This window comes from Diplotaxodon limnothrissa, linkage group LG12 (assembly GCF_057381915.1).
Source record: "Diplotaxodon limnothrissa isolate DT_005_m linkage group LG12, D_limnothrissa_male_GT1.1, whole genome shotgun sequence".
Taxonomy (NCBI): Eukaryota; Metazoa; Chordata; class Actinopteri; order Cichliformes; family Cichlidae; genus Diplotaxodon; species Diplotaxodon limnothrissa.
This window is the reverse complement of record NC_140607.1, coordinates 31,864,881-32,153,238: the sequence shown is the minus strand read 5'-3', so window position 1 is coordinate 32,153,238 and position 288,358 is coordinate 31,864,881. Positions and strand designations below refer to the sequence as shown.

Below are 288,358 nucleotides of genomic sequence, written 5' to 3'. Positions count from 1 at the left end.
GACAAATATATAATAAAATAATACTTATTATAAGAGCAAGTGGGGTATTCACTGTCGACAACAGGACAACACACTGCTTATGTGAAATCATCATCAGTGAATGTGGGTAAAACAAAAACTACAGCTTTATAATTTTTGGTGAATTTAATTTTGTTACAGTGAATGGAAGCCAAACTGATCCATATCAGTTTATAGCATTATTCAAACTGAATACAGGCTGCTGTGGGACGAAGACAGGTAACATCTATTTGACTTGCTGTCACCTGCATCTGGAGCTGTGCTGTAAACAAACACTAAAGCCCAGTTCGATCAGAATAGGAATAGAAATTTTTAACAAACTAAAATAATAATGCACATCAGCTCCTTGTATGCTGCCCTCACGACACGTGACCATGTGAAGCTAGACAGCTAGCGAACAAAATAGAGGAGATCTTCCACACAAGGCTTGCCTTTCTTGCTTTTAATGAAGATCCTTTAAAGCCTTATCTCTCTCAAGGCTTCTCCTTGCTATTTCTTATTTGTAACTGAAACATACAGAAAATGAAAATAAATTGCTAGCTAATACACATCTTAATGACAAACTTACTGATTAGCCTAGCTTAACACGTGCGTTACATTAGCATCGCAGTTCACTCCAGGTAAAGACATATAAAAGTCATCTCTGAACATATTAATACTCACAAAGACGAACGTTTCCCAAGGTACAAGCGTGTAGGGCACTCTTAGCGTGTACATGAACTCGTTCACTCTTTTAATACTGCCGAAACACTTTTCACGGCATTAACGGAGAAAATACTTCAAAGATAGGTTAATGATCAGAGCGCTCCCTCGCTCCCATTTCCGCACATACAATACAAAGATCGCTTGTGATAACGATGTCTCACTCCGAGCAAATTACGAACCCATACATTTTAACTGGTTTTAGCATGAATCACTTATAATATTTCTTAACTTTGAACTTATTTATCACTTTGCTTATGTAACTTAATCAGACTATGCACTAACTACTGACTTTTGACCAAAAGGCATAACACTCCCCGCTTGATATACACACATTATATCACAATAAACATCAATACAACATATTCAAACATCATTTAGCATTGAAGAATATTCATTCAGTCTCTGCAAGCAAAACAACAATCTCTGAAACTGGTCTGAGAAACATTTTAACAGTCCCATCTTTTACAGTCCGCACTTCCACTTTTCGGACCTTCTTGTCGCTGCTGGGGAATGTTTTTACTATTAGTCCCATGGGCCATTCGTTCCTGCTGGCTTGGGAGTCCTTTAGCAGGACCACATCTCCTTGTTTGACATTAGGTCTAGTCTCTGTCCATTTTGCACGACTTTGTAAGGTGGACAAATATTCTACTTTCCACCTTTTCCAAAAGGTATCAGCAAGGTGTTGAACATGTTTCCATTGTTTCCCAAACAACTGCCCTGATGAAAAGTTCCCAAGTGGAGCAGACACAGCACTCATCTTCTGCGTTAGTAGCACTGCTGGAGTGAGTACTGCAGGACTGTCAGGGTCAGTGGATATGGGGACAAGAGGCCTTGCATTAATAATTGCCATCACCTCGGCCATGAAGGTGCACAACACTTCATGAGTAAGACGTGTTTGTTCAGTTCGTAACAACATTGCATCCAGAATGCGCCTGGCAACGCCTATAAGGCGCTCCCATGAGCCTCCCATGTGAGACGCATGAGGGGGATTGAAAGTCCAAACACCCTCTCTCTTGCAGGTACTTTCCTACCGCTTTGTTCCTGAGTTTAGGTTTAATTCCTTACAAGCGCCCACAAAATTAGTGCCTCTGAGCGCAGAAACTTGGCTGGGCCCCGAATAGAGAAGAGCCTTCTTAATCCATTGATAAAACTATCAGCAGACATAGTCTCTATCAGTTCGATATGCACAGCCCTAGTTGACATGCATGTGAATAACACAGCCCAACGTTTGTTCTGGGAACAACCACCTCTTGTACGACGCGTCACAATAGTCCATGGCCCAAATACATCTAGGCCTACAGTGGTAAAGGGTGGTTCAGGGGTGACTCGGTCTGTGAGCGAAAGGGTAAAGGTGCAACCCAGCTGTTCTCTTGGTTTTGATAAACTTCATTGTCCATTATTGTCAGGAATGCTCTGTCGTCGATAGACATGGCTTGTTTGTTATCACCCTCAGATCTAACAAACACAGAGTGTCCCAAATAGTCTGTGATGCAGGTTGCATTCATAGTGACCCCATAATTCTCTTTAACGTGAATTGTGTTTGGGCAAGGCTCAAAATAGGATGCACGTCCATTATCTAAGGTGTGTGTTTTATAGACATTGACCTCTGACTGACTGTGCGCTTTTCCTAAACACACCTCCCCCACAATAATCCAACCCAGGTCTAGCCTTTGGGCGTATGGTGCATCATTGGGTCCGTTGATTTGCTCACGTACCTTATGGACCCTGATGACGTCACGTCCAAGGAGTAAAAGGATTGGGGCGTGGTGGTCGACAGGTGGGATGTTATCTGTCACTGGAAGAAGATGTGGGTGATGCTGGGCAATCTCTGGAGAGGGTATTTCAGATCTATTGTCTGGAACAGAGTCGCATTCAATTAAAGGGGGTAGCTGGATGTTGACCTCTCCATCCAAAGACTCGAGGAAGAAGTTTACAGCTCTCCTACCTGAGGTTTGTTCTCTGCCAGAGCAAGTCTTTAAGGTGTATGGAGTGGGTTTGGCATTGATTTTGAAAAGGCTGAAAAACTCTGACTTAACCAGTGACCTGTTGGACTGGTCATCTATTACTGCATACATTTTTATAGCTCTCTCTTTTTGGCCTGCAGGATACACTTTGACCAAACTGATCTTAGAACATGAACGTGGGCTGTCACCTTGGCCACATACCTCTGTGCACTTCGACTCGACTGAAGGTGAACTCTCAATTTGCTCTTCATTGTCGTTGTTTCCTGGTGTAGTACTCTTAGGGGCAGGAGTAGGACCAGGATGCATTGCAGATAAGTGTTTAAGGCTGTCACACTCAATACACTTAACCACTGCTTTACAGTTTTTTGCAATGTGTTGGACAGACCCACAGCATCTGTAGCATATGTGGTGCTCTTTGAGATAGGCTTGTCTTTCTTCAATAGTTTTGTCTCTAAAGAGCTTACACTTTTTGAGTGGATGTGGTTTTTTGTGGATTGGGCACTGGCGATCCGGTTCCTCCATTTTCTTTGGACTGAGATTATTCTGGTCCGGCTCTGCCGTAATGTCCATTTTGTGTGCTGAAACAGTAGGTTTGCGACTATATGATCTCAGTTTTTCTGTGGGAGAAGGGACATGGGTGTTGGCCTTGGACATAGCAAAGCTTGGGTCATTCCTCATTTTCGCTTGCCGCTGGACAAATTGTGTGAAAACTGAGAAAGGAGGAAATGACACACTATGAGTCTCCTTGTACTGTGTTCCTACAGTTGTCCACTTTTCCTGTAGGTTGAAGGGAAGTTTTTCCACTATTTGCCTGACTCCTCTAGCTGTGTCCAGGTAAGCAAGTCCTGGGAGTGCACCATCTTGTTTAGCACACTGTAGCTCCAATAAGATGTCACTAAGTTCCTGCAGCTTAACATTGTCTTTGTTTGTGAGTTTGGGAAAGTCCTCTACCTTTTTTAAGAGTGCGTCCTCAATAGCCTCAGGTGAGCCGTAGCACTCTTCAAGGCGTTGCCAGACCATCTTCGCACCTGCAGCAGGATTGAGGGTGTGTACAGCACGAATGCGCTTAGCCTGTTCGGATGATGTTGGACCCAACCATTTTGTTAGCAAGTCTAATTCCTCTCTTGGAGATAAATTTAGGTCTTTGGTTGCGCTGGTGAATTAGGTTTTCCATGCCCAATAGTTTTCAGGTTTGTCATCAAATTGCAAAAGACCTGTACTGACTAGTTCTTTGCGAATTAGGTATTTTGCAAACTGTTGCATTTCACTTGATTCAGGTACGCAGTTGTTAAGGTTGGGGGTGTGCTTTGTGGAGTTGGACCAGTACGTGTCGACTACACATGTGTTCACTGTTTGCTCCTGTTTCCTTTCTCTATTTACAGGTGGTGTTTTCGTCTGAGTGTTGGTTATAAAAGGGTTAGTTATTTGTGTACTGTCTTGTACATCTACTTCATTGCAATTTCCTTTAGGAGGCTGTGCTGGGTCGTGCTGAGTGTCTGGGTAGAGTAACTCACATTGTTGTCGAACATATTCGTTAGTGCGGTGCACTGTACTGATGGGCTCAGCTTCCTCACAAAGTTCTCCGTAGAGCTCCCCGCTCTGAATCTCTGCTTCTTCATAGGCTGAGGCCTCTGCTTCAGCTGCGGCTATTGCTTTTTGGCACTGGAGGACATGTAGATGAGCATCCAGTTCAGCTCTCTGTTTCATTGCATTAGCTTCCTTTTCAGCGAGATGAGCATCCAGTTCAGCTCTCTGTTTCATTGCATTAGCTTCCTTTTCAGCGAAGGCCAGTTGAGCTCGTGCTGCTTGAGCTTTGGCGTAGGCCCTTACAGCTGCAGAAGCTGTTGATGAGGATGTCCGTTGAGAACGCCTTGTCGATGTTCTGGATTGCTGCGACTTGGTGTCGAATGGCTGAGACCGTTGCTACATTGTAGCTGGTTGAGTGGCGACGTCTGCTTGCTGTTCACCACCAGCTGCTTCGTCTACCTCTTCAGCAGCGTAGTCTTTTAGGTAATTTCTTCCTGAGCGTAGACTCATGTTGCTTAAAGTAGCTCTGTATGCTTGAACCCGCTGAGTAGGCGTCTTTTTACTATGCTGCCCTCACGACACGTGACCATGTGAAGCTAGACAGCTAGCGAACAAAATAGAGGAGATCTTCCACACAAGGCTTGCCTTTCTTGCTTTTAATGAAGATCCTTTAAAGCCTTATCTCTCTCAAGGCTTCTCCTTGCTATTTCTTATTTGTAACTGAAACATACAGAAAATGAAAATAAATTGCTAGCTAATACACATCTTAATGACAAACTTACTGATTAGCCTAGCTTAACACGTGCGTTACATTAGCATCGCAGTTCACTCCAGGTAAAGACATATAAAAGTCATCTCTGAACATATTAATACTCACAAAGACGAACGTTTCCCAAGGTACAAGCGTGTAGGGCACTCTTAGCGTGTACATGAACTCGTTCACTCTTTTAATACTGCCGAAACACTTTTCACGGCATTAACGGAGAAAATACTTCAAAGATAGGTTAATGATCAGAGCGCTCCCTCGCTCCCATTTCCGCACATACAATACAAAGATCGCTTGTGATAACGATGTCTCACTCCGAGCAAATTACGAACCCATACATTTTAACTGGTTTTAGCATGAATCACTTATAATATTTCTTAACTTTGAACTTATTTATCACTTTGCTTATGTAACTTAATCAGACTATGCACTAACTACTGACTTTTGACCAAAAGGCATAACACCTTGGCTTGCCCTTCACGATATACCAGCAAACTAGTGCGTCAGAACGTTAAAGTTAGCTAGCAATCTCTAGTGATTTAAGCTACATTAGGTAATGTTTTTGATGCTATTTAGAGAACAAATAAAAATAAGCAGAAACTTTATATGATCATTAAATGTCCCTGCATTATCAGAAAAGTTTGCACTTTTCCTTCTATGCTGGTGAGGACTTTATAGAAGTAGGGCTTTTCTGCTCCTGCTTAGCATAAATACTTTTTGGCAGATTAGCATCAACAAGATGCAGAGATGTGGCGATCACTTGAAAGTCTCTCTGTACTAGTTTTCAACTTTGCTTTGTGTTGTTGGCTTTGTGTTGGGCCCTAAATACTAAGACTCCGACACTGATCACAGAAAAGTGGTGGTGGTGACTGTTAAAGAGAACCCAATGACCGTTAATAAGAGATTAATTTAAAAAAATCAAATCGATAAGTGATATTGGTAATGGAATTGGAACTGCTAAATTCATATCAATTCCCATCCCTAAATGCTGGAGTGATATGAACACTCCAGCAAGAGATCAAAGTTCCAAGAATGCACTGCAGACATTTGACTCAAAGCCAGATAAGTCTATCTGGAAGCCAGGCATCCTCTTGGCTCACAATTGCTGTCTCTTCCTATAAATTCCACAAACAATAAGATCCTCTAAACCATTAAACTTTTTTTCCACATGCCAGGCAGTGTTTATGGCCCCTTTAGTGCGCCCCATTACATACACATTAGGTGACGGCATCCTGTGTCAGACTTTGCCTTTAAGAGCCTTTTAAAGTGGTTCCTGTAGTAAAGTCCAAATTAAAGTAGGATTGGTGGCTTCTCCTCAGTAATCTACATTCATATCATTTTTTTTTTTTTTGCTTCTTATGCTAATGTCATACAGTATATTTAACATTTGTGTATTACAGTACTACAATATATGCTTAAGTGCATGATTATGGACATTGTCTTTCATGTTTATTGTCTGTGTGAAGCCAAAAGCAACAGCATCGATCAGGACTTGTGCACCACACATAACACTAATGTTGCATTTAAAAAGCAGCTCTTGTATAGTTAGAGTAATGAGGCTCTGCATAGAGGATGATTGTTGAGTGACAGATATGATTTACAGCAGTAAGATGGACAGTCATCACCAGAATCCCTGTTGTGAGTCTGAAAGCAAACTGTCTAATACTCAGTTGGTGGTTAAGTCTTAAACCAGGGTTTAACATAAACCTGGATGTTTTCTGCATTATCAGTGGAGTCAAATCCACTAGCTAGTTGTACTGATATGTCAGACCTTTCAACTTGAAATCAATATTGTTGATCAATATGAAGTCTTTCCCCAATAAATCTGAGACCACAGCGACCAAATAAACACAAACATGCTGTCATCAAATTATGTTTGCCATTTTTTAAAAGTCCTAGGTCCCCACGCGGCCCTTGACCTACTAAAACATTATAGCTGAATTGCCAGTGAACAGGATATATGACAATGTAAATAAACACTAACAATAAGTAACCCAATAACATAAAATGATGGTGGGGGTTCTCAGCATCTATTAGACTACATGTTTCTGTGTCCAACCATTCTGTGACTCCAACATTTTCTCTTTTCTTTCTTCTTGTTTTTCAAACAAGTCCCAAATAAAACAAGCTCTGAAACATTATCAATAGCAGTGGTTGTTAATTTACATGTCCAGTAGAAAGCAGGCATTTTATTTAATTTGTTTGTTCCTGGCCATTTGACAGAGTAATGAGATTTTTACTGAAAACAGTTTAATCTTGCAACAATATCGACGAGGGCATAAAAAGCAAAACAATTACCTCAAAGTTGCCAAAATGCTCAGTAATTTGTGTTTTTGGCATTTCCTGGTCAAATTTAACCCGTATGTATTCAAATAGATTTCAGTGAGTGTGGGAGAGAGTGCTCAAATCCTACATACAGAAAAGTTTACAACCCCTGTTCTGAATCCACAGACTAAAAAATACAAATGTAATTGCTCTAAGAACTCAAGTATGTTTTATTGCAAAACATGTTTGAATGAAGAGTAACAAACAAAATGTTATCATCTAAAATCTAAATGTTATAATCATACATCTTTCTCTTTACTGTGACAATAATCCATCACATTAGTTTTTTGATTTGTTTGTTTTTAATGTCCAAGAGCTGTTTTGTTTTTTTTAAAAACTCAAGAAACATGAATGAGCAGAAACCTGAAGAGTACAGGGGAAAGTGAACAACAAATCCACAAGAAACATCTACAGTGTGAAGTTGAAAACATTACAGAAAAAGAATGTTTTAAAGTACATACGCTTTTCAAAAGCCATTTTTTCCTTTCCCTGAATTTTATCTCCTCCCCCTGCTTGTGTCTCCTTTAACTTTTCCATCTTTGCTTCTCTGCCAGCACATTTTGCATTTTCAACTTTGTATTGAAAATGTATTTTTGTTATATGTAACACTAAATAATGGTTAGGGTTAGTCTTAGGTGTCCATGTTCAACACAACATGGCATCAAATGACACTCAAAAGGGGAAACATCCACTGTGTTGGCAGTATATGCTTTAATAAAAGGATACTTTCCATGTAATCCATATGCAATTTCATGATATGAAGCTCTAACGCTATATTTTTACCACACCTCTGCCTTTGTCTGTTCATCCTTTTCTCCGGGACAGATGAGGTGAACGAGATTACTCTTCTTTCAGCCCAAGATGGTTCTCTATCCACCAAGGGCATAGTTGTGTGTGAATAATGTCTGAAGTGAGGAGTAAATATCTTTCCATGACAAGTTGTTTGGATTGGTGCTCATGTGCAATCTGATGCTTTATGTATCACAGCGTAGACTGCCTGGCTGCTAGCCTTGCTGGAGAAGGGTTGCCCTGTCAGTCCCTCTGAAACACTAAGAAGGAAAAGGGGCTTTTCAGAGCAGGCAAAAAAAATGCAATGCAGCCCAAAATGTCACTTTGACTGTGAGTTGTTCTGATGAAGTGCCTCACCGAGGTAATACATCTGATATGGTGCAGATTTAAAGGGGGGAAAAAAAACATGTCCATTTAGGCAAGTGGATCAATTTTGGGTTTACATTACTGGGAGATTAAAGGCAAGAGATTGGTATCATGTTAATCCAACACAATTACATGCTCCAAATAACCCATCAACTGAGGTCAAATTTTACACAAAAGCCTCGTGTCATTAACTTCAATTAATGTCACACGATGACCTTGCAACATTTTTTAGGTTCATCATGATGATAAAAATCAGCCTACTGGCGTAGCATTCAGTTCTAATGGTCATGAGCCATGAATTATTTGCCCCGAGATGGTGCAGGATCCATTTGCAGTCTTCTATATTTATTTAGCAAAAACCAGTGAAACCATTCAGCAGAGGTGAACAGTGAAATCACATAACTCATCTCACCAGAATAGAGATAAGCATTCATCCATTAAAACTATTTGTCAAAGAGGTTTCCAGTTAAGGGCATCTGAGAGGACAGCACTGACAAGCTCCTTATACGCTTCCTCTCATAAACATTCAAACATAGGGCTCCAGTTTGTAGGAGTTCTTTTTAATGGGAGTCATCCGGTGTGAAGCCCATTTTGCCTTTATAAAACAGAGTTTTAAGGTGTTAGTGGCAGCCACCAGCTTTGGCACTTAATTCTGGGAGCAGTCTATTGCTGGTTTAACAGCAGTGGGTAGCATCGGAAAACACCCACATACACAAAAACTTTTTCAAGTGCACACTATGGTTACCTAACAGACATTTGTGGGTCCATAAAAGCAGGGATTTAACTTGGATTTAGAAATTGTGATTCCTGGAGAGTTGGTGGGTGGGGGCTGGGTGTACAACAATCATCCACTGTGCTCCTGTTTCATAAAGTAAGCCATTTATATAACTTAAAGACAAATACAAAAACAGATGTGGACAAATTTGTTGCTACCCTTCCACAGTAAACAATATATATATAAAAATAAAACAAAAACAAGGCTATCTCTGGTACTTAACTTAAAACTATTAAGTTTAATTGCATCCCTTTTTGTTTATTCAATTTTTAACACAAAGCTGACTATTGATTCAGTTGAATATTTTATTGAATAGAAAAATAAATAAATGTTACTCTACTATAAGAGTATGTATTTGTCAGCAGGTAATGTGGCCCACTTTTTCCTCAGCAAACTACCCAAGATGATTTGAAGGGGGCATTTTTTCAGATCTTCCCATAGATGTTCAATTTTCAAGGATTAACATTTAGGTTCATGGACGACCATTTAACAATAGTCCAGTGTTTTTTTGAGGGCACTATGTTTTGCTCCAGGATGCCTTTGTAGTCTTCAGACTTCACTGTGCCCTGCAGATTCAAGATTTCCCGTGCAAGATGCAGCAAAGCAGCTTCAAAACAAAATCAAGCCCCCTTCATTTTTCACATATTTATAGCTAAATGGGAGCGCTACTTGGAGATTGCAGATGCTCTTATATCTTTTAACAGCCAGATTTTCTGATCCATATTCAGTGAGGTGATCACATTAACATCAAACTGCAGTTATATAACAGAGAACTGATTTAACTAAATCATTTTTCAGGAGCAATAAAGCATTGTTTCAATGGGCTGTAGGAGTACAATCAAATCCCTGCACATCTGACATGAGAAACAAAACATTGAATTGAGGAATCAATTTTAATTTCCCAAAACAATTTACTGAAAGGGCAAATAAATCACAAGATCAAACAACTTCTTCACTTTTCATACATCAACTTTTCACTTTTATGTCTGAATTCAAAGCTTTGCAAGAACTCCCACTCATGTCTGATTCTTGAATGTCACTGTCCGCCCTCATAAACAGATGCTCACCTCCTGCATTCTGAACAGTAAATCTAACACATTAATCTGTGAGATCTTAAATATTGCCTCCACTTAATCACTAATCAAGTCCTGGTTTATGGCCATTTCACCAACATTTAGTTCTGGTAATCTGATTGGTTCAAGGTTTTTTGCATCATTGGGGGGGAGCAGTTTCTGTCATGATGTGCTGTGCAGCAGGCAGGATGAAGGACCCACATGTAGGACTTGGAAACGGAAGGTGGCAGCGTTTAATGCTGGGAGACTTTCCATAAAAGTAAACTTCACAAAAACAAACCAAAACCTCTAACTAGAAAACTAGAAACTAAGAAAAATGGACTAGGACTGGGAACTTGAATTTCCCCAGGAACACAGAGGGAAAACACACAGCATGGTGAGGGTACAAATACACACTGGACCAGGGGCTGTAAACACACTGGAGTAATCAGGGAATGGGAGACAGGAGGGAAACACAGCTGGGAGAAATCAGGGCTAACGAGACAAGAGGAAGCAAAACCAGACACACTGCACACAGGATATCAAAATAAAACAGGAAGTACACGACAGACAGAGACACAGACTTGACACTGAGCAAAAGGGACGCAGGAACAAAACCTAAGAACTGGAAATCATAGAACAAAGAACGGGAGTGTTGGAAATACTGAGAAAGAGACTTAATATCACTAATAGTGATAACAATGATGAAATCAAAGATCAAAAATGGAAAAAAACTCAAAACAATATACGATATCCAATATATTTTACCCTCTGGATTATTATAAAAATTTTTCCCCTTACTAATATCAGCTTTAAAGCTCTACATTAGTTTACATCCTTTATTTCACTTTGATGTCAACTTTCAGAATAGACAGAATAAATCAATTTGTTGTAGCTCACTGAAATGAACTAAATTGTTGATACCAGGCTAATTTATTTTGGAACAACAAAGTATGTAATGTCAAAATAATGATTGATAGCATATTGAAGTCTCATAGAAGGCTGCTTTACTGCTCTCAGAAACAAAATCACAGAAGTGAAACCTTTTAAAGATTTCAGCTTAGTGATGGATAACAGAGGACTTTTAAAAATTGCAAACCTTCCCGTCAGTGTTGCATACTGCCAAGAAAAATTGTACCTCTGTTCAAAGTCCAGCTAAAGAGCAGTGGAGGGTTACAGATGGTAATCACCTTAGTACTGTAGCCTGTCTCTGAGTCTCCATCTTTTTTTTTTTTTTTTTTGGCCTGTCCCGTTTGGCTCTTTTGCCATCAGAATTGTTGTCTAAAGGCAAAGAAAGATGCCCAACGGATTTACTTTACCAAACTGACCATCCCAGCCTTGCCGTAATGGTCCATTTGATTCACCTTTTATTGTTTATTTTATTTTCACTTACTGAATACGGGACAGACTTGACTGGGGGAAAGAAGGGGAGAAAGAAAGAGGGAAAGAGAAACAGCTGAGAAGAGGGACGGGGGAGAAGGGCAAAAGACAAAAACCAACAGAACGGGCAGAGAAAAAAAAATGCATATATCAATCACTCTGAGTCTCCATCTAATATGCAACACTGATGACTGATAATATATTATTGATGCTCCATCCTGGCTGATCTTGAAAGGCCAGGTTCGACCAGGCCTATCCATCTCATGGATATTTTAGTACTATTTCTCCCAGAATATGAGTACGGCACTTACAGAGCTCCGAATGATGAACAAATGAAGTGCATCTACTGCTATACTACCAGTGGGATTCACCCAGTGGTTCACTGTACAGATTGAAGCATTTATGCTATACTTAGCCCAAATAGTTATTTATTTATTTATATATATATATATATATATATATATATATATATATATATATATATATATATTCTTGGATGTTGGAACGAACATCCAAGAATACATTGGGAAGATGGCCCCAACTGACCGAGTGCTCAGTGAATACCTCAGGCAGCAGAAACCCAAGAAAGAGGAGGGAGACGAGGAACCATCATGGAAGGACAGGCCCCTGCACGGTATGTACCACCGGCAGATAGAGGAGGTGGCTGATATCCAGAAATCCTACCAGTGGCTGGACAAAGCTGGACTGAAAGACAGCACAGAGGCACTAATCATGGCAGCACAAGAACAAGCTCTGAGCACAAGATCCATAGAGGCTGGGGTCTATCACACCAGGCAAGACCCCAGGTGCAGGCTGTGTAAAGATGCCCCAGAGACAATCCAGCACATAACAGCAGGGTGCAAGATGCTAGCAGGCAAGGCATACATGGAACGCCATAACCAAGTGGCCGGCATAGTGTACAGGAACATCTGTGCCGAGTATAACCTGGAAGTCCCGAGGTCAAAATGGGAGATGCCCCCAAGGGTGGTGGAGAATGACCGAGCTAAGATCCTGTGGGACTTCCAGATACAGACAGACAAAATGGTGGTGGCTAACCAACTGGACATAGTGGTGGTAGACAAACAGAAGAAGACGGCCGTAGTGATCGATGTAGCGGTTCCAAATGACAGCAATATCAGGAAGAAGGAACACGAGAAGCTGGAGAAATACCAAGGGCTCAGAGAAGAGCTCGAGAGGATGTGGAGGGTGAAAGTAACGGTGGTCCCCGTGGTAATCGGAGCACTAGGTGCGGTGACTCCCAAGCTAGGCGAGTGGCTCCAGCAGATCCCGGGAATAACATCGGAGATCTCTGTCCAGAAGAGCGCAGTCCTGGGAACAGCTAAGATACTGCGCAGGACCCTCAAGCTCCCAGGCCTCTGGTAGAGGACCCGAGCTTGAAGGATAAACCGCCCGCAGGGGCGTGCTGGGTGTTTATATATATATATATATATATATATATATATATATATATATATATATATATATATATATATATATATCTCAAATCAAATCACTTTTATTGTCACATCACATGTGCAGGCACACTGGCACAGCACATGCGAGTGAAATTCTTGTGTGCGAGCCCCACAAGCAACAGAGATGTGCAAACACAACAACACAAACGAGCAAAATACAAGAATGGCCAACCTGAAACTAATAAATATATGTACAATATATAATAGTGTATGCATTTCTGGATGTGTATACTAAATATTTTCCTACGTGTGTGTGTGTGTGTGTGTGTGTGTGTGTGTGTATACACATTTTTACAAATTAAATAGTAAAAAAATAAAATAAAATAATAATAATAATAATAAAATATATAAAATATACAGAGTTGAATATGTGCAAAACAAGTGGCATTTATATACAGTGTGGAGTGCATAATGTTGAAGTTCCAGTAGTGAAGCTGAGGTGTCTATGACGTGTTCAGCAGTCTGATGGCCTGATGGAAAAAGCTGTCTCTCAGTCTGCTGGTACGGGACCGGATGCTGCAGAACCTCCTTCCTGATGGAAGCAGTCTGAACAGTTTATGGCTGGGGTGACTGGAGTCCTTGATGATCCTCCCCGCTTTCCTCAGGCAGCGCTTCCTGTAGATGTCTTGGAGGGAGGGAAGCTCACCTCCAATTATCCGTTCAGAGCACCGCACTACTCGCTGGAGAGCTTTGCAGTTGTAGGCGGTGCTGTTGCCATACCAGGTGGTGATGCATCCAGTGAGGATGCTCTCAATGGCACAGTGATAGAAGGTCCTGAGGATGCGGGGGCTCATGCCGAATCTTTTCAGTCTCCTGAGAAAGAAGAGGCGCTGCTGCGCCTTCTTCACTGTTTTGTTTGTGTGTACTGACCACGTAAGATCCTCAGCCAGGTGTACGCCAAGGAACCGGAAGCTGCTCACTCTCTCCACAGCAGCGCCGTTGATGGTGGCGGGGGTGTGTACTTCTCTGCACCTCCGGAAGTCCACTATCAACTCCTTTGTCTTTGCGACGTTGAGGGTGAGATGGTTGTCTTGACACCAGTGGGTCAGGGCGCTGACCTCCTCCCTGTAAGCCGTCTCATCACCGTTGGTGATAAGACCCACCACTGTAGTGTCGTCCGCAAACTTCACAATGATGTTGGAGCTGTTAGTGGCTGTGCAGTCGTAGGTGTAGAGTGAGTACAGGAGAGGGCTCAGTACACACCCCTGTGGAGCACCAGTGTTCAGTGTGATGGGGGATGAGGTGATGCTGCCCAGTCTGACCACCTGGCGTCTGTCAGACAGGAAGCTAAGGATCCAGCTGCAGAGGGAGCTGCTCAGTCCTAGATCCTGCAGTTTCCTGTCCAGCTTCGAGGGAACGATGGTATTGAATGCTGAGCTGTAATCTACAAACAGCATCCTCACATACATGTCTCTCTTCTCCAGGTGTGACAGGGCAGTGTGTAGTGTCAGGGCTATGGCATCATCAGTGGACCTGTTGTGGCGGTATGCAAACTGTAGAGGGTCCAGTGAGTCGGGTAGTGCAGAGCAGATGAAGTCCCTGACCAGCTTCTCGAAGCATTTGCTTACGATGGGGGTCAGGGCTACAGGTCGCCAGTCGTTCAATGAGGAGATGGTGGAGGATTTGGGTACAGGGACGATGGTGGCCATTTTGAAGCAGGCTGGGACTACAGACAGAGAGAGGGAAAGGTTGAAGATGTGCGTGAACACTCCAGCCAGCTGAGCCGCGCATGACCTGAGGACGCGGCCGGGAATCCCGTCCGGACCAGTAGCTTTGCGTGCGTTCACCTTCCCGAAGCACCTCCGCACATCCTCCTCAGACACAGTGTGCGCACTGACGTCATCCGCGGTGCGCACACTGTCCGGTCTCATGGTGTTCGCTGTGTCGAATCTAGCGTAGAATACGTTTAGATCCTCACACAGAGAGGCCGTGGTCTGCGGTGTGCTGGTTTTCCCTCTAAAGTCTGTGATCGTGTTTAGTCCCTGCCACATACTCCGAGGGTTGTCAAACTGTTGTTCCACCCTGTCCCTGTACTCACGTTTGGCTGCTTTGATCATCTTCCGGAGTTGGTAATGTGCGTGTTTGTAGTCCGATGTGTTCGCGGAGGCAAAGGCGGTGTTCCGTGCCGCGCGAACATCTCCGTTAATCCAGGGTTTTTGATTTGGGAAGGATTTGACTGTTCTGGATGGGACGACATCTTCCACGCATTTCCTGATAAATCCACAGACTGAGTCTGTGTATTCATCAATGTCTCTGGCGGCCACGTGAAACATTTCCCAGTCCGCGTGATCAAAACAGTCCCGCAGCGCAGACTCCGATTGGTCCGTCCAACAGTGCACCGCCCTCCGGGTTGGAGCTTCCTGTTTCAGCTTCTGCCTGTAGGCGGGCAGGAGCAGGATGGAGCAGTGATCTGAATGGCCGAATGGGGCGCGGGGGAGGGCTTTGTACGCATCCCGGAAAGAGGTGTAACAGTGGTCAAGTTGCCGGTTTCCACGTGTGTTGAAAAGGATGTGTTGATGGAGTTTTGGTGAGACTTTCTTCAGGTTTCCCTTATTAAAGTCTCCGGCTGTGATAAACGCTGCCTCTGGGTGTGCGGTTTCCTCGCTGCTGATCGCGCTGTACAGTTCCCTGAGTGCACGGTCAGTGTCGGCTTGTGGGGGAATGTAAACAGCCGTAATAATCACTGCTGTAAATTCCCTCGGTAGCCAGAATGGCCGGCACTTAATCATCAGGTACTCCAGGTCCGGTGAGCAGAAGGATTTGACCGGGTGCACGTTCGCATAATCACACCAGCTGTTGTTGATCATGAAACACACACCACCGCCTCTGCTTTTCCCAGTAAGATCCTGTGACCTGTCCGCGCGGTGCACAGAGAACCCCGGCAGTTGTATTGCGGAGTCCGGTACTTTGTCCGATAGCCAGGTTTCTGTGAGGCAGATCACGCAGCAGTCCCGCATCTCTCGCTGGAATGAGATCCGTGCCCGAAGCTCGCACAGCTTGTTCTCCAGAGACTGCATATTAGCCAGTAATAAACTGGGTAACGGTGGTCTGTAAGTGCGCCGTCTCAGTCGAACCAGAACGCCAGATCTTCTCCCTCTGCGTCGGCGTTTGCGGCCTCCAGGGCCAGAGAACAAAGGCGTCTCAGGTGAGATGAATGGGGGGTCTGCAAACGGAGCGTCCGTGTTGCAAAACTTGAACTCCGGAAAGTTATAAGAAAGACCGTCTTTTATGTCCAGTAAGGTTTGTCGGTCGTACACAAGGAGACAAGTGCTGCTCGTGAAAAAATAAAGGAAAAGTAAAATTAAACACAGAAGAAAGCCGTTGCTTGGGGGAGCTCGCGACGAGGCTGCCATACTCGGCCCCATCTTGATTCTTGATTCTTCTATATAACACATAATATATTGTAGTATAACTACCATGCACGATCTGATATCGTCGTGTTGTTCCCAGATCATCATACTAAATGTTGTTCCAGGATCAACATTGCAAGTGACCAATCAGAATGTCGTGACGTCATACTTTTGCGACTTCGGGGAAAATCGCCGTAAAACAAAAAACTGTACTTAAGCTGCGAGAAACCGCCTCTGTCCGCCAATCAACGGACTCTGACCGTAACCCTGACCCTTTAATAAACGCTGAGCAGAATTGATATTGTCCTTGCAACATTGGAATTTCATAAATGCACGAATGGCTTGGCGCGCCAAAGAATAACGTCACAAGAATGTGATTGGTCACTTGCAATGTTGAACCTGGAACAACATTTTCATGATGATGTGGGAATAACACCAACACGACGATATCAGATCATCCCAACTACCATATGATTATACAGTATATACATTAAAACACATCCAAATCACCATCTGCACAAAATGCTGTCTGTGTGTGTATAAATATGTCTTTATGTAATGCAAAAGGTTGCATTTGACATGCAAAACGCCTGTCTTGCTTCTGGCAAAAGAGAATTGTGAACACCTGTTTTAACACAGGCTCGTGTGTTTCAGTGTGCGACACTACAGTATTTTATGGCTGCAAATCACTTGTAATCCCACTGCAGCACATTACAGTTCTGGTGAATCTGAAATAAATTTCAGACTCTAGACATGCTGGTGGGAATACTCTCACTGTTACTCTCTGCATATAAATTTTCAGCAATGGTGGAGGTTACAGCACTGAGAACTACCTAGGTGCAGTGTATTCAAGATAATCGGGTCATTGCATATAGTCCCCAATCCTTAAGCTTTCATTATACCAACAGTTTTTATAAGCACCATTCTTTCCATTCTTTCTGTAGCTTTGATCCATTTTTTTGTCGTGTTGAATTGCTGACAAGCTTTTTGTTTCACCACCAGACGTGTGTCCTTGTGTGCCGTTGATTCACTGCATAGAAAGTAGATGATTTTACAGCATGTGCAATGAAAATAGGCTGAAAAGAAGTCTGATGTCTGGAGACAGTATTCAAGTTTATGTCTGCCAAAAGCAGAATCTAAGACTACATCTAAAGCTGTGTGAAGGTCATGGCAAGTAGTGTAATTAATTGACCAGAAACGGAGATGGATGAAGAAGTGTTATCTTTATATTAACCTACATGGTTATAAACATAGAATACACAGCACTAAGAATACATTCAGACATCAGGTATAAATATATCTTTTTAACAGTTTAACTACCAAAGGATCAGTAAGGTTCATGGACTTATTTGAAAAATATATCTGTTGACATGCAGAAATAGTGTTTCATGCAGCTGCGTATCAAAATTGGTCTATAAATCTGCTTATTTGTACGTCGAGGGCAGATCCCACACAGTCAGAAACCATGAAGGGTAAGCCACAACCACTAACACCTCTGTCCCTCTGGTGTTGTCTTTTGTTTGTTCTATAACCCTCCATTTGTCATTTAGCTACAGCCAGAGCCACTCTGAGCTAATGTATGAGACTTAAACTCTCATTTGTTGCACAAGTTTGTTTTTGTTCTTTAGGCAAAATCCAATAAAAGAGGATTCACTCATGAAAGAGAGGGAGTTTATTTCACCCAGTTGAGTGCTAAAACGCCTCTTCACTTATACAATTGAGATTTTTCACTTTCGTGTAAGGTATAAGATAAGATAAGATAAGATAACCTTTATTAGTCCCACACGTGGGAAATTTGTTTTGTCACAGCAGGAAGTGGACAGTGCAAAAGTTATGACGCAAAAATTAGAATACAATAAGAATAAATACAGTACACAGCTGTACAGAATAGAATAAAATAATATACTATATACAGTAGAATAAAATAGAATAAAAATATACAATAAGATAAAAATAGAATACGAATGCTATATACAACTGAGTAAAAATACAACGATGCCAGAAAAGATTATTGCACTTAGTGTTATTGCACATGTGTGGATGTGTGTGTTTGTTCAGTTAAAGTCTTTGTTGTGGAGTCTGACAGCAGTGGGGAGGAAAGACCTGCGAAATCTCTCCGTCCCACACCGTGGGTGCCGCAGTCTCCCACTGAAGGAGCTGCTCAGTGCTGTCACAGTCTGCTGCATGGGGTGGGAGACGTTGTCCAACAGGGATGACAGCTTAGCCGCCATTCTCCTGTCACTCACCACCTCCACTGGGTCCAGTGGGTATGCCACTAAGCCTAACTTGTAATGAGTTTTGGGAAAGAGGAAGGAGAAATATTTGATTTGCTCCTATTAAACAGAGTTTATTGATAATTTAACAGTTTATGCCACTAATCTAGGACATCCTGGATCCTCACTCAAAAGCTTCCATCAACACTAGTCAATCCTTTTCTCCCATTTACCGCAACTGTCTCCTTAACATCCTTCCTTTATCAACTCTCTTGTCTATATACCGGCCCACTCATTTCCTCTTCTTATCTTTAGCATCCTAATTGTTTGCTATATTTATTATAAATCATACAGGCAAAGTAATCCATCAAGTAAGCATCCCGTCCTGTTCCCAACAGTGCCCCTTGATCAAGCTGTTTATCTCTCCCATGTTAAACAAGGTCAGTGTAAGTCATGAGACAAAATATTGTCTTTATCTGTGCCCAAATGAGTAATTAAATAGCTTGTATTGTGTGTGTGCGTGTGCGTGTGTGTGTGACATATTGTGTCTCCCGGAATAGGACCTACCACAAAAGTTATGTACTTATGTCTGTCTGTCTGCCTGTGGATATATTTCATAAACACAGTATCAGAATCAGGCATTACACAAAACATAGTCACACAACTTTACAAGTGTGTAGTGCAGATAAAAAAAGGCCAACATCAAAGATGGGTGGAGCTTGAGCAATGAGTACCGAGGATTGATGTACTAATAATTACAAGATTCTGACAGTTGAATACTCAGGTGTCAATAACAACATTCATTGCTGCTGGTATGAGCTCATTGCAAGATTGTCTTTAATTGACCCTGTACCTAATCATGCCATATATATTTTTGGCAACATCATTTGGCGGGTTTTTAATAATGGCCCTCAACTGTTTCACTGTGTATAATAGATTTGAAAAGGTTTCTAGAGACACCCCTTTAGCTCAGACAATCACAATGCTCTTCAAGATAATTTATGAGAGCTTGTGAACAATTCCTTAAACTGCGGTCAACCTTTGAGAACCACAGATATGCTTCAGAGCTGCTCTTTGACTGCAGACACACTCATAAAGCAGTGTCACTACATCTTTCTTTCTGATTAATCTCTGTGTATAAAAGACCTATTATGTCTGTGCCGTATCCTGACCTAAGCTCTCCATTGACCTTGTAGTTGATTATGTGTCGCATGCTCCAAAAGCCCGCAAAGGTAGGGTGAGTAATTGCATTATGTTAGTGTTATTAATCCTGCGTAACATTACGGCTTTATTAATCAGATATTTACATTGTGTACCCCAAATATAGCACTGCATCCACACAAATTTCAGGTTTAAATGATGCTGCTGCTGTATTACAAATCTATTATTGCTAATGGATAATGTTTTCATTGTCTTCCAGTTTTCCTATAATCCCAACTTCTGTTATTTCCATGCTTGCCCACTGCATAATTAACAACTAAAGATTTATTTTCAGAGATTAACTTTCTGTAAATAGAAGAAGATAACACTTGCTAATCTTTCAGTTAAATAACAAGCGAAAGCAGCTGATTATCCTGGCTTAGCAAAACTACCGTTAAAAGTTGACTATTGGCTTTAATATTAAATATATGGAAAAAGTGGTATGACAAAAGCAATTAAAGACAACAGAAAGCTGGTTCTAGTCTTGAAAGGGAAGAGGCTGTTATCAGTGACAACACCCTACATGCATCCCACTTTGCTAGGTCTGCATGACATAAGTCTCCAACTGACAGTCGTTGTTGTTTTCAGGGTTCCTGCTTGGAGACTAAGTATTGATTTCCTTCCTGTGCTCCTTGCAGAAGTAATATACAGTTATAATCTAATTGGTGTGCAGGAACTTTGGGGAACTATATCTACTGAGACATGTGTTATGTATTATTGCCACCTTCACACTAAGCTTCACAGTGACCTGGTGTCAGTTATCTACACTGCTGACATAGCACCTTTGATTAAACACATTCTGAGAAAAGGTAAAAAAAAATATATATATATATATATATATAAAAAAACTGTCAAAAAGGTTTTTAGGTCACTAATAGAAACACAAAGTTATGAAAAATAAAGTTAGAAAGACTATTGGAGAGTGAGGTCCAAAAGTGATAAGCCATTATTGACAATTTTTCAATAAAAATATAAAAGTTTCACATGAACAAGAGGTGCCAATAGAGATTCTATATACATGTTATTGCAAAAACAAAATGTGCTTGGCACCACAGTGCATTTAACTCACAATTTTGAAGTCAAAAGCTGCCAGACAGGACAGAAATTCATGAATAATAAAATAAATACATACATTTTATATGTATTGTAAATATTACCATGCAAGTTTAAAAATGCATTTTGGAAAATGACTTTGAGTGCACTATATGTATCTTTTTTTATTTGTTGAAGAAAATCCTTCTCTGTAAAAGCCAGAGGGTATGGCATAGTCTCTGAACAATGGTATGCTAATGCTATTTGGTCAGGTTGGAGCTGAAGTGGTGCAGATGTCCATCTTCAGAGCAGCAAAACGCCCCCAGACTTCAATAACCGCTCTACCATGTTTCACTATGGGTATGAACAACTATGGTAATATTCTCTCTCCTGTTCTTTTTCTTTATATTATATACAAATTTCAGTTACTGCAATAAACTTCATATTTCAATAAAAAGGACTTCTTTCCTGTATACTCACATGCATATTGTCGTAGTCCATACCAAGCAGCTTTAGAAGAGGTTTACAGACCACTGTTCATCCTGTGAGACACCTACCAGACAGCCTTTATTTGGCAGGAGTTCAAGTCTTACATTCTTTATTTAGTAAATTCTGTTTATATGTGGTGGATTTGCTCTCCTATTTCTAAGTGTAGAAAGCTTTATGTATTGATCTTATGATGGTGTGGTCACTTCTGGTCTCCCTGTTTATACTTTGGATACTGCTGATCCAGTGTGTTAGAGTGTTATATTTTGTCCTTTAAAAAACATCATTGATTGTGTGATGCTAATCCTGCTTAGCAGAGAATGCTATCAAAACTTGCTAAAAGTTCATTGCTGACTTGTTGCAGATTCAAATTCTTTATAAATCCTGACTTCTTGTTTTTTTATTTTTTGAAATTCTCCTACTTTGTGTGTTAAGTTTAACAGATAGAGGATCCAAATACAGTTTTGAGCTTATTTCAAAAACACCCAGAAGTCCATATGTCAAGGCAGGGAGTGCACAGGCAGGACAAACAGACACTCAGGTGTATTGGTAAACATAGTTTTTTCTACATGTTTTGGTATTCACATGTAAACAGCATTTAGAAAACTGCAAATGTAGCAGAAAGGGAAGGGCATGGCCCTGTACTATGAAATGATTTCAACATTGCAAGAGTATCTTTCCTTTATCTGGCTCCACTTACTTTAACATTAGTGATCAGGATCAGTGATCACATGAAGCTGGTTATCAGCTCGCTAAGTTGACCCAAGGTTTTCTCTGTGTGCTATCATGAAAGGGGTAGCATTGGTAGGATGTGACCAATCACATTTAAGGAAAAGTGTACTGGCCGCAAAACAACTGATTTTACAAAGGAAGATAAAACTACAGTGTGAAGATGTTAAACAGGTAATGCAAACTGAAAGCAACACAGCTTCTGCAGACAAAGCAGCAGAGTGAATGTGTGTGACAATAAAATCAGTGCATAATGAGTTACGCTACGTTGACACTTCAGGTCTTAATGCTCAATTACGATTTTTTGATCAAATCCAATTTTTTTGTCTGCTTGTTCACACTACAAATAAAATGTGACAGCAAATGCGCTCTAGTGTGAACCCTCAAAGTGGCCCGCATGCGCAAAAGAAGACGTCACACACAACCTGGATGTGTGGCTATTCTGAGGTTGAAAAGTTTTTCAGTAGCATTTAATAACTTCGCATTTGTCTTTGTGCTAAATCCTGTGTCATAGAGATGGAGTACGACAACCAAAGTTCACCAAAGCCAGACCTCCTTTGCTTTAGTTGGATTAGAAGAACCTAAAACCTCAATTAGAGGGTATTACGACAGTGGTTATCAACTTTCCCTATTAACCTGGACCTCCTGCTTCTCAGTCTCTGTGTGGTGTTATTTCACAGGTCATATGACTCTTTAACCTGCTTTTGTGGATGGCACTGTGTTCACACACAATAATTTCTGGAAGTGGTAGACTGATCCCTGGTTTTTATTATTTTAAGTGATGCTTAAAGATCTGAAAAGGAGCCTATATTGGTTTTCATCCTTGGTCTTTAGACCCAGATTTCTCAATTTTTTTGGGAATCCTTTGATGATATTATATAATGTAAATGGTGAGTAATTCAAAGGCTTTGCAATTTTACTTTTAGTAATGTTATTCTGAAATTGTTCCACAATTTATAGACACAGTTTTTGTTTTGTGTTGGGGTTTTTTGCAGATTGTTGAATCTGTGCTGATCTGTACCCCTGAGAAACCCTTCCTCTAAGATGCTCTTTATATAACCAACGAGTCATTTTAGTTATCTGTTGCCATTTAACCTAGTTGTAAAATGTTCCTCCAGCTGTTTAACTAATACTTACATTTACAGCTTTTTATTGTTTTTATCCCAATTTTTCAGACATGTTGCTGCCATCATATTCAAATTAGCCAGTAATGTTTAGTGTAGACCCTGCAGGTAAAGTCCTGGGCTTTGAAGATAAAAACATCTCCGGGGCCTGATGCGGAATATCCCTGACAGCACTATACATTAGTTAATATGGAGCTTGTTAATCTACAGACTATATTTCAAAGAAAAGAGAAAAAACAGAAAAAAAATCATTTGATTGAAATTTATTTAATTAAAGTAATTGAGATTCATAGTATTTTGAGTAGCCTCGGAACCAAAACTAAATCATACTACTTAAATTCACTGTGTAGTGCAGACAAAATCAACACATCTACAGAATTGCACACACATAAACATTTGACACTCAGATGAAGAGCTGGACCAAGAAATAGGCTACCTTTATTGTGTATTCATCCTGGGGACCAAACAAATTGTATCAAATGCCAGGTTCACCCAAGGGCCGCTGTCTTCCAGATGTATATTCTTCATCCAAGGGCAGTGTGAAAGAAACTATGTGCTGCTGGCTGTTTATATCTTCTTAGCTGTGAGTTTTCAGAACTATATAAATATATGTGTGTATGTGAGTGTGTATAACTATTTTCATTGTCATACCCTTGCACTTGTTGATGTATCGAGGAATGTTAAGTCATTATGTCATTTTGTGTGGCTTAATGCACTTCACAATACAGCTAAGCCAGTAATAATCTTCTACCAAACAGCAAATTTTTTTTAAACATCCTGTTGAAGCTTGCTTCAATCGACTTAAAATGTTCAGGTCAATCAGGCTATGATCCGCTGTTTTTCTACAAACGCTGTGATTCTTCTTTTACCCTCCATTCAGCCATGTGTTGTAGCAGCAGCCCATCTCGCTGTGAAATGTTATCACTAGACCCTGGTCTTCATCAGACTGAATGAGCCCAGTAGAATCAATGCACTTAAACTAGATCACTTTACCCTGCCTTGCACATAATGGCCTGATAGGTGGTTTCATAGAGCACTCAGTCTCTGGAAGTGTGTTTTATAAGAAAGACAGAGTGTATGTTTGTGTTTAGGGTAAAATATGCTGCGTGAGTACATGACTGTTTTCATGCATGCGACAAATCAGCTACTTAAAATGAATGCCATGAAGACTTAAAGTTAATGGTCCTTAAGGACTGCTTGGATCCTGTAATATAGCACCAACATCACTGCATTTAACCCTTGATTAAGGTTTGTGTGCCTACATAAATTAAAAGAATGAAAGCCATCATTTATCCTTGTGTTTTTCAACACATCCAGATCTCACAAAGTCATCTTAGCAGCACATCTCCTCTTGTCAATTAAAATGCAAGCTAATCCTTTAAACCAAACAGATTCACATCATGGATCCAGAGACACACAAAGGGAATAGGACCCCTCTCGGAGAGGACGGTATTTACTGTGGTGCCTTTGCCACATCCCTTTTTAATTAACACCGGGAAGTGGTGCAGAGAGGTTGCAGGGGTGCTGGTAGGTAGTTGGGTGTTTTCAGCAGCCAGCTGATAACCCTCTGCCCAGGGGTCTGCACAGTCAACAACAGGACATGCCAAAGGTCTTCTAGACAGCTCAGTGAACCCAGCCTGTGTTCCAGCCCCAGGCCACCACTCTTCTGGGCAGAGCAGGAGGAACAGAATCATGAGCCTGGCAGCAGAGACAGAGCTAGCAGCCACAGCATTCAGCCTTTTCTCTGCCACCCAACATGAGCCAGGAACACGTGAGAGGTAAAGCTGTGTAACACTGGAAAGGAGGGAGGGTAGAAACTAGAAAGGAGATGGAAAGAGAGATAGGTAGATAAGTGCTGTAGATTTTTTTTAAAAAGTGTTTGCAATGGAAAGCTCTTAGAGGAGCTGTGCACCTTTAAGCGGATGTACAGAGGCATCTTTGCAGCACCAGCTGCTTTTCTTTCTGCTCACCACTCTGCAAACTTGGCAGCAAATTTAAGAGCCATGTTTTGATCACCTCTGGCTTACTGTCTGTCTTCTCAGAAATAACATTTTCATTTTTTTAAAGGTGTGAATAACTGAATATGTTGTCACAGGAGGATGCCCACCGCTGCCATTGTTTCCACTATCTCAGCTCCGCCAACCTGTGCTTGTTAGTGTGATCACTGCCCCTTAGGTGTTTCTGTACATAATATATCTTTTCACTGCAATTAACTGCCGCAGGCCCACCGTAGGAACTTAGAGGGATGTCCCCTCCGCAGAGCTTTTACCCTGGGGAGTTGATGTAGGAGTGAGATGAAAATAAAAATGCAAAAGAAGAGAGCAGTAAGTACATAGAGAGGGAGGAGAGAGAAAGTGGGAAAGCAGCGTGCCAAAGCTTCCCACCCACCGCTCGTGTCTATAATCTCTCGGGAAAGAGCTAACTATCAGGGAAAGAGTTGTGTTGTGAGGAGTGCTGACAGCTTCATCTCTTCTGCCCCCTACTGCAAAGGAAGTGTTGATAGAAGAAGATTTCAAAGAGAAGGGGAAAAAAGTGTGGATGTCTAAATGTCTAGGTTGCTCCTCTGGTAGCAGAAATTGTGTCTATACATCACATTTGCTAGATTAAACCATATGAATCTTTAGAGAGCAATAACAATTTAGTGCTCCATGGATTTATCAAAATATACCATCACTAGAGGTTGCTGACTGATAACAGTGAGTCAGTAATTGAGCTACCATTGGAATACCACCAGTCTTCGATTTTCAGGTGGTTATCAGTAAAGCAAATCAAAAATAAAATATGTTGTTTTGCCGCTCACTTGCAAAGGTTGTTTTTCACCCAAAATGTCCATCATAATCTATTTTATTACATATATCTATTATATTATATTAAAAAATCTTGGGCAGTTGCCAGTGTGCTGTGTTGTTTGTCTTCTTACAGTATATTTGTCCTCTACAAACATAACCTCTGTTTCATTCTTTTGTTTCTCTCTGCAAGGTAAAGCATGGATCTGCTATATCTTTAATGTCCCTGAACACTTTTTTAGCCTTTTATTATTCACAGTGTGAACTTACATAAACTTTCCTTTACAATAAACAGTTTGGTTAATTTCAGTTGTCGTTGTTTTTGTTGGATGGTTCCTCACCCTGGTTTGAAGTTAACTGGAGCTGATTTAGAAAAAGCCACATGGACTCTTTCTGTCAAGTCACTTCGACGTCATAGTTCATATCATGGATTTTCTTTAAGTCTTGGATTCATATTGTATTCCACCATATTGAGCTATATAGCATCATAACATAGCATATTTTATGTATTTCTTGTGTTTAATTTTTAAACAATTTTAAATTGTTGTAAGGAATTTCCCAGGACACTGGCGATCTCCTAGCAATGGTTGGTCGCAAAGAGGGTGCTGCTTCACCAAAAACATCCTTGAGACCGTTGTTGTCATTAGCGATCACCAATTAGTAATCGTGGTAATCTGCATGACTGGGGCTTAGCAATCGATTTCATAGTGACTGCCATTAACCTCTAGCAAGCAGTTGCAACAGGTTGGCAAACGTTCATTTTTCCCTAGCAAGGTGGTTGCCAACTGGTTTCTATGCATGTGTGATGGACAGAGATGGGCAGTAACGCATAATCCGATTACTTTTTTCAAGTAACGAGTAAAGTAAGGGATTACTATTGTAAAAACGTTAATTAGATTACCGTTACTTTACCGTAGGAACACTGTGTTACTGCGTTACAGCATTACTAAAACCGTGATTTTTTTTGTGAGAATGTCTCATGACAGTGACGTAAGCAAGTGCGACGTTCGTGGCAACAGCTGTGTGCAGATCAACAATGGATAATATATCGAGTGCGGGAGAAAGTATGAGCATGCAGCGTTTAAAGCGTGGAAGTACTGACCTTACTTTGAGTTTGATTCCATAAAAAGTGACAAAAACATTAGCGTCCGTTGTGCGTGGGAAGAAAACTTACAAGCAAGGGCCGAGTGTGCTACGACGTAATGAGAAATTCACAGAGAAACTCGCGGATTCTTCCACTGACCACTGCGGCACACCTGCACCAGGGTAAACCTTCGCCTACCCCACTCCTGCTTTACAGGTGAAAATAGAGCAAAAGGACTGCTAGTCTTTGACTTTATTTTCTGCTGTGTTTTACTTGCATCTATTTGAAAGAGTGAGTGTAAACACAAAAAAAATAAATAAATTTTATGTGCTGGAATGTGCAGAAAATAGGTTTAAATATTAAACAAATTTCTTCCAGTCAGAGGATGTTGCATATAATTAAATTTTTGCTTGATGCATAAAGTTAAAAGATTAAAACTAATAAAACAAGTTTTAAAGAGGGACTTTTCCATTTGATTACATTTTGTATGATGGATTATGTAAAAAAAAAAGTAGAACTGGGCTGAAAGATCTATTGCTTTATCACCTATTCAGGTTGTAAATTGTGGTTTTAAAAAGTAACTAAGTAATTAATTACTTTTGAAAATAGGTAATCAGTAAAGTAATGGGATTACTTTTTGGGGAAGTAATCAGTAATTAGTTACTGATTACTTTTTTCAAGTAACTTGACCAACACTGGTGATGGAGGCCTTATTTTATCTTATTATCAGTGATGGGAATAACGGCGTTACAAGTAACAGCGTTATTTTTTTTCAGTAACGAGTAATCTAATTACTATTTCTATCATTACAACGCCGTTGCCGTTACTAACAAGAAAATGCGGGGCGATCGCGTCACTATTTTTCATCAAACAGACGGTTGAAGCTGTCTTCAGCTTACCGCATCTTATATCAGTTGCATGGAAGTAGCTGTAAGTAATCTGGGCGCTACAGCTTTAAGCAGCTGCGTGCGATCCCGCGGACGGCAATCACTTTCTGCCCGACGATCACTTTTTGGCACAACACCTGGAGCAAAGGGGGCAAAACAATCTCATGAGTGCTGCTGTTTGGCTGAGGAGGAATAAAGTAGTCGCAGTAAGCCAATCACATGATCACTTCAAGATGACAAAGCAACAAGGTGATATATACCAGTTTTTAAATTATGTTGATAGCCCACGTAAAACCAGATAATAAACAATATATACTCTGTGTTTTTTCCTGAATAGTTTAGTCACGTTTGCTGTCTAAGGACAGTGCTAGCAAGCACTCTCTGCTTATGACCAAAAAATACAAAAACAAAACAAAAAACACGTGTTGGTGGAAAAATGCACCATGTCGACCAATCAAAAATGATATGGCAACATGACATTTGGTTATTAAGGAAGAGGGGGAAGTTTTAGGAGTGACGGCGAGAGAGGGAGAGAGAGAAAGAAAGACAGCAGAAGAAGAGAGAGCGCGAGTTTTGAGATGTGACAGATTTGTGACGTTTAGCGTGTTTGAAGTGTGTAGTTCATGTGTTGTCTTGTGTAGTTAGTGTGTAGTGTTGTGGATAGTGTTGTGTGTCAGAGCAATGAGGTGACTGCTGTCTGCAGGTATCAGGATGTGTTGTTCTCCTTTATAGTGGACAGAAATTATTTTTTTGGAGTGGCACAAATAATTTGTGTGGCATCTTATTTAATGCAGAACAGCTGATTGTTATGTAAATAGTTTGAAATGGTTATTTAAAAAAAGGGGGTAAAAGGTAAATGGCTGCAAATGACTTTGTTGTTTGCAAAAATTTATATTTGCATTTTTTATTATTATTATTTTTATTAATCCTTTATTTATCCAGGTAAAAAATCTCATTGAGATTAAAAATCTCATTTCCAAGAGAGACCTGGTATCATAGCAACAAAAGTCAGATACCACATAGGTATATAACATTTAAAGTTATGAAATATGATTCATTAAACATGTTTGTGGTTGTTACAGTAAAAATATCACTTTTTCTACTCGAATTTGTTTTTTGTGTGATTTTAGGTACATTGTGTTAATACAGTATGTCAAAATGAAAACATAACTGTAAATTCAGACACGTGAGGATGTGCTGAAAGGGATGATACCAAACAAGGCAAAGTAAATAGTTTTTAAAGGTGAAATGTAGAGGTAAAATCAAAAGTAGCGAAAAATGACTAATTATACCCTGGACCCCAGAGGATTAAACATTTTTTTAAAAGTAACACAATAGTTACTTTTCAAGTAATTAAGTACTTTTAAATGGTAAATGGCCTGTATTTGTATAGCGTGTTTTACTAGTCCCCCCTAGGGACCCCAAAGCGCTTTACACACTCAGTTACACACACATTCACACACTGGTGGAGGCAAGCTACAGTTGTAGCCACAGCTGCCCTGGGGCAGACTGACAGAAGCGAGGCTGCCATATTGCGCCATCGGCCCTTCTGGCCAACACCAGTAGGCAGTAGGTGAAGTGTCTTGCCGAAGGACACAACGACCGAGACTGTCCGAGCCGGGGCTTGAACCGGCAACCTTCCGATTACAAGGCGAACTTCCAAATCTTGAGCCACGATCTCCAGCCGAGATTTTAGAATCTTGTAACTCAGTTGCTAACTCAGTTACTTTTTTGAAGAAGTAACTAGTAACTATAATTAATTACTTTTTCAAAGTAACTTGCCCAACACTGCTTATTATACAGTATTGGTAATTGAACAAGTTTTATCTAACACGTCTCCACTGTACTAGAGCACTTAAAGCACTTTATACACCATGCCTCATTCATCCATCACACAAATTGATAGAAACACTTTTTCACACACAAGTGCTTTCTATTTAACATTCACTCTTGAAGAACAACTTGGGGTATCTTCCCCCAATGGTACTTTGGCGTGCAGACTGGAGGAGCCAGGAACTGTACAACCAACCTTCCAGTCAGTGGATGAACTGCTTTACGTCCTGAGCTACAGCCGCCCCAATTAAATAATATTATGTAAAAATGGGCTGAACATTTAAATTACCCTGCAAATAACTGACAATTAAATTAATTTCTATCTTACAGATAGAAAAAGTTAAAGCCGTTTAACTGTAATATCTGAATCACCAGTTAATCTAACCCCACTAAGTGGGCATAGGTGTCTGAATGGTTGCCTGTCTCTCTGTGTTAACCCTGCAATAAATTGGTGAGAAGTGGAGGATGTACCATGCCTCTCGCAACTGGGATAAGCTCCATCCCCGCCACCACACATCTCCACATCCACAACCCTGAATTTGACAAGCAGAATTTAATAAATGTATGGCTGCATCTTTGTAGTAAACAAAACCCTAATTTTAAGTTTTGTTCAAAATGTGGGACTTGAGTCATCCACAATCCACAGCACAGAAACTGTGGGTGCCGAACTTTGTAATATAAAAATATTTAGACAGGTAATAGGATATATGGTGCCTGTTTTAGAACATAATGGAGATTATATAATACAACTGGGTTTCATTTTAAGACCTAACACCTGATGTATTTTCAGGAGTTTTTTTTTCCTTTTTTTCTTTCTCCGTTGCTGTATATTTGTAATAAGTGGATTTTCCAAACCAATAACACACACTGTGAGTCACTTCTTGAATATACCAGTTGACACAATTGATGTATTTTTCTCCTTATTGTTGCTAAGTGCTTGTTCAAAGGAAATCATTGGGTTTCTCTCTAACATATTGTAAGGTCTTGACCTTTTGTGTGAAGGGCCTTGAGATGATTTTTTATTTTATTTTTTATTTTTTTTGTGAATTAGCACAAATCTAATAAGTGAATGGAATTAAATAAACTATTTTAGGAGATATTTTTCATTCAGAACTTGTGCTAAAAGAATCACTCTGGTCCCCACAGTTCAGGAAACTACTATGGCATATGAAATATAGAGTATGTGCTAACTAAAACAAGAACTGGAGTATTTTCTAAGAAAAACGTGTAATTAGACTTTAATATACACGTCATCCTCAAATTCATATGTCAAAAGTTTGTTTGCTTGGGAGTTTTCTTTTTATGACATATGCTTCTCACCAGCTGTTGTCTCCATCTCATGGGCCACATGTCCTGAAAATCAAACTCCCATTTATCTGCTAATTGCTGTGACAAGTTGTTCTATTTTATTATCTTCATTTACCCTCCACATTTCTTTGTGCTGTATATTGTCTGTTATTTTAGCGATATAGTTAATGTATGCAGAACCATTCACAATAAGTCACAGTGGAATACGTTTGCAAATTAAAACAATTTAGCAGCAGTGTGCTAGTCCACATGGGGTGATTTAACAATAATTCAGCTTGACTTTGAGAAGGTTAAAATACAACCCCACCCACTTCGCAACTGCCCACCACCACCCATGCTTAAGCAGTCGATGGGGAGCATCCATGAGGAGTGACGGTGGGGGCTGGCTGTTACCAATCCCACCCTACAGTCCTGCAGAATATTGGCTGTCAAGCAACAGACATGCTATCAATCATTTGCAAAGTCACACCCAATGTGAAGGATACCAGTCCTCCTTAAGCCTCATGGCTGTGACAAGGCAGCAGTTGCATACAGTTTGACATTGCAGTGCTGTAAGTTGAGATTAATGGACACTGAGTGTATGTACTTTAAAGGGCACCAGATAACAAAAATATATAAATAAAGGTTCTGACCTAAGGGGGATGAAACAGTCTTTAGTGAGTGGGTGTGCAGAAAAAGTGGGCTTTGATCCTTCTGTACCTCTGTGGAGAAGATTAACAGCGAAGATACAATGGCAAAAAATTAAGCGCTAAGACACGATGCAAGCTGGGATCCACTTAATAGGCTCTGCTTCTTGGCATGTTTTCATGATCATGCATTATACTTTATGCCTTTTTCTCTGTTCCCTCTTGAGAATTTGGCATTGTCCAAAATATAACATGAAAAATACTGTCTGCTACTTGCAGATTCAGTTCTGTATTTTTCTACTTTGCACTGAAGTCCACGTACAAAGTCTTATGTGGATTCCTTTGGAATCTTTTTTTTTCTCTTGAAACTTTGACAAACCAATTCTATTATTTGAAATTCTCTTAAAGTCAGAGAAAAGGATCTGAAGCCTTGATGTTTTAGTCTTTGCAACAACTCTCAGTTCTCCAACTGTCACTTGATGCTGTTTTTGCTTTGGGATATTTTAGCTACAAAATAATGGCTCAGAAACAGCAGTTCAGGAACTCACTGTAGCAAGAAATACCCAACTGTGACACCATCTAAAAACTTAGCCGTTTTTGTCAGTAAGCCTGCCATTTAATCTCCCACTCATGTCCATTACAGAGTCCCAGCCAAAATACAGTATATTTAAATGCATCACTCCCTCTGCTAAAAACAAATCCAAGCTATGTGCAGTATACATTTTCTCATGTGTTTTACTGTATCAAGGGATTCCAGGACGCCGCTGTATTATTATTTTTGATCCTTGGGACTAGCAATAGATTGTTCTGGATTTAGATGTGATCGGATACTTATAGGATTTATCAAGCTTTCACAAGCTGCTCTCTACTAACACAGCCATGGTTCAAATCACAGCTCTGTGTTTGCAGCTCTAACAAAGGACATCATGTAATGCACATCTTTGCCAAATCCATGGACACTGTCAGTTGGCACATCTTGTGCAATGAACTCTAATCCCCGCAAAAGCCACTCTGTTTTTTGAGGCAATGCGGGGAAGTTGTCCACCAAAACATCCTGATTATGGTTTAAGACCAAGAAATGCTTAAAAGTGAAGATTGAGTGTATTATAAGAGGATTTTGATTACCTAAGAAAAACTACATGTGCAGAGAAATATATTTTATTGTATTTATTCACATTTGTATATTTTACAGTGTCAGAGCTGACAGGCAGGGAGGGACAGATTAGAGTGTGTGTGTGTGTGTGTGTGTGTGTGTGTGTGTGTGTGTGTGTGTGTGTGTGTGTGTGTGTGTGTGTGTGTGTGTGTGTGTGTGAGAATTTTTAAAAAATGTTTTTACTTCTTTAATTCATCTTCTTCAAAAGGAGATATTACTACTCTTTTCATTCTCTGGTATTTTCAATCTTCAAAAATTATTCAATTAAACCGTTTTTTAAATCACATTTGATCAAACTAAATAAACCAAAAAGTTGGAAAGAGAACCAATGATCACAATATCTCCTGTGGGAAACTATTTGACAACAGTGGGAAGAACGCCCTTTTGGTAGAAAGACATCTCACCAGGCTCAGAGAGGGGAGTCATCTACTATGACCAAATGAGTGGTGTGAAGTTGGAAAAAATGAGAGACCACAATTAATAAATGGGATAAAACTTAAACCCCTTCTCATAGCAGACAAAAGTTACTAACATGTATTAGTGGTATGCAATTGCATGGGGAGTCTAAAGAAGGGAGCAGAGGTGAAATGTTCAGTGCTAACTAATGGGAACTGTAGGTTCAGCTGATCACCTTATAGCCAAATACAAAAGACTTAAGCCTAATCTTGAAAGTAGAAGATGGTGTTTGTCTCCTAAACCTAAGCTGGAAGCTGATTAAATAGGAGAGGGTCCTGATAGCTAACGTCTCTGCCCTCCACTCTACTTTTGGAGCCTTTAGGACCACAATGTGAGAGAAAAGTGATGTGCTGTGATAATTTGGTACAATGAGGTTTTAAAAATATATTGTTTTATTTTACCAAACAGTTTCTAAATCTAGAAACCCAATACTTGTATTTATTCCACTGTTAACTGTTTCTAATTCTTATTCCATGAGATGACAAGTGGGCAGCAGAATTGGCATTCTTCTGCATCTGTTAATTAATAATGCAAACTTGCAGCTAATAAACAGAGCTCCTCTTAATTGAACTGCCACTTGCATTGTTCCAAGTTGTTTGTTGGGAAAAGATGCAATGTTGGCCCTTTGCAATGTAATTACGAGTGCCTTCCCCACTGGGAGAAGGGATCAATCTTGGGTGACACCAGTGTTAGATACATCCTCTTGTATCCTTGGGTACTGGTTCTCTGTGGCAGAGCAAGTTTATCATCATGGATAGAGAGCCTCTTACATGACTACAGGCCGTACTGCAGCTTGCCATGTCCATTTGTAACACAACAACTGCTTCTGCGGATCACAGCCGTTATTTCTGCCACTCACGATGCAAAGGAAACAGAGTGAATTTCAAATTTATGAACACTGCCTTCTAAACACTGTCATTTAATGGACTTCTAAATGTGAGGGATTTCAGTTAGGAAAGGAATAGAATTTTGAGACTGTGGCACTGTGCCTGCCAGTTACTCAAGGGACGTGATTGATGTCTGTGAGTGGCATTTAGCACAGCTGACCCTCATTCAGATTACCATCTCATTAGCGTCAATAGACCGAGACACACAAAGGAGAGCGCCGTTGCCTGAAAGCTGTTGCAAGGGACCAGCCTGAGGGAATTTCTAGTTACAAAATACTTTAATTCCATAGTTTTAGAGTGACATTAGGGGAGAGGGAGCGCAGCTGCATACAATTCCAATCCAAAATCCTACAACGTCAAGAACTATGCCTTAAGCATTAGATTTTAAAGCTTTTGATTTATTATTATTTTTTTCAAATAGTGAGACAACAGCGATTGTATTTGTTGTTCTAATTATGACATCAAGTCTCAAAAGGCAAGTCGGGGTTGTCTTTGTGGAAAATAAGACATTTAAATGAAATTATTAATCTACATAATGTATGAAAGCAAGTTTTTTTTGTGCATCGGTAATTTTGGAATATGCATGAAGTGGTGTTTACACGTTCTCATTGGAGCATGACAGCACCTAATAAAACCCAGAGTCTCTATAGTGTGCTATTTGAGCTGCCTGGAAAGGAAACCTTGTAATTCGCATACTCTCTAGATCCCATTTCATCAATACCGGTCTTTGTTAATCATGACAAAAATTCCCAAACGAACAGACAAAATTTGGAAGGCCAGTTTCTGTGCGTTATATATATATATATATATATATATATATATATATATATATATATAGCTTTGTTATGTTTCTGTTGTTTTTCAGACAGCATGTTATAAGAAAACAGGGTATCTTTCTTGTTTCATTTGACTAGCTGCTGCAGGCCCAAATATGGCCTACTTTTACCTTTTCCACTTCCCCCTGGTGGCGCAGATGTTATAAGAAGAGGTTTAAATATAGTCTGTACAGATGTTTGTGTGTGCAAGGTAGGTTTGGATTTTGAATCATCTGCATTCGATCAAGGTGATGAAATAAATATGGGGATTGAAAGTTGGAAGAGAAAAAATGAGGGTGCAGAAAAAAGAAGATGAATGAAGGGCAAGAGACAGAAAGAAAGATGAGAAAAGCAAGAGAGGCAGTAAAGACAGTAAGAGACAAATGGAGAGTGTGAGCATGTGAATATGAATGCAAGTTCTACAGAAAATGTGACAGAAAATGTGTGGGAAAGAAAATACTATAGGAAAATAAGGATCTGGAGTAGGTGAGGAAAAACTAAAACAGTGAGTTGGATGAAGGAATAAGAAAGAAGGAAGGAATACAGGGTCTGTCTTTATTGTATTCAGTACCGTCTCCTGTCTGTCCCTGATCAATAGCTGCTGTCGCTCAGTGAAGGCTCAAGCCTGTCCTGCAAATGTAACCCCAGTCAGCCTTGCCAGGAGCTTTATTATCCATGTGGACCAAATACAAGACCAGAAAATGGGATGAGCGCACTAAAAGCTGGACTTGCACACATGACTGATTTGACTACAAACTGAGGGAAACCGCAGCTGGGACAAATACCATACTGTGTCTGCATTGTCAAAAAAAAAACCACTCTTCCCTGTGTCAAAGCGCTTTGGCGGGATAGAAAAAGAATCATATTTTAATGCTACTAAAAGTGGTATTCTTCAGTCCCCCTGACAGTATGGTGTTACTTGAGTCTTCCCAAAATACACAAAAGGAGTGGGGAACCTACAGTGAGTTGAATATGAATGCAGTGTAGCATGAGTCACTCTCAAATGTAGTGTATGCTTTAAAATCTGCATGTGATTCTGACTTCGGGGTGCATAAAAGGCCACAGTATTGCTCTGCATGAAAATGTACAGTATGTAAAGTCACAAACTTTATGAGTTGTGATCTATCTATGGTTCCCTAAGTCAATTTTTAACCATTTCTTATAGTAGTTCATAGTGAAATTGAACTACAACTACCAATTACACTTCCTAATTAAAAGATTTTCACCAGAGGCGTGTTAATCTCATTATACGCTGCTATGATACCACAGAGAAGGATACAATTGCACTTGCTGTCCTCCATTTTTATCAAACACATCAAAGATTATTTTTCTCCTGAATACTTGAGTACTTTCATCCTTAGTACTTATTATACTGCTAATTAATCAGACACATGACAACGTGTAATATTGGCAGACAAGGTTATTTGCAAAAGAAGAAAAGAGTCAAACTAATAGTGATTATCTAAAAAAACAAATACTCTTTCTGCACCTGTTTGTTCTTGCTTTTTCACAGATGGTAAAGGTTACCTGGTGAACCATGAACTGCAGTGGTTTTTCTCCCTGCTTGTGAAATTCTAATGCATTTTAAACCTCCTTCAACCTTTACAGAGGCAAGAATGCATACACAGAAATATACAGGAAGGTCACTGGCATTAGTTTAGACTGCCACATCCTTGCATACTTCTTATTCCCCTTAATTTCTTGTGTAATTGCCCTCTTGTGTGCACTTCTTATTAAAAGTGTATGGCGCATTGGTCAGCAAAGCCGCAGGCCAGCTTGTGCATGTATAATCAAAAATTGCCATGCCATGTTGTTTGTTGCATGAGAGTTCTGTTTCTGGTTTCATATTTAGTTTGTGTTTTTAAATGGCTGCTTGGGATCATCATCATCATCATCATCAATTGTCATCATGAAAATGACTCTTTTATTGCTCTGCGATGCTGCCAAAAGTAACTGAACAGGCAATTCACAAACTGTCAGTTTCATCTCTAACTGTGACAATAAAAATGAATAGTCATCTGCACACCCACAAGGGGATATCCATGTCTAAGATCTGAGATTTCTGGTACAGGCTTACTTCAAGGACTGATTTATCAACTTCCCAGGAGAAAACAGGAAATGGCAAAAGAGTCTAGAAGTCTGAAGGCGACAGGAAGGAAACAGTTGTCCAGGGAATCTGAACCCCAGTCAGAGTAGTATAATAGGATGAGTTTTCCCTCTCAACTCTCATTTATTGTAAGTGTGATGTAACCCAGCCCAAGTGAAGTGGCTTGCTCCAGTGCAGTAATAATTAAGATATTTTCCCTCATCAGTAAGAGAAAGGCATCGTCCGTGATTAAATATTGACTCGTGATTTTCTATGTTCTAAGCTATCTAATCAATATTTCATGGTAGGTAAAAGATATTGACTTTTCTCAGATGTGATATCTTTCACCCAACTTATGTTTGTTTTCAAAACTGAACGGAGCTGCAGCTCCCCACAAATGATCCCCCCTTGGAGATTATCAGGAGCGACACTCTGCAGAAGTGGCTAGTTGTATATTTCTTAATCTCAGTTTAAGCCTCTATATTATAATTCATTTCTATCAAATTACCTTATTTTTATCAGACTGTGGACTTAAATGAATTTTGTTTTCAATAGCTTATGCAATCCTAATTTATCATGTCACAGTAGTAAATCACTATACTGTTTGTATTATTCAAGCATGCGTTTGCCTCTCCAGTTCTGATTCTTATTGTGTTGTCACTGTAAAACAAGCATTACCATTAACAGTGTGAACAGGTTGATTATGAGTACAGTCACTGAAGTCTGTTTCGTAATATGATCCCTATAGATTAAGTACATCATCTACAGCATGCCATTGTGCACTGTGCACGAATGGCAAAAATCCACTGTCAATGATCCACTCATGGATGTTGGGATGTGAAGCATGCTTGTATGATGATCATTATATACTCACCCATATATATAGATAGATAGATAGATAGATAGATAGATATGTATCATGAAAAGGACTCTTCTATTGCTCTACAATGCTGCCAGTTTGTGTGTTTGGTGTTTGAGATTACATACTCCATTAATGGCCACTTCTATTCAGCATGAACGCATCACATGGAGTTTTTCCATGTCTTGACTGGAAGCAAACCCAGGCTGTAGCACACCAAAAATTAACAATTTCAAGAGCAGTATGCATTTGTCTGCCCATGATTCACCAGGGTTCACCAGCTGACAGCTTTTCTCTGAAATCAGGTTGTCTGGCTGTCATCCAGAAGTCACATTTTGGATTTTACAACTAAGGAAGATGCCTTCCACATTGGTATTTGGACTTTGCTAAACTGTTTTAAACATTTTTTTTAATGCTTAATTAATAAATTAAACATTTTGGCATGCTCTACAGAGTTTGTCGGTATATTGTGGTATCACGACTAGGTCTAGTTACAAGAAGATCAAAGAACATTTCTGCCCACATCTAACCTCACTTCGGTGAGAAAGTGAATTACACATAAAATATTAAACCAGAGAAAGCAATGAAACACTGGTTTTCATCTTATAATATGTAGTTACCCTTCCAGTGGTATTTTGTAGCAGTAACTTGACTTACTACATAAGCACAAGTACTTCTACATGAGAAGCATATCTTTTCAGCCCTGAAAGAGGCTCATTGTCTTTTATTCACACACCTGCCTATTATTTTAATAATCCTTTGCTTTCCTTAAATTGCTTTGCTGATTGAATTGTCTTGTGAACAGCAGAGAATAATGAAAGCTGTTTGATATAGGGCTTTAGTTTTTCTTTGAAAGAGTCAAACAACAGCTCTCACTTATCATACCAAGCAAGATGTCCTCAGTCCTTGGACATCATTAAGCCCCGCTATTCATGCTTGAAGTTGATTCTCTTTCCATTTTACTAAATTTGCCAAGCTACAGTGATTTACTTTTCAAAACCATGCGCCTTGGACTCTCATCTCATCAATCTCTAGTCACTGGTCAAAAATCCACATCCAAACAATTTTTCATGCCACTGTGATCTTACTTTATATTGCACTCAAAGATAAAGGGGACTGCAGGAACCACTCAAAAAGTTTAATAAAATCACAAATGAATGTTAATGAAATATTCTAGGATCCATGTTATTATAACTTCTTTGGTAGAGCGGAAACAAATTGCCTGTATTGCAGCAATCTATCCTGATAGTCTTAGTGTCAGCCTGCAGGAGGGAACCAGGAAATGGATATTCAGTTTCCCAGGAGCATCACAGCTGTGGACTAATTAGGGAGCATGGCTCAGAATGGCATAAACTGGACTGGCAGAGTTACCTGCTGGGGCCCGGGCTTCCATGCTGATCTCCTCTGAGGATAACATAACCTTTACCTGAAGAAAGCATAAAGACTTAACTCTAAAAGGCAAACATCCAGCAACCTGTCACTCGTGTTTAGCATTTTTGACAACTACAAAATAACTGGAAGCCAAGCCAAAATCTTGAAGTACAAAAGCGTTGTTTATTATCATATAAGGTTTTTGTGTCTGTTGCTATTTTTTATGTTCTTTACTATTTTAGTTAGAAAATAAATATATAATTGTATAATCAATATATATATTTATATAAACAAATCACATTCCGTGTGTGATTAGTTGTCTTGTTTTGCTGTCTTTGTTTGTTTTCTGGCATTGAGATTGTCTTATCCATCTTGATGTATTTCACCTGTGGCTTGTCGGCCTTCCTCTTTCACTCTATTTAGTTGGTGCGTTCTCCTCCTTTGTTGGTTAATTTGTGTTTTCTGGCTGTGTATTCTGAATCTCTCCCCATTGTATTGAGTTTCTTTTTTTTGTATTTTTCCTTTCATTATTCTTTGAACTGCCTTTGTTTAATTTTCGTTTGGATTTGTACCTGCTTTTCTTAAATTCTCCGGCATTCTTGTTTATTTCTAATCCAGCCACTGTTATTACGACTAAAGTTGCATTTTGTTTATTTATTATGCCTGTCACCTTGGTGCTTTTCATTCTTCCAACGTATGCTTTCTCGTCACGCCTCTTGTCCATCATGGAGTATATTCCAGTCCCTTAAATTCACCTTGGGCAGTATGAAGATAACAGAGGCTTCCGGAGGAGCCTAAAGCAAGAAAATACAGGTGTATTATATGTCAGTTTCTTTTATCAAGCAGTATGACTAAATGACACATCTCCACTTGTCATACTAAATTGACATTGCCTAAACCCAGGATTTCTCAGGTGGTAGATTCACCACCTCAGTAATGAAAATGAAAGGCATTGTTTTGTCTTGCATTTGGGTTCGTATCCTAATTCCTGCATAAAGTAAATATAGTCCCTGATAGCCATATGTCTACATGTGAAACAAATCAATTAACAAATCCAATGAAACTGGGATTTGGTTAAAGCAGATGGTGGTTGTCAGGACACCTGATTAAAAACTGAACAATACTGGCAGTTGTTTTCAATGATTTCTTAATATGCAGTATTACCCTTCTCATTGGGTAGGAAATAATGTTCACCTATAAAGCACTGCTGGGTTAAAATATCTATATGGTCTAATACACTTGGTATATTTTGGCATTCAGAAGAACTGCCCTCTGTGTGAGTCCATTCAGTGAAAATGTCAGGGCACACAAAACGTTTCATAAATATCCTAAACTGCTCTCTAGGTTTCTTTTGAGGTAGCAGCAATGCAAATGAATGAAGAGCTAAATAACAAAGTCCATCGAAAATCTGTACATGTATTATCAAACCCTAAAAATCCATTGTCTTTACAGATTACTATTAGAAATTTGTGGTTTCATAATTCATTAATGACAGTGACAAGAGGAACTTAATAGGACTGAACACAATTCAGCTCTCCAGCATGCATCTGTTTACCAAATATTTTGTTTCAGAAGGATGGTTATGCTATGTATGCTAGAGTATTGTACTCTGATAGCGACTGGGAACCGAATCCCAATATATAGCTTCAAGATTAACTTTGTGATTAATTATTTGATGATCGTCTGATTACCTTGGTAACATAGGAGCCTCGGCCTGGACATTTGTGGACTATGCTTAAAAGCTTGATTGACATTGGCAAACCCTGTCAATTCTCTGTGTGTGGAGTATACATGTGCATATAAAAGATACTAGATAGAAATCAAGCCACAAAGGAGAAAGTTCAAGGACAATTATCAATATTTCTTATGGTAAAGGTAAAATTGAAAGAGCAGTTTAAAAAGAAATAAAGGACTTAGAAAATGTATCAATATTTACTTAACAGGCAAGTGGTGAATGAAGCACCTTTATATAGTGCTTTACTAGATTTAGTAGACACTTGAAATTCTCATCTTATCAATGGACTAAACACTACTTATTCCTCCCTTTGTAAAATGCGAGAACAGCTCAACAGTAATTGGTAGGGGTGCAACGATATTCGTATCGATATTGAACCGTTCGATACAGTGCTTTCGGTTCGGTACGCATATGTATCGAACAATACAACATTTGTAATTTATTTTATCAACTTTCCTTCCGACGATGCTGTCTGTGTTGAGCGCTCAGTGAATCTGCGTTCGACTACTCCGCCTAGGCTGCACTGTCGAGCGCAGATCCACTGAGCGCTCAACACAGACAGCATAGTCAGAAGGAAGAGCGCAGGGCAAGCTAGCAAGACACATGGACCTCCCCCACCCTCATTCAGATCTGGCGTTTGGAATTATTTTGGTTTTCATGTGACGTATGACCCTGAAGGTAAGCGAGTCATGGACTAAAGTAAAACAGTATGTTGGATGTGCCATGCAATGCTCAATTACATGGGTGGGAGCTAGTGTGTTAGCGCAGTTAGCTCGTTAACGTGTTGGCTGTCTAGCCCCACACACGGGGCGATCGGCGGTAGCTCGTTAACGGAGATTTGCCGTGTTGTGGCGTTAAGGTCATTTCAACGAGATTAACCTGAAAGCACTAGTGGGAACACAACGAATATGACTGCACATTTACACCGACATCATCCTAGTGCAAAGACCAAAACAACAAGCATGCTACTAACTTTAGCCGAGTCATTTAGACAGCTGTTAGCACATGATTCTCCTTATGCTGCTGAGAATATAGCCCAGAAGAAGCGGATAGTATAGCTTTTATTTTGGAAAGAGACATTTCTCTGTAATAAACTCTCTTTTCCAAAGATGAGTGATTCCTCAATCAGATACAGGGCTTGCAATATCGCTAGCCCGACGTCCTGGAGCTAGCGATTTTTTTCAGTCGGGCTACCAAAATCTATCTCTGCCCTGCCCGTCGGGCTATTGTAGGAAGGAAAAATATATGTCAATGCTTTTGCATTCTTTCAGAAATGTAGCTGGGTAATTATGTCATTGGCATCTGTGAGCCACTGTCAATATGTGACATATTGAAATCGCGTTTGAATTTGCGCTTGTTTTTTTGCTTTCACTTTGCAATCGTGCGAACTGTGTATAGAGAGCGACAGCACTGATCTGTGAGTGATGATAATTTGCGCACCAATTCCTCTGACATCGTCTTATTAATCGTTAGCTTACTATGCAAACATGACAAGTGAAATCTCCCACAGCAAGCTTAAACATGTGAGAGGTTGATTGCGCAGAGAATCGCTGAGCTTATGTGAGTGCGTGTGTAAAAGCAGCAGGATATATATATTTTAGTTCTGCTGAGCCAAATAAGACAGGTCAGGGTGAAGAAGTGACAGCCAAAGAAAAGCTTACCACAAAACGGAGAAGTTATGACAAATCAGACTATAAGGCAAAAAGAAAGTGCAGCTTTATGGTTTCATGGACAAAATAATTTCTGTGGCTGCAATATGACGAGCTAAATAACCAGGGCTGCACATAAGTGGTCCGCAGGTGCGCATTCGCTGTCAAAATAAAAAACACGCACAAGGGTTAGGGTTAAATTTAAAAACTGTACTTTTGAGTTAAAATATAAATTTATAATTTTAATAAATGAAAAATTAAAAAGGCATGAACATTTGTTTTGTATCGAAAAAATATCGAACCGTGACACCAAAGTATCGAACCGAACCGAACCGTGAATTTTGTGTATCGTTGCACCCCTAATAATTGGGTGGTCATCTTAAGAGGACCATCATCTATTTACATCATGTTTCTTCCCCTGAATAAACATAAACAATCTCCCATATGAGTTTGAGTATACAGTATAATACTGTAACAACCTAACACAACCTAACAACCTTTCATTACTTGACAAAAAAAGATTGTTTTTGATATTGTTAGTTTCTTGAACTTTTCTTTTTGCAAAGAAAAATTCAGCACACAGAAAAACTCTTCAAACAACCCAATGTTAAACTGTGTGTGTCTTAGACAGTTGAGATCATTCAATTGATACAATCATTTAGACCTTGACTTTAAGAGATCCGTGGGACTCTATGATAGATAAAAGATGAAGTTGAAGTATATAAACATATCCCATATTTGGGAAATTCTTCCATTACAGCAGTTGAGATGATTATGACATAAAACTAATTATGAAATAATCATCTAAATAATATTGCACAACCAAAGTATTTCTGTAATTGGCATGTCCCAGAGTTGTACTGAATTTTGAAGTGTACAAGGTCAACAAGAATGGCAACCACACAGTCACAAGCGGAGCTTTAGTTAGACAGAACAGTGCCCAAGCTCACATTTTACAATCTGTCTGCTAGATAGTCCAGTATTTATGGTAGATGTGCTCACTGATATGTCCTGTAGCTTCTTCCTCAGAAGCAGCAGCATAGCAGCGTTGAATGCACTAGAGAAATCAAAGAGGGTGATCTTCACTTTGCAGCTGCTACTGTCTCGATGGCAGTAAGTTCTCTGCAGCATATAAATAACTGCAATTTCTACTCCCAGGTCTACAAACTACAGAGGGTCAAGCAATATTTTCACCTGCACTCTCAGGTGGTCCAAGACTACTTTGTCCAAAGCCTTCATCACATGTTTGTGAAGGCAACTGGTCAAGTTTAGCTCAACTTTCTTCAGTACAAGAACCAGGCTGAGTATTTTCCATAACACTCGTATCTTATCTTGCTTAAGACTCGGGTGATAAACTTGAGTCACGATCAGAGATGGGTCCTCAGAACTTTAGGATTCTGATTAATAAACATAGTTCATATAAATGCTCATGCCCAAACTAGAAGAAACATGTGCATGCAAAAATATTGATTTCTGTAATAACCCTGTGACAAAACAAGTAGGCTTTCTTTTCTACTCCTCAGTTATTTCTGCCTCTATGTTACAAGAGCAGCAGGCTTTACATAATGTGTTGGAATAATAAGCATAATGTTATTTGAAATAAACATATTGTGCAACACAGTAGTGGAGGAAACTTAATCACCAGCTTGACTGCATTCAAATCATAACAACATAGCCATTCCACAAACACCATATGACTCCTGAACTTAATCTAAAAACAAATCAGGGAGCATCTGATTATGCTGGAGGTCTGGCTTTGCATTTCAATTATAGGAACACAAGTGGTTAGGTTGTTCTGCAGTGAGTACAGTAGTACAGATTGCTGCCAAAAGCTGACTTGTGAAGAGAGGGTATGGGAGTGGACAAGCAACAGAGTATATGAATAGAAATAAAATAATGTGTTGTTGTTGTTGTTGTTTTTTAACTGACTATGGTACTATTTTATCAGATTGATTTAGAATTCTATTTATCAGGGGCCACATGGGGTGTGTGTAAATGGGTCAGCCGGTGACAAAGATTTTCACCAAGAGTATGAGCATAAAAATATTTTCTTTTTTATGTTTTTTTTTTTCTGGTTTCATGTTATATTGCTGCCAGTTTAGGGATGTTGTGCACTAAAAAATAATATATAATAAAAAATACAAGAGAAGTGAGCAGCTGTGGTTCGTGACATGAAAATCCATTTTAAAAAATCAAAGACATAAATAAAACTAAACACTTCTGGAAGACAATATGACATGTGAGCAACAATGCAGAAAACATTGCATATATATAATCTCGGTTTGGCAGCATATGTATGCATATATGTGTATACATATGTATTTTAATACATTTTAGACCTTGTCTTATCAAGGCAAAAGTCATTCTTAATTTCAGATGTTTTCTATTACACGGCATGCTTTGCAAGTAAAACTTGTGATTTATGATGACATATAAACTGTATGTGAAAAATCTTAGGCAAACAGCTTTGAATTCCAAACTTCTATCATTCGAAGCTGTATTACATGTGAAGACTTTGAAATGCAAAGGAAAAGGTAAAAGGCAAGGCAGGCAGGAATAAAGTACAAAAGAGTAATTACAAAAATTATTTTCAGCAATTTTAACAATCAGATGTTAAAGAACAATGCACAGCAGATCTGAAATTACAAATATAAAGAGTGGCTCATTTCCATCATGTATCTCAGTGAGCCATGACAGAGAATCGGTATCACTTATACACTTTCTTTTCCTTTTAGATGTAAAATATACATTAAAATAAAATAAAGTGATGACAGAAAGAGCTCATGTAGCAATGACATCCTGAACAAAAACAACCTATGCAAAAAAATTAATAAAACTTGTTTGTCGACTCTTCTCCCTGAATCTTTTTAACTATGTAATGTAATGCTGAAGGCATCTCAACAGCTGGAGGCAGTTGAGATGTCTGCCTTATATAAAATGCCAATCGAAACTGTTTCTATAGACAACAAAGCTCCTTACCATACATACCAAATCCAGCAACCAAACACTGTATGCTGAGCAGAAGGAAGAAGGCCGAGGAATAGTGAGTGTCAGAACCACTATTCAGGATGAAATAATAAAGATCCAGTAGTGCATTAGAAAGATGTCCACCACTGATCACATGAATACCTCGGGCAGCAGAAACCCGAGAAGGAAGAGGAGCAAGAAGAGGAACCATCATGGTTGGCAGTGGCTGGTAGGGTTGAGAAATTCTACCGTTGGCTGCACAAAGCTGGACTGAAGGACAGCACAGAGCATATGAACAAGCTCTAAGCCCAAGATCCATAGAGGCTGGGGTTTACCACAACTGGTAAGACCTTAGGGGCAGATTGTGCAAACATGCCCCAAACCTGCTCGGCCCACTGTCAAGCAATGGCTCACAACCTTGGCCAGCCGCTTGAAGAGGTATACCAACGAGATAGAAGGCAGGAAAATAAGCCAGCTGTTCTCCACAGCACTACCCAAGGTGTACTCTCAGTAGCAGGAGACCAATATGAGAACAGCACCACCAAGGCTGGAGACTGAGCAATACTGGAAGAGCATCTGGTAGAAGGACGCAACCCATAACGGCAATGCTCAGTGTCTAGTGGATCTAAGAGCAAACCACAGCAACTTCCCTGAACAAGGTCCGGTAACCATTGCAGTGGCATGAGCGCCTGGCAGTACAAATGTACCAGCTGCTAGTTGACATCCACAATGGCTAACTGTAGTCAGTCAGTCATGATCCCCAAGGACCCCCAGAAGGTACTGGTCCCATCCAGCTACCGACCAATAACCTGCCTCAGTACCACATGGAAGCTCATAGCGGCTAAGAGGAATGGGCACATGGGTTAATACATGAGTGGGGCACAGGTTGTTTGTGTTCAGGATGTCATTGCTACATGAGCTCTTTCTGTCATCACTTCATTATTTTCACTGTATACAGAAACCTCTATGTCGAGTACAGCCTGGGAGTCCCGAGTCAAAATGGGAGACGCCCCCTAGGGTGGTTGAGAATGACCAAGCTAAGATCCTGTGGGACTTCCAGATACAGATGGACAAAATGGTGATGGCTAACCAACCGGACATAGTAGAGGTGGACAAGCAGAGGAAGATGCACATGGTGATAGACGTAGCAATACCGAATGACAGGAACATCAGGAAGAAAGAACAAAAGAAGCTGGAAAATTACCAAGGGCTCAGAGAAGAGCTCAAGAAGATGTGGAGGGTGAAGGTAACAGTCGTCCCAGTGGAGCTCGGTGCAGTGACCCCCAAGTTACGCAAGTGGCGCCATCAGATCCCGGGAACAACATCCGAGATCTCTGTTCAAAAGAGCCCAGTCCTAGGACCCTCAAACTCCCAGGCCTCTGGTAGAGGACCCAAGCTTTTTTCTTTTTAGCTGCAGTAACAGGAAATATATAGCAAACACCCTGTGCACAATGGTCTTCTGATGCATTGTTAAAACCATACAATAATATCAGTTACACTAAACCACAATTCTCATACAAACACACACACAACCTGTAAGCCAGGAAAAAAAATCCTCTCTATATGAAAAGATGACCTGACCACTGGCTTGTTAATGGCTCTAAAGAGTAACTATGTCATGAGCTCAGTTTCATTGACATAAATCAGACAAATTTCGTATCAGCTTAAATCTGTAAATATGGATTTTTACTGCATATTACTCAGTACCTTTGAGGTTGTATTACAAGAGCTATCATAATCTGCAGTAATACCGCACATCAGTCAGCTTATAATTTATCCACAAGCTTTTAATAGTCCAAACTTTGCTCTGCTGTCATTCTTTTGCACTAAATGTCCCAGGAAATACAGGATGATAATGATGAATATGACCCTCTTTTAAATCAATGCATTCATCTCTCTGTGAGAATCCTACTGAGACCTGTCACCTAAGAATGCATTATGAATTAGGATTCATAAATAATTGGTGAGAAAACAGTGTGGGGTAACCGCATGAGGATTGAGAATGCTAAGTTCAAGAAAACCAAGGAAAAAAATCTCACCCTGACACCGCATACTGTGTGAAAATAGCCTTTCGAGAATGCAGCTAATTCAGAGCATTGATACCTGCCGTTCCGTCCCATTTGGAGTAATTGTTAATTGATAACAACAGATTCTTACATGTGAAACTGGAAATAAGACACTGCACATAAATTAGCAGTTTATCTTGGCAGAATCCAGATTGTAAATGTCTCTGCAGTGTAACACCACCAACATCACCAACTGCCTTCTAGTAAACAAAGCCATGATGCATACCCTGCCATATGCTGCCAGAGTTGATGGCTGAACCAGTGAGGCAAGGGTAATGAATGTGCCAGACAGAAGTGGAGCAGAGATCCAGGTCAGGGTGTCTGTTTAGAGGCACATCAGGACCAGCTCCGCATAGCATCTCTCCTCATAAATGCGGTAGAATATATTAACTTAATGAAAAAGCAAGGCATGCACTGACTGTAAATTTGCCAGCAGTTCCCACCAGCAAAAAGACACTGCATGGTGATAAAGTGTTGTCTCCCAGGGTGTATGAGGGTCCCATAAAAGGGGCTGAGTTTGTGTAATTGATATCATATATCCAATCTCATACTTCTAGGATGCTGGCGTTAAATTACTCCGCTTTTCTTTTCCTTTTTTCAGCTGATAGGCTGATAGGCACTTGCCTGAAGACAGGCACCAACACAGCTAATTCTTTTATTGTAAAACATTTTGTTCTGAAAAAGCCTTAGGTAAATTGTTATAAAATATTGAGTCAGTTGCCTAAAATGTCTGTACTTTGAGTTTGGAAGAAATCCAGAGGAAAAAGAACCCATTTGCACTTATCATTATATTCGATGTTTGGTTAAAAAAAAAGATTTTACGATCTAGATAGAATGAAAGAAAATACCTTTAAAATAGAACTAATATTTTTGTGGTGTGATACTCAATACACCTTTAATAAACTCTATTTTTTTAGTGCCTAGAGAAACGATTAAGTGTCATTGGTGTCTGAAAACGTCTGTTTCTTCCACAGTAATCCTTTCAAAGAAAAGTGTGTGACATTTATATATTTCAAACTCACGGCTTTGAGGGAACGCGACAGTATAATGCATTGCTTGCCCAATACAGCTTGACATTGCAATCCCCTTGCTGTTGAGTCCTAAATTCACCCAGCAAAGTTTTCCCAAACCAAAAAATCGGCCGCTTTTTTTTTTCTTTTTTCATTAGACAGCACGTCTGCACTTTGATCCTCATGACTTACAGAGTTCAAAAGCTGCATAAAATGGTGTTGTACTCCCTTTGAAGTGGCATCTATTTTAGGTAACATTTGACTCTCAAACATTTGAAAAACATATCCAGTCATATTTCAGTGATAAATTCATTATTATTTTTGAAATGCTACATATGCTTGTACTTTCAGTACATACTAGTTGAAAAATAAAAATAATATTATTGTAACTTGTACTCTTTTGCATTGTAACAAGAAGCATTGTTGGTGCTGTCAGAGGACGGCCTCTCAAGATGATGGATGAACTCAAACAGCGAGTTGGTCAAGATAAAAACAAAGACTGTTTTTACAGATTCTGATTAATTTGCACTTAGGGTTTACACACACGTGTTGGTTTTACGCACTACAGCAGTGATGATCAGTGATGATTTGTCTTCGGCAGCTAATTGTCACTTTTGCTCATCAGCCACTGAAGTGATAAATTAAGATGGCTGCCAGAATTGGTGACAAGACAGCTGTTCGTATTTGGATCTTGTGTTATTCCTTTCGTTATTCCTTCAGTTTGAACAGGCATTTCTCTTATTCAGTAGGGAGTCCTTCCCACCAAGCTGCAACTTTCTAATGATCTCTCTGTGGAGCCAGAAGTTCACTCTTCTCATTGTGAAATTGTACAGCTTGCTAGCTAGTATTGCACTTCCACACTTAAGGTATATGCTTGTGACTACCGTTTATTGTAGCTGTATTTGCAAACCGGAATATTACATGAGTAAATCATATTAAATGAATGTATTGTACATCTCTACAGCTTATTTATATTGGAGGTGAAGATGTGGGACAGTTGTGACAAGGAATTAAGGCTGCATAATTCAATGTGTGACCCTAAAAAAAGGTTTAAAAGAGTAAAAATTACATTCTACAGAAATTAAATAAGTAAAGTAACAGCTTTACTCAAAACAAACAGACAAACCTAAAGGGAATACCTAATTAGTCACCCTCTGTAAATGTTTGGTAAGGACTCCATGATTACAGTAGTATTTCAGAATAATACTACATTCACACACTGAATGTGTGTGAATGTGTTTGTGAATGGGTGGATGACTGGATATGTAAAGCGCTTTGGGGTCCTTGGGGACTAGTAAAGCGCTATATAAATACAGGCCATTTACCATTTATTAGTATAACAATATACTAATAATAAAAAAATATTCAGATTATCAGCCACAAGATTTAAACATGGTAGGTATATATGGTATGGTGTGTACACTAATACACCATTTAATAGTATTATATTAAGCAGTATTTGGCTCCAATAGTATGAGATTACAAAGTGACTTTTTTTTTTAATCACACAATTAATTAATTATGTAGAATTATGTAGGTTCTCACACAGTTTAAGTTTTATCATCATTTGTTTTTAAAGAAAGGCAAAGCCTGGTGGTTTTGCATTTGCAGGTTTACAAAATCAGTAAACATTGAATTTTGTCAAGTCGCAGCTTTTTAATACTAATTGAGGAGGTAATTACTTTTCTTTATTAGATGTTCTCGGTGTTTTATCAGGTACTTCATTAGCCAGTGAATAGGCATCCCAATACTATGTTTAGGCCACTTACTCTTAAACAGTCTATTTGTTTAGCAGGAATTTTTTACATTTCTTATCACATTAATAAAATCCACCGAGTTTCCACTTTAACCACATATTGCGAAAGCCTGAATCTCAATTTAAAGCTTGATAAAGTTCAAGCTGTGTATAGGATATTATTTCAGAAAAGTCTTTGTGATGGATACTTGTTTACAGCAAAATGCTGCCTCTCAATTTTTCTATATATTAACTGAGGCCAGTTGCCTTGACATGCATTTGAAACACTAAAAGTAGTGATGGCCCGCTTGAAGCTGACGCTCCGGAGCGTGTGTCGAAAAAAACAACACACTGGTTCAGAAGCACTGTGTCGAGGCTTGCTTCGTTTGGCAAAAGTCACGTGACCAGTGACGTCCGAAGCTTCATTACGCACGTAACTGCTTCGGTACCTGATTCAAACGGATATAAGGAAGTGAATCATCCACGGGATTCGTGGAGTGTGTTGATGGTGACAGATAGCGACGAGGTGATCATTCCACTGACAGATATGGAGCCAGCGAGGAAGAGAGGACGTTCTGGCGTGTGGGAATATTTTGAGTTGATTTTGCTCAATTCATTTTATCTGCCAAAGTGAAAAACTTGAAATGTCCAAAATCATGTTTTCATAATGTAAATATCATTACAGCATATGACTTTAGGAACACTTCCATGTGAATTAAAGCTAATGAAGACTACAAAAATGTATTTGACACTATACGTACATTACATTGCTACACAGTTTAGAAAATCATTTTGTTTATTGTTTTTAGGTGATAGTCTGCAGGACCCAGGGATACCTGCATATCTACCAACTTACAGTGTAGTTCCTGCACTCCACAGCCTCTTCTGTTCCATGCAAGTGGATTTTCTCCAGGGCAGGAGAAACTATTTCTAAGAAAAGAAACAGACTCAGCCAGCGCACAGTAACACTAATCCTCTTTTTAAATGTAAATAACAAAAGGGCTACCTTACATAGATCATGTTTTTACTTTGCAAGTTCTTGATTAGGGGTGGGTTTTGATTATCGCCTTTCTGATTACAATCCATGCTAAATTGAATAAAGTGATATTGATTCATTAAAATCCCGTGTCGATTTGTAAATTAACGTTATTATGCCTGAAACGCCAGCATCTCAGGTTAAACCTCACAACATGTCGTCAAACACCATACAGCTAAAACAGTAACTGGGAGCAGGTTTACGGATTCTGCATACAAACGTAAACACAGAGCGCGGACCCGACGCGTCAGAATCAGATTTTGGTGTGTCGTCGGGTCCGCGCTGTGTTTGCCTCTTTTTTTTTTCGCTGGCTTCTGCAGCTGCAGGTTTCATAACTCTCTGTTTACATCTCTAATTAAGTCTCACATGTGTCAGCTTTCTTTTAATAGATACGAAATTATGGATATATACTGATACATGACCAGAATTGTAATATTTCTGACTGAGGCAAAACTTTCCAGATTCCAATCAAATTGATTCGATCCTGTATCGAATCAAAATGATTCTACAAATCAGTGACGATGCAGCCGTACTCAGCTTCCTAAGCATTTTCCCTTTCCAGTTCACAATCAATCCCACCCCTAGGTCAAAAATATGTATAGGACAATTGGCCTAATCTAATATTTTGTATGAACCTGTCCAGCTGTCCAGTGATTAAACGACAAGTAGATGGAGGCAGGACTTCACAGCAGGGGCATACTCCATAATGTGCTGTGCATTATCATATGTATATTATATATATTGCTCACTTATTGTATTTACCAACATCAAGGAGTTATGAGCAAAGAAAGGCCACACCATAGTGCATGTTTAAATAGGGAAAGTTTATTGATCAAAATGTATTACGCAAATACGCATTACATTTTTTTCAGCCCCCCAATCGAGAAAACAAAACCAATTACATGTTCAAAGCAACGGAACGGTGGCCCAATATCAGAGAGAACTCCACTCTTGAGTGAGCGCTGATAATTGAGCAGTCCGTTTTATTTTGCAGATTCAAGCTGCTCTTCAAAATTTTCACCACCAGATGTCACCGGAGAGGACTGTGTTGAAAAGCTTCGAGTAATGAACCGTTTTTCAATACAAGCTTCAGTGCTTCGGAAAGCTTCATTTGGCCATCACTAACTAAAAGAGAGTGGAGCTGCAGATCTGCTGTCCACAGCATCTCTGAGCAAAACAACTTAATGGTCTATTCACAAGCTGATGCACGACCTTGTCTTCTGTGTACTCAGAAATTCAAAATACAGCTGGAATCGCCCTTAAAAGCCAAAGGGATTGCTTTTCCATTAAAAGCGGAGTGACACTGGTTTTATGTTTTTCTCCGTCCTTTGTTATACTCTCTGCAAGGGCACAGAGCTCTTCACCAATGTTACAAGTGGATTAAAAAATCTTTTTGTGAGCACTTCCCACATATCAGTATGAGTCACTACGTTGTTTCATACTGGAACTGGTTTTTGATTTCAATCGTGCAATTGGGTAGAATTTTCACAGATTGGATTTTGAAACCTTTCCTGTCTCCAGTTAGTTTGATTTGTGATATAAATTTCTGTTATGACATTTTGTGATCACGCAGTCTTTCAAATCTCCTAGCAGACTGCTGGCATAGAGACTGTCACCGTGATATCTGTGAGTGTTATTTGCTAGTGTTGCTGGCTGTTTGTGTACACATTTAAGGCAGCTGACACTTTAAGTCATTTCTGCCCACACACTAACCCTAAGGTAACATGTGGCATTACAATTAAAGAACATCCAAGCCTATCAACTAAACACATCCTCACACCTAAACGATAGAATAGGTTAATTGCTCGCTACTGCTGCCAAGCGCTCGCACATAGGGAAATGCAGTATTTTTCTCTGAAGAAAAAATACTGCAAGTAAGAAAGTCATTTTGTTGACTGAACCCAATCAAAAGCAGCTGAAAACTCGAAGTGACTTCACAATAGCTTTATTCACTTGACATAAAGAGCATAAGCAGTTATTTAAAACCTAACTTTATGTTTGCTTGTTTATTTATTATGACCTCAGGCTGATCTTCCTATCCATCCATCCATCTTCTTCTACTTATCCAGGGCCGGGTCGCGGGGGCAGCAGCCTAAGCAGAGAAGCCCAGATCCCTCTCCCTGGCCACCTCCTCAAGCTTGTCCCTGGGTACACCAAGGCGTTCCAGGGCCAGCCGAGAGATATAATCTCTCCAGCGTGTCCTGGGTTTGCCCCGGGGCCTCCTCCTGGTGGGACATGCCCAGAACACATTACCCAGGAGGCATCCTTATCAGATGCCTGAACCACCTCAGCTGGCTCTTTTCGATGTGGAGGAGCAGCGGCTCTACTCTGAGCCCCTTCTGGATGGCCAAACCTCTCATCCTATCTCTAAGGCAGAGGCCAGCCACCCTTCGGAGGAAGCTGATCATCCCATTCAGTGTAATTATATGAGTATTATACTTTACTGTGCAAAAGTCTTGACCCACCTCTCTTTTCTTTACATTGTGCTTTGAAGGATCCAGACTTTCTTGTAATTTTTTTAAGTATTCTTGAGCAGTAGTTAGTAGTAGAAAGCAGTTGGCTGCTTTTCCAATCATTTCAGTCCAGTCCTTGTACCATTTACTTAGCATAGGATCATAATTACCACCACAATTACCAAAAACACATAATTTCTTTGCAACACTACGATTCATGGATTGGCCTCTCTACTCTAGCACCCAAGCCTCAAAATTATTGAATCATAATGTGATCATGTTAAAGGGGAGGAACAAAAGGCAGCCAACATCCATACAAAGGCATCTCAAATATGTGTTTAATGTAACAGACAATGCAAAACAAACAAACAAACAAACAAACAAAAAAACCCTGCAACTTTCACCAGTTATTACAACAAAATCAGATTATTTCGGGAGACTTAAAAATTAGGGCAAAACATTGCATATCCATTAAAAATGGGCAACCATCCCTTGTATTATAACAATTAAAGCTCCATGTAGGCATTTCAGGATCCAGCATTTTTTTCTAAAAAAATACACTGCCAGCTTTGGTCTGCCAAGTCTCTGTAGTGTAAAATAAAATAAATGAGCCAATAAATAAATGTAAACAGCTGACATACATTGATGATATTTTAGAGAATTTGTACTCATATAATATGCTTGAATAACTTGCCAGCTTGGCCCTAAAAATTTATACCACACCATTAGATTTTGAACTTGGCAGGTCATTCAAGGATACCGCCCCTTGAGATGTGGGATCAAATTTTTTAGGATTTCTTTTTTTTTTTTACTTGTAAGATGAAGAAATTGTGTGTCTAAGTGTGTGTGTGGTGGTGGGTGGTGGGTGTGGGGGTAACAGCCTTTGTCTTGAGTTAACCTTTAAAAAGCAGTTACTGAACATTAGCTACCAGTGACACACTATTACAGATTAATCCACAGGCACTCGTACACACAGCTAATGTGCGTTTTGATGGTTTTGAAATGGCTGATGGTGGATCAAACCGCTGTGGGTGCAATTTTTTCAAACTAAAAAAGCAATGTGTTGTTTCCACTATAAAACCTGACTGAAGCAAAACAGCCATTCTTAGCCTTGATGACAACCTTGCCCACTATTTGCAGTTCCTTAAGGGTAGTGACTTGAAATGTTTTAAGTTCAAGTCTGATTATACGATATGTCTGAATCAGCTGTTTTAAGGAAGCATCGCTTGTTTATGATCCACAAAAACAACAGATGACATTATCATTGAAACAACAGCAATGGTATAAACTTTGAATATATCATTCCATTTACAGCTGTGAAGAATCATAGCTTTAAATGTAATCAAAGCTACTCATACTTGTAATATTGAATTGGAAGGTGGTACAAATTTCCATTTAGACAAAGAAGACATATCTCAGTCCTGTGTCCTCCTTAATGTCAGCTGGGATAGACTTCAGTTCCTCTGCGGCTCTTGTTAGATAAGTGGTTAAGAAAGTGGATGATAGAAAGACAGATCTGATATTATTATTTTATTGGTGCTATTATGAGTTCCGACTCATCCTTTAGTCTTCACGATGATCCAATGTGATCAGAATGAAGTTAATGGATCAGTGTGTATGACAAGAGGTTTAGAAGGTTGGGAAAGTACAGAATCAAATCTAAGTGTCATAAATTAAAACAATGCTTTAAAAATTGTTTAAAACATAAATATCTGTTCTTTTTATGCTTTGGCTGATAATTACCAGTAAGTAACAAGCAGGGGGCAAGTAAAATAGGATGTGCAAGAGAAAAGCTATTTTATTCTTTTTCAGTTAGAAAGCTAGTTGTTATATATAGTGAAAAAAACAAAAGTCACTGGTGAAAGTGCAACTGGGTTGTAATACAGTGTTAACCACTGCTATCTGGGAAAATAAGTTAAATTACCCACTTAACTTGAGTGTGAGCCCAGTCAGGAGGGAACACACCCCAACCATTAGCCTCCATTTAACAAATTGCAGCTTTGGCACTTTGTACCAATATATTAATTTGAGCCTCAGAGAAGAGGAAGGCTTTTGTTTTAAAACATAAGTGTCGGTGAAGACAGGAAGACATATGTAACTAACATGAAGTCATTAATAATGCAGAATTCCAGTAAGAGGTGAACTGAAAATCTCCAGAACTGTTCACTAGCTTTTGCATTTCATATCTCACGTTGCCACCTCACAGCAGGGTTTTGTTGCCACGTTCAGTTCTACCTCCAAGTGCAATAAACCAATTAAGGCGGTCCAATTAAAACCCAATTCCAGCTGAGACCAGCATGCCGTGTGCCTAATGGATATGTTGTAATTAGCTCCAGAGAGAGAGACCTCGGGGATGCACCTCTCTGAATTGTTACTTGCACATATACACAAAAAATACTGTATTTCATCATTTATCCGAGGCATATGCTACTACACCTCAAAAAGTATTGATCTGGATAAAAAGTTTGGAGCAAACACTTGCCTCTTTCCAACGTCATGCAGGAAAAGCTGTCACAGTGTCTAAGCTGTAACACTGTAATTGGCTCTCTCATATGCACCCACATCCTATTAAAACATAAGAATGTCTGTATACACTGCTTGCGCACACACACACACACACACACATCCGTGCATGCGCACACATCTTCAGTCACTATTCCAAGAGGAGACAGCACAGAGAGCTCAAAAGGAAGGGAACAAAGCCTCTTATTTACACCATTCTCCAAGGGTTGTGACTCTTTATGAGGACAGATGATTTTAATGGATGCACTATATGTGTTCTTGGCACACTCAAGGCTGTTTAACAGGAGCAGCCAAATGGAGGCGAAAATTACATTTTCACCTTTCACATATGTGTTGCACTAAATGATGAGTATTGATTTGACGGTTTATGTAGCACTACCTGGACAATATCCGTGATAATAAATCCCCTCGGGGCTATAACCACAATTTTACTCTCATATTCATCTCGGGCCTAATGCAGGGGTCAGGTTTGAATGAGCAGGGGGAATAATTGAGATGATTACAGCCAAATGCGGGCAAAAACAAACAACACATGCATCATGCTGATTGGATGCAGAATGATTGCGAGAATTCATTGTGCTGTAGTGTGCACCACACGATCAGTTATGATTTATTGATCATCTTTCTTGTAATGCATAATGCAATTGCCTTTTATTGCTTTACATAGACCAGAGCTAATAAAACATTTTGACAGTCTACGTGAAAGGTCTGGTAAAGTGCTGTAAGATAAAGAAGTATGTGACAGCTCAGAGAGAAGAAACTTTTGTTACACTGGAATTATAAATGTATTACTTTATTCTGTTCATGCACATGTGTATTTGCACATGTCACATGTCAAAATGTATTTTTCGTACGGCACTGCTAAAACTTATTCAGAAGAAAGGAACAATTAGATTTTTAACCAGTTACAGCAGTGCTTTAATTATGCAGAACACATAAAATTTGCTTTCTAATCTAATGTTAGCATTTCTTGTATCTGTCTACCTTCCAAAAGCATTAAAAGCAAGTCATTTCTGTGATGTGACAAATTTCAGGTTAAGGATCAGTTTTTAATTCACACCTTGTGGTATGGGTTAAAATGACTTCCCTTTCTCAGCATAGTTCATTAATAAACATTTTGTTATGATTAGAAAATCACTAATCATGATTACAGGTTTTAAGGTTCAGTGCTGTTATTCTGTCCAGCAATAGAAAACAAAAGACTACATGAATTTATTTGCTTAAATTCACAGGAAACTTACACAATCAAGTTGTTCACATTTCTTTTTTATTTTTATTTTAACTGCTAATATTCAGAATTGGATTTTGATAATTAACCTTTTCATTGATGATGAGTCTGCACCTCAAACATAACTATTTAAACCCAGCATGGGTAGTATAACCTGAGAGGAAGAAAGTAAGAGTGATATGTTGTGAGACAGAGTCATTTCTGGCATCATTTATGTTCAAGGTGCATAGGCGTGAAAGTGAATTGCCATATAGATATGATGGTTTCATATAACATAATGAACTTGAGTGTAGTATAGTGTAATCTAATATACAGGCATTTATATAGCACTTTTCTAGTCATACCCATCACTCAAAGCACTCAAAGTAACATGTGCTCTTTTATTAACCACACCCCCAATCTTTACATAATGTCAGCGAATATTTAATTATTATTTCTTGTCTGGTCTGGAGTAACGCTACATTGCGCATAGCACCAGAAATAAAGAATTAAAAAATGCTGCAACAACAGAGAGCTCGATCTACCCCATGCAAGCCAAAAATCTTCCGGCACCACCACAGGCAACCCATATTTGAATGTCTTTTTTGTTTTACCTGTACAACTTAACATGTATTGAAACAAAACATATTTACACTCAAGAGACACTTTATTGGGTACATCAGTTCAGAAAAGGCAGCAGCTTAGTACATTTAGGAATGTTCAAGACAACCTGTTGAAGTTCAAACTGAGATTCAGAATGAGAAATCTAGTAAGATAACTTTCAGCTGTTCAAAAGAGAAACTAAAGGAGGAAATGGAGGAACAAAAAACTTTAAACACACCTTTAGGATCTTTAACAAAGAGAAAAAGGAGTTTGCCGATTTTTGTTTTTTGACAATCCCTGCCATTTCTTTCCATTCCATGTGTCTGCAATGTATGGAAGCTCAAGAGAGGGATGAGGAGGCAGATGAGAAGCAAGAGACTGAGTGATGCATTGGTATATAGGGTCCTTTCATTTCTCAGGGAGATGACGCTGGAGAGACACAGCAGTCAGGCCTGGGATGTTGAGCTTGGGAAAGGCTTGACAGCAGAGCCCTGGGCAACTAAGAGGAGTGTATCCTCTTCTATAGTGCCATGAGAGCAACAGAAGATTGTAAGTACAGATAGAGGAGTGAAATGAGATGAAAAACAGAGAGAGGGAGAGATGGGAAAGAGTTAGTAGGGTGGCTTAAAAAGAACTGTGGTGTGAGGAAACGAAAGAAGGAGGGAGGAATGAAGGGAGAGAGGGGACTGTGTTCTGCAGCCATCTGGCCCGTTCAGTGATCCAGAACGTTGACACTGGCAGCTGAAGAAGGAGAGAGGAAGGGGAGTAGGGGAGCAGAGGAGTCCTCGGTTCTGTGTCTGAAGAGAGAAGTCTGTTTGTATTACTTTAATCTTATTCGCAGTGGTATATACGCACGCTCACATATACACAAAGGCATTAATAGTGCTCTGCAAAAAATAATAGGTGGCTTTTCTTAATCTCATCCAAAACTGTAGAAGTGCATCCAGGGATAGACTTTGCCAGACAGACAAGTGACACATTCCTCATCATATATACCACAAGCTCCAAAATCCTAGAAAACCTGTTTAATAAACGATTAGACAAATTCTTAGATAAATATAAATTACTCTCTGACAGTCAATATGGATTCAGATCAAAAAGATCAACATCTCTGGCATTAATCGAATCAATTGAGGAGATTACGAATGCTATAGATCAGAAACAGTATGCAGCTGGAGTATTTCTGGATCTCAAGAAAGCATTCGACACAATCAATCATGACATATTAATTAATAAACTGGAACGGTATGGGATTAGGGGGGTTGTACTGCAATGGGTGAAAAATTATTTAAGTGACCGGAAACAATTTGTGAAGCTGGGTGTCCATTCCTCATCATGCTTGGACATTGCTTGTGGTGTTCCACAAGGCTCTGTACTGGGTCCAAAATTATTTATTATTTATATAAATGATATTTGTAAGGCATCTGATATATTAAAATTAGTATTATTTGCAGATGACACAAATATTTTTTGTTCTGGGGGGAATCTAAAGGAGCTGCTGGATACAATTACTTCAGAAATGTGCAAAATTAAAAAATGGTTTAACAGGAACAAACTATCGCTAAATCTAAGTAAAACTAAAATTATCTTATTTGGGAATTCCCTTAGAAATGCACAAGTGCAGATTCATGTAGATGGTGTGGAAATTGAAAGAGTACTTGAACATAAGTTTCTTGGTGTGATTATAGATGATAAATTAAACTGGAAGTCTCATATAAATCATATACATAACAAAATTTCAAGAAGTGTCTCAATCTTGAGTAAAGTAAAACACATTCTGGACCACAAATCACTCCACATTCTCTATTGTTCCCTGATTGCACCGTATTTGAATTACTGTGCAGAGGTTTGGGGCAATACTTACAAATGTTCGCTATCATCAATCTTTATATTACAAAAAAGGGCCATAAGGATAATCCATAAAACTGGTTACAGAGATCATACAAATCCACTATTCTTAAAATCAAAAATTCTAAAATTCACAGATCTGGTTCATTTTCTCACAGCACAAATTATATATAAAGCAATAAATAACCTGCTTCCTGACAATATTCTAAAAATGTTTTCTAAAAGGGAACAGGGATACAATTTGAGGGGGGAATTAAATTTAAAACATCCTCGTATCCGTACAACATTAAAAGGTTTTTGCATCTCTGTGTGTGGAGTGAAGCTGTGGAACAGACTAAGTAAAGATATGAAGCAATGTCCAAGCATGACGCAGTTTAAAAAGCGGTTTAAGGATATGGTTTTTACAGGGTACAGGGAAAAGGTAGAGATTTGATAGGGTGTTCTTGTCTAATATTTTCATGTGTGTGCGCATGCACGGGTTTGTTGGTATGGATATATATATATAATTGTAGGCTGTGTATCCTTGAGGTGTTAATGGGGTTATTGAAAATGTGTATATGTGCGTATGTGTGTATATACGTATGTATGGATAGATAGAAACATATATGTGTATATATTTAAAAAAAATAAATTAATAAATTTTTAAAAAAAAATTACACATAACATATAATGTAATTGCAAGGAGGTATTTCTGTAGTCTATTGATACTAGATAGTGGAAAAGGGGTGGGATTAAATAAGCTTATGCTTCTTCCTGCTCCTTTTTGAACATGGACGTTATTTGGAGTTGTGGTTGCTCGTTTTCCTTTTGTTTGCTTTGTTCATTTGTCTCTTTTAATTCTATTTTTTTTTAATACTTTTTCAACATGTTCAAAATAAAGATTCAATCAATCAATCAATCAAAAGCTGATCTGATCTCTCAGCTTGCAGGGACTTAACCATACAGGTGCAGACAATGCCTCAAGCTGAAACATAAAAGTATATTTTACAAAGAGCTTAAAATAATTCAATGAATGGGCAGCAGTGTGACAAAGCTAAATTGTAATGGGCATATATAAAAAAATTGTACTGTATATTGCATAAGAGAGTAGATAACAGCAACAGCAACAGTGGGATTAAACAAAACTTGTGAACAATAAGTCTTAAAAGATAATCTCATTCATGTATCCATCAGTGCTAATTTATGCATTATTTAATCTACTATACTCAGAAGTTGAACTAGCCCAGAATGATGTGGAATGCCGGTTTTGACCTGGATCTCAATAAGTTGAAGTTATGGTACATCAGTATCTAGCTAGTGCTATACAAGAGATGAGAGCATTAAAGGACTAACGCTTACGCTTTTTAAAGTTATAGGTAATTTTAAATGCAATGTTAATAATAGCTCAACAAATACCAGCAAACACACAAATTATTCCAGTGGCATCTGCAACTGTGGAGTTTGGACTGTTATTATTATATACTTATTGTTAGCTAAGTATAAAACTGGTTTAGTCCCCTCTGGAAGGAAATAATGTCAGGTAATTTAACTCTGAGAAAAATGTAAGAAAGAGGCCAAAAGAGTAGGAAAGAAGATTATGTAGAAAGGTAAGGACTTATTGACATTTAAAAGGCCTACATGTGATGTCCTGAGTCAATTTACAGTTTTTAATATATATCAGATCTATACATGCTGCTACAAAAAAACTGTATACTAGTTTTGTGTTATAGAGGATATAATAAGATATAAGACATTTTAGTGCACTTTAGTTGCAGTGCTGTGTAAGGTTTCCAGTAATGCTCAAACCTGGACTGATGGTTGGTGTTAGACAGTAATAGACATAAATTAAAATCTAAACCGATGATTAGGAATGGGAATCGAGATCCGGTTTCTAATACTTCAGTTTCTTGAAATTATTAGTCTCCTTGCCTATCCATTCTACTTGCAGGATCCAATTGCACATGCGCTACAATCAGCTGATTTCAGTTCAGGTGCTGGAGGATAAAAATAGTGGTGCAGTCTACAGTGTGGATAATGACATTACTTTTATTTTTATTGCACAAAAGGACGAGAGTGCAATGGTAAAATGCAAGCTGCATCCAAGACAAAAAAAAAGCAATAAACACAGCTGCATTATGATACCAACAAAACTGCTCTTTTCAAGCATCTGCACGGGCAGCATGCTAATGGTAAGCTAGCCAAGAACTCAGAGTGAATTTAAAGTTGAGCGAATGCTGACCACAGCCCAGCAGCCAGACCCTGAGCTTCAACAAGTAACAATTGAATGAGCAGTCAGGCTGCATCTTCCATTTCTACCTGTTCATGTTTCTAAAGTAGAACCACAGTAACGATCGCTTCAAAGTCTCTTTGTGCTGCTGTTTATCTTTGCTTTGTGCTGTCTGTTTTGTGTTCAAGAGAAAGATCATACGTGTGTCATCATTGTGTTGGTATGTGGGACTGTAACCTCAGGTTTATATAATTAACTGGTAATTATGAAACAATGTGTTTCAAGTCCTTTTTACAGAGAAACGAGAAAGTAATGTAAGGACTAGCCTTAGTAGCTGTTATTTCTTTGATAAGATGCCTAGCAATGGTGGTGACTGTTCAAGCTAAGCCTGTGAGAATCAATAAGCGACTTGATGAGGAATTGAATCAATAGGTAATATCAATAATAGATTTAAAATTAAATTCTTAATAACTTCAACGGTATAGGTGTTAGAAATCTTGTTTAATTTAGCTGGGCTAATTCACAAACAGGAGTGAATCTCAGAATAATAGCTGCACAGTTCAGCTAACCACAGCCTGTACACCGAGAAAAGCTGCTGGATTACATAAGAGAAATGAATGTGACATATCTCTAATTCTCTCCACACGGCACTGCTCCACCTGATATTACGCTTCCCCCACCAACTAAATCCCACTTTTATGCCCGACGATAGTTTTCTATTTAGGTCTCCATGCATAATCACCCATCTACAATGCAGGCTGGAATTTTAAAACTACGCTGACATTAAACAAAGAAATTTAAGGCAGTGATTAAAGGGAATGCATGGGTTTGGATGTCATCTCAGTACCAACAAAATCAACAAGTAGACTTTTAGTTTTTTTGTCTACCTCTGGAGTCACAGGCTACTTTAGTAAGAACCACCTCTTTGAGGGCCAAAGATGAGCAGCAATGACAGGCACTTTTCCTGTAATGCAGCAGTCTGCAGGCCTTGATTTGTAGAAGTCTGTGTGGCAATTTTGCTAGAGTGGATGGCAGGTTCAGGCAGGGCACATCCAGGTGATATGGACTGTCAGGCAAGCAGAGATTGGCAGGAAGCAGGTCTTGGTCCTTGAAATGTTGATGTTTATTTAGAGTCTCAATTCTTACTTTGTTTAACTATGCTAGGTTTTAAAATCAGATGTGAAAATTTAACATGTTCACAAATAATAAACTAAATAAAAATAAGCTAAATGTTTTCAGATACCAAAAACAACTTAGACTAAAAGGAAAGTATTCTAATTTAAAAAACTAAAACAACAACAACAACAGTCAACGAAAACTCAAATTAACCCAGTTACGAATTTTAGCTGATTGAATCTGAAACTCGGGTTGCTACATCACAATAGGCTTTATTTATAAAAATGAATAGCCACTGTGATTGTCATGCCAGCCACTGGTTTGTGAAGTCCTCATTTCAAGACTTTGAATTACACATTATCTCCTTTTTTCTTCTTTTTAAACCAAATATCATAGCAAGAGTCCTGCTCAAATGTCTGTGATTAGCTAATAACAGCTCATACCATAAAGCATACATTATTTATTTTACTTTCAAATGGGAAATTTGTGGCGTACTTAACCTTCAACATGAATTGCCATGAGATACAACAATTAACAATAGACTGTAAAAACAACTTTATAAGAGGGAAGGGACTGGACAAGAACTAAGAAAGCAAAGACATTGGATTGTTGGGGTCAGTGCTTTTCATCACATTGGTCTGCCTAAACCACAGCTCAGTGCTCGAGGTGTGGTTTAAGGCTTTCATGTAATTTTGGACTCCACATCTTATGTTCTTTATTTAAGAAATGAACTCTTTTCTACATAGAGTATAATTCAGTTCTTTTCATCATTACGGAAGAAATAGAAAGGAAAAATGAACTACAACATGAAATTAACTGCGCGTTCTTGTGATTAAAACACAAAACATTCAAATATTTACATTTCACAAGAAAACTAAATGGTTCATTCAATATCACGTTTGATTAACCAGAGAGTCAGCATTGAATTAGCTATTTAACTTGAGGAATATTCTTAGTCAGTTTGTTTTTCAAAAGAATCACAGCTATATAAAAACCATTGTCCAAAGGTAACTAAGTAATTTTACCATGTGTCAAATTATATATAATGAATAATATTTCAGAAACTCTGAGATTCACATACTAAATTAACAAATGTGTAACATATTGTTTATTGAAATAAGTGCAGTGTAATCTTGTTGTATTTATGGTGACATCTTGATGCATTCTCAATCATCCAGGCAAGTAAATTTCCAAAGGTTCATTCTGTTCATTTGGACGTAGCGTATTCAGTGGGAGAAACATTTCACAATCATCATGAAGGAACTGCCCTCCCAGCCCATTGTTCCTTCAGTGGGCTGGTTTCAGTCACTATGCAAATGTACTGTTTATAAGATTGGGGAAACCTGCAGTCAGCTGAGACTGAAGAAGTCACTTGGATGAGTGACGAAATGTTTCTCCCACGGAAAATGCTACGTCCAGATGAACAGAATCAATCTTTGGATATTTATGATGACAGATAGCTCCTGTGATGGAGGTTTGCAGTCCCACAGATGAATGAAAAAGGTGATCAAGTCATGAAGTAGAAGAATTTGAAATTAAAGCACAGTCTAATTTTTCTGCTCTCATTGCTGATCATCTGAAGTGTCCCAAATTCTGTTGCAATTCAAACTAAGGATGTATGGCTTTATGAGCAGAGGGTAAACTTGGAAGATGAACGTGTTTCATATTAACATATGTTGTTATATGTTTGCTACACTTATTAAGAAAACCATCTGGCAAAAGCTAAAGGTGGACAGGCTGGGTACAAGGGTGGCTGGCCGTGTGATTACTTTTCTCAGCAAGTTGTGTAAAAGTTTAGAATTTCAAATTGATCAGATGACCATTACTAACTCTAGGAACATATCATGTCTTTGTTTTTGTCAACTTCTTTGTACTTTTTTGGGTTGATATCAGCTTTACTCCTTTATTCATTTGTTTGGTAAATGCTGGAAGTTGAAGGGAAGAATGTTAGCTTTCACCAAATGAGGAAAAAAAGACCTTGTATGCTTTATAACATTACACAACTTGCATGTAATCGAGATACAGCTACAGTTTTAGTTAGAGCTGAAGGGTGTGAAATGTCTGAGCTTGGGATATGTGGAAACCTGTGTCATTAAAGCTGCTGCTGGATGGTCATTAAATCCTTCTCTTTCTTGTAGAGCTGCCCGTTTGTTAAAATGGATTATATTGTCTTCTGCTCTTCTATTTTTCTTTACTTAAAACTACCTGACCTAACTGAAGTGATTAGTCAAAACAAAGTACTTTAATTGATTATCTATGAATGATTAGTAAAGTAACATAATTACCTTTTTACATATTAACACATTTAGAATTATTATTTGCATTATCAGTTAAACTGTCTAACAGTGCTAAACACAGTGCTTGTCACCTATTGACACCTCTACTCACAACCTTGCACTGTGGTTTTCTCAGTGGTGAAAAGCTCGCATTGTGAAATTGCCTCTTCCTCGGGGAGCTATTCAATCACTCCAGGCTCCAGCCCACAACAAAACGGGCCATCCACTGAGGGAGAAAACTAATGTGAAATTCTGCCCATTTGCCATGGAGGCCAAGGAAAGAAAAATCTCCCTTTCAGAGACAATAAATGGGCTGCTTCTTGGGTTATGGGTGCTCCAATGAGTTGATTAACTTCACAAGGACAAAAGGAAACTTTCTGCTGACCAATTTCTGTGATTGGTGGCAAGCCAAATGACATGTTAGAGGAGCGATGGGTTTTAAGGCACCACTCATCTCTTCAAACGAGACTTGTGAATTAAATCAAATTGAGTACATGCATAGGAATAACTGACTACCACTTTGGGAGGCCATGTACACAGACAACTCGACTTAGTGTCTTCATTAGATGGGCTGTCTGAAAAACATAGCTGATTGGCTCTGTGTGCTCTTGCATAGTGGCCCTGTTATTAATTATGAATACACTTGCTGGTGAGACCACACTATGTCCGACCGGCCAGAGCTGAGATAATGACAAGTGAGGTCAAAATATAAAACTCTACCTGTCCACATTTGTATTCTGGTCACTGACTTTAGGCCAGGCTTGCAAGCATAAGGTCAGGATAATAAATGTACAGAGCTGTGAAATATTTCTTCCACAACCGGTGCTTGTAGACTTCTTTTTTTTCCATGTCTTTGTTTTAATAAGGATTAATATCTATATCAACTGAGGACATCTTTTTAACTCGTATTTCTTGGATTGGCAAAAAGAGTTAGAGTTAATTGGCAGTAATAAAAATGACATCAAAATCTAACTGAAAAGAATCTTATCAGGTGAAAATGTATGAATGAGAGCATGCAGAAGACCTCAGTCCAACCTAATCTTCCAGCAATTTCAGAAGACATGCAAACCTTTGCAATCCAGTGCTGCCTTTCATATGGCCTTTGACTGAAGGTTTTATAAGCCTGACAAACAAAACAACTGTTTTGCTTAAGATTCATACCTGTTAGCCCCCCCACCAAAAAAACCCCCAAATGAATAAATCCATGGGTCAAATGATAGTCAACAGGTAATTGATAAGCATTACTGAGATTAAAAACATAATCAATTTCAAGTCCTACTTGCATATTGGATGCTTTTTAATTTGGATTGACCAAGAAGCAGTGGAGGTAAGTTGCAGCTGTGATCTTAAATACAAAGTTAAGAATGACTCAGAGTCTGGCTTTTTCTCGCTGTGCCAGTTAATGGAAAAAGCCCAATTAGCCTGACCTTATATGCATGCAAATGGCAGTGAAGCATTTTGTTCATTGAAGGAAACAGAGTTGTTTTTAACTGGTTTTAAGAACTGACACCAAGACAGGCCTCTGCTAAGATTATTAATTTTATTGCAAAGACAATTAAATGGTTTTAGTGCTTTTATCTTCTCCGTCCTTTGAACAAAGTTCTATTTCACATGCCCTTGAGCACTTGTCTTCAGTTCATTTATAGTATATACATAATGATCCAATTAATCTAACCTCTTTTATATGAATTCAACAATACCTTTGACCTAACTATGTCCATACTGAATCTACTGTTTGGTGCCATATAAGTTTGTTGACATGAAAGACTGTTGGTGGTCATTAGAAGGCTTTTTCATCTACTCAGCTTCCTCACTTCCACCATTTTTGTCAGTGAGCCATGACCCAAGGGTAGTAATGACTGTTCAGTTTGCTGCTGGCTGTCTGCTCATGTCTTAACAGATGGCAGGGGAGTGATGTTTCCACCGCTTCTTTGGGACCAGTGACTAAGTTCCTCCAAAGGCTGAGATTTTGTCCTTCTCATGTGGGAGAATGTCAACATTGGGAGTCTGTTACGAAAAATGCCAGTGTCATTGTCCTCCTACCCTCTCACCGTGTGTCCTATGACTGCGGCGGACTCAAAAAGAGCTGTATTTTTGAAAACGGTTTCTATTCTGCTTGATGTCCAAGCTGCACTAGCATGAAAATGGTGAAGTAAAGGGGTGTACAACTCCTCTTACTTTCAAGACCAGTGTGTTAAAGTTGGAAACCTTTAGTAATTTGCTTCCTCTTTGTAGCATCCCAGCTCAAAAAATGTGTGCTTTTTATTGATCCTCAGCTCTAAGAGGGCGTGATAATACTGATAATTTGGACTCTGCTGAATCTCATTATTTGTACTTTGCACCACAAAGGGAAGGGTCAAGTGACAGATTGATTAAGAACAGCAACGTCTAACTTCAATTACTTGACATTTTCTCAACTTCAGCAGGGAGCGGAAGATTTCTCTTTGGTCTTTCTCTGGGTAAATAATCGGATCAGATAATAATCGGATTGGTAAGATTACTTTTTGATTAGCCAGCTGTTCAACACCAACATCTGATTCCAGAATGAAGCCTCTACAAACTGTGCCCATCAGTAAATCAGGCTTACACATACAGTCAGCTATTGCTGGCCGGTAAATGAAAGGATGAACCCTTGCAAGTTGTAACTCTAAAGTCTTAGACCTATGGAGAGGTGAAAACTCAGAAGCAGTCAATAATTTTTAGAGTTCCTTTTGTCCGTTTATTCAAGGCTTAGTGGGTACAGTGAAATACAACAAAATACCAGGCTACATTCAAGCAACAGCGATGCAACACAGTGTAGATGTTACTGCACAAATCAACCGAAAAACTCTGAATGACCCTTTTATATAGCCTGTTCGCTTTGAAAGCATTAGTGTTGCAATAAAATTATCAAGTAATGACAGCTTGGAGTTGAACTAAAAAAATAAAATATTCTACAATCTTTACAATAGATTTTGTATGAAAAAAATGGGGCGTCACTCTGAATGTAATGCCAAGCATTCATTTGTGAAGTTCCTGTTTTGAAACCTCAACTTACATATTCATCATCTTCTTCTTTTCTTTTTATTTTCAAAACAGACATCATGCTCAAATGCCAGTGATTGGCTAATAATAGCGCATCCAATAAAGTATACCTTAACCATTTTTTCTTTATATAGGACCCAAACTATGTGGAGCGTTTTCTCTATAACATGAAACATATTAAAAAGTATTTACTAAATAATTATTGAAACTGAAACCATGATCTTCTATGGCTTGTGAAACTTTCAAGAGTTTATGTAAGTCATAAATCAAGTGAACTCTGGGCTATTTTCTTATAGATGGTCTACAATCAAACCTTTTTTCCAATAAGAGGAATCACCCTCTGCTAGTCATTATAGTAGAAACAATGCATGTCTAAGCTTCCATACTAGGTACAAGATGCTATATTCAGGTTTTTCCATTTGGACTACATGAAAACATATCAAGAGAAGAGATAGCTATGCATTTATTTTTTGATGAGATGACAAGAGCAAGCCGCATCCAGAACAGAAGCGACTACTACTAACTGGCTCTTTGCAAGCATCTGAAGGGACAGCATGCCAATACAAAATTACAGAGGGATGTTAAAGTGTGGCTCCAAACCCCAGCCTAGCTGCAATGGGCCTAATATTTAACAGATAACAAAGGCATTGATGAGCAGTCAGGCTTATAGCTTCCATTTCTACCTGTACGTATTCCTACAGCAGAATCACAGCACTGTTCAATTTGGAGCCTATTTGGGTTGGTTTCTAACTTTTCCTTATGTTGTTGTCTTTGAGTTCAAACATATTGACTCTATGTATTAAGACAGAGATTTTATTAAAATAAGCTAGCATGAAAACCTTGAGCCTAGCTACAATTAACATTGTATATAAATTCTAAAACTGAATGTATTGCACAGAAGTTTTGGGAATGGCGGGAGCGAGAGAGAGTGAGCTAGCAAGAGCAATATCCATAGTGAGTATTGAGATGTGAGAGATTTGTGACATTCAGCATGTTTGGAGTGTACAGTTAGTGTGTTGTGTTGTCTTGCGTAGTTTGTGTGTTTGTTTTGGTTTGTGTGTCAAAACAATGAGGGCAGTAGTAAATGTCACATTTGCTAGCCAAAAACCCACCAAAGGCAGTTTGCAATGTAAATGCTGTCTCCAGGTGGAAACAAGGAGTGAAACACCTCCTGTTGTTAGACTTGTGATGTGCTCCTCTGTCTTGTACAGTGTTGATGAGTAACAGAATACATGTACTGGCATTACATATTTAAAATACAACATATGAGTAACTGTATTTCGTCACAGTTACAATTTAAATAGGTAATAATTAGAATACAGTTATTTTGTCGAAATAAATAGACAAATAATTACACAGTGGTCATTTCTTATTTCATATGTTAGGCTATCCCCTCTCTATCCCCCTCTCTAATGATGGTAATTCCACGCACTGCTGGAAACCCACAACAAAATAAGAGGCTCTAATGTAAGCGTCCTGTTAATGTTGATGTCAGTTACACAATGGACCTGGAGCCAGCACAACAGAGCCAGCAGTGCACAGGTAGGAATGCATTTCTTACTTGGAAATTCCAACACCACTTCACATTTACAGAAGAAAGGGATGCACGAAATCTGACCGTGCAATGCAAACTCTAATTGCCTACAACAAAGCCGCTCTCAGCATCAAAAGACTCCACCTCCAACCTAAACAAACATCTGGAAGTAAGTTCTTTTTAAAAAATTAACGTTGCCTACTCCAACTACCTTAGTTGTGGTAGCTGTGGTAGTTTAAATTAACAATTTACATTTGCATTTCAAGGTGTGAAAATGATTCACTAAACATCTTTTTGGTTTACAATTAAAAAAAACCCAACTTTTTCCTACTCAGGGTTTATGTTTCTTGTGTTATTTTAGATCAATTGTGTTATAACAGTGTATCAAGATGAAAAACACAAAAACTGAAAACTCAGACATGAGGTTGTCCTGAAAAAAGGATCCTAAACAATGTAAATAGTTCTTAAATGTTAAAGATAAAGAAAAAAACAAAAGTAGTCAACAACAGCTAATTATACCCTGGACCCCAGAGGCTTAACCCAATAAATCAGGAAAATTTGGTTCAAATTTTTGGTAAATACATTTGTTAATTACAGTGCAGATTTCTAAAATTGACTAGCCAGTGTTTTTAGTTTAAGCTTAGTTGTGTTTTTAATTAAGTTAGACTTGTATTTCTCTGATCCACCTCATGGTGTGCAGCTTTCATATTCAGATAGTATTTATTGCTATTATTATTGTTATTATTACTACTACTAAGATAAGATAAGATAAGATAAGATAGAACTTTATTAATCCCTCGGGTGGGTTCCTCTGGGAAATTCGATTTCCAAAAAAGCACAGCACCGACAGAAGTTACAGAGTTATACACACACACATATATATAAATACAGAGACAATATAAATAAAATATACGAAGGGGATAAATAGAATAAATAGGAATAAAAATAAAAATACAAGTGAATTGCACATTTCAAGTATTGAGTCTATTGCACCGTTGACTATTTACAAAAGTATTGCACAAAAGGTATTGCACAGTGAGGTGAAGAGGCACTACAGCTTAGTTGTTCCCTCCTTTGTCCTCCTGTTTCCCCTCCCTCTCCCCTCCAGTACTACTACTACTACTACTACTACTACTACTACTACTACTACTACTACTATTATTATTATTATTGTTATTGTTATATCTGAAAAATTTAGGAATATTTAAAATTCAGAACTGGGCCTCAGTCACCTCAAAGAATACGTAAAGTTTTCACAACCCTATAAGCTTGTTGTTGTTTCACAGTCCTAGTCCAACCAAAATGTTTAAATATGGAGGTGGTGGGGGTAGAGGGAGAGAGACAGCGAGAGAGAGGACCGACTAATCCGCTTCAGCGACTTTGGGACAGGCTTTCTTCTCCTTCAGGGGTGGTGAACATGGCTGAGAGCTGCCAGCCTGCATGCACAAAGACAGACTGATCCCACATGAGCAGAAGAGGCAAAATAAAAGGAAAAGCCTAGCAGTGCTAGTGACAGCGTAGTACAGCACCATGTCGGATCTGAAAGGTCATACAAGCATTGTGGGTCTATTTGTGTTGTCCTTACAGAAAATAACTAGCTTCAAATAAGGCAATTCAAAACAAATTATCACAGGTAAAGGCCAATTATCACTCTTTCTCCACATAGTACACCAAAAACTGAAATAATAATAATAATAATAATAATAATAATAATAATAATAATAATAATAATAATAATAATAATAATAATCTGCCTTAAAGCCTTAAATAGTTTTGATTTGTTCATGGCCATCAAAACAAGCTGTGAAAAAACCCCTCCAAAAAACAAGAAAGTGAAAGTAACATATGTCCTCACAGTTCAGTACAGGATCCTGTCCTATTAAGGATCTTATATTATCTGTTTGGACAGAGTTTCTAATTTTGCAATCCTTTTGTAACTGCAGTGGCTGTTTTATCTGGAAGTTAGCTTGATTAAGAGCCTTTATGCATAATATGTTTGTGAGTGCACATTGTGGATAATCCCCAGAATAATTCCCAGACTCCTGGGCCTTTTGACCTCAGGAAATCACACGATAGCGTGGGGCTAGGTTTTACAATGAGCTCACCCGAAACCTTGGCTGATTGTGACCTACACCTTGGCTTGTGTGATTAGGTAGAGGATCATTAGGGGTTCCATTGTCCCTCTTGAGGGGACACTCCCATAGGGCTTAAATCTGGGACTTTCCACCATTTGACCGAAGCTTTTCGGATGAGAGGTGAAATGTCTTCAAGCAACTTAAAGAAGTCCAGATGCCTTTCTTTCCAAGCTCCTTAGACTATGATGACCTGGAAGACTGCGAACCTTCACAGACATGGTGGATGATCTTGGGATCCTTGATGCAGGGACTAGGAACAAATAAGTGCTTGTTGAGCTGGTTTTGATTTGATTTTTGGTAAATGGTAAATGGCCTGTATTTATATAGCGCTTTTTCTAGTCCCTAAGGACCCCAAAGCGCTTTACATATCCAGTCATCCACCCATTCACGCACACATTCACACACTGGTGATGGTAAGCTACATTGTAGCCACAGCCACCCTGGGGCGCACTGACAGAGGCGAGGCTGCCGGACACTGGCGCCACCAGGCCCTCTGACCACCACCAGTAGGCAACGGGTGAAGTGTCTTGCCCAAGGACACAACGACCGAGGCTGTCCAAGCTGGGGCTCGAACCGGCAACCTTCCGATTACAAGGCGAACTCCCAACTCTTGAGCCACGATCGCCCTATAATAATATTGTATGCATAATTCTAAACATGCATAGATAAATGTGGGAACTGTATTTGCATTTTGGAAAATGATTTTGTTCTAATCTCCCTACGCAGTAAGTGCTGGAACTAGCAAATCAAAAAAGCAAATTGCAGTTCAATTTGTCTCAATAAATAAGTTCTCTTCTGCTAATTGCAAAGATGCAAACTAGGGGTGAGTGTGAGCATGTTTTAGCAACAGAGAAGATTTAGCTCATTGAGACTGAACCATTAAACAGCCAATTTCAACATATGCAAGCATCACCAGGCATTTGGATATTAGCACATATGAGAAATCCGCTTTGTTGATAGTATGCTGAGTGGAACCAATTGTTTTGCTAATTCCACCACTATGATGTTTCATATTCTTTCAATTTATCACCACTTGGAGTCAATGAGGTCACATTCAATTATTATATTAGCAGAGTTTTTCTCAGTGCTAAATCTCAGATGAATTTCCACTGGAGGTGTAATGTGCATTTATTTGAGTTCTGTTTTTAAGTACTATACAAATTTCATGTATTTGTTCTTGAGTCAGGAGAAAAGTTTTGTTCAGTTCAATTCTTCCTCTTTACTATACATTTGTCTAACGACGCTTTCATACCCATTCAGTGAAACCATTTATTGCTGAGACTGAGTGTGTTGCGTATTTGTGATAACTTGAAAGATTTTGGTAGAAAATTCTTCAAAACCACTAAGAATTAAGTGGTTCTCACATCAAGCTAATATTGGAGAAATATATATATATATATATATATATATATATATATATATATAATTTCTCCAGCTTATTTGTGCCTGTCTGTGCAACACATGAGGGGCACAGTTTCTTGTGTGTACTTCATTTGTATTTCTTAAATTTGATCTATGTAATTTGTGACTTGTCAGTGTCTTGCCTTCACATTTCTAATACGAATGCAAGATGTGTGCTTCTTTTTGTTGCTACTGGACCTAGGATGGAATTTAAATCCGGAGCATTTCCTGATCTTCATGATATTTTGGATGGCATCCAGGGTAAAAATTCTGGCACATGACCAATCACAGTCCATGCAGGCCCCTGGATGCGCTGCAGTGATAGTGAACATTGCAAACATGTGCCTCAGACCGTAATGCACGTTGTTAATAGTGAGGTTAATTCTACCTATTGTCACTTTATGGTAAATATTCTGAAAATCATTTAAAAATATATTTGTTTGCATTATATCATGTGAATTTACTTAACACATACTTAAAATAAAAATCATGAATTTGTCTCTTTGAGTCTGGTCCATTTATCTTAATAATGTAGCAAACAGCTGAATTGATCATCAACATGCTTGGTGAGTGGGGAGGTTGGGTAGTTCACTTGGTCTTCTGTAAACGTCATTGCACTCCACTCATTAATGGTAAACCTAGCTTTTTACGCATCTGAACTACTTACATTATCTACAAAGGGGTAAACATTGTTAGCAGAGCTCTGAAAAACATCCCACCCAAACTAAAATACTTCACAGTTTGAGCACAGGGACAAAATTTTTAGAAACCTTCAGTCACAGTTGTTGCTTTGACTTTAACTTAGTAGCGCTTATTAGCTGCAGTTCTAACATTTCTGGTAGATTCTCTTTCGGCTGAACCCCAAGAGTTTTCAGAAGAAAAGACATTTCCCTCAGTGTTCCATAAATTGTTTCTAAGCCACAGGCTTTTAATAAAAAATACTGACATTACTAAAATACTGCACTGGCTCTCTCTGTTACAGTAGACACTGTGGATGACTCTGTCATGCAGGGACCTTTGGAGCATCCCAAATGCAACTCAGAGAACATGAGTTATTAACACAAAGTCAAAGGTTATGAGCATCTCATTCATTCCATTTTCTTTTAGAATTTGAACAGCAGTGCAACTACTTGGTGAATGGAAATAGTTGCTAATTGATTTTCAGTCCTTGAGATTTTATACCAAGACCTTTGGTAATAGTTTGATTGGCAAAACTTATTTAATTTTCCACGTACCTTCAGTCACAATGCAGTCCTTTTCTTGCACCTTCTAATTACTCCTGTGACATTTTTTTGAGGAAATTTATAAAATGTGAGATCATTGTAATTTAGGTGGAACTCTCTCCTCAATGTACAGGATACATTTAAATAGACGAAAAACCATGAGATGGCATATTTTGAATTTGGACTCATCCGTGAAATAGGATTTAAAATTCAGGCACCATTCAATTTAGCAACCACCCACATGACTGGACATTATTCTGCAACATCAACAAATAATTCAACAATTAGCCCTGACAAGAATTTCCATTTAGATATCAACCGTATTCTTATCATGATTGTCAGTATTTTTTAATGGCTACTTTCTGTGCGTTCATCATAGTGTAATCATAATACATCCTGTTGGGGTATATGAGGTGTTATCACGCATAATTCAGTGTAAGCATTGTAGGAGGTTACACTCATTCCAGGTGTTTTGCTTAACACCGATTTTCTTTTTCTTCCATCTTTCCGTTCACACTTGGCCGCAAATAGTCTTTGAACAACATTATCTCCTCATATAGTCTGCTCTTGTGTGTATGCGTGTGAATAGTTGGAACGTGTCTGCTTATGTGTGTTCATTCATGCAGGCATACACATGCCATCTGTTTGGGCCAGATATGCCACCTTTTTCCTGGTCCTGTGTGTCAGTGCTGAATCTGGCCTCAGCTAAGCACTAAGCCGCGTGGACAACAGGGGCTATCTTACCAAACAAAATCCTAATTACTAGTCTTATCTCATTTCAAAAATTTAACCAGGATAAATCCTTATTTACCACTGTGGAATAATACATTTTGAATGACAAAACAAATTAGTTGCGAAATCGTTTGGCAACTTTTTCTGTTGCACGAAACCTTTCTTAAATCATTTTGATGTCTGGAAGGCGCAGAACGGCTTGAAATAATTTGTCTCAAATTCAATACTAACAAGGCTGTTTTGGAAATCCAAGAAGTAAAAAAGAGAAATACTAGCAGAAAGAGAAATAATCAAGTGAAGTTCAGATCCTGAAAATTCTACATAAGCCCTGTGATGAAGTATTTTTACTTTGTCACTTCCCACTTCCAATCATGGATGTGCATTGTGGAAGTTCACCACTGCAAGATATGAATATATCTTCATACTTGCAAGAGCTTTTGTCCTCATGTTATGACAGACCTTTAATTTAGTCAAACTGAACTCCCCATGGCATACAATGCCAACACCATTTGGCTCTATTGTGAAAAAAATTCATTTTGACCTTTCTGTTTGGTAACCTCTGACGTTTGTTCTCTTTTCCACCTCTCCCTGTAGCTCAGTGACAGTTGTACAGATGCGGGCAGACAGCTCTTTTTGCATTGCAGTTTTCATTCCCTGAAGGTGCAGAAGAAAACTCAGCTCCCAACAATGCTCATGAGTACGATTTGGTGTTACTTTAAATGGTCTTGGTGACACAGTAAAGTGCGCTGTGCCGAGGTGTAGAGGAAGTCACATTGCTAAATGGAAACCATTGTAAGCTCTGGGACTGTATGTTATTCATAGACAAGGAAACCAAAATGACTTTCACAGCATAAAAACTTTGTGAGAAGAACACACATTTCTGGGCAGTTTTGCCTCTGTCAGGATTTTTACAGATAAGTTAAAAAAGGCATGATGTCGTTTACTAGCTTAATGAGCCTCTTTTGGTGAAACACAACGCAGCTTAAATAACTGATCACCCCCTGAGTTATAGTTTCCTATAATGACACAAACATTAAAGTCACATTTTCTCAACTGCTATGGCTAGGCAACTGCAACAAATACTGTAAGTAAGGTAATTAGAATGAATCCCAACAAAAATGCCTAATGAAGGGATAATATAATGTTCCTTAAAAATATCCCATAAAACAGTATTTTTTTCTGGGTTTCAGATTTAAACCTCATGTGACACACTCTCATTAAGTTCTTAGAAAATGCTGCCAGTCCCTTTTGAAGAGACTGGAGTTAATGAAAGTATTTGGGATAGGAAACTGGCAACATTTACTCATGGTCACTAATCATTAAGCCTATCAAAACCCCTGCAGATATAATATTGCCATTGTGTCATTGTCATTGCCACAGGCAGCAAAATCACAACAAAAAGTATATATATTTGGATGTCAAAAAAGGACTTTTAATTCCATTATAGTCTAGAAGAGATAAGCAAGAGGTCAACACAGGGCACTTTTTTGCCCTAGATGTATCTCAGTGGTGTGCAAATGTCACACTACATGCTTAGGGGATTGTTTACAAGGCTCATAGTTCAAAATGAAACTGAAAGCTGTTACTGTTCCCCTCACCTCTTTTTACCTCTGTCCCCCTGCTGAGAGCAGCAGTCGTTTCAGAGAATGGTTCAATGGCAAGTAAAAGCTCACAACTTCATGCTGCTGCCGTGTTTTAACACTAAGCCAGCCTCTGTGGAACCTGACAGGCTGAGACAGAAAATTCAAAGCTTCACCTGAGCAGTTCTGAAAACAGACAATTATGCAGTTGATCCCAACTTTTTTTAGATCTGTGTAGAGATGTGCATTGGAAGAGAATCAAACTCGAAAAATATAATTTTGGCTGGGATGAATATTTATCAAGCCTGCACAATAACTGTTTGCTTTCCTGACAAAGAACACAAGATAGACAAAGACAAAAGAAATGTTTGAACTGTCTTTAATGACAAAGAAAGAGTTGATACGTGAGTAATGTGAAAATGAATTTTTCTCCTAGCAGTGGAAGAAGATATTTGCCATAGTTTTTTATTTTAATTTTACCTTATTAAACTAGAATTACAGAGATCAGAGTATTTTCCTGTTTAAATGAAAAGTCTGCAAAGCTCCTTCGATGTTGCTGACAATTTTGGAGTAATGAAGAGATTGCTTTTCACAGCAAAGCACAGCAAATCAAGTAATCAGGGGTCAGTTTCTATACTCAATCAGCAGTCACTTCTGAGTGCCTGAAATGGACAGCAGCTTCCACCAGCTGAATTCAAATGATTTGCAGCCAAATTAATCCTTATTTCTTAGGACAATAAAAAGCTAAAGAAATGGTCACAAGCATATAAGTGAAAATTTAGACTATTCAACATAAAGTGGTTCATGAAATCATATTTAAGCAAACTGCAACCCTGACCCTGAAACTGCAAAAATGTTCATTTTCTGAGCATTTGACAGTCAGTAGAACAATTACATAAATACACATTTATGTAAACCCTAACTTGAAATCTACTTTAAATCTGTCATTTGGTCCTCAATAAACTGCCTGCAGTGGTTTGGCAGAGCATTTTCCTTTATAATAGCATCTCTCTACTAATAAATTGGGAAAATGGAGATTGTCCAATCATACACCATTTGTTTGACTGCTTGTCTATTGGTTCGTCCCTGTGAGCACTCACTATTTATGACTTCAGCTTTACTTTACCTGGGTTAAAAGCAGACTACATATAAAAGATAGAAATAACTACTGTGACGTCACCCACCAGCATTGAACTCAACTTTTTGCTATTGCTATCTTAATGTTGCTATCTTCTTTGTCATGTCTGAGAAAATTAGGGACACTGCATATAGCGGCAATTTGTTATATCCGGCATTAAACTATACACTTCCTCAGCCTCCCTTTTCACTCTGTGATTATAATTTAATTTTATGTTTATCCTTTATTTAACCTTTAACAACCAGTCTAGGGTTGCAGGTGCAAAATGAAGGTAATAGGAGACTAGAGGGTGGTGTAAAGAATGTAACTAGCCAGCATCAGATGGTAGCCCTCAGGATAACTTTTGAAATAAAGACAAGTAAACAACTATCTTCCACAGTATGTTTTTTTGCCCCGTCTTCCTCCCCTCAGGAAGTACAGAGGATTGATCATGTGGAAGTTCAGTTCAGCTCAGTTGTATTTACTGTATATAAAATCAATTCACAACAATTGCCTCAAGGCTCTTAATATTGTAAGATGAAGACCCTTCAGTAATAAAAAGAAAACAGAGAAATCTGGGGAACTATGAAGAGCTGAAGGGTGGAAATATGGTTGGTCCTGATGGCATTCCTGTGGAGATATGGAGAAGTCTATTAGATAGGGCAGTGGATTTAAAGATGCCTGAGGAATGGAAAAGAAAGGTGCTGGCACCAGCTGTCAAGAACAGTTGTGCAAAACTGTAAGAACTACAAGGTGATAAAATGGAAGAGCCATGATATGAAAAAGAGTTACTGACGCTAGGTTAAGAAGAGACGTTATAATCAGCAAGCAGGAATATAGCTTTGTGCCAAGAAAAAACAATATGGAGGATATTGAGAGTGTGGATGAAGAAATATAAAGGTCAGAAAGAGTTGCTCTCTTTGTGTGGATCAAGAGAAAGCATACGACAGGGTGCTAAGAGAGGAATGGTGGTGCTGCATGTTGAAGTCAGGAGTGGCAGCGGTATTTGAGGGTGATGCAGGACATGTATTAGGGCAGCAAGACTAATGGATGGTTTTAAGGTGGGGGTTGGATTACGACAGGTTGACACATGACTTTAAGCAGGTGTTTCTGTGAACTTTGATGTTTGTAGATGGCACTGTGATGTGTAATGAGAGCAGGGAGCAGTTCAAAGAAAGCTTGGAGAAGTGGAGGTATGCTCTGGAGAGAAGAAAAATAAAAAGTCATTAGAAGGTAGACACAATACATGAGTGTGAAATGTGAGATGCAGACGCAACAGCGAGGATGCAGGGAGTAGAGGAGGTGAAGGTGTACAAGTTGGGCTCAACCATCCAAAGAAGTGGACGGTGAACAAGAGAAGTGAGCAAGAGAATACAGACAGGGTGGAATGGGCGGAGACGAGGACCAGAGTTAGTGGTGACAGAAGAGAAGCAGCAAGAATGAAAAGGAATGTTCATACAATGGCAGTTTAACAGCCCTGGCCATATTTTGGATCACGGTGTCTGGATTTTGTTCTGTGTGTGTCCTGAGAGCTGGCAGCTGCTGTTGGTTCCATCACCGAGTGGCTGTTTTAAAATCTTTAGCCCTGCTGCGATGAATGGTTTAGAGTCGTTGGGACTGACAAAAAGACAGGAGTACGGCGTACATTTTACGACATCTTCACGTCTCAAAAAAAACATAGTCAGACATGAGATCAAACAACCTCAGACGTCAGACCACAGACAAAAAAGCATCACATTTCATTGAAAAATCCATCAGACTTCTCATTAAATGGCCTCAGACTAAAAGGTCTCAGAAAAAAACAGCATTAGACGATGTGGTCTCAGAAAAAAGGATATCAGACTAAGTCTCAGAGGAAACGGCATCGGGTCAAATGCAGCCTTAGTAGCATGCAGGTCCTGCATTTGGACATAGCCATGTTCTGCCACTGTTTCACATTAATGACGTATTTGGAAAACAATTCAGCTGGCAGGAAGCTTCTCTCAGAGACTGTGTTGTCTGATGCCAATTTTCCTGAGACCGTGATACATTTTTGTCTGTGGTTTGACATCTGAGCAAATTTGACCTGATGTCTGGCGGTTCCCTGAAACCCGAGGATGTCCTAAAATGCACACCATACAGGAGGCTGTACTGGAAGTGGCAGAGTTGAAGATGTTAAGATTTTCACTGGGTCTGTTTGAAGACAGATATAGAGCGGCAAGGCTGAGATGGTTTGCACATTTGCAGAGCAGGGAAGTGAATATATCGAATGAGAGATGACTGGAGCGACATGTAAAGGGTTGGTGACAGAGGAGTATACAAGTGATAGGGTGAGATGTAAGATGAATGAGGAGAAGAAGAAAAAGAACAGAAACTTCACAAATCTGTCAAAGCACCATTTGTGTTAAGCAAACTATAAATTGGGCATTTAGTCCGGACTGACTAATAGCTCGTAACATTTTTCAACAAATCAGATGTAGTGAAATAAAGTCTATTCTAAATTTCTGACCAATCAGTAACCCATTTTTACAGTGAAAATAGCAAATTTTGGTAACTTAACTCATATCAAGTGGGGATATGATGACAGCAGTCTCTGAGAGCCTCTTTTTGGCACAGAGCGTTTAGTTTTATAAATGTATAATAGCGGATTATTCTCAGTGAGAGAGTAAGCAACAAAAAAAGGCGCAGGAGAATGCTTGCCATTTACTCGAGGTTAGCTAACAGAACAACATTCTGGTTAGTCAGCAGACTAGAAAAAGCCAAGCACCCCCCATACAGCTGAGTCTCTTTATCGCAAAACACCAGCAGCTTGTGAAAGAAATGTAGGACAGCATTAACATACTACAGAGAATGAGTTACTACATAGTATAAGGAATAAAAGAGGGGAATTAAGAGGTGCGAACTCTGTCGTTTACATTATGACATGCAAAAAAAATAATAATTTAAATAAATAAATAAAAGATGTCTCCTTTAAATCAGTGGAGTATCACTTTAACTGAAATAACTTATTTCTAGATTTTGTTATGCCAATAATATCAATGTTAAATAATAATAATTAAAGTTTTACTTTGTACAGGGCACAATACAGTGCAGTTAAACACACCATTTATTCAAACTTGATTCGTAGTTTCAGTTAGCTCCTATTCCCCAAGATTGTTTTTTGTTTGTTATTTTTGCTGATTTTGTCAAAACAAAGACAGCCTATTCAAAATTAACTGTATTGTGGTCAATTATATAACTTCATTTACATGTAAATTAAAACATATTGGTCCCAGATGAGGGCGGAGCACAATGAATTTAAAAGTGAAAATGTTTACTGAAGACGGAGACAATCAGATTGGAGTTTTGCTACCATACCACAAAACCATCACAGGTTTTCCCCAGTGGAAAGACAAAAAAGAATTACCCGCCAACACAGAATTGCAATCCAATTATAGTTCTAAGAAACAAATGAAAATTTGTGACAAAGTTTTAGCCTGTGTTTTGTTGAAGTCTTTTAGTTTTGCCAGCTGCAACCTTACTGTTTTGGTTTACTCTCATTGCTCACAGCAGTGTCACTTTAGGCCTCAGCAGGCAGCTGTTTTCAGCAAAAAGCCTATGATACGCCCACTGTTCACTACCTGCCCAACAACAAATGGCATGACAGACAAAGTCAACAATTAGCTGGTGAGCATACTGCGGCATTTAACAGCTTTAGAAAAACATATTATTCTCTTGAATGAGTAAGAACTAAAAGAGAGCTGAGGGAATGAGAGACAGTTTGACTTACACTGAGCAAGTGGACAAAAACACAGCTTCAAATCACTGATTATGTGTTTCCTGGATGTGTAAATAAGCAGCTTTTTGTTAACATGTTTACCCTATCAATTCAAGGTGACAAGATGCCATGAGGTGCTCACAGCTTGTTTGTGTCAAACTCCTAATAATTTCATTCCTCTCCTGAAAACATTTGCAAATATTTGTCACCTTGAAGGCTGACACGGAGGTGAGAGGATGCTACCTCGTCTTCTGTAGGAAATCAAATTAGTTGAGTTCTAAGGCGCTTTGTACTGTAAAGGCTTCAGTGTCCTGAACTTCTCACTGAATGCTGAATATGTGGCGATACATGGTGGGAAAAGGAAAACTGAAACATTTTCATGAATAAATCCAATAAGTCCTTTTTGCCAAAATGTTTTTTTTTGTACTTCAGTGAGTTGTTATATCTTGCCCGAGAGTCACTGAGAGAAACCCCTTTTAAATTCATTGCATTCTGTGAATTACTTGGCTCTGATTCAGCTTTGTAAATGGTGCTTGCTCATAGGGAATCGTTGGGTTCAAATTGATAGATCTTACAATAAAAGTGGCCAGAGATGACTGTTGCTTTGAGCTGGTTCTTTATAAATAATCTTGAATAGAACTGAATTTGGGTCAAGCTTAACTGAACATTTTTTCTGAAGTATTTCCTCTTTACCACTTCTTTTGAAATTGATTAAACTCACCTGCCAGGAAAGAATTTTTCAATCACTCCCTTTTTACTATGAACATTTGTTATTAATGTCAGCAACTCAAATACTTCTTTCTTTTGGTACTAAATCCTGCACATGCTCAAACGAAAACTGGGTGTCTGTGGACGCAGAGTTTACATGAAGGGATCAGTTTAAGAGAGAAAAATCTCAGAGCCCCAATTTCGCCTTTATTTCCTATGCACAAAAGACTTCTTCGCTGGTTAATAAATTATAAGGTTCAGCTTTTAAGTAGACAAACACTGTGTGTGGCTTGCTGCTCTGCATGGCCTCTTATTTAAACCAGTCGTCTTATATGTGTATATTAAAAAAGTCTACATGTTTCCCGGGTTTTAAACATTTACTTGTATTTATTACTCTCCAAAAAACTTAGTCGGTGATAAAAAATAAAATAAAAACAGTCATTAATAATGCAGTATCAAATGGTAACACAACTAATACTGTATTTTGTCCTGTGTCTCTCTCTGCTTTCTTCTCTTTCCCTTCACACCCATTCAGTCGCAGCAGACGGTGGAGTTGGTTCTGCCAGAGGTTTCGTTCTGTTGAAAGGGAATTTTTCCTTGCCACTGTCGCCAAGTTGCTCACAGGGGGTAGTGTGATCGCTGGGGTTTCTTCTAATATCATTCTAATATTCTAGGGTCCTTATCTTAGAATATAAAGCACATTGAGGCAATTGTTGTTGTGAATTGGTACAATATTATTAAAACTGAACAGTGCTCGCCGGTCCTTCGCCAGTCAGCCTGCCTTTTCATTTCTGTTTTCATCTCATTGTTCGCTCCCTGTCCCTTTTTCCCTCTATGTACATTTGTGTGTGTGTGTGTGTGTGTGTGTGTGTCAGTGTTCCGGTTTATGTGCAACTTGGAGCATTTTCCCGCCCTGAAAGCAGCCACACCTGACAACAATCAAACTCACCTGCTGTTGATGAACCTTGTTAGGAACTCACTATTTAACAGAGAAGCTGAGCTTCAGTCAATGTCAGATTGTTGAGTGACACAGTCAGTAAAACTCTGGCTCACTAAGGTAAACCTGTCTTTGGTTTTCGTCTGTGAGAAGTTAACTAATCATCACGTCTTTTTTAGCCAGGAAACTTGTGAGGAGAGTGTAGAGAGAGCTGAGCACTATTTGTAAATACAGCATCAGGAATTGTTTATCACACCACGGATCAAGACAAGAATTCACTGCGCGGAGTGTCACGAAGGCAAATGCTTTATTGGGAACTGTTTTTGCACGTCATTGTTCACTGTCAATAAATTCAGTGTGGACTGTAGTGGGGTTGGGTGGACTGTGGTGGGGTTGGGTGGGCTGGGCCGGGCGGCGCTGCTGAACTGGGTTGCCCTGGTTGGTTGCAGAGTATGAGGATGCCTATTGGGGTCAGTGGCGTAGCTGGCCCCAGGGAGGGGCCACTCCCCCTGCCAGTGGCAGACGCACTCAGGTACAATGGTGGTTCTTTGTGTCCGGGGATGGGCGTCCAGGTACGCACCAGCTCACTCCTGGTGGCTGCTTGTCGGGGCCTCTCGGCCTGGGGCTTGGTCACTCTGGCACAGCTGCTGAGTGACCCCTCATGTGGGGCTCTTCTCAGCTCTTTCTGGGATAGTGGCGCAGCTGCCCCTCTGGTCTTCCTTGGTCTCTTGTGCTATGAGGGCCTCTCGATGTCTGGAGTTTTGATCTCCTCCATACCTGCTTCATGCCCTGGAGGACGGGGCTGTGGCTCCCCACACCCTCTAGCAGATCATTACATGAAGGAACCTTTTAAATACAAGCGCGCTCACGCTCACAGGTGTACACACGGGTGCTCACACACACAAACTACACCCTTTTTGGCTCCTACCTCAAAGCACACTGTGTGCTGTCGATCCTACGTGCTGCACAATAATATTCAATATTTACTTTTATATTCACAGAGGTCATCGATGATGTTGTTTATTATATTGCTCTCTTTTTCTTCTGCTTGTTTTCTCTTTTTTCATTCTCAACAGGTGATCCAGGTGATCGATATATGTATTTTTTGTCTTTTGGTTTTTGCCCTTTATCACCGTTCCTCTTCCCCGCCGTTTTTCTTTCCCTCTTTCTTTCTCCCTTTTCTTTACCCCAGTAATGTCTTACCCGTGTGTAGCAAGTGAAAATAAAATAAAATAAACAATAAAAGCAAAGGTGAATTAAATAGACCAATATGGCAAGGCCGGGATTGTCCATTTGGTAAAGTAAATCCGTTGGGCATCTTTCTTTGCCTTTAGACAACAATTCTGATGGAAAAAGAACCAAACGGGACAGATGGAAAAATAATAATAATTAATTCAGTGTTGCCTATCAGGAAGTCCTGCATTTGGGTCCCGGTTTGGTTGATTCCTGTCATGGCTAAAGTATTTCTGGACCTTAATTGCAGATTTTGACAGTGTGTCCCAAAGTTAAGTGCTTTATGTGCTACAACACAAGAAAGGCAAAATGGGGAGGCAGAATCAGAGACAAGATCTGCTCACCAATCTGTCTGGAGAGAAAAAATAGAGAAAACAGCCCAGACAGTCCAGACTCTGATAATTTCCTTGATTCCATACTTAACATGTTACATTAGTTTTAGAATATAATTTGTAGTAATTCCATTCTAAAAATCATAAAAGGAACAAACAACCTGACCTTATCCTTTTAAGCCCCAATGCCCCCACGCAAAAGGCAGGAGATCGGTTGGGCATTGGGGCTTAAGAGGTTATAGAAAAGACTGGGTGGTTAGAGTGAGCAAATAAGCACAGGGCTCTACAAAGGAGAGGTTTAAGGATTGCACATCAACATGATGTAACCTGTATCAAAAACCTGCAGCTGTAATTTTGTTTATCGATCCACACGTTTGTGTTGTCACTTTGTGGACCATCATGAGTCAGTCCACTTGTCCTAGGCTTTCTCTGTTTTACAGGATAATTTTCAAAACAAGGTAGCAATATCACTGTTTTTAGGCCTCAGTAACAGAGGTCCAGAGACTGGTTGGTGTCCCCCTGGCAGCCACAGCTCACTATAAAAACAGTGCATTCCCTATGCACATTTCCTAGTAGTAGTGAAACCGTAAAAAGCACGACACAAACTAGAACCATGGACAATTGCATTAAAAGAAAAATTGGAGTCTTTTGAATCATGTTGGTTGTTTTGGGTTATTTTAAACGTTTAAAAAATGCTCTCTGATCAAAAACAAAAACAGTAACAAGTGGCTTTTTATAAAGTATTGGCAGTAATTGTCTACAAAGTGATGTATGGAAAACCAAATTTGTTTCGTCTTGATTCATGGTAATTTTGATTGGTCCCAAAATGCTCCTGCATCATTATTTGTGTGTGGGCGATGGTCTTACGTCTACCTGTCTCTGCGAGAACGAACCCTCCAAAGAAACCATTTTTCTCATTTACTTTCAATGCCAATGAATTTGCTGCTGTTCTAAACTCAGCCATCTGTAAATGGAAACATTAAGTGACCCCCCCCCCCAACAACAGTGTCTTATAATGGAGAAAAGTGATCTGAAGACAGAAGATGAACTAGAAAGGAAAGACCACAGTTAATGAGCGGACAGAGAAAGGGAGTTAACAATGCCTGAAGACTTAGAAGACAATTACACTTGATCAATAGCATGGTATAAACCCAAACAGTCCTGCCACTTTAGATTGGACATAGCCATCAAATCTGCGCTTGCAATGAAAGGAGCTGCAGACTTGTTTGCACCTGATGATTGAATGACCCCTGTCTGTGTCTCCCTGTGTATCTGAAGGAAACCACTGAATACCAGTTAGTGAGCCAGTGGAAGAGGAGATATGTAGATGTGTGAAAGGTGGAAATAGGTAATACATTCCTGATAATAAAGAATATGACTCATGATACTTCCATTCATTTATGAGCTTGACGTTTGTTGGGTTTTGATTTGATGCGACTCATCTTGCAGATGGAGCTCCAGACAGCAGGGTGGGAATGAAAAGTCAATGTGACACACTATTAAGCCCAGAAAAAGGATTCAGAGGGAGATTAGCTGTGATTGTGTTGAAATAATATGAAATTATTATGAAATAATAATTTGTGTAACTGTTCTCCAGACTATAGACCCTTATGTAATATCAGATATAGCAATTGTACTTTCAGTCATTTTTTTTCTGAGACTTAAATGGAAGAGTAACTCTTATTTCTAAATCTATGTAAGTCCATCAGTGAATATTAGAAAGAGAAAAAAAAACAAGCAGAAGAACATAAAATCATGAAGAGACTGATGTGAGGGAATAAAAAAAATGTTTGAACATTGGCTTGCTTATTTCTATTCTTCTAGAAATAAAACTTAACAAAAAAGCCACTGATGCATACTAATATGCCAAAAATATGCCCAAAACCACCCAAAATGCTTGCAGTGAATTACAGTTATAATAACAAACAATAGTGGGTGTAATTATAGCCATAATTAGCTTGGCAACACATTTTGCAGCACATATGAATATTTACTTTATCACTTTAGTATTTCATGTCCTGTCAGTAATTAGATTTTCTGTCTTACATGATAGTCAGTTACTTGCTTGCATAACTCAGTGACATTTGATCTAATTAAAATATTTATACTATGCAATCCAAAGAGAAAGTATTTGTGCATATTTTTTTACTGTTGTTTGTTATGTATTTCATCTAAGTTTGAATAAAAATAAATGTTCATCCTTCATTGTGCAGACTGATGTGTTTGTGTGTTCATCACAAAAATAATTTATCTGATAAAAGTCTAATGATGTTCTGTGTATACCAAAAATCTGAGTTTAATGTCTAAACTTTTGAATCTGAATTTTCACATCACACCTTTTTGTCAGCTCTTTTCCAATAAACAAGTGCAATGTCTAAACCTATCAGCATTGCACAAACACTGAAAATGAGATGGTTACACATTTTATACCCAGTAGTTAAAAATTTCAGTGGAAAAAGCATTCATTTCATTGCAAGAATTTTCAACCAGGTAATTATTGTTTTTAAAGAAAAAAAAATGATGCAAATGATACAGTTTAAGGCAAATTATTGTTCAATAAATCTGCCTGAAAGGGTTCTTGAGCCATTTATGAGACTCCCTTCCTTGCTCCTGTAAAATACATTTTACTTACTTACTTACATCATCACAAAAAAGATGTAATATCTGAAGTTGAATCACAGTATTTAATTTTTACTTTTATAGTGTGGGCCCAAAGAGATATCAATGCAACTCGGAGGCCATCATCTTTTTTTGCGGTTAAAAGCTGGATTTTCCTGTTTGAGTCATTTATCGATTTTGTCACTAGTTAGCTAAGATAAACTAATGTAAGTCTATTAGCCGCAACCAACCAGCCAACCAACCACATGATGTCACGTTTCGTACTGAAAGAAGATGGCGCTAAACATGTTTTTAAAACTTTAACTATAAGCACTTATTTCTTAAATCCAGCTTCACAGACAGTGTTACATCTATGCCAGTTTTTGAGAGCAGGACTCAGTGGTTAGCCTTTATATGTGTAGAATTTCATGCCCCCTTTAAAAAAGAATGAATGCCATGGCCAGCTCTGCTAAACCAAAAAATGTGTTTTGGCAATATAGAGTATGTGTTAACAACACACACTGTGAAAATACAAACAGACAGGTTCCAGCTGGCTGGTGGATCTGGCCCCCTAGACCACTATACCACCCACTTGTATTGTCATGAATGGAAAAATATAGTTTACAACATAATGCAATCCATTGGTTGTTGGGAGTTTGTCAGAAAACACCTGCACAGTTACAAAAAAACCCAAAATTTGACAGATAAAACCAAAATTACCTTGTACCAGACTGATGGAAAGAAGAAATGCCATACCACTCTGAACACATCTTGTCTTGTTAGATCTCTGAAGCTAAGCACGGTTGGGCCTGGTTAGTACTTTGATGGGAAACCACCTGGGAATACCAGGTGCTGTATGCTTTGTGGTGGCTGTAGCTCAGGATGTAGAGCAGGTCATCTACTAATCGGAAGGCTGGTGTTGGAGTCAGTCCAGTCTGCATGCCTAAGTATCTTTAGGCAAGATACTGAACCCCAAGTTGATCTCAGATGCATGTGTCTGAATATTAATGTGTGTGAACGTTAGATAGAAAGCACTTTAGTGTAGTACAAAGTGCTTGTATAAATGGGTTAGTGAGGCATGTATGAAAATGCTTTGAGTGCTCATATAGAGTAGAAAAGCACTATATAAGAATCAGACCATTTACCAAATGTATGGAGAAGACAAGGAACAGGTCATGATTCACATGATCAAGGATGTGGTATTTGCAATCATGGCTGCCAGTGCAACCAGTCTGCTAATGGTAATTGATGATTGGACAGCTGATGGAATTATCTGCTCAGGTTTAGCCAAACGCTGCAAAAGTGATCGCATGGTGCTTCACAGTGTAAATACATAGAGACCCAAAACATTCTGCAACCCAAGAGTTTCACAAGGGAAATAAATGGGATTTTCAACAATAGCCATGTCACCACCTGATCTCAACCCAATAGATCATGCTTTTCAGTTATTAACTTTAAAACTAATCCAGAGGGCCCTAAAACAAGCAACAACTGAAAGTGGCTGCAGTAAAGGCCTGGCAAGGGGGAAGCATTTGACAGAGAGCATTTGGTAAGGTCAATGAGTTCTAAACTTCAGGCAGTCATTGGCTGCAAATGATTTTCATTCAGAAATGTGACAGTTCTTGTTAAATAATTAATTAACTGGAGTCTTTGAAAATTGGGAACTATCTATATATGTCAATGCTTGTAATTCCTAAACAATTCATACAAAGTCTTTGTAAAATTCCTTGAAATGAAATTGAAAGTTTCCAATTCAATAATATATTTGATTATTGTTTGCCTTTTATAAGTTAAGCTCTATAATACAGTTTTGTCAACTGCCCTAGAGCTTCCTATAGTGGCTGCTCTGTATTATTGTTTTGATTACTTTGGAAAAAGAGAAAAAATAGAGGAAGCGGAAAATCCAAGATGGCTGAATGTAATTCCGAAGTATTATTGTTTCATGCTGATATGGACCTTAAAATGTTGTTGCTATGGACGAGAGTATGAGTGATGACAAAATAATAATTGTCTCTTTGTTTTGCTTAAATATTGGTATGATAATTTGCATGTTTAAGTGAGTATGAACGTTTTATCTTGTTAGCTTGCAGTAAGCGTGCCACAAGCTAATTTGCAACGTTAGTTAGCTAATACAATATTTTGTATATTTGAAGTTTTACAATGGTCAAAGACAAGGCAATGGTCAGAGGCCATTCTTCAATAAATCAGCACAAAAAGGAAAATAAGTCTGGTTATTGAAGCATCCTTATCTCACTATACCTGGTGAAAACTCGGAAACTCAGGGCGAGGACAGCATAATTATTTAATTTGGTGTACTAAAACTACAATAATGTGTGTTTATGTCCAAAAAATGATTGACCTAACTGTACGTCATGTTCCCTCCAGTTTTCTCCACGCCTGTTCCCACTCGGTTAAGAAGTCTTCTGCTATATTTATTCATGTTTCTCTATGATTTCCTAGATTTGTATTTCCACATGCAAGTTTTCAAGTTAGCCTTTTTCGGATCTTTTATAGACCTTGCTTTTCCCTGCCATTTGCTTGCCTTCACAATATTGTTGAATATACTGGCAAGTCAGTATCCAACAACTAATAACAATATTTTTTGAGTATCCTTCATGACTACTTCTTGAATGCACTAATATTAATGCAGTTTCTCACCAATAATTTCACTCAAGTTTGAATTACTCCAGTTAAAGCTTCGATTATTGCCAGTGAATAGCTTTCTGAGGAGATTTCTAAGTACAGAGTATTCAGAAGAAATTGAAATTAAGTATCTTTTGTGCCAATCTGTCTTCTTTAAACTCTGAATAAAACAGAACTTTGAATGATGATTACTTAAACTAAAGCAGGGTTTTCATTGGCAACAGATCTGTGCTTTATTGAAACTGTTCAGTGAAGATAAGGTGAAGCTGTCAACTGGTGGGAGGCACACACAGTGTAAGAGACTGTGTTATATAAAATTTTGGCTTTATGCTAAATGATTGCATCTTCTGTTAGTAAAAATCCTAGACAAACTGGTACACAAACAATTTTGTATTCAGTCCATTCAAAAAGCCAATCTTAATCTTTTGAACTGGCACCCAACTTTGCTTCACTCAGCGGGTTTGCCTCATTTGATTAAGGCAAGCTGGTGTTTTTGTGTCAGTTAGGGTCCATTACTGAGACAGTGCTCCCTGTGACGACCTAAAACTCTTTCAAGCAACAGATTTTCAACAGCTATTTGCAAAAACAATTTGTGTAGGATACAGTGACTACAGCATGTCCAACTAAGGTTCTCCGTCACAAAAGCTCTGTGGCAAATAATGCATTTGATGTTAATTAATAAGCTACGGCATTTTTAAGGGAAAGATGACAGACTGTTACTTCACAGACTGTTACAAAAACTGACATTTTGCCTAGAGAATGGCATAAATTTTTTGTGGCATTGATTCAAGATGCTGTTGGAAAAATTCCTCATATCCTTATTGATATGCTGAACACGTCATAGACACCTCAGCTTCACTACTGGAACTTCAACATTATGCACTCCACACTGTATATAAATGCCACTTGTTTTGCACATATTCAACTCTGTATATTTTATATATTTTATTATTATTATTATTATTATTTTATTTTATTTTTTTACTATTTAATTTGTAAAAATGTGTATACACACACACACACACACACACACACACACACACACACACACACACACACACACACGTAGGAAAATATTTAGTATACACATCCAGAAATGCATACACTATTATATATTGTACATATATTTATTAGTTTCAGGTTGGCCATTCTTGTATTTTGCTCGTTTGTGTTGTTGTGTTTGCACATCTCTGTTGCTTGTGGGGCTCGCACACAAGAATTTCACTCGCATGTGCTGTGCCAGTGTGCCTGCACATGTGATGTGACAATAAAAAGTGATTTGATTTGATTTTGATTTGATTTGATAGCATCATTCAGTTGCTACAGATTTGTAGTCACGATGGGTTGAGATCTAGTGACTACAAAGGCCATTTTAATTCAGTTTAATTGTATTTATACAGTGACAAATCACAACAACAGTTGCCTCAAGGTGCTTTATATTGTAAGGTAGACCCTACAATGATACATACAGAGAAAAACCCAACAATCATATGACCCCCTATGAGCAAGCGCTTTGACATCAGTGGGAAGGAAAAACTCCCTTTTAACAGGAAGAAACCTCCAGCAGAACCAGGCTTTGTGATGTGCTGTGTTGCCCTGATGGAAGAGGCCATCAGAAGAAGGGTACACTTTAGTGATAAAAAGGGATCGACATGGTCAGCCACATTGGTCAAGGTCAAGGTAGGCTGACCTTGACCTATGTGGCCTAAAATGATGACCCTCAGTTGGTACTAAGGGGATCAAAGTATGCCAAGAAAATATCTTCCACACCATTAGACCACCATCAGCACCTAGCGTAGTAACAATTCATAATATGAAATGCCTTAATAAGAAAATGGCGTCCTGTCTTCAATATAATATGTTTCACTAGCTGGGCCCACGTCTTCATTTTAAGTTTGACAGTGTTTTAGTAGGTAAAGGTGAATGCTTGGACATGAACTGAGCTGCGGTTTGGGGAAGGCCTTGGCGACGGCTCCCGGGCCTGGCAGATCCGCATGTACTAAATAGGAGTGAAGAAGTTAAAGAATTGAGAACAAGGAGGGAGGGAGGGTGGGGCACGTAACGGAGAATGAACAGCTTGCAGAACTGGGGGAACCTATATAGATGACAACCAGAAGGAACGTGTTTGGAGGCGTGGCCCTGCTCCTGAAATTCCTATACATAATCTCCAATATAATGTGAGGCAATTGTAATGTAAAGACAATTATCACTCTACTATCATACAGTTTCTTGAGAGAAATATTGCAGGGAGGCCTAGAGAACCATTAAGAAGACTCTAAGATAGCATAGATCAATTGATTAATTTGAAAATTTTCCTCCAGAGGCACACTATTTGTCTGCATGCATATGCTCAAGTGTCATTACTGCCGTTATTAACATACTCCAGTAGAGTGACTGCCACACTTGCAATGCCCATAGAAAAGTAAGTCTCTCAGCAGATGTGTGACATTTGACTCTTGACCAACAGAGATGTGCAATCCCCCTAAAAAAAAAATGAAGATGATTTTTCTAAAGATTTTTTTTTATTTCTGTTCAGTGTCCATTAGCAGTTTGAGTACAGCCATGTATGACAGACTGTTCAGCATTTCTCTGAAGAAATATAATGGCCAAATTGTGATAATTAGCTTATGTGAAGCAAGCTTATTCATTAGTTTTGTTAGATGCAGTTGTGCTTACAGTGGTGACACCCTTGTGCAAAGGCTGTGTGTATTCCTTGAGGATTTAATATTGGTATTTTTAAAGCTTCATTTTAAATATTTTAATGACTCCTTTGCACTATAGTCTACCTAACTCTAGGGAGTACTGTTGTTAATGGGACATCATTACCACTGTGCTTTAAAAAAAATGTGATGCAGGTCATCGACTCATCAGTGTTCCACTGCTCGATGAAACAAGAGCCTAATTAGTGCCTGAAATCCAATTCACCATAGATTGATTCATGACCTGCTGAACTAGGGACCAATTTAAGACAGGTTTGTGTGTTTTTGTTTACCTTAGCAGAAGATCTTGAAAGTAGATGTGTTCAATAGTAGAGAGACTGAGTTACATTTAATTTTTGGCACTTTCACATGAGCACGACCTTCTCTAAATGAAAGACTTGATAGTGCAGTTAGCCTCAATAACTGGCTCTGTATAAAGCTTTGATAAGGTTTCTCTTTGGCTGTAAACCAGGGTAAACAAAATAATTTGGGTTAACCAACCCTTAAATAGGTTTGTAGATGTACAAGAGGAGTAGTTTTGCAAGATGAGTGCACAGGTATTAAACTCAAGGCAATTTAAGATAAGGCCACTGACTTCTTTGTTCAGGTCGATAAGCAGAAGCTTGACAGGAAGAAGTAGTCTGCAAAGCCCAGGAGGGTTTCATGGTGTCAGGGTTGTGTGTTTGGGTTGCTGTACCTCGGGGCATGGAAGAGCTAACAACTGTGCTGTATAGTACATCTGTGGTGGCTGCCAGCTTCTCCGAGGTGACACGGAAAACAACGATCAATAGTCCAGCTTTCGTGTGTCACTGGCACAATTCATGCATTTAGCTGTGTGAATGCACACATTTAACCACCATATATCATGCATGACCTGGTATCACATCCATTTCTCTCTCACTTTTCTTGTTCACATCTCCCTTTCCGCTTGCTACAAGTTCCCTTCCCTCACATGACCATCCTGCTCTGAGCCCTTATTACTAGATTATTGATTGCCCCCCATTGCTTTTCTTCACTGTCCACTGCTACTAGCTGTGTTGCAGCAGTGTCTATATATAATAGCCCCACCCTTTGGTTTTCATTTGGAAATGATATGTAGGTAGGTTCTGCTATCTTCCTAACAATCGGTAAGGCATAAAATTGACACATGTTAGCAACTGTCACTTAAACACATGGAGTATATAGGTAGAGAGAGGCAGGGAGAAATAATTGAGATAACAGTTGGCATCTCAGCAGATAAGCAGGTAAAATACAAATAAAAACAGTATTCATCCTTTTGAAAAATAAGAAGAAATGTTGTCAAATCTCACTGCACCTCGCTCTGTGCATTCGCTTGTTTGCTCACAACCAAACCTCAAATCTTTGTCACTCCAATGTCGTTTTCCCACATCACTAAAACTCAGGTGTGAATCCAGCTGACTTAACCTTGCCACAAGAATACACATTGTGGTACGGAAAAACACAACATCTATCAAAACCAAGCCCCCTCTTTTTCCCTCCTAGTTGATTCCAACCACCCCCAGCTAAAGTGGAAGGTGGTGTCATCAAAAAATATGACAGGGATAGTGATCCACAAAGGACCTAAGCCTCTCATTGCATCCATGACAGAAAGCACTGGGATGGTGGGCGTCAGAGAAGGGGCTTTGTGAATACCTGATGAGTTCAACCACGGAGGTTCAATCAGGCCTGCAAGACGAGAAGGAGAGGAAGGAGTGGTGGGAGGAAAGACTGCCTCACCCTAAAAGGTTTTCTCCCTCCTACCTCTCCCATTTCTCTCTCTGAATATCTCTTTTTCTCATCTTCCCATCCCTATCACTCATTTATCTATCATTCTTCTTCTTTACAACCTCACAATTCTCTCGGTCGGCTACCCTCTCTGAATTTGTCTGTCGCTCCATCACTCTGTGTCGCTTCATCCCCTGCTTGCCGCAGTCCCGAGAGGGCCACTTTAGCTAAACAAGGGATTTGAAGATCAGAGGCCAATCTTCTGTGAGAGGTAAACACAAGAGACTTCTGCTGTCCTTAGAATAGCCAAGATGACTAAGAATGAAGGTATCGACTGGGCACATTCAGTCAACTGCATGTTAAAGGGATTACTGCTGATATGAGTCATTGACAGTTCTTAATTGAAAACCAGCATGAGGGAAAATGACAGGGCAAAGGCAGCATGTGAATTCACAGTTCTGTGCTCTCAGTGATGCTGTTTTTCATTTCTTCCATTCAAATCATGACTATCAAATAATAAAATGAAAGCCAAAATGAAAGGAGAGAATAAAACCACAAGATGCCAAACCTCTAGAATGAAACTATGCCTTTTTCTACAATAGAAAAATAGAAAATAGAAAACACAGATTACAACTTCTTAAATATTGTATTTTTGTGTTATAATTTAGTACCTATGAATGCCAAACCAGTGAGTGGAGAAACCGAAACTTTGCTTTATGGAAGAAAAAAATATGAATTGTGAGAATTGGGCTTTAAATTTGGTTTTGAAAATGATGAATAGATGATCTCATTTATATTTATTCATGTTTTTCACAACCTGAAATTTGAATTAGCTAATTATTGATGAATAGATTACTTTAGTGATCAAAAAAATATGGGCACATTAAACATTAATGTAGCAGTATTTTCAGTCTAATGCGTTTATGGTGCCACTTTGACTTGGGGTCATATTAAATATTGAAAATTATAATAATCACGATATCATAACTTTGGCCTTCCCTGCAATTTTGAGATAAGAGTTGTACACCAAACAGATGTGCACACTTTCAGAGTCTTTTGTTAAAACCAAAGACCAACAAAACTGCGCTTTTCACTACTTCATTAAGAAGATGTGTCTTGACATTGTCAGTGATCCAAGATAACAACAAAAGCGGAACATAGCCCTTTGTTACAGTTACATAAGACTGCTGTGCTAAAAGGTTTGCTGTTATTAAAGGCACTGCATCCACCAATGCGCCAAAGCCACTGTGACATAGCGGGGCACGAGGGGCAACGTGATGCAAATGATCCCCGATGTAGCTACAAAGCCTGCATCATTTACTTACTTGTCTGTTCACCTGAGACGCATTCAAAGAAAAAATTGCCTTCTTTTAGTTTGATGTGAGAATATTTTTTTTAATCTAACAAGAACTGCGAAGGCAAACAGTCTACTGAGAATGTGATGCCGTTTTTATGAAGTGCACTAATGAGGTGAATGTTATTGATTTCTCTTATTAAAGGAGAAGGTTGATGTAAAGAGAAGCAGACAACAGTGAGAAACAAGTTTGATCTTTACGAATAAGTAGCTTGATTCAAAATGGACCACATCGAATACATGCAGGTACATTTCAGTGTAGTCGGAACAGCATATTACAAATAAAAAACATTATATCACAAAGATTATACTAAAATTAACACCTAGGAGAGTCCACAATAAAGGTCTCTATTCACCTTCTGTATTTATTCTAAAGCCCACGTGGACCCATGATGCAACACAGCACTCTTTCCTCCCATGTCTAACCCAAATCTGCTGAGATCCAAGAACTCTTCAGCGGTGAGTCTGCAGAACTAGAAGAGGTGTTGGCAATTTGCAGACGAGACTTCGAGATGGAATATGCAAACCAAAATAAAGGCGGTGAACCACTGGAGCAGGTGTTAATTGGATACATCTGTGTACTGTTTCTTCTGCCTCTTGAGTGTTGGAGCAAGGAAACCACTCCCGCAGGAGGAGCAGTTGCAATGTGATGGCTGTGAACCACAGCAGGGCGTTGATTATGCATCATCTTATCCTGGGGGAGACAGCCGCTGCAATAGGAAAAGGCTGTATTTAACCAAATGCTCTAAATGCAGTCCCAACGAGTTTTATATGCGTGCGTGTGTGAGTGTGTGTGGCATTGGGTTTTTTGCATGGCAACATGTGTGCGTTCACATTTTTCTTCTAAGCCTGACAAGGATCAGCCTTTAGACGGGGAAGCAGTTTTGAGAAAATCACATTATGAATGTGAAGTGCACTCTCTGCATTTCCGCTGATGTTTGCTGCCAGTCCTCTAGCTAATCATTTTTATCAGTTACCTGCCCAACTCGCAGTCCTCTCTGTTGAGCAGCAATCTGAAATGACAAACAGTTGCAGTCATAACGACTCTCCTATAGCAACCATTATTTCAGTTTAATAGCAGCACTCTCTCGTTATTGTATCATCCGATGTGCTGTAAGCAAGAATAATCAAAGTCACAGTGACTGTAAGGATGAAATTGATACTCACAGCTCACGAGCACGAAGGGGATTGGGATTCGCACATTCATTTTGTTCTGTTAATCACTGGGAATTTGTACAACAAAAAGGGCAACAACTAAATCCCATCAGAGGCCCCAGTTGCCACATGTCATCCTTCAGGCTGTAGGAAATGGATGTGCTTCATTTCGCCACCCATAATATCTGCAGGGGCAACCACTTGACTCCCCAAAGGGCATGTGCTGGTGTATTAAAACTGTCCATCGTCACCGTGCTCATATCTTCTGCTTTTCCTGGCGACCTACAAGGGGTCCAAGAGCCAAGGGACAAAAAATGGTCATGCTGAGGAGCCCAATCTCACTTCACACAACTATTGCTCATCTGAACAGTAAAAGTAGTTGTTTGAATCAGTTGCCTGCGGAACAAAGTCAGAAATTTAGTGAAATTGCAATGACAAAGCAAGGGATTGAAGTCAAGGTATGTCAGAAGAAGATGAGAGAATTAGTTGCCTTTCTTAACAGAAACGGTACTTTTTTTCCCCTCTCCCACAAGGTTTTTGACTTCATTAAAGTTCATGTTTGAGCATGAATATTACACTGATACTCCTATGCCAAATCTCTGTATTGGTGGCTGAGTATGAAACTATTTGAGCCGCCTCAGTCAGAGGGATGGAAAATATTAATCTGTGTAACTCACACATATGCCATTTTTGTGATAAGTTCGCCTGAATTTCCAGTGATTAGCAGGTCAACACTTAGCACTTGTGCATATAAAAATGTGGAAATAGGACTCACAGTCCAGAAAAACATATAAATGATAGCACAGATGAGAGTACAAAATCAGTTCATGCTGCACAGAGGTGAAAGCAGCAAAGGAGGTAGTGTGATTTTGAGGGTAAAAGAGCATGCATCACATAAACAAGACAGGCTTTCTGGCAGTGCATTCATTTTCAACTTTTAACAGCACGGTGCAACGAAAATCTTTGCTCATTCACCTCTATAGTTTATTCATGCAAGAAAGCATGCCTCGGGAATATTGAGGGGGTCATAAAAGCAACGAGACAAGAAAAAGAAACATCTTACACTGCATTAACATTAAGTGATAAATATGTACTTTTAAATACTGCCCGATTCTTATTAACAAATGTATTTTCAGTCATAAATGTGCATCATAAACATCATTGCAGGGCGGTCTGCATACCACATCCTGATACACAGTAAACAGCCTCGTAAAAGCAAGTTATTTGCGTGTATTTATATCCAGTATTTTATTATTCAAAAATCTTTGCTTTGTTTTTCTCCTTATTTATACATAGCCCTTTGTTGTTGTTGTATGTTTTGGTTTTTTAATAATGTTTCCCAGGCAGTAATGGATAACATCTGATACTCATCTGCAACTCTTGCAGCTGCCCTAAAAATGTCATTGCGGCACTACCATATCTCCCTAAGGGCCGGTATCCTTCCCTGATTCTGCACCAGTGAAAGCCTTTTCTTCGCTATGCCTGCTCTCTCGTCTTTTCCATGCCTTCCTCACCCTTTTAACTTGTGCTGGGAGCTAAGGCCCTCCCACGCTTTAACCCCCCCTCCCAGTAAAAAAAAAACAAAAAAACCACAGCACATATGATCAGACTGGTTTTTAAACAAAGGCTTCAAAATGATGCAACTTCTTTGACTCGATGTCGCCTTTGTTGTTGATGCGGACGCCTCAGCTCTGCTTCTTGCTAGTCATGTATCATACCCTGCGAAAAAGGAGGGCAGAAGTTGCAATTAAGAATTCAGCAGCCGTAAAGCAACGTTGGGACACGCCCACAAAGATTCACGGTGACATCCAAACTGAGATTTATACAAACACTGTTACTGTGAGCTTAGCGGCGGCAGCATCGTATTTAAGAAACTCCTGTCTGAGGTGCGCCACGCCAGTTTTTAAAAATGACCTGATCAACATTACTCAAGGTCAATAAGCTTTTTCTAACAGCGTCTTCCATCTTATTGTTTCCCTCCATTCCCTTTTTTTCCCCTGCATCACCAGCTTCTGTTCTGATTACTGACAACTGCAGCATATCATCCTCTGCAGTCTGAGAGGACACCTTAGAGTGAACCATTTAATTCCTCTTGTGGTGGCATCAGGATAGATTAACTAGTAGGAGTTCACCTTTAATCAAATTCACTTCTCAAGCACATTTTTACATTTTTTTTTTAAATTCTGTGAGGCACCACATTCCCTATTCCCCGAGGTAATAATGTGTATTTTTAGTAGAAAGTGAGTCTAACTATTGCTCTCAGAATAGGTTCATGATGGACATAACTTAATGAGATATCAGCCTAGTTGTGAGGTTGAGTATTTTTTTCCAGACAGTGTGTGAGCTGGTCTCCAGCTTAGACCCAGTAGGATTCCAATTTATCCAGCACAGCTTGATGTCATTGTTCGATCAGCTTTGTGACAAATGCATCAAGGCTGAGTGACTCTGCCCTTCATCAAGATATACAGGAATAAAGTTGCCGCACACCCAGGGTTCTAGGTATGCCATGAATAGTGATTGTGTAGATAAACAAGCAGGTTCTGGTAATTCCAGTCACAACCAGTCTAGCTGGAATATAGCATTCTAAAGGAGAGATGGCAGAACAAGGTAAGGCAGAGAAAGAAGAAGTGCAGCTGCAAAATCACCTCTATGGCCCTGATTTGTCTTCCAACCCATCTCTGTGGCTCCCTCAGGAGAATCTTGTGCCGCAGTCTCTACCCTGGTGTTTGTTCTTGCTTTGCTCTCCTTTTCTCCGTCTCTTCCTTTACCTCCCTTTATCCTCCCTTTCCTTTTATCCTTTCTCCCACTCTGCTTGTATTCACGTTGTCCCGATGCATGCAGTGTTGAAAATGTGTGATTTTTAGTGCATATGTGTTCCAAAGTTGGAGAAGATGGAATATTTAAAAACTGCCCACTAAGACTGAGGGGTTTTTTTTTTCCTTTTTTGGGGGGAGAGTTGGGAGAGGGGGAGATATTTGTTCAGTTCTTGATATGAAAGGTTTGCTAATTAGATTTTGAGAAAAAGGTGCAAGAAAGTACTGATTTTCAATTACTTCCAATATGAATCATTAGTCATCCAATTTGCTAATATTGGATTAGGTAGCAGCGTAATGCTGGTGTGAAAAATGAATACCTCTAGAGGCTTCCCCTGAAAGGGCACTCACATCAGCCAGTGCAGTTGTGAGCTTTTCCTCCATGTGGTGCATTACAGGAGTGAATGGAATCTTAAAACGGTAAGAAAACTAAAGCAAAGACTAGGTGTTCATGATTTGTCATGTGCTCGCTTTACCACTAGTCGGCATAAGCTGTCGGATTCATTGTATATTTTCATTTGCTGTGTTCACAGCACATAACTAATTTCCAGTTTCTCCATTCTGAAATGAAGAGCAGATTGAGCTTATCAGTGTGACCCAGATAAATGGCGCACAAGTGTTGCAGAGGTTGGTCTTGTTTAATTCCAGTGAGTCATGGCCACTAAGAAAAATGCAGACATTATAAAGAAATAGATCAGGCTCAAAAGATGTCTGGCTCCCCTGAGAATTCACAGATAGCCGAGGAGAATCCTGTTAAGATCCTGGCAAATTACACTTTGAGCTAGCCTCGAGGAATGTGCTGCTCCAAAATAAGCAACGTCTTTCTTAGCACTGATCGAGGATACTTGAATTAGTGGCGATACAGCATAATGACTCTCACTCCAGGGGACTGAAAAGTACTTTGACTGTGATGCTAACCTGTCCTAATAGATCTCATTGCAAGGAATCCTTTCAAGCATGCAACTCAGATGAATGGAGTTCAGTGCAAACTTTGCTTAAGGGAAGCAACACTCCAGCAGTCGGGTATGTTGTTCTGTCATCTTAGTTTGCTGTTATGTGAAGCGAAGAGAGTGTTCTTAAGGAGTTTGCCTTTGTTTGACTCGGGGGCAAATAACCTCTAACACTAATGATGATATTACTGCAAGACTACAAAAGAAATGGTGCAAGTAAGTCATCTCCTCATCTGTGTACCCAAACTCCTACTGTTTGATCATAGTTCTGACTCGGCGACCAAATCTCTGACTGAATTCGAAAACTGTTTGTTACACCTGCCTGTCTCAGAAAAAAACTCAAAATGTAGACTTTTCAAATTATGTGGCGTCTGTATTTGTTATATATTCATTTACTGCATAAAAAACAAGCACACGTTTCTTCAGTGACTGAAGTCTTCTCAAAGCTTTCTTAATTTATTAAGAATATAATAAATGAATAAATCTTCTAAAGCAAGTTCATTTTTGAAACCCAAGAATGCTATTGTGCAATAAAGACAACATTTTGTGTAACTGCTCAGTGTGTGTTCCTGCTTGTTTTCCACATTTTTGAAATATCTTAACTGTGCCATTTTCATTCCAACTTTATTTCACTTTCCACTGAGGCTCTACGTTACAGAATCACTACAGCTTTCTAGGATCCTCCTGCTGCTGTGTGTGCTTTAGGCATGTGTCACAACAGTGGTTACTTTGTTAATTATTTAGTCCATTATTTCTTACACAGAGGAGATGGTTCAGGGACAAACCATTAATCACAATTTACCTCTTCCACTGAGATGGGTGAGCTGTCACACACAGAGTTAAATTATCTACATACAGTAGAGATCCTCAGGTTTAGTAGCCCTGACCTCTGCAGAACTGTCAGACTTCTCTTATTTACTTTGCTTTTAGTAAGTCTAAATCATTTCCTGAACAAATGTTTACGTTTACTATATTTTCTGTTTAAATTCAGTAGTAGGAAACATTAGTCTTCTAGTATGAACCTTCCAGATCTCTCAGGTCATCTGGATCCGGTCTTTTATCAGTTCCCAGAGTCAGAACCAGACACGGAGAAGCTGCATTCAGCTTTTATGCTCCTTATATCTGGAACAAACTCCCAGAAAGCCTCAGATCAGCTGAAACACTCAGTTTATTTAAATCCAGGTTGAAGACTCACCTATTCTCAGCTGCATTTGAATAAAGCACCAAATCCACACTTTTAAGATTAAATTTCAAAACTTATATTTTAACTACTGATTTTATCTACTGTTTTTTTATCAATTTTAAATCATGCTTTTTATTGTTTTTGTGCGTTGAAGATCTCGCGGACTGGGGCCTCTGCTAGACGTTCCCAGCACACCCTCACTACGCCTTTAGGTGCACCAGGTCTGTCCAGCGTTCTCCCCCGCCACCTGATCCAACTCACCACCAGGTGGTGATCAGTTGACAGCTCAGCCCCTCTCTTTACCCGAGTGTCCAGAACATATGGTCGCAGGTCTGGTGATACGATTACAAAATCGATCATCGACCTACGGCCTAGAGCGTCCTGGTGCCACGTGCACTTATGGACACTCTTATGTTCGAACAGGGTGTTCGTTATGGCCAAACTGTGATTAGCACAGAAGTCCAATAACAAAGCACCGCTCGGGTTCAGATCAGGGAGGCCGTTCCTCCCAATCACGCCCCTCCAGGTCTCGCTGTCGTTACCCACGTGAGCATTGAAGTCTCCCAGCAGGACAACAGAGTCTCCAGGTGGAGCACCTTCCAGCACTAACTCCAACCTCACGCACTAACTCAGGCTCCTTCCCCACCAGAGAGGTGACATTCCATGTCCCTATTGCCAGTCTTGGCAGCCGGGGGTCAGTCCGCCAGGGCCTCTGCTCCTGGCCGCCACCCGGCACACAATGCACCCGACCCCTATGGCGCCTCCTGCGGGTGGTGGGCCTGCGGGAACCATGGCCTCCAAATCTGAGGCCATGGTTCTCAGCCGGAAAAGGGTGGAGTGCCCACTCCGGGTCGGGGATGAGTTCCTGCCCCAAGTGAAGGAGTTCAAGTATCTCGGGGTCTTGTTTGCGAGTGATGGGAGAAGGGAGCCGGAGATCGACAGACGGATTGGGGCTGCAGCTGCAGTAATGCAGATGCTGCACCGGTCCATCGTGGTGAAGAGGGAGCTGAGTGTAAAAGCGAAGCTCTCAATTTACCGGTCGATCTACGTCCCTACCCTCACCTATGGCCACGAGCTGTGGGTAGTGACCGAAAGAACGAGATCGCGGATACAAGCGGCAGAAATGAGCTTCCTCCGAAGGGTGGCTGGCCTCTCCCTTAGAGATAGGGTGAGAAGTTCGGCCATCCGGGAGGGGCTCAGAGTAGAGCAGCTGCTGCTCCACATCGAAAGGAGCCAGCTGAGGTGGTTCGGGCATCTGACAAGGATGCCCCCTGGGCGCCTCCTGGGTGAGGTGTTCCAGGCATGTCCCACCGGGAGGAGGCCCCGGGGCAGACCCAGGACACGCTGGAGAGATTATATCTCTCGGCTGGCCTGGGAACGCCTTGGCATTCCCCCGGATAAGCTGGAGGAGGTGGCTGGGGAGAGGGAGGTCTGGGCCTCTTTGCTTAGGCTGCTGCCCCCGCGACCCGGCCTCGGATAAAGCGGATGAAGATGGATGGATGGATGGATATTGTTTTTGTTTTTTAATGTCTCTATAAAGCACTTTGAATCACCTTGTTGTTGAATTGTGCTATATAAATAAACTTGCCTTGCCTTGCCTATTTGTGAGCATTTGCAATAGTGATTAATACAACAGTATGGATAGATGTTTAGATATTCTGACCTCTCAAATATTTAATTCTATTTTATCTTAACACTTTTTTCTGTAGCTGTTTAACATAATTTCAAATATTGAGGCCTATAATACACTCTCGCTCCTAAACCCTGTATTAGAAATCCAAACTATTCTCCACTAAGAACGACCCCCATTGGGGAGTTGACGAACGACACGGCACACTGCATTATACTCTGTGATTAGGTTAGACTGCAGACTACGGGAGGCAGTTAATTTTCAGCAGAGCTCCAGCATCATCTACCTCAGCTGCATATTTATTTGAATAAGCCAGGACCACTGAGCAGCACGCAATACACTAGCGACAGAGGTGTGATAATGAAAGTAAAACAGTGGTTGATAATTCTTACGAATTGCTCCTGATCCCACCGGTGCCTACTCCACTAAAGCTCCCCACTAACTCGCTCATCAAGGCTAATGTAATGTACCAAGCAAAGAAGAACACAATCTGTCTCAGGACTGTTGGCACAGTTTTCTGCAGTATGAGTAAATATCACTTGAAACTGGTGAGGTTTGAGGCGCAGCTGCTCTGTTGACAGCACGGTTACAACAAGAGAGGTGCAATGTTCCACCTCTGTGTTACCAGATGTTGGAAAGCAAAGAAGTACAGTAGTTATTTAAAGCCCCATTAAGTCTCCACTCAGACTATGTGCGTGTTTTTAGATCATCTTTTTTTTCTTTTAGAATTCACGGTGGGTGTCTAATGATTTCATCGCAAAAACATCCTTTTTCAAATGTGTGAGGAAAGTGAGTAAAAAGGTAAAAAGTCTTGCAAGGGCATTGGAAAGGTATTGATTTGAGGCAATTAACACAATTTCTAGCAAAGCGTGGTTAAACATCAGCACAGCATTATATTTAGCAACCAAAATGTCACATTTGAATATTCCAGCGCACAGATGGGTCAGCTCGAGAGGGGAGAAAGTACTTTACATTTTTCATATGTTACATGTCAACAGAAGTGCCTGACAATGGTGGGAAACTCAGATTGCATATCTTAAGCATTAATCAAAGCGAAAATAACATTTCTGTCTGCATAAACACCCCCATCAGTACATTTTATGGTCATTTAATCTGATGGGTTTGTGCTAGTAGCACACTTTACTGCATTTCTCTTGTGCCACTGTGATCTAAGACTTGTAACTGTGAATTGCAAACAAAACTCCAGTTATTCAGGCGTTTCTTTTAGCTTTTAATGTGTCTATGTTCGTCCAGTTTATATTAAATGGTGTTGTTGAGTTAAAACATCTAAACATACTGATTTCTTTGAAAAACAAATGGAATTTATGTGATTTTTTTTTTTTGTGATATGCTGTAGACTGATTTTTGGTGAGTATAGTCAGATTTTCTGTATTGTTTGCACTTTTTTCTGTTCATGCATGGCATCATTGGTTTTGCCAGTAGACAGCACTGCAAACAAAGTCTGTTTGCTGATACCTCTTTTTTTTTTTTCTTCTGTACCCCAGCTATTTTAAACTAAGAGGCTTTCTTGGACTATTTTGTGTAATACCAAGTACAAAGAACTTTTGTTGCAAATTGTTGAAACTAAGTGCCCGAATGTAAAAGAAAAAATACCCAACAAAGCTAAAGCAAAGTGCTGAATTTAGGTTGCCTCTCTCAGTTTCTAGGAGTAACACTATTAGTTTCCTGCTACCTTAGAAAAGTGATGTTGCCAGTCTGACAGCAATTATCAGACACGCTGGTGTTGCATCTGAAAGTTGCACTGGCTCAGCACCCAGGGGTGTCTAAGTTGGAGAGTCACATATTTTCAGGTTTCAGATTTTACACAAGTTGTGTCAAATAAAAGTAAGCACAGTAATTGAGAAGACTGAGAGTGATTACCATACACCGGTAAGACACTTGTTCATTCTTAATGTTTTTATCAATAACCGGTCATCGTAATAGCCTTGGTAAAATGGTTTCACTTTACATCTGTGGATCACTGTGTGTGTGGTTGTGTGTGTGTGTGTGCCGTGAGTGAGAGGTGTGGACACTGGGAATGAAAAGGATCCGGTTTGATAATGGGTTGAGAATGACACCTCGACTCCCCAGAGAGTCTGTCAAAATAGCCGTTTTATACTGCACACGCATTCATGCACGCACACACACTGAGAGAGACACGGCGTCCCTTGCTCAGTGCCAATATATTGAGCACTGGAAGGAAGTCATTAAAACGGCAATCAGTGTTTCTTAATTACTAGGCATTGCACAGCGATATTTGGTCTGTGGGGGCCAAGGGACAATTCTTAAACGTTCAGCTCTATTTCAGTCAATTATGAGGGCCGAGTGTTAAAGACCGGCTCCTCCATTTCCATTCTGTTCAAAAACAGACTTAATGAAATTGCCTGGCTATCTGAAAGCCTTGGCCTTGTTAAGTTAAAATACAATCAACATTGGAACCTAACTTTAATTTGTGCGAAAGGCTTGCTTTAATTTTCTCCCACAAAATTGGCATCAACTATAGTTTGCGTTCTAAACAGGTCTGAGGTACTCTGGGCCAGCTTTGAAATGAGCTAAGTGTGAATGTTTAAGTTTCATATGGTAAATATAGTCTTCCTTAATACATGAAACAAGAATTGCATTCTTGCAGGGGAAGAGGAATAAGTCTAGCGTTCACTTGCAATTCAATGAGCCTGTTTGATTGATTATAGCCTGAGGGATAGCTGGATAATTACCAGACATGTTTTAAATACGGAGATTGTTCAGTGTTGCCTCTGTCTATGTTGCCTTATTTACATCTATTAAAAACCTGGGGGTTTGGGTTTTTTTTGTTTTTTTTTTTTGCTTTTTTATAGTGGCCACAAAGAAAAATGTGATTTCACAGAGACAGCACGTGCTGACAGTCAAGGACATGTAGGCAGACTTTGTCCACGTCTCTATATCACATCCGGCCACTTGGTCTGCATCAACAGGCTCGGTAGGAAGTGTGCCCATCCACACAGTACTTACATTCTGATTAGTGGTGGCAGTTTCCGGGAGTGCCAGAGAAGACAGCTTGGAGGGTTTGTTTGGAATAAATGCTCCTCTCCAGGACCAGAGGTTAAAAACCAATCCAGAGAGCCACAAATATTCTCAGAGTGAGTTTGATCTTCATTGACAGAAGAGATTTAGATCATTGCCTCAAGTCTCAAGTGCATGGGAGACAAGGATGACCTCACTGGTATAAGAATCCACATTTTAATTGTCAGTGAGGCAGGCAAATCATAGCAGTTATTTGTCTTTACCTTTATTTCAAGCCAGACACGTTACAGCTGTCACTTGGTATCCATTATAATCAATATTTTTAATAAATAGTTTTCATCAAATACTACATTACGTAGGGTTATTTTTGTTAATTTAAGACTTCTCTGTTCATTTGACACCTAGTGTTTTCACACACTCTTTAAACTCATTATTTTCTATTTATATTATTTTATTTTTCTCAATCTTAACAGCTTGGTCCACAAGATATCATGATAATAAGGCAGATTCAAAGCAGTCCAAAACTCCAATGATGCTGAAATTTACATGGATCAGTAAAAGTAACAGTCAAAAATTTTGAAGGTCATACACAGGAGATACAAGAAACAGCTAGAATGCTAAACAAAAAGTACAAAGGCACAAATGGAAGCAGTGGAGTAAAGGTACCCGTTGAGTAATTGGATAATTGAACACAGGCTTTGCTGAAAACTGACAAGAAACAAAGGATGAAGTAGAACTAATGGCAGTAAAAGATGGTGAGCAATTTCAAAACTCACATCCCCGCTCCCCACCGCCACATGAACATCCCTCGGGTTGAAGAGCATTGGGTTACAGCACCATAGCTAAAGTGTAAACATTTGATATACTGAGGCAAAACATCACAGTTTTAGAGAAAAGCTTGACCTAAGGAGACCTCAAAAAAGCTTTGAACCTCTCAGTTCAGCTCTTAGTTTCAGCTTTGCCGCCTGTTGTATTTTGAGTGGTATTGCTAGAAGTACCCCATGTCTCAGCTTGTTTACTCTTTTTAGTTGCCTTGGATTAGACTGAGCACCAGCCAGTCACTGTCTGTTCCCGGCATGAGGCCGTTTTCACAAAAAAGAAGAAGAAAAAAACAGTATCTCAGCATCTGGACTCCTCTGGGGATGAATACATGAATGTCCAAATACCCCGGTCAAAAAATGCTGGAAGTCAGCTCTGTTTTTTTGCACATTAGGCAAGGTCAAGGTGTACCCTCACGGGGCAGAATGAATCCTAAAATTCAACAATAGCACTAATAAGGCTGGAGATGACCCAAGGAGAATGGGGGCTGTTGAAAAAAACTGATAAATGCCTATCAAGAAGTTGCTGAATTATTTATCATCCCTGCTCTGCCATCAATTTGTTTCTGCCATTTGGTTTTGCTGTAAATAAAATCTGTTTGAGTCAGAAATGGAATTCGGATGAATAGCCCACTATATAAGAAGAGAGGGATTAGGGCTTTCTTTTGTTTGACTAAGAGTTTTGTGCAACATTACCAAAGCCCCTTGGCAAACAGAGTCATCTCCCAATGAGCAATTGGCAAACAGCATAGGCTTTGCGAGATTTAATTACGTCTAATTGTGTCTGTTTCAGTGAGGTCCCATCAATCAGTCTGAGCTATTTTCTGTTCTTTTGCATTTTTAAATAGACAGAATTCAGATTCTTTGATAATGATGAGTGGATGGGGGGGAGAGAATTGTTGCTTATATAAGATGTTACAGCTTATACTCCGCACATCAAGGCAGTCCTAGCTTTGGGTGAATGTGCCATTGATGTTGTTGTGTTTGATCACTAACTTCCATCTCTAGGATTTGGTATGATGCAACAACCAAGAAAGCACAACGCTGCAGCATATGGCTTTAAAGAGTGGCATGATAGCAAAAGCAAACATAGCGGCATCTGCCGCCGCACTGTTATCTGCAAACCTGTCTCACGGCCTCTGCTGTCCTCACATCTCTGTGTCATCTGTGTCCACCCATGAATGATGTTCCCTTGCACTCAGCTCCCCCAGCCCACCCTCACCGTAAGATTAGTTCCACCTCCTCTCACCCCCTGAAGTGTTCTTCTTAAGGGCTTAGGCTGCTTTATCTCCTCTCTGTTTATATTTACCTGGATATATTTGTGAGAACGTGGGGTGTGCTGACCTGTCAGCATTTGTTATTAAATCCTGCAGCTGCTCATTTCAAGAATATCCAGCATATTGTCATTCTTGATGACGGATCAACAACAAATGGTCGCTAAAGTGGCACTAATAAATTGAAAATCCGTTGCAAGTAGGACTTTTATTCTACATGATTTTCCAGTGTTGCAGAAGCTGAATGTAGTAATTTTAACAGAGACCTGAAGCTTGGTGAGAAAAAAATATTCTGTATCATGGTGTGGCACAAAAGTAACACACCAGGTTCGAGTCATCTTACATGTTAATACTTTGCATTTTCTGTTTTGTTTTTCACATAATATTTTAAGGCATGTCTCTGCTTACTGTTTGTTAATATTTGTGCAGAGGTGAACACTAACCTTGACATTAACTTAAACCTCTAACCTCAGCCTATTTTAACCATAACTATTTTCCAGGATGACTCATCTAGATATTTTCAAGTAAACACAACATGTTATGCAGGGGTATCTGAGCAAGATAACAATCCACGATGACAAACACAGCATCTACAGTGGGGCAAAAAAGTATTTAGTCAGCCACCGATTGTGCAAGTTCCCCCACTTAAAATGATGACAGAGGTCAGTAATTTGCACCAGAGGTACACTTCAACTGTGAGAGACAGAATGTGAAAAAAAAATCCATGAATCCACATGGTAGGATTTGTAAAGAATTTATTCGTAAATTAGGGTGGAAAATAAGTATTTGGTCACCTCAAACAAGGAAAATCTCTGGCTCTCACAGACCTGTAACGTCTTTTGTAAGAAGCTTTTCTGTCCCCCACTCGTTACCTGTATGAATGGCACCTGTTTGAACTCATCATCTGTATAAAAGACACCTGTCCACAGCCTCAAACAGTCAGACTCCAAACTCCGCCATGGCCAAGACCAAAGAGCTTTGGAAGGACACCAGGAAAAGTATTGTAGACCTGCACCAGACTGGGAAGAGTGAATCTACAATAGGCAAGCAGCTTGGTGTGAAAAAATCAACTGTGGGAGCAATCATCAGAAAATGGAAGACATACAAGACCACTGATAATCTCCCTCAATCTGGGGCTCCACGCAAGATCTCATCCCGTGGGGTCAAAATGATCATGAGAACGGTGAGCAAAGATCCCAGAACCACACGGGGGGACCTGGTGAATGACCTGCAGAGACCTGGGACCAAAGTAACAAAGGTCACCATCAGTAACACACTACAACGGCAGGGTATCAAATCCAGACGTGTTCCGCTGCTGAAGCCAGTGCATGTCCAGGCCCGTCTGAAGTTTGCCAGAGAGCACATGGATGATACAGCAGAGGATTGGGAGAATGTCATGTGGTCAGATGAAACCAAAGTAGAACTTTTTGGTATAAACTCAACTCGTCGTGTTTGGAAGAAGAAGAATACTGAGTTGCATCCCAAGAACACCATACCTACTGTGAAGCATGGGGGTGGAAACATCATGCTATGGGGCTGTTTTTCTGCCAAGGGGACAGGACGACTGATCCGTGTTAAGGACAGAATGAATGGGGCCATGTATCGTGAGAGTTTGAGCCAAAACCTCCTTCCATCAGTGAGAACTTTGAAGATGAAACGAGGCTGGGTCTTTCAACATGACAATGATCCAAAACACACCGCCCGGGCAACAAAGGAGTGGCTCCGTAAGAAGCATTTGAAAGTCCTGGAGTGGCCTAGCCAGTCTCCAGACCTCAACCCCATAGAAAATCTGTGGCGGGAGTTGAAAGTCCGTGTTGCTCGGCGACAGCCCCAAAACATCACTGCTCTCGAGAAGATCTGCATGGAGGAATGGGCCAAAATACCAGCTACTGTGTGTGCAAACCTGGTAAAGACCTATAGTAAACGTTTGACCTCTGTTATTGCCAACAAAGGTTTTGTTACAAAGTATTGAGTTGTATTTTTGTTATTGACCAAATACTTATTTTCCACCCTGATTTACGAATAAATTCTTTACAAATCCTACCATGTGGATTCATGGATTTTTTTTTCACATTCTGTCTCTCACAGTTGAAGTGTACCTCTGGTGCAAATTACTGACCTCTGTCATCATTTTAGGTGGGGGAACTTGCACAATCGGTGGCTGACTAAATACTTTTTTGCCCCACTGTAAATGTTCATACCACTAGCAATAAAGCTTAACTTATGAATGAGAGAGGGCCGATGATACAACAGATGATATATAAAAGATAGAATTAGCCACTGTGTCTGAAAAGTGAAGTAAATGATAAGCAGGCTATGATTCCTTTGGTTTGCAAAGTAACTCAGACAACTTCTCACTCAAATTTATTACCTCAGTAAACACTTTCTTCATGGGTTCATGGTCTCCAATGCTAGTTTCAGTATTTAATGTAAACCAGGATGCTGCAGCAAATGTTATAATAATGTATGGAACCTTTGTAAAACTAGAAAAAGTGAAGGTATTAGCCAAGTCAGTGAGATTCAATCTCTGAATTTATGGGATCGCTTTGGCATCAATTATGAAATGTTTGGGGATTCTTTTGTAAAGAATCAGACTCGTGTTAGTCTGTCAGTGGAAGTCTCAGCTAGCTGTAAGAGATTTTCTTGTTTTGTTTTACACCCTGCGAGCATTTTTCACTTTATTACGTCCTCGCTATGAACCAGCAAGCAATTACAGACATGCAGGCAGCTCATCCCCCTGCCAACCCCCGTGTAACTATACTCAAGAGTGCGTATGTAAATTCACTTGTCATTTCTTCTCTTTTTCACAGCCTCTAAACAAAATGTGCTTTTCCACAGACTAGTTTCAACTTCAATCTTCTGCATAACAAATGTTCTTCCATCACATGTCTGCATGTGTTGTGTGGAAGCGGCATCTCAGATGTACTACTGTTATTGCTGTAGCTACACTACTTGTCATTGGACCCCTGAGCAGCTCCCGCGGTCTAACGATACTAGCATACTTATCCTGTCATAATTCCAGTTACTGACTTTAGAAAACAAAGCAGCGGAGAATAGTTCCTAAGACAACTCGTGCAGCCATTACTTTCATGTTTCGTGTGTAGGGGGGGAAATGATCTGCTACGGAAACTGATGGCCAGCGTGATATTTCAAAAGGTTACGCTGCATCTTGCTCAGCAATTGTTTTCCACAGATTTATATTTGTTTAAAGGGGGGTTGTGGTTGTCAGCGATAACAAATGCACTGACAAATAACTGGGCAGCGTGCCATTTGGAATTCATTTACCCAGACAAGGTAGAGATAAAGGCACCACCCTGACTGTCTGCAAGCGACACTTCGTAAATCAGAGAACAGCGTAGATGAATTACACTAGTGAGAAAGTCTCTCTACTGAAGGACAACAGCAGTGTGTCTATTTACAAGCAGCTGGCCTACAGCATAGTTCAGCTCTCACTCCTTCTCTCTTTGCCCTTTTGAAAATGGTACACCAGGCCACAATGCAAAGAGTAATGAAAGACAGAACACAAGTTCAGAGTGTCATTTGAGCTGTTTCAAAGCCGTGAACCTGAGACAGTATTTCAGTGGCTGCATCCGAACGCTCCCTATCTTGTGATCAATCAGTCAGAACTATTAAATAAAAAGGTAATAAAGTATCAAAGAGTCGTTTTACCTTATATGTCTTAGTGATTAATAAATTATTAAGATTAAAGTAATTACTGTGATTTGTTTTACATCAGTGACATGAATATATATGTATGACTAAGCAGTAGTTGGCTTTTTTGCCTTACATTTTGCCACTTTGCATGTAGTTTAAACAAATCTGATTTTAAAAGCTAAATGAGCATATATTAAGTGGAATAAGTGTCTTTTTTGTACAGAGTAGATGATGTGTACACCTTAAATAGATTGTTTTAGCATTTCCACATATGTTTGTGTATTTTTAGTCTTTGTTTTAGTCTGATCAGTGTAGATTTCATACATTTTCCATAATAGAAGTTACTATTAAACACTGATCACTGTCTTGACATTGATTAGTTCAAGCTTTTAATAAATATAAGCTAAAATATACCCTAAAATGACACTATAACTGATAATATACATGAATTATCATTCTTTCTTCAGCTCCACTGGTACATAATATATCAGTTAATGATAATAATAATAATGGATTGGATTTGTATAGCGCTTTTCAAGGCACCCAAAGCGCTTTACAATACCACTATTCATTCACTCTCACATTCATACACTGGTGGAGGCAGCTACAGTTGTGGCCACAGCTGCCCTGGGGCAGACTGACAGAAGCGAGGCTGCCATATCGCGCCAACACCAGTTGGCCAGAGGTTAAAAAAATAAAGAATGAAAAATAAAACACTGAAGGAGGGACAGAAAGACATGATGGATTCATATCTTTCCCCACTTTGTGCCTGTATTATGCATTCAGTCCAATATTTAACCATGCTACAAAAAGCTCAAATGTGCTGAGATATGCAAAAACTCCTACACGGCTTTTAATATTTCTGACATGATTTATTTCAAAAGAAATGTTCAGAGGAGACATAAGAAATAAAATGCTATTTTTATGCAAAATGGTTACAGTGCTGCTGTTGTGGAGATCTTCTTATCTTTTATCATTTTGGCACCACTTTGTAGTCACTGCACATTATTAGTAAACAGAACATGTAGTAATGTATTATTCAAAGTAACCATACCATCGCCATTTACAGAAGCTGATTCGGTTTGACACAGAAGAGCAAATGGTTACACAGCTTCTCAATACATGATTTTAAAGTCAGTGTCAAATTACTTAGTCTTGCAATGTTTCCTGGCCCTTTTTCTGTATTTCATAATTGCTGACAAGTTCCACATCATGTTTTATATTAAAACTAGCAAAGGAGTGAAATCAGATTTTCTCCAATAAATGGATCGATTGAGGGTCAGCAGGAAGTTGGCAGAGACTGTCGACTGGAAAGCCATGCATACTTCACTGGACAGCGGGGTTAGTGCTGTTTTCACCCTGTGAAATATATGCTTGTTTATGTGTCATCATATGTTCCTGGAGACATCAGGAACTACCAAGAGAAGTGATCTTGACAGGCATTTATTACCTTTGCCACGGAGGTTTTGCTTTCAGTAGCGTTTGCGTGTGTGCGTGTCATTGGGACTGTAAACACAGTAGCTCAAAAAGTTTTGAAAGAATTCTGATAAAACTTTGTAAGATTATAGAGTGCAGTGATATAAACAATCCATTTAATTTTGGCATATGTCCAACGAGGTTCTCAAGGTCAACTTAATAATTTATTGGTTTTAAAATGGACAAAAAATGTAAATTTAAAAACTATGATTCTTACAAGTGTGGTGTATATGTTGAAAATATACAGAGTACAGTATAAAGATTAAAAATTTTATTTGACCTCTGACCTCTCCTTTAAGGTCAATAGATTATTCTGAAGATCAAAGTGATAATAATGCCAGACAGAGCTATTTAAAACAATGTTTCTTATTGCTATTGCTTCACTTTATTATGACTTTATGTACATTGCAGTAGAAGGTTATAAAGATGTAAATATATCTGAATACAAAATAAACTTCTGAACATTTTTCACTTTACTATTAAGCATTTAAACAAATTTACTAAATAGTGAAATTATTGCTAATGTCTACTATATTAATAAATACATAATTGTTATACTCAAAATGAATGTTTTTCATTTATTTTAATTCTGCAATGAATTAAGAAAGAAAACAAAATGAATATATACAAAATACAACACTATTCCCTCAAAAGTAAATACTCCCCAGACTGTGAGCTTCCTTGGTGGAGTTTGCTTGTTATATTTATGTCTGGATGTGGGCAGCAAGATACAGTTGTTAAACTACTGAGGCTTTGCAGACACATGTCTATTAATCATGTGACATAAACTTGTCCACCATTTTTAGACATATGAAAATCACAGTGACAGTTAGAAATCTGGTAAATAAGGTCCCAGTCACATAGACCAATAGATTAATCTGCAGCCATCCAGGAACCACCTGGGGAACAATGTGTATTCCCCAACCTGTCGTCAAAAGCAGTTCTCATAGTTAGAAAGGAAGTGACAGACTTGTCTACAATTACTGGCCAGCTACTCTGTACTGAATAAACTGAATATCCAAACCGTGACTTCAGAGTAAAACGTGCACATATTTTGAAGCATTTTAACTGCAATACTGACGCACATTTTTTCTTTGAAGGTAGCCCTTCTCCATTTCCAATTTTCTTTGCACTTTATAAACTTTTACTACCGCTCAGCCATGTAGTTAGCAAGTGTGCAATTTGCTAGAAGCCGAAGTAATCATCAGGCTTTTGGTGCATCACTGTCTTTACATCAGAGTTTACAGCGTGAGAAACAACAACCTCCAGGAACTAAGTAGTCAGGGAATACACATCTTAAAACAGCAATCAGTGGTTGTATCAGGTCTGATATGGTGGACAGCTCTTGAGCAATGTGCTCAAAATGTGCTGTGAAAAACCTCAGTACCAATATGAGCATGGGATCAAAATTAATGCTGACTTAAAATGAAAGTGGCTTTCTTTTTCTTGGCCTACATTTGCACGCCCTGCCCTCAGCCCCAGATGGTTTGGGCTTAGTCCTAGACTTCGTCAAGCCTTAGAAACCCACTTGAGGTGTGTACTACAAAGCAAGCTCAGCATATCCAAGCTTTCTTTGAATTAGCTTTGTCTTTGTTAACCCAGGCTTTCACTCTTTCTCTCTCTCTCTGACACACACACGCACACCCACACATACACATACACATATAGTGCACAAAACTGCACCAACAATTACACTTACAAGCAAAATCATAAAACCTCGTGAATAACCTTATATTTAATTGTATATGTGCAGGAAATTAGGCCAACTGTAAGAAAAATGCCAGCTTTCCTTTCATGAGAAAAATAAAGTCCACATGAAAATAACAAAACCTTTAAGAATCAGGTCAGTCATGAAGTCAGTTTACAACAACAGTCTTTGAAGGTTACCCCGAGTATTTCATGTAGGCCAGGGAAAGTGGCTGGCTTTATTTCCTAAGCTGAGTGGCAGATACAGTACAACGCTTCATTGCACCCATAGCACTTGACTGTGGGTCCAAGTATGTGGCCTTGATTTAGGTGAATGAGCACATCCAATTTATATTCAGGCAATCACCAATCGCTCAGAGAGACACATGCACGCACACAATTGTATTGACTGTCTCTCTCGCCAGCAGTGCTCATTACCCAGCTCAGACAAAAGAAAGAAAGAAAAGCAGAGACAGAGAAAACCCCCAGACACAGAGGAAATCTACTCCCACAACAGGCTGTTCACTCTACGCCAACAGTCATAGAGTCAGTGATCCTGGAAGCAGCTGCATGGCACTCACTCACTTTGCTCCCTCTCCACACTGCCAGAAAGGTCCGTGACAGGCCTCCAGACTGCAGACCTCCTTGCCCCCTAGCCCCCTGCTCATGCAGCTTAAACCAGGTGCTGAGTGTTCATGCAAGGGACTTCAAAGAATCAGAATGAAGGTAATAAGAAGACAGCTGGCGTGCACAAAAAGGTAATGTAAGGACAAGCCAAAAAACAAAGACACTAACAGAGTAGAGTTACAGAATTGGAGGATAATCGTCATTTGAGTCAGGACTGTGTAGCTCCTTTTACAGTTCACATACAGCTTACAAATGAATAATAAGATGAGGAATGGTGCATACGCTTGATAAACGTGTTCTTTAATTTCTTGTTGTGTTAATGCAAAATTACAAATGCATGTTTTAATGTGAAGAAATCTACTTTAGCCCAACTTTGAGTTGAATCAAGCTAATAGCTCTCTAACAGTCTCAGCAAAAACACTGTGAGAGCTGAATTTCATGATGTTGTACAGGTGTTCATTCCCATGTTGCTAGGCAGGTCCAGATGGTTAGCAGAGTCACATGGCATATATTGCAGATGTTGCAACAAAAAAATGTGGCTGTGGTTCAATTTGGACAAGTGTAAATGCAGTGCAGGTGGCAGTTAACCAGAAGTAAGGAAGGTAGACATGGTGTCAGAACAGCTCTGATAGAAAGTCACAGAAAATAGAAGCCTTTGTTCTCCTGCAAGTCATCCCCGTAATTATTTTGGGGGTAAAATTTGATAGCGGCAGGATCAGAACCCATTTGTGTCCTTTCTATTTCACAAAACTCGAATTCCTGCCGCTCTCTCACAAGCTACACACTTCACTCACATACACAGGATTATTACAGGCAGCTGTCAGTGTGGAGGATTATGTTAACAGCTTAATTATACTATTGCTTTCCAGGGTTGATAATAGTCATTATTGTGTGTATGTAATTGTAGTCAGTGATCAATTAAATCATCTATTATAATGTTAAACTGAATAACATTCAGTATTTGCAGGATATTAGGGCTGGGTGTGTTACAGTGATATCACATTACTTATAATAATGCAACACAATGCAGTATTTTACAGTTTTTTCCAGCAATTATGCAAATTAAGAAGAAATGAGGATGACGCGGGATGGATAGACAGGTGGGGAAGGAAAGATGGGCAGACATGACACGATGTTCAATGGAAGCTTCAGTTTGCCTGGGGCTCTTACCTAAGCATCAATCTGTGCTTGTCCACACTGACATACAAAAAAACACACGACAGCACAATGCCTGACAAGTGTGTAGTAAATGATAAATCACAGGCAAAGTTAACAACGTTTCAATCCGTGATATTATTTGCTCTGTGAGTAACAAATATGGAGTTATGGAGTAGAAACTGACACTTTTTTCCCCTAATAAGGCAAAAACAAGATTATGCTCCATTCATCCCATCTGAAAGGAAAGAGGACGATAACATCGTGTTACTACAGCCACAGAAAGGTTTAGTCACTTAATTTAAGCACTCAAGATGGAGACGGGCAGGGCATTTGTTGTTGACAGTCGAGATTAGAATCAGCCGCAAAAGACAGTAGTCAATTTCAATAAGTGGACCTGGTTGCCTTAGCTGATTACTTTGATTTTTATTAGCTTTGACTGCTCTTATCAATAATCTAAAAATAAATTAGATTATATGAGGATACAAATAAAGGATAAAGGCAAATAACAGTAGACTGATTAAACTGAATAGGATAGATATGATTTTTAAAAGGCAGTCCAGACAGAGTGTCTTGTTCACCTGTGAAAACACTCCTATTAAAGTCATCATTTTGACATTAATCATTATTGTGGTTCTGGGTTTTCAGCCCAACATTTTGAGTTTGGCCTTTATCTTTTCTGTTTTTTAATTGTTTTTGGATTTTTGAGCTTGCATTCTTTTACACCTAGCAGACACTTCCTGTTTGTGACGATGTTACTCTCAGGTTTTCTTCATCTTGGTTTTGCCACCGTTTACAACCTAGTTTCTGTTCGTGGATATAGTTTTATTTATATTTGATTCCTCGAGTTTCAGTTTATCGTGTCTCCTCTGTGTTCCCTATGTCTTACTGTCTCCGTGTCTGTGTTACATGTTCTCTTGTTCTGGGTTTCCTGTTTTATTTTCGTAGTTATCTTGTCGCTTATGTTTCGTGTTCACCTTTACTTCCTTCCATGTCTCATTATCTGGACTATGTTCACTTGTGTTACCAATATGTTTCCATCTGTGCCTGATTGCCCTCTGTGTCTGAGTGTAGTTAAAGCCATAGTTTGCTTGTGTTCCTTGTTCCAGTATCTGTTGTCCTTTTCCACTGTTTTCCTCGTAATGTGTTGAAGGCTGCTTTGTATACTGTTTTAATTTTTCTATAGACTTCTGCATTCTGTGGATTTTGTACAAGCTATAATAAAGGGTTGGCTTTTATTTAATCTCAGAGTCAACATTCAGGCTCCAATCCTGCAACCCCGGACAATCATGATGTGAGTAAAAAAAATAGCAAACATGTGCAGAAAACGTATATCTTCTATGCCAATTGGCCACTGTAATTTTCCTCTTGTGACAGACATACTAAAGATGCCCTGACCCAAAGAGAGGCTCGGCAGGAGCAAATGACATTTCCTGTCAGCACTGCAACTCATGTGACAGTGTCAGTATAGGATGTCAACAGCATTACTATAGTCTCAGGGTACACTGATGACTGTCAGAGGAACTGCAAAATACTGTCAAGGGATTTCTCAATCTTCTTCAGCAGCGTTGTTACTTCGCACACCCAGATAACATTATAAAGATTTTTTTTCACCCCACGCTGGAGCCTTCTGAAATGGAAGAGAGACTCATTTTGAAAATTCATGTGTGTTATTCTATTGGCCCTGGAAAGTTCATGCAGAGTTGTAGAAAAACTTTCCTTCAAAGCTTCAAAACCAGAGTGCTGAAACTCTAATCTGCATTGTCACATCGATGTACAGCCTGGAGCTGCTCCATTAACTATGATAACAGGGAGGAACAAACTCTTTTCTCTTGTTTCAGTCTCTGGCAGACAGCACTCACAGTTACCAATACAGGCTGAACTCTCTTAGGACAACAAGATGACATATTTCAAACCTCAATACAATGGTTCTCTTCTTTGTATTCCAACCACCTCTGAGGCTTTAATACTTTTTCTCTAGAATTTTGTTATTCCGAGAACAAAACTGAGATTTCCAAGGGGAAAAAAATCTGGTTAGTGCTTGAATTTTTTTCTCTTTGCATGATTTTCTAATGAGCATCATTCAAAGTAAACCTTCCTTCCCAGAGAGCCTCACTGGGAGCTTCCACAGTAAGAGATTGCATCTAATCGTCACTGCAATTATCTGTCCCACTGGCTTCATAGAGTCTGCCAGGAGTGGAACCTTGTCCTCAGCTCTCTCTTAATTTTCTTTATTGTCATTCCATAAACAAGATGCATTAGTAAAGAAAATGCACATTAATTTCCATTGGTCTATTTAAAAATTAATTCTAAAGGAGGGTGGTTTGATTGATAAACTGATATACATCCAGACATATCGATTTTTGTTTTTTCCAAATTCTACTAAAACTGGAATTATTTTTGATAAATATTTATCATTACCTGATAGTGTAAGGTGCAAATATATGAACTTGATGTAAGTGAAAATAGCAGAAGATCTGAAAGTGCAGGGGGATCACATCTTTCGTCAAAATCCTTCTGTTTTTGAACAAAGCAGTCAGCTTAAACATTCTGCGTTTGGATTTTTTTCTTTCCTCTCACTCGGCCTCTTTCTACATCCCAACAGTCCCATCCCTCCGCTTTATCTGCTCTTCCCTCTAAATCTATCTCTCCCGTCTTGTTTTGTTGCTTAAGCATGGGCTCTCTTCCCCTTCTTCTGTTTCTTCTTCTCTTATCTTCCTCTGTCTCCTCCCCTTTTCCTTTAACTCTGCCTCTCCAGTATATGTCTCTCGCAATCCCTCCCTCTTCTAGTCTTAAGCAAAAATCCTGGCTCCCATCTTATCTCAAGCCTCCATGTAACAATGCCAACCATGACCAAAAAAAACAGGAACTTACATTTCCTTGGCTGGTTGCCATCTTCTCTGCCTCTCTCCTTCCCCACGGCTTTGGCCGGGTCATGTATCTGCCTGCCAGCAAGCAGAGAGTTGCATGAGCGATCGAAAAAAAAAAAACAGCAAAGGGTTTGCTTTACTTTGCCTTGAGTTGGCAGATTAGAACCTTTGACACCTTATCTCTTCAGACGATTCAGCAGTCGACTTAGTTATCATGCTTGTGTATGTGTCTATACACAGCCTGTTAAAGAATTTTATAAAAAGGGATAACTCAAGTTTTTCAGGCACCTGAGGACAGATTCCAAAAGAAGTATTTTATGTTGCCCTTAAGAGTTTCCAAAATAGCACAAAAACTACAAGAAATAGAAACTTTTAAATGTGAACAAATCAAAATCCAGAGCTTGGACTAAGGAAAGTGTTTCTCTTTTCGCTATAAATGACATCCATATATCCAGAATAAGTTCATAATAAGTATATGTACAAGCTGATTAATAAAGAGAGTAGCCAGTATTGGGGTGCTTTGAATCATCCTAACCCTATCTACCACAGTATGGTTTGCATAAAATGAGCTTTTTTGTACAGCATGTCAACCAATAAATAGCTCTTGTGTTTGGATTTTTGGAAGAAATCATTGCAAATCTCCCAAATCCATTTATTTTGAAGGCATGTGGGTTTTAGATGGAACGTATCCCAGCTGACATTGGCAAAGAGATGCGGCGCACCTTGGACAGGTTGGCTTTCATTCACAAAGCTAAAGCAGGAAGGCAGACAATCATTCACTCACACATTCACACCACCCAGTTCCAACAATTCACCAAGCAATCAAGTGAAGTGGCCCCATTTTTCAATTGCTGCAACAGTAACACTGTGCTTGACCCTTAAAGTTTGCTAGCAGATTTATTTTATGAGCATTTGAAGATATTTCCCCACTTAAAAACCAAAAAGCATAACATCATGGTAGCTGAGAGAAAAAATGTGGAGATCAAGGTTAGTACCGGGTGTGATGTGTAGGGATTATATATCTAAATATCTGAATCTAAATATCATTGCTTAGATTAGAACCATGTGGTGGACCAAAATAAAACTGATTTTCATAGAATTTCCCAAGTAGAAGTCATGTTTGGGAAAGTTTGGGTTTCAGTCTCCATGACTGTAACTGTAACTTCAATTTTGACCAAGCAGAAAACTCGATGTTGCACACTTGAATTAATATCAGAGTAAAACCATAAAGTGTAGCACAGTGGTGCAGTGGTTAGCGCTGTTGCCTCAGAGCTACCCACCGGTTGACTGGGGCCTTTCTGTGGGATCTCTCCGGATACTCCTCCCACAGTTAGGTTATCTTGCAATAGCAAGCTGGTCATAGGTGTGAATATTAGTGTGAATTTCTGTTTGTCTGTATTAGACTGGGAACCTATCCTCCAACCTCCAAAATTCTTAAGCAACAACATTCAAGGTGAATCCAGGGTTACTTTGTGACTATAACTGGCTTAATTATTAATGCTGTTTCAGCCTCAGTTTCATAAGCTAACAGATTAGTATTAATGGACACCCTGCTGTTGGCTCGTGGGTGTCAATTGTGAAGCATGTTTTCATCATTGCTGGACTGCTTTTATTTAATAACCCTGTTTATATAACCTTTTTTTCACCATAGGAAACAGCCATGTTCACAACATTTCAAATGTTTAATCGTTCTAAATATTTAATGAAGATGGATTTTCATTTGTGAGAGACTCACTAAATAATTTAATATGGACTAAATTATGTTACAGTGGATTCATGTGCAAATTCCAGCATTGCTGAACGGTGCTTGCTGAGACCTCTTGAGTGTTTTGCATCTTTCTTCTCTGTGAACGTTTTTTTTTTTTTTTTTTTAATTACTCCTATCCTACATCCTGCTACAATTTTGAAGAAATTTGGAAAGCTCACTGCAAATATTAGTATAATGTTTATGAATATCAGCTCAAAAACCTAAGTCATTTTCATAACAGTGGGACAACCACAACATTTTTCATGTTGTGGCTGGAAGGCACCATAAATCGCTCAGTGTGTCCTCAAGATCCATGGCAAGGCATGACGATCAATAAATGTATTTACCATGGGTGCTGAGTGACTCATGAATTTTACATAGATAGGAAGCCTCTTTCCAAAGTCAATATGTCATTATGAATAATTCTTTACATGCGAAACCCCCTTCACAGAAAGAAAAAACATGAATGGAGAGAGCAAAATGAGTCGCTACCATGGTGTAGTGTGGGAACATGCTGCGTGATATATTGGCAGATTTCAACATAGACACAGATGCGGTATTTGAGAATCATGTCTGCCGATTATTGGTGGAGTAATGCAGTCTGCAGATGCTGGCTATCTGTGCGACGCAAGGCAAACAAATGTGTCCGACTAGCCAGCACCGGGTACTCTGCAACACTCGGCCAGTACCTTTTCCTGTATTTGCATCTGAACATAATTATAACACCCACGCAGTGACATTATTGCTATCCGGCTTTCTATTCTACCCAAACATTGTGAGTCTCGGCATAATAAATAATAAACAAAACTGGAAGAAAGAAAAAAAAGAAGAGACATAGAAAAGCCAAACCATATTTGCACTGGAAATGATGAATAATTGAATCTGGGAGGCATACTCACAGATGCAGACACAGACGTGCTTTCATGCACACACATTTACACGCACACATGCTATGCACACACACGTAAACACAGGGGGGAAACACTCCACTGGGTCTCCAGTGCCATCTAGAGTTTGACTGCCCGAATGTGAGTGAAAAATGCTAATATTACAATTATGGTTTTTAGGAGTTTCGTTGTCATGGTGGCTCATGTTCACACTATTTCCTCCCACTGTTCAAAGACATACGATTGCCATTAAGCAACGATCACTCACACGAATAAATGAATATGAATGACTGTCAGTTGTTTTTGTGTGCCACTCAGTAAAGCAGCAGCCCTTCGTGAGTACAAAAAAGGAGGCTAGTAGAAAAATTTAATGATTTATTTATTTATTTTAATTAATTTTTTTTTCTGCATGTCTTTACAGCTTTTTATGGAGAAATTAAGACTTCTGTGTTTCACCCTGCAGTGTCACAGTGAGTGCTCAAGCTTCTTGCTCAGTCTCAGCTGTACTAACAAACAGCGGAGCGTTTTGCCGAGGGCGACCACGCACCAGACCTCGTGTCTAGCAGCTGTGTGCTTTCACATATGTTCTTCACATTAATGAGAAGATGTGTCACTCTTCCGGCTGGCCGCTCCTGACAAAGCAACAAGCCATGCATGAAGTGTTATCAGCTTGCTGAAACACCAGCAGAGTGATTATCCCTCAGGGTATTGGTGTTGTTACAAGGATTAACTTTTTTCCCTCATTTTTCGAGTATGTTAACTTCCACCAGCATCAACTGGCCTTGGTTATTAGGGTTCCTGTTACTTTCTAGCTCTCTAAACTTGTCTGCCGAAAAACGTGTCTAAATTGTCTATCATCTATCTTCTTGTTCTTAAAATGTTATCTAATTAAGTTTTCAGATTAAATATTATTGTATTGTATTGAAATATCTAGTATTAGAATAGTGTGTATTTCTATCACTAAACCATATAGTTTTTTTCTGTACTTTGACAAGATACAGTACAAAAAGTTTCATTATATTTTAAATGTAATAACAGTCCACTAATATAACACATGGAGTAATATGACCATGTAATAGTTTTAAAGAGTATTCCGTTTGTCAGTAATACTCCAATAAATTTAATTTCAAGATTTTAAAAAATGCATAAATGCATGTCTTTTGCTTGTCCTTATTCCAAAATTGTAAATAAATTCTCTACCACTGCCTTATGGATTGTTATTTTCTGTGACTGTTAATACTGTGTTTCCTACATGCACCTCTTGCATGTAAGGGAGCAGACACAAACACAAAAATTCCAGAAGTTTTCACAAGCACCTTCATATCTGACATCCTTTTTTTCCCCTATGGGCGCTGGCAAAGGAATACACAACATAAGCAGCTGTTGCTCTTTCCACCGCTATAGACGTTAATGTTGTGTTTCCCATTGGCAGCACTTCAGATGCCATTGGCAGAACCTGTGCTCTGAACATGGCACCACTCCAGAGGCTTTCCATCCCTTGCCATTTAGTGCCTCTGCAAGTACACATAGGTCAGGGTGATTTTGTTTTTCCCCCCTCACGGGAGGCTGAATAGACTGGGGTAAGAATTGAAAAAGGTACAGAAAAGCAATTTTGGTTAGTTAAAAAAAATCACTGATGCTGTGCTTTGGATGTCCTCTTCTATCTTTTGATCCCTTTTCTTGCACCATAGAGTTGAAACTGAAAAAGAATAGCCAATACTGAGAGGCAAAGAGGTGGAAGGGAAACTTTTAATTGGCTACACAGAGCACAGCTGTGTTTTGTTGTTGCCCCCAAAATTCCATTTGTCAAAAGTGCAGAGCACTGCAATAGGGAGGCAGGCACCTGAAACTAATACATACTGTAAATACTGGTACCGGGGTTTATAGAAGTCTGGTCACCTTCAGCAGTCATGCTTCCAATTTCCCGGATAAGATAACTAGCTAATTCAGTCAGGAAGTAGATAATTCAAATTGTAAACTATCATATTTGTCTAATTGACAAGGGGTATGTAGCTACTGAATGATTAAAGGCGGCTGCGTCTGACCCAAAATATCTGCACAAGCAGTGCCTCAGTGCAACATTTACTTTGATATGTTTTATTCATTTTTCCTGACTCCAGAGAAGGGAGGAGGGGAGGCGATGTTGGGAATCAGACCGTGTTTCCAATCACCGACAGCATTGCCTCATTTCACTAATCATCATTCAAATTGATTTGCTTCCCCCACCTAGTCCCTCGTTTTAGTGTAAACGCTTTACAGTGACTGCACCCCCACCCCCTACTGAATTGCAGCTGAATGGTCCCCAAGTTCCCAACAATAGGCTCATGAATACTGAAGTAGTATTTTAGTATTTTATTTTTCTCTGGCTGCACAATTCTATTTGCTGTCATAAAAGAAATGAAATCCACTTGAAAACGAGGCCTTTTGGATCATTTGCATGCAAGCTTGCCTAGTAATGAAATGAAATATGACACGCCAATTTAATTACTGCTTCAGAATTGTCTCGCCTCACAGTATAAATATTGATTTAGGCTCCTCTCTCTTCAAATCCCATTCCACTATCCCTTTCACTCTTTCTTTTGATTCTTCCATCTCTCATATAATATTCCAATCTTCTCTGTTTCTAAACACTCTCTTTTTCTCTGTGACACAGATGCTCAGAACTGCCGTCTCTTCCTCAAATTTCCCTCTCAGTCAATCCACCTCTCATCTCCCTTCCCCAGCTGCCCACTCCCCAGTCTATCCATTCCTTATTCTGCTAGCATCAAGCGATGCATGTCATGTTGGCGGGGCAAAGACTAGCAAAGGAGCAACAAATATGAGATTCTGCCCTGGGTGATCTTCGGCTCCAGTGTGATGATAGTAGTGCTCTATATGCACGCCCGCACTCACACTGTTAACGGCCCCTGAAATTACACACAATTTCCATAGCAATAGGCTTTATAGAAGGCAAATGGGTCCCTGTGGGGGCCCCAGCCACGCCTGTACAGTGTAGGAGAGTGCAGGGAAAGAGAAGATAGGCAGCATGTACAAACGCACAGAGGAGGAGTAGGACTGGTAATTTCTCCTCAGGCATCTCCCATGTGGACTTCTATAAACTCTTTGGCACTGCCGCTTCTTCTTGAGTGTGTGATGGGTCAGGCTCATGGCAAACCTCAGGCTCTCAGTGGGAGGGATACCAGCCTAGTGATGTGGTCCTGACTGTGAATTCGTTGGCTGTGTTGTGGCTGCCTGCCCAGCCAACTAGAGCCATAGCAGGAGAAAAGAGTTGAATATGTTCATAAAGTCAAACATAAAAAGAGGCGTAATAAACACATTGAGCAAAGGTGCCCTTTTAAGGATTTAAATGCAGAAGATCAGCGTGTTGCTCTTGGCTCCTTGGACCTTTTTTCCCCAAAGCTTTTCTAAGTCAAAGGAAGAAAAACACGTAGCATCCTTAAAAGCACAGGCATTTTGTAAACAGCATATCCTTGCTCACAAGGACTAAGTGTTTCTCATGTTTTCACAGTGCTCTTAACAACCTGAATGCCTAACAGGGCTATCCAAACAAGAGATGGAGAACTGGATCATCGTTGGAGGTTTTACTCATGAAAACACAGCCTAACAGCTCTTGTTGTTTTATTTATATTAAGTAGATTCTATTTTTACAAGTCATACTATAGACACGCGGAGCCTAAAGACAATTATAAAGATGGCTCTGTCAAATCGTTTTTAAAATTTATCTGCCTCACACATCTAGAGATGCTATGTGGGCTTTTAGGGCACCTGTCTTTCAGAAAGCCTGCACTTTCAACCCACTCGCTCTTCTCCTCACAGGGTCATGGAACATGAGCCATTTCCCAATGGCTCACTCATGTGAATCATCACAATATAGCCTAAAGAAATGGTGACAGTGCTGCCCAGTCTGTTAACACTGTGTAGCTGGAGCAAAAGGGAAGGCAGAAACATGACCTGCTGGCAGATTAATCCACCAGACATGGAAGTTAAGGTCAGCACTGCAGCCAGGGACACCGGCACGATACCGTGGTAATCGCCTGGTCCGTGAAGCGGGCTAAAATAATTGTGAATATATGAAATAAAACAGTGTTAGAGCAAGAGGTGTTAGAGCCGAGAGAAGAATGTGAAAGGAAAGCAGATGTTTTGTTTGTATGATTAAACATTTCAGCCTGCAGGGATCTCACCAGCAATAATTATGCAACAACTGCAGTCTCAGATTTTTTTTTTGCCTTTATCTCATCATACAAGGTCTCATGTTGAAATGCAGCATTTGATTTTTAATTAGCTTTTGCAGTTCTGTTTGTTTAATTTGTGCATCAAAGGAATTGATGGGTAATTTTAGGCGGATAACAAAAATTAAGAGCACTATTCTGATCAATCGCAAAAGTCCTTGGATTCCAGCTCAATAGCACTTAAGTTTCTGAATATTAAAGTGCTTCAAGTTCTTGTTAGAAAGGCAAGTGAAACTAGAAACTGTGAAAATAGCCCTAATACGTTAATTTTATTTATTAACAATGAGTTATTAATACTGAGCTGAGTTTTAGAGCAAGAGAAAAGACTTCCAGTCCACAGCAAAACAAACAAACTTATTAGAGACCCGAACTATCCCTTGAAGGTAGCAATAAGTATGTCTTTACTGCTACTATAGCAGAAAACAACCATAATATATCTGCAGAGGACTATGCTTTAAAAACTCTCTTTTACTGCTTGAAACTTTGTTTTAAAATAAAAATAGAAATTCTAGCATCTATATTTGAAGGCATCCCTCTCATGAGGTTTACTATACAGAAGGCTAAACTCAGAATATTTTTATTTGTTATTAAAGCATTTTTAATTAAATTTATATGATCACATTCATATGATCATATAGTCAATTTTTGTTTTAATTACTTGATTATATATCTCTAATGCGAAAACCGCATCATTTGACTTTTTGAGTCGGCAATCCCTGTAGAGTTTGAGACGGGTTTAGGGTGCGGTGTAGTAAAGAGATTTGTCAGTGATGTTGTAATTCCTTCTTCAGAGGTGGATTTAAGTTATCTACTGCTAGATGCAACATTAAGCAGCTTTGGAGGTCTGATGAATTTGAATCATGTATGGAACAGGGAAATAAGCCAATCAATGCTTAATCAAGATGCAATCAGTATCAGTAACAGTAGCACAGCGAGCACAGATGGAAATAGTTTGTTATACATGCAATCCTTTTTGCAGAGAGCTCATTAACTGTTGTGTGACAAAATGTTGAATTCATCACCACCTGCAGATCTTTATACCAACTGTTTTTGTAATTTCACTTTTAAAAACAACCACTTGAACAAGAGACGTACAGATCTGCTGGTCAGTCATTAGTCAGGCTACTGCAGCTGTTGCAGTCTATAATGTTAATTGTTATAGAACACAAGATCAAACATTCAGATTTCTGAGAACTCTGAAAGAAATGGAAAATCTGATAAACACTCTAAATAGCTCAAACGTATAGTTTAAAAACACCTGTAAAGTGTCAATGATAAAGCATTTTTAATTAAAATATTGCAAATATGTGTTTAAAATTATATAAGACAATTTAAGATTTATGTTTTCATCATGTCTTTCTAACCCGTGTTTCATTAACACCCATGGAAAAGTTTTGGAAATCCTCAATAACGAGGATGAGCTTCACTGACTCATTGAATGCATCATAATACCAGTGATCTGAAAGCCTACAGGCGACTCACGTAAAAACATAAAATATTGCAATATATTTAATTGTTACATATGTTTTTTTATTTGTGATTTTTAGCTGTGGTCATTGTGGTGAAACAGAAGATTCCAGTTTTGTGTGATGAAGTGATTTCCGTTATATGCCAAAAAATAATTGTAGGTGTTTGAACTGTTTAATATGACTTGTTGAATATCTCAAACATATCTGTCATGAATGTTATCAAGTCTCTCTAAGCCAGTTAGATCATTTTTATCCCAAGGCAGAAGCTGCAATTAGTTTTTGGCAAAGTGACTTTAATTTATATGTTATTTATCAAGGTAAAGAGATCTGACCAACATGAAAGCAGAAATTCCAACAAATGTAACATTACAGTTCTATAACAAAGTTGTAAGTGGCGAAAATAAACTGGATTGAACATAATGTAGATACAGAAGAGTCAATAAACTCTTCATAAATCCTGTTGATTATAGTGTATTTAGCATCATAAGTAAAGATAATACAAATAGAAGACACATGGAAACATCACTGCTTTGGGATACAGGGGGTTAAGTGAATATGTGTAATTGTGTGATAAAAATGATGCTCCCAGCCAGCCTTGAAACATTCCTAATTTGTATGCTTTCCATACATATGAAAGTCCACAGGGATGAAATTATTAAAGATGTGCTTGATCACTGAAATTTTTATGGAGAGCAGGTGAGAGCTTGCATCATTTTGTTCACTATCCCAGAAGAGCTGAAAGAGCAGAGAGCAAACACTTTGAGTTCATAAACTGGAACAAATTTAATTCTCTTGCATTCTCACATTCAGACATAGGGCCCCTTAACCTTGATTAATATTTAATATTCCTGTTCACATATACTGATGCAGTACAAGTTGTTCTCACACAGCCACAAATGAAGGAAAATAAACAAATCTGTCATGGGTAAAAAAAAACAAAAAAACAGACTGCTAAGAGAGATGACTTCATTTATCATTTCCTATTATGACTTTGTTGCAAAACTTTTGGGCACAATAAATTACTTACTATGGCATTTGTAGTAACTTTGTAGGGTGCGGTACGTGGAATATCGAACAATTGTCCATAAAAGAGCAAGACAGATCAAAGGACAGGACAAAATTTGGATACCGCATATAGCGTTTTCATTAAGTCTAGTTATTAAAAATGAAACAAATTTAGATATGCACTCAGTGTATAAGTAAACAGAAAATAAAGCAAGCAACCAATCACACTGAGAGAGGGAGAAAGAGAGACTATATGTAGGTGAGCTGTCACACCAATCCAGGGTTCAGCATCATTCCCAAAGCCAAGCAACCTAACAGGAAATGGGTCTTGAGGCCTAGGGGCCCATCACATATCTTACAGAGACCAAATAGTCATTCCATTTGCACAGCATCCTGATAGGCAGCACATGTGAATAGAACGTAAAACCTGGTTCTGAAACCTGCCAACAGTTGATTAAATTCTTCAGTTTAAATTTGTTGCTTATTTCTGGGATGAGTAACATGAAAGAGAAGTTGTTTTTCCAGAGCTTCACCTAATTTGCATCCTACTTACATGCTGCTAAGCTGGCAGCTAGTTTCCCTGAGGTCATCTCAGGTGGTCAAATTTTGCAGGTCTAGCGGGTTTTCGCACCTGCACACGCCAGTCCTCTATCTCCATGCCTTAAAATCCACGTGGGCAGCGGGCAGAAAATACACTTTGGCTTGCAAGTCAGAAAGCTTGTCTGGGACATAATGAAGCGAGCGACATCCTTAAGCCTCCTGGTTACTAGTGCAGAGCATTTCTCTCTATCTGAGCAGTATGTTGTCCCATGCAGGCTAACGTCAACGCAGCTGTTACATCTGCCCAGGCTCTCCAAATCTCCTTAATTCCTTCAGCAGGCAGCTGAAATCAGCCAAGGGGGCATGCCAAAGATGGAGTAGTAGTTAGCAGCTGTGCAGCCATTCAGAGCTCTTTATGTATTTTGAAAAAGTCACCAGTCTTGAAATAGAACCTCTTTTTTTGTCATTTCTTTTTTATAAAGTGTTCCCTTTCCAGAACAGTATATAAGGTCACTATCTGTGATTTTAATGGTTACTGCATATCTACACTTGAATGTGAGGATGATATGCTTGCTAGACCTCTTGCAATCGCTCTGCCAGGGGACTAACCAGTGTAAGAACGTACATCAGTAAGAAGAACATTTAAGAGATTTCAGGGAAAGCTGTGAAGATAAGCATAATGGCTGTAAAGTATACTAATCCAATTACAGCTATTCCATTACATTAAATTACAGAATTTAACTTTAATAAGGTATTACCAAGGGAGGGGTCACAGTGCGGTTGTCTTTCCATGGCTACAGCCAGAAACCTACACTTGAATGAAATATAGAGTGAAATATATCACCCACACACTATATAGTTTCAAGACTTCAAAAAATCCCCCCCCCCCCCATCAACTGGCAAGTATTTGTCAGGCCTAGAAAACACACGGAGTCACACTAGTCAACCCCGCAGCAGGAGTTCGTGTAAATGATGGATAGGTAGAAGATTATATTTGTCTAAACAGTCAAGCAGAAAATGAACAGGTGAGACAAAAGAAATAAGCACACATTTTATTGAGATGTTCTGGAGGAAAGATGACTGCAAGAAGCGAGAGATGAAGAAAGATCCATGGAGAGGGGAGAAATTGATAAGCCAGATGAGACCACCAGCTGGCAAAGAAACAATTTCCCACGACCTACACTGTCAAAAATGCAGCTATGAACTCACTTTGGAAACAGTAGCTGTCTCTATCTGACAAACAAGTCAGATATAGCCGGCTACTGTACTTGTTAAATCGAGACTGGCTTTATTTCCTGCAGTCTTTGCCACAAGACTTCCATTCATCGGTATGTGTCTGTCCAGTTACCAAACAACTTTGGCTCATTGTTCTTTGAGAGCTGTTTTGTTCTAAAACACTGGCTTTATTGCATTAGTCATTTTGACAAGTGGTCCATGGAGGGTTTACTTTTTATGTATTTTATGTATTATTTTCTTATGAATAATTCCAATTTGACACTAAAAACATTTTTTAAATTCAGAATACCAATTAAATTCAGTAAAGATGGCAATTTTTCATCTTGACATTTAGATGAATTAAAATAATAACACACGTGATGCTCAGTGTTTCCCACTAATAGATTTAACAGTGTGGAAGATAACAGTCATTAATTTCCATTTAGCCTGTTAAAGAAAGGTTGTGTGGAAATCTGAAAATAAATAAATAAATAATGCCTGGGAAACCTGGGATTGCATTCTGAGCTGTCAAATGAAAAAGAATAAGATATCCTTAGAGCGTTGTTTACCTCTCAGGCAAACCCCTTGAGAGCCATTGAAGTGAACATCAAGTTTGTCCAAATGACAAATCAAGAGATGGTGGCAATATGTGCAACGACACCTGCTGAATGAGCGCTTTCTCTTTCAGGTTTGACAAAGTATTGTGTCTTCCCTTCCTAGAGGAATTTTTTCGGTGCATGCTCAAATGAACTTTGTTAGCTTGAGATGTGTCAACACTTTTGCTTAAGCAGCATGACTAAAGCTGATCTGGGGACACAGTCAGCCAGTGCTGGAAAGCAATCCGCAGCACTGCTCTATAACTAGCCTGAAATCAGCTGAAACTGTCTAACAACACAAACATCCACACTGACAACCCACCTTAGAAGATGTGTCTGCACTCAGGCAGTGTTTCATATACAGTAAATCATGATAAGTGTAGTTTAGTATACGACATTTATCTGTATTGTCTTTTTTTTTTTACGCAAGCCTAATCACTGTAAAGTTTGAGGGCCACAGAATTACAGGATACAAGCATCATCAATCTGTCACTGTCTGTGAACTCCTGCTCTCCTGGCAGAGATTCATGCAGTGAATTAATCAAAGGAACCGTTATTGCCAAATTACTGACATGGGTTCAAAGATAAATGTCTCCTGGCTGACGCCAACTGACAGCCCTGAGAGTGATTAATTTCACTCCACTCGGGTGATTGGCAAGAGACTCAAACTGAGGAGCGTGCATCATCGTTGTGCCACACATCATCACGTGTTGCACTTTTTTTTCCCAGAGTCTGGATTACAACAGCAATCCGTATTTTACAGCTTACGGCACCAGTAAAGTGGACAACATATTCTTCAGTTTTTAACCGAAGGGGCACTGAAGCCCAAGGGTCAATGACACAATACTTTCTCAAAGGTATTTGAGCTGGCAACAGGATTGATTTATGTGGACACTGTCCTGTCAAATGCAATGAAGAAAGCAAGTCAGTGAAAAGCCCAAGGTTTTCTTCCAGTGACCAGAGCTCCATATAGCACACAATTCAATAACTGCTGCTGGCACTAATGCAGTTATGTTTTCCTACCGTGGACAGGCAGGGCTGCATCTCTGCCCGAGAAATAAATCTACTTGGATATTAGCATATTATTGTAAACATTCTGCTAAACGTCGTGATGTATTCACACTCAAAACAAAATGACAGTTTAAAGAAATCCTGCGATAACCCTAACAGGCTGTTCATAAATAATCAACTGCAGCAAATTGGTAAGTAGAGCAAAACATCACCTTTTGATCTTGCCTGTTAGCAGAAATATCCCTATCAGTCTTGATATCACTCCCATGGAGAGTAACGAGATCGATCAAATCCATTATCTGGCTTTTGTGTTTATCACGCTTTAAAGTTGCAGCAGGGGCTTGCGTTGTCATAGAAACAGCTGCAGTAGAAAAAGGTTAGCTCGTTGTTGAACTTGGTAGGATGCATGGAGCGAAAAGAGTCATCATTATGGGAGATATCAGCAGCAAAAGCGAAGAGGCGACTGTTGCTTCTTTTGTTTGCTTAGAAAGCAAAGCCTTACAAATTATTATTTGCTGGTGACTGCAAATGTTCTTCCGCTATATGAAAAAGCAGGAGAATGTGTTGAGACGGAGGGGCAATATTGAGTCAAGGCAATAATACTGCCACAGGTGCAGGGATCTGGCTGAATTCCTGCATAGTAATAAAAGTCAGTGACAGAATTTTGTTTTCAAAGCACAGAATTGGTTTGTACCTGCACTACAATGCAATCATCTTGTCTTCCTTCCCCTCGAAAATGAATCTTGGCTGGCCCACACGCAGTAAAGCTGAGCCTCAGTGTGATGTCTTTTAACTTGAAGATTGCACATTAGCATTCACACTGTCTGGGGAAGCTTACCGAGCCTCACCAATGCAGCTTACAATCTATAAAAGGTTGGGCTATTTACAATAAATGCTTTCACTTCAGTTCAATTTTACGAAGAAGTGACAACGAGGACTCTATGATGTGTAGAGCCATTATCTTAAACAGAAACCATAACACTGCTCAGTTTTCTTATCCATGTAAAAACAGCGTATATTGTTATAGTATATAGTTGTAACAGTGGCCTAATGTGGTGTGAAGAATGTGATGAAAGTCGGCAGCATGATAACTTTAAAATGGAGCTTTCTAACTCCAACTGTTTGATGTTGTGAATAGAGTGTGTTTGAAAAGAAATCATTTTAAAGTGGAAACTTCAACATGTTGTTTTAGAAGGAAGTAACAAACAGCCATTATGATCATTTAACTGTGGTCATAGTCCACCATTTCATCTTAACATGGTTATATAGTTAAGTAATAAATACTAAATACTATAGGTGGCAGGTAGTCCTCATGCAGCAGTCGCCCCCAGCTGATGTCAGAGTAGGAGATATTCACCCCTATGCTACAAACTGCAAATTAATCCCGCATGAGCGAAGCCGCTGGCTGGCTGCTATGTCCATTTTGATTGATAATGGTTAAAAATGTTCTTCTTTTACTGTTACTTTTTGTGGATGACAAGGTTTAAAACTACTTAAAAAGACACACACAAAAAAAGTTACTCCGCCAGAGTGCCTATTTTGGGTCACTTTGCCGGTCCCAAGTCCGGATAAAGGAGGAGGGTTGGAATTACTGAAAACAATAATAAGAAAAGAGAAAGAAAATTTTAATTTGTAGTTCTAAAAATATTCTATATATTCTAAATGCTTTTAGTGTGTGTGTGTTTTTTTTAATCACTTTGTCTCTTCCACGATGTTATGTCTCTCTCCTACAGCTACAGCTACTGATACAATTACATATGCAGGACAAATTATGCAAATTAGGTGAGGACGTCATTTAGCGACTTCTAGCGACTTTTAGGATAGCCAACAGTGATTTTCCTTACTGAGGAGTTGGCAACACTGAAAAAAGTTAGCATTCATTCTCCAGCTTCACTGTTTATGTTATGCTAACATAGCTGTGTTGCTAGCGATCACAAAGCACATCATTATATACCAAGGTAGCCCAACTTCAGTAACCCTACAGACGTCACTGCTGTTTAGTTTCCTGTCTTCATTTATGTTGGAAGTGATAGCAAAGCTGTACATTTAAATTTTTTCACAAATCTCTCTTTCAGAACATGGTATATCATGTTTAGGTAGAAACTAGTGAGCTAACTTTTTGCTAACTTCTAACTCCGTTAAATTTAATACATTCTGTTTTCATGGATGCTTGGATGTTAAACTTCATTGTTACACCTGTTAAAGCAGCAACATTGATCATTTTATTAAAGATGAAAGAATTAGACAGTTTTTAACTCTCAGTGATGCTGCAGTGTTCGTTTGACTTTGGAACCTGAAGCGGAAAGAGTTTTGCACCCGGATTCCTCTGCGAGGCTCCTGACTATGGTAGCCATAATGCTCAAAACAATCCATCGAGCAGTGCGGCTTTGTAGCTTACCAAAGTTGCACTAAAACATTTTTTGACAGATTTTTGAGTGCCGTGTACCACATAAAATCAGTTCAAAGAGTGCATTTCTTAGTTTACACAGCTCGGTCAAAATTTTAAGCCACTTGAGTTTTCAGAAGGGAATCCAGAGCTCGGTTAGGCAACGAAACACAATACTGCCTATGGTATTCAGATGAGATGAGAAACTAACAGGCTAGATCTGAACCGAGGACAATGTGATTGCTGTAAGATAGGCAGCAGGAAGTGTCTGCAGTGTACGACAGGAGATAAGGTGAGGAGAGCGATCTCACCAGAGGCAAGTGTTTTGCTCTGCACTCAGCTGAAAGTGAATGGCTGATCTGTGCATCCACATGCATACACCTTGTTTAAAACCCCTGGTTCTTTTCCTTCAAAGGCTTTGCAAACTCAAAAGCCACAAAGGAGCCTTCTGAAGGAATATCTCCTGGTGTTTCAATGGGACAGCCGTGCGCCTAAAAATTTCTCTTAACTTGCAGATCCACATGCAGCCTCCTGCTTCACAGATGTTTAATTAAAAGCGGATCCCACTTTTTCCACTGAGATTTCTCATCTGAGTGGGAGAAATGTTGTAAACATAGCAGATATTTGATATTTGTTTTTATTGGCTTATTTGACGTAAATGCATTGTGTCTTCTTCTTCTGTTTTTGCATACCCACACGTTTAGGGGTAAGAAAATGCAGCTGTAACATATGGGATATGACGAATGTGCAGTTTGAAACAAGCTTCCTGTATAAGCACTTTACTAGAAAGATCACACCTTTCCATTTCAGCTAGGTTATGGTGACCCAATTACTAAGTTTTCTACAGACCATGTTGACTGGTTCACAAATTGTGTAGCTAATTAACAAGACAAACCTAATATGCACCAGTGGGAGACTAGGCTAATCTAAGTTGTGTGAATCATTTAAAAAAGAAATTGCAATGAGAAGAAGCACGTGTATTTGACAGGTGCAATGCACCCCATCAAACCAAAAATCATTTGAAGGAATATGTGTGACAAGAGGTCCTTCACAGGGCAGTTGATAAGGGGATTACTTGACTGGTGCTTTTTGGCAAGCCAATACCCCATTCTTAGAAGTCAGAGGGATTTGAAGATACACATACAACCATGTGTGCACAAACACACAAAAACACTGTGTCTAAATGCTCGAGCTTTTCCCTCATATTGCTGAGGAGAGCACAGATCCCATCAGAAATCTCCCGGCAGGGCCTATATCAAAAGCTTAGTCTGCTGCAGCAAGGATTCAACCTCTGGGAATTCTCCCCACAAACACGTAGCTGAGAACAAAGGCAGTTATTGTCAAAGTGTGTTCTGATTTAACTTATAATTACATTCAATGAGGAAAAGCAAGGCAATCTAGGCTGTGTGAGATATCACATCCAAAGATTCAATGAACCGATTTGCCATAAAAGCTGAAGATAAAATGAAACAAGGAGCAGAAAACTGAGACAATCAATGAGGAAGGTGATGCAAGCTTCCCACATATTTAAAAAGCAGAGGGAAAAAATATTATTACAGTATTCGTATCGTGCTACAAACTTCTGTTGCTCATGTTTAATATAAAATGCTGGTGCAAGTTCAGATAAAACAGAACATTACTGCTGTGCTTCATAATTCGTGGGTACTTTTGTGTAAAATACTGACTTCAGGAATTTCATTTCTTGAGCTGTTGTGTTTCAACTTTTTACATTGCCTCAGAAAAATTCTACAGCTCTTTGTCCATTCATACATCCTTGTAACTACTTATTCAGTTCAGGGTCGCAGACGGGCTCTGACATGCAAAATGCACCGATAACAACAAAAAAAGAAAATTTTAGAAAGAAAATAACAAAACCAAAAACACATTAATTATACAGAAAACTTCAATGCAATCAGTGGAACCTAAGTCGGTGGTGACAGGCACAAATCTTTTCTCAGTCTTTGCATGTCTTTGCATGAATTTTAAACAGAGTTTGAAAGGATGAAAGATGAGATTGGAATCATAAAGTACCTTTTTAACAAAGGACATTTGAAATTAGAATTTCATACACCACAGAGTGTGAAAACTTATTATCAGTGTTTAACCCACCAACAGGGTCTCTGCAATTGGTATTACAAGTCTCTCACTTGACCCAAGCTTGAATACAGAAACTAGCCATTTTATACTATGTACAATAAAAAAAACTCTCATGTTATTAACAGTGTGTTTAAAAAATAGACCATCTTAGCCTCACAATTAGCATTATACCTGACTGATGTATACACATCACATTATATGTAGGGCTGAACGATATATCGCATTTGCGATAATATCGCGACATGATCAAGTGCAATTTTCTAACCGCAAAGGCTGCGATTATACTCTGGACATGTCCAAATTCATGGGCTGCATCCTCCTGAGGCCGCATTTGTAGACCGATTACGTCACAGCGACGCGCCGAAGGCTGTCCAAATTACTACCATATCCCAGAATTCATAGCGCGGCCCAGCCAAACTCCAGTTTCCAGCAATGGCGGCCGCTACTAAGTTTTAAAATTACTCATACTAATCTTTCTGGGTCACAAAATAAACTTTTAACATATTTTCAGGCGAGAAAGTAGTTGTGTAAACATCAAATATCTGCTCGGTTTATCAAGATATCCCATATTTGCAAAAGTGCTTCGACGTTTTCAGAGGCGTCTGCTACCCACCAGCTCGACAGCTAGCCGGGAGCTCGAGGGTTACTGATGCGGCCGAGAACGGCACAACTCCCGGCACATCATTTTCAGATCACCGCGGAGTTTCGCTGCTCGGGTTAAACGTAATATATAAGTCACTTAGACAACCTAAAAATGTTATTGTTGGGCTTTTTTCAGTGTTTTGTTTGTTCGTGAGTAAATCGGTTTGGCTGAGATTAAAGTTATTAGATTAGATAAAATAAAACTTTATTAATTCCCCGGGTGGGTTCCTCCTTGGTTTTCACACAGCTGACTAAACGTCAAACAGAAAACTTATTAAACAGAAGTATGAGACAGTCGAGAATTTACACCAGTGTCTGGTTATATTTTAGATAGCAAGAAGCAGACGGCCGAGTTTATTAAACTCCACCGAGACAGCGGTGACGCTAATCAGAACTAGACCGTCCAATTTCACGCCTTTAAATTTTAAAGGCGTGTTTGTGTGTGTGTTTATACAATTGCTATTATGTTTGCACTTTATGTGTAATGTTACTGACTGCAGAGATCAGTAAGATGTGTGTATTTTTTATTTATTAGTTTTATTTATTTAATATTATTTTTTAATTGAATGACTGTCTAGTAGTTCACAGATGTCGAAAAACTGAGTGTGGTAAAGCCACTGATTTTTTTTATGTATATTTCTGCAATCTGCACATTGTACTGACTTTCATTTTAATGTTTACACCAGGGTTCCTTGTCAGCACTTTATGCTCAGATGTTTGTAAGCTAAAAATAAACTATTGTGTATGTTCAAATATACTGTTGTGATTGAAGAAGTTAAATAAAAATGTCAGTCATCAATTCATGCATCACCTCATGTCATCATAACAGAGGTCTGTCTTCCAGGAAAGAACAGTTTAAAATTAATGTAATATAGTATTGGCCATACTATATGATGTATTGCTTGTCTTTGTTTAATAATACAGAAGACAAAGACCTTAAAAAATAATCGCATATCGCATCGCAATCGCAATATTGGGGCAAAAAATCGCAATTAGATTATTTTCCATAATCGTTCAGCCCTAATTATATGACATAATAAGTGCAGCATATCCACCTTCCTTTGTTAGTTTAAAGCCAGGAGAGTTAACAGTTTTGCTGATATACTCTATGACAAAGAGTATTAGTATTGTTTTTATTTTAGCTATGTGTGGTCTCTTGATGGAGACAAACATTGGCAAACATACAGAGCATTGGATAACACTGGCAGGCAGAACAGGTATCATCAGTGCTGATTCACTGCAGTGTGCTTTTGGCGTTTGAACGGACTTTTTCATGATATATGTTGAAAGGTGATTTACATTGTATGAATGCCCTTATGATTCTGATCTCATTGATTTCCTCCTCCCTCCCATTTAGCAGTACATAGGGAAAGGACTTACTGTGTACTACAGAAAAAAGAAATTATATCTACTTGTCACCAATGACGGTTTCCATCCACTCAAAATAAATAACATTCTTCGTACATTTAAATGAGTATTCTGAAAGGGTAATGTGTGTGTGCAAGTAAGCAATATGAAAGTTATAACATAATGATTATATAATTAATTTACACTTGACACCTACTTTATTGCATACACCTTGCTTGTTTGGGTTAGACCCATTTTTGGCACAGGCTCAATACGTTTCTGGAAATATTTCCGCATAGATTTGGATCCATATTGACATGATAGCATCGATGATGTGAATCTCCCTTTTCACCACATCCCAAAGGTGCTCTGGTAGATTGAGATCTGCTGCTTGTGGGGCCATTTGACTACAGAGAACTTAATGTCAGATTCACCAGCTTGAAACCAGTTTGAGATGATTTTGAGCTTTGTGACGTGGCGTGTTACCCTGCTGAAAGCAGCCATTACAAGACGGATACCCCGTGGTCACAAATGGATAGACATGGGCAACAACAATACAGTTGGCTATGGCTTTTAAATGATGCTCAATTGCTACTAAGTGGCCCAAAATGTTCAAAGTGGCCATTCTCTCACACTATTACACCACTAGTAGTAGCCTGAACTACTGATACTAGGCAGGATGGATCCATGTTTTCATGTTGTTTATGCCAAATTCTGACCCTTCCACCAAATGTCGCAGTGGACTAATCAGATTAGGCAACATTTTTCCAATCTGCACTTGTCCAGCTTTGGTGAGCTCATGCAAACTGTATCCTCGGTTTCCTGTTCTTAACTGACATAACCCATCTGCTTGAAGGTTCAATAGGCGAAGTATTCAGAGACATCTGTATATCTTCTTCCATCGCTGATTAGATATTTGCATGAACAAGCAGTTGTGCAGATGTACCTAATGAAGTGGCCAGTAAGTGTGGACAGTCCCGATCCAAATATTCAAAGAGAACATTTTATAGAGCAGCATGTTTTAAGTAAGCTATAGCTTAGAGACTCTCTTTTATGACACAGAGACTCCAGTTATTAAAAGAATGAGGCAAACAACAGAAAACACACTAAATTGAGAGTGGGAAGAAAGCCTAATGGTGGTAGATTATAATGGTATTACTACTTTGTGAGACACAAGTAGGATACACGCAGCAGGCTTGAGGTGTCTGCGGGATGATGGGACTGACACTCAGCGGATGAGTCACACACAAGCTAAGCAGAGGGGTGAGGATCATAAAGACTTCTGCTCAGCTGTGAGCAGAAAAGAGCGTTGCTCCATTGAGTCATCCTCTACTGGTTTTGACCTTTGTCACTCAGACCTTTATCTGCTGACTGTTTACATCCATAGCTGAAGGTCTATATGGAATCCTTGGGTGTTTATACTCCTTCGTTGCAAGCCAAAGATGATGTAATGAGGGATTTTTCCAGTAGGTTTTAGTCAAAAGTGCTGCAATGGCTCACTACCTTTGCAGTTTAATGGGATTATGACAACATTGTGATATATTAATCTTGTTGTGATATTTATGCTAAGCTAATACGGAGATGAATTACGCTCTGACTACAACCAGTATTAGTCACAATTTTAGAGGCTTTTGATATTCTAAAATCAAGTGAAACACTTGCCTGGAGTACAAAATAAGCATCGTCTATCATTTGACTTTAGATCAGCAAAAGTATTACTTTTTAGTACGCATCTCATTATTACTGCAACAGAATTTAAAGAATATTTTGAAATTTTGGGACGTACACATCTGCTTTCTTGCTAAGAGTTTGACAAGAAGATTTATATCACTCTTATGTGGATCCTTTAAGTATTAAACTATAGCCAGGAGCTAGTTAACTTTGCTTGCATAAATTTGGGGGAGAAAAGAGACACATTGCCTTCGGTTGCTTTGGAATCGAATCAAAGTAACAGTCTATGTGCTGTCACTGTGCAAGTACATATCCAGAACATATCATCTAGTTAAACTGTACACTGGTATTTCTGACGATTAAAACACTGAGAGACAAAGTAAAAGGCGATGGCGAGCTAATTTTATTTCTTTGGGACAAAACCAGGATAGCTATTCTTCTTTTACCCCTATATGCAAATCCAGAGATATGAAAAAAGAGACATGGGTCTTAAAATTTTGAATGTGAGAGAATTTCACAAAAACAAAAAAGGTAGAATTCACAAGTCTGAATTTAAAAAATATATATAAAAAACTGTGTCCGATGTGACTGGTGATTCTAGATTAGATAACTGAACAATGCTTAAAAAATTGCTTTAAAAAATTGAGCAGACAAATAACTGGGAGATGCCAAGTTTGCACTACTTTTTTCTTGAAAACCTTTAGTTAAGCTGACCAGCTACAGGCTGGAACTTCATATTTAGTGACCACACATAACAGCGGTATCTTCCCATGTCATCGAAATCTTGAAATCAAAAAAGCTTATTTTGCCAGATGTACAACCATTACAGTAACTAAGGGGAATTCTATGTCCTGGGTCATGTAGACCTCAATATAACTGTTGGATTAAACCAGTGCAGCATAACTAGTAAACACTCCATCAGCAGCAGCACATTATGTAGTGCGCCTGAAGCTGACCTAACTCATTCCAGAAGCTGCACAGTGGTCACATGTACCTAGGTCCTTTGCCAAGCCATCCCATCCAAGTCAATTTCACAGCTCGCCTGTAGTGAGTTTTTTCCCTTCTTTCTTCTCTTTCAAACTCAATTTCAGCAACTTCTGGGAGACAGCAGTGGCCTCACTGTTAGTCGATCACATTTTCTCATTAATTTAAAGGCACCGTAGTTGCTGTTTAATTCATTGTCTATCCATGTGCATTAAGGAAACTGCTTCGCCATAGTTTAAAAAACCCAAACAGCCTCAGACGTATGACACTGTTGTTCCAGACTTGATAAACCACCAGTCAGGATGTGTTACAGTAGGATGTTCCGGAGGACTGTCACACACAGAAAAAAAAAAAAAAAAAAAAAAAGAGTAAAACTATTCATACACATACAGTTTAGTGTGTGATCCTAGTATATACAAATGATATTTTTTACAGGATATGTGAGCTAATGGCTCTCTCAGATGAAGTGCCTCACCACATATGTCAGAGTAGTTACACCTCTATCAGTATCTTTCTACATGTGATTTGAACTCCAATTTGTAATTACAAAATTATGAGGATTTTTCTCTATTACATTAAAAAAAAATGAAAAATGAAAGCATGTGTATGTGAAGGTGCATGAATTTGCATTCTGATGCATGCACCAGTACGCTGCTGACACAGGTGTGCAGGGGCTATTTACATTCATTTTATGAGCTATAAATGACAGAGCAGGAATCTTAGATTCATCAAATAATCGTCATTCAGTGGGGGTCATCCTGATTATCATAGCATTAAAGTGACATATGAAACAACCATTAATAATTCATAAGGTTGTCCGCCTCAATTAAGGGCTTCCTTCTGGTCTTATATCTGGCTTGTACACCAAGTATTGGTTTTCTTTATGATTGTTAAGGTGTTATGTCTCCACCTAAAGGTACTCCGAGGAACTGTGTGGGGATCGTTCATCTATGTGTGAGCCCCACATGACAAAAAGCTGAACTGATAGGCAGGATAATCATATAAACACTCAGAGCAGCATTTTAATCAGAGCCAATTATAGATCTCTGTCATATTTAATGACACATTAGGTACAAGTTGATACAATTAGCCTTGTGAAATTAGTGGAATTCAAGGGAGATATTGTACTCATCCAATTACAGATATATATCTATAGTTTTTCCATTGGGAAAAAAAGCAATTATTACCATTAATGCAACTGTAGATAATGCATTACAAGTAAAGTTTTATTATTCATCTTTAAAAATACCATTACATGCTCCCAAGATAAATGTACAATAGATTAAAATGTTCTGTATAGAATTGCACAAAGTGTCAAAAATGTTTCATAAAGTGGTTTAAATAGTGAGAAAACTACAGGAATTCTGAAAGTTTTTCCTTTACTTTCTCTTCAATGTTTGCATAGTATTTCATTTGGACAAGTATTGCTTTTGCGGCCTGTAGCTCTCCTGAAAAAGAAAGAAAGAGGGTGAAAAAGGAGGTTTAATCAATGACTCACTCAGTGACTTAAAGGGAAGCTTCAACTAGATTACAAAACACACAAAGAAGAATGAGTGGGAGGAATAGACACTGTTTCAAAGCAGCATCTGAATATTATTACCTTTACGAAGAGCAGCATCTATATGCGCTGTCAAGTCTGCCAGTTTTCCTGCAGGTAAGGAAAAGGCAAGTTCTATATCTGCACGTGTTTACAACATACCCCACACGTGGTGCTGTTTATTCACAGTGAAGAGATCTACTTAGAAACTGTACAGATTCTATACACATAGGCAAGTCTGTCACGTACTGACTTTACTGGGAGGCAATTATGACTGTTTCTGTAATGTAATGGGTCATTTGTTATGTAAAATTGGGGGCAAATTAAAAACTACTGTAGTCAGTGAAACTGTTCCCATTGGACAAGCACATTTCCTAATATCCTATGATTTGTCCTCTTCAGAGACAAGGTTAAATTTTAATCATCCTTAAGCTCAATAAAAACTCATCAAAATCTGCAAGTTCTGCCACATGCGGCATGATGTGAGCTATACTGAATTGAATCTGAAGGCACACAATTGTATCTGCTCCATCAACCAGCAACTGGCTCTGTTTGAAAAATCCAAAACAATTGTATAGGGACATTGTCTTTAAGGACTAATAGATAGCGGCGTGTGGAGACTGCTGTCTGCCATGTATAAAGCCCCTTGCAGTAGCAAACAGACATACATTATGCTGAGCGTTTTGCACTACAATTGACATTTAAAAATGTTTTTCTCGTGACACCTTCAGCGTGAGCAGTTTTGAATCACAATGAGAAATTCAAAGCTGCTCACACTGCATTTCCTGGGACACGAGTACATTCTTCCATAATCCAGTTTTTTTTTTTTTTATCCTGTTCATTTTTAGTATTTATTCTGCATTAATGATTCTGAGTAATTACTGTGTATTCAGTGTTTAATGACCTTTTCATTTACTATATTTCATTGTTCATGTCATTCTCACCTTGGATTCAATCTGCCTACATATGCACTCCACCAGTGCTGGTCTGTTTGGTTGCTGTGAAAATGGGTAAATCCCTTGCTTCTCTGTTGTATTTCTGACAAGAGTAGCTCCTTGAGGAGTGTTAGATGTAGTGCTACACTGCACTTGAGGTTACTATGGTAACCACAGGTGTTTCCAGATAGACCAGAGCTGAAATCTAAGGGATTGCAACCTTGACCCTTAAAATCAAGCATGTGTGCAGTTCAGCCATTAAGTGATTCTCATCTCACACTTTAATAACTGACGATTTAGACTGAAGTAGATACATCTGACATGCAGAAAAATGTACATTACACATCCACTTTTGCTACATTAGGCAAACCACTTGCTAGAAATCTACTTAAGTAAAGTTAAAATAACAACTTGTTTACCTTTTATATCTCGGCCAATCATAATGGCCTCTTCTGGAGCCTGTGCTTCATCGAGGGCCTCATTAATCTCCATCAGCTTCATTAGAAAATTTGAATCAGCTCCAGAGTCTGTGCCCTCTTCTATATTCATTCCCTCTAGTTCCAGCTGAAACATATGATGGGAATCTGTCAAAGGTTGCTCCTTTAGATGTAAGACACCAGTCTTGACTGCCAAATGGTGACGAACGTGATCACACAGACAGACCTTGTAATTACGAATTTTGCTACAAGTTAAATCAGAGATTTGAAACTCACCATATAAAGACCACGACTCAAAGGCTTAAGCAGAGTGCCGTATGCTTTGTTAACGAGAGCAGACTGGCTTTCTGAATACTCCTGTTCTTTCTGCAAAAGAGGGATGTGTTGTGTTAGGATTATTTCTAAGCATAGCAAGTTCAATCCAAAATCATTTATTAAAAAGGAAAAGCAAGGCTGTATTATAATGTTTTGTTTTTATTTGTATTGCTATGGATTTGAAAGAATGAACCTTTACAATATTCACAGAAAATGTGAGTGATTTTACACTTTGCAATCGCAATCTATAGCATTGTCAAAAACCTTTATGATACTGATAATTATCTGTATGACATGCATCAACTCTTGCAGTCAAGCAGTTTGGGACCCTTCAGGAGATGCAGGTGTGAGTTTGACATGACAAATGTGCGGAAACAAGATGTGAGGTTTGGGTGGGAGCGGGGGTGAGAGCTCCGAAATGGTTGGCAGATCTGAGAACATTTTGCAGCTATCAGGTCTGTCGGCTCTGGTGAAAATCAATAGTCGGAAGCTCTGACCCATGGGCCCATCGCGTGAGGCTGTTTCTCTAATAACAACCAATGCAGTAGGTGGCTGCCTCATATAAGTAATGACTTTTCTATATATGATGCAAACCCCTGAGGGTGGAAGATGTCTAATTAAGAAAAAAATGGCCAGAGGTGGTGATAAATAAAACAGATTCAGTACAATATTGGACAGGTTGTGTATAAAGAAACAATTTAGGCTACCTCTCCCCTCTCACATTCTGCTGAATATGAGTTTAGCTTTCATATCATATCATGACAACATTCTGCCTTTCGCTTTTCCACCTGAGTGTACAGAATAAATTACACCCAAAGCAATACATCTCCTCTCCATCTTGCATTCATAATGCTTATTCTCGTAAACTGCCATGCATTTTTCTTAATGATCTACAAGGGGGGAAATGGAAAATGGGGAGTTTTAACACTATTTACCACATTGTAAAATAACATCTAACACATTAAAACTGATGCACTGGGACAAGCCTTATTTCCTTATGTGAAATTGTTAGGCAAGTGATCACCCTTACAGTCTCACCGTAAATGAGCTGTGGGCTCAATAAGATTTGGCAGGAACCTCAAACCTGACACAAAATTCTTTTTTGAACTAAAGGAAGTGACAATTTACAAATGCAAAGATTAAGAAAACATCAGACTTCTTTCCTAAATTAAACTTCTTTCCTTTTATTGTCTATTTCATGGAAAAAAGATCTCTAGTGGTTTAGTATTTACCTCACAAAGTTATGGAACTCTTAAATGTCCATTGTACAGGATTTATTGTAAGAAAAGAACATTCAGTATTAAATTAGTGTTTGCACACTGGTGTATGCTCAGCTAAAAATATGATGCAACCCCCCCCATAAAAAAAAACAAACAAACAGTAAGGTGAGGGGTAGTCATATTGTTGCAAACTACACCCTCTGTGCTCGATGACACTAATATGGGTGTTCTACCTTCTGCAGTTACATAACCTACCATTTATTTTGCCTGTGGAACTTCTCTGCCCAGCCACTATGCGATTTTACCTGTACATTTGTCATTGTCAGACTCAATTTGGCTGAGTTTGTCAAAACATCAAGCATGAGAAGGCACTGGTTTGTATATTTGCTGAGTCTGGGATATTTACATAACTTAATTACATCAGAAATTTGCTACCTGTTAAATATCCTTTAAATATATGCAACTTAATTACTTAATTACAGCTAAATATTCTGAAATTTAGAAAACAAAAATATAGAAACTAAATGAAAGCTAATTGGATTTTAAAGCAAAAAATGTAAACAAATGAACAACCAAAGCTATATAATTATATAACCTTAAAGTTAGCTGCATTCTGTGTGCTCGTCTAAAGGGAACAGAATCCCAGCCTTAGTCCTACATACTGCTCCTTATTAATTTTTGATGAACAAAAAAAAAAAAAAAAAAGTATGTCACAGAGTGACATAATGCAAAATAATGCAAGTGATAGGTTTTTCCAAGATATCCTCTCCCCTTGGTACATATCTTTATCTTTCAAACTCTAAATTTGCCATCTCTCAGCACAAGCTGAAATACCCCTGATGACATCACAGCAAAATTGTGTCATTTTTCTTCAACTTGTCAAAACTCTTCCAGAGCAATAGACAATATCATCCTATTTGTAGCTGGGGGGGGAAACAAATAAAACAAAAATACTGCCGTGCTACTGTACACCACTGCAGTGGATTTTAGATTAAACAAAGGCACAAAAAAATTTGGAAAACTGATGATATAACTTTAAATATGAGAATGATTTTTAATACGTGGACAAAAATTCTCTTCTGATGACTGCCTGAAGTCCAGAAAACATGGACATCACCAAATGCCGTTTCTCCCATTGAGACCCTCTGCTAGTCTTAACTACTCACTTCCTGCTTGTTTGTATGTCTCTCCTTTCCGTTTTATCTTCATTTACTGAAAAGCATGCTCTTCTATGTTGAGATCAGGTGACTCACTTGGCCATTGAAGATTATCCCATTCTTTTGCCTTGAGAAGTTCTTGGGTTGCGTTTGCAGTATGCTTATCTGTTATGTGCTGTCTGATTTGCTGTATTTGGGTGAACGTGAGAAGAAACTGCACTTGAGAATAGATCCTGCTACTTCTGGTAGCGGTCGCTTGATCAGTAAACACTTGTGGGGCATATTATGTCCCTCCCATAACACTGCATCTACCATGATTGGCAGATGATGAGCCATCTCTCTTCCTATTATGACTTCCTTGTTCTTGAGTGTAACCAGTGTTTTGTTGGTGTTGTCTTGTTGTAAACCATCTACTAGAGTTGCCTTATAATGGTCCATCAAGGCTTTTGGTGTTATTCAGCTGGCCAGTGCTTTCCTAATTTTTCCTTTTCTTTTTTCAGTATTATGGTGACCCTATTTACTCGCAGCAATCTGACATCATATTAAGAACTTCAGTGAAAATCCACTAGATATTAGTTCAAAACTTTGAATGAATGTCAGATATTATATCTACATAAAGTTTCATAAAATACACAAGGAATCAACCTCAGCCTCACCACGACTGTGATTGTCAATCAACTGTCCAATTAGGAGGATCTGAAAATGCCAAAGCAGGTAATACAATACTTTGTATTAAACCCATTGAATCAAAGTTAAAAGTTTGCATTTCAGTGTAATTTTGACAGTTTTAAACATCTTAAATCTACCTTGGTGGTGTACAGAGGCCAAATTAAAAAGACGGTGACATGGACCTTCCTTAGTGTAATTAGAGTTTACATAATGGGTCAATATACACAAACACAATCAGGACTGTCTTGACAATGAAGTAATTGTTTCAGTGATCTTATTAAGCCAAACCGTCCAAATTTATTTGACTAATAAAGAAAATAATCCGCATATAAAACATCTTAATAGTCACAACATCTTACCCCCTATTTTCACTCTATTATTTTCAGGGGAACAATCTCAGCTACTTACTTTCCCTAATCTATCCAAATAGACTCCTGAGTCACAATTTAGCAGCTTGTGATGAAACCTTTTATCCTGGTAGGAGTTACAAAGTGTCCATTCATAAGGCAAGATGAGTAATTGAATGAAAACTTTCTAAACCAAAGTTAACTTTTGCTTTCTTAACCTGTATAAATATTTAATATATTTAATATACCTCTGTTTTTCTCATTTTGGATTTTGCAGTTATAATATAAAATGTTTTGGAACGCAGGTCCTAGTAGGCAATTTTACATTTCACAGCAGGAAAAGCACTAGTTTAATTATCAGCATAAATAACATAAAGTCATGTTGGCTTACTGGAGTTGCCTCCTGGTTTTCATAGCTGAAATAAGCAGCCAAGAATCCCTTCAGCTACACTGATGCAATTCAACATCTAAAGCTGTTTATATTACTAGATTTGTCCATTTTTCCCAATTTTATACCCCTTTTTTCTTTTCCCTGAGAAACAAATGCTTGTTCGTCTACACATCTACAATTCCTTAAACTTGCTTCCTATGAATTGAGCTTGCTTGGTAGCTTAAAACAGACCAAGTTCCCTAACCAGGCCCTACATTTGTCAGTGTCTTTTAACAAGCCCATCTTTCTTACTTTGCCCAGAGTTACTCCCATGGCCAAGTCACAATGAATTATCACGACAAAACAAAAATGCACACACAAGTGGACAAATGGGGAGAAGGGGTCAGACCCAATTTCCTGTGTCACAGGGCGACTAATAGAAAGGAAAGTGTTCTCTGACTCACAGACCATCTCACTCAGCAGATCTCTTTCCCCCTTACATTGCCCCTGCCTACCACAGATTTCTGGCTGAAGTTGTCTGGATGAAGAGACCGCTGGAGCTGCAAGTATGTTTTCTGCAGCTTTTGTGTGTCCAGTGTGAATGTGTAGTCACTGAAAAAGGTAACACGTGATAAAATGAATGGACTGGATTCATTTGGAAAACTTTTAAAGATGGTGGCATATGTTAAGGTAAACAAGAAACTCACCAATCCATGATCTTGAAGTAGGATGTCCCTTCTACTGGGGGCTGCACTGCTTTGCATGACACGCAGAAAAATGCAGGTCTTTTGTCAAGAAGATGCTTACAATTCCAACAGTTCAATTTAATTTGACTTGTGCAGCAATTCCTGGGTGAAGCGGATTGATTAGTGAAGTAAAACAGCTCTCTCCCCTTTCTGAGTGCTCTGAAGTTCATGTTGCTGTGCCATGTGCCCTTCCTGTGGAGGCTGGTAGACATACAGTAAGCTGTACATGTAACAGCTTTAGAAACAAGCACTCGGTTGGTGGTTAGCCAGCTTGAGTGCAGTACAGCCCGGGATGAGCCAACAATCCTCAAAGAGTTGACAGACAACATTTCTGGAATTAAAATGCACTACTCGCTGTCGTGCACTCAATAAATACACGAAATGTTCGCTGCCAAAACACATCTCTTCCCGGAAAAACAGGAAGGAAGGAAAAAGGAAGAAGAGCGTTCTTCTTCTACGTTTTGTAATGCTGCCACACTGCCGCCGCTCGGTGGGTTTCGAGTTCTCGATGGAAAACCAACAGCTAGCTGGCAACAGCAAACGCAATTTGTAAGGAACTATTGATAAAGTATCCTTAGTTTTGGACACAGCACACCAATTGAAGTAAGCTGAGCACCTCACAAAATTTTCAGTGTTTGTAAGTAGTGTACTAGTGTCGTTTTAGGTGCGGCTTTTGCCGAGGATGTAACGATAACAAGAACCCCTGGTCTGCATGTAGCTAGCTTAGCTCACTAGCTGAACAGTATAGCTTAGTTTGCGAACATGTCTTAACAACAAAATGCCTTTATTCGTGGTCGGTATTGACAAATAAGCTGGTTGTTGTCAGATTCTAGTTCACGCCCTTAAAAACAGCCTTTCATGTTATTTAAGGGCACATGTAAAGAAAAAAAGCACCCGGGTTTAACTTTGTTGAGTAGCTTGCTCAGCTAGCTAGATGACAAAGGCATCCCATGTTATGGTTATGAGCGGTGACAAAAACAAATTCAAACTAGCTTATTTTTATTATTATTATAATAAATAATCACTCGTTTAAGAAGCATCAGCTTAAAACATCACTTAATGCACGCTTGCGTAACTTTAATTGCCTTTTTCAGAAAGTCTAGAAGACTGCATTTTCATACCAAGTGGGTTGTTGTTTTTTTCTCTTTCAGATTCAACTGCGTTCTGATAAAACAGGCAATGCTTCATGAAGAGTTCTGGATACTCAGTGAGTGGCTAGTCCGCCAGGGACATCATCAGGCACTGGAGCACAGATAACACCTCCAAACTTGTGAGTTTATTGACTAAGAGTACTTTTTGCTGCTTCATCATCCATCCATACAGGCGGTCGCAATACAACAGCTGCTAGCTGTGTGACGAAAAAAAAATTCTCTGAACACTGGCCAGTCTAAATATGCTTATTTGGCCAAGAATCAGACTAGGCGTCTCGACTGTTTGTCATTACAGTTTCCTACCAAAGTACAAGCTCTGTGATGAATGCCAGGTCTTGATTCTTGTGTGTGTGTGTGTGTGTGTGTGTGTGTTTATGGGAGGTTGCAAAAGCTGACGGTAGAGTATTCCAGAGAGACACTTGTTGGAGACAGCAGCTTCTATAAGGTAAACAGGATCTCTTCCTGAAGGTCGAGGGAGGTACTTCTCAAGGCCCCCACAGACAATACTCTGGGTATTATTAACGGAAACCACTAAGAATAGAGAGCAGGGGAGCAAGGTGGCTCCTCTGGCGGTCACGTTGTTTGGGTTAAACAAGCCAAAACGGAACATCTTCTTAAGAAGAGTGACTTCTCGAGCTTTCATGCTGGGTGTGGCAATTTAGAGGGCTTTATCTGGCTCTGATGTACAGCAGAGGAAAGGGAGATTAGTTGTGGATTGCTCTTGGCTGTTTATGTATGGAGGACTTGTGCTTTACAATTAGAATCTGTAAGTAAAACACATTTTCATACCTAATAGGACATTGTTAACCTATCATTTTATATAAGCTATGTATTATGTGCCTTTTTTTTATTTTGGATTTTTTAAGGCAGTGCATGACTTTGGCTGGTCCAGCAATATCCCCCAGATAATGCATTACCTACCTACTAAAGGAAAGAGTCTCTGTATGTTTGTGTCTGTTCTTCACTTTTCTTAAACATTCATCATAAGGAAGGTGATATATCCTAGTATTGGGACAAAAATTTCCTGCAATGCATTTTTGTTCTAATTGCAAATACATACATAGATACATACATACATACATACATACATACATGTATTTACTCAGACATACATGTCTGAGTAATCATGTCTGGTATGTCATTACTTGTGTTTCATAAGTTTGTCAGTTATATTTGGATGATGAATTGATTTTGTGTTAATCAGCTGACTTCACTTTGTGTGATCTAAAATTTTTGAGGAGATATTACTTTTTATTGGAGTTTGACTAATCTATTCATGTTTCTTCTTTCTGAAGGACAAATTGTATCAGACAGCATATTGGAATCGGATCAGATTTTTTTGAATCACCAAATATTGGTATTAGTATTAGTACAACCAATACAAAACTAATAGCAAAGAAATTAGATTAGATTAGATAGAACTTTATTAATCCCTCGGGTGGGTTCCTCTGGGAAATTCGATTTCCAAAAAAGCACAGCACCGACAGAAGTTACAGAATATTATATATATATACACACACACACACACACACACACACACACACACATATATATATATATATATATATATATATATATATATATATATATATATATATATATATATATATATATATATATATACACATACAGAGACAATATAAATAAAATATACGAAGGGGATAAATAGAATAAATAGGAATAAAAAATACAAGTGAATTGCACATTTCAAGTATTGAGGTCTATTGCACTGTTGACTATTTACAAAAGTATTGCACAAAAGGTATTGCACAGTGAGGTGAAGAGGCACTACAGCTTAGTTGTTCCCCCCTCCTTTGTCCTCCTGTTTCCCCTCCCTCTCCCCTCCAGAGAGGAGTTAAACAGTCTGATGGCGTGTGGGACAAAGATGGGACAAAATCAGAACGATGTTAAACGATGATTCAAAGGGTTTAATAAAAAAAGTGTTGGATTACCTGTTTTGGCATTTTCATATGCTCACAAGTTACTAGTAATTAGCAGTCGGGTTTATAACGCTATAGCCTCCAAAGTAGCATTGCTTTGGCTATAGCATTTTTCTCTTTGGATCCTCCTTGGGCTGGTTTAATTATCTTTACTGTCACCTTTGTGTTAATACCTACATGCTAAAAGAAACATCTTGAGTGTGCCCTTGATAGAGTATGGGTTTGTGTCATTTTGTGGGACTGTAGCATAAGGTTTATGTTGTTAACTCATGGTAATGTGACAGCGTACATTATGTCATACCACCTTGTTAATAATGCAAAAGTTATATAATGAGCAGTGTAAGGAATTCCTTTCTTCAGTGAGTAAATATGTAACAAAATGAATTCATTTTTAATTTTGATGACTGTGTCCTCAGCAGCTTAGTAAGGCTGTCTGCGTGTATCTTCCATCCAGTGTGAAATTGTCTCACATGCTGGATTATAGAGCTGGGCTATAGAACGATAACGATATGTATTGCGAAATAACCTTTTCTCGATAGAAAAGGTTAGTTTACTAAACAATAGTTTACTATTGCGATAGGCCTAATCTCTCTTGTCCTCTTAAAAAGAACAGCCAATTCAAATTAAGTAGCGCAGAGCCAAACCAATCACAGCCGCAGCGTCACGTCACGTGACTTGTTACGTACAGCACAAGTGCCAAGCCGCACATGTGTATTGGTTTGGGAAGCAGCCAGCCACCGTGCCGCCCGAGTGTGCCAACTACAGAAAAATCAACCGAGAGCGTGACCGAAGGTTACCGAAGAGAAAACAGATGATGGTTCCAATGCTGGAGAGATTGTCGAACGGAAGTGCCATAGAAGTTCCGTAGTGTGGAGGTATTTCGGCTATTTCAAATCTGACAAAAAACAGAGTAGCGCGCACTGTAAATTGTGCCAAAAGCAAGTCTGGAAATACAATAAACCGGTGCATGCTCAATTAGGGCTGGGCCATATTATACCGTTCACGATAATACCGGTATAAAGTTTGGCAACGATAGGAAAATGAAATATCGCGATAGAATGTGGGCAAAATGCGCATGCGCAGTGCCTTTGTTTTCATACGCACATGGCAGAAAAAGTATGGCGGCAATGGAGGATGACACGGACGAAGGCGCGTCTTTGAATGAAGTGGGTGAGCCAGAATTGGTCAGTAAAAACGGTGCAACTTCGGTGGTGTGGAAGTGGTTTGGTTTTCGTCCATCGGATACCCACCAAAGCAAAATTTTTTGTAGAACATGCAAGCGGGCCATCGCGGCGAAGGGAGGAAACACTACAAACCTATTTTATCATTTGAAGCAGAAGCACTCCTCTGAGTACAAAAAAGCCATTAAAGCATGTGAAGAGTTGTCCGCTTCAACTAGCGAGGTGGTAAGACCAAAGAAGATGACTCAACAAACAATCAACGTAGCTTTAAATAGCTCCATGCCTTATGACAAAAGTAACAAACGCTGGGGGGAGCTAATGTAACCGACCCAGAGTATGGGCCGGTAAAACAGATTAAATGTTCCTGCAAAACAGGGAAATGATGAGACAGAGACGACTGGTGAAGTTTCTCTTTGCCTCGCTTCTGCCATATTTATTTATACAATCACATGTATTTTTAACTTGCAGCATCACCATTCTCTATATACAACAGAAATAACAATAAAACCGTCTGTATGTTCAAGCTGCAATACCACGATCTTTTCATGGGAAACAAGAGTACTTCACGTGTAGTGACCTTCAAATCATTTACTCGGCTATTCTCTCTGAATGACAATTCAAAACAATATGAAATGCATGTTCAAATACATTTTTACCTCGATTTAACTCTTAACCCAAATACCTATGTATTCTGATTGTTTTAACCAACATACCAGTGCTTGGTCTTAAACCAATTTAGCTTAGTAGCTCACAAATACATGAAAGAGTCATGTGTATGCTGGCAGGCTTAGCTTTAGCTTTAACATTCTCAAAATCACTTTTCAGAACCAGTAAACAGTTGTTCTTCACTGCCAACAGCAGATTAACATTCATATTCACAAAATCAGGACACGACAAGGAGCTTATTCAGCTAAAACGACCTGAAATAAGTGGAGAAAGGAAACCAAAATGGCGCCCGCGGCTGGCTAGGCTTTGGCATTTTTTTCCAGTCCTTCTACTTCATAAAACGTAACCAATAACAGCGTTTACCCGCTGATTTATACCCCCACATTTAGCTATGTTTCTTATCAATATTTTACAACCGTTTTACTATAGTTTTACCGGTTACAAACCTGCAAAACAGGGAAATGATGAGACAGAGACGACTGGTGAAGTTTCTCTTTGCCTCGCTTCTGCCATATTGGAGAGGAGGACCTATGACCTCGCTATTCTGTCTCACTGAACAATGCGCCACCCGGAGGCTGGGGGGTGCAACTACCTCATTAAACATAGTTCACTTCGGTGACAAATCTCTCTTTCTTTTAAGTACTACTTCTGATGGGATCACACATTAGTGTGTCACACGCTCCCTGACAAATGGAAATGGCTCCTGACATTCAAAAATACAAACATTTTCAAAAGTAATACAGTCAAATACTCAACATGGCATATGTGCAGGGTAAGTATATGGCCCAACTGGATAAGGCACACAAGATGCAAACCCTGGGCTAAATGGTACAAAAGGTGTTAGTGTCCATGGCTGGTATGGAAAGAATGGCGCAGCTAGTGCAGATACTATGGCCTGTGGCTGTAGAGCCGGTTCTCCCAGTGACTCATAAGTAAACACTTGTCTAGGTCTCCTTTCTCGGGCTGACCTTCTTAACTCAGTCTGTGGGTCACCTGCTGGTATCTGTGGTAGCGCTTGCCCAGGTAAAGTGGACCTTTCACATTTTTCTTCCAGACAATTTGGCTGTGCCTGTACCTCAGGGACAGGGGGCATCTGACTGTCCCTTCCTGTCTGTTCATGTTCGCTGGAGGTTCTTTCTCTTTCACTGTCTCTAGTTGGTAACCGGAAGCGGTTCCTTTGGTCCTCAGGGCTTTGGCTTGTTGGGGGTACGCCAGATTGACTATAATGGACATCTCTTTCAACATGTCTAGCCTCTCTGGGGAACCTAAACCAGTACCCTCCTGCATCCTCATCAGATTCTGAGTCACTAGAATCGCTTTTCTGTCTGTTTTGTTCACTTAACTCCGCTTCTCTCTGTCTAATCGGTTTCTTAGGTGCCTGCTCAGATCTCGGAGGCGGAGCCTCAACTGGGAGGTCGTTAACCAGTAATAGGAGGTTACGGTGTAGGACCCTGGTTTTACTTCCATCACTGCCCTCCGAATAGACTGCATAAACTGGATTATCACCTATTTGCCCTTTAACCAAATAAATGGTTTTCTCCCAGTAAGATCGCAGCTTCCCTGGTCCCCCACGTTCCCTGCAGTTCCTTACGAGGACCCTATCACCAGGCTGTAACACTACACCCCTCAGCTTTTTATCATAGAAAGACTTGTTTTTGATACTAGACAACCTACTTTTTTCACTGGCTATCCTGTACGCTTCTGTCATTCTTTTCGCCCACCTGTCTGTGTAGCTTTTGTGTGACATTATCTGCTTCTCCCCAACTAGACCAAATAAAATGTCTACCGGAAGGCGCGGGTGATGCCCAAACAGTAGAAAATGGGGGGAAAAACCTGTGGATTCATGGCGCGTACAGTTGTAAGCGTGAACTATGTGTGGCAAATGATCCTTCCAATTCCCCTTTTCTTTTTCACCTAGCGTTCTTAACATTTGTAAAAGTGTCCTGTTAAACCTCTCGGCAGGATTACCTTGAGGATGATATGGGGATGTTCTCGAGTGTCCAGTACCTGATTTCTCCCTCAGTGTCTTGAAAAGTTCATTTTCAAACTCGCGCCCTTGGTCGTGGTGAAGTCGTGCTGGGTACCCAAAGCGCGGAATGAACTCTCCAAAGATTCGCTCAGCTGCTGTCTTCCCAGACTTGTTTTTGGTGGGGTACGCCTGGGCAAACCTGGTGAAGTGGTCCACGACGACAAGAATGTATTCATATCCCCCCCGGCTGGGCTCCAGGTGGAGATAGTCGATGCAGACCAGGTCCAAAGGCGAGGTGGATGTGATGGTGCCCATTGGAGCACGTACCTGGGTTGTTGGCTTCTTGCTAATGATACATCGGCACTTCCTGGTAACATAGCTTTCTATGTCCCGTTTCATGTACGGCCAGTAGAACCTCTCTCTCACCAGTGCCAGTACTCTCTCTGTGCCGATATGTCCCATGTTATCATGCAGGTGCTTTAACACCGTCTCTTTGTACTTTGCGGGGAGGATTAGTTGTTGCCTTTCACCTGTCTGTCTATACATCAGTCCGTTTTTGAAATGTAATTTGTCCCACTCCTGCAACATTTTCCTCGTTGTTTTAGTCACTGTGTTTCTGATGTCATTTGTTAAGACTGTCATTTTCTCCTTTAGCCTCATTATTTCTCCAACCGTTTTGTCTTCTCTTTGTGCTTGAGCTAGCTCATCTTGGTCGATTGCAGGGAAAACTGGATGTGGCTCCCGGGCTGCATTTTCAGCGATAGTTAGGGCAGCAATCCATGCAACATCACTTTCTCGAGCTGCTCTAGCTCCACCCCAGGCTGCTTGGACCACCTCAGGTGATAACTCTTCAGTGCACTCACCCACATACATGTCAATGTTAAGAGGGAGACGGGACAATGTGTCAGCATCAACATTGGCCCGGCCAGGCCTGTATCTGATCTCAAAGTGAAAGTCTGACAGTTCCCCGACCCAGCGATGGCCCACGGCATTAAGCTTGGCAGTACTCATAACGTAGGTCAATGGATTATTATCTGTATAGATGGTAAAGTGTGGAGCATAGTACAGATAGTCTCTAAAACGCTCACACACTGCCCATTTAAGTGCCAGAAATTCTAGCTTGCCGCTATGGAGACAATAATTCTTTTCTGCTGGTGACAATGTCCTGGACCCATACGCTATTACCCGTAATTTTCCATCCTGGCGCTGGTAGAGAACAGCACCGAGGCCCTGTTCTGAGGCATCTGTGTGGAGGCAGAACGGTGAGTTAAAATCTGGGTAGGCCAAAACTGGGGGACTCGTAAGCATGGTAATTAGCTGTTCAAGTACATGCTGGTGTTCACTAGTCCATGCAACGGGGGCCTTGGATGACAACTGGGGACCTTTAGTCTTCAGTTGGCGCGATGGGAAGGTTGACATGTCCGGTTTTACTTTTAACAGTTCATAGATAGGTTTTGCAATCCTCGAAAAGTCTTGGACGTAGCTTCTGTAGTAGCTTAAGAAGCCAAGTAGACGCCTTATATCACCAACTGTTTGAGGTGTCTTAGTTTTTAGGGATTCTACTGCCTCTAAGTCTTTTGGATCAATCCTTACCCCTTCTGCAGATACAAGGCGGCCAACATACCTTACTTCTTTGCAAAACAGTTCGCATTTTTCGGGTCTTAGTTTTACTCCGTGCCTCTGGAGTGCTCTTAAAACTTGTCTCACACCCTCAACATGCTCTTCAAATGTTGGTGCATAGCATAAGATGTCGTCCAGGTATGGGATACAACAATTGTCCCTGAGCGAATCTAACATCTCCTCCATGCTTCTTTGAAAAGCCGCAGGTGCATTGGAAAGGCCGAAGGGTATTCGTACCCACTCATAAAGGCCCCAGGGGGTGACGAAGGCTGTGAGGTGGCGTGAGCCCTCCGCCATGAAGCCCTGGTGGTACGCCTTTCCCTGATCAAGGATACTGAACCATGAATGCCCCCCCAGAGTGTCGGTCAGGTCTTGGATCCGAGGAAGAGGGTGTTTATCCGGAATGGTCTTCTGATTCAGCAGACGGTAGTCTATACAAAGGCGTAACGAGCCGTCTTTTTTTCGGACACAGACGACTGGAGCAGCATACGGTGACCTGGATTTAACAATCCACCCCTTGGCCAGGAGGTCCTGAATGTACTCCTTCACTTCGGAGAACAAAGGCTTTGGGACAGAGGAGTAGGCCCTCTGCACTGGGACGTCATCTTTGAGGTTGAGTGACATGTGCAAACTAGGAATACAACCAATGTCATGAGCATCTTTAGCGAAAGCGCCTGACTCCTCCCATAACATCTTTTCCACAATGTCTTGCTGCTGTTTCTCAAGATGGCCTAGATCTACTGGTGGCTGCCACAAAGTTCTAGGGGAACCTGTCTCTGCCTGACAAACAGTAGTTGCCTCTACTTTAGCGTCGTTTTCAATGGGTGAATCTGTCTCTATCACCTTCTTAATTGCCTGGACGCTACCAATAGCAGTCTTTCTTGTTAGAACAATGTCATGTCTAGTGTGGTTTTCTACAGGCACAGCTACATAAGGTAGTTTGCCGGGCTGGATCTCTAAGAGTCCCTCTCCTAATCCTAACTGCTGCAACTGGACAGAACTCTCTTCAGGCTCAAACAAGACTAAACGTTCACTTGGGTCAAGCTGTGGTGGGACTTTACACTTTACCCAGGTTGTGCTGCCAGCAGGAATTACTGTGTCTCTGTAACCCACCCTCAAGCGCCCCTGAGCTGTGTTCTCCTGATGTGTCTGGATGAAATGTACCATTCCCTGTGCTTCATCGACTGGAATAGACAGTGCACCCCCAAGTAGCTTAGCTAAGTTAGAAGCAGCCTGTGCTGGGCTTCCCTGGATTAACACTTCCACCACATTGAACCCTATGAGTGGTGTGTCTAAGGGCACTGAGCTAATTAGAAATGGCACATTCATGGAAAGCTCTGGGTCTTCATTGCCTGGCAAATTTACAGTTAATACTACCCACCCATCAAATGGAAGAGATTCCCCATTAACTGCATAAATCTTTGGCACTTTCCCATAGTCAGTTAACTCTATGAGCTCTGCTATCGGACGAACATTGACATCTGGAATGTATTTATTTTTCCAAGCTCGGTCTATCAAGCTAACCTGAGCCCCTGTATCTACAAGAGCGGTCACCGTTAACCCATTAAGAAGGCATTTTGTTGTTGCTTTTTTTCCTATTAGTCTTACTATTGGCTCTCTGTTGCTTACAGTGGTTTTTAGTGGCTCATTTTTGCTCTTCTTGGATTTCTGTGTCTTGAGTTTAGCTTGGTGCACTTTGGTGTTGTCACACGATTCAGTCTCTGTGTCAAGGTGGGACTCAGATGTTGTCCCGGTCACAGCTGGTCCCTCCGCAGCAACCGGCCCTCGTTTCCCGGCTGCTTTGGACGTTTGAGGCAGCCAATCGCTCTATGGCCTTCTTCGCCGCATGAGAAGCAGTGGTTACAATTTTTAGAGCCCACCTGTGAACATGTAGAACATGCATAAAGTCTCTCAGTCTTTGTTGCAGCTGGTCTAGCTGTACTGCTAGAAGACTCTTTCTTCATTTTTTCTGCGAGTGAATCTACTACTCTAGTGAGTGCATCAATCTTCTCTTCCAGTTGCTTTACTGTGTCGGCTGTTGACTTTTGATCTGCAACCTCTCTCTTTGTTAGTTTGACTTTCCCTTCATCCACATGGGCAACATGAGCACTGAACTGTTTTGCTCGGGGTGTGGAACCTAATCTCCGGTGACGCTCAGATTCTTCACTGGTCACTTTCATTGCATGTTTCAGAATCATCTCATCTGTCACTGACTGATTTGCCAGCAAGGGCTTCAGCTCTCTTCTAATATCATTGTCCTTATGTCCGATCCCCTGATAAACTGTGTGCAAGAAGACACCTTGAACTGTTTCTGGGGTATATTTAATCTCAGAATCAGTCTTTTTGGACTCAAAAAGAACTCTTTGCTTTAAGCCAATTATGCGGTAGAGAAATTGTTGTGTTGTTTCATTTTCTCTCTGTTTGGCACAAATCAGTTCCTGGAACAGCTCTGTACTACTCCTTTCTCCAAGATGGGACTGCAGGAATCCTTTTAACCCGGCAACTGTCATGTCATCTTTATTAACTAACATGTCCTTGAAACTGCCTGGTTTAATTATTTTTAACACCCCTCTAACAATCTCAGATTCTGTAAAATTCTCTTTTAGACCCTCCTCTATCTGCCTACACACACTGTTGTAGCTGATGTCTGACATGTGATCCCCTACTTGGCCTCCCTGAACCTTGAACTCACGTCTCGGAAGATAAGGTAGGTCTTTGAGGGAAACTACAGGGCCTGGGGGAGGTCTAACATTACTTTGTGAGGTGAGTTGAGCTTGCTGTAGTGCAGGAGTTTTTACTAAACCTTGCAATGTCCTACCAACCTTCTCATAGTCCGAAATCATTTTAAGGAGTTCTTCTTGTGGGATGTTAAGGCTAGAGTCAGACTGATCCATGTTTACTTGAGCTGCATTGAACTGGCTGGGCTCTGAGGTAGGGTGGGGTGCATGCTCTGACGTCCGTGTTTCCACATCTGTCTCCACGGCACTGGTCTGGTTGTTGGTAGGATTCAGAAGTTCATCTACCATGTCCTTTAGCGCTAACAATTCCCCCATCCCACTGTCCTCAGCTTCTAACATTGCCTTGCTGTAGATGAAGGAGTTGATGTACTCGAAGCTTCCTTCTGCATCATCACTTGACAGCTCTGACAGATCCTTGCCTGGTACTGGACCCACCTTTGCAGCAATCTCAAAAAGCTGATCCGGCATCAGTGCGAAAAGGCCCTTCCTGATGTCCCACACCAGGCTCTTCCTTACACCGTCAGCCATGATGTCCTCCTCGTTGCTCTGCGATGGGTAATTCTAAACTGGATCTTCCCTCTGTAGTGGACAGCAGCTCCTCCGCTTTACACCAACTCTCCTTGGGCCATCAGCTCCGCAGCAGGTCTTATGGATGTGTGAGGATCAGCTCCATTGATGATGTGGAACCAATCCCCGTACGGGCCACCAAGAATCTGTAACCGACCCAGAGTATGGGCCGGTAAAACAGATTAAATGTTCCTGCAAAACAGGGAAATGATGAGACAGAGACGACTGGTGAAGTTTCTCTTTGCCTCGCTTCTGCCATATTTATTTATACAATCACATGTATTTTTAACTTGCAGCATCACCATTCTCTATATACAACAGAAATAACAATAAAACCGTCTGTATGTTCAAGCTGCAATACCACGATCTTTTCATGGGAAACAAGAGTACTTCACGTGTAGTGACCTTCAAATCATTTACTCGGCTATTCTCTCTGAATGACAATTCAAAACAATATGAAATGCATGTTCAAATACATTTTTACCTCGATTTAACTCTTAACCCAAATACCTATGTATTCTGATTGTTTTAACCAACATACCAGTGCTTGGTCTTAAACCAATTTAGCTTAGTAGCTCACAAATACATGAAAGAGTCATGTGTATGCTGGCAGGCTTAGCTTTAGCTTTAACATTCTCAAAATCACTTTTCAGAACCAGTAAACAGTTGTTCTTCACTGCCAACAGCAGATTAACATTCATATTCACAAAATCAGGACACGACAAGGAGCTTATTCAGCTAAAACGACCTGAAATAAGTGGAGAAAGGAAACCAAAATGGCGCCCGCGGCTGGCTAGGCTTTGGCATTTTTTTCCAGTCCTTCTACTTCATAAAACGTAACCAATAACAGCGTTTACCCGCTGATTTATACCCCCACATTTAGCTATGTTTCTTATCAATATTTTACAACCGTTTTACTATAGTTTTACCGGTTACAAACCTGCAAAACAGGGAAATGATGAGACAGAGACGACTGGTGAAGTTTCTCTTTGCCTCGCTTCTGCCATATTGGAGAGGAGGACCTATGACCTCGCTATTCTGTCTCACTGAACAATGCGCCACCCGGAGGCTGGGGGGTGCAACTACCTCATTAAACATAGTTCACTTCGGTGACAAATCTCTCTTTCTTTTAAGTACTACTTCTGATGGGATCACACATTAGTGTGTCACACTAACTAATGCAGTGACACATTGTTTAGCCAGGGATATGATGCCTATTCAGAGTGTGGAAAGAGAAGGTTTCAAAAAGATGCTTAAAACGTTCGATCCACGCTACAAGCTACCCACAAAGAAATACTTCTCTAAAGTCGCCTTGCCTGCTTTATATGAAGAGATCCGTACTGAGGTGTCAAATGCGTTATCTTCGGTGGAGTTTTTTGCGTCCACCACGGACATGTGGTCAAGCCGAACATCAGACCCCTACATGAGCCTCACAATACATTATGTGGACAAAGACTGGAAGCTACAAAACAAGTGCCTCGAAACATGTTTTTTCCCCGAGGACCATACTGGGGAAAATATAGCCAGAGTCTTAAAAGAGTTCCTCAGCTCGTGGAATCTTCAGGAGGAAAAACAAGTGTGTGTGACGACTGACAACGGGGCCAACATTGTGAAAGCCGTCGCACTCAACAACTGGACCAGACTTTCATGCTTCGGACATCGCCTGCACATTGCAATAGGTACGTTTTTTTGGGTTTTTTTTGCTATAGGTAAGTTAATTATAACGTCAGATTAAGAACTTATTGTATTAGTTTAAATGATGGTAATAATACTGTTTGTGTTATTAATCTCTGAATGTGGGTAGTTGTACTGCAAGATATATATATATATATATATATATATATATATATATATATATATATATTAGAGAGAGAGAGAGAGATGTGTGTGTAAATAATTGTGTGTTATACAACTTAAATGTCACATTCCACACCGCATTAATAGTGCTGTTGAAACTGTGTTTCCTTTTAAATGTATGTCTTTTAGAAAGAAGTGTGAAGGACCCAAGGATCGAACGAGCAGTTGGAGTGGGAAAGAAGATTGTTGCTGCTTTTGGCCATAGCTGGAAGCGCCAGCGAGCTCTGCAGGCTGCCCAAAAGGAACTGGGCCTACCAGAACACAAACTCATAACTGAATGTTGCACTCGTTGGGGTTCAAAGCAGAGAATGATCCAACGGCTGCTGGAACAAGAAAAAGCTATAACACAGGTTTTAGCTGCTGATAAAACCACAAGGCACCTCATGTTGACATGGCAAGACATTGAAGTGCTTGACTCGGTCAGCACTGCACTCAATCCACTCCTAGAGTTTACAGATGCTTTCTCTGCTGAAGAGTATGTAACCATTTCATGTGTTAAGCCTGTTCTTCAGATGTTTAACAATGACATGTTAAAAGTAAAAGAAGGTGACACTGAGCTGACCAAAGACATCAAAACAGCAATACTTGACTACATGAACAAAAGCTACACAGACAGTGTCACAGAGAGGCTTGTTAACATGGCTTCTTTCCTTGATCCACGGTTTCATACAGAATATTTCAGTGAGAGAGAAAGCAAAGCCATCAAAGTTCAAGTCATGAGTGAACTAGAGCATCTTGTCCCACACCAGGGTATCACAGGTTTTTCAGAAACACTTCATACATCTACTGGTGACCAAACAAATCAGGGAGCTGTTAAAAAGCAAAAGAAGAGTCTCGGGAGTTTTTTGAAGGGACCAGTTAGTGGCAAGATGGAGGTAACTGCAGAGAGGTTATCATCTGAACTGAGATGTTATGTGAATAGTCCACCAGCAGACAGTGAGTGTGATCCTCTTTCGTGGTGGAAAGTTCACACAGTAAACTTTCCCCACATCAGCAGATTAGCTAGGAAATACCTCTGCATTCCAGCAACTAGCTCTGCATCTGAAAGGTTGTTCAGCACAGGTGGAAATGTTGTAACTTGTCAAAGGTCCTCCCTTAAGCCCGCATCTGTGAACATGTTAGTGTTTCTGACAAAGAATCTTAAAACTTGAAATGTAGAAAAACTTCCAGGAGCAGTAGCATAATTTATCTGTTTTTTGTTTGTTTTGTTTTTACTCAAGAGTTTGTGCAATATTATTATTTGACTTATTGATTTTGCACACTGCACTTTTGTTACAAAGCACCTCTTAAGTTTTGTGGATATACATGATTATGGATAACCATGTATATAACAGGATAACCACTGTTGAATTTTGTGTGGCTGTAATGCACGTTAAAATAAACAGCTGCTTGTTTAAACAAAAACAAATTGATGGGGTTTTTTTCCACTAAAAAAGTTGTAGAGTTGTATTTTGTTTTGCGTCAATTATATCGTCAGTTATATCGTTATCGCAAATTTTCAAATCTATATCGTGATAAATATTTTTTGCCATATCGCCCTGCCCTATGCTCAATCTCTGACTGGAAGCGCTAATTCGTCATTCGGCTTTTGTCAGACTAAAGTAACTGTTAAAACTGTTTGAAAAGCGAAGCTATACAACAAGGAGAGATTGAGAATTTCCTTTTAGTTCTCAGTTTATTTGATACTGACAAAAGTTAGTCAATTTTGTCTGATCTTCTGTAAAACAAACTAGGATTTATTTTTAGAATTAATATTTTGTTTCTAAGTGGAATTGACAATTTAGTAGTCTGTTTTGTTTGTTCTATTTTGAAACGCTTTAGTGGCTGCCTTTTGTGTAGTTTGCAATATTTGCCTTTATTTATCTGAAAGTCTCATGTTCCTTAAGTACATCTACCCTGTTGAACTTATTATGGGAAATAAATATTTAAATCAAAACAAGCTGCTGATTATTTCACATTTTACTTGTGAGCAACGGCACATTTAAATCTTACAAATATAGTTATTTGGCTTATATCGTGATATATATCGTTATCGCCTGAAATGAAAAAAACATATCGTGATTTGAAAAAATCTTATATTGCCCAGCTCTACTGGATTATGAGCAACTCCACTATCTGCTATATCACCACAGTTGTGATGTAAATGAATGAGTAATGAAAGTCGAGTTCCTGTTTAATTATTTAGCAATGGTTATTACATTAACATGTGTATGTGCTTTGTTCAGTGAATGTATTCATGGCCACCCCACCATAAGAACAATTTAAATCTGTGGGTAACTGTTCAAAATTCACTTTTTGAGGTTGTCTACACATTTGAATGATAAATGAACTGGTACTTATATAGTGCTTTTCTACTCAATTTGAACACTCAGATTCAAATGTTTCTGAACTTGAGTGCCAAAATCTTTTAATATGCATTGAAAACCCTGCCTCATTAATTGGCTCCATTACTTGTATAGGCCGAAAACCCCATGTTAAACAGATGGATGAATCTCATGTTGTCTCATCACTGTATTATTGTAGGGTCTTTATCTTACAATGTAAAGTGCCTTGAGGTGGCTGTTGTTGTGCCTGTTTTAGTTTTGGTATTCAGATTTTGTGTTATTATCAGCATCAGAATAGAGAAGTGGAATTTATGTGTTATTACTGCTGATGAACAGTAATAATACAACCTCTAACGATTAACAAGTGTGAAATTACTGCCTACCTAACTTAGTCATTTATCACGTTTACACCCTGCATACATATTGAAGGCAGCTGTTTCTTTGCCTGTATGGGGTTTTTTTTTCTTAACATAGGCAGCCCATTAACACTTCACCTTAATCTTGTAGGAGTAATTTAAAACACAGATAAATTTACTTTATATTTTATTGATTGACATTTAACCCTAACATTTGAAATGACTTGTGTGGTATGAAAGTCCTTTCAAAGCAAGATTAATTGAGCCTGCTTAACAATAGGAAAATCAATAACATAAAGTTAAGTAAAGTTAAACACCAAAGTCTTTGTCACAATCGCTATTCATTACTCCTGACAGCCTTCAAATTAACCATGGTCAGTGTTCTGATGTGTGCCCTTGTTAGTTAGAATTATAGCATTGATTTCTCTGCTAGGTTTTGTGTCGTCGTTTAGGCAAAGGTTGCTTAAGCATTACAGGGAAGGAGCGTTTAATTTGTAAACAGACATTTCTGTATTGTTCTGATGTTTGACAGGGGTCTTTAATTCAATACATCACTGTCTACATTCTCTATGTTCCCACAGATAAACCATGATCCCCATCACCGAGCTGCGGTACTTTGTGGACACACAGCCAGCATACCGCATCCTGAAACCTTGGTGGGATGTCTTCACCGACTATATCTCCATTGTCATGCTCATGATTTCTGTTTTTGGGGGAACACTGCAGGTCACCCAGGACAAGATGATCTGCTTGCCCTGCAAATGGGTGGTCAATGAAACCTGCAAGAGGAACTTCAATTCAAGCATCACATCATCAGTGCCCAAAGGGATCCAGTATGATTTGGACCGCCACCAGTACAATTATGTTGACGCTGTCTGCTATGAAAATACATTGCACTGGTTTGCCAAGTATTTCCCCTACCTAGTATTACTCCACACCCTTATTTTTCTAGCTTGCAGCAACTTTTGGTTCAAGTTTCCACGGACTAGCTCCAAACTAGAACACTTTGTATCTATCTTGCTAAAATGCTTCGATTCTCCATGGACAACAAGGGCACTATCAGAGACAGTGGTTGAAGAAAGTGACCCAAAACCAATGAAAATGAATGGCTCGATGGACCACAAAGAATCTGTAATAAGTGAGGATGTTGAAGCAAGTGTTCCTATGCTTCAAAGGACAAAATCACGCTTTGAGCAGGGCATTGTAGATAGAACGGAAACAGGAGTTTTGGACAAGAAGGAGGGTGAACAGGCAAAAGCTCTGTTTGAAAAAGTGAAGAAGTTCCGCATACACGTGGAAGAAGGAGACATTGTGTACAGACTGTACATACGCCAGACTATTATCAAAGTCATCAAGTTTATTTTGATAATCTGCTACACAGGGTATTATGTGCATGATATTCAATTTAGTGTTGACTGTTCTGTAAATATAGAGAGCCTGACTGGTTACAGCGTGTACCGTTGTGCTCACCCACTCGCTACACTTTTTAAAATCTTAGCATGTTTCTACATTAGTTTAGTGGTGGTGTATGGTTTGATCTGCATGTACACGCTTTGCTGGATGCTTCGGCGCTCCCTAAAGAAGTACTCCTTTGAGTCAATCCGGGAAGAGAGCAGCTACAGTGACATACCTGATGTGAAGAATGACTTTGCATTCATGTTGCACATGATAGATCAGTATGATCCTCTGTACTCAAAACGCTTTGCCGTGTTCCTCTCAGAAGTAAGCGAAAATAAGCTGAGGCAACTCAACCTCAACAACGAGTGGACACTGGACAAACTCAGGCAGAGGATAACTAAGAATTCTCAGGAGAAGTTGGAGTTGCACCTTTTCATGCTTAGTGGCATTCCAGATACAGTGTTCGATCTGATGGAGTTGGAGGTTCTTAAACTGGAGCTAATCCCAGATGTGACCATTCCCCCAATCATTGCTCAGCTGGTTAACCTGCGAGAGATGTGGCTTTATCACACCCCAGCCAAAATAGAAGCTCCAGCTTTGGCTTTTTTGCGTGAAAATTTAAAGTCTCTGCATATCAAGTTCACCGACATCAAAGAAATCCCCTTATGGATCTACAGTTTGAAGAATCTCAGTGAGCTTCATCTGACAGGGAATCTCAGTGCTGAGAACAACCCTTACATCGTCATTGATGGGCTCCGTGAGCTCAAGAGACTCAAAGTGCTTCGGCTGAAGAGCAATCTCACCAAGCTACCTCAAGTGGTCACTGATGTGGGCATGCACCTCCAGAAGTTGTCCATCAATAATGAAGGAACCAAGCTCATGGTGCTCAATAGTCTAAAAAAGATGGTAAATCTGACAGAACTAGAGCTTATTCGCTGTGATCTTGAACGCATACCACACTCAATCTTCAGTTTACACAACTTGCAAGAGATTGACCTGAAGGATAACAACCTGAAAACCATTGAGGAGATCATCAGCTTCCAGCATCTTCATCGGTTGGTCTGCCTTAAGCTCTGGTACAACCAGATTGCCTACATTCCTATTCAGATTGGCACCCTGAACAACCTGGAGAAGCTGTACCTGAACAGAAACAAGATTGAGAAGATCCCCAGTCAGCTGTTCTATTGCCGCAAGCTGCGCATCTTGGATTTGAGCCATAACAACCTAACCTATATCCCAACAGATATTGGCTTCCTCCAAAATCTTCAATACCTGGCAGTGACAGCCAATAGGGTAAGTGATGTAATAAGCATAGTTTCCAACCATTTTAATATTATCCTAATTATAGATTGGAGTTTATCCATAATGCTTTATTTGTATTGTTTATTTGCTGATAAAACAATAAATGAACTTACAAGTCATAATTTCTTTCCTTTTTTTTCCCAATGCAAAATTCCTTGTTCTTTAAAATACAGATTGAGAACCTGCCTAATGAACTGTTCCAGTGCAAGAAGCTTCGCACTTTGAACTTGGGAAACAATTGCCTGCAGTCTCTACCATCACGATTTGGAGAGTTGACTGCATTGACACAACTAGAGCTTAGAGGAAATCGCCTAGAGTGTCTGCCGGTGGAACTTGGAGAGTGCCGACAGCTGAAGAGAACTGGTCTTGTGGTGGAAGAGGACTTGTTCAACACACTGCCCACAGAGGTCAAGGAGCAGTTGTGGAAAGCGGACAAAGAACAAGTTTAAAAAACAGGTTTGCTTCTGCAAGTACAGATACTGATCTACTGGCTCTGGACCTACAAGTTGGTCCCAGAGGCTTGCCATAACAGGCAGTATTCCTGCTGCATTGTGCCGTTTCTAAGTTTGGGCATCAAGAACCAGTGCCAGGTAGAACCAAAATCCTGGCAGTTTCTGGCTGTCTTCTTAGTCTATTTGATTTATTAATTCCTTCACAAAAAACTTCTCAGGCCTTTACATTATAATTCAGTAATGATGCTTTTTTTTTTTAGCAATAATATAGTTTGAATCTTGTGTTTACATTTTTATGCCTCTCGATTATGGTATAGAAGACAGTTTATGCCACTGATCAATACTAAAAAAATAAGGTTTAATACATTAAAATATTTTGTCAGGTGTTCTGGTTTGAAGGCACAATGAGATGGCAAAATTACTTCCAAGACATCTTTATTTCTGTATATAGACGATAATCACTTGTTTTGAGTTACAAAGACACTATTAAGAGTGATATGATAGTATGACTTAACAAAACAGTAATAACTATAGATGAGTGGAATATGATTATACTGAGAGCCTTGTACCTAAAGGTGGTTTACAAAGTGGGAAGAAGAAGGCCATTGAGGACACTGTTAGTATTGTAGCGCTAAAGGGCTTTTTGTTGGTTGGTTGGCTGATCATCTTTTGATACTAGAATGGACAATTTGGCAGAATGTAGGGTTCGGTTCCCTCTTTCTATGGAAAGATGTGTGTTTGACCTAGTGCTAAAGGAAAAGCAATTATTCTGCTGCATATCACTTATTGCACTAGCATTAAAATGGCATTAGTGAAGCTTATCAGAATACCCTAACCTTACTGCTAGTATATCTTTAATGGAAAATAACATTTTCGCAAAAAAAGTATATGATATGTTTGCAATAACTTGCACATAACAAAATAAAATGCGGGGGAATGCTTAAAGATTTTGAATGAGATGAGTCGTGTCTGCCTCACAGGAATTCAGATTAAGTTTATACAGAATGACAGTGGTGAAATTCAAATGGAGCCTGAAAGTATTTGTAATATGTCTGTCAAACGTAGAGGCTTAAATGAGATTGGGGCTTCGTTTTTTTGTAACAGATGTAAAAAGAATCACTGGTGATAAGCAATGATAGCTCAATAGCTACAAATAAGAAAGACCAGACATGTCATCATGTCTTTAAATGTATTTTTTAAGCACCTAGCCTCATGTTCATTTTAGTTTGTTACTATACTCAAATTCTGTTACTTTATTATTACTGGACTGCATTAGTGTGCAATGTTCAGTGAAGAAGCTGCTCACCTATGTGTGAGAAAACACACATCCTAAATGTTAAATGTTGGAAATGTTACATATTACTCACTGAGGTGAGGATAAAAGTCTCTTTTACTGTTTTCTGCTGATATTAAAAAGCTAGTAGTAAAGAAATTTGAAATTTTACTGCTACAGAATCAACCTGCATTCCAATTAAATGAAAAGAAAATGAAGTAAATCTTACAAGTTGATCAGATTAGTTGCCTTATTTTCTCCTCTCGTTGTCATGCATTGATTGTTATATTTCTGTTGTCTGGTCAGATGAAAATTGTTAGTTTTTCAAAGTGCACCATAATAATAAGCCCCAGATAGTGATGGAGCTTTTGTTGTCATAGTTTCCTTAATTTAAGCTGTCCGGTAAAACTTCTACAAGGCTGTACCTAGCTGTTGAGTTTAGATTTTGGTTACTGAAGATGCACAAAGTGTAGTTTATTATTAATGTTTTATTATTATTTATTTATTTGATTTGATTTTTTTTTTTTTTTTTTTTTAAAGCTCATCTGTCCAAAAGACCATTGAGCTTATGCCAGGCATCCATGGTGCATTGTTCATTCAAAAGACAGTATTAGTCACAATATAATCAAGCTTGCACACACAATAACCCAATGAATCATCATCTAAATTATGCTCAAGATCAAGGTCATTTGTTGTTTTATGGGCAATAACCTCTGAGTTGTGATGGATCGGGTGTCAGATAAGCTACTTTGTCATTGACGTTCTGGGTTTTGGGGAAGGGTTTTATTTGTTTGTTTTTATACCCGTCTTTGTTTTAGTACCAGATGTAAGAAAAAGAAAAGATATGTTTTTTTGTTTTGTTTTTTAAATCAATAATCAGACTTAATTGGAAGTAACCAGTGCATTCTTTTTCTCAAAATATGAACTTTATTTCTCACAGTTAAAAGCATATTTAACCTTCACTAGTTTTTAATTAAGAAAGAGAGATTTTTTAGGTAAAGGTTTACTTGTTTTTGCTCAATTGAGAGTGACTGTTCTGTATTTTTGTTTTGACACAGTGACCAAGACAAAGCTAAAAATTTGGAATTTGTTATTGATCCACAGTTCTGATGCAGCACAACACACAACAGGAATTCTCGTATTTACCCCAAGAAAAATACAATTCCTGTTCTAATAAAGATTGACTGAAGCAATATACATAATAGAAAACATTTCAGCTATGCGCATCTATAACCGTGACATGTTTGACTATGCTATGTTGTGCAGTATTACATTTATTTAAGCTGTATTGTTAGTAACGATATAGATTTCTAATGTGCATTTGTATTCATTTTGTCACATTGGTTTTACTAAAGACATGGTGAGATTTTCACATTAAGTAGATTAGAGATCGTTGTGCTTAAAGGATGCTTTTGCACTATAGCACTTCTCTCAGAACTTACTTTTAGGTGTTGCAAACAATAGTGTACAAGTTATTGTATGCACATAGAAAAACCTGTTTTGGGCATTTTCCAGTGTGGGAAGGTTTACCTGAATGACTGCCAGCCACGAGATTAAATTTAAGTTTACGCTTTTACATAGAAATATTAAAAAGGAAAAAAAGAGATGAATTTTGGTCTTTAGTGGAGCATTTTGAATGACACCCACAAACACATTAGCAATACACCTATTTAGTAAGACAATCGACTATTCCATTTAAAAGAGACATCATGTCATCACCTCTGAGTGATTTGTTGCAATCAGTACTGTAAATAAGTGGTCAGTGCATAGTGTAGTAACATTAAATAAACATGTTTTTGTCTTAGTCACTGTTAATCTTTCTTTTTTCATTTTTATTATTAGACTAATTTTATTATTTTAATTTTGATATCTGTTAGGATTATTGTAGAACTAAATTTCTCAGGAAAGCAGCCAGTACTCACTTTTTTTTTTAGTTGATTGCCTATTATTATTATTATTATTATTACGGTATTATTTTTTTATTATTATTTCTTTTAATAATTTAAACGGTTGTGATAACATTTTTATATCAAATTTCTATACATTATTTTTTAGTTTTGTGTATTTAATATTAACTGCTGAATTGAAACTAAGTGTATCTGTATTTTCAAGGAGAAACCACTTTATTTGACCTTTCTTGTGTTTTTGTCAAACATCTCATGTCTGAATTGTCTTTATTGTGAGCAATAGATAAAGCCCAAGTAGTTTGTCTGATTAATGGGACTTCTTTACCCTTTGGTTTCTGTTTTCTATTTTTAATTTGTCTTTTTTCCTCTTAAAATGTTTAATTTGGGTACAAAATAATTTTGCATCTTTCTGTTTCTCTCAGACGTGTTATCTTGACACACTTGGTTTTGTGCAGTTTTGTTTTGTTTTTTGCCAAAGGAACATCATCAATGCATCAGTACTGACGTTGAGTGTGTTTGAACATGTTTCTCTTCATTTCTTGTACACCACTGACTCCAGTAAAATAAAAAAATGAAGTAAGCCACATTTGTCTTGGTGTGTGTTGGGCTTTTTGCACAAGAAGGGTTAAACAATTACATAAAGGTTTAGCTTGATGTGCAAGTGTGCAGATACAGATACTGACCAGTGTGCAAATGTGTAAACCACCACACTATGGAACCCCTGGCACTGGTTGATATATACCAGTATAACATCTCTCATACTGTAGGTGTTCAACTGGCTGCAAAGACCCATATCATGCTACAGTCACACACGTTCAAACAGAGGTTGGAGATAGTGGCATGACCAAACCTACAAATTGAAATTTCCTTGTCACAATGACTAGGCTATCCTATTTGTACTCTAGTGTGACTGAGCCATTAGTGACTGACCCATTATGCCCTCATGGGCAAAGCTATTGTCATGCAGGAAGATACCACTCCCACCTTTACAAAAATCCTTCATCATAGGATAAAGGAGATCACTCATTAACAATTTTTTACAAGGGCCATTTCCAGAAACTGGACAACCACGCCCAAACCATGTCAGCAAAATGTCCCTCCCCTCACTGTTAGTGCCAGTGACTCTTTTTTTTTTTTCTTTAATTTTTCAATTGTCTGCGCCTCTCGTTTTGTTTGTGAAAATTCCTTGCGGAACCATTCACCGCTGGATACCCATCCCCACACGGACATGTTTCTTCGACACACTTATTCACAGACGCAACATTTGAAATGGTGAGTTTCATTGTCGCATTTACAGTCGCTATTTGTCAAATTGAGGTTGTTTCCTAATTTTACGTTATAACGGTTCTAAACAGGCTACGAGTCACTTAAAGCATTGTGTAATAATGTAGTTCTTTGCGATAGCAGGCTAAGCTAGTCAAGTAGTGGAAGTTGAAGTTCGGGAGAATTTCCTTGTCTTCGTGATGTTTTTGATGTTCTTGTCTATTTTGCAGGCTGTTACACTTCACACAGATCTAGGAGACATTAAAATTGAATTGTTCTGTGAGCGCACACCGAGGGCATGTGAGGTAAATGTATTTCTCACCCTAACTCTCCCTAGCAATCAAGCCTTTTATTTTAAAACTCTTACATTTTATGGACCTTTACGTGAAAAAGTAAGACGATCCAGCACTCGATTTATTTTCTTCCACTAATTCAGGGTCGTAGGTGGGATGGCGTTTATCCTAACCCACTTGGATCTTGTGTTGTTGTAGTACGAAAGTACGCTAAAATGCAATTTGGGGGCTTTCTGTATGAAGTTTGCATGTTGGTCCTGTGTGTGTGCATGGGTCTATCGGATTCCTCCCACAGTCCAAAGGCGTGCCAGTTCTGAATTGAATGCAGGTGTAAATGATGATGATGATTATTGATAAATCAAATCAAATGAATGATTGGACTGATGTAGGACATTTCTAAGAGGTTACTGACCCGATTTCAGACTTTATTCAGATTTGTGTGCACCTGATGTGTCGGAATTACTTTCCAGCATGGCACAAGACTACAAAGAGCATTAAAAACTCAATTTAAAAACTCAGTTCTAAGATATACTGTCTGTAATGAAGATGGAAGAGGGGTGATGTGGTCACCTCTGGCAGATAAAGTTCTTTACAATCTAGACTCAGAAATGATCGTATTCTGTCAGGTAAATAAAGATAGTCAATTCTTAAGGGCGATGAAGGTGTTTAAGATTGCATTTTTTTTTAAATGTAATAATAACATTTGTAAGTGTAATTTAAAAACATGACAAATACAAGAATTTGCATTTAATTTTGCTGGTGTTTTTTTGCAGAACTTTCTTGCTTTGTGTGCCAGCGGCTTCTACAATGGTTGCGTCTTCCACCGAAATATAAAGGGCTTCATGGTTCAGACTGGAGATCCTACAGGTACAGATGTTATTGTTGTTTTTGAAGTGGCAAAAAAATATATAAAATGAACTTCCTGTTTATTGCATCTTTGTTTTCTTATTAAAACCTCCAGGTACAGGTAAAGGAGGAACAAGCATGTGGGGGCGTAAATTTGAGGATGAGTTCAGTGAACACTTAAAAGTGAGTAAATCCTATAGCTAGTTGGTTTAAGCTGGTTTTACCCAAGTGTCATTCTGTGGGAATGTTTTTCGTTCTTCTGATTTCAGCATAATGTAAGAGGAGTGGTCTCCATGGCAAACAATGGTCCCAACACGAATGGCTCCCAGTTTTTCTTCACTTATGCCAAACAGCCTCACCTGGACATGAAGTACACAGTGTTTGGAAAGTAAGCATCTTATGCAAGCCAACAAAACAGGTTTATGATTGTGTGACCACCTACTGGCTTTGTTACCTCAGGTAAAATTGAAACATTTGCTGACTGCTTACCCTCTAAAATTTAGGATCATAGACGGCTTGGAAACACTGGATGAGCTGGAGAAGCTGCCTGTGAATGAAAAGACGTTCCGGCCACTGACTGAAACTCGGATAAAGGATGTCACCATTCATGCTAATCCTTTTGCTGGATAGCAGATTTTCACTTTCATATGATACAATGCTTGTTGCCTTGCTAAAGTCGAAATACTTTTCAAATGGTAGAACTGGAGAGTCCACTCACATGCCCAGACAGTGGGCAGAGTGCTGACTTCAAAGCTACAAAGTGTTAAATTGTCTTAACTTTTATACGGTGTAGTTCCTCATTTTGCAACTTCATGTAAAAAGTATATATAAATCAGGGGGATGTCTTGTTTCCTTTAGACAATAAACTTTGTAAACAAAAAATAAAATATGGATGTAACCACCATGATGTCACCCATTGGTTAGTGAAGTCTCATTCTGAAGTGTTTCAAAGTTGTTTTTTGAAGCTGACTGTCACAAGATGGAGGTGGATCTAAACAGGAGACCAGAGGAGGCCACACACTTCTTACTGACACATGAATGATATGTTGTTAACCAGTGAAAATAGCGTGGAAATTTCTTAGTTTCTGGTTGTAAAAATTACCTTATTTTACAAACTGATTATGATTTACTTAGTTAACCTGAAACTAGCAGTTGAACCCAAAGTTATCAGGAAAGTGTTTGCTGAGGTTACATAACAAAGGAGCTGAGGATTGTTTCCCCATAGACTTCTTTGTAAACGCAAGTCTTTTTGGAACTTTAAGAGTCGCCTCCTGCTGGTCGTTAAAAAGATATACAGGTTGAAGTTCGTTTCACCTTTCAGACGAAGATGTATCCGTATTTTACACTGTCTGTGCTTTAAATCAGTTTTGAAATTATTTTTGTCCTTAACAGGTTCCTTTCCATTTATTCAAGTACTCTAAAGGGGAATGTAATAAATTGCCAATGTTGCGTGTTTAAAAAAAAAACAAAAAAACTTTTATAATAAAAACATTTTTGATTTTAGCATGTTTTCACAATATGTTTTACATGCAGCATCTTTTCCGTGAGAGTCCGCTTAACATCTTGTAGTCCTAAGAACTAGTTTGAACTACAAATGACTTATTGCGTCACATTGCGTCATCAGTAGTGGACAACTGTCACGCGGACCCTGGTAGAAATCATGGCTACAGGTGATGCGTTTAAAGTAAGTTTATTGCCTTGCGTGGGTTTACAGTCCTTCATGGTTGCTCATTTATGAGTTTGGTCATGTATTTATTATTATTCATTTATTTTATCCAGGCGAAAACTCATTGAGAGTTACATTTAACTTCCAAGAGGGACCTGGCTAATAAGGGCAACAAAAATGAACGAAATCCGGGCTTATTTCTGCAAGTTAAGATACCTTGGAGAAAGACTTGGAAGTGTTTTTGCTGTGCATTGTAGGTGTCATCTCTGAAGGGGAAAGTGGCCCTGATAACAGGCGCCAGCTCGGGAATTGGAGCCGGTACGAGCGTCCTGTTCGCTAAACTCGGAGCTCTGCTGGCTCTGAACGGCCGCGATGTGGAAAACCTCAACAAAGTAGCCAAAGAATGCACAGACTGTGGAGCCGACGAGGTACATAACGTAGTATGCTTCATATATATATGCACACACTTCCATAATGTAGTTGAATAAACACAAGTTGGATGCTGTAATAAAAATATTATACTTTTATACATTTTCTAGCGGTTGGTACAACCTCCTGTGACCTCCTGGTGGTCAATTTAATGACCAACAGCAGGTCAATTTAATGAGCAGAACTAAGTTATTAAACAATTTTAGTGTTTGTAACTACATCAGAATTACAAAAACAAGCATAGAGATGCATATACCTACTTACTGTATACTTTGTAAGTTACACCTTACTAGTAGCTTTTTTGCCTTCACAACTACCTTAAATCTTCACGGCATAGATGCAAGAACATACAGGAAACATTTTGGAGATTTTGGTCCATATTGACTTGATAGTGTCAGACAGCTGCTGCAGGTTTGTCTCCTGCATGTCTATTTTACAAATCTCCCATTTCACCACAATGCCAGAGCTCATCTGTTGGACTCTGGTCATTTTGGAGGGCATTTGAACAAAGTGCAAAGTCATTTTCATGTTCAAAGTGTGTCAAGAAAACACTATTACACCTTCAGCAGCAGCCTGAACCTTTGATGCTATGCAGGATGGATCTGTGCTTTCATGTTGTTTACGCCAAATTCTGAGCCTACCATCCAAAGCAGCAGGTATGGCACCTGCTGTGGTACCCTGTGTGGTCTTCTGCTGTGGTAGTCCATCTATTTCAAGGTTTAATGTGTTGCATTTAGTAATACTCTAAATACTCAGAGACTGACTAATTAGATATTTGCATTGTAACTAACAAAGTGACTGGTGAGTGTAAAGAAGCAGTTTTTAAGGCTGGTGCCACTATTGTTATTACTTGACCATTATTTGTGCCATTAACAAAACAGTTTGTTCTGTATTTACTGTTACTTTAGTGTTGAAGGCATACATTTTTGTCAACTTTATAACTAATTTAAAAACCAGTTCTTAATGAAAGGTTGTGTGTGCATGCAGCCTCTACTCGTTCCTGGAGACCTGACTGATGAGGAGATTGTAAAAAGCACGGTGGAGAAAACTATCGCTCACTTCGGCCGGCTGGATGTGCTGGTCAACAGTGCTGGCATACTGGCAATGGGCAGCATCGAGACAACAGACCTGGCTCAGTATGACAAGGTCATGAACGTTAATGTGAGGTAGGAGACCTGGCTTTATGTAGGAGATGTATTGGTGTCAGTTTCACAAAGCCATATAGTTGTTGATTATCAGAATCAGAATCAGAATACTTTATTGATCCCTGGGGGAAATTATTTTTTGTTACAGTGCTCCATTTTAAACCAACATTAAGACAAGACAGACAATACACTAACTAAGAATAGTACAATATATACATATATATACATACATACATACATAAGTCACTCATAAATAATAGTTGGAAAAGAAACATGTGTAGTTGTAGCAGCAAACAGTGTGTTAAGTGGATGCGTTGTACAGGGAGATGGCCACAGGCAGGAATGATTTCCTGTGTCGTTCAGTGGTGCTTTTCGGTAATCTCAGTCTCTCACTGAACGTGCTCCTGTGACTGACCAGCATGTCATGGAGTGGGTGGGATTAAAGAAGAGGTTAAATATAAAACTGGGAAAGAGAAATCATTTATTACATGGCACTCTTCATATATTAAGAATATCTTTATAATAATGATACTTGTCAACCTGTGAGGGTATTTTTTAAGATGCTGCATTTGAATACAACTGAATATGATATTTATTTTATTTAAATATTCTAAACTGTACGTGACGTTTAACAGTTAATATTTTATTATTTTGTGAGCAGTTTAGCAGTGCTTTCTCTTTAACGTGTGCATGCGTGCTTGAAAAGTAGAATTAAGCATGTTTAACCATTTTTCCACACCATGGACACAATGAAGCTGCATGTATGAAAATGTGAGGCTGTTAAAATATAAAATGTTAAACAATTGATAAGAACACGGTATCCTTTTGAAGTCGATTTTTTTACATACTTAGGATGGCCAATCCTTCTAATGTAGGATCCATTTAGTCCTACATTAATTCTATTGTGCTGTAAAAACAGGTTGGAATTCACAAGCAGAAAGTGAATTCTGTGCAAATACAGATTTAACACTGCCATTATCGACAGGAACATTATCTCAGTAGAACCATTCATCAGCTGTCTAGGCTGGATGTAGCCTGATTAATGTAGGCCTTGGTGAGATACTGCTTTTACTACAATGGTGAAGCCAATCACAGATGTCAGGATGTTAACTGACCAAGCACTGGTTATTATACTGAGTCATAACTGCATATTTAATGTTCAAAGACTTTTAAAAGTAATTTTAGTTCATATATTACAGATCTATATACCACCTGACCCAACTTTGTGTACCGCACCTGATCAAGACCAAAGGCTCCATCGTCAATGTATCCAGTGTGAACGGACAGAGATCAGTGGGTACTCTGCATGTAGACGCAATATTTAAACAGCACCATCCATATGAAATATCTTTATGAACTTATGTGTTATAAAGCATCTTCAAAGAAGTGTAATTTTTCTCTCTGTAGTTCCCTGGTGTATTGGCCTATTGCATGTCCAAGGCTGCTATTGATCAGTTTACACGTTGCATAGCACTTGGTGAGCTCTTTATTACCTTCATGTGGACAGCAATATAAAAGTTTGCATTGGCATATAAGAATGGCCCATCATATAACTACTTTTTTAAATTTCAGAGCTGGCATCAAAGCAGGTTAGAGTGAACTCTGTCTGGTAAGTGCAATAAACATGTTATCGTTGCACAGGTTCAGATTTATGATCACATTCATTTCTCATTCTTCTTTTAATAAGAAGTTTTTCAAACGTGCAGTGCGGCCCTTCACATTTTCAGATTTTCAGCGGATAGTGCTGATAAAAGTGAAAATAGTGAAAATAGCACAAGCAAAGTGGGCATCATATGCCTCCTGCCTGCTCTAACGATGCAGCACCCTGGTTTAAACCAAACAAAGAATTTGACATCTCAAGCAACTCCCGTGGGCGGCTGTGGCTGAGGTGGCACAGCAAGTCATTTCCCAATTGGAACGGTCAGTGGATCAATCTCTGACTCATCCAGCCTCGTGCCGAAGTGTTCTTAGGCACCCCTGATGCATCCATCGGAGTGCGAGTGTGCGCGCCACTGTTACAAAGTGCTTAGAAAGCACTGTGTGATTTTGTGTGTGATTGGGTGGATGGAACTTGCAGTAGAAAGTGCTTTGAGTGCTCAACTGAATAGAAAGGTGTTGTATAAGTATCAGTCCATTTACCTGCTGCTGTGTGCTACAAAGAAGGGGCAACTTCAAACTCCTGAACTGGTTCTCCAAACTTTTTCAAGAGTCCATGTGTGAAAACTGCTTTCAATTCTGTGCTGTTTGACTGTCCAAAACTCTGATGGGGAGAAAAAATTCATTTCTGATTTTATTTGTTCAGTCCTGGTGTGATCATCACCGATGTCCACAAGAGAGCGGGACTAAATGACGAACAGTATACCCAGGTAATATTTACTGTATTCAGCTGAATAAATATGTATAGAATCTCAGTCATGCAACTCAAGTCATCTCAAATGTGAGGATCTATTTCTTTAACTTTTTTTAGCAACAGAACCAAAAGTGTAGCATTATTTTCTTATTGTTTTATGTTTTTACCACCAGTTTCTTGATAAGTGTAAGCAGACCCATGCCCTCGGTCGACCAGGCGAGGTGGAAGAAGTGGCCCACAGCATTGCTTTCCTGGCATCTGATGCTGCCAGCTTCATTACTGGAGTCAACCTGCCAATTGATGGCGGCCGTCATGCCATGTGCCCGAGATAAGACCGTGTATGTACAGCATCCTGTACAAACATGGTCTTAACTGGTCTTATCAACACCCATACAGCACTCTGCTAATATAACACTTTTAAACCTGGAGTCTGTCTGTGTTTTTGAATTGCGTAAGACTGCAGTAACATTGCCCCTAATGGCATTAAAATTTAAATGATGATGAAAGCTGCTAGAGAAAAAAGACATCACAGACACCATTTACCTTCATCTGTACAATGGTAGTAGTGGCTGGCACGACATCAAATTTCCAGGTGTGAAATGAACAAAAGGAAAGTAAAGTGTCACAAACAGGCAGTTTAAATGCATTTATTTTGTTGCGTTTGAAAATTTTCCTTTGAAGAAAAACTCGGAAAGCTACTTATCAACAAAGCTTTCAGACTTTTTATCGAATTACCTATCGAGGCGTTAGACTTAAACGTCTGTGCAGACCAAAACAATGTTAGCTTGTGTACCATGGTAGTTAAGAGTTGTATAGTGTAAAAACAAAAAAAATATCCTCTGAGTCGTTATCATTATTGCATATTTCAGTAAGAACCTTTAAACCTCCGAATGACAAAAAAATAAAATACAATCCTAAAACGGTGCCTAGTTTGAAGATTTTAAATAATCTTTAAATAGAATCCACTGATAATAAATGTTGCATAGCTATACATTTACATTTTGACAAACTTAAATTATTTTGTCAGAATCATACAAAGAATATTGAAAACGGTAATACCTTGAAAATATAATTTAAGAAATTTGGCCTGTATGTATACGTAACAGTCTTCCCTTTAAAAGCACAGACCTAGCTTTGCTGACAAGAGTTTATCATACACGTGTCGACTGCGGCAGCACCAGGTGTCACCTCTGTGTCATCCCAGATCATATCAGGCAACGACTTGTTTTGCTGCGGGATGGGAGGAACAGAACGAGGTAGCATCTTGACACTTTTTTTTTCAGTTCACACGAGAAATCTTTGCTCCACCTTGACATTTAAGGCACCCCACAGCAGTTATTTGTGTGAAGATATCCGCATAAATGTGGTGTCTCGTAGCACTGGACAGTTAATAGAGGCTCAAAAAGACTTACCTGGAGACTGTGTGTGTGTGCTTGAAGCACACTATACCTGAATGAGTGATATGACATTGATACGGTGTATCCTTAAAGGCTGTGTAACAATAACTATTGCACTTTATCTTACAATATACAGTACATATACATGTTTAAATAATACTTAAACGTTGAAAGAAGGAGTAACTGAATTTGAACTGTTCTGTATTTCCATACAAGTCAGACCGTGAAGAAACTATGATACACCGTGGTCTGAGAGATGACAGAAATGAGACGTTCATAATACTTCCTTCCAAAAGGGGCATCCAGGTCTTGTGTCACACAAACAAGTCTCTAACAAAAGGAGCTTATTGTGTTGCATATGCTGATTAGTGCCAGAAGTCTTATCTCTGCGATTCCAACGGGCCTTCTTTATCTGGCGCCCCTCCTGTTTCTGCAGTCCAAGCATATTTTGGGGAGAAAAAAAATGGGAGGTTGTTTTTTTTGTGTTTTTTTCTTTTTTGCAAATCACTGAAGTGCTGTTCTCCCTAATCCAAAATCTTCCATGAAGTCACTGCTTTTAGGAGCGTGCCACAGTCATTTATAAGAAGCACACAGGTCCAACCTCTAGGTGATAGTGTGCCCCGGGCTCTGCAGTTGGGAGGTTGTGCACATCCACTATGGGGAGTAAGTTTGGATCCTGGCTCTGGAAGATAAAATGCGTCTGATGCCAGCGCCCATCCTTGATCTGAAAGCCAGATTTGCATAGTGTTATGGGATATAATCACAAAATTGCATGAAAGAATCAGTTCTCCGTCGCCTGGCGTCATTTCTATATTGACACAATTTTATCAGCTCATTTTCAGATATCCATCACTGTCTTCAAAACCAGTGCAAAAAGAGGTAAATGGAATTTAACTGGGAATAATTTTAATTGGAATGACTTTCTACCAAAGAAATGCTCCTTCCAGAAACTACTGACAAAGAGTTTTGTGGATTATCCAAAGTAACCGGGACAGGATTTATGGAAAGAAGGCTAATGCTGCATTCCTTTTTTTGAGCACATCAAACCAAACTGCATTAACCCACAAAATATTAGGTTGAATATTGAAGAATGGAGCTGGGGTGAGAAGGTGATTAGCTTTGTGAAGCATGAAGGCTTAAAGAAAAAAACTAAACAAAAAACTTGGTTAACCAGTATCTCTGTATAACTGATGAAACAGCCAACTGGCTGTTAAAACATTAAGTTATGTTTTTAGAGGAACTTGTCATAAAGTCTTTAAAGCACGTGATGCTCTATAACAGCGGTCCCCAACCTCCGGCCCACGGACCGGTACCGGTCTGTGAGTCATTTGGAACCGGACCGCAAGAGTTGAGGCTCGGGTGTGAAATTTATGGTTTTCAACGTTATTTTTTTTAGTGTTTTTATCATTAACTCGGTTTCCCTGGGTCTTTTCCTGTCTTATGAATGAATCTTCTTTTTTTGGTACCGGTGCTGGTTTTATTTTGTTGTATTTATCCGCGACACCTTAAAGGCCGGTCCGTGACAATATTGTCGGACATAAACCGGTCCGTGGTGCAAAAAAGGTTGGGGACCGCTGCCCTAAAAGGAAAAAAAAAACATTTTTTGCTTTGTACAAAAACCCCCAACATACATTAATAATACAATTAAGACCAAAGTACTGAGTATTGCATTGACTTCAGTGCCATAACGGTAACGACGCATACCCAGCAGTCATCTCTGGGTATGAGCGGCTGCAGGAGGTCTCCTGCTCCAATCCTCTCCCCTGTCCAGGCCTTGAAGCTTACAGCTGTGGATGAACGTTGCAGCGAAGGCCCTGCTGCCCACACAGACATGTTGAGGCAGTGAATGATGATGTGCTGCACAGCCTCAGTGCTCAAAAGGTGGATGAAGTTCATCTGGATGCGACCGACCCCGGTGTCCAACTATAAAGTAAGTAGATTTTTCTCAATGCATTTAAATGTGAAAAGGTCAAGTTCAGAATCTGGACGACGTGGTGTTATGACAAACTAATTTGCTGTATACTGAGTGTATTGGCTTCATCTTACATCATTTACTCTTTTTGACCATGATTTTTGAAGTAAATGTACTATAGTACGTTCAGAAAAGCAGTTAAACTAAGATAAATGATAGCAACCCCTAACAATTGTTAATTTACAATTAAAAATAACCAATTGTTAGTCTTTCTAATGGACAGACTTGAGCACAATCTGTTTGGATGTTGATAACAGACTGCAGCTCTGCTATGAATCTGAATGAGGTACATCTGGATCACAGATTGTACCTTAATTATGACTATCTAACCCTGTTATTATATTCACAGTTTACCAAGGAAATAGATCAGTCCATATTTGTGTTATTGTGTGCCATTCGGTGTTTTGTTGCAATATCTTCAAGCTGAAATGACAAAAGAATCAGTGGATAAAGGGTATTTTCAGAGTCTGAGGATTTACTTGCCAACTCAGTGTGTGTTTGATGATGACTTGGGCAAGTCTGAAGACCAAATGTGATGCCTTAAGATTCACTACGACTGTGATCTTTCCAAATAGTCCTAGAGTTTATTGTGCAGAGCCAGAAATTGAACAGCTGTGCTCCTTTATTTATTGCACGAGTGTCATTATGCACACACATGGCCCATCTTAAACCCCAAGCCTCTCTACTTTTTCAGAAATCTTTCTGAAGCCAACACGAGGAAAACATTTTCCACAAGGACACAAGTGGATTTGATATTTACCCACCGTCTGCATAGTATTCAAAGCAATATTGTCTGTATCTAAGTGACATGTATTTACATTTTACAGGATATTGTATCTAGCTGAGGCAAATGGATACAAATAGATAACCTAACCTTGGAAACTGTGAGAGGCTTCAGGCAAGTTTGTCCTCCACCAGTGAAGTTGCAAGTCACCTCAATCATGTCAGCTACGCATCCGAGGTTTGGATCAATCCAGTAAGTGCCTTTCAACATGAAGGAAGGATGGGAGAACAACCCTTAACTACATAAACAGAGACCATATGTGCGCAGAAATGATGGTCCTGTTTAAATATTTCCTCACCGTCATACATCTTCTGCTCACAGTTGTAGAGATCTCTGCAGATTCGGGCAGGATTGTCGCGGGTTCCCAGCGGGTTCTTAAGACTCTGGATCAGAGTGCTGAGATGCTGCAGCATCTTAAATATCTCATTGCCCTGGTCTAACATGGGCAGGTCCATGCTCGGATAATTCTAATTTGCACATAAATAAATCACTTGAGGTTTTGAAATTTGTCTTTAAGTACATGAAACTTCATTTCATTGTTAACTGTTGGTTTATTTGTAGCTATTCTTGAAAACTGTGATAGTCATGACTATATTCTGTACTGCTGCAGTGACCCAATTAACTTTAGCTGCATAGTTTCCATCAATACAAACCTCTTGTCTCAGTGCAGCATGAGAATCAATAATGACTTGAAAAGCAGCACCGAGGGCTTCATTTCTCTGCCAGAAAAAAAAAAGTAGCAAGGCATGAAGGTAACTTGCATTATGTGATTAATCCCAGAAAAATCCAGTTTAACAAAACAGGTGAAACACACTTACAAGTGAAAGGGCAGAACTGGGACGCCCCTAGAAAACAACAGAAAAAAACCTGTTATATTACAACTTATTTTGTCTTATCTGCATTTATGTAACAACAGCCGTTTAGTGCATTTGTGTTCATGAAACAGTTCTGTAAATCCTGATCTACCCTGTCGGTGGTGGTGTTTAATTTTCTCCCAACGTGCAGATAAGACACAATCATGAATGCAGAGGAAATGAGGCATGAAAAAGCAGGAAATAAAGCGTATCAAATGCAGAAAAGAAAAGCTGCTAGCCAAAAGCTATTTGTATTAGATCACAGTGGGGGGAAAAGCAGGTGTAACTAGTTAGATTATCCTGTAAATAGCACCGTATGTTTATAGTTTAAAGTGTACATGTACAAATGACTTTTTACTCTTCAAATTATTTTCCAGCAGACTTAAAGGGAATCCCACGTTTTCCTACTTTTTACTCTCAGCGTGTCTCAGTCTGTTCTCCCACTAAATCATCCTGTCTTTGCCAGAGATCAATTAATTTATTTATATTTTCTGGAAAATACAAGTCATCCATTTCAACTAAACATAATTTTCCCTGGCATTTCCCCCCACACGCATGAAACATCAAAATCAACCCCAGATTGTCTGAAACAGAAATCTGCCTTAGAAAAAGAAGAACTCACGGTTGGTCCAGGTGGTCCACGAGGACCAGGAGATCCCTAAAAAGTTCCATTCACACATTAGGCTTCAAAATATTTATAACTTGGCTTTTATAAAAAGTGATTAAGGTCATTTATTTCTTTTCATGCTTTAAAAAAGTAATGTAAAAGCTACAGATATGATTAATTACTCACTCTAGGTCCCTGCGTCCCCTGTTAGAGAGATGAAAGCAATACAATCAATATAAGTGCAGAGACAACTTTATATTATCTTGTACAGTGTAATGGCATCTTAGTGCTACCAATTCAACAGACAGTCTTTATCTACTGTATTTTGAATTGCCCTCTTGCTTCTTTGCAAGCCTACACTCAGAAATCTTATTTCCACACAGCAAATCCTATTTCCACACAGCAAACCCATACATGAATGTTGTTGGCGTTTTAAGAGTGAGGTTGCGAATTATCCCTGTGTATGAGCACTCAACAAACCTCTTAAAAAGCTTGAGAGGAGCAAGCAGCCAACATTTATCACCCTGACAGGATTTCCACAGCAGCTAAGTGTCACTGTGAGTGTAACAACAAACAGTGGAACACAATAGGAAATGAAAAGTCCTGAGGGCAAAGGAGGCTGAGCGGTGTGCTGTCTCCATACTAAGTATCCTATTCTGTGCTCACAGTAAAGACAGAAAAGGATTCATCAAAACAGCGCCACGCACCGTCTCCCCTCGACTTCCTTTGTCACCCTGGGGTCCCTGATGAAGAGAAACAAGACAAAGGATCACTCCATCATTGCCAAAAAACCAGGGAGAAGTCACATAAAGCTTGGCACATGGGATGACATACGAGGTACATACAGGATGACCGCTGGGGCCAATGATGCCAACGGGGCCCAAAGCACCCTCCATACCCTGGAAAGCAGAAGCATGTAAGTGACTGAGGACGGATGATGTAGCATCTGATGAAGCGGTACTTAATTTTCATGCCAAGTGTGCAGTTTGTGAGAGTTCAGTGCACAGAAATTGGCTGAAATACTGCACCAAGTTGCCAAACTACCGTTAATCTTCATCTTACCATCAAACCACGTGGTCCTTTTGGTCCCTGTATTCCTGCTGGGCCAGTGTCTCCTGGAGGTCCCTAGAAACAAGCCCAAGAAAAAAAAGACAATAGTATTTGTATTTCTTTGTCTAAACCAAACATGCTATTTAAAGTAGTGAGAACACATCCAAAGCTGTGTGCTACATGTGGGAAACTGGATGATGGGAAACCCTGATTCTCATGATATTGTCTGATGTTGATATGTTTAAACAGCTATATGCCAGTTTTAAACTGTCCTCCATCACCATTAAAGCTGCTGAAGAAATGTCTCTAGCTGCAATTCATTAAGAAGCAGGTCTAAGATTGTGTCTGTGTCAAAGCCCCATGTGCATTAAATTTATACATCTACTATTATAATAGTCATTTTATAATATTAATACAGTAAAATAATGTTTTACCGCACTATACAGATCAGCAGATTATTTTCTCAAACAAACAAAACGATGTTTTTAATATCAGGTTTAAAAAGTTGCTTTAGAAATTTTGTGTGGATTTACCTTAGATTGTGTAAAAAGCAACTTAGCTTCAAGGTGTTAGCATCTCTTTTTTTGCAGAGGTAAGAGTACAAACAAACACTACATCAATTAGGCAGCTTTTTAAATTAATAAACAGTTATTCTTCAAGTATGTAAGTTGTTAAAAATTACTTTTTTAAACGAGCAGTCTGGAATCTAAAGCTAAGCGGTTTACAAGCACAGAACACAGCAGCGCAGAATATTCTTATAAATCTAAAGTTTGGTTTCACAAACATGGAGGTGCTGTTACAGATGTGCTATTTCAAACATTTATCCAACAGGTGAACAGCACATGCGCTGACAGTTTTCCTTTTAAATATGTATATAAAAAAGGAGTAAATGGTTTGAAGCACAGTGTTTTACAGAAGCCCTGACCATAAAAAGTGCCATTACAAAAACACTACATTTTACACTTATTACAGTTATCAATATTGTTGACATTACAAACGTAACATCACTCCAGAACTTGTCATGCTTTAACTATTCTTGCCCATTTCTTCTGAGTAAGAACGACCATTATAAACTCTACCGAGCACCGGCACAAAGCTCATGCGCTCGACACTCCTGTTCAACTCCCCACTGCAGGAAAATATCCAACATCACTCTCAGGGTTTTAAATTAAAGACTCAGACTCCAATAAAGCCTATTCTGTTTCTTCAGCTTGTAATGATATATACTTCAGCAGTGCTGTAAGTAAAACTTATGGTGTAGCAGATGTCATCCTGAGGCATGTTACAGTAATACCAAACAGCTTTCATGTCTAATATTTCCAAAAATCATATAATATTATGCAGCTCTCGACAACTTAAGACTAAAAAAGTTTTTCAGCCTTAAGGTGACTTAAACCCACAAATTACTTTAATAAGCCTATTCTAAAGGTTAAAAACTTTATTCAGTCTAAAAATGTTGGCCTGAGGTCATCACTTCTAAATGGAGAATGCGTAGAGGCTTACCTTTGGTCCAAAGAGACCAAACACCCCCGGAAATCCTTGTTCACCAGTATCCCCCTAATAAAAAAGAAGGAAGGGAAAGTATGGATTTTATTCCCTAGCAAAAGAATGCTGTCCTATAAAGGAATTTGAGTTGTCAGCCCTCACCAGTTGCCCTTTAACTCCCTGATCTCCTTGTTTTCCTGGTAATCCCATCCCGCCAATGGATCCTCTCTTCCCTGCTGGACCAATTTGTCCTGGGAGCCCCTTCTCGCCCTATAGAAGAAATGCAATCACACGAGAATCGTTTTTACATCCATGCCATAACCTCTATATAGATACTTTAACAAAAATACAGAAGTATTTAGTAGTATTTAGTATTTATTTATTTATTGTCATTGTCAAGAACAATGAAATTGCGTTTGGGGCTTCCATACAACCCAAAAAAAAGAAGAAAATAATAAATACCCCTTAAAACCCAAGTGTACATATTTAACCCAGTGTGACTCCAATGCAATAAGACAATCCTTAGCAATAATGTTCGTAGAAATTCAGACAAAGACCTGAGAAACATGACAAAATACAACAATGCAACCCATTCAATATTATTGTACTGTGAGATATGATATCAGATATGATAGTTATCTATTTAAGAAAGAGGAGGGGGGGCAAAGATATGATGCACCAATGCAGACCAGTTCATTGCTATTAAGAAGTTGGATATGGTTATTGTCCGTGAGAGGGGGGCAGAGAGTTCAGGAGCCTCACAGCCTGTGGATACAGGCTGTTGGCCAGTCTGGATGTTCTGGCCTGTATAGACCTGTACCTTCTCCCTGAGGGCAGCAGATGGAAAAGGTGGCGCGCAGGGTGATGTTGGTCCCGCAGGATACTGTGCACCCTCCTCAGACAGCGAGTGGGGAAGATATTACTGATCTCTGGCAGACTTGTTCCAATAATTCTGCCAGCTTCTTTCACCACCCGCTGGAGTGCTTGCTGATCGGCCTTGGTGCAGCTGGGGAACCACACTAGAAATCCATACGTCAGAACGCTGCTGATGGCACAGTTGTAGAAGTTCAACATCAGAGATCTGGGAATGTGTGCGCTCCGCAGTCTCCTCAGGTAGTAGAGGCGCTGTTGGGCCTTCCGTACAACTGAGGTGATATGGTTGCCCCAGGACAGGTCCTCGGTCACAGTTACCCCCAAGAATTTAAAACTGCTCACCCTCTCCACCGCCTCACTGCCAATGAAGAGAGGCAGATGGTTGTTATGACCCCTCTTCCGGAAATCTACAATGATCTCCTTGGTCTTTTTGGTGTTTAAGACCAAGTTATTGTCGTGGCACCATGACTCTAGTTGTTGCACCTCTGTCCTATAGTTTGTCTCATCATTGTTGGATATAAGTCCGAGCACTGTAGTGTCATCTGCAAACTTAACAATGAGATTGGACGCGCAGGAGGAAATACAGTCATGGGTGAAGAGAGTGTATAGCAGAGGGCTCAGAACACACCCCTGAGGGGCACCGGTGTTGACCACAAGGGTGGAAGAGGCGTTCTTACCCACTCTGACACTCTGTCTACGGTTAGTGAGGAAGTCCACAATCCAGTTGCACAGAGAGGAGTTAAGTCCCAGTTGGTGGAGTTTGGGACGGAGTTTGTATGGCCGGATGGTATTAAAAGCCGAGCTGTAGTCTACAAAGAGGAGCCGTGCATAGGTGTTCCTGTGTTCCAAGTGCTTCAGTAATGTGTGCAGCACTGTGGCGATCGCATCCTCGGTTGACCGGTTCTCCCTGTATGCAAACTGGTGCGAGTCCAGGGATGGTGGAAAAGCAGCTCTGATGTGTTTAATGACCAGTCTCTCCAGGCATTTGGCGGGAATGGGGATGAGTGCCACAGGTCTGAAATCGTTCAGACATGTGACATTTGACTGTTTTGGGATGGGAACGATGGTTTCTGCTTTGAAACAGGATGGTACCAGTGAACAGGACAACGAGGTGTTATATATAGAGGTGAAGAAGTCACTATAGTTCAGCGAGCACCTACTTCATGTTTTCTGTGATAAGGCACTGCTAATTGCATTTAGTGTGGTCCCTAATCATGTAGCAAGTATCAGTAGCAAAACTTAACCTAAAATACAGTTGTGCTGGCCTGTTGCTTTCTCATTTGGGTGCCCCTTAAATCGGTTTAGATTTAGATGCAGAAGAACCAAGCTACAGTTCATCAAAACTTGGCATGTTTATGTTTAGATCATCACATATAACAAAATTAGAATGCAACTTGATGCCCTGAGTGGGGCAGCGAGGTGAAAACTGTCCAATGCTTCAGATCTCATAAATACAGCCTCTCTGTTTGTCTTGCATATTTGCATCTTATATAATATTTGCAAGGACATGCAAACAAAAACTGTGGCAATTCATTGATACTTTCCAACACAAACTTCCCGACATTATTGCAATGGATAGTAGGTCTTCTGAGAAACAGTATAAAGACTTTATGCAGCATTCAGCCTTTGAAATTACATAAGGCTCCACATATAAAGGCAGCATTATGTTGCTGAGGGAGGCATTTATAGCAGATTAAAAGCTTTCTGGCAATTACGAGTAATATCAGCAACAATTTTGCCTGCACTGCAGTCTATAAAGATTCTTATGCTGTTAACATGTTCCTTATGAATATGATCAAAGCCAGGCAAGCTGTCAAGCATCATTTCATCATCATCACCTTTGGACCAAAGGATCCTTGATTTCCAGGAAGCCCTGTTACACCCTTTTCACCCTGCTGCCCAGGTTTTCCAGGAAAGCCCACGTTTCCATCTTCTCCTTGCTCCCCCTAAATACAGGAGGCAATCAATGAGCAATATTTTCTTTTCATTCAATGAAACAGGCACCACTGACAGTGTCTTCACCTTAACGCCTTTACTTCCATCTATGCCAGGCTGGCCATCCATACCAGGTGGACCCTCAAGTCCCTCCCTCCCAACAACCCCACGTGGACCAGTGGAGCCCTCGGGACCCTTGGACGATCAGAAAACTTTATGTTAATGTTTAAGTTAAGGTTTCATTATATAAGCAGACAAGGAGTTTGTCCAACTCACTGGTGGCCCTTTGGTACCAGATGCACCTCTTGCCCCTGATTTTCCTTTCTGACCCTGAAACACAAAGAATTCATGTCAAGGTTCAGACATGGGTACATAAAAGAAAATACAGTAATAATAATATCCCAGTAATATTGGAAGAGGTGATTAAGTTACTCATAAATGTAAAATCTTGCAACTATTTATGTCCTTACTTGGTCACCTTTGGATCCTTTCAGTCCTGGTTGTCCCTTTGGTCCAGGTTTCCCCTGAAATGATTATTAGTGTTTGATTTAAAGATTGCAGTTTTTTTTATGGACAATTTTACACAATATTCATACAACTGAGTTTTACAGTTTACAAGAAAAAGTATACTTACAGGAAGGCCAGGGGCACCAGGATCCCCTCTTGCTCCATCAAAACCTATTTGACCCTGAAAATGTTTATTTTCTTCATTTCAATGCTGATTTTAACCCCGTTTGCACCAAAAATAATGTAAAAAGAGGAGCATATCACTTTTTTTTTAAACTTTACTTACAGTCTGCCCTGGGTCACCTGGTTCTCCTCTCTCTCCTCTGTCTCCAGGACGGCCCTGGATTAAGATTGGAAAACATAATAAACAATCAGGAAGAGCACACAGAGAACCAGCACTTGAAAAACTGCTAAATCTCGGAAACTCACTCTGTCACCTTCAGGACCTGGGAGACCTTCTAATTTGCTGTCATCCCCCTGTTCACCCTAATTGAGCAACATAGAAAAAAAAACAACTGCAATCAGTAGATTTTCCCTTAAATCCAGCAGTCTTTGCAAAATCAATGCATGCTTTGTTTGAAACACATGGCTTGCTCTCTTTATATGGATGGCAAATCATTACATGCACTATTACCCACAATGATTCCATTTTACATAAATGGAGCCAATATTTGTTCCAGGGTCTTTATGAGATTCATTAAACAATAGCCACAGATATGTGTATAATTTTAATAGGTATGTGCTGTGCATGTATCAAATGAAATAAATAATTGAAGAGCCCAGAAAGGAAAATAAAAAGCTGAAGTATAATTAGGGCTGAGCAGGGGCCAAGTAAATGAACGAAAATGTACTGTAGCAAAAATGATAAAAACAGAACTGTGACAGATCTGTATTTATCTGCACTATTTTTTATTGACAGTCATAAATTTTGCAATCATCCATGTGATTGGATGATATTGATTTAATTAGAGCACAAGCATAGCCATCATATCTAGGATATTGGCAAAGGGAAAATGACAAATATCCACATCCAGATGGCTTCTGCCAAGGGACTAAAAAAATTGCAAATTAGCATCTCACTAAAACTGTGGTGCAGTGAGTTACATTCTATGCTGCTCCTGTCAAATAAACACAAATTATGTGGCTAATCTCGCCAAAATCATGTGCAGAAGAGTCCAGGTGCTTGGCTAATTATATACACTTGATACACTGAGTTAATTGGGTGTGTCCTAGTTCATATCACTGATCAAATTAGAGATGACTTTGGGGATATTGCAAGGACAACAAGATAGACACAGGAAGCACTAATTAGAGACACAACTGAAGTTCAAGTGTATCCCCAAAAAACACTCCTGACCATGCACTCAAAGACAATGTGCTACATACATTGTTAGGAAGAGCTCATTAGACACAAAGAGCAACTGCCTATTAGAGGCAGTAAATAAGACTGGGAATGTACCTTTTCACCTTTTGGCCCAGGTGGTCCCAGTGGGCCTGGTGGTCCAGCGTGACCCTATGACAAGAAAATACGATTATGACCCAACCTCATTTCAGAACAGCAAGCTCTGAGCTTAAGCTTCACAGTGTGACGTGTTTGTAAGACAGAAGAAGAGCAGAAAAAACATCCGACTGCATCCAATAGTGTCACTGGCCTTTACTTCAATAGCGTGCATACAGTCATAAAATAATTAACTTGAATGAAAATGTTTATTTTACTACTTGATAAGATGAATCCCCAGGTTAATGATATTATTCCGTCTTATATGCAGTAATAGTGTTGCATTTTACTGTTATATTTTTTATAGATCGTCGTCTCATATATTCTCTGACTGGAGTAGGTGCCACTCATAGGGATCGTTTTGTACGCAAGAATCATCGCAATGACCCGTGAAAAAACATCCCTTTTTATGTGAGTCTGTACAGAGCCTGAAGATGAAAACCTGGCTGTTTGAATATTCCCCTCGGGTCTCTCATTTTTCATAACACCCCACAATTAGATGCTTGTATTAAACAAAGGCTTACCTGGTAACCTGATATGCCCGGGTCTCCTTGTTGGCCCATTCTCCCTGGAGCACCCTAGGGAAATATATATATTTAGCCCATATATACAAACACACTAATGAAGTCTTTTAGTCCTACTGTAAAGAATTTACCACTGGTCCGATGGTTCCTCTTGCTCCCTTCTGCCCAAAAAATCCTAGCTCTCCCGGCACACCGGCTGGCCCAGTCTCACCCAGATGACCTTGTTGACCTTTGCTCCCCTGGAGAAAGGCCATCAATGAGCAGCTATTCACTGAGCATACAAATAGCCCTAAGTAGTTGTGCAGTTAGTTTGTCAAAATCAAACATCTAATGCTAAAACTCTACTTGACAAGCACCTTCAGTGTTGTGCTTATTGAGGTTACAGACCTTTCTGTTTGTTTACTACTACAGCAGAGAACGTTTTAACTCCCAGTGCAAGAGAGTAAATTGACAGACATCCAAGATTGAAAGATGTATTTAGCTTCAAGCAAGTGAACCGACAAACCTTTTCTCCTGGCCTTCCTCTTTCCCCAATTTTGCCAGGTTTACCCTCCTGACCCTGATAACAGAAAATCAAACAGGGTTCTAGTGGACCAAAAGAGCTGTCTTTTTATTGGAACTGAATGAAATTTGGAGCTGGCTACCAAAACACTCACCCTCACGCCCACAAGCCCAGGAGGCCCAGGGGGTCCTTCCTTTCCTTTCAGGCCAAATTCACCCCTGTCTCCTGTGGTGCCCTCAGGACCAGCATCCCCCTTTTCACCCTGGGAAGAGTGGAACGAGTCAAATAAAAAGAAGAAAACCATGATCTAACAGTTGAGTGAGAATAAACTGGATTACTGTAACAATAATTACAAACATTCATAGCTTCATATATTTGAACAAAGTATCATTATTTATATCCAATAAAGTATTTTACAAGCCCAAAATAAATATGTTACAGTGTTTTATAAGCCATTAATGATACTGCCCACTGAGAGGCCTGCACAACAGCGGATGGAGATGCCTGCTGGTAGTGTAAGGAGTTAATATCTACCAGCCGGAGGAGTTTGATTCCGAGGAGAGCTTCAGGTTATATATAAAATCTTTAATGGTATTCAGCATTTCTGTACAGTAACAGACGTCTAAGCGCAGAAAAGGCAAGCGGTACAGCTAACTGTATCTAAAAGTCTTACTCCAGCACTCTGAGCTAGCTGCAGTTTCCAAGCTTGTAAATAGAGCTACAGCCGTTAAGCCAGGATGACACAAAAGCATGACTAATTTATTAGACCAAACAGGCACCGTACTGGAAATATTTCAGAGATAAAAAATAAATAAATAAATAAAAGTGTCATTTTGACTTGACATATTCTTTAAGGTGTTTGTGCTCCCAGAGTATCAAGTATCATAAGAAAGTAGGGCAAAGTTTGGCTGTAAATATGATGTTACATCATCAGAAATTATCATGAGGACAGATTTGTTTCACTGACAATTTCTTGGCCGTCTAACTTTTTACAGCCGAAATGTCGTCTTCTAAGAAAGTCTACCTGTCTTGCTGTCTGACAGTACTTTTTAGGAAAAGGCATAGTGGACCTTCTTCATGTAAAGTAACGAGAAATAAAACAGACTATCCCAAATGAGTATCTCATTAGAATGCAAGACTGAACTGAGGTGTCCCAAGAAACGCACTTAGACTTTAGAGAACACGGCATATTATTATTATGCCATTATTAACAGAGGAAAATGAGAACAACTTCAGTTTTTTTTCCAGCACTGTAGTCAGGCTGACAGTTCTGTCAGGTTTCATGGTCCTTTGTGGTTCAGTCACAGAGCAAAAATAAAATGCAACCTCCTTGTGACTAGGAAAAAGAGACTGAGAGAAATTGGTAAAGGTTTGCATTAATTGTTGTCTATAAATGTAGACACAGTTTCAATTTTGCAATCAATCTGAGGCAGCCTGGAACAATTACTGCAACTCAGTGCATGCATGTCATGTTGTTTGCATGACTTAACTGGTTCTATTCTGGTTCTATTTCTATATAAAATCAAGGATGCAGAGCATCTATGTCATTGTTTTGCACCAACTGTGTTGCACTCGCTGTATTCTTGGAGACATTTTTCAATTACTGTTTCAAATCTACGAGGTTCTGGCTGTGCTATGAATGTAATTAAGTTAACTGTGTGTAGTCACAGATCTGGTCCCTGCCTTCAAAGCAACCATTTCAAAGGCAACACGATCATAGTCACTATAATCTTAGCCGTGCCACGATCTTCAACCCCTGTTGATCCAGAGTGGCTGCATTAGTGCTAACTAGCACTGACATCATGAAGTTCTTTAAAAATAAAATTAGAACAATTCAAAAAATGTTCTTCATCTAAAACATCAACACATGTTTAAATCTCCAACCCCACTACCCCTTACCCTTAATTAACACTTTGTTATTAAGTCATCAGTCAACATTTATTAGCAGGGAATGAAGAGTGACCTTCATTACTCCTGATCTAGCCCTTTTACATTAGGTTCCAGGACATTTTAGAATCAATTTTAAGATTATTTAAATTACTTACAGAGTATGGTCTGACTCCCCAATATATTGCTCCTCGTTTATCACAGGACAACCATGTTCATATTCTAAGATGTAATTGTGAACTAATGCTGACTAATGGTGAAACAACAATCAAATGCTGTGATCCTTATTTTTAATCTAAATGCAGGCTGTTTAGTATTTCCGTTATCTGTTACAGGATTTTTATGTGTAAGTCATCGGCCCATGATCCATCACAATTCACAGGTTACTGCCTGTACAGCGTGACCAGAACCTTGAGAACGATTTTGGGTGAAGACACATTCAGCAATTAGTTTCTGACTGGTAGTTTGTTACTTTAGCCAAATGAGCTAATAACACTTTAATACAGGAGAAGCATTTATTTGGCAAAGTCAGGGACATTTTGCCACCTTCTCAAATAGAATACTGGCTGGTAGCTCTGACGAGACAAGACTGCAAGACATTTCAGTGAAAACAAATATAATGGGGTTCATACCATGTCAAAGTATCGTAATTACATAGTTTGGTAAACATTGTTTCTAAAAGTTTAATCTTGTGATTTTCTGCTGATGGTTTACATAATATTTGTGCAATAAACCACTACAATGCACCGATTTTCACTCCCCTTTCATTCCTCAAACAACAGCAAAAGCTGCTAATCTCTTCTGGTAGCTGCACTGTGGCCAGAAACCTCTCAAAGTAGTTTACTCCGCTGAACAGAAGAAAAAGTCCTGTACAGCATGAAGCTGAAAAGAATCTCAGGTTGCTTCTTCTAATCCTCAGTGTTCTCAGCTCACATTTTAGCACGTTGACAGAGCAAAAAGCGCTTTGTGGGTCCATCAGCCATACTTCCAACATTTTGGCTTTGCTGAATAGGCACACTTTTTATGCTTTTCCTCTTTTTTCTGTCACACTATCTGCCAGACAGCAGAGCTCCTAAAATAGCTTGCTATCTGTTTTCACTGAGCATCAACACAATGTACTCCAATTGTACAAAGGCCAATATCTCACAAACAATACTTGACTTGTTCTAATTACAGTAAGCTGCTACCGTAAACAGGAAAGTTTGCAAAGTTCACCGACAGCTTCAGGATAAAATTAATCAGCGTCGAAGTTAATAACAATTATTTAACTACTAGCTGAATAATTGATAAATGTTTTTATAATCACTCCGGGACTGTACAATTAAAAACAGTTAATACACATCTCTTTTTTTATATTTTTAAAGTATTTTAAAACTTGCCTTGGCACCATCAGGTCCACTTGGCCCAGCCTCCGCATCAATGCCTGGCTCACCCTGACAGACAAATCACAAAAACATTATAGTTGTATTTCTTCCTGATGACAAAGACGGTAATGAAATGGAAGCAAAAACAGATGTAATTGCACACTCAAACATTTAGCACTTTGTGTCGATTTTGGTGCAGACTAAATAAATCAAGTACATCATAATCATTAAGACATCACAGAAAGAAAACTTGGGAAACTCACTCTCTCGCCAATCAAGCCTTGTTCGCCGATGCTACCAGGTAGACCAATGTCACCCTGTCAAACAGTGAAGCGTGACCGTTAAGTTACCATCAATGTGTTAAATGTCTAACATGCAATCTTTGATATCAACAGGATAAATTTAATCAGTGCCACCTGTTATGAAAGGTACTACGATGTAAATCATGGGAGTAAAAACTGACTTTTTACAAAAGCTTAACTAACTAATAGCTTAACTTAATCTGCCAGCACAAAACTACTACCGGTACTTTTTGTGCTGAAAAGTAATGAAATTATTAACAATGGCAGCAAAGACAAAGACAGCAACCTGAGTGGATAAAAAGCATACAGGAACACAACAGTCACATATATACAAAAAGCAGTTCATACAGCTTTGGAATTAATGTTACTTTTTTAAAACTTGAACTTTGAGCAGTTACACTGTATTCACAGGTCGATACCTATCTTAGTAGATAAGTCCAAATCCAGTAGGTTATTCCTGTGCATCAATATTAAACCCACTGACGGGTCAAGGGAGTAACACCTATCCCATTACAGTGCAATATTGTAATGAAAAACCTTGAGTCTCGGATTTCATGTGGAGTTTAGTCTGACAGATACCTCTCAAATAAAAATTGTTGTAGACCTTCTGAACTCATATGATGTATGGAAAAACATTTGTCATAGAAGCACTACAGGGTCAAATAATCTCAGCTATATATATCCATAGCATCACAGAATGACCTGTAGCAGAAGTCTAAACAGACAGACACAGCCTTACCCATCATAGTTGGGTATGCCCTCAACTATGATGATGCCCTCTTAACTTCAGCATTGCACCTCGACTATATGACATATAATTTCACATGACATTTCCTTTCTAAAGTATCTACAGTGTTTTCTGGCTGTGTACAAAACTATTTTCAAGAAAAATGAGACCCTGTGGAAACTGGAGAACTATTTTTTGTTATACAAGTTTTATCTTTACTACAAGTTTGAGATCTGTTTTGCGTGTTTAAGAAATTGGCGTGTATAGAACAAACACACTAAACTTGATTTAGTGTGTTTGTTGATTTCACTAAACCATCTGATTGTGGAGATTTTCTCTCCAATATTGTTGGAATACAATATAAAGCAACTGTTGTTGTGAATTGGCACCGTATAACTAAAACTGAATTGATCTATTATATATAGTATCATTAAAATATTCAAAGAATGAATGGAAATCTATGCATGCAAGGAACAAGCCAGAATTGAAAGGCCTCCGAAATGAAAGGCCTCAGACTCTCAGGCGGCACAGCAATAAAAGCAGGCATGATTTTGTAGCGCAGAGCCCTGCATGGGCTCAGGAACACTTTTGAAACCCGCTGCCATTGAGCCCTGTTCATCTCTACATGTACAAATGCAAATTAAAAGTATTAGGCAAAAGAATAACCATATAAACGAGATCCAGAAACACTGCTGCTGCCTCCTGGGCTTGAGCTCACTATGCATGGAAAAAAGACAGGAAAATCCTGTGGCCTGATTTGAAATTCTTTTTGGAAATCCTGGAAACCGCATCCTCTGGTTTAAAGAGGAGCGGAATCGTCTGACATCCCTGATTGTATTGGGCTGCTTTAGCGCAAGTAATATGGACACATAGGTGCCATTAATGCTGATCGATACATACAGGCTTTAAAATAATAATAATAAATAGTCTTGTACCATTGCTGTACTGTATTCTGATTTTCTTTACATTTTATGCTACCGATAATTTGGGGAAAATGAGTCTGAATGTATTCAGTACTATATATTTCTGTAAAGCATAAAGCAAATAAATCACAATTTCTCAATGATCCCAGAGTAGACCTAAAACAATGTGACCTTTCTGGAGACACAAATGACATGATTAAATCATCAAAGGCAGTTTTGATATTATAATTCAATAAAAAAAAAGTGCAATTCTGACAACATATCATCCTCGTCACCTTCTCTCCAAGATCACCAGGCGGTCCTCTCTCTCCGGTCTTCCCTGGTAGCCCCTGTTAGGAACAGTCACAGCTTTATTATTCTATCCAAATGTAAAAGTCAGTTGGAGGCTTTACACAGACTGTGTGATCAACTTACACTCGGCCCAATCTCCCCAAGTGGCCCAGTCGTTCCTGGTGGCCCTGCTGGTCCCTGTGGCAATAAAACAGGAGCCTCAATAAAAAGGTTAAGAGCATTTTCTAATCTTGGACAAACCTCTGAAAGTGACATTAAAAGAGTAAAAAGAACAGGTGAAAAGAAACAAGTAATAGGCAGAAAGTTTGGATTTGTGAATATAAGTTAATCTGCAGCCATCACAACACAGAGCCAAAACTCCTAAAAGATGTAAAAACTGGGCTGCTGTCATAGAGACACAGTGAGGCTACAATAAGGCTGCCAGGGAAGGAGGAAGGAGATGGTGTAAATCAACTTGTCTCCAACTCACTACTTTTCTGCTTGTGTTTGTGAGATTTGGGAAGCATGAGAGAAAGAGGATTAGGCTGTCTAAGGCTTTTTCAAACAGGATAGAAGTTCCTAAGTAGGGTCAAAAATGAAGAAAATCAGTCTAAATATGCAGGGGCACGTAGGGTGCATAGTAGCTGCTACAGAGCTCTGAGTTATAGTAGACAATGAGATACTGATTTATGACGTATCTTCTAAGAAATTCTGCAACAGCTAGATTTTGCATAACTAAACCACATGGAGTGAACACCAGAGAAAAAATGTGACCAACAAAAGCAGCTATTGTTAAAGCTTCAAAAAAGTACTAAAACTCACTGGCTCTCCTGCAAGTCCTTTGGCTCCTGGAGGTCCAGAGTGGCCTTGGATACCCTGAAAATAATAGCCATTTGTTACACCCACACTCCAGGTACTCATAAATATTTTGAAATGCTATAACCCCCACGAGATAAACATAAACAACGCACACCTATGTCTTATCCACTACTATTGCTTACAACAAATTCAACACTGACCTAAAAGAAAGCTTTGTTAGCCCCAATAACTTACTTGAAATCCTTTAGGCCCAGATTCACCTGGCTCACCAAGTCTTCCCTGCAGACAATGACACACACAGAAAAATAGGTTTTGAAATGTGAGTAGCCAGTTAGATATAATTGTGTTGTTTCCATGTGTTAAAATTAGGATAGGGCTTGGTTCACTTTCTCTCTATCCTCGATTAGGTTTAACGTTACAGCTACATTTTGCATTGAAATCTCTGATAGCCACTAGAACCACAACCATTTCCTGACAAACAGGAAATTATCTTGGTAAAGTTTCTATCCATCAAAGTCAAGTTTGGTAAATGGAATCTGGACCCAAATTTGTGTGAGTGCATTTTGCTTTCATTATTTTCTTATGCCTAATAACTGCTGATGTATTTGCCAAATAACCAGGAGGTGCCAAGAGTAAGAACTGCCAAGCGTTCATGTCAAATAATTGAAGTGACAGTCATTTTGAAATGTATCAATAAGTTTAAAAAAAATTAACCTAATTCAGACCCGATTGTGTTCAAACCCAGAACAAAAATGATCTAATGGAGCTTTAAGACTGTTACAGCCAACTGATATTAAACAGAACCTGAGATCATATCTCACCAGCTGTTGTATATATTCACACCAAACTTGGCCCCTTTCTCATTTTCCAAACCGCACATCCTCAATTCCTTTTCCTCTTATCTTAGTCTCTACCACCAGAGTGGGGGTGCCTCAGTAAGAAAAAAATGCATTTCTCCCATCACAGTGCCAATGCTTTTAACACGATAAGATCAAATTGTGATTTTGCACCACTGAACTGCTGGACCTGCCTGTTGCTGCATGTACTAAAATAAATTGCTGCAAGTGTAAACGATCTTTGCTGTCAGTTACTTTAGATTTATATTTGAAGAAATGTGTTTACCTTTAATTGACCATTTTTACATTACTGTATTTTTACTTTTATCCCTCCAGTTTTGTGCACACCCACCCTCTTACTTTAGCGTTTCTGGTCAAAATTGACTAGTCAGTTTTAGCAGCTCTTAAATTAGCATAACAGACATTTTTCACCACCAAATTCAGTTCAATGAGTCGTTCAGTGGGCCATTCAGGGGGTCAGGGGCCAGGGTCATCACTTTTATATTTTCAAGTGCATAGTGTGGAGGATGCCATAAGGCCTTGAGGCAATCAGATGTAAAACACAATATTTCTGAGTGTTTTAAGTTGTAAATTGAGGCGATTTGACCCGAAAATGACAGGAAGGTTATTTATGTAACTTTTGCAACGCTCACTGCTCAACTAATAATGGTTAATACATTACAAAAGTGTAATAAAATGAATTATTTGTTCATTTAAGAATCTGCAGAACACTGTGAACCAGCTGAGGACATTACAGCTGGAGTAATGCTTCCATCACAGTGGAACCAAACCTGATGATCATCATATACATGCAACATTAAATACTGAACTTCTACAGTATCAACAGTGCCCGTTTATCTGAAATGCTATTTCTGAGAAAGCTGGAAGGCTAAATGATCAAATGCAACCAGGATTTGTGCTAATGCAAAAAATTACTGTTAGAAGAAATTTCGTCACCATGTCTCCAGGGAGGCCCAATTTTCCTCGTGGACCATCAGGGCCCTGCAAAGAAAAAAAAAAACCATCGGTTAACTGAGCTTTTTCAAATCCCCCAGAGTTTAAGTGTTTCTCACTGACAAGCACTACCAGCACCATCAATATTTTAATGCTCTTTGATTTAAGACTCAGTTGTTAAATTTGTTTTTAACAAGAGTGCCCTCTAAAGATTCTTCAGATGCTAAAAACAGTTAATAACCACAGTCTTCAGAGCAAAGTCTCTTGTAAAGATTCTCATGATTTGTCGTTTTCTCTGCAGAAATTTGAGCCATTTGTTTTTCATGGAGCATATTTGATGTGCGTAATCAGGAAACCTAATGACAAACATTCCTCAAAGGCAGCTGCAGAATAATATGACCAGCAATGAATCCCTGCGCGTTAACTGAACATCACACTCTGCGTATCTTGTAACTAGCATCACCTTTGATTTTTTTGACCATGTGTATTAATGTTTCTCCCAAGCTTGCAGATCTAACTAAATTAAACCATATCCCACTTTTAAAGAAGGTAGAAGATGATCTGGCTAGATGGAAATGTCTACCCATATCACTCATGGGAAGGGTTGCCGCTATAAAAATGATGGTCTTACCAAAAATAAATTATTTATTCTCAATGATTCCAACTAAACCGCCACAAGATTGGTTCAGATCTCTAGATTCATGTATGTCCAAATTCCTTTGGAAAAATAAACCCCCACGTATAAGCTTAAAAACACTACAAAAGACCAAGGATAAAGGAGGACTAGAACTGCCTAACTTTCAGCACTACTTCTTAGCCAACAGGCTTCAGTTTATCTCAGGATGGCTAAAACACACCCTCTTAGATGAACCTTGGCTAGATGTAGAACAAGCACTCTGCAATAATCTAGAGATCTCAGACCTACCATTTATCAGCTCAAACATCCAACGACATGAATGCTTTAAAAGCATCAACATCAGCTCTTCTCTGACAGCATGGTGGGAGTTTCTAAAATTGACGGCGTCTTCATTAATCCCATGCAAACGTACACCTATCTGGAACAACCCTGACATATTACAAAACAATAATATGATAAACTTTTCAGATTGGAGTGATAAAGGAATCAAATATTTAGAACATATACTAGAAGGAACAGAATTTATTTCATTTGACGGACTAGTTACACAATATGGGATCAACAAGAAAAGATTTTTAGAATATCAACAAATTAAATCCATAGTAAAAAAGAAATTTAAACCGGGTCAAGTTGAACTACAAACACCACCAAGTGTGGTTCAATTTCTTACTCTTAAACCCCCCAAATTACTATCCAAAATATACAGAATGCTTTCTAAAACAGATGAATCAATATCACTTCCTATTGCAAAATGGGAAGCGGATTTATCAGTTAACTTAGACCTAAACTTCTGGTCTCAGATTTGCTTAAAAACCTTTCATCTAATTAGAAATCCCAGTCTTCAATTAATTCAATACAAAATATTACATAGAGTGCACTATACAGGTCATCGGATGTTCAAGATGGGCTTTACGTCTACCAACAACTGCTCACACTGTCAAACCAATTCACCGGACAATTATATCCACGCTCTTTGGTTCTGTCCACCAGTTCAGAAGTTTTGGCGCGAGATATGTGAAGACTTATCGAAGTGTCTGAAATGTAACATTCCAACTTCCCCCTTAGTGTGTTTGTTGGGCAGCTTAGATAATGTCACTTCAGATAAGAATATCGCCCATATGGTTTTCACTGCCCTATGCATAGCCAAGAAAACAGTCCTCATGAACTGGAAAAATAAAAATAATCTTAATTCTAACCAATATAGAAATTATCTATTAGATTACATTAGTCTTGATACAGCCTCTGCCACCACATCAGATCAATTGCTCTGGGCTCCTTTGATCAGCTCCATCACCTAGTGGGGGTGGGGGGTCATAGTTTGGTCCCGCCTTCACTGTTGTGATTGGTGTGGGGGTAGGGACAGCCTTAGGGCGTCGGGGGGTTCCCCGGAGGCATCTTCCTTGGGGGGCTCAACCCGGGGTAGCGGTCATGTCCGGTTAGGGGCTCTGTTGGCTCTCTGGTGACTGTTTCCTCGCGGCTGCGTGCAGCGGGGCTAGGGGAGGGTCTGTGCTGACGGACGTGGGTTACTGACCTGGTAGCCTGGCTGCCCCTGGGTGGGTCCGGGATGGGCGTGAGGTTCTGGGGGCGCTCCGTCTCTGGGCTGGGACCCGGACCGGGCCTCGGGGGCTTGGGTCCTGGTTGGTGTGTTGCCGGGGTTGTGGGCGGGTGGGTGCATGGGGGCCCAGCCCTGGAGCAGGGTGCCGCCGGTGCGTCGAGCCACCTGGGGGGCTCTTCAACTGGTGGGGGAGATTGTCACATCTTGCAGGAGCTTTCCTCTCCTCAGGAGCTCCCTCTGCAGGAGGGGGAGATACAGGAGAGGTGGAGGAAGATCTCAGCCTGGGTGTTTATTGTCTTATGTAGTCTGGAAGATGAGTGGATGGTGGGGTGGGTGCAGTTTTCTCTGTGGTGGGGTTGGGTGGACTGTCCCGGGCTCTGTGGGGCCGGGCGGCGCTGCTGCACTGGGCCCGGTCTGGATGGGCCTGGGCCCCCTTTCCCTGGCGGGTCGCGGAGTATGGGGGTGCCTACTGGGGTCAGCGGGGGAGCTGGCCCCAGGGAGGGGTCACTTGCCCCTCCCTTCCTTCCCTCCCCATCTCCAGCTGCCTCCCTCTTCCCGCTCCACCACAACCACCCACACATGCAGGGCCTTGGAGTAGGGGTATGTCACCAGGGTGCAGAGGAGGCTACCCCCCCCTCTGTCCCCTTCTGGCTGCCTCTGCCTCAATTTTATCCCACAACTTAGACATTCACATTACTCACACTCTCATTACACATACATATAGGATCTTGGGGGTGGGCACGATACACGGAGTCCAAAGTACCATCAGGGTGTACACCCCACCCCTGGCATCGTTGCCCACCTCTCAATTTTAAATACACGTAGACATTGAGGGCTAGCAGGAGGGACCATGCGCTTACCTGCTGCTCTCTGGCAGGTAGCTCCAAGCCCTCCTGGGTTTTAAATGCACCTTAGAACACACATGCATCAACATTACAATGAGCGGGTGGAGGGAGGTTCGGAGTCTTCTCTCACCCCCGTTCTCTGCGACCTGCTGGAGCAGGGGGGCTAGGACTAGGAGGAGGAGTTGGCCGTCCGACTGCGGTCTGGAGTGTGGAGCCTTCCTGCTGCTGCGGAGTCGGGGCGGTCTGCCTCCCCCCACCGCAGGGAAAAGGGAAACACCACCTGGGTCTGGGTGCAGTTCCCCGCTCAAGGGGCGGGGGCACCTAGACCCGGTTTGTAGAGTACGCTTGGGGAGTGTGATCGTGTGTACAACGTCTCTTTATGTCTGTCTCCACGTTGGTTGAGTGTGGAGTAGCCGGCGAGCACTGTGAGGGTCCTGTTTTTTGACTTTTCCAGTGCTTTCAACACCATCAGGCCGACCCTCCTGGGTGATAAGTTAGCAGCGATGCAGGTGGATGCTTCTCTGGTGTCCTGGATTGTTGATTACCTGACAGGAAGACCACAATATGTACGTCTCCCACAGTGTGTGTCTGACAAGGTGATTAGCAACACAGGGGCACCACAGGGGACTGTCCTCTCCCCCTTCCTCTTCACCCTCTACACCACAGACTTCAGCCACTGCACAGAGACCTGCCATCTTCAGAAGTTTTCTGATGACTCTGCGGTGGTTGGATGCATCAGCAGGGATGATGAGACAGAGTACCGGGCTGTGGTCGACTCCTTTGTCACGTGGTGTGAGCAGAATCATCTGCAGCTCAACGTGGCAAAGACCAAGGAACTGATCGTGGACTTCAGGAAGACCAGGAAACACTTGACCCCTGTTTCAATTCAGGGGGTCAGTGTTGACATTGTGGAGGACTATAAATACCTTGGAGTACACATTGACAATAAACTGGACTGGGCTAAAAACACCACAGCACTTTACAGGAAGGGCCAGAGTCGTCTCTATTTTTTGAGGCGACTGAGGTCCTTCAACATCTGCCAGAAAATGCTGAGGATTTTCTATGAGTCTGTGGTGGCCAGTGCGATCCTCTATGCTGTTGCATGCTGGGGGAGCAGGCTGAGGGTCGCAGATGCCAACAGACTTAATAAACTGATCCGTAAGGCCAGCAATGTTGTGGGGATGGAGCTGGACTCCCTCAAGGTGGTGTCGGAGAGGCGGATGCTGTCCAAGATAAAGACAATGTTGGATAACACCTCCCACCCACTCCATGACATGTTGGTCAGCCACAGGAGCTCGTTCAGTGAGAGACTGAGATTACCGAAAAGCACCACTGAACGACACAGGAAATCATTCCTGCCTGTGGCCATCTCCCTGTACAACGCATCCACTTAACACACTGTTTGCTGCTACAGCTACACATGTTTCTTTTCCAAATATTTATTTATAAGTGACTTATGTATGTATGTATGTATGTATGTATGTATGTATGTATATATATTGTACTATTCTTAGTTAGCGTATTGTCTGTCTTGTCTTAATGTTGGTTTAAAATGGAGCACTGTAACAAAAAATAATTTCCCCCAGGGATCAATAAAGTATTCTGATTCTGATTCTGATTCTGATAAGTGCATATGAGAGCATGAGGGTGGGAATGGATGTTTGTATCTGTGTGTGCCTGTATGTCTGTGTCTATATGTCAGGTTGGGTGTCAGGCGCCACCTCTCTGGGGACATCTCAGGCCCTCCAAGGTTTGGAGGCCTATCTCCCCCTACCACCACTTCCCCTGCCAGTGGCGGACCCCCTCAGACATCGGTGCGTTGGTGGTTCTTTGTGTCCGGGGATGGGCGTCCAGGTACACACCGGCTCACTCCTTGGCGGCCGCTTATCGGGGCCTGGAGCCTGGGGCTCGCTCGGGCCACTTCGGAGGTGGGGTGCCCCCGGCCTCTCGGCCTGGGGCTCGGTCACTCAGGCGCAGCTGGCTGCCGGCGGAGCTCACGGGCGCGTCACTGCAACTCCCCCTGGCTTCTGCTCCGCGGCTGCTGAGTGAGCCCTCATCTGGGACTCTCCTCAGCTCTTTCCAGGACAGTGGCGCAGCTGCCCCTCTGTTGGTCTTCCTTGGTCTCTTGTGTTCTGGGGGCCTCTGGATGTCTGGAGTTTTGATCTCATCCACACCTGCTTCACGCCCTGGAGGACGGGGCTGTGGCCCCCCCACACCCTCTAGCAGATTATTACATGAAGGAACCTTTTAAAAAAACAAAAAACAAGCGCGTCCATGCTCACAGGTGTACACACGGGTGATCACACCCACAAACTACACCCTTTTTGGCTCCTACCTCAAAGCACACTGTGTTCTGTTGATCTTATGTGCTGCACAATAATGTTTAACATTTAGTATTTACTGTCATATTCCCATATATCATTGTGATGTTGTTTATTCTATTACTCTTGTTCTCTTCTGCTTGCTTTCTTTTTTCTTTCTCAGCAGGTGATCCAGGTGATTGATATATGCATTTTTTTTTTCTCTGCCCGTTCTGTTGGTTTTTGTCTTTTGCCCTTCTCCCCCGTCCCTCTTCTTAGCTGTTTCTCTTTCCCTCTTTCTTTCTCCCCTTCTTTCCCCCAGTCAAGTCTGTCCCGTATTCAGTAAGTGAAAATAAAATAAACAATAAAAGGTGAATCAAATGGACCATTACGGCAAGGCTGGGATGGTCAGTTTGGTAAAGTAAATCCGTTGGGCATCTTTCTTTGCCTTTAGACAACAATTCTGATGGCAAAAGAGCCAAACGGGACAGGAAAAAAAAACAAAAAAAAAAACACAGTCTTCAGAACAAAGTCTCTTGTAAAGATTCTCATGATTTGTCGTTTTCTCTGCAGAAATTTGAGCCATTTGTTTTTCATGGAGCATATTTGATGTGCGTAATCAGGAAACCTAATGACAAACATTCCTCAAAGGCAGCTGCAGAATAATATGACCAGCAATGAATCCCTGCGCGTTAACTGAACATCACACTCTGCGTATCTTGTAACTAGCATCACCTTTGATTTTTTTGACCATGTGCTCACCTTTATTCCTGTAGATCCTTTCTCCCCCACTGGGCCATCTGGACCTCTTGGACCCTATGCAAAGAAATAAAAGCTGAGGAATAGTTTGAGAAACACTGGCCTTTAACAGACCTAAAGGGGATGTTGTTTAACAAATAAAGTTAATGATTTTGGGCAATTAATCTCCATTTTTGTCATTCCCATTTAGCAGAGCCTGGGAGGCAGTGCTTCTGGTTTGATTGCATACTATGGTTTAGCCCACACTGGAGAGACATCATCAAAGATTGTGGCTATTTAGCAAATAGTTTGCATCTGGATATTAGCTCCACACAGTGCCCACACTGTGAACACTTTGTCCTCATTTTTCCAAGACTACGCACAGCAGTGCTGCCTTCACACTAAAGTAATTTTGAAGAAGCCTTGGGAAAGGCTAAAAATCCTTTAGCTGATTCATACTTGCTTTTAAAATGAACAAAACTGTTTAGTCAATACTTAAGAACTGATTCTGTGTGATTCTAGTTCTTTTTCCTTTTCTAAGTATCCTAAATAATGCAAACAGAGTAGAATATATACAGAGCGCTAATTTAATGCTATTTCCATTAAGCTGTCAGAATAAAATTATGCTTTCTGTTGTTCAGAAACTCAGCAGTGTTAGGAGTGAGAAACCTTTTGAGGTAGTAACTGTGTTCAGCTTGTGTTCAAAACTTGTGTTAAACAGGTTGTAAAATATACATTTAATTTAATAAGAAACTGAAATTGAGATTAATAGATTCACTCAAAAAGTCTGTTTCCTTAAATATAATGTTTTGTCTGATAATGAGAAATATTTACACGTCAGTAGGATCATTTTAACTGTTTCCTGTTTAAATAATTTTTTAAATCACGTCTCACTTTCTTGATGCATAATAGGAGAGTAAGTGATCATAATTCAAGATACTCTGACTTGTTTCCAACAAATCTTTAAACAGATTCATACAATTTCATTAGATTTCTAATCTAACTTCACCTACAATCATTTTTTTCACTTATTTAGCACAAAAGACAAGGTTGACTATGTTATTTATTCAGACTGAACATCTAAAGTGCAAACATTTAGCATCCATCCATCCTTCCACTGATAATCATTTTTCACATCCTTTTAACTGGGACAGGAACATTAGTTTGAAGTTCACTCGCACTCAGTCTTTCTTTATTTCTTAAAAAAAAGAAAAAAGAAATGAATGGTGCAGTCAAATCACTAGAAAGAAAATTATTTTAATGAATAACCTGCAAATACCTAAAATGCCTAATGTGATGACTGAAAATTTAGTTCTATTTATAGTAATTAGGCAGGATAAAAGCATTGAGCTCTGTGACCCTGTAGAAGTACAACATAACAAGGGCAAACAAAAACATATAAAAGTCCTGTTTATTACAGTCATGTAAAAAAGGAAGTTTTCACTGCACTCTTTCAGAGCCCTATGAAACACTAAGTACACCTTTACTGCTTCCATAGGAATTAAGAAGGAAAGTATCCACCAGGTGCTGCAAATTACCCTTCACTAAATGATCAGCAAGTGACCACATGTTGACATAATGCCACAATATTCCCAGGAGTGGACATTTCAGCAAACTCATATCTGATTCAGACTGTCTAATTCTTATAGAAATTGCAAAAAAAACCCAAAAAAACCCTACATGTCAAACTGAACAGGCCTCAGTCAGCACAACAAAAGTTAAAGTTCACGACAGTACCAATACATAAAGACAGAATTTTGGCTTATTTGGAAGAGCTGCCAAGAGAAAGCCTCTTCTCTGTAAAAAGAACATGGCAGCACAGCTTAGGTCTACAAAGTTGCATCTGAACAATCCACAAGACCTTTGGAACAATATACTTTGGTCAGACAAGACCTTGTGGGAGATGTTTGGTCGTAATGCCAGCGTCACTTCTGGTGAAAGTCAAATACAACGTGTCAACATCTCATACGAATTATCGAGAATGGTGGTGGAAGGATGATGGCTTGGACTTATTTTATAGTCACAGGACGAGGAAACTTTTCAGACCATAAACGCTTCCGTAACAAAAGTCCCTCAAAAACTGACAGTCTGATAAAATAATATAGAAAAAGACTACTTCAGTTTACTGATGCTAAAAGCTTTTCTACAAGCTACTGAATCATGATATATGATATGATATATATGCAGGTTTTCACAGGATGCTGCAGGCTTGTGAAAACTTTAATGTTTGTATGTGTGTAGGTACTTATAAAAATTATTTCTATAACAGACACAAATGTATAGCAGTCACATATGGATATATTTTGCATGTGAGATGAATCATTAGGGACAAATTAAGTCTTTCCACCAAGTGGGTGAGTACCTGGAAAAAACAAAACAAAAATACTGGCAGCGACCCGTGGTAGCCCTCAGCCTCCTATGTATGCACCTGAGGTATCGGTTTCAAAGTTATTTCAAAGTTAGCCAAGTTATTCGCATATACAGGATTTTCAGAAAATTTGACCCCTTGACCTCAACCAAGAGGTCAAGGTCACAGATTCAAACTATGATACACCTATGGTATCCATTTAAAACTCCTACACCGCTTCATTCACGAGTTATCATAGTCAAAGGTTTTTCAGCAAGCTTGACCTCTGACCCTTGATCTTGAGGTTGAGGTCACTGAGATTCAAACTCAACTGAGATTTTTAGTAGCTACGCCTTTGGTATCAAATTCAAAATCTTACATTACCTTATTCTCAAGTTACTGCATTCACAAACTTGGGTGTCCACATCACGCGCCCACCATGCCCACCTGGGTGACAACTATACCCCATTAGCCTTTAACGGCTGAGGGGTAAAAATGTGGCTAAAATGACATATTAGCTCAATTATTTATTTTGTCCAAAATTTTGCACTCTTCCATTAAAGTCTATAACTCCTTAATTATATTATGCAAAGCTGGAAAACAATGAAGCACCAGTGACAGATTTAAACCTGCAGATGCAGCAAGATTCTGAGATAAGCTGCTACATCTTCTATATAGAAAGATATACAGATGGAGGCTCACTGAGGTTATCTTCTAAAATGATCTGTGGTTTTGCATTATAGAAAAGTACTTTAAGAGACGTCATTATGTCTGGATCTTTTGGAGACAATTAGAGCTGAGGTAATGTTACACAGTTCATCTTCTCATTATTGTGGAAAAAAAAGAAAAAACAACTATTGTTACTGCAACTGGGGATGTAAAATTACAATTACAATAAATCAGGGCTTTAAGCAGTCACAGTAATGGCAGAGGCTGAGTAAGACTGTAGAAGTGTAAGCTAGCATTTCAACAGAAATAGTGACACTAGTGTTTAGCAGCCATGGTGCCTTTTAGCAGGTTACTGGACATGGATCATGATGCTAATTTCATTTGCTGGGTGCAAACATAATTATGGTGTATTATTTATTAACAGACAGTAATTAAGAGTCACATAATTTTTGAAGTCTTGAGTTTTAAACAAAGTTTTTCATTTTAAATATAAAGTTTTCATGCTTTTATTTTTTTTGAAGTCTTCAGTTTTAAACATAAAGTTTCCATTTTAAATATGAAGTTTTCATTATTTTACATATAAAGTTTTCAATTTAAGGTTTGCATCGTTTTAAGTATAAGGTTTCATGCTTGTTTTTTGAAGTTTTCATTTTATAATATAAGGTTTCCATCCTTGTATTTTTTGAAGTTTTCATTTTACATATTAGGTTTTCATCATTTTTAAATATAAAGTTTTCATTTTACTTTTCACCCTTTATTTTTTGTAAGTTTTCGTTTTAAAATATATCCTTTATTTTTTGTAGTTTTAGTTTTATTATTTTTTCTTGTTTATTCCACTTGTTATTTCATTTACTATGTTTTTCTTTGTATTATTTTCTTTTGTTTTATTCTTTAGACCAAATGACTGCCATTTCTGCTATGCTGACATTTTGAAAAATTAACAAACTGTTTAAGATACTTAATAAATAACCTTCACAGACAATTGTTGTATACATTTAAAATAAGTTAAAACAGGAGGGAATGTTACAGGAAAAATGTTTCTATGTTTCTTTACCTTCTTTTAAATGTGCAAGCATGCCCTTATGTCTATGGTTAGATTAGTTTAGAATTATCTTTTTAGACTTTTCTTAGCAAAGACATACTGTTTTGGGACATATTGTTTTAGATTGTTTTATCTCTCACAGCCTTCTCCCAGCTCTCTGCTGACGAGACTAGCGCCACATATGGAGTTGTTTATTTTATTTGTTTTGTATTTTCTTATCCTGTTCTCACTGTCTTTCCTATAAAAATTACCAAGCCACTGTGCATGGTGTGAGTTGTTCTTAGCAGCTCACCCGTGTACACGTTTGATAAAGAAAGTAACTTTGTCTCATTGTGTCTTTATTTCTCCTGGGTTTTTTACAGAGTTTTCCCCCAACATTTCATCGTTTACTATAGCTTCCATTTGCTTACCCTCCTGCCTTTGGGTCCTCTGATACCAACAGATCCCCGGGAACCTGGAGGCCCCTGCATGTGTATGAAAAAATATTCTTTGAGTTTGAAAATGGAGACTTAGATGCAACTACCTCACTTTTTTTGATATGTTGTCAACCATCAAAGGCTGCTAAAAAAACACAACACCATATAATCACATTGAACTATTACTGTGTGACTTTTTTTCTGCTCCCTTTCTATCACATTGATGTCAAGCTAAACCGAAAAGCACATTCTCACACTTAACCACACACATCTCTTCTAATCTCTGTATCAACTCTGTGTTGTCTTGTTTTGTAGTTTGTCCCAAAGTGTCCATCAGCATTTTGTCTTTTTGAAAATCAATCTATAAAAAAAAATAACGCAAAAAAAAGAATAAGAGGCAGAAACTTTAGCTGCCCTTTGGGGTTGTGTCGGGAAGGGCATCCGGTGTAAAACTGCCAAATCAAACATGTGGAAATACGTTCTGTGGCAACCCTTTGTGACATGGCAGCAGCCGAAAGTAGCCACTACAGGAGGCAGAGTCTTCAGCTATTGGGCCTCTTTCCTGTGGAACCAGCTCCGAGTTTGGAATCTACATTTAAAATTCTGCTTAAGAACTTTATTTTCAATAAAGCTTAGAATTAGTGCTAGATCAGGTCACTCTAAACCATCTTGTGAAGATGCTATCAGATCAGGCTGTTGGGGGACTTTCCATAATGCACTGAGCATTTCTTTCTCCACTCCCCTCTTTTTACTCTTGATGCATTTGCATGCCACTGCTGCATGAAACTAGCTTTTGTCTGCTCTCTCCTGTAATTTGTGTTTAGGCCTAAACTCTCTATTTTGATCTTCACTTTCTCCTTACCCCCCAAACGGTTGCAGTACAGTACTGTACCTCCCTGAGCCTGGTTCTACCAGAGATGTCTTCCTGTTGTACGGGAGTTTTTCCTTCCCACTGTTGCCAGGCGCTTATTCGTATAAGATCGTCTGATCGTTGGAGTTCTCTCTCTCTAATATTGTAAGGTTTGTTTTTTCATCTTCTAGGAAATCTCAGTTTATAAATAAAACTAAATTGAAAGTATCTCTACAGAAGCAAGAGAAATGCAACATAGCACCAGTGTAGTTGGGTGCGGTGAGAAGTGCAATCTGAGACTGCATACAGGCACCGTTTTCATGGATTAGATAAGGTCTGTTAGTGTAGATGGCACAATAGGTTAGTATAGCCACACCATACACATGCACACACACCAAGACAGTTTACCTTCTCTACAGCTATGATACAGATAGTAATAATGGTAAACTTACTGGAATCCCTTGCAGTCCAGGTGGCCCCATCTCACCAGGTATTCCAGGGTGACCCTGATGAAACAACGTTACTTGAATGATATCTATACAATCTTTCAAAGAAAGCATAAATAAGTCCTCAGATGTGACATGATAAATCAAATCTGTTATCACACCCCAACCCTTTACAACAGAATGCCCCCTGGTATGAGAGATGGGGTCCAGACTTACTCCTTACCATCGGCCCCTGTTCACCTGGTGGCCCGGGGACGCCTGTGTTCCCTCGATCACCCTGAAGTACCAAAAGCCACGATTAGGGAAACGGAAGTAGGATTGCAACCGATCCAACAGTCAAATATATGTCAAAACATTTAATTATACCCAGTAACAACATAATAAAGTAATGCTCTCAAATTGTTGCTTTTGTTTTATCAGAAATGTACAATTACATTATATGGAGAAAGTTAGCAAATATGCAAATTTTAATGTCTCCATGTGGGCAACGGTCATTGCAGGTGGGATCACTTTTTTAGGTTGTACATCCAGTTCTTATGAGTGCAATATTTCTGGAACATCTTTAAAACTATCATTCAGTTGAGCAGATTAAATTTTGGTCAAGCTTACTGTGATCTAGAATTTCATTACTATTTATTCCAAGTTCAGTTGGACTCAGTGAGAACTGATTAGATGTGGCTAGTCAAAGGTCAATGTATGATTGGATCATTTCCATCAAAAAATAAATTGATAATAATTAAATTGTATATGTTTATCTCAGTTGAATTCATCTACTTTTGGGACTTGTGTTAATATCTGATGATGAATTAGGTCATATTTATACAGAAACATGAAAAATATTACAAATCTTACTCAAACTATAACTGGTGATCGGCTGGTGCACGCGTACAACCACAAGACAGCAATTTTACTTGCATGAGAACTTATTTGAAAAACTGTGTTCAATATATTTTTGTGCATTTGCTGGCCCACTCCATACAGCACTACAGAAAAGATTTCAAAAGGTCAAAACGAGACTACAAATTGTGACAGTAGCAAAGAATGACACATTTAGACCGCGCTAACCTTTTCTCCCGCGATACCCATCTCTCCGACAGGCCCAATAAAACCAGGCAGTCCCTGAGGGAGAGAAAAAATGCTGTCTTATTTCTCTTAGCCTTATGAACTTGTAATTCTCATAATAGGCTGCACAGCTCTGGGGCACTGACAAAACAGACACACACTGTGAGCATCAAACAGAAACGAGCAAAAAAGAGGGAGAAAAGCCTTTACCCTCTCGCCAAGCTTTCCGACCTCGCCAGTTATCCCGGTCTCACCCTACAGCAAAGCAGCCAATTAGCATATCACAAACTTATTCATGCCTTTCGTTTTTAGTGCAATTCAGTTGAAATGTGCTTAGAGGCCAGTTCCCCTGTGGTAGCAGGGAATTAACATCTAATTTATACATATTCAGATGATACATTATCATAAAAGAAAACCAGGGAGAGAGTGTTCAGTTACGGTGACAACGGTTCGTCTGTGAACGTATGACAATTAAGTCTGACCTTGAGTCCATCTGTGCCCGTCAGTCCAGGGAATCCCTGCCTCCCCGGCCTGCCCTGAACAGAAAGCAGAAATGACAGAGAGAAGTGTACTGAAGCTCCACACAACAAACAATAAACTCTGTATCTCCAGTAAAAAGGTGTTGCTTCCCTCAAGAGGCTGCGACACAAAACAAACCAACATTTGATGCCAAAACAAAGGCACCCCTTTAAGACAGCTAATGATTCAAAAAATAAAGAGGTATTTCTAGCATCAAAGGCTTATTATTACTCACAAAACTCTTTGGGTCATTTGTGTTTGTATTTTCATATTCACTTGTGGGTTTTACTTTTGGGAGATGGCAGACTGAAGTCTACCACTGCAAAAATAGATTGTTTTATTGGAAAAGGCTTCTCTATTGTTTAGCCTGGGATGACTCCAAACAAACACATTTTTGGACAGAGACGGTCACTGTGGACTTTTTTATACTGTGGAGCAGTTCAAAGTCATCCTATTCGTCTTTTATAAAGTCACATTTGGCTTGAATAGCATCTTTATCAACAATGGTCACAATTCAGATATAAAAAATCTACATCTGTTGAAGTCAATTGATAAACAAACAATAACGGGAACTTGTTTGACTCCACTCTTAAATAGATTTAATAAATTATCTAATTATCTTTATAATTATCTTTCTTGTGCATTTATCTTAAAAAATAACTCAATCATTAGATACTTTTTAAAGAATTTCTTTTGTTTACAACACTCTTGTTTGCTTTCACGTTCTTTTTATGATAGACAGGAGGCAGCAATTTGCTGACCAATCTGGTAATATGAGTACAGAGTGTCCAATAGGAAGTCTTTGAAAACATCTGGAAAACAATAGGAGATCAGTCAGCCAAAGGACTTACTATCCATAATTGGTCAAAGTTACTCCTCCAATGCTAATTTAGGCAGAGACACATGAGCGTAGTAAGTGCTGAGGTTTTAAATGACAACTTTGTTATTGTTGTGTCTGGTCTTAGGTTGTACTCACCTCGGGTCCAGCGGGTCCAGCTGGCCCAACTGGCCCCTCATCACCCTGACCAAAAAAAACAAATAAAAAAAAGTCAACATTACATAAAGAAACATTTATTTCAGCTTAAATGAACTTTTAAATGTAACCACACCTGAAGTCCTGAAGTTCCACTTGGACCTGGCAAACCTCTTGCTCCTTGTTTTCCCTATTAATGAGACATTGAGGTTCAGGGTTCAGTTAATTTCTGTGGTTCTAATTGAGCTGATGTGGTTCTACTAACCTTGGGACCTTCAGGGCCATTTTGTCCTGGTGGGCCAATGTCACCTGGAAAGCCCTGCAGAAATAACAAGAAATGAACCCCAGTTATATCACCATATGGTAGAATGGTTTATGCTACTCTAAACTGTTAAAATGATAAACAGCACTGAGCAAAAGTCTTGAGCAACTCCTCATTTCTTCAGATTTTGTTTCCAGGAAGCATTGTGCAATTCCTGAGTTGTCATGAGAAAGCTAAAACTCGGGAGGTAGAGCAGGTCATCTACTAATTGGAAGGTTAGTGATTTGACCCCTGGTTGCTCTTGTCTGCAGGCTAAAATATCCTCGGGCAAGATCCTGAACCCCAAGTTTCTCTCCAAGTGTGAATGTTAGATTGAAAGCACTTATACATAGAAAGAAAAAGCTTATATCAATGTGTGTGAATGAAGCATATTGTGTAAAGCACTTTGAGTGCTTGTGTGGAAAAACACTCCACAAGAACCAGTCCATTTATCAATAGTTAGCCAGGCTTTCTGAAGACTTTTTAGAGTTTTCTGTGGACATTGGCTACTTTTTTGCTCATTTTCAGTCCAATTCTTATACCTGACCATTTTCAGAGGAATGTTTTTATTTGTTAAGTGACTTAACACTGACCTATGAAACACCTAACTCAAGAGATGAACCATTGTTGTGTTTAGCAACTTAGCAAGAATCAATTCTAAATTTTATCTTCAGGCACTTTGTTGCCAGCAGTCTGTTGCAAAAATACATAATTCACACCCGTTTCTGTAGTTGAATCTACAAGAAAAAGCCAAAAAGTTGATTCCCAAAGAGCTACTAGATGAAAACTTGAGAATGGAACAAAAGGCAGCCAACATTCAAAGAAGAGCTTTGAATGTCCTTCAAGAAGCCTGAAGAACTATCCCCGAAGGCTACTTAAAGGATTTAGAAGAAAGCTTGCCCAAGAGAGTTCAGGCTGTGTTAAAGAGTAGGTGGTCATACAAAACATTGACTTTCAACACCATTTTTGAGTGTATTTCTATGTTTGCAGGTTTCGGTAAATCACTGCACCCCTTTTCCTAGCAAATATAAAGAAATGAGGTTTGGCTCAGGACCATTTCAAATTCCTGTATTTAGATAAAATGTTTGTATGTGACTATAATCTATATGTATCTATAATTCCTACCTCTAGGCCAGGAGGACCAGGTAAACCAACAGGACCCTTCTCACCAGGTTTGCCCTTAAAAATGTCACACAATTATCACCAAGATTAGAATTAAAAATGTAAAAACAACAACAACAAAGCTAAAATTTGCACATTTACTAGATTGTGGAACCAACATAATGTGGCATTTTAATGAAACAATCCAATACATCTTCATTTTTTTCAGTTATAATAAACCTGCCCTTTAGCACCTGTAAACATGTTATGCAATTCAAGGTTACGTCAATGCAGAATAAAGGAAATTTAATTTTCATTGCACCAGACAACAAATCCCTCAAACAAGGGAAAATCAGATAAGATCCTGATATGAAGAATGAGTTTAGCTCCTTGGAATGGCTGTTATCATTGCTGAAAGATGCATAAATCACATAGCAGATCAAGCAAGCATGAGGCTTAGTTTTCTATGCAAGAACCTCAAATCAGATCAGAGAGCACTGAAAACATTAAGGAAACTTTTAGATTGCATAAGTGCCAAAGCTCGGAGAGCGTTCACACTGGGAATTTGCCTGTGCCCTACTCTTTGAAGAGTTGAGCTATATGTGCTTGATTAGACCAAAATTCTCACACACACATAAGGGCATAAAGTTTGCTTTTGTATACGTTTGAAGATTTCTGCTCATCTTTCTTCAAGAAGACCAGCCTTTTTTTCTTGAGAGCATCTTAAGACTCACTGGATCCTTTGAGTGCACCACTATGCTTTCAGAACAAAATTCTCATCCGGAGTTTAAAAAGGAGAAACTGCCTTCACATCATAATTTAATTGCAAAGCAGGCAAAGCAAATGTTTTCTTGCTTGAGAAAAGAAATATCTGTTATTTCTAAATAAGGTTATAATGTTCAGTCTAGAGATCACTGCAACATCACTAATTAAATAATTTTAATCAAATAAATTCCAATTCACTGCACTGGCTCTGGGGGAGCCATTACTGCAATCCAGTTAGATGTTAACTAAATGAGGTTTCAACTATACTGAATGGAGTTTTCCTGCATGAAACTATCCACAATGGATAATTGTAAATCAGTAAGCATGTGGAAGGTAAAATACCTGTTGTCCAGGTTTTCCACAAGGACCGGGCAACCCACGTGAGCCACGGCTGCCCTGTAACATAAATGCCAGTTAACAAGACAAAAAGGGGCATCAAATGCATCAAAACAAAAAGTACTGTGCAAAGCCTATTTGATACATTGGAGGCATTTGTGAAAGACTGTTTACCTTTTAGTGCCTAAACCTGGTACACGGCTATAGTAAATGGTTTGTACTTCCCTTTAAGAGAGCAGTACAAGAGACTTTACAACAAGTCCCATTAATCCATGCACACACAGATGGTTGCAAAGATGACACACTCTGTGCTGGTCTAATTGGTAGCAATCTGGAGTGAATCATCTTGCTGAGGGGAATCTGACACGGACCCAAACAGATGCATTTACGAGAAGCCAGCCATTAAATCCATAATCTTATTAATGGATGATCTGCGCCATCACCTGAGCACATACAAAAATACACCTACCTTGTCCCCTTGGAATCCACATTCTCCCGGCTCTCCTGGCAGGCCAACATCCCCCTGGAAACAGAAATAAACATAGAAAATAGTGTGAATGCTAATAAGAGAAAAATTCTATCAACAAGGAGCTATGATTAGCACATGCTTTATAGCTTTGCCTTAAATGTTAGCTTTCTCAGGAGAGAGATACAATTTTGTGATTTGTCACATTAACCATTCTTTTGTAGAGAAAGGTAGTAGTTTGAGAAAGACATATGCAGATCACCTTATCACCTTTCAGTCCTTGTTCCCCTGTATTTCCAGGTACTCCCTTAGAAGCAAAGAAAAAAAGCGCTGTCATGTTTCCCTGTTCACAAGGGTGTATTAAAGATGGACACAGCCAGACCTGAAAGATAAGTCATGATCTCTGTGCTCTGAAGCCTCAACAACAGTCACCAAGTGATTTTTTGGTGCTAAACGTTACTGCATTTGCTAAGAGTGCAAAATGCTAAGTAAGTAAAAGCAAGCAAACGTAGTTAGCAAGCTGTATTCATAAACGGCACAAGTGCAACAAACAGACACATACACAGCTACACAGGGAAAACTGTTTTGGTTTGAGGCTGTATGCTTTCCAATGCAGTTTAGTTTGCCTTTCTAATATGGTAGTGTATCGGGATTGACCACCAGTTCCTTTAATGGTCACTCGAGGCTTCCCCCAACACTAAGTCTGCTATTTTATTAGTCTGTATTAATGGGCGTCTGTGTCTTGAACTGGTAGAGCTTATGCATGCAACTTGCTAACCTAGATTGCTAGTGTCAGCTAACTTAAAACAACCTGATACCCTTGACTAAACAGGGTTGTTTCTGCCTCCACAAAGATAAAACAGTAATGACCAAAACACTAACACTGAGGATTCAAAATACAATCCAAAACCAACTGGCGTTATGGTGGCTCAGTCCATCATTTACATACATCTTTACATGACTCCCTTTTGGCTGTTAGTAGAAATGGAGATTTTTGGCACTTCCACTTGGCATCATTTTCAGCCCAGCGATTGCCGCTTGAGGAACATCTATTCTGTAGCATAATTAATCCCAAGACTAACCATGTCTGACCAATGCAAGCTTAGCCTCTATTGGAGGAAGTTTTGAAGGCCAATCACTAAAATACCAAAATGCATACAACTTACAGTTAAAAATCCTCAAAAACAGACAGAGGCAAAACAGTGAAACTGGAACATTTACCTTGAGTCCTGGTGGTCCAGGTAATCCCATAATGCCAACAGGGCCCATGTCTCCCTGCAAACAATCACACCAACAGCCTTAAAACAATGTCCTTTGGAGGAATTTTGTTCAATAGCAAAACAAGTGTTGTTTTAAATTCATAGCAGATGCTCATAAAGAAAGAAAATAAATAATACTCCACAAAAAAGTTGTTTCGAACTAATTTTAGAAGGAAGAAAAATGAAAAAGCAGAGAGCAACAGACAACGAATCAAAGTGCATAAACCACAAATATAACTTTATGAAATCAGTTACAAGGACTGCGCAACACTCACAATAAGACCAGGGACTCCACATGGGCCAGGAGCTCCCAGCTCACCCTAGGAGGAATGGGAAAGAAGAAGAGAAAGAAGAGATACATGTGCACACTCAGGAGCATAGAGCTGTCAGTACGAGATGCGATTGAATGCGGCATGTTTCTATATTTGTTTTGTTGATTAGTATTTTCCTTATCCTGAGAAAATGTTTTCCTCTACTCTATCTCAGTTTAGCACTGAGTAAGCGACTTGGCACTTAACACACAGAGCAGATTGTTGCCCAAATGATCTACCCCACAGCCACATGCTATGCCTACATCCTCTCCAAGCCACGCATCCAATACAGAGATGGATGACACACAGCCAAGTGTGGCCTTCCTGTCGCTTCCTTTCTTTCTCTATGAATGAAAGGAGGTGGATTTAGCCAAATGGAACATCCCCTCTTCTCTCTGGAGAGAGAGGAAATGAAGCCAGGGGGATGCTCTCAGAGGTCAGCCAATCACAATCTAACACTGACCCAGTCAATCACAAGTGGTGAGTGTCAAGCTAAAGAAAGATGAGTGGCGAATGAAACTGCTGATGGTGCCCTCATATCAGTATGGATAATGATGAGTGAGGGAGAATGCCAAGATCTGACTCGTGGTTAGTCCTGAGTAAGTATAAAATGTTCCTGCTTTAAGTTTTGACTGTGTTAAAAACTTTTTCAGAATTATCCCTCTAGGTTACTTGATGTAGACTAAATAAATTTAAGTGCTACATTAAAATTTGTATGAAGTGCACCTGTTTGTTGCACTACAGCATTTTGTATGTAATCTTCTAAATGACACTGCAGTGTGATCGTTATGTGAAATCAGATTAAATCTGTGTCAGGTGTAACATTGTGGACTTCAGGGACAAATGGGAGGAAATGGATTCCACCAATCATGAGTAAATCGTGCAGGAATCCACATCTTTTCACTTACTGGGTTCCCATCAGGGCCAGGTGGTCCCCTCTCTCCAACGTCACCAAGAAAGCCCTGAGCACACAAAGAGACAGCATCGTCATGTAACCATAGAGAGAGAGTCTTTATTATATTCATTCTCTCAAAATGCCCATTTTGATGTTGAATGCATTTAGATATCACACGGGATGTCAGTTAAGTTATTACAGCAAACACAGGGGATAAACAAAGTGTTTTTCCAAAACGGAAGTTTCCAGAGTAAGGCCAAGTTATCAGATGTGCTCCCAGCATTTTCATTCCCCAGAGACCGGCAGGAAATTCCATGGCTGATTGTTTCCAAGTGACGAGTGTCTGTGTGTGCACGCACTGGCAGGGATTGCTCAGCAGCCCGCGAACCAAACCCCCAGGACGCGCCTAAATGGCTGAATAAAGCTGCTTGGCCCAGGAATTGCTGACTGTGCTCTTTTTTTTGCTTGGCGCTCGTAATTCCATTATAGAGGCAGAACAAGAGGAGTGATGCAGCCAAGAGGCCACACGCTCATCGTGTGCTTGTCAGTATGCCAAGGTCAACATGCAACCCACTGCACATTACACCTCAGTACTTGCCTATAGAAGGTAAGTGTTAGGGTTAGGGGAATGATAAATGGCAGAACTGCGGTGAGGTCTCTTTTATCGTGTCTACAGAGGGAAAGATCAAAAAGGGCTTGAGTCTTAAACAGATGGCAAAGATAGGGGCTGCTTGTGTGGCAAACAATCATTCCTTTTTTAGAAAATTAGGCAAAAGTGGATCAAGAAATAAACAGTAATTGGTGCAAAAACAAGAAACACGGAAAAATTTGCTGCTCCCAAACTGTCAATAACTCTCTCAGTTTTGATCAGAAACACATGCAACTCTTTTTTTCTCGTGCCGACAGTAAATCTCAGTGAGGATTTAATTATAGGATCTGTCCAATGAAAGTCTCTTCTCAAAGCTATGTGCAAATTCTAGCCAGTCATTCTATCTGTATGGGTGACACAAGAAAATGGGAGCAGTTTGATGTCATTCAAAATCTGAATTCAAAAAGACAATTTTCATCACACATATTCCCATTTGATAGAATGTGCCAGCTCTTTTGCTTGTCTGGTTCTCTTGCACTGCTGCTGAGTCAGGATGGAAAACAAAAAAAAACCAACTTCTTACACAAACTGATCTCACTTTTCACCACAGAGGAAGAGAAATGGCTTGCTCATGACTTGGCAATGAAGGGCTTACTCTTAGGCCTTGGCATGTGTCACTGACCATTGCAGCATAATAAGACTGAAAAATCGTGTTCAACCGGACTAAGCCTGGGAAAAATATGTGATTCATACAAGTGGTTATGTGCAGTATTAGTATTTTCCATGTAAGCTTGGAAGGACGGGAAATTTGCTTCCAGGCGCCAATGACAATAGACCTCTCTCGTCTGTGGGTAGAGCTTCCAGAGGGCCAAACCCACAACTGACACATTATATTAGCCTATCAGTCTAACGCAACACAAGAACAGTAATAAGCACACTGTTTAACACATAAAGTTTCCAAATCAACTTCAGTCAGAGAAAATTAATTGCACTGATCATGAGATTTATAGACAGATAGCATTTTTTAACATTAAACTAGCAATAAGCTTAGTGGGAATATGATTATAATCTTCTGATATGTACTAAAGGAATCTATGCTTCCTCTTAGACTGTAGTAGGCTGAGCTTTTTGTGCCTCATATATGTATTTACGAGTAAGGCCAGGAGGGGTTTCACACTGAACTGAAGTCTCTGTCAGAGTAATGGTCATTTAATGGGCTTTATAGTAGCTCTGCACTGCAGTAAGGTCCCATAGATCACAAACACTGTCATTGCCATAAGGCTACATTAATAACTGAGAAGTATGTTGAGAGAAAACTTTACCGGCCTACCCATCTTGCCCTTCTTCCCATGAACACCAGGAATTCCCTACGAACAGGAAAGAAATGGATAAGAAGAAGAGTACATCATTTCAAAACCTGGACAACATTCAGCAATAAGACTCAATCTATTGGGCGGTGTGTAGTTTTGATGCTCCTCACAAGAACAAAATTATTGACTGAAAGCAGAGAACACCATTTCTTGAAACTTTACCAACTGTGGGGGGGTAGGGGATAAAATATTCAAATTCCATCCTTCAGCTTGGTATCAGCAGATGACAAAACAATCTCAAAGGGTCCATTTAACAGCTGATCTGTAGTTTGCTATATTATTACATCATGATCCTCAGAAGTATTCAGGAGAAAGTTGAAATCTGAACTTCTGATAAACAGAAGAGCTATAAAATGGATCATGAGGTGAGGTTATTTCATCAGATAAGACATTTGAAGCTCAACTTATTGGATACAAAATTGTGCATTCATTGTTTTTACTCAAGAGTAATGGATAGGTTTGCCTAGTGTGGTCTTAGTGTTTTGATCTAATGCCCTTGTTTTATTCAAGTAAATCTAATCTGGGTCTCATTTCCATTTCATCATTTTTGGGACATAATGCAGCCCAGTGGGTATTCTCTCTCAAAGCCACTAATACTCACTCTCTCGCCATCAGGACCAGGAAAGCCAAAAAGCCCAGGGATGCCAATGTGACCCTGGAGAGATAAATAAAAGATGGAGTAAAGGAACAGATAAGGCGAAGATAGATGGAAAAGCAAAAGGTGGATAAGGGGACATAATGAGACTGAGCAAAGATGCTGGGCATTGTGTAGGACTGTCAATAACACTAACACGTGTCTAAAAATCTTTATAAAGCCTTCAGCTGTGATGGGTCCATCTGCAACAGTGCTCTGCAAGGTTTATGTTACAGTTGAGTGGTCTCGAAGAGCCAAACCTTGAAGCAAGTGTATATGCCCATGGACTGCATGGTGCTGGCTTCCACGATGTAGTCCAAGGGCACATACCCTCACATCAGGGATCTCTGGAGATCTTCGTGCCAAACCTGCTCAGTGGAAAAGTAGAAATAACAATGACATGAAATGAGAAGCTTACATCTGGATGCATTATGCAGCACAGCTATAAAGTTTTATGATCTCTGGCTAGCATTACTAAAAACTGTATTGACTCTAACATACTTTAACTATATGAAGAAAACCATCTGTTACCATTATCGTCGCGTTAACGGGGAAAGATGAGCGGTGTTTATGACACTGGGTGTTTTATACAACCACACTGGTTAGGTAATTAAATTAGCATGATTTTCACAGCTCATTTAAGGAAAGCGAAGGTCCAACAGAGAAGAAACATGCTGCTCTCCCCTGTGGCCATCAGTAGCTGCTACATGAGGGAGCATGACAAAAACAGGAAACATTAAGAAATGGCAAAAGACTTGCAAAGTACCATAGAGAGTCTTACAAAAACACACATCCCAACACCACCACCAAGAAGAACTGCAACATCTACTTACCCTCACCCCTTTTATCCCCATTTTTCCTGCAGGCCCAGGAAAGCCCTAATTGTAATAGATAAAAAAAAACATATTTCAGTAGTTACAAACAGCTGCATTCATCTGAGATGCCATACAAGTAAATTTATATATTTAAATCGGCTGACTAGTCTACTTAACAATTAGCATCCACCTTTTGGATATTAAATTTTGTATCCTCTTTAAAATTCTGTTTAGCATAAACCCTGACATTTGCAACATTAATGCTTCAGCAGCATTCACATCTGTTTCCCAGAAAAACTGTCGTTTAATGCACCGGCACAAAACATGACTCTGCAACTATAAAGATCAACTTTCTGCTCAGGAGAGCTCCCAACAGCAAATTGTAAAGTCTTGACATAAACATATAGCCCTCCTGATTCCCAGCCTACAGATGGTAGGGGGTGCTAAAACCTAATCCACCACACATCTCTAAGTTCATATAGGGGATCAGGGAGTTTTGGCATAGTCAGTGCAGTAAAGCACAGAGGCAAACACAGAGACCTGTGCCTGAACACTAAGTTATCTTAAACATTCAAGGGTTGTAAATGAGGGAATAGCCAACCAGTTGTTTTTGGAGTTTAAAGCTGAGATAAAATAGATTTCTAATGTGGAGAAACTCTAATACTTCCCAGCTTTGACTTCTTCAGTTAGACTACTCCTAGAAGTGAAGCAAGGGATAATGCTCAGAGTTTTAAAGGACAGAAGAAGCTTTTATTGTGTGCGTGTGTGTGTATGTGTGTACCTGGGGACATGTGGCATTAGTCACACTTTTATTACCTTTTCTTTCTTCAGGGTATCGCTTACGATAGAAACCCTTTTGACATTTTATTTTCTCACAAGACCAGGGGCATCCATCGCTGAAATTCCACCACAGGTAATTTTTCTTTTCAATCAGCAGCTACACACTTTTCATTCTGAGTTATCAAATTAGGTTTTTTTGTTGAGGCGCCGGTTTCGGAGATTTTTTATAGTTTTGCTACCATCCAGGATTATTACATGTAATTATTTCCTTGCTTAAGAAAACATAAGAATTCAATGCTCCGCTGTAGTTCTCAGTATGTTCATCATTCTGACAGCAAGTAAAAATTACAAGATGGAATCTGATTTGTTCAAAAGTCCCAAATCAGCCCTAATTTTTCAAAAAGTTGAAGTCACAATAGAAAAAATGTGCCGGCCTCCATTTATTGTTTTATTTCCACACGTGTGTGTGTGTGTGTGTGTGTGTGTGTGTGTGTGTGTGTGTGTGTGTGTGTGTGTGTGTGTGTGTGTGTGTGTGTGTATCCCTGCTCAACCAGTGCCACAACTCTAGATTTACTGCACCTGCCTGCCAGGATAGCCTTTTGCCCCAGGGCTTCCATCATCTCCCCGCTCACCCTGTGGAGACAGAGACAGTAGAGAAATACGTGCTAGAAGAATGCGAGAGACTAAAAAGCAGGAAAAGGAAGGAAAAGAGGATGAGGAAAGGAAATATTCCTAGAATAAGGGCCTCTTTTGTGCACAAATGATTTCTGCTGCAGCCTCGCTGATTGCCGTCCTAGAAACTTAGGAAACAGAGTAATTAAAACTGTAAGCAGACATATTTATGCCGTAATAAACAACAGTCAGTTGGTCCTATAGAGGAATTCAAAACCTCCAAGCTTTTCAATAGAGTCCTATTGTTTAGTCGAGTTGCCTAAGGAAAGAGGCGCCACTACAGACATTGCCACTCTAACCACTCAATTAATCCAACAGTAAGTGCTTTTATAATGTGGTCAAGCTTGCATGCTGTTAAGACTACTGTGAGCTCAGCTCTGCATTGGTATGTTTATCCTTATCGACACACTGTATAATGCATGCGTCATCCCTTCATTGTGGTGAGACCAAATGAAATGCATCAATCAGAGAGTAACATTTAATTCTGTAAATATGGGAAAAGAAAATTACTAAATTACTTAATGAAGGAATGCAAATTACAGGCCCTTCATACACTATATTCATTTAAAACTGAGGTTTCTGCATTTTCAGATTCCTGGGAAAACTGGATTAACATGTTAAGACAGGCTAGAAGGATAATGTCATTAAAAACCATAATCAGAGAAACAGCAGTCATTGTTGCAGCCCCCCTTAATATTACACACACTCTAGAATATACTGCAGTCCAGTAAAATGCCACCACTAACCAGAACATCAGAGCTAAAGCTATAATTAACTCCTCGATGGCAGAAACTGCAAAAAGTGCATTACAGAGATTCAAAAGGTGCCCTTTAAAGCTTAACCGTTAATTGGTTTGCATTAGACTGTGCAGGTGCAAAAGCAGACACCATTGGTAAGTAAGAAATATTGCACAACAGAGGGTTAAGATAAAATAATAAGTGTTGAGCTAAGGAAGAGCAAGACATTTTTCCAGAATTACTAAGCTTTATCAAATGGCATATTTAATTACAATTTATTTACAAATATTGCACCAGCACACACACACACACACACAGCACATGTACACAGCCATAGAAGTGATGTTACACACATTCTTAACTCCAGAGGGCAATACATAAAAAAATATTTCGTTCTTACAATCCTCACTCTTCCCATTGTCCACACTTAGTTAACCTCCAGGTGGAAGTAATAAGTCAATAAGCAGTTTCTAGCTAATAAAAATATGCATGTAAACACATTCACGTGTTGCATTTATGAAAACATATCATTTATAAGTGTTTTAAGAAAAATATATAGTTAACTATTTCACTATCAGCTTAACGTTTGACACAGTTTACATTATCTGAAAAAAGTGCTCGAAAAAAAATGAACTTTAAACCTTTTTCTCCTTTATTGTGACACGATGCAATCTTCTAAGAGATATTTCACAGGTTTTAGATTCATGAAGATGGGAAAGGACTAGGGAGGGGAATGATCTAGAGTCTTCAAACTATTTAGCCTACTTGCACCTCTGCCAAAAAACTCCCACTATTTTCCCACCAAGATTCCCAAATGACTAATATCTAACATCTCTAGTCACCATGTGTAAAGACATAATCACTGCTATTTTTTTTTTTAATGAACCCAGGTGTGCCTCTTTTACTAGTATTTTTCCTCTGTCACTCTCCCTTTCTCCTGTTTTGTTACTATAAATGGAAAGAAATGCTTAAGCGTTATGGGAACTGTCTCTGTAGACTCTTGGCTCTTTTACTTGGTAAGTAAACATACTGTGACAAACAGCTAACACACGCTGCAGCCATCAGACAGAAACATTTTTTATATTATACATGACAAAAAATATATTATAGAAATGCTATGATAAATGTCACAAGTATAAAAGTAAACGGACTAGGCTCTGAAAAATATTTATATATCAGTTTAACTAAAATCAATATTTGAAAAAATGGACTTTGAATTTAAACCAGTACTAAGTTAATAGGTTAAGCCTCTGTGTCTCCCTTTAACAGGCTCTATGGACCTCTATAAAAAAATAAGTACAGTACATTCCTACTAGAAAATTATATATTTTAATAAAAGCATATTTTTTATAAAAGTGATATAAATGATCACAAAAATGCAATGTCAAATCTAAATCAAGACGTCTAGAACAAAGACTTTTAGGCAGATGAAACCAAAGTGGAGATGTGTCAATGCAGAGCGTCATATATGGTGAAAATCAAACACAGTAAAAGCACAAATGCCTCACCCCAGCTGTCAAACATAGTGGAGGAGGAGTAATGGTTTGGTTCTGTTTTACAGCCACAGGACCTGGGCGCTTTGCAGTGTTTAAGTCAACTATGAACTCCTCTGTATACCAAAACATTCATGAGTCAAAACTGAGACAGCTATCTGACAGCCAAGCTTGGCCAAAATTCCTCCACAAGAAAATAAGTGACTGATTAAGTGATATAGAAGATCATTGCTTCAAAATATTGCAGCTAAAGGTGCTTCTACAGGCTACTGGGTCATGGTTTGTATTTAGTTTTTCACAAAATCTTTCTTTTTTCACATCACAATAACAGACACAATCTCCTTTATTTGGATATTGACGCTATGATCAAACGAGGCGCCTGTTTCATTCTGAAGGATCAAACGGGCTCCTCCATGTAAACACTGTGTGACGGCTAAGAAAACTGAACCTTTTCTCAGTACATGACATTAAACTGTTACCATGCTCCTGTAAAAAATACTCACAGGTTCACCCGGGAGACCAGCAGGACCAGGATATCCTTTTTGTCCCTGTTGACAAAAAAACACAAAAAAAGCAACAAGTTAAAAATTAATACTAATAATTAATACTAAGTAAAATGATTGTGCCATATAATATTCCAGTCACAATTCCACAAGGAAGTTCAGTGTTAAGTGCCTCGGAGCAAAAAGACGGTTTATCTTGGAAGGGAAAAAAGTTAAATGGTCACTCGTCAAATTCAATTAATTTTTTCTTTTCTTTTTATCACCTTGCGTTCAAGAGTGCCTCAGTTAAGATTGCAGGGGTTTAAATTATGCTAGTAGTTTCCAGCTGCCTTAGAGAAAATTTGACTTTGTTTTCCTATAAAAAAGTTCAATAAAATGACTTCATAAAAACCTGGAAGGCTTAGCTTAAAAGGCTCCACAGCACAAGCAAACGTAATAAATGTGAAACTAATAAACCACTTACTGCCTGGTGAACCCTGAATAAGGCATTTCTTTACCATTTCTACACAAGAACAATGACATTTTATTTATTGTTGTGGCACAGCTACTTGGCTTTGGGTTAGTCTAATCATTGCCATCGCCGCACCCTGACAAAACAATTCAGTATCATCTTGCATTAATTAAGCCAATAAACCAATTAGGCAGTAATGCGTAAAACCCAAAAGGGTAATTAATGGTCACCTTCATGCCCTGTGATCTCAAATGAGCTTGCCAGCTGGCTACAAAATGTATTAATCTTTTCACAGTCAAGATCTGCGGCAATAAATAAAGACATGAAGTCATCTCTGGGGGGAGAAAAAGTTGATTATCATTAGCCACAAGCTGTTTTGGCCTGACAGCAGCAGCACAAATAAACCACAGTCAGACAGAGGCTGAAAAAATTAGTAACTGTGTGTACAGTAAATAAAGTCGACATCAAGAGATCAATGCAAAGCACTCCCGAACCAAACACCAGAGTGTAAAAAGGGACATCAAAATTCTCCTTACACAAACATCCTCTGAGGTATATGGTAGTATCGATGTAAAGGGTCAACTTTAAAGGTTTCTTTACTTAGTTCATGCTGGCTCGGTGAAGGAAAATGCCACTCGATAAAAAAATAATGCAGCTGGGCACATTTTAAAGTTGTAATTTGACTTTTTTGAGCTGACATTCTGTTTTCTGCTGTCTTCTGTGTTTTTGGAGAAAGAGTCTTCATTAGAATTTAAAGTAAAGTGTGTGTTTTTTTTTAATTATTTGTTTGGTTGGCTGTTTTTTTTCCCCGTAATGATTGGCTGTCCAAAGATAGTAAGTATTAATGGACAGCATGAGTCTGGGTTGAAAGTCTGAGAAAGATTGACACTGACAGCCACAGAGCCGATAAGTAAAATCTGGCTGGCAGGTTGACATCTTGAACTGATAAAAAAAGAAAAAAAGAAAAGCCTTGTGCAACATCTTAGAAATGTGAGCTATCCCACAAACCAATTAAACAAAACTAAAGTTTATTATGTCATCGTGGCGTAAGAACTCATCCTTTAAACAAGCAGACAAAGTAATGCATTCATTGAAGTTTGGTTCATGAACATTCATGAGCTGACTTTTACCAACACTCTGTGATTGTGTCGTCTTAGTTCAAAAGGTCCTCACAAAGAAATAAGCACGCTTTCAAGGACAACTGTCTTTCTGAGATTCATATTTTCTGCACAGATCAAAGCCAGATGTCAGCCGATCGGCCACAGTAATTCTCTCAGACACTGTTATATTCACGTTTTGTGAAACTCCTGATTATTTGTCTATTTATCTGCAGACAAGCCACACAGTGCTGAGAGATGGAAATAATTGATAGGATTTTCGAGGGTAGATGAGTCTCCTGCTGGAGCCAAAGCAATGCAGCCACAAAAGAACAAAAGAATGTGTCTGGGCTTTCCAGCACAGCCAATACAGCCGAGTACAGTAAAAATAGGGAAAAGAAATCTGTGCATGCGTGTCGTATGTGGGCTAAACAAAAATTGGACCACTTTCACGGCTCTGTAAATCCATTGTGTGACACAAAATGGCAGAATCCATTGTGCGAGAAAAAAAGATGGCAAGGTATCATTATCTTCATTAGTTCTTCTTGTTCATGAAGAGCAAACAGTTTTAATTAGTGTAACTCACACCAGATCAACCCTACAGCCAACAGGCGAAGCGAAGCAGCAGCACCGTCTCCGCTGCGTGAAGAATAAGTAACAGATTGTACTTGGCAGACAAAAAATACCTTGTTCTTTCCATAGATTTTTAATTTTATTATAACAAAAACCTAATCCCACCTGGCAAGCCTTGGGCTTCTTTCTTGGACAAATCAGCAAATAAAGGTAAGAGAATATTTTTATACGGAGCTGCAGAGCAGGAAGTAAAAAATGTGGAGGAGTGCACACCTAATAAAAAGTTTGAGTGTTGTTGCAGTGTGCCATCATCAGAGCTGGCTGTGTAAATGGAACACAGGTTCAGAACCGGTAGTACTCTTTGCAGAGTTTTGGTTTGACACACACATGCATGAGTCTCTTCTTATTTTACAGCGCAAACCACTGATTGACTCCCAGGCAACCTTCCCATTACATCTTTACACATTTCCCACAGCGAGAAAGGCTGTTTCTGGCAGAAAGCCAAGGGACTGAGAAGAAAACTCAGCGAAAACCGTCCATGAAGCGGTGACAGGTCATAGCTTTGCAGGCTGGTTAGACAGACAAAGGAACAACCCTCGAGGTTCATCAGAGGCAGGTGATGGAATTTCAGCGTAATTGTAATACAAAAGTGCACTATAGGGAGTTTTGCCTTACTTAGTACAATCAAAAAAAAAGTCTAAGTCAAGAACAGCTGCAAGCAATGAGGTGTCTCGTGGCTTTCAGAGGAGCCAAGCTGATTGCTTTGTTTTTATTAGCTGGATACAAACTGCATTTTAATACTTTTTAGGGCTGTCAGCAGTTTCTTGCACAGACACGGGCCTTTTAAGTTTAACGTGAACTTGTGTTACCGGAATCTCACCTGACCTTATAACCAGAACAAGAACAGAGGATCTGTTACAGCTATTTAACCTCCGCAAGGATGCTGCTTTCAGCCTACCAAAGATCCACAATTACCATAACTCAGCTGAAAGAATATCAGCTTTTCCCATGACTCCATGTTCCATGACTCAGAAGACGAGGAGAGGCCTTCCTTTTTTTTTCCAGTTGGAGCCTTCCCCACTACTAAACTGAATTGAGGGAAACTGAGCACACCAGATGGTTTTTCACAGTCAGCCCTGTCTGATTGCATAACAAACTGCTGGCGCTCCCGCCAAAGCATTATTGCACTCATATTATTGGGTCCCAAGTGAGAACACGGCTGTGTGTATGTGCATGCGTCTCAATGAGAACAAAAGTTGCTTATAAGGGGTTTCTCAGATTGTGTAACAGCCATTTTTAATTAGCATTCTTCAGGCATCCGATTCCTGACCTTTCTCTGACCTTTTACTGTACCGATGTAGCTTTTACTTCTTTCTATCTTCACCAGAGTATAAATTTGAGAGCTGCCCACAAGAGGAGCAGTGTGATCATATACTGTCAAGTGCAATTTAAAAGAAGCTTTGTCTGTGGATTTTCTTCCATAAGCTTTTATGACTTTGTTTACTGCTGCAGCAGCCCATCGGGTAACTCATCTCTAACGCTCTCTGCCAAGTTTCCTTTCTTCTGTCTCATTTTATCCAGACTGAAAGCTGTGTGTAACCTGTAAACACTTCAAACTATTTCAACACCATATTAATTCAATTCTTTATTTAGATTCACTGCTGCTAAGTAGGCAGTGCAGGTCGCCTCATTGAAAAATTCCATATGAATATAATACATCTGGATTTCAGTCTGTGGGTCCTACAGTGTTTCTGAGATTTATTCTTACTGAATCTGGAGGAAGCTTTGGAAATTAGAGGGAAGAAGTGTCTGTGAGGTCTGCTGGTTACTGGAATGAGCCATAGCTGCAGAAGGCAAGTAAACATTTTTCTAACATTAGCTGCTGTTGTTAGGAATGAAGAATTAGGTGAAACCCTGGCAAGGACAACCTCCAAACCTAATCAAGATTTCTCATTGACACATTTCCAAAGATTTCAGGCTCTTTAATCATTAAAGAGCGAGGCTAGTGACATTCTACGTTTTTCTTAATATTAAGAAACTCAATGAAAAGACTTAGCTAGAAGTCGCGTAGACAGGCTTCATTCCTACAGTGCTGCAGTTATGTAAAACTATTATTGTAAAACAAATTCTATGCAAAAGTACGATCAGATTTACCATTTTATTTGTACACTGTGCATAGTAAGAAATCCAGACAAGTGCCAGACCACTTGAGATGTGCAATTACTGTGAGGGGCTTGGGAAAAGGCCAAAGATAAAATGAACAAGGCCACTGAGAAAACACTCTGCTAACCGTCACTCTCTGTCAGGATAACCCAGCGCAGTGGTATCCAAAGAACGTTAAATAATGCTGATTGCGAACAAGACCAGATCACAGCGCTAACCCACATTCATAAGTTGTCCTACTTTTTTAGAAGTACTGCTCTCCAGAGTGAATGACATAACAACCGAGGAAACCATGTAAAACTTTTCACCCGGCAATCTTTATTTTCCCCTCAGATGCCTTCATTATATTTTAGGCCTGCGACACAGATGATGTAACAGGCCTGGTATTCAAATATTTCATTTTCCAAACCAGTGGGGAGCTAGAACACAGGTGTGCTCCTTGACTTCTGCATTATGTTAGGCTGTTTTCCAAACAAGAACTCAAACATTCATGTTTGGCTGAAAGCCCCACACAGACCGACAGATTCCACCTTCAAAGGCAAGAGAGCTAAAGAGCGTTCATTTGATTTACGGATCCTCGTTATACAGGACTGAGTCAGTCCTTCATTCTTGATGTGTCTGATTTATGTGTGAAAACACTGTCAGAAAGGAGAAAGAATGGACAGAAACCAAGAATTTGAACTTTCATGGAAGAGAATCAGCAAACTGTGATGGCAATTAATTACTTCCTGGCAGATTTACAAACAAATACATACACAGTTTCAGTTTGTGAGCCAAAGCAGCCGTTTTACCTTTCGTCCGTCTTGGCCAGGCAGCCCAGGGGGGCCCGTGACACCAGGTTCTCCCTAAAATGGCAAATGAGGACACATTCAGTTTATCGACATATTTACATGCCTATGTCTGCGGATAATCCAACAGATTTAAGGAAGGAAATGTGATAATGTGTATACTTTTTGTCCTTTTGGGGATTGACCAGGGGACAGTCCAGGATCTCCTTTTTGTCCCTAGAAAATAAAAAAGAGAAAGCATTAATTTTTCATGACGAGTACAACATGTTCTAGTCTGCCAGAGCTTTTTATTGCACAAATTTCAACACTGATCCTCACAAGGTGCAGAGAACTTTGAATTTTATTTTTTGGTTTATATAATCAAAGAGTAACAAGTTCATTAAATTATTGGTGGTTGTATTTACGCAACTGTGCAGTCCATTTATGCCCTCCTGTGACTCAGTTTACATCAAGCTAGGGAGAAGCAATGGGGAGTGACTGTGTACATTCTTCTCCCTTTTCGGGCAGTGGGAATCCTGTCAGTGCGGCCTGGGTCAGCATTCAGTGTTCAATTTTAATAGTGAAAGAACTGCCATGTAATTTGTGCAACCATGTCCAAGTGGAAGCACAGTATAGCATTTCCTGTGTTAGTGGTTATCATAGTGGTAATCAGGTGATGTGATAAAGCACCCAAACGGTACAGCTATAATCAACGAGGTGATTGAAAATGCTGTAACACATTACATTTGACTCCAAGTGTGGAAAGTGTGGAAATAAATCATCCTCTTTTATGACGCACATTGCAGCTTGCAACCAAAGCCTGTTTTCAAAGAAAGTAAACTTCTTATAGCAAATAGCAACAACACATTAGCATATGAGCATAGATGGAAAGTCATGCATAGTTTTAAAAGAACACTTTTCATTTTTGTACTGGATAATTCCCCCCTTCACAGCATATCGGCCCATTTAAACTTGCATGTTTGTGTCAGTTACCACTTGGCACTGAATAACCTCTTGCAGTTTCTCCAGACTGATTTCTTTATAGTGCAGGGAGCAACACGCATATACAAACACTGTCTTTTCACTCTCCTTGAACTAGATTATCTGAAGGGTTTAAGGGTTGGAAAAAGATGTGGAATTAGTTAATAACTTCTGCAAGCTCAAGACCTTAATAAGCACTTTTACCTTCTGCTGATTTATCCATTTTCTATTCCTTCCTTTTCATTTTTTAAGCCTAATGGTCAGGTACTTACAGTAGCGAGTAAGTGAAAATATTTTTGATTCAATTTATCATAATTACATCTAAATATACAAACAAACAAAAAAACAGCATAGCGTGCTTTCATTTGACTGGCTCGGTTTTTCTAAGTGCAGCGAACGGGGCCAAATCAGACAGTCTGCAGTTTGACGGTTAAGTGCAAATGAGTCAAAATGAACCAGCTCAGGTTTTCTGTTCCAGATAACGCATATTTACTAAATAAGACCTAACAAAAATATAATAGGACTTTTTTTTCTCACAGTTATAGCAGGCCAAACCAAGATATGAGTTTTGGAAAACGCTGTAATTGGATGCATTCAAATGGATTAGGTACGGACGTGAAGTATGGGCAATTTCCGTTTTATTCCAACAAAGTTAAACAAGGACATCCTTTTATGATAGCAGCCTGACAATTGAAATCAGCTGAAGAGCAGGCTGGTGTCAAGTACATGCAAATGATTGAGACAGAGAAACTTAAAACTGCTGTTCTCTTTTGAAGGGAAACAAATGGCTTTTCAAAGTGGTAGAAGGAGCCAAAAGGATCTGACCTCCGACATGCAAACTAAGTAAAATCCCAAACAAGCATTGGATGACTAGGAAAAAAAAGAAAGAAATGTCCTCAGTTAGAATATGGAGAATGAAGGAAATGTTTTATGCCACATAAAAAGTTTTGCCATTCATTTCATTTCAGTTATATTATACTATCCTGCCTGACTGCAAGTACTTGTATCCCTGAGGGGTTCTCGTTACAGTTTTGCCGAAGGATAATTATACTTTATTCAGCGCTAGCAAGGCCAACTGATGGTCACACCAAATACTCAAAAACACTCAAGTTTCTCATCCGACTAATATAGCACGGTACACTTCAATAGTTGTAAATATCATTTTTTTGTAAAACCTTCTATTTCATTCCAGTATTGTTTATTAGCTATTAACAATGTAATTGTTGGTGCCAAAAGTGTAGCTTGTATAAAAATGAAACAACAGTGCCAATGTTCAATGTGGTGGATGGAATCATGACACCCAGAGCAGAGGAATTAAATAAAAAAGTCTTACTCTTTTAATGTTGTTTTATTAGATAGACTAACATGAATAATCTTCTAGCATAAGTCATGACAGTCACTACTATTTAAAATGTAGATGTACCTTCATTCCAGGCAGTCCAGGACGACCCGGATTTCCATGGGGGCCAGGAGGACCCTAAAAATCAGAGATTCGTGTGATGAAAGATGACACAGAGGAAATGTAGTCATTAAAGAAGCAGCAAAAGAAAGAAGTCCTACATGTGTGCTATTCACAGATGTGCAGTTCACAATTTCAATGTGTTGTGAGACATGAGGTCCTCTCTGCTTGAGTATGGGTGCCCTGTGCCTGCTTGTCCAGATATGATTGTGATTTTCCTCACCTTTACACTTTTCCGCTGTTTTCTGCAGTCCCACATCATATTGCGTGGTAACTTTGTGCCACAAACTGTAGGAGTATTAAGACCTATCTCTGCCAAATATTTTATCAAATGCGCCATCTCCTACAAAGCAGGGGATGGTAAAGGAAAAAAGAACGAGGATACAAGTTTTATTTTTCAAGTTGAACTTATTAAAAATTCAAGCAGTCTGCAAAAAGAGAATGTTTGGAAAATTAAAGCCACGACTTCCTGAGGCTTTCAAGTGAAGAGTCTTCAGTTCATCTGCACCACACCTTGTGCGGTGGGGATGAAATGCTGAGCATTGGAAAATCTTCTCCAGCAAAGTTGAAAGCAATGAAACATGTTGAAAAGGCCCTGAACGGGAAGCTACTGTAACTTCAACCAGTTCTTTGAGTTGCAAAGAGTTTCCATTAGTTGTGAAGAGACACATTCCCCCCCAAGCTGGAGGTGAAAGTGAGGGATTGAATTACTCTGAGTAAAATAGACAGGGGCCAAAAGGTGTAAGTGTACGGTTGGGTGATCCAGCCAGTTTCTGTCTCTGTTATTTATCGTGCTGTATTATCACACTGTGGAGAGTCCACAGCCTGGACAGTTCCCCTCAAACTGGCCAGACCTCTCCCCAAGCAGACGCTTGCTGCTGGACATATGGAGACACTTAACAGAAGCTCATCTACAGATTTCCTCCTCCTCTTCTAGTCAGACCATTCTGCCTTTCAGCTCAATATGAAAACGTATGGAAGTCATTAGCTTCAGATAGGAAGCAAGGACGAAAGAGAAACTGAGAAAAAGAGAGGTCAGGATAGTGTATTACAAATTACATTCTCACAGTACATAAGGTAAGGAGGCCTAATAATGATGACAAGCTGTTTGGGTGATATCCCAGCAGGGAAAAGAATAATAAGTAGAATGCATACATTTGTCAAAGTGCCTTCACATTATTAATTATTAAAATGAGCCCTGACAAGTGGTCATTTAGAGACCACCAGCACATAACCGCAAGATAATGAATACTAATAAGATATAGAAGCACACAAACACACCTGAGGTCTGCAGATGAAGGGTACCTATGTGCCAGCACTGTGACCAGGTTTATGATGTGGGGCAAGGTTTTTACAGGAGTGGCGCGTGGAGTGCTGCAGTTTTATAGGCCATTAACCCAGAACAGACCTGCTAACGCCTTCTCTGGAGCACAGGGACGGAATTACTAGCTTTTATATGATGCTTATGCAATATAATGTACATTAAAAGATCTTAGCTTATTAATTTTATTGAGTTATGAGCTCGGGTCCTAACTGAGCACTAATTGTTTCCCCAAGATCAGTGGCACGGTCATCAGTACAGCTGGTGTTGTGCAATGACTAATCTGGCCCCAACAACTTAATTTGCAATCATCAAACAGGGTTCTTGTTTCACATTGAAAACAATGGTGACCGACTGAGCCTGTCTGTGTGGAGTTGGCATTTTCTTGACATGTCTGTGGTTAGGACTGAATTCTCTTGATGTGACACTGGCATATGGTCAGTGTTTCTGTTGATGTTCAGGATCATTTCATTGGTGATCAACAAACAGGTGCAACACAGAGCACCTGTACAAAAAAGCCCAAAGCCGACTGTACTTCCTCAGGAGGCTGAGGTCTTTTAACATCTGCAGGAAGCTCCTGAGGATGTTTTACCAGTCGGTGGTTGCTGGAGTACTTTTCTATGCTGTGGTGTGCTGGGGGAGCAGCACAGCAAAGAGGGACTCATCCAGGCTGGAGAAACTGATCAGGAAGGCTAGCTCTGTGGTCGGCATGAAGCTGGACACTCTGGTGACAGTGGCAGAGAAAAGGACATTAAAGAAACTGATGGACATTATGAACAATGCCAGGCATCCTCTGCACACGGCCATAAACAATCAGAAGAGTCTGTTCAGTGACAGGTTGCTTCTCCCCAAGACAAGAACTAACAGACTTAAAAACTCCTTTGTCCCACACGCCATCAGACTGTTTAACTCCTCTCTGGAGGGGAGAGGGAGGGGAAACAGGAGGACAAAGGAGGGGGGAACAACTAAGCTGTAGTGCCTCTTCACCTCACTGTACAATACCTTGTGCAATACTTTTTGTAAATAGTCAACAGTGCAATAGACTCAATACTTGAAATGTGCAATTCACTTGTATTTTTATTTTTTATTCCTATTTATTCTATTTATCCCCTTTGTATATTTTATTTATATTTGTCTCTGTATTTATATATGTGTGTGTGTGTGTGTATATATATATATATATATATATATATATATATATATATACATACATATGCATATATATATATATATATATATATATATATATATATATATATATATATATATATATATATATATATATATATATACATACATATGCATATATATATATATATATATATATATATAACAATTCTGTAACTGTAACTTCGGTCGTTGCTGTGCTTTTTGGAAGTCGAATTTCCCAGAGGAACCCACCTGAGGGATTAATAAAGTTCTATCTTATCTTATCTTAACTGTTCAGAATGTCAGTGTCTCTTAACTTGAATGTGTGAAAAATAGCAAATGTAATCTAGCTCTTAGTCATGGCTACATACGGAGCATGTACCCTGCATAATCATAGTCGATTTTGTTGTGATTTGGCGCTATATAAATAAAATTGAATTGAATTGAATTAATCAGTTCCATTGCTGACCCTGCAATTTGTGTCAGAATGTATCAAGCATTCTTCAGGCAATTGTGCAAATATTCTCAGTTTCACAATAACCCAGCATTGCATACTGATTATACGCTGGCAGGTCAGTTTGTTTGCACAAAGCCCTCTTTGATCTTCTCTCAAGCCTCACATTCAGTGCCAGGTGATCTTCGGCACCCTGCCAGGTTTACGGCTGTGTCAAGGAACATGGATGTTTTCACGTGTCAAGAGGTGCTTTAAGGTGGTAGCAGCGGTGAGACTGTCTGCTCGGTCAGACATGGCACCTCGATGTCAGAGAGGTAAAGCCTTAATAGTGCAGGGATATTCCAAACGTTGTAAAGTTTATGATGGGAAAAAGAACTACACTTTCCCGGAAATGCTACACTGTTCACATATTTTCTGCAATAGCAGAGCAGCTTCTTTAATATTGTGTCTCCCTGGAACATTTGGTTTATATCTGACCAGAAAGAAGGTGAAATTTGATCTGCAAAAGATTGGATTGCTCTTTTAACTTGAGAAAATACTTTTACACATTCTCTATTTCCCCATGCCTTTTAATTTCCCATAGGTGACCAGCATCTTATACAGCCAACTGAATCTGCAGTTGCTTACATCCTGCCTTTTCCAAATATCTCTTGCATGAAAGATATAACTCTTGAATTAGTGATGAAAATGTTTCAGACAGAAAATTCTTGAAAAATGGACTAACTGTGGCAACTGTATGATAATTCTGTAAATTTAGCCGTACACAGTGTAGAGACTCATTCGTTTAAATTGGATTCTGCTCTGGTGAGTTTGAATTCAACCAAAACAAAGTCACTAGGCTTCCCAGTCACACTTGGCCTTGTTTCCACACTGAGTCATTCGTTTTTCTACTAAACATTGTTGTTTTAAGTTTAAACTTTTTTGACAAATGGGCACAAAATGGGGCCAAAAAAAGCAACTACGTTTTGAATTACATGGAAATGAACACCAAATAAAAAATACAGCAAACGTCAGTTTTAATCCAAATGTTTATAACGGATTTACTAGATCAGAGTCCACTTGTTAGCTTTCTGCAGGTCATGCGTGTAGCCGTTTGGTATTCCCTCTCTAATCGTGTAAACCAGGACGGTTCATGGAAACGTTGAAAAACCTGAACTGCACCCTCGCAATCTGAGTCAGCGTGGCCTATAGTTGGGTCTCGAGAGCTTGATGATGAATGAGCTCTATAGAGGGTATGGAGTACAACTGGAGAGAGCTACTGAGCTCCAGACAGGGTCTTAAATGCCTTTAATAAGATGGGGACAAAGCCCTCTTTCTTCCTTGTTTAAAGAGATTGGGTTCCACAACCCACCCCTGAGGCCCAACTGCAGGGTGCAGTCTCATAGGCTCCAGTAGGTAGCTGATATGCAAAGTCTTTAGATGCACAAGTGCTCTGCAGGTACACTTTAGTGGCAGGTCAACAAAAAGACCAGTATCACACCACTGAAAATGTTTCCTCTTTCATTCTATCCATGGGTGGTGAAGAAGTAGTTCACAGGTCAGAAACTACACAAACACCCATCAATGACAATGTCTTTGAGAGAAATTATAACAATAAACCTTCCCTTAGGACAAATTATGCCCCGGTGTTCTTTCACTTCTTAAATTTCTTCTGAAAACATGAGCTTAAAATAACATCTCCACCTTCTCTATTTGATTCCATCAGTTCTCGAGCTACACTGAGTCTAGAAATTAAAGACATGGCACCAGAAGACTTATACTCATTGGAATACAATAGAACTATTCACTGACATTAACTTAGGACCCATGCCTAATTTAAGTACTGTTAATGTGCTGCAACCTTCATTTTTCTCAGCGTCTATTAAATATCTACATAATGTGATCCATTATATTTTAACCCACATATGTGTAGGTTGTGTTTGCTTGCTCTAAAGCTTTGCAAACGGACCTTGAAAACATAAGGTCAGCTAGATCAAACCCAGAGCCAAAGTGAACTAACAAGTGACTGAAAAATCTTCTGTGATCCACTGAGCGCTTGATCAAAACACTCAAAAGGTCATGCACATCGGTGAACAGCTAGTGGTGTTATCACCCTATCATTAGAGCATTATAGAGATTTGAGCGTGAAAGGAACTGTAGAAGAGCCCAGAAGGGGAAGAAAGAAGAATTGTGGGTATTTGTGGTTAAACTTGTCACTGGTTGGATTGACTGGGAAATGCTCACCCGTGGGCCCCTCTTGCCCGGCTTTCCTGGCAACCCTGGAAGTCCTGGAAGACCCTAAAAGCAAAATATAGAAGTTGTCAGTGTCCGAGTGAAATACAGAGGAGGAAATAGAAGCTGCTGCCTTTTTTGTGTTATTTTAAGAGAGTCTTGAATACTCTTGAATAATAAAAGACAGCAAGTTTGGAGTTTTCAAAGTAAAGAAAAACCTTTAAAAGCCACTCAAGCTCAAGAGTCAATTAGTAAAAACATGTTGAGTTTTTTTGTCCCTTGGTGAAGTTAGCTATAAGTTGCAAAGCACTCGGGCACTGAGACGCTGGCAGGCATGAGGATATCTTGTTAGAAACTAATGTCGCACTCTCCCTCAGCAGCCAATGTTATTTCAGCCCAAAACCACTAAAGTGCATACACTGTAACTCTGAGTCATTGCACTGGTTGGGAGGTCGGCGCTGGTTCCAGTCACAGCCGATCACATTAATTATAAGCATCAGCTAGCTTTGAAACAATTTCATACATGGATTAGCAAAGTCCTGCAAGGTCAAACTTAATGAGGGGTCAATCTGAGGAACCTGAGTTTGCTTGAAATGTTAGGATTGTTACTTATTTTCCCATTGTTCAAGCAGTTTAAAGTGGAAAAGAAAAAATAGACCTAAAACAGCCCGAGGCAGTCCTGCTGAAATTGGGCTACTGTAATAATGTCAGATGTATGGAGCACTTTGGTCTGTCTCAGCCAAGACCACAAGCTATAATTATACTATTTCAGCCTCCGTACACTCTGGAAATCCAAATGTCTTTCAACAACTTTTAGATTCTTTAGATTGCAACCATCAGGCTGTCCACACATGATAAGTAGACTCAGCTGTAGTCGCTGCTAGGGTCAGTGCCAAGGCAGTACTGGAGCTCATGTTTTCAGAGAAGTCATTAGATTGAAACATGACTAAAATTTTAGTTGTACGCCTCCACCAACCAGTCAAACTGCAGTTTGCAGAAAGGGGGGAATTTGATAAAGTATCACATTAATTCAATCTGTCAAAAAGCTGATTGGTGTAGAAAGGTAAGCAGCAAATATGACAGTAAGCAGTGCTTCAAGTATAATATCACCGCAAAGAAGCAAAAAATCCTAAAACATGGCAGCACAGAAGGGCCAAACAGTCACCACCAATTTGACCTTCTGAGAACAAAATTACATCATGTAACATTTGTCACCATTAGTGTATGTATCTTAAAAGTGGTGTCAGTGTCACAGGCTGGGTCTCCGACCCAGCACTCTGAGTTTTCTTTGTATTTTTTGATATGTTATTAGTTTGTGTTATTTCCTATTTGCCTTTAGTTTAGGCAGTTATTGTTCCTGGGTTTTCTATGTTTTGGGGTTTTCTATTTATTTCATCACGTATTAGGTCTGTTAAATTGTGTTGTCATTTCCTGTTTTATTCTGACAATGTCATGTGTTCTTTGTTCATTGTATTTAGCTTTCCTCTCCTGGTCCTGTCATTAGGTTAATGTCTGTCAGCTGTTTTCCCCCATGTGTCGCCACTTCCCCTGATCACCTCATGTCTGTATTTAAGCCTTTTGTTTTCTTCATGCCATTGTCAGTTCGTCTGTTTATTCTCACCAGAGTTACAGTCATAGTCATAGTCTTAGCCTGTTTATTTTCCACCTCGGTCATAGTTATAGTTTTTGGTCTTAGTACCTTTAGTGTTTTGTTTCTTAGTGTTTTGCCTGTTTGCTTTGGTCTCTTGGTTCATTTCCTGCCGTCATCGCAATAAAGGTTCACTTTTCTGTTAATCATTACTATTCCTCGTCATCATCTGCTTTTGGGTCCTGTTTCCGCACACATCGGCGCACCCCGCCGTGACAGTCAGCATTCTCCAAAAACCACATAATAATTTGTTTAAAAACCCCCAAAACAAAACAAACAATACCAAACAATAATAAACTATCCAAATGTCTCCAACTTCCTCCTAAACATCCAGCTTAGCTCATGGCTAGCAACTGAATCGTTATTTACAACATCAGACAAATATTATGACCCATTCACTCACGTTCCCTAATCGCTATCATATGTTCCTCGATTAAGCGAAATTATTTATCTCTTACACTTGGAGCAGCGCATGTCATTAACTCCCCCGGCCACCCTCGCATTCTGTGCCACTCGAGAGAGAGACTGCTGCTGGCGCTGTAGAATTTTTTCCCCCTCACAATCAATTAATCATTTGACAATTGAATATCCAATCTAATTTATATTCCGTTATATAATTAGAATATTAATTGATAGCCATTCTTAATGTGCTCCCAGGGTGACAGATACTGCCATTCCATCAGATAGCGCTGTCATACCAGAGTGAAACCCTTGCCATCAGTGCGCTGATGAGGCAATAGCAGACTTCAAGAGTTATACTACTGTTATATTTTAGAGAGACAAAGTCTACATATTTAGGTCGGAGGAGTGTAGATGACAAGTTTTCCAGCCAGGAGATCCGACTCTGTTATCAATCCAGGGCTTTGTTTTCATTAGCCGATTAATTTCGTTTGCACTTAATTTTTTTATTTTGCTTACAACCACTGGTTTGGTTAGGCATCAAGAACTTTTCGTTAGATCGATGGATGGATGTCTTTACCTGAGAATATTACACGATGAAATAAATTATGATATTATTGTATACATCGGTGTTGAAATAATTTCATACAGGGTAACATGAAAAAAAGATCACTTATCTAACTGAAACACTGAACTTTACAATGACATCGGTATTCTCTGTATTGTCTATTTTTTTCTGAAATATATGTATATTTATCTGATTCATGTGAACAAACAATATGTATCTCAATGCTCCAAAAGCTTCAAGATCCAAATAGACTCTGGTTCTTCAAAATTAAAACCTTCTTTTATCATCTAATCATCACTTCAGATTAGATTTATACTTTATATTTGAGCCTATCATAACCACATTTTCAAAACAAAGTTCGTGAAACTCTTGTGAGCAGCCCACTTACGTCAGCTGTATCCCAGCAGAGTGGCATCAGAATTTAAAAATAATAATAAATGGCACATAAGATAAGTTAAATTGGACTATAAGCCAAACTCAGCAACTTGTTCAGACAACATAACTAGTAAGAAACACAACAATACAATTGTATTTATTATTGCCCTGTATGCAAGTGTAACATTTATATTATATTATAAGGCCTTCAAATATTTAGTCCCAATAGGTAACTGGGCACAAGTGCTTTATCCCTTTTTACCTTTGACCCTGCTTTAAAAGTATTCGTTCTCTGAGCAGTCCCACTCCCTCCCAAAGGAATCTAACACCTCACTGCCGGCCCTTCCACCAAGACAAACACTGACTGGCAAATGCCGACTGTGAACCTGACTGTTTTCACCATAGCTTTGAAAATAAAAATGAGGTTTGAAAATTATTAGCACTGCTTGCAAGTACTTTATCAAAGTCATGAAATAAAACGATTTAGTGGATTTTTAAAAACTCCCCATCATTAACACAACCAGCACTTCTACAATCAGAACAGTACACGCTGGGTCACTGCCTGATTCACAAAACCACACAATAAAGAGCAGCATCAGTTTTTACATCAGAGCAGGTCTGGAGATCACAGAGTGAACCAGCAAATAAGCCATTATTGAAGCAACAACCTGTTGAACTTATGTGTCACTGTGGTTCAACAAAGGGTTAATAGACTAAGCTAAAATATAACAATACAAAGATAAAAAATAATGCTTGAATTCAAACACAGCAACACCAGAAATGTACTCATCTAATCGTTTTACAGTTATTTCAACACAGACATTCACGGATTTCAGCAAAATGTTTGTGTTGTGTTTGTTTAGAGCTGACACACTTACCGGCGGTCCTGGTTCGCCCTTTAGTCCAGGTGATCCAGCGAGTGCAGAGAATTGGGTCGGTTCCAGGTCAAATGTTTGAAAGCCATCTGTTGCAGCTGGAGTGACTGGAGTGAGCGAGGTGGGCTTGACATCCAGCACGCTGGTCACCTTTGGCTCGGGTTTCTTTGGAGCTACTGTGGTTAGCTGCTTTTTATTATAAAAGTAGGCGTTTGAAGGAGACCCCTGCGTGGAAGCAGCTGTACTTTGGAGAGCCGGCTTCATCTCTGATGATCTGGTAAAAACAGGTAAGTGTATACTTTTTCCAGAAGGTTGCGGTGAGTTGGTATCTGCCTGCTTTGTGTTTTTTATGGCGTGTGAGGTTGGTTTGGGGTTCGGTGGAGTCATGTTGATCCCAGGAGATGTTGTAACAGACTGAGTTGGAAATCTAGATGGGCTTTCAAGCCCTGGGTGAACTGTTGGAGAAACGGACACAGCACCAGGTTTTGGAGTACTCATTGCCATATACACAGACATCACGGAGTTGGTTGAAGGAAGAACTGTAGTCCTCATGTTTTCCTCAGTGAAGGCCAAATTAGGTGTCCGAGCCTTTTTGGATATCTCCGTCAAAGAGAGAGGAGTTATGTGAGTGACAGTAACGTTTGGGTCTGTGGAAAATAGAGGTAGCAGTGGTGGAAATACAGGCCGATAAGTGTCAGCTTCTCTGCATTGTTTCTTAATGTAATCACAATAGTTATGAGCTGCCTCGGCTGAGGGATAAATGTCAAACTGACAGATGGCACCTTCAAATGGCACCGAGCTGTGGTCCATTCTGCCCAGCAGGAAGGAGCCCTCTGGATCCAGAGTCTCCTGTTTTCTAGAATGCAAATCTGCATGTATGCTTTTCTTACCACAAGATGTGTGTAAGAACACTTGTTGGCCTCGAATATCCAAAGCCAGACTGTGCCACTGGCCATTGTAGACATCGTAGTCAAAACTTACAGAGCTCTGCTGTCCTACGTGTACAAGGATCTTCCCTGGTACAAACTGCACTCCGAGCTGAACTTTTCTTTTCTTTGACAGAGCTGAGAAAAGGAAAGCGTTGTTGATGCGATGAACAGATAGGCTAAGGATAAGGGAGAGATTGGAGGGGTTGTAAGAAGAGGGTATAACAGTGTGCAGAGGTGCCTGGATGCGTGCCCTCTCAGTGAGGATAACGCCTGACTTGAAGGGGATGATGCCATGATGGATGGATCGAGAGCTTGAAGATGGGGAGCTGCCAGGCCTTCGCCCAGTAAGTCCAAGCTGCTGCAAGACATCTACATCTTTAAGGAAACAAGAAAGAAACATTAGCGGACAGCTAATTCTGTGTGCAATTAATAAGCTAATTAAATTTACACAAGAATCTGATTATTAGCATCCTACTCAAATGCAATCTGTATTCAAGTAAAAACAAAAGTGCAATAATATAAATGATCATCTATTAAGATGTGAATTCCCGTCATGGCATCGTAAGTTTAAAGTCCAACTAATGGAAAAACCTGAGGCAAAGACAATTTTAAAAGACTGCATAAAATTTCCAATATATGGTCACACTTCCATATTTGCTTTTGGGGATTGCTGGAAATTGTGTGATCGTTACATCAGGCTTAATTGGAACAATTTCAGGGTAAGGAGGCTGAACGAGTCCCTGGAAAGGAAAGTGGTGGGTTTTTAAGAGGTGCATTAGAAACGGAAATGCTATCTCGCTTTATCTGGAAATGTCTGCTGATTAAAGATGATCGCTCTGACAGGGGCCCAAGCTCATGAAAACACACTGCTGTATTTTCTGGGGGTTTTAATTGCTACTTGCTTCTCAAGGGAGGAAAATGTGGGTAACAGTGATCCATTACAGCACTGTGTATTCTGTATATTGTACCTAATTGGATCCACACCTTTGTGCTAAAGTTTAATTAAATCCACATTTCATTGTAGCAAGAGACGGGTGCTTTTTTTCTAAAGAACTCTTTGCGATAAACGTACACTCTTGGGAAAGTGTCCCATTTCTCTTGTGACCAGGAGGCAGAGCTACCAACCTTCCGATTACTAGATGACCTTATCTACTGATCGGAAGGTTGGTGGTTCAATCGATGGCTGCTCCTGTCTGCATCCCAAATATCCCTGGGCAAGAAACTAACGCCAATGTATTGGAGTGTTAGAAGACTGTGTTAGATGTGTGAATGATGCAACCAGTACAAAGCACTTTGAGTGCTCAAGTAGAAAAGCGCTACATAAAAACCAGTCCATTTACCACCTATTAGAATAGAATATCGAGTCAGAAACATTCTTTCAATGAACCAATACCATTATAACCTATATTTAACCAAAATTTAAATAGAGAAAAAGCTGAAATATTATACATTTAGTAACACTGCTTGTCCCAAACCACAAACCGAGACCCATTAAAGTAACAGCATCAAGGTTGTCTCAGTTATTTATTCTTTTAACTTCGATGTTGCATTTGAAAAAATAACATTTACTCATCTTTAGAAGTCAAACATCAAGCACATCGTTACTTCGGGCAGTCAGGTCAAGACATTAAAGTCAGCTCACAATCTCAGCACATCAACGGGTCTCTTATCATTAGTTCTTCCTCCCCATTATCATCAAGTGCTTGTTTATATGATCAGACCATAATACTGCAGGATCTTTATGATATAAACCAGCGTGTGATGAACAAAACTGAGTAGATTTGGATCTCAATACCCACATTATAGCTCAGCTCACACCATTCTACACATTAAACTGGCAAATCTCAGCTACACTATTTAAACTATGTCAATCCCAACTTACCTGTTTCATGCCAGGCCTGACTTCATGGATTAGCCTTTTCTTTTGACTATAAATATAATGGACTGAACTCTTCAAATCAAAACAGACTCACTTCACATTATTATATTATTTTCTATTATTAGCCATAAATTTAGGTAATCAGTGATTCTAAATATAGGTTTTTTTTTTCTGTTTAAATTAGTAGGGCTGAAAAATCTCAAACCAATCAGCGCATGCTAAATATATATTATGTATTAATCTTCTCTGTACGTTTCCCCATCTTCTTAGACTAAAAGCTCACATAGAAATTGTAAATACCCATTCTTTTTCACTTAGCAAATATAAAGCGCTAAGTGATCAATTCTGGCTCAGCAGAAGAAAAACAAGTATAGACACGAGTCCCGCTAGGAGGTGGGAAATCCAGCTCAGTATGTGCAGGCAGCGGGAGGTCAGCTCGACTGAAAAATTCACACATGGAAAAGACACATCAAACAGTAAGTGAAACAAGAACAAAAGCCTTCTTCAGTCAAATTTCTTATATAGAACTGATTTGAATTGTTAATATGGTATGAGGAAAGCAAAATTGTTCTTTCATTGTGTGATGTACTTTCAGGGCTTACACTGCATATTTAAATCTAAGCGGGTAGGCGGGCTGCCTCTGGCTTTTTGTGGCCTCCTGATGAGCTGAAAAAATAATAACTGAGAACTGAGTCTGACACATCCTGGAGACACGCATAGTTAAAGTACAAGTGTATCAGACAACAAAAACTTTTCACAGAAAGCAGGGGAAGATTAATACGTTTCCACTATTAGTATGCTGCTAATGTAGATTCTGTATTTTCTGCAACAGCTTGACAGCAAAAATATTCTAGCAGAGACAAAAAATGTCTATTTTATAGATACCATCAAGAAAAGCAACAACACTGAATAACAAATCATGTCTCTTTACATTTATGTGATGTGATCAAAAAGTTCTGAGAACAGGTACGTAAAAATCCTTACATTATTTCAATTTAGACAATCTCCAGCTCAAGGTCATCTTCTCTGCCATCACCAGATGGTTTTCACCACGACTGCTATTTTTAGATCATTCTCAGGAAGTGGTGCTCTGACCACTTATACTGTGTGCTGTACATTTTCACCAAAGACCTAAAGCCTGCATTGAGAGGCAACATCAACTTCTGTTTAAACCTTACCTAAATTTCACATGACTATTGTTTGTGATGAGATCTGGGTCTCCAGCTACGAGCAGTTTTCCATTGAAGAGTCCACAGTTTCCAAGCCCAGAGGTAGCGTGTCATATGTGAAATGTTCTGCATTTCTCTCAACATTTTTCAGTTTACGCACAGAAAATTAATTCCTCGGGGTGAGAGTGTCAACAGGGAGTGCTACAGTAACATCCTGAGGCATCCGAGGGAGCGTTTATAGGAAACCGTCCTAATTGTGACACATGCCAGTGTAGCATCTGGCGCCTGCTCAGAGCACTTTGAAAACGGAGGAGTTTTTTCGTGACATAAACAATCTTTGCTCAAGTCCTCAACCACTCACCAGATTTCCCTTCATGGATCTTTGTCCATTTTCTAAAAATAACAGTCAGGCTAGTGGTTTGCCATTTCGACACACTGGAGGAGATCCATTGGGGGTTGGAGCCTATCCCAGCTGTCATCGCGTGACAGACAGGATACACTGCACAGGCTGTACGGAAACAGACAACCATTCATATTCATACTTATAGCCAGTTTAGAATTTCTAATTACCTAACCCACACATGTCTTTGGACAGTGGGAAGAGGCCGGAATACCTGGAGAACCCATGCAAGCTTTGAAAACTCCTCACAGAAAGGCTCTTTCTGGCTGGTGGCTAAACACAGCAGTCACTAAAAACTGTCCATGTGTGCAAGAGAAGATGTCTTTTGATGTGAGAATTACCAAACACAAATATGGTAAGACAGTTCTCAGAACCTTTTGGTCAAAACTTGTAGGATGACTACAAAAAAAACAAAAACCATAGCCTGTTTTTGAAGAACCAGAACGTCAGTAACGTAGTAGCTCAACATGCTTACAATCCATCACAGTTCACAGGTCATTGTTCAGAAATTGACGCATGCGACCACGACCACAACCTTGGGTACAGTTTTGGTGAATACGTGCAAGACGATTTGTGGAAGTCTCACTAAAATCTGATGCTTAGTAAGAGAAAAAGTGATCCTTGCAAAAATGGTAAAGTATCCTTAAAGACAAATATGTCTATTGCCATGCAGTACTGTAAGAGGACTAATTTGTGCGTGAATGGTCAGATGGGCATGGATGCCTCGTTAACGCATGAGGCCAACAATCCTTTTGGTCATATGAGCTAAAAATTAATGTGTTTTAAGAACTTCAAGTACAAGAAGGGTTTTGTTTTCACTAAATTTCTCATCTGAGAGAAGCTTGTTGGCCTTTGATGAGGCACAATAATCCATCTACTGGGCAGTGTATATTACCAGTGGTTTAGCTGGCCATGGCTAAACTTTTACTATTCCATATTAAAAACTGTGGGAGGTTCTGCACCCAGAATGTATGCTTTTTTATTTACTTTCATGATTATTATTGAAAACAGTCTTAGGCTTCTTTCCTAACTGACTTCATAACAGAAGTACATGTAGTTGCTCAGTCAGTTTCACTAAGGTTTGCTGGTTCAGTGTCTGGCACTGACAGATTGGCTGTCATCTAGAAGATGGTTGGTATTACATCAACACATACATAACGAACTCCCATATCTACTCTGGGATTACTGTACTCTGGCTGACCTCAATCGGGAACACTTCTGAAAAAAACACACAGGCTGCTGATATATGTGTAACTGTAGGAACTAAACTTCAAGGCCTGTGCACACTGACAGTGAAGATTTCTTCTGGTGTTTGATGTCAAAATGTAGAAAACAATGCAGACTAAAAGCTGTAGAATAACAAAATCTGGACTGTGAAGTACAGGCAACAACATCCAAACATGCATAGACATTTCATATCTGCAGGACTGCTCCATGTGATCTATTTGCAAATGATCCAAACAATCTGCCGGGTTGTGTAACAGCAAAACTATTTTTCTATTTTAGCCTTTTGCAAGCACAAAATTGTGCTTTGTTAGGATCTGACAGTGTGCAAATTAACACATATAAAATACTAGGTCTCTAGACACTCAGTCATCACAGGAGGGAAATATCATCTGATGCATGCAGAGTTTCAGATAAAACTGCCAGAAACTGCTATCAGGGAACACAGTGGCTTACGTTATCAAATGACATCGAGAAACTGGGAAGAGTGCCGATTGAATAAAAATCTGGCGGATTTTTGATTGACAGCAGACTCAGACAACAAGCTGATAATGGCCTCTCAGATGTGTAACAGCAAGCTAACTGCAGCAGACATCGATGCACAGCTGAGTGTGAGTCACAATATGAAAGTGCGAAAGTACTTCAAGCAGACAAGACTCTGCAAAGTGTGGCTGATAGGTCAGGTAACACTTTAATTAAGTTATCAAAGAGGGGGTATGAGGTTTGCTGAGCTTTAGAGGCTTAGAAACAAAAAAATGAACTCCTGCAGAATGAAAGAGGTCCACAGGTTCATCTTTTTTCCAACAAAATAAATGTCTGAACCACATCTGATTGCACATTATTAGAATACCTGTTTTTGTGTGCGACATTTGAGTTACCAGTTCAGTTTTCGCTGTAACAGAGACGTTAGCAATGAAACCAAACCACTTTAAAATTGGTTTAGTAAATTCAGCAAGTTATAAGTATTTAAACCTCCTGCTTCTATGAACATATATTAGAAGATGTGGCTGTCACACATTCGACCACAACTTAATATGGTTTCCAGCGAAGAGTAAACACAATGAATCAGTCTGTGTAGTTGGCAGACTGCACTGCTCATAAAGGTAAAGCTGAGCAGGATTTATGCTATTCACAAATAAACAGTGGTAAACTGACAAATGTTTGCACAATAACAAGTCCATGTTAGGGCCACATACTTACCCAGCCTTCTACAGCTCATTAGTTTATTTCAATTTTCTTTTTCTCAGTGGTTTTAAAGCATATTTGTGACACCACATGCTCAGAAATACATTGAATGAAAATGTATAACAGACATTTACCCACCTTTGCTTTAAAGTTTCTTACCTTGTGCTTGTGTTAGCCTTAGAGAGCAGGTACAACAGAGTAAAGTCCAAAGAATCAGAACTCTCCTAAATACAAAGACAAAAGGAAACATGTCAGATGTTAGAGGTTTGTGTAATTTTTGTGCTTTACAATTAACTCAGCTTTCAGGTGCACTTCAATCACATTTCATAAAAAAAACTTATAAATTCCTTAAAAATGTCATCTGAGCCCTTAATGTATCTCTTTCACATTCTTGCTTAGTCCAATTTAATGCAAAATGTTATGTGAAATAATTTGCAGGATACATTACCAGTTTAAGTAAGCAAAGTGACATACTAAGTTAGCTGGAGAGCCATCTGGCACAGTCATGTTAGGTGCTGCTGCAGCATCAGCAGCAGCAGCCCTTGCTTTTTCAAACAGTCTAACATCTGCTTCAAGAGAGCAAGCTCTGGCTTATCTTGCTGCCTGACCAGATAAGCTACTGCCCAGCAGAGGCAGGTAAGTGCTCCCATAAGGCCACCTCTGACAATCTTTAAAAAAGATGCACCACATCACCTTAAAACCCACAATGCCAAGCGAAAGATAGACAAATGCTTTGGGGGAAAAAAGTGTTTCACATGTCAGTGTTTTATCGCTAACATCTGACTTTTATCTGAGGCAAACTGCAGCCTAGCCGAGCACTTTTGGACTGTGGGTTTTAAAAGGGGTTTCATCTAAACCCAGCAGTGAGAAAAAGCTGCTTTTCTCAGCCTACACAGGGACGTGTAATCATTCAACTAGATTTAGATCAATTCTGTTTTCACAGGCCAACAGTGCCACTTAATATCCAACATCAAGCAGCACACAGCAAATTTTACACCATTGATTTTTCTGTGACATTTATATGTCAAGACAAGTGATAAAAGAGATGCTGATTACTCATATGGAGCTGCTCTAAAGGTGCTGAATTATCTCAAATGGGTGTGAATTTCAGCTGTCTCTATGATAATATCAGGTTTTCACGCATCACATCATTTGGGCTTTAAATGCAGCAGACGAATCTGGGTGAATGTGGTACAAGTGCTGCTTGAAGTGGCACACACTTAGTGACAAGTGCTATAATTAAAGCATTTTCAGGAATTCTTACATTTGCGGTTCTTCTCCAAAGAGCCACAAAACCACTGGTCAGCCACTGGCACAATGAATGCTGGTTTGAGCTTCAGAAAGTTTTAGTCCTTCCACCTTCACTGTAATCTCGCTAAACTGACAGCAGCAGCAGAAACTGTATGTGCCACTTGTGACCAAGCCTCCTGTATGTCCTGCAGATTTTATGTGATGCAACATCTGGACTTTTATAGGACATCTCCTCCCATTGTGTCAGCCAGGCCAACCAGCTGAGTAAGATGCACAGCAGGGAGGAGAGAAAAGGAGGAGGAGGAAGAGGAGGAGTGTCTCCTCCTCTCATACATTTCCCTTAAATCAGTCCCAGATCGTTTGGCAGCTCATTCAGATACAAGCTGCAAAGGCAGAACTTGTAGAACAGCACAGCAGACTACACTGGCTTTCACTGAACTGATGTTAAGAGCAGAGAAAATAGTTTCCACATGCTTATCTCTGCAAGCCATTAATTACACCACCTGTTCTGCACGATTTCTCAAACAAATACCTCTAAAAGCTCAAGTCATTTGTCTTAGTAACCCAAGAAATGCTGTCACAAGTTTTTTCAAACAACTACTGTAAAACATACTGCTTGTATCAGTGCTGCTAGACATCAACATCTTTCTCGAAAGGACATGGATTCGGGGGAACCCGAAAAAAAAAAAGAAATCCCTCTTTAATTCAGAAAAGTGAGAAAGAAAAGTGCTCATTTATGCACTTCTGAATATGTCGACTCACCCCCCGACTCCAGTGGTTTTCAGTTTGGAGTACGGGGCATTATCCGGCTCCATAGCGGTTACTTCATTCTTTCTTGGGAGTTTTTTCTACAGTCCAGAGGAGGCAGATAAAGTTTTTCCATCCCAGGTGTTCCTTGAAGAGTCGCGCGTAGAGTAAAAAAGTGCAAGACAGCAAAAATAAAACAGTGAAACGATGCGGGATTAACCAGCAGTGAAAAAGCTTCTTTTTGCCATTGTCTTGCCTCTAATTCTTTGAGTCTCCTTCCAGAAGATAACAGCAATGTGATTTTTTTAAGGAAAAGAAAAGACGCTCCACAGAGCTTCACCTGTGCGCTTCCGATATTTCTTTCCGTCTTTCCGTTAGAGTCTCGTCCAGCTTTCCCGGGGAATCAATGCAGGACAAGATGTAGAAGCCCAGCGGTGTGTGTATGTGTGTGTCGACTTCCCAAAATGAAAGTTTATTGTGGACTGAGGGAAATCTTGAGAAGCGGGAGAGGGGGGACAACACCTCCCTCTGTCGCCCTCAGCTGAAATCCAAGGGAAGCAAATCTGGAGCTACACGCGGTTTTCAGGCGCTCCTTCAGCAAAAGGTGTGTCATTTCAGAAAGCAGCAGCCTGTCAGTGTGCACGTGTGTCTGTGTACTGCCGATCAAATCACTGAAAATCGTGTAGTTTTCGGGATGTGCTAGAAACAATCACATCTGCAGCATCTGCTGGGCCATAGCAACCATTTTAGAAACAGATGGTCAGCCCTCTGTAGAAATATGGTGACCAGACATAAAAACAAAGCTCTAAAACAGATCCTGCTTGTTAGTTTTGGCTTTGATCAGTTAAGGATAATTGATGATTGAGATGTTTCCACTTATGACGTGGATAATGGTGCTCACTGTCATATCTTGCTGGAGTTAAAGGAGCGTTGTAAATGTTAATAATAAAGGTTAATTCATTCTGATCTAAGCACTGTTTTACTTAGCGAAAAGATTCTGTGGGTTTATTATCAGAAAGATTTGATTAGTAAAGGGGTTTTTTAGCACCTGGAAGCTCCAGTTATACTCACCATGCTCCTACAACATCAGTTTGCCACAAATCTGCTAAGAGTACAGGGATATAAAGCAACTAACAACCTGGAGTATTTTTGTTTAGAAATCTAACTAATCACATAGCATCCACAACAAGTCAGCTGCATGCTAAAGGTGGTGGATGTGCATTCACCCCTCCAGAACTTGATCTACTTCTAAACTGTTTTTGCAGTTTTGGCATAGCGACCTCACCGCTTTACTACTTCATGGCAACTGTGGGGCTGAGAAATGAAGAACAAGCAGAAGTTCAACTACTGCACTTCCTCTTGTGGTTAAGGTTGGCTCAGCAATCTCCACAGATTCTCATGTTAAAATGTCCAACTTTATAGCAGAATTGTCTCTGTAGGTAGTTTCTACCAGATGTGCAGGGTGTGGCCATGTTATAAGTGTGCCAACACAGGCACACAGGTTTTGATCTCACAAATGACAATGCTTGCTATCAGTGAATTTCAGTTTTTTATTAGTCTGTTACTGTTAGCCTACTAAATAGCAAACATCTGTGCAACTTACTAGTCGTGCTTTCAAGCATTTAGTGATAACCCAGAACTCTACCATGTTGGCTAAATAGGGTCAGTCTTTGCTTCAAAAATGCCAACATGACAACAGGTCCTCCAGCTACTTTCTAGTTATTAATTTGCCAAATTCCAGCAAAAGCAACACTGATGAACTGCAAAAACTACTAAAACTGCTCTGCACCTTTCTGTGTGTGCGTTCTCAGTTGTTCTGCACTTCTGCTGATATTGAAAGTATACCTCTGTTCATTTATGTCAGCAAATAATATTATTGGCCAAACCTGCATGTCACAAAAACCTGAAACTGTTGCAATTTACACATTTTTAGAGTCAGAAACCCCCAGGAATTTGAATTAGGGTTTTTTCCATCTACATAATCAGTTGAGGTGAAGCAAAACCACATGAAAGTACTTTTGTGGACTCACCCCCAATCCACTTGCGCTCTATGAAAATATTTAACTTCTTGTGAAACGTGTGACTGAACTTTTTCAGAGTAATCTGTCTGACATTTGAAAATTTGCAGTGTAAACACTCCTGCTGTTTGTGCTTCGCAACTACTCTGTCTGTGTCAAGTTCCATCAAACTCCAACCGAACCCCAGCAAAAGCGAGGAACACATTTCCGCTTTGACAAATGAACAATTAATTTAATCAAGTGAAATTTAAACCATTAAACCAGCTTTTTGTGACAGCCCCCTTTAACCCCCTGCCTCTTCACTGTTTACTTCCGTTCTCACCATTATAACAGGGTTGCAGGGCTGCACTGATTCCAATTTGTGCATGTATGTGTGTATGTGCATGCGTACTGTCGTGTGCTGCGAAATTCCTCTGCCAAATAAAGTCCTCATTGACCCGCCTTCAACAAACACGCTATGACAGTGTCCAGGGGAGACCCAACAGAGCACCAATTCAGCCGTCTGCAACTGGATCTCTTCTCCTCGCACAGAGTCCCCACACAGTTCGTCCTCTCATGACCAGGAAGGAAGGGAGCTCACCACCTTGAAAGAGCACTTCCCATGTACCTGTCTCAGCATCGCCGGATGTGAGCTTTTGTTACCACACGTTTTAGTTTACAGACAAGGAGAGCTATGTCCTGTGGAAGAGCCTAGGGGAAGATCTTCAATCTGGAGTGTAAAGTTTCATGGGGTTTGTAATGATTATTGCAGCAGCCTATGCAAGTGATTCTCAAATTGTTGCCCAGGAACTGCCAAGGGGTTCTTAGATGCATGCCTGTTTATCTTCTTGCCAAGAGTTAAATGAGAAGAAGAAGAAGCAGATGGTTACTTTTTAGCTCAGCTTAGCATTAAAATATAAACCAGGTAACATGTCTATTTAAGTGCAACAGATCTGCCAGTTTGCTGTTTTTGCAATTCAGCTTTTGTGTAAGAGAATAAAGCGTTTTACAGAACGAGCTTCAGAGCTTTATTTTATCTTTAGACAAACTGTATATGAAAGATGGACGTAATTTATAGGTCTTTTTTCTCACTTCGACTGTCTCAGTGCTTTTTATACAGGCATCATTTAGAGCTCGCTTCACAGCCCTGCTGCCCAGATTTTAACTGGCACCAAGAAGTATGAGCACATTACTGCAGTACTGGCAAACTGACACTGGCTGCCTGTTAAGTTCCATATTGATTTCAAAATTTTGGTAATCACTGTTAAAACATTAAATGACTTTGCTCAAGAGTCCATGAAGGACTTATTAACACCCCTGCGTGCCTGGGTGTTTACTGTCATCAGTGACTTTTTATTCCGAGTTCTCGGCTAATAACAAACAAAGGTTAGCAGGCTTTTGCGATGTTGTGGTCTTAAGATATGTGGTATTTTTTATCCATCTTTTTTTTTTTTTTTTTTGTTCAGTTTTTACATTTTCGCCTACCTTTTGTGAATTTTCCTTTTCTTTTTTTTCAGAGATCCTGCCTATTGATAGGCCTAAAATTGTTTTTCAGTATCTAAGTTAAGATAATTGCCAGCGATAGTTTCATATTGCTGTCAGGGCACGAGCCTCTCCACACATCTAAAAGAAAGCTAATTATTTTAATTAGTAATTCCCTAAATTAATTGTCCTAAATTTTAAGGTAATTCCTAGCAAAACCTTTTATTTTACTTTCATATTATCAACAATCAAAACTAATGGCGTATGTATTTTCCATCCTCGCTGCACTCAGACCCAAACCTATTTATGCTTCCTGAAAAAAATAATTATATATTTAAATCATTTACACTCTAAATGATTTTCTAGATCAGCTGGGCCCTTTAGGTTTTAGCCAGGGCCCATTTGTCCAATAAAATACACATTTTTTGTGTAAGGGAGTGTTCTTCAGTAATAGCTTTCCTATGTAACACAGGCAGTAAAATGTTATGTGTCGTAGATATTTGAAGTCTTTCCAGATATGGTTCCTTTGGGCACATAAAGGTTTGTGGTCTGATGCATGTTGGTGGTCCTTGACATGAAGAAGTTTGAGAGCTCTTTTCAGTTTGGCCTCTGGGATTTAAATTTCTGCTTTTCTACCTGACAGCAGTTTCAGAAGAGTCGTCTTCCAATCCAAGCAAATACTTTCCTGCATACTCGCAGTTCAGGCCAAAAGCTTGTTTTAGTGGAAAGCATGAATTAGCTTTGATGGAAAAGCTGCAGGATTTTCTATGAGTATTTTAATAGCATATTCTCTTCTTCACAGGACCCAAGTGAGAAGTTCTGTGTGTGTGTGTGGAAAATTGGTGGATTTTCCTGCAGACAGTGTCGTTGTAACTAGCATTGCAATTAGCATAGAAGGCAAATTTGTTCAACTGAGTGCTAATTAGTTATAAGCAACAGTTCAGTTTGCACAGTTTAAGATTTATGGTGATATATTCAATTAAATTTGGATTCAATTTGAGTAAAAACATAAACGGGATATTTTTGGATATTCTGTTCTATTTTTATAACAAACCTTAAAATATGAGCTTAACACATGGCACATCTTTTCATGTCATGCTCTAGAGATGGAAACGCTTGTCTGATAAACACAGACTCTTTTGTTTTACTCTCATGTCTTGGGGAAATGGGGCCAGCTGAATGCAGCAGACTCTGCTCAGGCACAGCTGGATCCAATAAGAGGATGCCCTGGTGTTCTGTTTACCCATTCCATATATTACAACAGGAAATTTGGGGAGGAAAAGAGTGATATAATAGTATCAAATACTACTATATTCATTTCATTTCCCTACTAACAATTCTGCTTTTTCCCCTCAACTACAAAAAGAATGATAACATCTGAAAGCACACTGTTTTGATGTTCAGCCCAGAAATACTTTGTACTTTGTTCTACTATAACAATAGTATATTATGTTAGTTCTAGGCTATAGTCTGTTGTCTGTGCGCATGTAAAGACTACTGCACACCAAATCTACCTAGCTGTACCTGAACTTAAACTTTACAGTTTAGTCTCACGGCTCTTGCCTTAAATATTCCTACAGAAGGCAGCTGTGGGAATATTAACTTTACAGACTGGTAAAGTTAAGAACTAGCTTTCAACAGTGTGGATCATTTTGTAGTGACTTTTTTTTCTCAGGCATTTGTGGAAACAAAGTGAGACAGAATATTGGACTGAAATTTGTCAATGGTGACAGAAAAGGGAAAATAAAGTTAATAATATTGCTCCACTGAGTTGTTTCAGTTTGTTAATATTTAACATTTTCAAGTATATTGGCAGTTTTCTCAGTTTTCCTTTTAATGTTATTGTGCTACGTCACACAAACAGTTATTGAATGCAGGTTTAAAAAAAAATACACATTATGTGCGGCATGCATACATATAACCTTTTTTCCCCTCTACACTCCGGCATAATACAATGCACCAGTCATCTGGTTCATCCTGATATGCTGCACCAGTTCATGTATCGGCCATCTTTGCTACTTTTTTAGAATATATTATAAGTGAGTGCACTGAACGCAATAATGCAGTGATAGGGTAACTCAAGCTTTTAACCCTCTTTAACAGTGTAATAATAATAATTTGAAGTTGTGCTAGAACACAAAGACTGAATCTGTCTGAAGGCCACATTAGATGTGGTAATTATTGCCAATTCCTTACCCCGTGGAGCTGCAGAAAGACAGACGCTGCTGCCAAGTCAGAGGCATTGTTGTGGTGACATTTGAGTGGGGGATCAAACCGCTGATGAATAATCCATATTGAAAAGCTGCTCTTTCTGCCAAATGTCAAACAGCAGCAGGAGCAATTGTTCAAGGAGCGGACTCTAAAACTCTTCATTCAGCATCCTCATAATACTGTGTCACACAGTGTACTAGTAAAGGTGGCGATGCAGCGTGTGCAAAACAAACAGTGGTTTAATAACTGAGGTTTCAAAGGATTTCCTCACTCACTAGATTGCTCATTTTCTAAACCAGTCCTGTCATAATATGCCACACACTACGTTTGACTGTCAGTAGAAGTACTAACAGTTTACTTTCCTGCAGCTTTGTATTCATCGTCATCACAGCTTCACAGCTCGTCTGTGAATTGCTCTTCCGTCATGGATTGCACCCTGTGATGATCTCTGATCTCTGCAGCTCTACAGAACATGTCACAAGTCCAGAAACCCTCATTTTTATCTTGTGCTTTGAATGTGCAGCAAGAATGAGCCAACATCAGCTTCCTGCTCCCCTTCTGTTTACTGCAACAGATGAAAAGAGAGCAGAGTATTCTGTAAAGACGAGGGCTTAGCTGATTTGTTTTGCATTGTCATGAATTGGCAAACTGACTCTTTATAATTAGCCTGCCGCAAAGCCAAGCAATGTTTCAGGGCTTGCAGCCTGTCTCCAGTCCCCATAAAGAAATATTTGAAATTAACAAAAAGCAGCTTCCATCTGGTAGAGATTCACAACTTGGACTGTGTAGCTGAAACAAATTGTTGTATCCCTGTGGTCAGCATAGATCTGGCATATAGAACAGATGCTCAACCACCCCCAGGCTTCCATAAAAACACACAACACCAACATACACCTCTGCGCATCCATTCCCTCATGTCATACAGTGACTCACACTGTTATGGTGGAATAGATGCAGGTGGATTCAGTCTCCCCCAGCATGCTTTAGTGCTGGAAATAATACAATATGGTATTTTAGCTTTTTAAAAGATTAAAAAAATACATGAAGAATCACATCGAAATGGGGCAGGTGCAGGACCTAACACAAACAGGCAACAAAAGAAGAACATCAGTGTCTTGCACAGTGCTGGGTTCTGGTTTTCCATATATACTGCATGACAAAGAATGTAAAGATCTGAGCTGCCCTATTCTTCACAGTAATTCACACTGCAGATATGGAATAGTTTGGAATGTGATTTTTGCCTTCTCCTTGCATAAGCTGCTTTCTCTGCCAACTGCTAACAAGTACACAAGCTCAGCCTGTTGATTAAAGATTAGGAGGTTTCACTCTTCTTTTCATATCCTGGATTTTCATTCATTCAAATCTTAACACTTTTCTGTGACCAGTGCAAGAATTAACTTGAAGTTTGAATCCACCTGTGCGTATCCGTGGGGCAAAATTACAAAGACATCAAAAGTTAATGGCTCTGGAAACAGACACTGACCATTTATACACTGTAAGTGGAAATAAATTGCATCACCCTGCCCTAAAGAATGTCTGAATCACTGAACTTCCCATGAGGATAGGTAACTATTGTTCACTTCATTTGTTTTGTTTTTGCCCTAAGTCAGAGACAAGAAACTCGATTCTGAAGACTTTCCATTATCCAATTCCCCACAGCACAGTCTCGCTTATTTGAAACCTTACTCCTGTGTAACAGTGTATCAGCAGCACCTACGTATGCTACTTTCAGCTGTGTAAGAGCGATTCTTTGTTTTTCAAGGATTTAGGTAGTTCATCCATTAGCAGTATCTGCAAATGTGACGAATGATGTGTTTGATTTGATTATACCTTGACTTTAAAACAACAGTGGACATCACAGCACTTCCAAGACCTTATGTGACTGTACAGCAGCAAGTGATACTGCTCAGTAATCTACAAAGGCCTGAAAGGGGGAACTGTTTCTTTAGCCAACCTGTAAATTCCTAACAGATTGAGCTTCTGGTTGAAGGCCTTGTTTTTGGAAAAGCAGCTGAAAGAAGCTTGTAACACTGCAGGATTTCTTTCAGGCTAAATACATTAGCAGATGGACAATGGGGTCAGTGATCCGAGGTTTACTTGTAACAGAGAAGCACAAAGTCCTTATCGAAGGAGTCTGTGAATTACAGTGTGACTCGTGTTTGCCAGCTTATGCTTAGCCAAGCGTTATGGTGTACCACTTTGTTCTGTATTGAATCTACTGCAAACGTGGCTGTTAATATCTTAGAATATCAGCAGTCAAAACTAAAAAGAAACACGGGCTTATTTTAGCTGTGATAACATCCCTCTGCAGGACTAAGAATTGACCTGACAAATCATGACACCCCAATTTAGACATCTTTATTCTAAATGTACAAACACCACAAACAGAAGCTTATTCAGTGTGGTACGGCAACGCCGGATAACGTCTGCAGATGTAATCTTCAGGAACACCAGTCTCATTTATCTGTCATCCGCTTGGGGATTCGAGGAGCGCCTTTATCGGGGTTCCGCAGAAAGGAATTCGCAGAGACTGCAGATGAAATATGGACGGGTTATTTTCAACAGAATCACTACTGGCAGCCTTGAGAGGAGGAGATAATTACCACTTTGACAAGCTTTGATCACAGGTACAGTTATGCTCAGAATGTCTATGTGGATAGAACAATGAGATGACGGCCCTGAAATCCAGATGAGTGTGGCCTAGTTTTGCTTCTTAGATTATGAATAGAAGTACTGTCTAGCGCATGAAGATGCAAGAACTAACAAAATAGGGGTAGTTGATGTGGCATAGTTGACTGTCCATAACTCTTTTGATTTGTAGAAGTGGAGAAGAGCTACTGCAATGCTCTGGGGGAAAATGTTGTGGGTAAGTCATCCACTTGTAAATACTGTGGGTGGAATGAATCACTGTGGTTTCTTTTTTGTCAGAAGGCAGCAAATTATTCAATAGAATGACAGATGGATCAACGAGCCTGGAGTCTTGCTGGAGTCGATTTTAGCGAAGTAGGTGTGGAGTCACGAGGGGTAACACTGGTGGGAAGTAGGGGAAAAAAATCAATATGAAGATGTAACCTTGGCATACAGAAATAAGGTTCAGTTCATTGATATCTCTTTGAAAATGCATCCAGACCAAAGTAAACATGCCTCCCACACTACCTGCCAGAACTAAACTGAGATGCAGTGTTTCTTAGCAGGGCCACCCAGGTATAGGAAGGAAGAGCTCTTTTTGTTTGTGTGTGTTTGATGGTCAAACAAGTCAAATGAGTCAGGTTTTGCCTCTCTGACCTCCGGAATGTAAACAACAAACCTTATGAGTTTTCAAGTCAGTGTTTTGTTTATGTTACATAGTTTTTCAGGGTTTGCGAATGTATTCTTCCACCCCTGCAGGACTCATTTATATTTTACCTCCTCCTGTATCCTGCTCATTAGTCCTGCACTGATGTTGTTCTCCTGGAGGCTCAGATGCCTCAGTGGAAACTGTGTCCTGCAAAGCAAAGCCCCCATGATGTCATTTCCTCCCACATCGCTGATGCAGTTCTTGTCTAAATCCACCTGCTGCAAACTCATGTTCTCTTTCAGCATGTCAGCCAGCAGCCTGACCCCGGGGTCACCCAAGTTATTTTCGTCTAGGATGATCTGAGTCAGTGAGCTGTTTCCTTTTAAGCTGTCAAAAAGTTCCTTCCAAGCTGCCAGATCGGCACTGCTGGTCTGTGCTAGCCCTAAATACTGAAGATAGGAATGGGATCTCATATATGATGCTAACACTTTCACCCCATCACTGCTCAAACCATTTCCTCCAATATCCAGCTCTAAAAGTGTAAAAAGCCTGAAAGAGCTCCATCCAGAGGGCAGCTGAGGTAGCATATTGTGTTCTGATGGGAAAAGCATAGCCTGTTGGATAGCAGCAGCTGCTCTTGCTGTTTGTTCCTGCAGCTCAGCTATTCCGTTCAACAGGGTCAGCACTCCATGGTCACGCAGTTTGTTCCCAAACAAGCTGTAGAGAGAGAAAATAGAGGTTACTGTGGAGATTTATTTTTGAGCCTCCATGAACCGCTCACTTGAAAATGTAGCTGTGTGCACCCTGATATTAAGTTTTCTCTCATGTGACATCTAAGTTCAGGCAGAAAGCCTTTTTTTTTTTTTTTTTTTTACACCGGATGACACTGGATGACACAAATGGTGGATTTTGTGTGTGTGTGTGTGTGTGTGTGTGTGTGTGTGTGTGTGTGTGTGTGTATTTTTGTTTTGCAGTAAAATGGAATCTGCAGAAAACTAATTTGTTACATCTTTTCCTGTTGAGGGGTTGATGTATTTGGTATGTTAAATGCAGATTTAAGGCTTTTGAATAACTGAAGAACTGAACTGGTGCATTTGGGAATAATGCTGAAATATATTCATGTGTTTTCACAGGTAAATTATTTTTAAGCCCTTACAGGAATATCTTTGCCTCTATTCCCCTTTAAGAGATGAAGATACACTTTTCATTGGCTGTATTAGAAATAGTCTGCCAGCTGAAAATCTCATCTCATTTGTTTAATCTGTAAAAAGTGAAGTCTCAGAATAATTACGCAGAGTCACAAGCTTGACTGTCGCCAACAAAGGCCTTCTAGAAATAGAGGGGCCGGTCTTTCTCACCACTCTGCCGCTGTCTCGATAATTTGCCTTCACTTACCGCTTGTTTGTGGGTCTCTATGCTTTAAGTTTTGGCTTCAGTAAATAAAAACAATCAAAAATCAGTTGACTGACTTGATGATTAAAAAATATCCAATATTTCTTTGCCTTTAAAAACTCTTGGGTCACCTTTGCTGTTTGTTTTATTGTTTGCACTGTGAAGCATCAGTCCTTCAGCTGTGCAGCAACTGTGTTCTTTACTTGGTTTTAAGCAGTGAAGTTGTTTTTCTAACCAAGGAAAGAATGCTTCCATCATTCCCTTTGGTTGTCTTCTGTGGTTTAAAACATATTTTGGTCTTGCTGTTATCGACAGTGTTTTCCTGTAAGAATGGGCGAGATTTCTAAATTGTTTTTGCTATCATAGCCTAAAGATGGGCTCTCTCACTTGCAAGGACATCTCTTTAGACCTCGTGTGGAGAATTCCACTGGAAAGTACCAAATACAACTTCATCATCTCCAGACTTTTATCTGCCTAATGCATCACAATAATAATAAGGAAACCAATTCAATATAAGCTGCTGAAAATGGGGGACTGTGTATAAAAATGGCTGAAATTCCCACACAGTTAATGTGATACTTATATATCCATTACTTTGGTTGCTGTGTTTCTTGGATTTGCTGCATTTTTATACTATCTCTTCAGTTCCGTTCATATTCCTGTCTCTCTCTTTTTAAAAAAAGTGATATTCAAATGCTTTTAGATGGGGGCATGTTTTCTGAATTCTAATGTTATTCTTTGTCAGATTTTGATAAGACACAACTCAGTGGAGCGTAGGACTTACTGCAGGCCTTTGACCTGGGGCTTCACTCTCAGAACGTCCAGCAGAATGTGAGCACCGTAGGGGCCAATGAGGTTGAGGTTGAGATTGAGTAGTGTGACTTCAGACAGACTGCTTTTTAGTGACCCCGCCAGGCTCAGCAGAAGGTCATCTGTGAGGTCCGTGTTCCTCAGAACCAGCTGCTCCACCTCATCAGACATGCTCAGCACTGTCATCATGGCATGAAGCTACATTTACAAACCAGGAGAAAGTCACAGAAAACTGTAAGTCCCTCTAAAACGACAGTGCGGGAAATGAAACTGTTATAATGCAGTGTCGCTATACTGTTATCCATAAGAACAGTTTCTTACTGTGAAACTAGAGCACTGTGCTGTGTGGAATATATATTTTATATCTGTGAATTCTTCTTTTCTGTAATCTTGTTGTAGAGTGGTGCAGAATGCGCGAGCACAGAATTGCAAAGATATGATACAGACAAAAACATATTACATTTAACTTCTAAGTTACCTCAATTACAAGAGAAGCAGCTGTTATAAAAATACAGAAATCACATTTGCACAAGTGCAGATTATTATTTTGTCCTTCATACAGAAATGCATTTTGCATCTGAGCCCTGAGAGGAATATTAACATTAAGCATTTACTGTTTGTAAATGTGCGCAACAGCACACAATGTGAGATGTGTTGTCGGGTGGGAAAGAGATGTGGGGGAGACAGGTGCTGGAGGTTTTCTAAACACAGACAAGATGAGAGTCCGGAGACATATGGTCTGGCTGTCCGGCCACGTCTACTTTGCCATTTTGCTAGACCTTGAGGAATTTTTCAGGAACTGTTGGAAGCTTTTTCATCATGATCGGTATGACCGAGTGAAATGCCTGCCTGCCCCAGATAAAACTCAGCGACCATTTGAACAACTCGTCTTTGTATTCAAAGCCCAAATAATAGAATAAATCCTCTGAATTCATCCAAATGAAATAAAATCAACATTTTATCTGCCAAATCAGTGTTACATGCCTAAGACATATTGCCACCTTTCTGTTATCAGGGTAGATTTTACATGTTGGACAAGTTCCTCAGGGGGGACGTTTGTGCTTAAAAGCTAAAAATATGAAGCAGTAATTAAAAGAGAAAATGGTGGCACTCAATAAAAGCCTGTGTTTCTCTCTGTGTAAACACTACATTATTTAGTGAATAGCTGGAACATGGTAATATAGTCAGAGTGTGGAAAAACATGAACAACCTTAAAGCTAGTTGAGAAGTGGGACAATGGAACGTGCATTACTTTAATGGGCAAATTGTTTTTTAATGTTGACATTTCATTATATTATTTGGCAGATACAATTCCTGCTCTGACAAAAACACAGAATGGAAGAATCTGCTTGAATCGAGGCTTTTGGCAGTGATTTAATGCCAGGAAAGCTTCTGGCAAAAACACAGTTTCACCACAGTAATTTGTGTTATACACACACCTGTGCCTGCAGGTCTTGCTCTCTAACGGACTCTTCCGTGCCAGCGCTCTGATTAACCATGTGCTCTTCTTCCTCTGGCTTTCCATCATGCTGCAGAATGGTGTCACTTTCTGCACTGAGCTCCACATCTGAGCGTTGAGCTTTGGGGCCCGATGACAGCCTCTTCTGGAGCCGGCACCTCTCCAGGACTTGGCATACAGAAAGAAAATTAATCAACTCAGGTGCAATAAAACCAACTGTCCTGAAGCCAAGTGCATGCAGTGATATTGATATCCGCGGTTAATTTGAAAATGTAAATAATAAAATCTAAAATTCAGTTTGTGCCTCTGTTTGAGCAATAGAGAAAGCAGATCAGCTAAAATTTATGCACACAGGCATGTGTGTATCTGCATAACCTCTCCCACACGTCATCCGTCTTCCTTTAAGCAGACATTTCTCAATGCATCACTTTCTTGCAAATTCAACCTTTTTCTGCTTAAGTGTATTATGTAAATCAGCTACAGCTCTCCAGGGGGATTCCACTTTGGTCCTACTGTGCTGCGGTTTCTTTACTCACTGTTTGCCTTGAACCAGTGATGTTTGCTTGGGCCTTGCTTCAACGCAGCACTCATTTCCACACATTCTTCATAGAAGTCCTTCAGCTTTTCCCCATCTCTGTTTTTCCCATTTGATCCAAGGCCCTTCTGTTTCTCTCTGTTCTGCTTCGTCAGTGCTTCCTCATCCTGCAATGAATCTTTAAAAAGAAACACTCTTTTTCTTTTCTGTTTTCTTTCTCTGCAAAGAATATTAAATGGAGATACCACAGGCAGAAGGCTTGAAGGTCATCTGTATCTCCCCTTGAAAGGCCAGAAGATTCTATTTTCCACTATTTTTCCATCTTGTCTTACAGGAATCAAACCAGATAAAAATTAAAATTTGCATACCGGGAAATTTGCTTATCATGTTCGATGGCGGCTGCCCCGTATGCAGGATTGTGACAGGGCTGGTTGTTCTGTCCTGCTCTTGTCTGGCAGACAATGCCTTGTCTTCAAATTTTTCCATCACTGTTGACCTCGTTGAGCTCTTGCCGTCTTGTCTCTCTTCTCCTCTGTCATTTCCAGCTGTCTTGCCTTTGCTCTCCTTCTGATTAGTTTGACCCTTGCGTCGTTTCTTTTTGGAGGTCTCTTTAATTCCAGCTACAGGAAGGTCTTCGCTGTCTGTTGATCCTCTGCTGCCCTCCTTGGTGTGTTTTCTTGTCCTCCTCACTGATTTCTTCACAGGTTTGGCTGGGATAAATAGAGGGGATGATGGACATGACTCGATGATGCCTGCTTTGGAAACATTAGAGACAAAATGAGAAGGAAAAAATGCTTTGTGAGACATCTTGTCTTTAAAGTAGTTGATCAAAAGCAAGGACTGGGCCTGATATCAAAAAATGTTGATGAAAAGCTTTAGGAAGTAATGGAAAATTGAGACCCTCATTTCCAGGCTTAGTACCATTGCCAGTGCTCTGCTCAAGAGAAAGATTTAAGTTCTCCTTTGCGCCGTTGTTCAGCTGCTGGCTAGAGCTGTATTTGGTTCGGAGACTTGTGCATCTGAAAGGGATGGAAATGTGCTTTCATTATATTCTACCTACTGTACCAACATCACCCCCTGATCTTGTAAAATATGCTTCCTTTTTCCTCAGTGTCCACCCACAACACATTATATCTGCAAAACAATGGATTTACCCAACATGTTTTGACATTTGGTATTAAATTCTCATTTTTCTGCCAGTGCCATGCTGTCTGTCTCTCAGAGGATGTAATCTTACCTGTAGCAGGGTATCCCACCAGCCAGCCAAGTCAATCTGAAGCAGCTCTTCCTGCCCTGCTGGAAGCCAGGAGTGTAGCGGTACTCACAGCAGGAACTGATCCTGGTCACCATGATGCCATTGACATAAAAGGAAGCACTGAATGGGTAACCTCTATGTCTCTGAGACAAAAACTGGAACTGCTCTGAAAGATACAAGCAGCACAAATATTAAGATTGTAGATATTGTTTGATCTTTTTAGAAGGTAGTCTTGTTTGGCTTTTCTTGCTGCAGGTCATCACATTTGGTAATGGTTTCTTATGCATTTGTCTTGTGTTACAAACGGCTTGTGGTCCACAAAAACAGTGGCCAGGTGTTCTGCACTTCCTGCAGTCTCATGTGTCACACAAAACCCTCCTGCAACACACAGCTCACATATTCTCTCTCTTTCTCTCTCTCTCTCTCTCTCTCTTGCACACACACACACACACACACACACACACACGGAGCAAAACCCACAAAAAGACTTGGGGCCAAAACACTAGTCATAATTGATAGCATCACTGGTTGCATTTGGAGATTGAAATCACTTTTATGATTTTAATCAAATTTTACTTTATCTTTGCTTATTGTCATCATGTGGTGATGTTTGGCAGTGCTTCTATCTTTAGTTAAACACTGTGTTCAATCTTTTGCTGCCTCAACTGGTTTAGTTTAAAAGTAGGCCTAAAAAGCACAGAGTTACAGCGCTAGTCTACCTCAAAATCACTCTGCAGATTCTTCTTCCTCTGGCCTGTAGCGTTATTTATTCATCTAAATTGCTTTGGATTGAGTTGCCCAGTTTTTGGTGACATTGGCTGTAGAGATACAGTATCAGACTTCTGTTAAAAATCTTGGATCCAGACAGAACTCACCTTGTGGTGCTCAAAGTGCCAAAAAATACATTTGAGATGTTTACCAGCAATGTGTTGTTTCAGAAATTATGATTCAATAAAAACAAACAAACACAAAAAACATTAACTTTGGTGTGAGCAGTTTCATTCAGGAACTCTTTTCTCTTTTTTTTCAACTATGTCCTCTAACCAAACCAAAGGAAGTAATGTGGCTAGCTAATGTTACAACGCAGACAAGAAGACACCAGAGTCAACAGAAGTTCTTAGAAGACACCATCAATGTTAATGTTGTTTGCTTTGTTGTGCACAAGCTTTTTGTTGGGGCTAGACCATAGGCTTCCCTCAGCTCAGTGGGATTGGCAGGTGTAGTTCAGTGGAAGGAAAATAGTTCTCTGCATGCTATATCTCCAAAACTGAGTGACTCACACTGAAACTATCTAGATGGATAAATGGAACCAAGGTCAGAAAGACAACATGTTTATTTGATTTTAGAATGAACCTCCACTTTGACAGCACTGGAAACATACCACATCCTGGTTGGCTTTTGCAACTCCCATTTGGGAATAGTAACATTAACTTAGAAAGAGACCCTTTTTAGGTGCAATCAAGAGATGCAATACTCAAAACAGGACGCAGATCCAAGTGCAATTTATGTTGCAGTTCCAGCCATTGATTGGTGTCTCAAAATATCTTTAAAAAAACAGATATGTCAGACAGTACAAAAAAGGCTATTTTTTCCATTTTATACTATCTATTTCATTTTATTCTGCTTAGTCAATTCAAAGACAGTGGGAGGTGGAGTCTATCCCACCAACAATAGAGCGAGAGGCAGGGTAAACCTTGAACAAGTTGCCATAATCACTATTTAAAATGAACTTAACTGGAAACAAAACATTATGTCAAAATGTTAGATATAACTAAATCTGTATGTAATGTCACTGCACTCTTGCCATCAAAATCACATATCACTGTATATAAAGTGTAAAACCAATGCAATAATAGTCACGACATATCTCATTGACTTTGTGGGATCGACTGTTTGGATTGTGCTTCTGTGTATTGTCTGCTCCTTTGTTTTATTCCTACCAAGGATTTTGTAAACACATCACACATGCAGTCTGAAGCAGAAATCCATAACCTCTTTCTTGCCTGACTTTGAGATTCCTTCCCTGGAGTGATGCTTGTACAGTGTATATCAACATGTACCGACTGCAAAGATGAAATAACTTGTCTTGTCTATTGACGTTTTTTATGCGATGACAGTGCATCAGGTCACACATCAGCTTTTTATTGGTGTTCGGCTGAAATTCTGCCTCAGGGCAGTGTTCTCATCATTCTCATTAAAATGTTGCTTTGATGAGGAATTAAGCTTGTGGCAGTGGACACTTTAATGCCACTGATTTCTTTCTCTTACTTTGACCCCCTTAATGGCAGAAAACACCTTAAAATCTGCAAAAGGGAGTCAAATATAAAGAAATATAAAAAACGAATTTCTGAATCATTGTTGGCCATTCAAACGATACGGTTTCAGCTTTAGCAGTTCCTACCGCCTGGAGTTACGAGGCCTTTGAAGACACAAATATTCTCTCCTCCATTGACTTGCTGGAGTACTTTCAGTTCATCCTGAGTTGACCCAAGCCCCAGATTCCGATGTCTTTGTCCAAGGTAGGTCATTGTCACAGTGACATTGGATTTCTTTGCCTCTTTTTGTGCCTTAAGGCTGCTCTGATAAGAAGAGGGCAGAACGTGCACAGTGTAAGAAGAAGGGTTTAAAACATGTTTGAATTTGTTTTTGTTGCAAGCAAAATATCAGCCTACCTGTTTTGCTGTGCGACCTCCTGTTTTCTGAGAAGCCACTGAGGAGAAGGATCCTCTTCGTTTGTCATATAGGTAAGGGCACGACTGACTCAGACTGCCTCTGATTGAGTTCAGGCTTGAAGCCTTAGCTGTGATGGCTGGGAGATAAACATCACCTTTTCCAGGTCTGCTAGAATGGGCTCCAGGCTCAGTCAGCTACATGAGACGATCAGAATCAGAATACTTTATTAATCCCTAATGAAATGATTTGGTTACAGTTGCTCCAAGACAATAAGAACAGTAACAGACTGAACTAAATTAAATAATGCAATATATTACAAAGTTACAAATTATAAGAATACAAGATACATGCAACATTTCAAAGAACAGTTTAAAAAGAATACTTTATTTTTTCATAGCTCATCAATGTTATCGAAAGAAATTATTTACAGTTACACTACATTCTGCTTCTCTACATATATTGGTAGCCACAGATATCTATGGCAGCAAAACATAAATAAACAAAAAAATAAATAAATAAAAATAAATAAAATACAAGGTGTTGTAAATTTTCTGTGTCTCCCTCTCCCAGTCTGTTTGTATTACTGTCATTCCCACCTATGATAGTGTAGCTGGCATTGTTTTCACTCTGTGGCTCTGTGTCTGTATCAGTTAAAATATGGTCCTGGAGACACCTACTGGAACTACCTCAAGGTCTGTTTTGAACACTTTCACATGTCTGTCTGCCTGTCGTTGCCATGCAACTGCATCACAACTGTGTTTGATAAGACATCAAACTTTAACTGAGGTTAAAAATAAATAAATAAGTTTGACGACAGGTATTGCCTGACCAATGAGTATTACTTACTCATGTAATAATAATGACATGTTAATAGGCATTGCACACAGGCATAGTAGTCAGTGCTGCTGTCAAGGAACATAAAAACATGTTAAGGTGCTTCTTCTGCATCATGGTTCTTGTTAAACAGCTGGAGTTGCTTCGTGGGAGCCCAGGGCTGCTGTCTGCTGCTGCAGCTGATAGTTAAGTTTGGCAGAGAACACATTTCACTGCGGGGATCAAACAAAGTAACGCTTTACTTATTCTTTTTTTTTTCTTTTTAAATTCTGAATGACTTTTGAATAGACAAAAGGAACAAACTATTTAGTAGTTATAGTGTAGGAAATGACCTATTTGGTAAAATTTCAGTCCTGATGATTGCCTCTTTGATCATTTTTCACCTTTAAATCTTAAAATTTGAATTAACTCAAGACTGAAATGCTGCTACATCCACTGTAATAAGCAGGTCTGTTATATGATGGGTATCATACCAACACTCTTCTTATATATTTTTTGTGTGATTTCGTATGCAATCCATGTATATATTTACTCACCAGACACTTTATCGGGTATAGTTTTTCAGTTGCTTGTTAATGTGAATATCTAATACCAACAACATGACAGCAGCTCACTGCATTTTGGCTTATAGATATGGTCAAGATCAGCGGTTCCCAACCTTTTTTGCGCCACGGACCGGTTTATGCCCGACAATATTTTCACAGACCGGCCTTTAAGGTGTCGCGGATAAATACAACAAAATAAAACTAGTACCAGTACCGAAAAAAAGAAGATTTATTCATAACACACGTGAAAAGAGCCAGGAAAACCGAGTTAACGATAAAAACGATAACAAAATAACGCTGAAAACCGATAAAAACCCTGAAAACCATACATTTCACACCTGAGCCTCAATTCTCGCGGCCCGGTACCAAACGACTCACGGACCGGTACTGGTCCGAGGCCCGGGGATTGCGGACCGCAGGTCAAGATGACCTGCTGGAATTCAAACTGAGCATCAAAATGAGTGAAAAAAAGTTATTTAAGTGACTTTAAACATTGTGTGATTGTTGGAGAATGGCCCTATTAAGGTAAATATATGAAGGGAGCAGCAGTTTGCTAGGTAAAGGTGCCTTCTTGACAGAGGTGAGAGCAGAATAACCAGGCTGCTTTGAGCTGATAGGAAGCCAATAATAGCTCAAATAACTCTTGTTAAAATCATGGTTTGTAGAAGAGCATCTCTGAATGTACAACACGTCAAACCTTGAAGCAGCAGCAGAAAATCACCCTGGGTGACACACCTGTCAACTAAGAACCAGAGATTAAGGCTATAATTTGAACAGGTTGACCCAAATTGAGCAATAGAAGATTGGAAAACTTTTGCCTGGTCTGATGAATCTGCAGCAACTGTTTGATGTGTCATGTCAGCATGGACCAAAAGCTGTGAGGAAAGTTTCCAGCACCATTTTAGTCCGACAAAAATTAAGGCAGTTCTGAAGACAAAAGTGAGTCCATCCTAATACTACAGTGATCCACCTATAAATAAAAAGGCTGGTGAGTATATTCTTTTTTTGTCTTATTTTTGAGTTTTGTAATTTTTTAAATTCTCATTTAAATTCACACTCAGTAAATAAACTTTGCAAGTAGAGATCTCAGAGTTTACCTGGTCATAATTCTTAAGCAAAATAATAAAATTATATGTTAGGTTCCTGAAGTTTGCATGCGTCATGTGTTGGGAAAAAGGGACTTGTTACTAATTTCATCAAATTAGCATGCTGTTCAAGATTTTTCCGACCTTGTAGATCTCCACAGTGTCTGGATTCTCAAGGAGGAGAAGCTTGCTTTTTGCTCTAATCAGACTGGCAATGGAATGGATCATTTTAGCATCTCTAGGCTGAGCTGGGATCTGTTTAAAAAATTCAAAAATATTCAGAAAAGGAGAACGTTCAGATGCAATGTCAGCCATGGATCAGAAACATGCCCATAGAATGACTCACAGGAGTGTCTCTGTCTCCTCCGTGAACTCCTCTGTAAAAGAGATCCTGAAGAAGAGTCTTGCTGTTCCGTCTGATTCTTCTCATCGACTCCATTCTTCCAGCAACACGTGTTTTTGAATATATACCGTCAAAGGTTTTCTTCCACCTTTTATAGTTCGTAAGAGGAAAAAGTGTGACTATCACAAGTTAAAGTAGACACCTGGAACACTGTAAACACTTTGTGGTAAAATAATAATGAGGTAAAGGTACTGCTAATCATTCTTCAGCCAGGCTGTTGACAATGGTGCTTTTATTTCTATAATCACTAATTTTACAATATTACCTTCAGGGTATAAATCAAAGATGTGGGTAGAGATTCAAAGGTCTGTGATCATGGTAATGTATTCCTATTATTACCTTCCTGAGCTGTACTGTTATGGCTCCCTAAAGGTGGTATTATAAAGTTTTTTGTGTGAGACAATTAAATGAAAACCTGGGTGGAAGCAACAGAAAAGCTCTATAATTTTCACAGTGAGTAGGATGTATATTATAGTTTAGTCAGGAAAAGATTATATAAGGTCCTCGGGTGAGAGTCTGCAGAAACAACTGTACGGGGACCTTCTCTTTTCATTTAAGTTGTAAGGTCACTGTGATCCTGCACCTCAGTGAATAAATCGAGGCAGTCTTTGCTGGAAGTCCATTCCCCATCTCAGCACCTAATGTGTTTTAAAAAATAATACAAATATGATAAATCTAAAACTAAGAAGGCACATCTTAATTCACTAATAAGCTTTCTTTTTTCTTTTACAGCCTACCGATGAATTTCAGTATCTGTAATCTAATCGCGTCATCCGCAGCCATGTCATCTGCTGTGCTGAGTGCTTCTGGGAGAGGAGGTAGCAGGCACGCAGCCATCCCCCTGAGATTAGTAGCCTGCGTATGCATGAATGCGCCCCAGCCTCCAAGACTAAAGAAATTGGTCTAAAGAAGTGTTTCTTTTTGGCAGTCTGGTTTATTGTCTAAATGGCTATTCTTAATGGCCCATATGTTTTGTTTTAAGCCTTTAATATAGCTAGAACTGAGAAATACATATACAAACAAGAAGCTTGTTTACTTCTTGTTTGCATATGTAAATAGATAGATGACAGTGTGATGTAGCATCTGCAGATGTTTAACCTATGTGCTGTCTAATCTGATCAGATATTGTAGTTTTGAGGGCCATTTAAAAAAAATATAAAACTGAAAGAAACAACATCTTACTGAAAAATGCTCCACTATAAATAAAACATCTTTATTTAGGGTTTTACTAGTACTATATGTATGCAGTACTAACAAGATATTAAATCATGTTTAGCATTTTTACTTGTATTGTAGTAATAATAAATTCATTATACATTACTAAATATATTAGTTTAGAAGTATTCATAGCTAATTCCTAACACTATATTTACATTTATTTTTAATTCTTTTTTTTAGGTTTACCTCTTAATAATTATTTTAAATGTCATTATTAACCTAACTACATTAGTACAAATTAAATAAATAAATAAATGCCCTCCATACAAAATAAAAATAAAATAAAATGGATTCTTTCTTATTCTCCATTATTTCTTATTGTGTTTTAAAGCTACAAATCACAGGAAGCACAGCAAGTACTCAAAACATTATTACATTATGATGTGTTTAAAATCTTTCTTCTTTCCTCACTCACCAATTTTTCTCATAAACCCAGAGAGGATAGAGAATCTTACCTGTTGTCTTGTCCACGTATGAAGCTGAATATGTGTTTGCACCTGGTGATGTGATATGTCCACAGCTGCTGATCTCCTGTTCTCTGCTCTCTTCACAAAGCCAGTGACACCTGAGCAGCCGACGCCTTTGGCACATAGTCCCCGTCACCTGACATTGGTACCTCATATATCATTAATCGCCTCTGACCTTTGCTTTTCGCATTGACTGCCTGTGCTATTGTTTAAGTCTTTTCTTTTCTTTTCTTTTCTTTTTTTTACCAACCAATTAGAAAATGTAAATTGAGGAGACTGAACACAGATTCATAACCGTGAATCACTGTCACGGACCCAGTTCCAGGGATTCGGGGTCCGTGAGCAGTGTGGACTACTATTGTAGTTATTATTATTATTATTATTATTATTATTATTATTATTATTATTATTATTATTATTATTGTGGTTGTTGTTATTATGGTTGTGTCTGCTGTCCTGTTTTTCCGTGTTGGTGTACTGTCAGGTGTTTAGGGGTGTGTGCTTGTGTATGTGAGGGTGCGGTCGTGGCAGGCACTTTTAGGCCTGGTGGGTGTGGCCCTGCCAGCTGACCGGTCCCACCCAGGAATCCACACACACCTGGCGCCGATCAAGCCTCGTCAGAGGAGCTTCAAAACAGTGTGGCTGAGAGCTCCTCGACACTGGATCGTTGAGTGACTTCCCGTCAGTCTTAAGTGTATTGTGCAAGGTTAGTGCAAGTCTACTGTTAGGTTTTGTACTCACGGCTGCCTTTGGTATGCGTGTTTCCTCAGGAGGAATTGTGGCGACCAGGAGGCAGCACACGGACAGTACACAGGGAACGGAGACAGAGCACGGAGCACGGGATAAAGGAGAAGACACGGAACGGGAGTTGGGATCGCACGGGGGGATTTATTGTTGTTCGGATTGTCACCACTGTAAATAAACACTGTTGCACTGTAGAGTCCTGCATTTTGGGTCCTCCTTTCCCCACATCCCCACGGTCTGCCAGCGAGACCGTGACAATCACTGCCACTGATTTCAAAAAAACATTTCCACAATTTGTCATGAGCAATTTTTAACAAATTTGCTGCAAACAAAAATGAAGTATGTTACCACAAATGCTCCATCCCGCATCAACTAGTGAAACTAGGTGATCTCTTCATTACACGTTCTGCACTTGGCATTCTTTGAAAAAGGGCTGCACTTGTGTTTTTTAGCAAATGCAGTCTGGTTCTTGCACAGAGACCTCCGGGGTGGAAGGGGATAGAATGATTGTTACAGCAACTTTTACTGGAATAGGATTTTAATCAAACTTCTCGGCAACTTTTTTTTAAAAACTGATGCCACAATTTTCTGTACTTGTACTTAAAAAAACAGTTAGCAAAGAAAAAGGAAGTGATGATAAACCGCAAACATGATAGAGCTCAAAACATAACCAACACACATATCAGCTTATTCTGGAGCTTGTAACCAAATTACATGGTTCATTAGCAGCGGCACCAGCTGTCATAAAGAGCAATGTGAACTCAGTAAGCATCACTCATTCGCAACAATTTTAACAAAAATGGACAAAATTTCAAAAGAAAATAATAAATTGCTTCAGAACGAAATTGTGATTATTCAAATGTCACATCACCTATTATTAAATCTGTCTTAAACGATTGTGAAGGTGCCCAAATGAGCAGTGAATAGTCATCCTTGCCATGAAGTCTTTTCAGTAGAAGTGTTCATTACATACTTTTTATTACACATTAATTCCCAAAGTATTCATTACAATTCACTTTAAGCTTATATAAGGCTTTGTGAGGCAGTCTGATAATCAGTGAAAGTGATCTTTCAGACTTCCACCGTTTCACTGGAATAGGATATCAGTCCTTTTTGCCCGTTTGTACTATAGATAAGGTTTTTGGAGCAACAAGGAATATGGTGATAAAAGACCCAGCTTTGCAAGATGCTCACTTAATTTTTAAACTCAGTCTGCATTAGCCTCAAATGACCTTCAGATAAACTTTTTTGTGTGTATTTTTTCACTGAATCAAAGGCTACAGACTTTATCCACTTACAGTTAAGACACATCAGACTCATTAGAAACAGATCTTTAAGACACTGGTGTTGCCAAGAGGAATAATTTCAGCAAGTAAAAATAATATTTCAATGTTTGTTGTTGTTTCAAAGCACATTAAAAAAAGAAAAAAAAAAGAAAAATTATTATTTAAATCAACACATTCTGGTTTATTAGTGCCATTTAAGTTATAAATGTTAGCAGTGGCTTAAGAAACATACTAATGAAATATGAAGGGTTGTGTGAGACAGTCACACATGTGAACATCATCTATCCAGATGTAAAGCACAATTAAAAATTAACTGAAATTTAAAAGTTTTGTCAGAGACCTTCTACATGTATGTCTCCTTTCATCAGTTCACCAGAGACTGTAGGCATTCCCATCATGCACTGTTATTGTTATATAACAGTCATTTTCCTGATGTTTGCCCATAAAGACCTGCTCATTCTCTCGTCATCTCTGCTCTGTGAGATGTCTGAATGGTTGCACTGTGCGCACGCCTCAGCTCTCTCAAAAAGCCCGATCTGCCAAGCGAACACTGGCTCCACGCAGTTTCTTATGTGCCGTGGCACATTCAAAGGGCCCCCGGAGGCCACCAGGCTCCGTCTGCCTGCTGGATCCATTACATTCATAAACTGATAGGAGGTCTGACCGTATTTGGCTTGGCAGTCCAGCATTTGCTTCCTACCATGTTCACTGAAGCAATGTGTCAGTTTATTGTGGGTTCGCCGCACACCTCCGCCCTCCAGCATCCACGATGTGATGCATTATGTGAGTGGTGCTCTGCAGAGGGAGTAATTTGTCACTTTTTTTCTGCTCAGCACCTTTTGAGAGTCAAGATTTGTAAAAGTCATCAGTGGTCAGTGTGGAAATATAAGTTGCCGCTGTGAATACGTTGAAGTGAGGCCAAATTGATTGCTGATGTTGGCGTTCATAAGCTGTGTTAGAGCCATACATCACTGCATTTTATATACAGCTTATGTAATATCCTGCTGTCAGGGGACAGGTTGCATTACTCAATATTTATTCTGCTTCTCTTCGTGAGAACCAAAGAGCTAGAATATATTTAATTTCCCTCTTGTATACTTCCTCTTGTATATTTTGTGACTATATAAAGATGCAGAGGCATAAAACAGAGGATGTTGTTGACCTAAGTGCCCCTACGTTTTGCACTTTGCATGCATGGAATGACCTCCATAAGTATCAACAAAAAAACAAACAAGCATATAATGCACTGTCTTTTTGCACTTTTTCTGAATTTAGAGTTTAGAGCTCCACTGATGATTCCCCTCATTTCTCATTTGCAGATTAGTGATTTTGACAGTCAGTATTTTAAAGAAATCAGTTTCAAAGCAAGCATTTTGCTTATAATTCCTGACGAATATTCTTTATCAAACAATAATTGTTACTTTTTGTAGTTCGTTGGCCTTTCACACAATATTTCCAGGTACATGTGGAAGTTATAGAAGTACCCCTGTTGGGAAATGACTGTTCTACAGATTAAGAAGGAAAGACTATGACCAGAAAGTTGTGGTTCATTCTCTAGAACAGCAGGACATATTGGGTTGGTAAGTGAAGGACCAGTATTTCCCTGCCTCATTACCACCACTGAGGTGCCTTTCAGCTTTAGGTCCCAGCGGAGTGACTGGGTCTGCTCAGTGGCCAATAGTTTCACTGGACAGATTCCAAGTCGCAATGGTGTGTATCTGTGCATGAACTGATCTTTCCCCAAAATGGAAAGAACGGCACTCAGTAATACTGTAAAAGATTTTTGTTTAAAGTAGGTATCTTCATTTGGTTCCAGAAGTCAAACTAACCCAGTGCCCCCCTTTCAAAACAACAGGGTGTTTGTATCATGTGAATTTGGCAAATATGGGTTAGAGAGTTGCAAAAGCCTTATCTTGAATAAATTGACTAGTGTGGCTGTGTGTATTACCAAAAAAAGGTAAGGTAAATCAAGAAATGCTGCATTAAGCATTTCTGCACTTTCTGAGTGTTTTTACAGACAGAAAGTGCATTGTCCCCGGTTTATTTCCATAAATAAACTGCCAAATTACTTTCAATTGAATTGAATAAAAGCATAAACATAAAACAAAGATATATCTAAGGAACGATATCTAACAAAATCTAATGATAAACTTCATCTAGCCATCAAACATCTCGGTCATTGAAGTTTCCAGATGGAAAGTTGGTCTGGAGAGAAATTGAGCTAGGTTGGGAAGTCAAGGCCTAGTATTTGTTTTTTGTTTTAATGAGTTTTGAAATTCAGAAGTTAGCTATATTTTCTTTTTTTTTATTGAACATAAATCATTTTTAATTAATTCGATCAACAAAACCTGAAATATTCTGGTGTGTAGCTGCAGGCTAGTTAATTTGGAAATGTTTAAGTTTGACAGTTTAATCTCAAAAGGCTGGGGCATGTAGTGTTTATGCGCAGAGTTTATTTTGTGATTTACTCATTTATCTTGTGATACTCTTTAAAATGCTTGCACAGCTCTTTAAATCAGACTTATATAAGGCTGTGGTGTCTTGTAACTCAGTGCTGAATGGGTCAAACGTTATGCATGAAAAAATAACAAAGCTTCCTTTGTTCATTTGTCTTAATTTTCTCTTGATACACATTCTTTTGTTTTTTAATGAAGGACACATTGCGACAGGAGACTTCCAACAATCTTTGTTATTAATCATAATTTACACAATTCTCAATAATTGTTTATGAAGAAACGTTGGTTCGTTCATCTTAATGTTTCAAATTTCGCTCTCAGAGCGTCTTCCTTTGACATATGTGTTAGTTGTGCAATTTGTTTTGGGACAGTAGACTTTGATTTTATATGTTAGAAAACACATTTACGTATTGAGCCGAGTAAGAAACAAACATCAGCTTCCATAATGTCATGTCAGTGTTTTACCACTTGAGGGCGCAAGAAGACCACATCACCCCCTACGCTGCCATTATTGTTTATGGGAAAAAGAGGGCTGGCAGCTCTGTTTGAGGCTCCCTCAGTGGTCTGTTGTTCCTTTGTGGCTAATTACCTCCTTCTTTCTGAACTGCTGCGTCATCTGTTCCTGCTGACAGAAAAAAAAAACGAAGTTATGGCTGATTACTGTGTCCCCTATTCTTACAGTTTCCACAAAACACTGGAGCTGAAGCTCGCTCTGCTGTTGTCGCCAGGCAGTCTGAAATGAAACAGTTTGCTGTCTGTTTGTAATCCTGCATCAAATTTCACTTGATGGTTAAACGAATTTACTACCATTAAACAGCAGTAGTGTACAGTAGATCACACAGAGGGATGATCGGAAAGAAAATTACCAGAGTGGAGAAGCAGCACTTATTGCACACTATGCTTATCGCACACTCACTGATTTCAGGCTGCAGGAATTAACCCCGCCATGCCAGAGCAGAGACATATACATACAAATATATCCACATTGCTTTTTCCAGTGTTGCAGGGGTCGTTTGCTGACAGGTGACCTCTATCCCGTAAACTCTTGGTATGGCATGAGTGTGTTATAACACACATATGTACAGACAATTATTAAGGACTCAGCAAAGTGATGATTTTATAATGGATTAATTGTGTTGCAACTATCAGTATAGTTGATTTCTGACAAGTAAAACCTGCTACATTTGACAAGCGCTGCACTGGATTTAGCAACACATCTATAACCATTAACCATCAGAGTTTCAACAGCATTCTGAGGTAGGCTTGGACACTGAGTCCACATGGACTAGTTCCACACCTCCACTGCTGAGGCGGTTGCACAGAGCAGCAGCTGCATAGTGTTCGGTGGCAATCCCCAAACCAATAAAAACACTTCAACTAGTTTTTATCATTGATACACAGATTTTTCGCTTTTTACATGGTCACCTTCATCAATCACCTATAGGATGAGCGTCTCAGGAATTTCTGTCTACAACAATAATGATTGAGCCTCTATTACAGAGTTTCAAAATGGGACCTTATGTGATACCACCCATCCGGGATCCTAACTTAACACAACATCTATGTACTGTGTCAGTGAATGGCACGAGTGGCCTGTCCCATCTGTGCAGAGCAGCAGGGGTGCCAGAGCTGGTCCCAGCTGGAAACTAGCATAGCCATGTGGCAAGCTGGCATCTTCTTGACAGGGACATGGAGCAGACCACACGTAAGAGCCCTGCTAGAAAAAAATTGAAATAATGTAACCTTAATGTTGCCAAATAAAATCAATGTTATGCTCCATTATTCAATCAACATTATAAACACCTTGAAAGGAAGGAACGATTTCAATTTTCTGTCTGCTCTGTGGGAAGTTGTTGTATGAAAGCTCTAATGGCATTGTGGTCACTAGAGTTCTCTTACATTTTGATTCAAATTTTGACAGTTTCGAACAGTTGAAAACTCACTGATAACAATAAAATAAAATAATAATTGATTCATGAGGTTTGAGTATGTTTTATAATAGATTTGTATTTTTAAAGTCTACAGTTAGACTTTCTGGCTCTACAACAATGTCATTTCCTTTTTCTCACTTGTTACTTAGCAAATTCGAAGCTTCTCAGAAAAATGCAGCCTGCAGATTGTAATCAGCTACTTGAACAAACAACCTTTGGGGACAATTTTTATGGATAGATAATCACCTTTTAAAGGATGAGGATTCTGGGTGTGAACCTGGGTGCACCGTGCATCTGTGTCTTTTTCTTTGTGAATGTGTTTGTGCCTGTCAGTAAACTAAATGTGTTAGTTTTAGGAAACTGGTCATGTCCGTGGTATTGCTGAGATAGAATCTCCCCAAACAACAATGTGTGGATATGGAGAAAAGGCTTTATATTATTTGTCCTTTGTAATAGTTTGTCTTGTATGTATGCTGTCCTTATCTCTTCAGAAACCTTATCATTGAGTTTTACCATTTGTGACATGCGCAAAACCTTTACTGATCAATCCACATGTGGATTTGAGGTCATTATATGCTTAATTGTCTCTGTTATTCAATTTTACTACTGTTTTTGCCTCCTTACATCAGCAATATGCATGTGTCTGGGATAATGTGCTGTAGATAAAACTGAATTACCAATCAAAAACACCAACAACAGCAACAATAACACCAGCACCAAGGAAGTATGCAAGAAATAGATTTTATTGTACTTAAATGCAAATCTGAGTTGGAATTCCAGTAGTGCTGCAACACTGCATTACTTCCATCCAGTACAGAATGGCTCAGTGATTATGTTACTGCTGTGCATTTGACCTTAGTTTCCAAGATACCTGAGAAGCCACTATGGTACAACTTACTATCCAATGGCACAAGAGGACAAGTACAAAGAGGTACCACGAGTACAATGATTATATCAGGTTAGTCAGGATCAGACAACTGGTGCTTTGCTTTCAGTAAATGTCTGAAAGCACTACACAGTACAAAAGAAACATCCCTTGGGGAGAGCTGTTCGTGCAGTTTTGTATAGCAACACAGAGTAGCCTCTATTTAGCTACGAATGTTCCTCTCTGTTGGGCAACAGATTGTCAGCCACATCACAACCACTATCTTCCCTTGTAATGTAGTATGAATAAAAATCTTTTGAAGTACTGTATCCCGCCTCTGCAGACATCCACCATGATGTATTCTGTTTCCTGTGTTCTATGCATCACTTTAAAACCCTCTCGTCGTTTTCGTTCCCATACTGTATGTAATGACTGGCTTTAACAACAAATGATTCAGCATCATGGGAATTCAGTCGAATCTCTTGTAGTCAGTCATACACATCCAGGAAATTGTAAATGTGATCTGTTGAAGTGCTGCCTTGTGCATTTTCAGTCATGGCCACCAAAAACCATAAGTAGTTGCTACCAGGGTGGCCTTGGTTTTAAAATGAGGAGATGAGGCTCACACAATCAATAACCTCTTTTAAATCACTTTCTAAACACATTTTTTTCAGCCTTGCTTTTATATGATTCCATTATGCATCATATTTGACTTTTTGGGTATTTCTGTTTTCTTGATTTAATATGTCTATCTATCTATCTATCTATCTATCTATCTATCTATCTATCTATCTATCTATCTATCTATCTATCTATCTATCTATCTATCTATCTATCTATCTATCTATCTATCTATCTATCTATCTGAGGTAATCGATTGCATCTGCACCAAAGCAACATTTAAGCTGCACATTCTGAGTGTAAGTTTCTATGAAAACTTCTATAATGTAATATATACAGTGTTGTTAGAGCACATTGCCATTTGTTATTTGTTTTTGTTTTTTGGAAAATAAACATTTGAAGGAGAATTTATATTACAGTTTTTCTTAGTGGCTTTGGTGCTTTTCCCACATCACTATTAACATTTGCACAGCAGTTAGTGTATTTCTCAAAACATTTGATGCGAACGGCAAAACCTAGTGGATAACCTGCAAAAGCAGGTCACTTGCTCAAAATCGATAATACATTCCTCAAAAGGAAGTATTGATGTCAATGAAACTGTCAGTGTCATCAAAATGAAAAGTCTTGACACCATCTTGATGAACAAGATAATCAAATGGCTTTGTCACGTTTTCATTCTGACAGTGTACACTATTCTCTCAGTGTCTTCAATGCAAAAAAAGGTCAGAACTCGGTGACACTACCTGAAAATGCTCAAGACAGCACTATCCACTTTTTGCACAGCCATGTACAGTAAAATCTACAGTAAAATTAGACATTCCTGTAGTTGTGGAAGTAAGTGAGTACAAGACACTGAATACGTATGTTTCACATTTTTACTGTGTAGGATGTTTATAATTCTACAACATTGTGCAAAAGGAAAATACTCTACAGTCACGTATTTAGAATAAACATGAGAAACACCCTTTTGGTAGAGCTGTGCACAAATGTGAACAATATAACAGTACAATGTAACAATGTAACTGAACTAACGTAAATCATTCTGGCACATTCAGACGTTCCTGTCTGTCTGGCCACATATTCTCATCTACATCACAACGGATATCATCCCTTGCAATGCAGCGAGGAAAGTATCTCCTGGAGTGGCGAATCCACCCTCTGCATGGCTCTGCTGTGATGTCGTCACATGCTGCATCCATGGCTGCTAGCAGGGCCATTTGTGCATGTGAATGCCGGTCATAAACCTTCCACCTCCAGGCAGGCAAAAACTCCTGTATCGGATTAAGGAATGGCGAGTAGGGAGGAAGATATTCAACAGGTATTCTGTCATGTGCTGCAAACCACTGTCTGACCAGATGTGAGTAGTGAAAAGGGACATTATCCCACACAACAACATACTTGTTGAGTTGACCTCCACCCCTCTCATTCTCAGGGACTATGGCATGAGAGAAATTGTTCAATTTCGGGGACAGGAAAAAATAATGAAAAAAAGGTATAACATTTGCTTGACAGCATTTGAAAACTAATTCACCAATTTTGTAATGACTCAAGCAATGAAATAAAGACTTATTTGTTTATATGTTTTATTGGGAACAACTATTTAGCATCCAAAAGTGTAGTTCATTTTGACTGACATGACATAAGCGAATGATAATGTTGTCGATGGCAGAGAATTGCACGAAAGCAACTGATACATGTCCAAGAGCATTTGCAATTTGTTCAGAGGAAGGAGAAATTGCTACTACGATGTGCACAAATGACTAAATGTTGTGGAGGTTGCACTAATGGTTTTGAGAATTTTCATTTTGATCTGAGAAAAGCACCAAAGCGACTGAGAAAAACTGTAAAGGTGAGAGGATCTACACCCCCCCCCCCCCCCCCCCCCCCCCCCCAAAAAAAAACCATGCGTTCGACCGAGCTATTGGATGATACAGTTAGTACCAGTGTGCATGATTCAACAATACAATTTCCTTTATTATGTCATTAGAGAGTGTAACGTCAGCTGAAAGAAACACTTGCTCAGAAACTTGTGCAGTTTTATAGTGGTGTGTGGGCTGGATATAAGCCTCTTGTGAGACTTGTCTGAGAATTCAATAAAGATGAGAATCTGATTACTAAGCCGTGTGTTTTCAGGAACCAGTGACCTCCTGCTTCTGGTTTGTCGTGCAGCAGTAGGTCTGCCCACACTCAGCTGTAAATTGCCTGTCTGGTGGCTGTGTGTTGAAGAACTGATTCAATGATGGTAATTTTGCATGTTAATAACAGAATATTTACAGGAAATATAATTAGTATATTTATGGTAATATAGTAAGAGGGTTATGATTCGGTTAGGAGGTTCAAAGAGTGAAACATGTCACGGTTGGCTTTATTGTTGCACTATATTTATTGCTGTTGGCGTTTTTAATTTTTTAAATTTTTTTAAGATATTTGTGGAAACATGTTCTTCACGTCAATAAATTACTGTAAAATCAAAAGAGCTATATACCATATCACTATGAGGACTTCATCTGGGAATGTCATTCCGTGCTGCACATCCTAATATTTATTGCATTCCTTTACATACTGAAGGATTGTATAACGACTTGTATGGTGGATAAACTGTGTAGTTTAAAATTATTCCATCAAAGTCAGCTGTGCATTAGAGTGTAAGAGCATGAGGCCTTTTGCATATTTTTGTAGGTGATTAATTTATTAGTATTTTCTATATTTTTGCACACAGAAGATGGCATTGTTCAAAATAAAGATTTTTAAGTTTTCAAAATGTCAGATTTTGTATTGTATTGGGCTCTAGGACCTACTGTCTTCATAAGTGTAGACTTTTCTGCTGGGTATTGGGTGCTACACCATAAATGTAATATACTCACTAATTTCAAAATCCTGGTTATGGTTTATAGTGTTTTAGGCTATAGTGCTTATAGTATCAATATTCC

At 39.4% G+C, this 288,358-nt stretch overlaps 7 protein-coding genes across 7 annotated transcripts; 4 read left to right on the top strand and 3 right to left on the bottom strand.

The window, feature by feature from the left end:
• Positions 1-143,928: 143,928 nt before the first annotated feature.
• Positions 143,929-150,832, bottom strand: hscb (HscB mitochondrial iron-sulfur cluster cochaperone). The gene is made up of 6 exons (XM_085368695.1): positions 150,380-150,832; positions 150,188-150,284; positions 145,871-145,960; positions 145,577-145,721; positions 144,286-144,333; positions 143,929-144,133 (listed from the first exon to the last, which is right to left on the bottom strand). The coding sequence occupies exons 1-6, from the start codon at positions 150,745-150,747 to the stop codon at positions 144,039-144,041; spliced, it is 843 nt and encodes a 280-aa protein (XP_085224821.1). The 5' UTR covers positions 150,748-150,832; the 3' UTR covers positions 143,929-144,038.
• A 95-nt stretch (positions 150,833-150,927) lies between these two features.
• On the top strand, positions 150,928-170,244 carry lrrc8ab (leucine rich repeat containing 8 VRAC subunit Ab). Its single transcript, XM_085368693.1, has 4 exons — positions 150,928-151,021; positions 151,570-151,688; positions 167,369-169,478; positions 169,661-170,244. Exons 3-4 carry the CDS (start codon positions 167,376-167,378, stop codon positions 169,934-169,936), a joined length of 2,379 nt encoding a protein of 792 aa, XP_085224819.1. The 5' UTR covers positions 150,928-151,021; positions 151,570-151,688; positions 167,369-167,375; the 3' UTR covers positions 169,937-170,244.
• Positions 162,235-165,258, top strand: LOC146621657 (E3 SUMO-protein ligase ZBED1-like). Its single transcript, XM_085368564.1, has 3 exons — positions 162,235-162,398; positions 163,454-163,929; positions 164,237-165,258. Exons 1-3 carry the CDS (start codon positions 162,235-162,237, stop codon positions 165,256-165,258), a joined length of 1,662 nt encoding a protein of 553 aa, XP_085224690.1.
• Positions 170,245-174,377: 4,133 nt separating the features above from the next.
• ppil3 (peptidylprolyl isomerase (cyclophilin)-like 3) lies at positions 174,378-176,416 on the top strand. Its single transcript, XM_085368692.1, has 6 exons — positions 174,378-174,391; positions 174,613-174,687; positions 175,449-175,542; positions 175,637-175,704; positions 175,791-175,909; positions 176,025-176,416. The coding sequence occupies exons 1-6, from the start codon at positions 174,389-174,391 to the stop codon at positions 176,149-176,151; spliced, it is 486 nt and encodes a 161-aa protein (XP_085224818.1). The 5' UTR covers positions 174,378-174,388; the 3' UTR covers positions 176,152-176,416.
• Positions 176,417-177,148: 732 nt separating this feature from the next.
• On the top strand, positions 177,149-181,533 carry LOC146621654 (uncharacterized). The gene is made up of 8 exons (XM_085368691.1): positions 177,149-177,205; positions 177,445-177,615; positions 178,604-178,782; positions 179,961-180,054; positions 180,169-180,238; positions 180,334-180,370; positions 181,064-181,127; positions 181,285-181,533. Exons 1-8 carry the CDS (start codon positions 177,182-177,184, stop codon positions 181,441-181,443), a joined length of 798 nt encoding a protein of 265 aa, XP_085224817.1. The 5' UTR covers positions 177,149-177,181; the 3' UTR covers positions 181,444-181,533.
• Positions 181,534-183,085: 1,552 nt separating this feature from the next.
• col27a1b (collagen, type XXVII, alpha 1b) lies at positions 183,086-255,950 on the bottom strand. Its single transcript, XM_085368563.1, has 61 exons — positions 255,898-255,950; positions 254,044-254,108; positions 247,102-248,402; positions 243,246-243,299; positions 238,063-238,116; positions 235,842-235,895; positions 235,683-235,736; positions 230,608-230,652; positions 227,782-227,835; positions 226,441-226,485; positions 225,575-225,628; positions 224,926-224,970; positions 223,028-223,081; positions 222,084-222,128; positions 221,771-221,824; positions 220,812-220,856; positions 220,553-220,606; positions 220,090-220,143; positions 219,007-219,060; positions 217,846-217,899; positions 217,717-217,770; positions 217,584-217,628; positions 216,571-216,624; positions 216,299-216,343; positions 216,092-216,145; positions 215,250-215,303; positions 215,033-215,086; positions 213,725-213,778; positions 209,281-209,334; positions 203,185-203,229; positions 201,626-201,670; positions 201,395-201,448; positions 200,717-200,770; positions 200,578-200,631; positions 198,614-198,667; positions 198,366-198,419; positions 195,254-195,361; positions 195,103-195,156; positions 194,729-194,836; positions 194,598-194,651; positions 194,035-194,088; positions 193,005-193,061; positions 192,862-192,915; positions 192,703-192,756; positions 192,539-192,592; positions 192,345-192,398; positions 192,156-192,263; positions 191,972-192,079; positions 189,423-189,530; positions 189,279-189,332; positions 187,788-187,850; positions 187,571-187,624; positions 187,433-187,468; positions 186,912-186,929; positions 186,741-186,776; positions 186,083-186,109; positions 185,918-185,983; positions 185,563-185,731; positions 185,355-185,464; positions 184,213-184,431; positions 183,086-183,232 (listed from the first exon to the last, which is right to left on the bottom strand). Exons 1-61 carry the CDS (start codon positions 255,948-255,950, stop codon positions 183,086-183,088), a joined length of 5,094 nt encoding a protein of 1,697 aa, XP_085224689.1.
• A 9,012-nt stretch (positions 255,951-264,962) lies between these two features.
• LOC146621652 (uncharacterized) lies at positions 264,963-275,876 on the bottom strand. Its single transcript, XM_085367003.1, has 11 exons — positions 275,784-275,876; positions 275,582-275,692; positions 272,973-273,167; positions 272,702-272,879; positions 270,283-270,466; positions 269,967-270,064; positions 269,414-269,797; positions 269,047-269,223; positions 268,491-268,678; positions 267,026-267,249; positions 264,963-265,566 (listed from the first exon to the last, which is right to left on the bottom strand). The coding sequence occupies exons 1-11, from the start codon at positions 275,874-275,876 to the stop codon at positions 264,963-264,965; spliced, it is 2,436 nt and encodes an 811-aa protein (XP_085223129.1).
• Positions 275,877-288,358: the final 12,482 nt, after the last annotated feature.

Excerpts from the sequence above, each read along its gene's own strand:
- lrrc8ab (XM_085368693.1), top strand. The coding sequence starts at position 167,376 with ATGATCCCCATCACCGAGCTGCGGTACTTTGTGGACACACAGCCAGCA. Across the intron at positions 169,479-169,660 it reads TGGCAGTGACAGCCAATAGG|ATTGAGAACCTGCCTAATGA; the intron begins GTAAGTGATGTA and ends TTTAAAATACAG.
- LOC146621652 (XM_085367003.1), bottom strand. The coding sequence starts at position 275,876 with ATGGAGTCGATGAGAAGAATCAGACGGAACAGCAAGACTCTTCTTCAG. Across the intron at positions 273,168-275,581 it reads ACACTGTGGAGATCTACAAG|CTGACTGAGCCTGGAGCCCA; the intron begins GTCGGAAAAATC and ends CGTCTCATGTAG. Across the intron at positions 270,467-272,701 it reads AGGCCTCGTAACTCCAGGCG|AGCAGTTCCAGTTTTTGTCT; the intron begins GTAGGAACTGCT and ends TGTATCTTTCAG.
- col27a1b (XM_085368563.1), bottom strand. The coding sequence starts at position 255,950 with ATGGAGCCGGATAATGCCCCGTACTCCAAACTGAAAACCACTGGAGTC. Across the intron at positions 217,771-217,845 it reads ATGGCCCTGAAGGTCCCAAG|GGAAAACAAGGAGCAAGAGG; the intron begins GTTAGTAGAACC and ends TCTCATTAATAG. Across the intron at positions 187,469-187,570 it reads TTGGCCCCAGCGGTCATCCT|GGACCCCAGGGTGACAAAGG; the intron begins GTATGTACCTCG and ends TCTCTTCATCAG.
- ppil3 (XM_085368692.1), top strand. Across the intron at positions 174,688-175,448 it reads GCACACCGAGGGCATGTGAG|AACTTTCTTGCTTTGTGTGC; the intron begins GTAAATGTATTT and ends GTTTTTTTGCAG. Across the intron at positions 175,705-175,790 it reads AGTTCAGTGAACACTTAAAA|CATAATGTAAGAGGAGTGGT; the intron begins GTGAGTAAATCC and ends TTCTGATTTCAG.
- LOC146621657 (XM_085368564.1), top strand. The coding sequence starts at position 162,235 with ATGGGTAATTCTAAACTGGATCTTCCCTCTGTAGTGGACAGCAGCTCC. Across the intron at positions 162,399-163,453 it reads GTACGGGCCACCAAGAATCT|GGATATGATGCCTATTCAGA; the intron begins GTAACCGACCCA and ends TTGTTTAGCCAG. Across the intron at positions 163,930-164,236 it reads TCGCCTGCACATTGCAATAG|AAAGAAGTGTGAAGGACCCA; the intron begins GTACGTTTTTTT and ends TATGTCTTTTAG.
- hscb (XM_085368695.1), bottom strand. The coding sequence starts at position 150,747 with ATGTTGTCTGTCAACTCTTTGAGGATTGTTGGCTCATCCCGGGCTGTA. Across the intron at positions 150,285-150,379 it reads TACTTCAAGATCATGGATTG|TGACTACACATTCACACTGG; the intron begins GTGAGTTTCTTG and ends TACCTTTTTCAG. Across the intron at positions 144,134-144,285 it reads AGATGCTGCTCTTCGTAAAG|GAGAGCTACAGGCCGCAAAA; the intron begins GTAATAATATTC and ends TTTCTTTTTCAG.
- LOC146621654 (XM_085368691.1), top strand. The coding sequence starts at position 177,182 with ATGGCTACAGGTGATGCGTTTAAA. Across the intron at positions 180,239-180,333 it reads TACACGTTGCATAGCACTTG|AGCTGGCATCAAAGCAGGTT; the intron begins GTGAGCTCTTTA and ends TTTAAATTTCAG. Across the intron at positions 180,371-181,063 it reads GTTAGAGTGAACTCTGTCTG|TCCTGGTGTGATCATCACCG; the intron begins GTAAGTGCAATA and ends TTATTTGTTCAG.